This window comes from Phacochoerus africanus, chromosome 11, assembly GCF_016906955.1.
Source record: "Phacochoerus africanus isolate WHEZ1 chromosome 11, ROS_Pafr_v1, whole genome shotgun sequence".
Taxonomy (NCBI): domain Eukaryota; kingdom Metazoa; phylum Chordata; class Mammalia; order Artiodactyla; family Suidae; genus Phacochoerus; species Phacochoerus africanus.
The window spans coordinates 76,938,068-77,221,484 of record NC_062554.1 but is presented as its reverse complement, the minus strand read 5'-3'; the positions used below and the strand labels follow the sequence as shown (position 1 = coordinate 77,221,484).

At 38.8% G+C, this 283,417-nt stretch overlaps 2 protein-coding genes across 7 annotated transcripts; one reads left to right on the top strand and one right to left on the bottom strand.

The window, feature by feature from the left end:
* Nucleotides 1-6,460: 6,460 nt before the first annotated feature.
* MIOS (meiosis regulator for oocyte development) lies at nt 6,461-44,496 on the bottom strand. Of its 5 annotated transcripts, none has more exons than XM_047752741.1 (13): nt 44,234-44,496; nt 43,183-43,261; nt 41,447-41,566; nt 36,785-38,126; nt 36,365-36,463; nt 28,927-29,181; nt 25,946-26,115; nt 22,291-22,356; nt 20,779-20,937; nt 15,861-16,013; nt 13,963-14,167; nt 7,480-7,609; nt 6,461-6,688 (listed from the first exon to the last, which is right to left on the bottom strand). In XM_047752741.1, the coding sequence occupies exons 4-13, from the start codon at nt 38,076-38,078 to the stop codon at nt 6,592-6,594; spliced, it is 2,628 nt and encodes an 875-aa protein (XP_047608697.1). In that variant the 5' UTR covers nt 38,079-38,126; nt 41,447-41,566; nt 43,183-43,261; nt 44,234-44,496; the 3' UTR covers nt 6,461-6,591. The 5 variants fall into 5 exon arrangements, with proteins under 5 accessions (XP_047608697.1, XP_047608699.1, XP_047608696.1 ...); XM_047752743.1 differs by lacking the exon at nt 44,234-44,496 and adding an exon at nt 43,428-43,891; XM_047752740.1 differs by lacking the exon at nt 41,447-41,566.
* Nucleotides 44,497-62,129: 17,633 nt separating this feature from the next.
* Nucleotides 62,130-228,345, top strand: COL28A1 (collagen type XXVIII alpha 1 chain). Of its 2 annotated transcripts, none has more exons than XM_047753700.1 (35): nt 62,130-62,266; nt 66,734-66,897; nt 68,370-68,926; nt 75,759-75,779; nt 77,404-77,460; nt 79,772-79,825; nt 81,643-81,684; nt 85,713-85,739; nt 91,022-91,066; nt 93,215-93,259; nt 94,286-94,339; nt 111,236-111,304; nt 112,303-112,371; nt 118,640-118,708; nt 121,495-121,563; nt 125,120-125,188; nt 128,907-128,975; nt 131,654-131,722; nt 139,439-139,510; nt 140,256-140,324; nt 142,974-143,045; nt 147,223-147,291; nt 147,889-147,957; nt 153,806-153,874; nt 154,148-154,216; nt 168,240-168,308; nt 170,543-170,611; nt 197,589-197,657; nt 198,193-198,273; nt 198,363-198,398; nt 203,842-203,878; nt 205,725-206,279; nt 208,473-208,630; nt 224,645-224,834; nt 228,055-228,345. In XM_047753700.1, exons 2-35 carry the CDS (start codon nt 66,771-66,773, stop codon nt 228,225-228,227), a joined length of 3,438 nt encoding a protein of 1,145 aa, XP_047609656.1. In that variant the 5' UTR covers nt 62,130-62,266; nt 66,734-66,770; the 3' UTR covers nt 228,228-228,345. The 2 variants fall into 2 exon arrangements, with proteins under 2 accessions (XP_047609656.1, XP_047609655.1); XM_047753699.1 differs by lacking the exon at nt 62,130-62,266 and adding an exon at nt 63,345-63,467.
* Nucleotides 228,346-283,417: the final 55,072 nt, after the last annotated feature.

Below are 283,417 nucleotides of genomic sequence, written 5' to 3'. Positions count from 1 at the left end.
AAAGTGGACAGGTTTCCTGCCATCAGCCCAGAACCAAAACAGAGTAATCATCTAGGAGAGAGAAGACTGAAATAAAATCATTAATTATTGTAGCACTAACCTCAGGAAAATCAGAATAATGTTATGGATCCACTTCCCAAGGTGCTAAACGGAGAAAAAAATACACTATTTCCAAATATGAGGAAAGAGATGATTAAGAGAACCACGTTTGTTATACTTACAAATTACTGTAGAATACGAAATCTAGAAAAATCTTTCCAAAAAATTAAATATCAGTACTAATTTTAATATTGTATAGCAAATTTCTTCACCCCACAGAACCGTTCCTAACATTTGACTGTTTATTATGATGATAATAAGATACCAGGTCATGGGTAACTTTTATAAAAAGTCATTAACATGTATGTGATATATACATTCATTTATTCATACATTCATCATTATTATAGAAAAACCAGAAGATGCAAATAAGAAAAATATGTCACTTAAAATCTTATTCTTTTTTTTGGCCAAGCCCACTGCGTGCAGAAGTTCCTGGGCCAGGGATTGAGCCTGAGCCATAGCAGTGACAATGCTGAATCCTTAGCCACTAGGCCCCCAGGGAACTCCTAAAATCCTACTCTTGAAAGATGACCACTGTTAAAACACTGTAAATATTCAACAGTGCTGTGTGCAAACATATTCTATACAAACCATAACTTGCCTTTCCATTTATAAATTTATCATGAAATGTTCTTTTGTCACTAATATTACGCATACTATTTGAAGAGTTTGTTAGTATTCCACTGTATTTATGTAACAATGTATTTACTCTTATTATTGGACATTTAGGTCAAGTTTTTATTATAAACTATACTATGATAACAATTTGAGAAAAATACAAACCTTTGTGCACTTATCCAATTAATCCCTCGGAAAATATTCCCAGTATACCTCATCAAAGGGTATGACCCTTTTTAAGGTTTATATGTTACTCACCATCCCCAGCAACACTTCTGATAATATACTCTCACAAGTTATTTGACAATGTTCTTATCCCACATCCATTAAAATGTTATTATTCTTTTTAATCTACACAGGCAAGTGCACAGTATCCTACTGTCATTTTAATCTGCATTACTTTATTACTAATTTAACATTTACTTATATTTATTGGCCATTTTAATTTTGCCTATACAAGTCCTTGATCAATATTATTCATTGGTTATGCCTTTTCCTTCTGGATTTGAGGATGTTCTTTGTGAGTTAAGGGTAATAAATTTGTAATCATATTGTAGTTTATCAGTTTGCTTGCCGTTTAACTGTTTGTGATATTTCTGCCATACTGAATTCAAAGACTTAGAAAAGAAGCTAAGGAGTGTTTCCATCTCTTTCCTTGACTATGCTGCTATGTAAAAACACAATCCTTGTTCTATTCCTTCCTGAAGAGGGGAGGATTCTGGTATTCCTCCAGCTGTTTGAGACAGACAGTAAAGTAGGAGGGAAAACAAAGAGGGAAACTCATTTCCTTTTCATGACAAAAACTAAACCTCAAAAGTTCTCTTGTGGTGCTCTGGGTTTAGGATTTAGCATTGTTACTGTGGTGGTTTGGGCTGCTGCTGCTATGACGTGGATTCAATTCCTTGCCTGGGAACTTTCACATGCTACAGGTATGGGGCGGGAGTGGGGAAATGGGACCCTAAATCTCAAGAATAAATCAGGAAACAAATTTTAGATTTTATCACGTGCCTTTTATATCTAAAGAAACATTGACATCGTTTTTCTCTTTTGGTATATTAGTACTAAATATAATAACCCTCCTTTGTCATACTGGATTATTGTTTATATACAGCCCATCAAGTAGCACAAAGCAGTATAAAACAGTAACTAAAAGTGCAGACTAAGAAGCTAGACTACTAGAGTCTTAATTTTTTTCTTTTTTTTTTAGCTTTTTAGGGCTGCCCCTTGTGGCATATAGAAGTTCCCAGGCTAGCAGTTGAATCGGAGCTACAGGTGCCGGCCTACACCACAGCCACAGCAACATGGGACCTGGGCCACATCTGTGACCCACACCACAGCTCATGGCAATGCCAGATTCCAACCCACTAAGCAAGGCCAGGGATTGAACCCGCATCCTCATGGATACTAGTCAGATTTGTTTCCTCTGTGCCACAATGAGAACTCCATGGAGTTTAATCTTGACGCTATTTAATAGCTATATAATCCAGGACAAGTGACCCAAAGTCCCTACCCCTTAATTGCCTAATGTATAGAATGGGAACTGCAATAGTGAACCTGACTCACAAGACTACTGTGAGGATTGAACAGGATAATACACACAGTACCCAGCACATAGTAAGCACCAACTGTAACTATCATTCTCAGTAATAAACTATTGGACTTAATATTCATTTTACTAATGAATTTACCTTGTATATTCCTAAGTGAAAGCAGTACTCATAGTCTCCATCGTGGTGTGGCTCAGTGGGTTAAAAACCCAATATAGTGTCTGTTAGGACGTGAGTTCGATACCTGGCCTCGCTCAGCGGGTTAAGGATCTACCATTGCTGCAAGCTATGGTGTAGGTCACAGATGCAGCTGAGATCCGCTGTTGTTATGGCTGTGGCATAGGTGGACAGCTGCAGTTTCTATTTAACCCTTAGCCTGGGTATGCCACAGGTGTGGCCATTAAAAAAAAAGAAAGAAATCAGTTGTTTTGGCAGTTGATGTTGATACTTGGATTATGCTAGGTCTTAAAAACATTGGAGAAAATTTCCTTCCATTTCTATACTGTAGAAAAATTCATATTTTAAAAAGATTAATATTTTCATAAAGCACTTTTTATAATAAGCACAGTAACTTGCAAAATATTCAGGCAAGAGGGAAAAACAGGCAGATGATGCAATGGCAATTAGAGCAGTGGATGGAGAGTGGCTGCTGGGCTGGCCCCACCTCTGCAGTGGCCATGTGGGGCAGAAGCACTCAAAATGAGGATGCTGAGCTAAAACCTAACAGGCCCCCCACCCTTCTGATGCCTCCATCTGAGCAGATGTTAGACATGTACAACTACTTAGTGCCCAATTGTTTTCATTACAACAAACTCAAGGGAAAACAAACCTCATAATGTACTTCCTTTTTACTAATACCACCACCTCAACATTTTAACTTAAATGAACATCAAGTGTAATAGAATGGCAGGAAAGTAAAGATTTTATTGAGGTTAATACTGGATATTTTCTCCATGAAGACCAGGGTTTAAGGTTTCAGGTAGATATGAAAAACCTCAAGTTTTTAAGAGTTATTAGCTGACTGTCCAGATTCACCAAAATTTTAATTTTCATTCCTTATATCACTCTTACATCACATAATCCTAGGTGATCATTCAGAGAACTTCCTCACACAGCAAAAAGTAATACTCTGAAGACAAGATAAACAAAAACAGCTAAATTCTATCTCAAAAGAAAATGTCATAATTTATCCAGATTTAGAAAAACAAGCTTTTTCAGGAAATTTTTACTCCTGAGACAAATGTAGTTCCTTTGTTCAAATTATACCACATTCAATTAAAAGGTACTGACACATGAATAACCAATAGACTGTTAAGTACTATCTTTCATAGAGCACTATATGACAGGGATATAGCACCTTATGTTTATTTCATAATATCACACTCCCAATCACCTTATGAGGTAGGAATTTCTGAACCTTTTAATATGTTAGGAAACTGAAGCTCAAAAAGGTCAAGGCACTTGGCCAAGATAATAGGGCTGGAATATAATTTAATTTTCAAAGCCACTACTTTGAATAAGTGAATGAAATTACATTCAGCCATGCAATTAAAGGCAGTACTATTTCTAACTCTAATATTTAACATGTGCACTGACAATGGAAAGCTACTTTTTAAATATGCTATTTTAAAGAGTAATAACCACTTTGGAAAACTGAAAAACAGAGCCTTTAAAGTGTCTTTAAGTATCACATTTTTCCATCAAAATCAGTACTAATATTACTTTCTTTATTGGGTTATTTATAGAGTGGTCATAGATAATTTCTAGATTAGACATGCTGACTTCAATCCAAATTTATTCAATTCTTTAAAAAAGTAATAAAAACACCTTTTATCAAACACACTTCTATTGAATATGTTCAGGTAAAATACCTTGTTGAGTTTATAACCCCAAATACTAGTAACCTAGTAATAAAAATGAAAAAAAAAATCTATTTTCATAGTCCACAAACAAAATGCAAAATAAATACAGCAGACATCTTATATGAATATCTGAGCTTCAAAGAAAATATTAGGAGGTTGACATACAGACATAAAAAATTCTTCTTAAAAAGTCACCCCATATGATTACAAACAAGATTATTTATATAATAGACTTTGTCTTGTATTGTACTTCCCAAAATTATAAATATTTACATATAACCCTATTCTAAATGTAAATTTAAAAAATTTACTTTAGCTAAGGAGAAATGAAAAAGTGTATGGCAGTTTGACAGTACTTAAGGCTGACTTTTCATATTTTGGACACAGTAAATTTGAAAGAAACATTTCAATTAAAGCAATTTTAAAGGTAAATGTTATGTTTCAGTAAAATGAAATCAGGAAGATTTACTTAAAAGAAGACTGGAAAAAGTCCCCTTAATAACAATCTTTGTTTAAAGAAAAAATTATACATAACCCAGTTCTTTCATTTAAATAAAAGACCATCATCACTGGAGCTCCCATCATGGCTCAGCGGTAACGAACCCGACTAGTACCCATAAGAAGAACGTGGGTTCCATCCCTGGCCTCGCTTGGTGGGTTAAAGATCTGACGCTGCCACGTCAGCCAACAGCTATAGCTCCCATTTGACCCCTTGCCTGGGAACTTCCATATGCTGCTAGTGGGGACCTAAAAAGACATGAAAGAAAGAAAGAAAGAAAGAAAGGAAGGAAGGAAGGAAGGAAGGAAGGAAGGAAGGAAGGAAGGAAGGAAGGAAGGAAGGAAGGAAGAAAGAAAGAAAGAAAGAAAGAAAGAAAGAAAGAAAGAAAGAAAGAAAAGGGCCTTTTGTAACAGATCTCAAGGTAAAAAATTTTATCTACTTCTGTTCAGTACATAGGTCAGATCTCAAATTAATCTAATACAATTTAGTTTCACCAGGTAAAACTGCTAACATGAAAGCTCCTAAAATTCTTCAGTTTAGATTTCTTGAAAATCTATTAAAATAACTAAGTTTTAGGCTTACATTTTATTTTTCTATATATGCAACTTCAACTAGGAAATTCAGTTCCGTCCCCTGCATACATCAGATGATGGTATAAATCCTTTGTATTTCTCGTCCAACTATCTACTGTGAAAAGGGAAAAAATAAAATTTAAAAATATAGCTCCTGAACTGGCCCCAAAATACTTAATTTTAGCAACTTGATATTCAGTGTAAAATTGTCTCCAAAGTAACCTTGTTTTTCCCAACATCTCCAGTCTACCTTAGAAAAAACAGGAGGCAATATGACAGAAGGACATACTGACAAGATTATGTTGAATGGTTGGTCAAATACAATCTTGTATAGACTTTGTATTCAGTAAAAAGCTCCTAGATGATGAACACAAGATGATGAATTAATAGGGAGAAATCTCTGAAGACAAACCAGGATATTATAAAGGGGTAAATGTAAAATTTTATATGTTCCCTTGAAATGATGCATATTTTTCTCTTCAGAAGAGAAAAAGAAGACATTTTCAATTTTGACTGGTCTTAGGAAGACAATAATATTTTGTACCAAAAGATTTATCTTAAAAGTGTATGAAGGGGAGTTCCCGTGGTGGCGCAGTGGTTAACAAATCCGACTAGGAACCATGAGGTTGCGGGTTCGGTCCCTGCCCTTGCTCAGTGGGTTAAGGATCCAGCGTTGCCGTGAGCTGTGGTGTAGGTTGCGGACGCGGCTCGGATCCAGCGTAGCTGTGGCTCTGGCGTAGGCCGGTGGCTGCAGCTCCGATTCAACCCCTAGCCTGGGAACCTCCATATGCCATGGGAGCGGCCCAAGAAATAGCAAAAAAAAAAAAAAAAAGTGTATGAAGGAAAAGACTCTACAAAAATATATTTATCAATCATACCTTGATAAATAAGTCTCCAGTGTAGGGTAGGGTGCTCCCTAATTCTAAAAGTAAAAATAAAAATCCACAATTTTAAATTCATCTGAAAAGAATTTAAGCATGGGTGAGCTTAAACTATTATATAAATCAATGGTCATATTCGATTTAAAAGTGTACAGATTTTGCTGAAAAATCAAATTTCAACATAAAAAGTATGGGTTTAAGGTCTATTCTTGGTTATTCTGCTTACACAGTTTTCATAATTTCAATGAAATGCTACAAAGTTCTCTCCAAAATGAATTTTTTCAACCTATTGAACAAAACTCATGCTCACACTCTGATGTTCATTTTAGTAGCATTTGTCTCTGTAAAGTACATCAAAATCACTCAAACATCAAATTGCTGATTTGATAGAATGATTTATTTTCCCATTACAGGAAAGTCATGAGTGACTTGTTCTGAGGTATGTTTCTGAGCTATGAAGGACATCTATTAGAAAGTTCCACACTTGAAGGTTTTTTAGGTGATAACATTTTATGGCTGGACAGTCTCTGCAGGTACCAGATTCCCTGTTGTATCCAGCTGCATACATTTACATGTGCAGGCAGAGACAGGACACTCAGCATGATCCCTGAAAAAGAGGTTAAGTAACAGTTAAAACTCTAAATTATACTTGCATACATACTTACATTTATCTATATACCTCAATATAGCTATAATGCGATTTTTCAAAATGGCATCTGGAAAATACAGGAATTAAAACCCAAAGACAAAAAACATTTAAAAGCATGACATCAGAAATGACTGCCAAGCTGAACATGGGAAGAAGTTACTGCAAAATGAACAGCTTTACTTTCTAAATATATAATAAGGTATCTCATTTACAGTTATGAAGGTGAAAGAAATATGCTGAGAGTTTAAATTAAAGCCAATGCGACAAACTGGGTATAAAAGTGACAGCAATGAGGAGTACACAGACACTGATACCACTCAAAGTCAAATGTGGTTTTGAGTCTCCACTGTATGAGGTGCTTAGTTATTACATAACAAGCTTATTTAGAATATTGCTAATATAGGAGCTTGATATGTACTCTATCATTCAAATCAGTTACATATTATATACGACAGGATATTCAGTGAGTTGTGAAAAAAAAGGTAAGTATATTCACTCTCCCTCAAAAAGTTTAATGCTTTTCAAACATTTAACCCATATATAATATTTAAACTATTTCTTATACAAGTATTAATTTTATAGTTTAAGATTACATAGGCTAATGGTAGAAATGTTCACACTCCCTTTATTAACTTAAGTAGCGGTAAAAAGAAATGCATCCTTTGCTGTATAAACCTGATCTATTTAAGAGGCCAACTGCCTGACCTTCTCTAACTCCATGCCTATCAAAGAAGGAATGCGCTGATTACCTGAACCAACTAAGCATATGTCCAGCATGCCCACCGTGCCTGCAATTGTGACACCACGTAAACCAGTTGTTAAATTGAGCTAATTTTTTGTCCTTGCTCAAGTCTACTTTTTCATCGGATTTGGATCCTCCTATGGGTTAAACACAATGATTTTTGTTAACTATAATACTTTATTCAAAGTTTCATAAAAGGTATTTCTAAAAGTAATGTCAAAATACAAACCACACATTGTATTGAAGTGGCAATTTTAATGCAAAATCTGGCTTAGATTAAAAAAAATACCAAATAGTTTCCTTAGATTTTTTTTCTTTTTTTTCTTTTTTTTTTTTTTGGCCACACCCAGGGCAGGTGGAAGGTCCCAGGTCAGAGACTGAACCCATGCCACAGCAGTGACCTAAGCTACAATAGTGACAACAGATCCTCAACGTGCTGAGCCACTAGAGAATCCATCTTTACATTTTTAACAGCTATTAAAAAATGGAAAAATAGAAATGATCAAGTCTACTAAGAAGCAATGTGAATTAAGTGCTTTAGAAAAAGCAATTCGTAGTTTAAAATTTTCCCATAAAGAAAAAAAAAAACAAGCCTAGTTTACAGGTGAGTTCTACCAAACACTGAAGGAACAGGTCATTTTCATCTATACAAACGTTTCCAAAGAGTAGGAAAAGAGAGGAAATTCCCCAGTGTACTTCATGAGGAAGGTATGTATAACTTTGCTATCAAAATCAAAGATAATAAGAGAAAGAAGATTATAGGCCAGTCTCCCTCCCAAATAGACATAAAATCCCAACTAACATTAGCAAACAGAATGATTTAGCAATTCTATTTCTAGGAAAATGTTCTAGAGAAACTCTGGCACATCTTTAAATGAGACATACACAGGAATGTTCATGCTCATAGCATCACTGCTCATATTAGTAAAAATTTGGAAACAATCAAGTGTCTATCAATAGTGGAATAGAAAAACTTGTGCTATAATCATAAATAGAATACTAAACAGCAGTAAAAAAATGAATAAACAGTTACATTAATCAGCATAATTTTTTTTTTTTTTTGTCTTTAGGACCCCACCCGCAGCATATGGAGGTTCCCAGACTAGGGGTCAAATCGGAGCTGTAGCCGCTGGCCTACACCACAGCCACAGCAACGCCAGACCCAAGCCACATCTGCGAACTACACTGTGGCTCACAGAAACACCGGATCCTTAACCCACTGAGCCAGGCCAGGGATTGAACCTGCATCCCCATGGATACGAGTCAGACTCGTTTTCCGTTGAGCCACGACAGAAACTCCCTCGTCAGCATAACTGAAACTAAAAAAAAACCCCAAACCCCAACTCCAATGTTGAGCAAAAGAGCAAGTCAAAAGTATATATGCCAAATGATTCCTTTATACAGAATTTAAAATACAGACAAAAGTAAACATGTGATAAAACTATATAGACAGGCAAGGGACCAATACACAATCTAGGACAGTGGTGACCCTTGACGAGAAGCCCAAAAATGTGGTACAGGGCAGGGCACTGGTTTGGACAATGTCATCTTAAGGAGGGTAGGAACTCACTGATGTTTGAGTTAACACAGTATATAATGTATACATTCCTACACATCTGCGTTAGAGCTCACAAAAAATTGAAATGTTATTACACATGTATATTTTTACATGTACAACTACACACACACACACACTTCTGTAATTTCTTGTGATTGAAAGATGCTCATTCTTTTCTTTTTCTTTTTTTTTTTTTTCGGTCTTTTTTAGCTATTTCTTGGGCCGCTCCCACGGCATATGGAGGTTCCCAGGCTAGGGGTCGAATCGGAGCTGTAGCCACTGGCCTACGCCAGAGCCACAGCAACGCGGGATCCGAGCCGCGTCTGCAACCTGCACCACAGCTCACGGCAACGCCGGATCGTTAACCCACTGAACAAGGGCAGGGACTGAACCCACAACCTCATGGTTCCTAGTCGGATTCGTTAACCACTGAGCCACGACGGGAACTCCGAAAGATGCTCATTCTATTAATTTTTCCAGAAAAAAAGGAGTTCCCGTCCTGGCTCAGTGGTTAACGAATCCAACTAGGAACCATGAGGTTGCGGGTTCGATCCCTGGCCTCATTGGGTTAAGGATCCGGTGTTGCTGTGAGCAGTGGTGTAGGTCACAGATGTGGCTTGGATCTAGCATTGCTGTGGCTCTAGCATAGGCCAGCGGCCACAGCTCCAATTAGACCCCTAGCCTGGGAACCTCCATATGCCGCGAGTATGGCCCTGCAAAAAGACAAAAAAAAAAAAATTTTGCCCACCTTAATATGTTTTATTTTGTTTTAAAACAAACCAAATTAAAATATTTTAAGATCATATACAATTAAAGAATAGAAAATGTAGTTAAGCAATATTGTACCTATTAAGATATAATGCTACATTCAAAATTTCAACTGGGCCATTACTAGTCATACTTTAATGACCACTGGGATAGTCTTGCAAATAACTTTTTAAATACCCATGTTTTTTGCTAATGGTATGATGATGAAAGGATATGAAGGTGGTTCAAATATTTAAGATATAAGTACACTGAAATTCTTCCTAAAGGCTTAATAAAAACAATTAACAATGAAAGGGAAGAAAAGAAGGAAGAACAAAAGAAAATACCTTTAAAAGATAGGGTATTTTATACCTTTGTGTATAGTTTTCATTAGGAATTTTCACTATGTTTTTGTAACTTTTTGTTTGTTTTTGTAACTTCTAATACAAGGATAAAACCGACTGAATCCAGAACACATTAATCCTTACGTTTCTGATGAAGCTGAAAATAACAGGTCTACCTCACTGCCATGTGCAAAGGATTTTTAAAATCAAATATCTTTTGGAGTTCCCGTTGTGGCACAGCAGAAACAAATCTGACTAGGGACCATGAAGTTGTGGGTCCCATCCCTGGCCTCGATCAGTGGGTTAAAGGATCTGGCGTTGCTGTGAGCTGTGTGTAGGTCAAGGATAAGGCTCCAATTCCGTGTTGCTGTGGCTGTGGTGTAGGCCTGCGGCTACAGCTCCAATTATACCCTTAGCCTGGGAACCTCCATTATAGCGCAGATGGGGCCCTAAAAAGACAAAAATAAATAAATAAATAAATAAAAATAAAATCAAACACCTTTTAAGTTCAAAAGATTTATAGTGAATTATGAAGATAAATGCTACAGAATAGTTGAGGTTAACCAGAGTTTCACATAGGAACTAAGTAATAATAATAAAAGGGTGAAAAACTACTATATAATCCAATTCTAAAAAATTTATCACATCTAAAAGTTAAGCTCTATAAGGGCAGAGATTTTTGTTTTGTTCACTGTTTCAGCGCTTAGACCAATAGGTACTAAATATACACTGTTAAATAAATAATGTTTATAATTTTTAATGTTAAATATTACTGTTTGCAAGTTATAAACATTATAAACATTTGTAATTATAAACTCAATGTGACAATTTCAGTAGACTTCAAGCTTCAAAGTACAAGGGAATGTAAAAATTCGCAACCCTCAGTTAAATAAGCTTATGAAATTCCTGGCTATTTGGATCATAAAACATGATGGATGGAGGGAGGTAAAGCACCACAGGGGTTTATACACCTGTATCTTTAAACTGCCATGAGCCAGCATTTGATTTCTATTAGGTCCTATTTTATTTTGGAACTCAGATTCTTCTGATTTTACCAAAAAAAAAAAAAAAAAAAGAAATAGGAAAGTTAATTATTTTGTAATTGGCTCAGTAATGGCCTTTAAAGATCATATACAGGCTCCCCTAATGTTCCTACACTGTTTCCTATGAGTCTATTTCCTAGGCCACGTCACATCAATGCATTTGGTAGTTCCCATACCCTCTCTATATTTATCATTTTCACTAACTTTTTACCCTAGTTCATGCTTTTTACTCTTTTTCTACAACCTGACAGGCTTCTCTAAAATGTTCACATATTTAAATCTACCAAACTTTAAAGGACCAGCTTAAAATGGCCTCTTCTTTTTGAAGTTTCCCAGACATTATTCAGAGAAAAGGTATGTTACCCTCTTTCAAAATTCACAATACTGTCTTCTTAAATTATCTCATTTACCTCACCGAGCTAAATATGTTTCAGAATTTGGAATATTTTGGGGTTCCGGAAAAATAATGAACAAATATTATATAACACCTCCAGGAAAAGTCTGAACAGCATCCTGTAATTAACATATTAGTGTTTCTGCAGGGAAGCATGTGAATGTTCACAAATAAGAGAAATAAAGATTTCAATAACCTCATGTCAATTCTGAACAGCTATTTTTTACCAAATAAGATTATGGTAAATTCATTAAAAACAAAAAAGCCAACCAAAACTTTGGCTTTTCAGATCTTTAAGAGATTTTGGAATGGTAAATAAGAGATTCTGGACTAGTACCTATTTTCTAGAAAATATAACATCTCATTTTATGTTAGGTATCCATGCTCATCGTATACCATGAGTTCCATGAGGACGTCTGGCACGTCAGCCTTAACTTAGTGCCTTAAACAAGTACTCAAATCAATTTAAGGAATTATTACTGAAGCAAATTTAGAAAAAATTCTTTGAAGCAAATATGAGAAAATGCTAGGATATGATATCCTGGGTGTTGAATATTCATTAAATTAATAGTCTCCATAACATAAAACTTAAAATGTTTTATGATTTAATTTTCTTCAAATTCTAGAAAATTGCTTTTATCTTTTCTCACCCATTTCAAAAATAGAAAAAAACTGAAAAACTATTATCTAGCAAAAAGTAAGCGCACTCTGGCCATTACAGTTTTCTGAGGTTTATGGTCCAAAAGATGCATTAAATTGAACTATTTCTGGAATTCCGTAGTGGCCTAGCAGTTAAGGATCTGGCATGGTCAGTGCTGTGGCACAGGTCATTGCTGTGGCATGGGTTCAATCCCTGGCTTCCGAACTTCCATGTGGCATGAGTGGAGCCAAATAAATAATTAAATTGAACTAATTCCATGTATCTCAGATCACAAAGAACTTACTTATACTATATTTTGCCTCCTTCTTCTTTCACTGTACAGATTTTTATTCCAAATTGTTATTTCCTATTTATTAGTATTGAGGCCATAAAAAAGTGATCAACATGCAATATAGAAAATAAAAACATCTTCAATTAAAATTTAAATCAAAACTAACATGTGCATTTGAAAATATTACACACAGCATATGTTTAAAAAAAATAACTTAATGATACCAGCAAATCTCTTTCATAGATACTAATGAAACAATAAAATAGAGCACTCCCAAGAACCAGCTGCAGAGTGGAAATACAAAATTTCATAACTAACAAGGATCTCCCAGTCCAGCACCTCATATGAAAGATTACTAAAGAGACTGTTGTCATCAGTGTCACAGACTCAATTCACAGAGTCACAACTAAAAGAGGAGTTCTGATACTACATCCGCTTTTTTTTTTTTAAGGGCTGCAGGTGTGGCATATGGAAGTTCCCAGGCTAGGGGTCAAATCAGAGCTGCAACTGTCAGCCTAATACCACAGCGACAGCAACGCCAAATCTGATCCATATCTGCGACTTACACCACAGCTCATGGTTATACTGAATCCTTTACTCACTGAGCAAGGCCAGGTCTGGAGCCCACATCCTCAGAGATATCAGCTGGGTTTGCTTCTTTTCTTTTTTGTTTTTTTAAGTGGGGTTTGTTTCTGCTAAGCCACAACGGGAACTCCCATATCTGGTTCTTTTTTAATTATTTTTTTACCAGTGTCCCAGATATTCAAATGTTTTTAATTAAAATTTTTGTGACAGTATCATTTTCAAGTTATATAAAAGCTAAAATATTTCTAGCCACTAAGTATCTTACGTTTAATTATCTATTATTCTCAAAAATCTTCTCTGTATGTTTACTTTAAATAGTATACAATATTCCTTATTATCTCTCATGATTAAATACACACATACACATATTTATACAGTAACTGACAAATGTAGCAGAAGCAACACCAAAACTCAGAAGTAAAGGTATCTGATCACTAGGTTAACACTTTCTGTACTGCCATAGGTAGATTTTGAAGAAGAAATTAGAGAAAATGTGAAAGTGCTCTGAGACTACCAAAGTTCTTTATGCATACAAGGTATTCGTTACTAAATGAGGCCATTCTGACTTTTAAACATAAAATTTGAGGGAGCTCCTCTTAGAAAAAGTGATATGAAAATAGTATAAGATTATTTAATATTTAAGCTCATCTTATAAACTTTAAGTTGGCTAGCATTTGTGAGATTACCTAAGATATCATGGATATAGATTTTACTTTAAATGTAGATTTTATAAATTATAGAGAACATAAAAACCTTCAAGCCAGCAAAGTGGCTTGCTCTTAGAAATAATATGAACTCAAGCTGGAGGGTCTTTTATTTATAACATTAAATCAATTATGGAGAAATAATTTCAGCACAGAAAAGTATACTGTAGAAACATGACATACCAGGACAACTAGAAACAGGTGTTCCCATATTAATGAGGCAAAGTGCACATCGAGGAAGGGGTTTTCGACACCCAGGGCAACTTGTGACTTTAGATTTCGTTGGTGATCCACTGACACCATACTGACTAAAACCTCTGCCCTGATGGGGCACAGTTGAACAGCTATAGGAGATAGACTTCCCACAAAAATTGCAACTCACAAACACCTATAAAACAAATGAAAGAAGGAATAAATATAATTGAAACTTAAAAAAAAAATTTTAAATAATCAAAGACTGATCCTAACAAATTGCTTGTAAAATTTTTTAGGAGTTCCCATTGTGGCTCAGCAGGTTAAGAACCTGATATAGTGTCTGTGAGGATGTGAGTTTGATCACTGGCCTTGCTCAGTGGATTAAGGATCCGTAATTGCCACAAGCTGTGGTGTAGGTCACAGATGTGGCTCAGATCCTGCATTGCTGTGGCTGTGGTATAAACCTGCAGCTGCAGCTCCAATTCGACCCCTAGCCCAGGAACTTCCATATGCTGCAGGTGTGGCCCTAAAAAGAAAAAAAAAATTTAATTCTATAAAATAATTTATGTGCTAAGTTGACTTGCTCTCATTTAAGACTTCCAATTAGCAGTTACATTATTTGAGTACTTCTTCGCTATTACTTTTGTTTAGCTATATTATTCCTAACACCACTGACATCTGCAGAAAAACTTGGAACACAGATTCCCAACATTTTTGAAAAAACAAGGACTTTAGAGTTCGCACTGGACATTACAAAATATCCCAATATGACTTTTAATACAAAGTTCAATGGTATAGTTTCCTGCACAAAATTTTCTTACTAAGAAAACACTCATTTCCTAAGATAAAAAGGAGTTAAAGGATCCTGTAATAGTAAATAGTTAAAACTTTAAAATAATAGCAATAGAGATTGTTCATTTTACTTTTTAAACACTTATCATATAGATCAGTAACAAACCTTATCACATAATGCTATTCTACTAACACTCAGGTTGTTTTAATATAAACACTAATTTTTCAAATTTCTAAAATAAGAAAATAGCACCATCAAGTGCTCACATTGAGGATATACCTGCTATTCAATGCCTGAACTGAGACACAGCCACCTCATGTCAAGTGTTTTATATGATAACTGATCTCATGCTTTTTTTTTTAATTGAACTATAGCTGATTTATAATATTGTGTTAGTTTTAGGTATACAGTAAAGTTATTCAGTTAGATATATATTCTCTTTCAGATTCTTTTCCATTATATGTTGTTATAAGATACTGAATATGTTCCCTGTGTTACACAGTAAATCCTTGGTGTTTATCTATGTTTTATACACACACACAGTGGTTTGTTGATCTCATGGTCTTTAAATTATTGCTAGAAGAAAAAAAATTTCCATGTGTTTAATTAAACATATAGGTTTATATGAATATACTATTAAAGAAACAACTCCTGCCTTATTACATATAAGCAGTACAGAAAAAAATCAATACATAAGTGGAATTTATAAGATCATACAGTTTAGATTCTAAAAGGGCTTGAAACATGCTAGGAAACAGGGGAGAGCAGACAGCCCTAGGATTGATTTAGGTTTGCCTAAGATCTTATAGGCTGGCTGTGCTTTGCTCTGTGTCAGACTAAAGCTCAAGTCACTGAGATGATTATTAGGAAGTGGCAGGATGAAAAAAACCAGCAAGATTAACGAAAGTGCAGTCTGGGATGGAAAGAGACATAAATGGGAATTCAACATGAACGAAAGATGAGTTTATTAATAATAACATATTAAAGTGAACTCTCAAATTATTCTATATAACACACTGTAAACATTTCTAATTTTTGGCTGGGATATTAGGTACATGTTACAGTTTGACGTTCTCCAAAACAATTTACTTACCTGTGCTAAAGGCTTAGAACTGGGATCCAACTTACTCCTGTGAATATCAAATTCAGCTCGTTTGTGCCAAAACCTCCAGGCATCCAATAAATTTCTGTAATTCTCAATCCAATACTGAACTCTTTCATCTTTAAGAACATCTAAAGGAGAACCCTAAAAAGAAAACATGAATTATTTCAGTTTTTTAAATATTCCTGGTTAAGGCTGAAGATTCTAGGTAACATGAATCTGAGTAACTCGGGAAGAAATAGGCCTCCTTTTTGCCAAAAGCTGGCTCCTAATCAGGATATAGACATATTAAATGATGGACGTTCCATTAATTTACTTTAAGCTGATTTCTACTAATGACATGAGTATGCACTGGCTAGGGAAGTTAATTTTATCTTATTTAAATTTAAAGACCTAAGAGGAATCAATTCACCTTCCTGGTTGAACGCAGTAACAAGTGACATGAATACACTTTGTCCCAACAACCAAAACCTCTAGGTTCACAAAATACATTTACTATTTCATTCAAATACACACTAAAATTGCTTAATCACATTTAAAATAATACTGAGCCTGGTCCTTCATATCTAGCAATGCATTATGAATTGAGATGCTATTTCTGTAAACCTATTTATATGAAAGTTAAACCTGTCCATTCTCTCTCTAGCCCTCAATTAAACATAAATTTATCACCTTAACAATTAAAAAAAAGAAAAAAGAAAAAAACCCCAAAATTGAAACCAAACTATTTAGTTCTTTTGCCTCTAGGCCACAGTGAAAAGCAACAATTTCTTTCCCCTAAATTTACTCTATATCCCTTCTCATTAAGAACTTCAATTTCCTGCTACTAAAACTTTCCCTAAAGCTATATTTTGTTTTCCTTCTTTTTTTGTCTTTTTAGGGCCACACCTTCGGCCTATGGAAGTTCCCAGGCTAGGGAATGAATCAGAGCTGCAGCTGCTGGCCTATGCCACAATCACAGCAATGCAGCTATGTCTGTGACCTATGCCACAGCTTGCAGCAACACTGGATCCTTAACCTGCTAAGCAAGGCCAAGGATTGAACCCCCATCCTTGTGGATACTAGCAGGTTTTGTTACTGCTGAGCCACAACGAGAACTCCCTAAAGCTATATTTTCCCTGGCAGCTGTGAAAGTAAATATTTCCCCTATGCTTGCTTTGGGTTTTCATAGAATGCTTTTAGCTTTGTTCAGGATATCATCCTTATCTTCACATGATGAAGAAAATAGCGAAGTCTTTACCCCCACTGATTCAATGGGCATTAATCTGAAGCCAAGTTTTCCCAGTCCTCTTTGGGGCCACAGAGAAAGTAAAATGATAGAGAGAAATAAGCATACATCTTATGGAAAATGGGAAGAAACCTATAACAGCTAACAAATAAAATCTACCTTTAATCATTCCATCAGATAGAAGGAGCATATCTTTCACCTAGTAATTAAGTACTAATTTCAATTACCAGAGTTAAATTTAGTTAAAAGAACACATGAGAAACTCATAGTTGACAATTTCATTTCTTAAAAAAGTAAACACCTACTGTAGTCCCAATTATGACAAACTAGCCAGAACTAAGTACTAAACTATAATAAAATCCTTGATACAGAAAGAAAATTCACAGAACAATCAGAAATCTTCATGCCCTACTCTTTCCCCTCCCACGGCAATAAGGATAAACTAAGAAAGGATTTGGTAAATTCATATTTGGTAAGTTACCTTGATAAAACATAAAATCAAGTTCTGACAAAGTCTGCAGAGAAAACAGTTCAGAGATTAAGTCTGACCATGCTAGAAGGGCTTAGGAAATACTATAGGCTTTCCACAGAAACAAAATCTAAGACCAAAGTGATAAACAAGTAACTGAATTTCCAAAAGCATAAACCAACACTCTTCAGAAAAAAAGGGGTGAAAGAACCCATATCTCTATAATCTACTGCAATATCCAATATTCAATGAAAAATCACTAGATACATAAAGAAAGAGGTAAATGTGGTTCAAAGTAAAGAGAAAAGCAGTCACAACAACTAAATCTTAAATAGTTCTTATGTTAGAGTAAGCAAAGATCTCAATGCATCTATTAGACATGTATTCAGACTTAAATGAAAACAGTGTTTTAATTAGCCAACAGAGGGATCAAAGCTGAAAAATGTAAACTATTAAAAAACAGAGGAGTTTCTCAGCAGGTGAAGAACCCAACGGAGTGTCTGCGAGAATGCAAGTTCAATCTCTGGCTTCACTCAGTGGGTTTAAGGATCCAGCATTGCCATGAGCTGTGGTGTAGGCTGGCAACTGCAGCTCCAATTTGACTCTTAGCCCAGGAACCTCCATATGCCACAGGTGTGGCCATAAAAAGAAAAAAGAAAAAGAAAAAAAACTGAGACTCTAGAACTAAAAAGTACAGTAACTGAAATTAAGAATTCCCTACAAAACCTAACAGATGGAAGGTGACAGAATAGCCAGCCAAGTAACAAGTCAACAGAATCTATCCGATTTAAAGAACAAAGAAAAAAAGAAAATGAACAGAGCCTCAGATACCTAGGGGACAATAAGAAATGGTTTAATATACATGTAATAATAGTCCAAGAAGGGAAAGAGAATGAGATAGAGGCAGAGAAAAATATTTAAAGAAATCATGTCAAAAAACTTCACAATTTGACGAAAAACTTTAACATGCAAATCCAAGAAGTTCAGTGACTCACAAGCAGGATAAAAAGAACCATACTTAGGCATCAATGTGAAACTGCTTAAAATAAAAAAAATAAAGTGCTGAAAGAAAATGAGCAAAAAAAAAAGTGAAATAGACATTTTCAATTAAGATTAAGCTCAGAGAATCCATCACCAGTAAATCTGAACTATAAGAAATGCTAAAGAGAGAGACCAAAGGGAAATGATATGAGGTGAAATTTGGGTCAACTGTAAGGAATAAACAGCACCAGGTACGGTACATAAGTAAATAAATATAAAAGTCCGTGTTTTCATTCTTCACATAATTGATATCAAAGACAAATGACTGTTCAAAGCAAAAATAGTAACACTGTAAGCTGAGGTTTATAATGTATGTAGAAATAAAACACATGACAATAGGAGAGAAAAGGAGGATTTGTAAATGGAGTTGCAATGTTATAATAAGTTTTAAGGGTGATATATGAAGCAAAATGTGGAAAGTATCAGTTGTGGGATAAGAAGGAGAAAGGGTGAAGTAGGAAGCATGATGTATCAGGTGTGAAATGTAAAGTATGAGGAGGTAAATGTTGACTGATGAGTTAAGGATGCATATTGCTAGACACAGAGCAACTACTTAAGGAAGAAGATAATGAAAAGGGGTAGAGCTACAAAGTCAATAGATGAAATAAAATGAAATACTAAAATATTTAATTAGCCCTAAGGAATGCAAGAAAGGAAGAGAAAAACAAAAGAGAGAAGGGAAAACAAGATGGCAGATTAAATCTTGACCATATAAATATAAATGGGGGAAAACTTCTCGATTAAAAGGCAACTGATTATCAGACTAGGTATTTTTAAAAGCAAAATCCAAATATACACTGCATTTTATTTATTTATTTATTTTTTTGGCCACTCCGTGGCATATGGAGTTCCCAGGCCAGGGATTAGATCTGAGTGGGAGTTTTGAGCGACCTACACTACAGCTGCAGCAATACCGGATCCTTAACTTGCTTTGCTGGGCCAGGGATCAAACCTGTGTCCCAGCACTCAAGAAATGACAATGATTCTGTTGGGCCACAGTGGGAACTCCCACTGCATTTTAAATATATTTTATAAATCTTGTTAAGAGGCTACCAACTATCTGAATTCCATAGTCATGTAGCCATAGCTTGATGTAATAGATGTAAACTCACTTCAGTAAGAAGACAATGATACATTACCCTGCTGAAGAACACCTTTTCTACCAGCACGGCCTGCTACCTTAGGATAAGTTTACTTTATGGTTTGTGGGCCAATATCTACATTTGTTGATAAGGAAGTTAGGATGCAGGGAGAGGGCATTTTACTTTGTTTACCCAGTACACAGCATGCTATCATATTGCACAAAAGGATAAGAACAGAAAAGAGAACACCAAGAAGAGATAAGATAGCTGGAGAACTACAGGAAATCTTAGGAAAACACTCTAAAATTTCACCATATTTCCAATAAAAGCAAAGTAGAAGGGAATCTATGCCAGGAATCCGTTTTTAACCACTGGACAGTAAAAACAGAGAAAAAAGAGAACAGTTACCCGTTTATATCATGCCCGTTTAATAAATGAGGAAATGAGATAATAAAAGGGAATAATGAGAATTAAAGAGAGTTGTGTGTAGTCTTCCTTTGGTACTTTGAGATGTACAATAATTCAGAGCAGGGAAAGGCAATCTTTGCAGAAGATGTAGTTCTGCCAACAACTGGAGAAAGTGAAGGGAAGATTCTATGCTCCATTTGAGCTTTACATAAATTCAAGACTGATACTTTGGAAAGTGAAAGGCAAAACTTGATAACTCAATATGGGAGTTTTAGGGACAGCAGATTAGGGAGAAATCCTCTGAAGATCAAGTGATTAGGTTATAGCTAAATATCTTCTAAAGATCCTCAGCAAGTAAAAAGGCATGCCCACTCTCCTCAAAAAAAATGCTACTGGAGTTCCCATCATGGCGCAGTGGTTAACAAATCTGACCAGGAACCATGAAATTGCGGGTTCGATCCCTGGCCTTGCTCAGTGGGGTAAGGATCTGGCGTTGCCATGAGCTGTGGTGTAGGTCGCAGACACAGCTCGGATCTGGCATTGCTGTGGCTCTGGCGTAGGCCGGCGGCTACAGCTCTGATTAGACCCCTAACCTGGGACCCTCCATATGCCGCCGAAGTGGCCCTAGAAAAGGCAAAAAGATCCAAAAAAAAAAAAATGCTACTGCCACACTACACAAACCTGTAACATGCAGTAACTTGCTGTCTGGACATCTCCAGTTCTGTCGACATAACTCTCCATTAAGTCCACTCCATCTTTAGTGAGGCCTGTAAGAAGTATTCCTTCCAAATTTCCAGCCTCTTTCATTTCATTCGTCAACTTTTCGATATATCTATTTAACTGGAAAATTCAAAGTTATTTTTCTAAAGCAATCCATTTCACTATTTGCCTTTTCTGCTTCATAACTTCTACATTTGGAACAATGTTTTTCTTAATGGAAAACATTTTAAAACAAAAACCCTTGTGGAATTCCCTTCATGGCTCAGCAGTTAACAAACCCGACTACGATCCATGAGGATACGGGTTTGAACCCTGGCCTCGCTAAATGGGTTAAGGATCCAGCATTGCCGTGAGCTGTGGTGTAGGTCACAGATGTAGCTCGGATTCTTCTTTGCTGTGGCTGTGGTGTAGGCTGGCAGCTGTAGCTCAATTTGACCCCTAGCCTGGTAACTTCCACACACCTTGAGTGTGGCCCTAAAAAGCAAAAAAAAAAAAAAAAAAGTCCTTGTAAAAATCTATATATGTGATCTCTGAGAAGTCTGCATCAATTATAAATTCCAATACATCATCCATGATCATTTAACATATTTTTTAAAAAGGCAAGGTATTTACATTTCTAATAATTATTCTATAAAAGAGGCACAAAGGGTTTCCTACATTAAATTAAAAGAGAACTGTTCTTACTATTTTGGAAAGTTCTTGATGTCTATTATAGCAGGATGTAATAGAGTCATGGAATATGAGTTGGAAGGGAACTTTAAGATTAACAACTATAATGATTTCTTATAAGATCTTCCCTTTCTTCATCCAATCCCAAACTCTAGCCAAGATTCCTTTATGTTCCCCCAGAACTTTCTCATTATTACAGAACTTAGCACATTGTATTACTAATTGTTTGAGTGCATTTCTCTCTCCTATCTACATTGTATATGCATTTACTATCTGTTTATTGTATTAGAAAATAAAGGAATTATAGTATCACTAAGAGGTGGATTTAACATCTTTATCTACTGATTAATCTCACTTCCCAGAGCAGAAATAAACTAAAATATTAAGCCAGCAGGTATGGCATATGGAAGTTCTCAGGCTAGGGGTCGAATGGGAGCTGCAGCTGCCGGGCTACGCTACGCCAGATTCAAGCCGTGTTTGTGACCTACACCACAGCTCATAGCAACACTAGATCTTTAACCCATTAAGCAGGGCCAGGGATCAAACCCACATCCTTATGGATACTAGTTGGATTCACTTCCGCTGAGCCACAAAGGGAAATCTAGGTTGGCATTCTTAAACAAATAAACTTAGTTATGATACATGTTTACAATATCTCGATCTAACAAAGAAATTATTACCTTAATTTTTAGAGGAATTTATAGATAAATCTCACAGATAAATATTTATACTTAAAGACCAGTTTCTTAATCCATTGACAGTAAACATTAATCACTTTAAATATGGAATTAAATCACTTCTTACCTGACTATCACTCAGGAATTTACAAGCAAATGCCACTCTGTCACGCACGGCAACTTTGTTTTCATACTGAAAAGAAAAGAAAAAGCAAAGAGTTACTTTTAGATACTATGCATTTAAAATTTTTGCAGACTATTTCATACCTAATATGTAATTTTATTTTCAAATTAATTAATAAGTTATTGGGTATATACTAGCAGAGCCATTGATCGCCTAAGATGCCTTTCTTTTTTCTTTTTTTTTTTTTGTCTTTTTGTTGTTGTTGTTGTTGCTATTTCTTGGGCTGCTCCCGCTGCATATGGAGGTTCCCAGGCTAGGGGTCGAATCGGAGCTGTAGCCACCGGCCTACGCCAGAGCCACAGCAACGTGGGATCCGAGCTGTGTCTGCAACCTACACCACAGCTCACGGCAACGCCAGATCCTTACCCCACTGAGCAAGGCCAGGGATCGAACCCGCAATTTCATGGTTCCTAGTCGGATTCGTTAACCACTGCGCCACGACGGGAACTCCTAAGATGCCTTTCTTAACACAACTCTAAGGAAATTCTGTGCTCTTAAACTGCTCAATTTTGTTTTTTAAAAATTCCAGTTCAGTCACATATTTTTTTTTGTCTTTTTTTTTTTTTTTTTTTTTTTTGCTATTTCTTGGGCCGCTCCCGCAGCATGTGGAGGTTCCCAGGCTAGGGGTCGAATCGGAGCTGTAGCCACAGGCAGAGCCACAGCAATGCAGGATCCGAGCCGCGTCTGCAACCTGCACCACAGCTCACGGCAACGCCGGATCGTTAACCCACAAGCAAGGGCAGGGACCGAACCTGCAACCTCATGGTTCCTAGTCGGATTCCTTAACCACTGTGCCACGACGGGAACTCCCCAGTCACATAATTTTAACATAAAATAGAAGCAATGGTGTACAGTTTATCAAATTTAAGATGCCATGTAATCCTTTCATCATGGAAATTAACTTTGGTGAAAATGAGGAAATATTTTAAATCTTTCCTTAGTTGCTAAGTTGATCAAGCCTGGGAAATTTTAATTACCAATAATTACACCTTACAGGATTTAGAAAGATTATCAACACATGCTTCTAGACACAAAGCTTTAAAACTTACCCAGATAAATAAATAGACACACTTTTGTAGACATAATACTGTTATATAGGTAGTCTATGCCTTAATAAAGAGGCATTATGAGAATTTTTTGTACACTTGTCAATATTATAAAATGCTGTTTTGAAAAATGTTCACTATAAATATAGAAAGGTAAAATTAGTGGTAAGAAAAAATAGTTTAAGCATGGATAAAATATCCTATTTCCACTGAAGTCATTCCATGAAATATAGTTTTCCTCCTTTAAACATAAGATAACTTCAGCTGATATCTTAGTGTATTTTCTCAACTATAAAATACGATTCTGCCCTAAAGGGGGGACATGTTTGGTAAAAATTAGATTTAACTGTTAGATTAAGCTGAATGTGTTACAATTTTTATCTGGAAAGAGTTATAAATATTATCTGTCCCATTTTACACCTAAGAAAATGAACACCTGCCTTTGAAAAAAAGTTAACTGACCAGCTAAGGTAACTGTGGCAGAGCAAAGACTCAGGCCTTTATCTTCTGATTTCCCAATTCAGTACTTTTTGCTAGATTACTGTAACTTAACAATTTAAAAAAAAAGAACAATGTTAATTATCACAATTTACATACAAAGTATAATCAGATATACTCCTAAAACAACTTGGAAATATGAACTTCCTACTCAAAATATGGTATCTCTTACTTATTCAGTAGGTATAAGAAGGTTTTTTTTTTTTTTTGTCTTTTTGCTGTTTCTTGGGCCACTCCCGCGGCATATGGAGGTTCCCAGGCTAGGGGTCGAATCGGAGCTGTAGCCACCGGCCTACACCAGAGCCACAGCAACGTGGGATCTGAGCCACGTCTGCAACCTACGCCACAGCTCACGGCAACGCTGGATCATTAACCCACTGAGCAAGGGCAGGGACCGAACCCGAAACCTCATGGTTCCTAGTCGGATTCGTTAACCACTGCGCCACAACGGGAACTCCATAAGAAGGTATTTTTAATAGGTCACTTAAGTGAAAATACAAAAATTTAATATTTAGACAATATACTTCTCTATTAATTTACAATTTGATCAATCCACTTCTTTTCCTAGTCTTCTTCATTCTCTACCAGTTCCTAAAGATATCGTCATTTCATTTCCTCAAGATGCTACATTAACAGTCTTCTGTTCGACAAAGAAGAGTAGTAATAGGAAAAACAAAACAAAAAACCCCCACCATGCTCTTGGATATTAATTTGAAGTGGTCAGAAAAGTTCAATAGTAATTTGTTAAAAAGTAATTAACTAAATACATAAATAAAATAGTTGTCACAATGGACACTAACAACATTTATTAAAATATTCATTATCTCCATAAATATGTTTTTAAAAATTCTTAGGTGACACTGAAATCAATTATCAATGTGTATTTTATAATAAATGCTATAACGGCAAAAAAAAAATGTGTTTCTAACTAGAAGGCTCTTCTCAATGCTAGAAAGAAGATCAACAAATGCAAAGAAGGATGTGGTACTAACGTGAAGCTTAAAATCCAATAATTAAAATTGATAAGCAACCCTCACTTCTTTCTTTTCTCCTCTTGGTGATAAAGAACCTATTTAGTGCTGTGGTCCTTCGTGATTAAAGCAGAAGAGGAAAAAAAAATAATGAAAAGACCAAATAGTGAAAATATAAAATAGTCCACTGTAAAGAGTGTGATCATATAATTTATTTTCCAAACTGTAATGTGTCTAGAGCTCCCAAAACCTTTGGAATTTCCTAAGCAATAAGAGCAGTACAAGGCCTCTTTTATTATGGTAATGAGGTGACTAGAGGGAAAAACCTAAGGATGTCACCAGGAGGACCAACAGATTGGAGTGTTGGAACTTTCAGTTCCAACTTCCCACTTATGGAGAGGAGAAGGGGGTTGAAATTGAGTTCAACCACCAAAGGTCTATGATTTAATCAATCATGCCTGTGCAATGAAGCCTCTATAGGAAACCAAAAGTACTGGGTTCAGAGAACTTCTGGGTTGATGACCACGTGGAGATTTGGGGAGGGTGGCCTGCTCAGAGAGGGCATAGAAACTCCACACAATTCCCCATATTTTATCCTATGCATCTCTACCACCTGGCTATTAATCCTTTAAAATCCTTTGTAATAAACCACTTATCTAGGGAGTTAAAAAAAATTTTGACCCAAACTAGAATGTGTCTGAGAACAAGTATTTAGGCAAAATACATGTTCATCCTGACCTTACCTGATTACATATTGATTTACTAAACTGTAAAAAAAAAAAAGACAAAAACACCATGCATATATTTAAAAGATTATATTTCAATATAAAATGTATGTTTCTATAGTTAGAGTTCTAGAGCTCAGTTCCTAAGTTAAAAAATACAATTTTATTCCTTCCATGTCTGTAAATTACACTATTAAAACCATAAAAAATCAAGTTCGGTTTGCAATTGGCTAATTCTAAATTTTTTAAGATATACACAAAATAGAACATTATTTACACAAGTGACATTTGAAAATTTTAACAAAGTTAAAGACACCTATCTTAAAAGGAGAGTCTCATGAAGCAGAAATTAGCTTACCAATACTCCATCATAAGATCCTGCGTCACTTGTCAGAAATGCAAACATGACACAGAGATACGGGTTGTTTAATTGTAATCGTAAAGTGCTGCACATTTCTCTCCAAAGGGAGTTCTTCTCATCCGTATAACCTGATAAAGCCATGGCTACCACATTAAGATTCAGATCACCTGCATATTAAAAACAGCCGGGTAATCAAAGTATCAAAAGTTTAATGTCCCCTTCTAGTTCTTCAACCATAAACAAAGATCAGAGGATGACTTTTATCCTCAGAAAAATAAGCCCATTAGAATAAGGGTTTTGACACAAACTGGAAAATTTGGCAAGAACCACAAACAAAACTTCCATTCTTATAAAACCTCTATCCATATTGCAGACCCTGGGCAGGACAAACACATCTTTTACTTCTCAAGTTCTCCTTCCAGGTAGATTCCTACACAGTATGTTATTGCTTAGGACCTAAATAAAGAGTAGTGAAGCAATCCTACCAGAACCACTGCCAACTTTATCAACAAGTTCGTTTATGTTGAGATGTTTTAAAATGTGGATAGTAAATATTATTGTATCTCAGGACTGCAATTTCAAAATCATTTTGTTTTCCTATTCCTATGTATACATAATGCTCATGCTTATGTATATGCTTTATCAGCAAAGTACTGAAAACCAGTATTTTGGTATTCTCACTATAATATTATACTTTTACTTTTTCTAGGACAAAATTAACTATCAGAATGACCACACAACTGTATTTAGACATATTTGTAACAAAGTATTTGTTACCAATTGTCTTCTAAACATTTGTTCTTAGACGTTCATATGGCTGCTGATGAGCTGCTAGCCTGGCAATCAGCCCAAGGCTGCCTAGTAATCTAATAAGTATAGCTTCAAAAAAGAAAATTAAATTCACCTTTAACTTTTAAGTGTTTTCTACATTTTTATAGCAACTTTATGATGTTTCTTGGTCCTAATCATTTGCTCTTCCTCCCCCTCCCAGATAAAACAGCATTTCCTACTTTATGTTCTTGTTTTGCTTTGTTTTCTTTTTAAGGCTGTACTTGCAGCATATGGAAGTTTCCAGGCTAGGGGTCCAACTGGAGCTGTAGCTTCGGTCTATACCAAAGCCACAACGCCGGATCCAAGCTACATCTGCCACAGCTTATGACAATACTGAATCCTTAACCCACTGAGTGAGGCCAGGGATCACACCTGCATCCTCACAGACCGATGTTGGGTTCTTAACCTGCTGAGCCACAAGAGGGACTCCCACTTTATGTTCTTAATACCAACTTGTTCCTCATCGCTATAAACATTTTCCCAAGTCATTCTGTGCCTGCTTCCTGTGTGTACTCTTAGTCTTTTAACATTAAAAAAACAGGAACAACAAAGGAGTATCTTCTTTAAATCCTGAGTAGAACAATTTACTTCCAAATGGAAAGGAATTATTTGATTTAGAGACATCTTCTCTCCAGTCTTTAATCATTATTCAAATCACTGAAAAGATATGTATCCCCTATTAGTTTGGGTGTTTATATCTAACACCAGATTTTCCAGGTACATGTGACAAGGAGCATTAGGCTCTCAGGTCACAGTAAAATTATAGAAATGCCTTTAAATATCAATTTTTCCCATCAACACATATCTTTCTACTACACTCTCAAATGAGGAAGACTTAGGTTAAACCAAAAGTGAAGGAAAAGAGGCCAATCTGGGCAAAACATTAGCTTTTTCAACTTTTAGACTGCAAGTACATATATTACAGTTAATTTCATGTGTTTTTTTCTACGGTACAATGGAACATTAATAGTGCAAAGTGGACCAGTAAGTAAGAATTAAGTATTCTGAATACTCAAAAATAATTTGCTAGTTATATTAAAAATTGATAGGTATATATACATCTTGGCTATTTTTAGTATTCTTGATAAGAAAAAAAACTGAATTCCCAGATTAAAATTTATTTCTGAGTATTCTCTTGAAATTTGCCAGAATGACAACTTTAACATATTTCTTCCTCTTTTAAAAAAAACACTAAATGGAAACTATGTTCAAAAGCAGATTCAAGCAGAAGCACTTTTGCAGATCAAAGTATGACTTTTATAGGAATCCATATTAGTTTAACTAAAAGTGTCAGTTTCCTAAAAGTCAATAAAAAATCATACAAAAAATAAAGTATAAACTAAAATGCACTCAAATGTTTGCCGTAAAAATGCTTGCAAAATAAAGTGGTCCAAGAAAATACATTTTTAAACTGAATTCTCTTTACAGAAAAGACGAGGAGTTCCCGCCGTGGCTCAGTGAAAACAAATCTGACTAGTATCCATAAGGACGAAGGTTCAATGCCTGGCCTCACTCAGTGCGTTAAGGATCTGGCATTGCTGTGGCTGTGGTGTAGGCTGGCAGCTATCACTCTGATTTGACCCCTACCCTGGGAACCTCCACTTGCCGCGATTGCAGCCCTAAAAGACAAAAGAAAAGACAATGAAATAAACACATGTTAGCATTTCTTATTTATATATATATGTGTATGTATTTTATATATATATATATATAAATATATATATATATATAGTGTGTGTGTGTGTGTGTGTGTGTGTGTGTGTGTGTGTGTGTGTGTGCGCGCGCGCTTTTTAGGGCCACATCATATGGAAGTTCCCAGCGCATGATCTGAGCTGTGTCTGTGACCTATACCACAGCTCACAGCTCACGGAGTGAGGCCAGGGATCGAACCCGTGTTCCTCATGGTATTAGTTGGGTTTGTTTCTGCTGTGCCACAACAGGAACTCCAATATTCCTTATATTAAAGAGATATTTTCTTCATGGACATAAACAAAAGGGATGGGCTAACATTTACTTTTATACAGTTTTCTGCTAATTTGTCTTTCAAAAAAGGTATCAAAAATATTAATTGGATTTTTAAAATTATCATCTTTTCTTTCTTTCAAATATTCAATGGACTGCAAGTATGTTAGAATATACCCCAATACCTTTTTCTGAAGATGCCCCTTCATTCAGGATTTGGATTGCTCGTCGAATATCCAAGTTGAACAGGGCCACAGCAGCAGCTCTCTCCCATTCCCCTTCTTGTACAAGGGAGTTCAAAAATGGTCCCACATCTACATCTGTTCCTTTCTTTATCCATCCACAAAGCTGCAAAGCTAAGATTCTCTCTTCATTTAAATTCTGAATATCAGTTTGCTTATCCAACCCACTCCAACTATGTCTACTACTTTCCACCATTCCTGAAAAGAGAAACATTTTTACATTATTTTATCATTCATTATTTTTTGAAATACATTTTGGAAAATGAGTCAGTTTTACATAGAAACATTTCAACATTAGAATTTAAATATTCAACTCAGTCACAATTTTATGACAGCATAAATATAAAATATATCACAAAACAAAACATATTTTACATGTTGTTAGGGACAAGTTTCCCAAGTTACCACAAAAGAGCTATTGGAATAACAGTTAGTTAAGTGGTCAATGGGCTAAGCAGAGTCACTGCTTCAGAGAAGCCTCCTTGACCACCTAATCTAAAACAGGGGGCTACCTATTATCATCTAACTGACTATTGGTTCCTCTATTTCCTTTAGCACTAGCATAAGCTCCCATATTTTATTTATTTTTCAATCTTATCTCTTCCACTAGAACATAAGCTCCAAAAGGGCAGGCATATTATCTTTTTTATATGAAAGGTATCCCCAGTGTTTGAGATTCAGCAGATGCTCACTCACACTCTCTTTCCCCTCCTGTCACTCCATGTATGAATATACATATCTATATGAAAAGATGAGGTCAAAAACATCCAAGTACTTTGAAAGGTTAAGTACTAAGCTAAAATACAAGAGGAATGACTTGAAGATCCCCCCCTTCACTAAATCAGGAGACTTTATATTCTTATTCTCCTTTCAAAGGGAATCTAAATAATTCCTACAGCATTATCTGGATTCCAATCAAGGTAGCTGATCCTAATAATTTCACTTAGGATAATTTCATTTAGGATAATACTTGGTGCCAATTAAAGGCAAAACAAATAAATACAAAACCTAGGGACTCTATTCACTGCAATTCAAATTCTTAAATGTTCCAGAGAGCTTCACCATCAAAACTGTCATTGTATAATTATCTGTTGTTATTTTAACAAAAAGGATTTTCAGAATAAACTGAATTAGGAATTAAGCAGCAAGAATGTCCAACATTACAAATATCTTTTATTAGTAATAATTTACATTTGTAACTTACAGTAATTCTCTACTCACAGTTACACACAATAATTATATATTTGTAAATAACTAGATCAAAACCAAATACATAGGTCTTAAATAATTCAATGTATTTGTGATAGGCAGAACAGTAAAATGGGCTCCATGATTCCTGCCCCCTGGTAACCACAGCCTTGTATACCCTCCATTTGAGTACCTGAGGATTCTGTAACTTAATGCTAAATAAGTGAATACAGCACAATGAAAGGACTTCACAGGTGTAATTATGGTCATTACTCAGTTGACTCTGAAAGGGAGATTACCCCTTTCAGAGAGCCTGAAGGTAATGAGAGTGAGTCTCCTGCTGGACTTAAGTTGTGAGAGTATCCGTGAGAAGGCCACGTGGCAAGGAAGTGTGAGTAGCCTCTAGGAGCTGAGCTCCTGGCTGACTCCCAGCAAGGATATCTCTACCCCACAACCTTAAGAAACCAATTCTGCCAACAACCATTTGAGTTTGGAAGAGATGCCAATCTCCAAAAAGGAACCAAGCCTGGCCAACCTCTTCATTTTAGCCTTGTGAGACGCTGAGCAGAGGACCCAGTTAAGATGTGCCCAGATTCCAGATCCATGGAAATGATGAGATAATAACTGCATACTGTAGAAAACTAATAAAACCTGATTTGGGCTATACTGGGTCTGATTAAGCCATTAAAGGGATAAACACAAGCAAAAATGAGAAAATATTAAAAAGTGACACCAGTTTTCATTTGCAAGTCAAATATATATATGTATATACATGTGTGTGTATACATAAAAAATGCAAAACATTACTTCTTAAAATTCAGTTAGTCTAGATACTGGCCTACTGGAAAGAGGAAGCGTGCTGTTCTATTTGCAACCACAAGGGAAGTCAGTGAAGACTAAATCATTTTTAGCTTATGGAAGTGAAATTTTAAGAACTATGAGAAAACTTTGAATGATAAAGTTAAATAACGTATTAAAAATTATTAAGACTTTTTTTGAATAACAAATTTAAACTGTTTAGATAGAATCCAGTCATTAAGTTTCACGGAGAACAAGGTGCAGATGTACTAAAAGGTATTTATTTTCATATCTTTTCTATAAATTTTGGATTCACTGCTGATGATATTCTTTAGTGAATGGTTAAAAAAATTCAAAAATAAATGAAAAAATCAGCAATTTGTTTTTCAAATAATTCCACAGAGTTTGATATTCCAGTTTCTTAGAGTTTTTATTTTCTAGAAATTGTGTCATGGAATAGAGATCACTACATATGAATCCAGAGTTCACTGTTAGGAGGTAAAAAAAGCTATCTTGTAAGTACATGGATATTATTTTACATATTTTGGCTGCTCAAAGACTTTCCTACTGCTTAATAACTATGCTACAGGTAATTAGGGTTATCAAATAAGCAATGTAATAATATTATCATAGGTTTTTAAGTATGTGGTCATGACTTTCAGTATGTATGAATTTTTAAATATATGATTTTAACATATCTCTGAAAAGAAATTAAAATCATATTTATGCATGTTATGCATAAAGTGACAAGATTGCATCCCCTAAATCTGAGAATGCCCTGCATATAATCAATGTTCTACAGTAGGTTATAAAGGAAACAAGTTCACTTAAACATGAAAAAAAAATTTGTTTCAAATACTACATCAACCAGACCCTATGTTATTTGTATATATTAATTTGTTGCATTTTACATCTATATAATAACAAAGCAGTAAAATTATCCAGTGTTTATAAGGACATGTGTTCTTAAAAACCCAGATCCCAGTTATTCTGCCCCTCAGAGTAATTCTTAATATGCTTTCTAGATCAGAGTTTAAGTATGAAAAATACTTTCATTGTGCTGGATGGAAAGTTAACCAACATTTATTATAAAATTTTTTGCCATCTTAAAAGGAAGGAATTAGATCTATGCACAATACTATGCTCTGCAAGATGCACAAGGCCTCCCTCGGAGTTTTCCTCTTCCCAACTGATTCCAACACTTAGTCCGACCAATAAAGCAGACTCTGTTCCTTTGCTTCCTTATCTCCAGAGGCCTACACCTCCAAGATTTTACCCACTCTTTTCATGGACACATTCCAAAATGTTCCTTCTCCAAAGAGCCACTTTCTAACCATAACTTCATAGGCTCCCAGCTCAAAAGCTCAACCTTAAAACCTCTGACCACTTTTATTTTCACTTATCAATCTTCTTCTATCATTTTCCTCCTTTTCCAAGTTAGATCCCAAAGACCAACAAATCAATCATTCTCTTGCTTGCATCCTTAATTCTCTTGTCCCACTGTCCCCTATTCGAACTTGTGAAAAAACAACACTGCCCCCCATAGTCCTCCTATTTCTCAAGACAACCTCTCTCCTCTTCTCTGTGCCTTTTCTTCACAACCTCCATGCCCCTTCTCACAAAGCAAACCTACTACATGGAAAAAACAGGAGTCATCAGATATGTATAACAGAATCACTTTGTTGTACAGCAGAAATTATCACAACATTGTAAATCAACTATACTTCAATAAAACCTTAAAAAACAAACCCAGAAACCTACAGTGAATTATCTTTAACAAAGGAGGCAAGAATATAAAATGGGAAAAAGATAGTCTCTTCAAGCAAGTGGTGCTGGGAAAACTGGACAGCTACATGTACATCAATTTATTCAGAACAGAGCCTCACACAATGCACAAAAATAAACTCAAAATGGCTTAAAGACTTAAACACAAGACATGACACCATACAACTCCTAGAAGAAAATAATAGGCAAACCATTCTCTGACAGAAATGGTACACATGTTTTATTAGCTCAGTCTCCCAAGGCAAAAGAAATAAAAGCAAAAAGAAACAAATAGGACCTAATCAAACTTACGAGCTTTTGCACAGCAAAGGAAATCACACACACACACACACACACACAAAGACAACCTATGGAATGGGAGAAAATAGTTGCAAACAATGCAACTGACAAGGACTTGAAAAATAAAAAAAAAAGAGAGAAAAAATAGGAGCCATTAGAGGGAAAACCTTTCAACCTCCAGTCACTGAACCATAAACAACCTGCTTACCTTTCCCTTTTCCCTTTGGCTAGTGTGGAGCAGGTGTTTATCCTCCTCTTAAAGCTAACCCTTCACATGTGTTTTGGAACCCATTCCTAGGAATTTTGTTCTTCACCCTCTTTACCACACATCTTCGATCTCTTTCTATGGGTTTCCTCTCATCAACATTTAAACATGCTTAAATTAATCTCATGTTAAAAACAAAAACAAAGCCACACAAAAGCCCTCACTGCTATCCCATATGTTTTTATTCTCCTTCATATAGACAGATTTATTGAAAAAAGTAATTAAAATTGAGGACCTTATTTTTTCAACCTAAATTCCTGGCCCATTGGACATCTCAAACTAGCTATCTTAATTTCAACTTATCCCCAAATAAACTCTTTTCTTCTTCTCAAATGCATTCTTCCTATGTCATTCTATCTAACTGGTACTACAGTATTATCCCAGTTGCCCTAGCGTGCTTTCATTTTTCCTTCCATTCCATCCCCTTTACCCAATTAATCATTAAATTTTGTCCCACCTTCTAATTTTCCCACATTTCTCCAGCTCTTCTGCCACTAACTTTCGTAAGAACACTATCATATCTTGCCTGACTACCATGACTTCTGAGGTCTCTGCTATCAATCTTGACCCCCTCCAACTCCTTCCACACATGATAGCTCTAAAAGACAAATCTGTTACTAATCTTTAAAATCTTCCCTTGGCTTTCCTTGTTAAGGATGGTAAACATCCCTAAACCCTCACCATGATTTCCAAGTCCTGAGTTATAGCACTGTTTGTCTTTCCGAGTCCTCTCTCATGCTGTTCCAGCAATACTGAATGTGCTGTGCTCCCTTTCCACTGGGCTCACTGCACATGCTTTTCCCTGTCTGAATGTTGCCTTTACCTCCTGCAGCAAAGCATCACCAATCCCTACAACCAGATCGTGAATTCTTCCATACATAATCATCTGTTCTTCATATGATAACTGTTTACTGTCCATATTCCAAACTGTAGTTGACCCTTTAACAATATGGGTTTGAACTGTGTGGGTCTACTTATACACAGATTTTTTTTCAGTAAATACAGTACCTGTATTTTCATTTTATAGATCTGTAAATGTGGGGAAGTTAGTGTTCAATTAAAGATCACAATATGTGAAATCAAAAGAACTAGGATTTGAGTCCTGATTCTACCCAAACTGTTTCAGCCTCCTGCCTCCGGGTGAGTCATTTATCAATTTCTTTATTTTTAAGGCAGAAATAGAATTACACAGATTTCTGACTGAGAGAAGGGGGGTCAGCAACCCTAACCACCTCACCTCCTTGTTCAAGGGTCAGCTGTAGAATGTCACCTCCCTAGGAGCAGGAATGATATCCACCTTGTTCAGTCTCCATGAGGGTTGAGACTTAGCTACTTTGTTGATAGTTACATTTCCAACTCCCAGGAGAATTCTTGGCATATAGTGAGCAAGTAATAAATATTTGCTGAATGAATAAATTTACCTCATATTGAAGTTGTAAGAATTAAGCAACATAGAGAAAACAACTAGCATGATGTTTAATTCATAACAAGCACTATGTATTATGCGTCACCAAAGTTAAAATTTAGCTGTGTGCTCTAATAAACCTGGCATTAGGGTTACTGTGGGCAAGATGACTCAATATGTTGACTTCTTACATGCTGAATTATTAGAGATACAATTAGAGAAAGAAATATGGCCAGAGAAAAGACTGAAACCCAGGACTGCCATCTTTGACAGTCATTTCTTTACTTTTTACTTTTAGGTTGCAGAAACAAAAATATCTAAATCAAACCAAACCAAACCAAAACCAAAAGTCTACCAAAGAGAAACTCAGAGTCTTTTTCAGTCTGGGTAAAGACTCTTCTTGGCTCAAGTCAAGATATTCAGTTCATCTCTACTGTACCAGAAACATACAAAGATATTCCACTTTTTCCTCCTTACTTTCCTCCAGAGGTAGTTTGTTGGCTTTTCCCTAAAATATATTAAAAGACGGTAATACTGAGAATGCAATGTGGCATGACCTATTACATAACTATAAATACTATTTATAGGACTAATACAGTATAACTGCCCTTTTACTTACATTAATAAAAATGGAAGTCTCTAAGTGAACTCTTTCATTTTATTATTTATAATAAAAGTTATTTTTTTTGGTGGGGAACTAATAAGAGAACGCCAAAACAAAATAGATCATATAACTGGTCTACTGAATCTTCAGCAATGTAGACCAAAGAAATTTAAAAGTTCTTTTAAAAATGACAACAATATAACCATTTAACTGAAATGTTTAACATTAAAAAATAGCATTTTATTTTGTATTCTTTGTGTAGTATTTATGAAAGTCCTATATTAAAAACCAAGTTGGAGTTACTACTTCTACAGCCACTCTTTGATGAAATAATGTAAATAGTTTTCTAGCAGGTTGACTTGGGCCCAAGTTTGAGTGCTATCAAAAAATAAATGCCAAATCCTAGGTTGGGGAAAATAGCCATAATATAACCCACAATTTAATTCCAACAAAAACAAGTTCTTTAACAACTGTTTAAAGAAGTCAGTGGAAAAAACATTAAGTTTGGCTCTCTTGTCTTTATTTTAGTCTTAAATCATTTATTAATTTCAGTACTACGTTAATTCGTATATTCATTCAATCATCCAGAACTATCTCAGGTAAGGCTCCTCAAGTAAGGCCATACATCATGTCATAGTTATGTAGTACTTACCTTTAGATAGCTAAGTGAAAAGGCTTATTAGGCAGCAAAATAAAAAGAGGTCTTCTTCAATTAGAAATTTTTTTATTTAGTTTTTATAAAAGCAAATACTGTGATAAAATCTGAACAATCAGGATCCTATAAATCATTTAATGTAATACTTTTCAAAGTGGGTTTTTCAAAAAAAAGGTGAATGAATAAGTTTAGAAAATCAATACCACTTTAAAGAACCAAGACTCCTTCTAAAAAAAAGTTTAAATATAAAAACAATTATGCATTTAACTCCATAATACACTAAAATATCTAATATATGAAAAAGAATATTTGTGTATACTATCCTGAAATAGTTAAATATGGGGAAAAAATAAGAGTACAAAAATTATAAACATATTACAGAGAATAAAACAATTTTCTTACCCAAAGATGATTTTACAATTGATTTAATTCCTGCATAAACCAATGATCCTTTGTTGCCTGGAGATTTCTGATCCATATCTTCTGTATACTGCTTCATAAGTATTTAAACGCATAGGAAATACTAGTGCTGATGCATAATAAAATATTTCAAAGGTAAATTTATTTTGATTTGGAGCCAATTCATAATGAGCGTCAGTGCAAGAAGTTGGTTCTACTCTACCGTAGAGACATATTTTTTTTTCCTCCTACGCAGTCTGCAAAGCAGTATTACGAGTTCAACAGTTTTAAGCAATTTTACTTTGTAATTTTAGTATTATGTAACTTGTATTTACACATTAAACATTCAGTATATTTAGAGACTGACCTTTCAGCAAACTTCAAGAACATTTCATCTCACAAAATTCACAAGACAAAGGATATAGTGCAGAGTATACCAGAGTGACTTGAGCTGTGGATCTTCATTTCCAGCTAAAATATGGTTTCTCCACACCTGTTCTGTATCAAGACCGTACCTTGATAAAGCTCGAAGGCGCATCTTTGTTGCTATGTCCTTTTCTAAAGAATTATCATTTTCTTCTTCTGCACATTCATACAAATGACGACCACAAGCCCACATTAAAGATGTAATTGGGCTCCAGGCAAGAGATATTCTTTCAAAAACAGTGAAGTCAGACATTGTTCGGTTGGGAGTTACAACTATCATTCGATTCTGACTTGTTGGATGCCAAGCAAAAGAAGCAATGTAATTTTCACAAGGTTGCACACTTCTTTCAATTATTGTGGGTTCAGTTTCATCCCCAATGGGAGTGGGTGTGTGCTGCATATCATATAATCTAATAATATTACTATCCCTTGTTAAAGTTGCAAGCAGACCAGTCCGAGTTGGACACCATGCTACTTTTGTTAGGGGCTTAGGTTGCTCAGTCAAAGTTAAAACTGGCTTCTCAAATTTCCTAAGATCCCATATTGCAACCTGGCCTTCATAGAAGGAAGCAACACGATCATGGAAGTATGGGTCTACTGTCACCCCCTGAACAGCTTTTGTATTCACAAACATCTTTTGGCTTGTATTCCGAAGATCGAAAATGGCCAGGTTACGATGCATACCTGCAAGGAGAAGTTTCTGGTCTCGTGGAAGCCAACAAAGAGAGAGGCAGGCATCATTCTGCCCTAGCTCATAAAGTGGTTTTGTTACTAATAATGTTGTTTCAGTTTCACCTGCTGAAAGTCTTACTTTCTCCAAGGGAACTATATCAGGAGTATATTTGCTGCAGATATCCCAAATCAGCACTGAAAAGTCAGCTCTATGTTTATCTAGACCAGCAGCAAGCCAGTTACTATCCAGTGGATTCCATGCCAGGGTATTGCATTGTCGTGCATGCTTTGGAACAAATTCTTTTCCTATTAAATCTTTGAACTTTGAGTTATGATCTTGACCTAGACTTGTAAGTACAACTCGACCATTTGCTTGTCCAACTGCTAGGAGACATTCAGGATCATAATTGAGATACCAAGCGACACATTTCATATAGGGTGTTTCTGAATTTATTGACAGTAATGTAGCTGCAGAGTCTTCAGATAAACGTAAAGACCCAGCTTTGAGTTCTGAATTCACAGTTGATTCCACATGATAAAGGCTAAGTTCAGAGTCACATACAACAAATCTATCCACCTGGTGTGGTGCCCACAGTATATCAGGTTTGGTACCACTCATGTTTATTGATGATCTCAAAGAGTCCAGTTAGGTCCATTCACCGAAAACCTGTTTAAAAATAAAAAGATGGAAAATGTTAACAAAGTACAATTCTTAGTTGAATCAACTAATTACAAAGTCCAGAAATTGCCTATACAGGTACTCTGTTTTTCAGTATACTTATATTTCTTCTAACTGCTATGAATTCAAGACAATATTTATTGATAAAAAGTGAAAAAGAACTTCCTCCAATAAGATGAACTGATAAGAATCTGAGAATTCCATTTTGACTTTATTTCCCATGATCAATTATCTTAATTGTGCTGTTACTAGTACCTTCAATTTAACCTCAGGGTCAAAATAACTTCAGTATAGTGAGCGAAATAATAAATATCATCTCTTTGAAGGGACTGAAACTTTAAAGGGTTATGAGTCATGATCTTCAGCAATAGTTTAAAGCAGCACTATCCAAAAGAACCTTCTACAGTGACAGAAATGTTCTGTATCTATACTGTCTAATATGGTAGCCACCAGCCACATGTGGCTACTGACCACTAGAAATGTTAACAAGGGCAATTCCTAAATTTTACTCTATTTTAATATAGCCAAATGAGGACACCATAAGGGATAATTCAGATTGCAAGTTCAAAGCCACTATTCTCGTCCTCAACTGTCAATGATAAGAACAGGAATATACTGAGCAGAGCTGAGTTCTATTCCTAGCTCTGCCATATATAAGCTGTATACTACAAAAAGGCCTTTATATTTGGGGGTCTTTTTGTTTCTCATCTATACAAAGGGCTGGTTTAGATTAGCGTTTCCCAAACTTCAGTTATTCATGTACCACCTGCACCATTATTTGATATTTTTTTAAGTTGATTCCTTTTTAACATCTGAAAATCAAGTCTAATTTCATTAAAAGGTCCATGAATCATTGGTATGATAGGCTAAATATGTTTTTCCAAATGTACATTAAATAAATATATAACAATTTAAAATACTTGATTGTATATTACCTAAAATCTATTCTATGATCAGGAGGACACACTGCACTTTGGAAAACTGAATTAAATGAGCATTAGATGCCCTTTCAGTTTTCAATTCTATAAACTTTGTTTTCTTCTATTTTCTTTCCTCTTTTGTCTTTTTAGGACTACACCTGCAGCGCATGGAAGTTCGCAGGCTAGGGGTGGAATCTGAGCTGCAGCTGCTGGCCTACATCACAGCCACAGCAATGTGGGATCTGAGCCTCATCTGTGACCTATACCACAGCTCTTGGCAATGCTGGATCCTTAACCCTGAGTGAGGCCAGGGATCGAACCCGTGTCCTCATGGATACTAGTCGGGTTCATTCCCACTGAGTCACGACCTATTCAAATTTTGGGCAGGTATTGAAATGGAATTTTTGAAAAGATAAATATTCTAGTAGTAATTTAAGCACATACCCACTGAAAATAGTTATGGTAAAAAGAGTAGTTTAATAATAACAGCTACTTACAAAAATGTAAATGTCTATTTTTTACCAAGTCTGGCTAGAGGTGTGGATTAAAAAATGAACACAGATACTCATAATCTTCATGGCACTTGGTACCTACCGTCAGTTGGTAAACACTAGTTTACCCATGTTGCCAGTTCTTAAAGAGTAAAGCTAAAGTTCATTCATCTCTATTCCCTGTACCAGATAGAAAGCCTGGCACAAACTCCTAATAAAGATATACTAAATAAATTCAGCTCAAACATACTTGCTTTACTTTTTGATCTTGTAAAAGTTTTATCCAGTAATTATTAGTCTAGCATTTCAACAGACTCATAAAATTTAGATGATTGGGAAAAGCCTGTAGAATTCTTATACTAGCTTATTTCCTTCTTTAATAGGGCTGTAGCCTAAGATCAATTACTTCAATTATATTACCAGCACCCTCAATTTCTTCATTTCTGTGACTCTAGCTCAACACAGTTACTTCCTGTCTTCTTTCCTCCACTCAGGCTGCCAAAGTCCCTTGGCTCTGCAGAGTGACTCCATAAGAAATTAAGGTAAACAACATGTCTGGCCAGTGGTGCTGGTACAGCAATTCTTTCTTTCCATTCTGGCCTTTATGAAATTCATCTTTTTTTAATTTTTTTTTTGTCTCTTCTAGGGCCGCACCCCAGGCATATGGAGGTTCCCAGGCTAGGGGTCCAATCAGAGCTGTATCTGCCGGCTTACACCACAGTCACAGCAACTCAGGATCCAAGCTGTGTCTGCCATCCACACCACAGCTCACAACAATGCCGGATCCTTAACCCACTGAGCAAGGCCAGGGATCGAGCCTGCAACCTCATGGTTCCTGGTCGGATTCGTTAACCATTGAGCCATGACGGGAACTCCGAAATTCATCTTTTTTAAAATACAAACTTACCCAAGTTATCCAACTCCTGCCTAAAACCCTCTCATGGTTTCCAACTGCTTTTGGTATACAGTCCCAAATCTCCAATAACAACCTATAAAACCCTAAATACTTTGCCCTCTATCTACTGCTCCAGCCTCAATGCAGCCCGTTCATCTCCCTGTTAACTGTGTTCTACCTACACTGTCCTTCTTTTCAGTCCCTAGAATCCTTCCTGCCTCCAAACACCACACCTTTGCAAATGCCTTTCCCTCTGGTTGGAGCATTTTTCCCTCCCTTCTTAGCCAAGTTACAACTTGCTCAACCTTGACATCAACCATCCTCTATCCCCTCCCCAATCTACATTGGGTTACTTAGATACATACTCTCAGTGAACAATATTCCTTCCCTTTAAATCACCCTCTCCATCTCTCCTGCTAGATTATAAATTCCATAAGAACAGGTAAAGTATTTGTTGCTCTTCATCTGACCCTCTAATACCCAGAACAGTGCCAGGCTCTTAGGAGATACTCAGTAATTATTTGATAAATGAATGCACTTGTTAAATGCTCCCTATGACTTCTCACACTGCTTTCTCCAAGTTTTACCAATCTCCCAGTGCTTCCACCCACTGCCCTTTCTAGTAGGGATTGACTCCAGCCAAGAGCAAAGTGCCCACTGCCCAATGATGAATAGGGGCAGCCCTGAGAAGATCACTCTAATACAATGACTTTCATTCATTCTATAAATATTTATTGAGCATCTTCTACGTTCCAGACACTGCTCTAATTGCTGGTAAAACAGTAATAAACAGGGAGAGCTAAAGTCCCTGGTTGCTATAAACTGAACAGTGTCCCCCACCCCAAATTACCAGGTTAAAGCTCTAATCATCACTCCTTGTGACTGTCTCAGACACAGTCTTCAAGGAGATAATTAAGGTTAAGGTTAAATGAGGTCATAAGGGTGAAGCCCTGACCTGACAGAACTGATCCCTTAAAAAAAAAAAAAAAGAGGAAAATATACCACGACTCTCTCCCCATGTAAAAACACAGGGAGAAGGCAGCTGTCTGTGAGCTAGCAAGAGAGCCATCACCAGAGCTGGATTGTACTGGCACCCGGATCTCAGACTTTCAGCCTCCAGATCTGTGACAAAATAAATTTCTGTTATTTAAGTCATCCAGTCTCTGGTATTTTGTTATGACAGCCAGGCAAACTAAAGCACTAATTTAATAAGCTTGCATGCTAGTGAGAAGTTATGCCCAAACTTAAAGGGAATTTTAAAATTTAAGAAAGAAGAAAAAAGAGAGGCAGTTTGTCTAACAGGACATAGCTAAAACAACAAAAAGAAGGAATAGATACTGTCAAGTAAGGCTTCGTGCATACTCATGCCCTCACAAACTGAGGTAGCCTCTTAACTGGACGTATCCTGAGACCTAGCTCATCCTCCCATCTCAGTGAAAGACAAATGTTAAAATAAGCACACTTTTTATATAGGTATCCTACAACTATTCCCTTTAACAAATGATCTATGTAAGAAAACTTGGTGTCACAGGGAAAAATCATTTAAAAAGTTACTATAATTTTAAAAACTATTTATGAAGAGTCATCTGTATTACTTCTGATGTTATGTGCATATTTATATCACCATCCACAAAATCTGTTACAGTAACTCACAGAGAATCACAGAACTTGTTAGAAAGCGACTAGTAAACCCTGCTTAATTCACATAGGAGTAAAGTGAAGACCAGAGGTTTTAATTCTTGTCCAACACCTCCCCACTCCCATCACAGATTACGCCACAAAGGATCAGCTACATCATTTGCAGGGCTCCCTTATTCATAACTTATTAAGAATTTCAAGACCGGAGTTCCTGTCGTGGTGCAGTGGTTAACGAATCCGACTAGGAACCACGAGGTTGCGGGTTCGATCCCTGGCCTTGCTCAGTGGGTTAAAGATCCAGCGTTGCTGTGGCTCTGGCGCAGGCCAGCGGCTGATCCGATTCGACCCCTAGCCTGGGATCCTCCATATGCCGCAGGAGCGGCCCAAGAAATGGCAAAAAGACAAAAAAAAAAAAGAATTTCAAGACCATGACAGCAGAGCATTAAACCAAGTGCCAGGCCTTCTAAAGATGGGCCTTGTGTGACTGCACAGTTTGCACACCATGAAGTTGAATAGAGAGGTACATCTATAAGCACCACCTTGAGAAATGTACAACTGATCCTTGAGCCAGTCGGGGGTTAGGGTAAGATGATCCAGCACATATAACTTATAGCTGGCCCTCTGTATATGTGGTTTCTCTGATCTGTGGTTCCACATCCTCGGATTCAACCACTATGGATTTTGCAGTACTATAGTAATTATATCAGAAACAATCTGTGTATAAATAGACCAGGGCCATTCAAACCTGTGCTGAGTCAACTGATGGATCCTGGCTCGTAAACATGGACGACTAGGAATAAGATAAGAGAGCAAAGAAAAGTGAACCCGGAGTCAGAAAAGATCTCATGTCACTTACTAGCTAGACCCTAACAAGTCCCTTAATACTCCAAGACTCTCTAAGATGGAGATAGAACCTACCGTTACCTCCAACTCAGAGTTCTAACAATCTAATGAGTTCTTTCCATCAAAAATATGTCAGTATCACTAGGATTCCCTTCAACAGTCTTGGAAATGAATGTTTTCAAATGCTGGAGACACTGAAAATTGGGGGTTAATGGCAAGCAATTTGCAGTCATTACAGCTTATATTTAGATCCTCACCTTCAAGTTTAACAAGTGTTTCTGAGCAAAAGAAAGCCATGCTGATTCTGTATTCCTCACCAGGACATCTCTAATAGCACTGTCCCAATAGAAACATAGTGTGAGCCATATAATTTAAAATATTCCAGTAGCCACATTGAAAAAAATTAAAGAAATAGATTAAACAATATATTTAACTCAAAATATCAGAAACATCATCCTTTCAACATACAATCAAATCTAAAAATTATTAATGAGAAAATTACTTTTTGGGGGGTTTACCAGGTCTTAGAAATCCAAGCTCAACTCTTTCTGGCTGGCTACTGCACAGTGATCTCCTGTAACACTAAATGTACAAGGTAGCCAAACACCCTTTCACAAAATGCTGATGTCTTCAACTTTCCTTATTATGACAAATAACAATAGCAGTTTCAAGAAATGTCTCCCATCACCATCTTCAAGGAGATCCTCCGTATACCTTCATATTTTCCCTTAAAATACAGTTGTACAAAAGGCCTGCAAACGCAGTCCTTTGCTAAATAACTGAGGAATGCTCGGGGCACATGTGAGAGGCTTTATCCTCTTATGGAATTTGCCTGACTCGTCTGTGCAGAGGACAGGGCTAACCAGGTGACCAGGCCCTTTAAGAAGTATTTAATACAGTACAACTAGAGAAAGGGGAGACTCTGCCGGAGAAGTCAGAAATCGGAGGGTGACTCCCACGCTCCAGACACCTGGCTGAGCCTCTCGTCTAGTGCGAGGACGCGGCCCCGCACAAATCCGCCACAGCCGAGGCTGCGACGCGGACCCAGGACCCCCGGAGAAGGTTCCCGCGCGCCTCCGGGCCGCTTGCTGCTACAAGGCCCGGCCCGCAGCCGCCCGGCGCGGTTATACCGCAGCGCGGAACGTGACTACCCACGCCTCGGTTCCCAGGAAGCTCCCGGGTCTACCCCGCCTGAGCTTTCAAGTGGGCTTTGCTAGACGCCTCGCGGCCGCCCCAGCTCTCCCGAGCCCCTGACTCGGGCCTCGCGACCCCGAGAGCTGAGACGCGGCCCGGGCCGCACTCACCGACCTGGGAGGCAGCGCGGCAGCCGTACTGCCGCTTCCGGCCTGGTCACCGCCCCTCCCGCCGCGGGAGACCAGACGCCGGCAAGATGGCGGCCGCGGCCGGTAACCTGGGCCACCCTGCCGGTCCGCACGACCCGACCACTGCGCCTCGCGGACTCTCCGACGCCCCTGGGCCTCGGAAGGGGAGTTCCCCACCGAGAGCCCCGCCCAGGCTCCCGCCTACTCCTCGCCGGGAATCGCCCCGCCCCGGAGCGGGGCTACTGCCCCAGAGGCTCCGCCTTACACCTGAGTTCTTGGGTCCGCCCCACGGGCCCCGCCCCACGGGCCCCGCCCCTGGAACCCGCTGGCCTACCGACGGGGACCTGGCCTACCGACGGGGACCTGGACTACCTCCGCCAGCCGCCTTATTGATTTCAAGAGCCTCAGACACTTTAGCTCATTTAATCAGTTTTAATTTCCATTAAAAATTTATTGCGGGCAATTGATGCAGTAGAAAGTCCTGGGTATTTGGTTCACGATTGATTCACTCATTTACCCATTCCACAAACGCGTCCTGAATGCTTATTATGTACTTGGCAACGTGCTGGAATACTGGGGCATTGGAGTGACCAAAAAAGATATGCTCCAGAGTGAAACAGACAATTGGAGTGATGCCTACTTAGGGCTAAATCGGTGTCCCCTTAGTATTTGAGGTGTGTATGTCAGGAATGCTTCCTTGAGGATAGCTAGGCCGAGACAATAATGACAATGAGATTAGCTGGGAAAGGGAACAGGGCAGAGAGGGTTAGAAGAGAGACTTCTAGAGCAGAGGAAGAGACAGTGCAGGGTCAGGAGGAAGGGCAGATAGCAGTGGAGGAACAGTGGAGTATGGACCAGTGAGCCGAGGAAGTGGGGACGGATTAGGATGATGTTTTAGAAAGGCATTTGGAAACCAGGTTAGTGAGTTTGGATGGACTTTTTCCTAAAGGCATTGGTGGACTCATTGGAGGTTTTTAACCAGAGGAGTGAAGTGATCAGTTTTTCTGAGAGAAAGCAGGGAGGGGAAAGGTAAATATCCAAATGACAGGTGACAATAACCCAGACTACCAGTGGTATGGAGATTAGGGAGGAAAAGAAGTGTGTGGCCTGGGGAATATTTAGAAGTTGGGATGAACAGAGCTTGATGACTGAGTGAGGGAGAAAGAGGATTCTAGGTTTCTGCTGCCATAATCGAAGGAATGGTGCTGGCACAGATGTTACAGATCTGACACAGAATTTCTTCAGGTGTCTGGCAATCTTTGCTTGTCTGTTCATGGTTAAAAGTGGGTGGTTTGCAGGGTTCCTGTTGTGGTTCAGTGGTAACGAACCTGACTAGTATCCATGAGGATGCGGGTTCGATCCTTGGCCTAAGTGGGTTAAGAATCTGGAGAGCTGTGGTGTAGGTCACAGACATGGCTCTGATCTGTGTTGCTGTGGCTGTGGTGTAAGCCTGCAGCTACATCTCCGATTCAACCCCTAGCCTGGGAACTTCCATATGCTGTGGGCGTGGCCCCACCCCCCAAAAAGTGGGTGGTTTGGGGCTTATGGTGATTAATAGCATGTGAGCTTAATCCTGATGATCTTCAAGGCAGATGGTTTGGGTAAGAGGATGAGTTTGGGGAGCATATTGTCTGTGGAGGTCTAAGGGTCCTTGTCCCTCCTGCCATTGGTAAAGTGGAGGCTGAGTCCTAAGTGGAGATACCACAGGATTCGTCACTTCAAACACTGCCTTGGCAATCTTCTCAGTGCTTTTGGCCCTGGCCTCAAATCCTCAACCTCGGCTCAATACAAGTCCCTTCCTTACCCATTCTTATGACACAAAGCTGAGGAAAACTCCCTTCTCTCTCAGGAGGTGACTTGCCTTCCTACTTCAGAAAGGAAGTTATACTTAAGAATTCCCACAGCCTCCTACTTTTTCCTCTTTCCTTCCTCCTACATCTTCATTCATTCTCATTCTTCCCTTTTTTTTTTTAATGGCTACGCCCAGCAACATGTGGAAGTTCCCAGGCCAGCGATTGAATCTGCAGCACAGCTGAGACCTATGTTGCACCTTCAGCAACACCAGATACTTTAATTCACTGCACTGGGCTGGGGATGGATCCTGCACCTCTGCAGGGACCCAAGCCACCGCAGTTGGATTCTTAACCCACTGTGCCACAGCAAGAACTCCCCATTCTTACCTTTTTGTAGCTGACAGAGAGGCAGAGGAGGGCTCTACAAAGAGGAGAAAGTGCCTTCCATGTGTCTTCAACCTCCTCATTTCTACTGATTCTTTACCTTCAACATATGTTCAAGTCATTCCAACTTTCTCCTCAAAGGGGAGAGCCATGCTCTCTCTAATCCCATATCCACTGTCTTCCCCTGAATTCACTCCACTCAGGCTTTCACACCCATCATTCCACAAAAACTCGTTTTTCCTTGCCTATTGTTGTCTTCCCTTCTGTAATATATGCTCCACATAATCGGTTTTCATTCTTTGTTACCTCCACCCCTAGGTTTTCATTCTTTGTTACCTCCACCCCCAGGCACTTGGTGACCCAGTTAGGGATGACCATTCCTTGCCTATATCAAAAAGCTATGACCAGTGAGATGTGAAGCAAACTGGGGCATGTCCTTAAAAGAGAAGCTGCCTGGCATGGTGGTTGAAACCGAGGAGACAAAAATGTATAAAACAGAGTTCAAATTTTCAGGGAGCCGGCATCTAGTGGGGAGACACACACACACACACACACACACACACTACAAGGACATGAATTCAGGGATCAGAAGCTTTGGAATTGGAAAGACTCACATTTGAAACTAGATTGCACTGTGTACTGGCTATGGGAGCATGGCAAGCCACTGGCAAGCCTCTTTAAACTGCACTTTCCTCAGCTTGTAGGATTGCCTCGAGAATTAAACAAGATAACAGATGAAAGATGTTTGGTACAGAGCCTAGCTCGTGGTACCCACCCAGTAAGTATTATCTGTTCTAATGAACATTAACACAGTGCAATGATAGAGACATAGGAAAACTGTTGCAGTAGCAGGGTCTGCCAACACCCACTCTGGATTTGGAACCATTGTTTCTGGAGGAACTGAATCTTAGAGAATGGCCTTAATAAAATGGCTGTTCACATAAAAAGAGAAAAAAAGAGAGAGAGAGAAACTGCTTGCTGTCTACTTCTTCTTCTCCCTTCTTGCTGTCTGGAAAATGGCAGATAGAAACATTCACTAGAAAAGGAAGCCATGTATTAAGGAAGGCATAGCCATTCCATTAGCCTCAGTCCCAGCCTAATTCCAGGAGCTGAGATGTCTCCTCCCTTGGATCAGCCTCAAAGTTCTGAGCCATTACACAAGAGAAATTAAAGTTTCCTCTTTGAAAAGTTACTGTTTGTTTGGACCTGTTTATTATAGCAGCTTAGCCTGTTTCCTAATAAATAGGCAGGGGCTCTGTCTGCTTTATTCTCTGATTAATCTCCAGGACTAAAATGGTGCATAACACAGAGTGTATGCTTAAGAAAAATTTGTTGAATAAATCCTAAAACAACATCCTTCTCTGCTCTACACCTCCCTCCAGCTAACATCTTTTTCTCTCCTTCCTTTTTGAAGCTTTTGTGAAAATGTTTCCTTCTCATGTTGCTGCCAGTTCCTTGTACTCTAAAGTCCCTAAAGGAGCAAGTGACACTTTTCCCATTCTTGGAAACTAATTCTCTTTCTCCACTAAACTGTTGCTGGTGAATGGAACGGGAGCATGTCCCTTAAAATAGAAGCTGCTTGCCTTCCACATCCTCTTCTCCCTTCTTACTGTCTGGAAAAATGGCAGACAGTATTTTCCTTGTGGGTAATAAACGTTCAGTACAGAACTTTGGATTGCCTACTGCACCTGACTACATAGTATATATTCAAAAATACTGAGAGGGTGAGTGCATTGTACTTGTTGGAAGATTAAACCGTTTCAGGGAATTTAACAGACTAGTTTGAGATTACACTAGTTGTCTTTATCAAACACATTTTTGTGTTGGAAGCCAGAGTTGCTATAGCTCAGTCTTAGTGTTTGTCTTGTTTATTTAAATGTTCTTCTTTTTAAGCTCCTGTATTTATGTTGTAGTGATCAAGGATAGGATTTTTTTGTTGTTGTTGTGGCTTTAAACCAATAAAGCACAACAACTGAACATTGCTGATTTCCTTTTTATTTACTGATGCCCTTTGGCAGCAATTCAGCAACTATTGGAATATTCTGTGGAATCTGTGATTGCCCAAGCCCAACTCCCTTTATTTTCACATGCACAAAATCAGTCTGTGCCTGAGAGCAAATTTTACTCTTTTTCAAGTGGAAATTAAGGCCCTGTGAACATGTGGCATGGCATAATCTTTTTATAAAGGATGAGAAAATCTGAGATACATTAAAATGGTTGTCTTCAAAAAGTATTCTAGCACACTCCCAAATAAATTTTGTGAAACAATGCACTTATTCATACATTTTGGGGATTATATCTAACATTGTCATAACAAATTTACAAGGTTGCCAAGGGTATTTTTTTTAATTACATTTAAAATATTTATATTGTAAATAAAACTGTTATATTACACTTAAATGTATCCTACAGAATTTAAATACCTTACTGAGAGAGTGTTTCTCAGTATCAATCATTTAAAAATTTAGTGAGTAAGGAGTTACTGTTGTGGCACAACAGAAATGAATCTGACTAGGAACCATGAGGTTGTGGGTTTGATCCCTGGCCTTGCTCAGTGGGTTAAGGATCTGGCATTGCTGTGAGCTGTAGTGTAGTTCACAGATGTGGCTTGGATCTGGCGTTGCTGTGGCTGTGGGTGTAGGCTGGCAGCTGTAGCTAATTAGACCTCTAGCCTGAGAACTTCCTAAAAAAAAAAAAAAAAAAAGCGAATAAGCCATTCTTTTTTTTTTCTTTTTCTCTTTTTTTTTCTTTTTTAGGGCCACACCTGTGGCTTGTGGAGGTTCCCAGGCTAGGGTTCCAATCAGAGCTACAGCTGCCGACCACAGCCACAACCTTGCAACCACAGCAACACCAGATCCGAGCCGAGTCTGCAACCTAAACCACAGCTCACAGCAGCACCGGATCCTTAACCCACTGAGTGAGGCCAGGGATCGAATCCGCAACTTCATGGCTCCTAGTTGTTTCAGTTGCACCATGGCGGGAACTCCTGAATAAGCTATTCTTTAATTATAGGATGTTTTATATTATTCTTTTTTTCTCCTTGAACTTGTTTTTTTCCATTCCATTCCATTTCTGTATTTGATAAGAAAAAATTATATAGCATATACTATGTGCCAGATACTTTACAACAGAGGCTCATTCAGCACTCTGCAGGTTGGATGCCGTGAGAACCATATTCCAAGATGGAGATTAGGATGTAGGATACTTACTAGAGAGTGTTCTTGAGATCAACTGGAAGAGAGGAGGAAGAGACAGGATTGGGCAGAGGGAGAAGTTGCACTGTGACTGAGTACCAACAAAGGCCTCAGCAAAACTGTGGGAAACTTTGGAATTGGACTGACCCTATCACATTATCTTGAGTTGGGATGAGGGACCCAGGCCTTTATACTAACTCACCGATGCAGATGTGGCATTGATGTGAGCCGTCCCTTGAAAAAAGGTAACTTTGTGTGAGGCAGTTTTCTGGGCAATGCAGTCCCTAAAGAAGGTGGATGGCTGAAGACTGTCTGTTGGCAACACTCCCAGTCTGGAAGAAGGAGTAAGTCAATCATTACTAAAGGGGCACGTCTGGGTGGTGCTTCACAGCATTCACCTCATGTTCATCACAATTTTATGAGGATGATCATTTTCCCACTTTACAGATGTGAAAACTGAGGCACAGAAATGTTAAATAAATTGCCCAAGATACACCTTGAGTAGTGGAGCTAGGAATATGAATCCAGACGATCTGGCCCTATCACTGTGCTTCGCACTACTGATCCATGAGCTATCAGATAAAATAGTCACTAAGCTCATTTTGTGTGCCATTAAAATTAAAACAGTGGCTGCCAAGCTTTTTTTTTTTTTGGTAAAGAGTAAATAATGAGAGAGTAAATAATTTCAGCTTTTCAGGTTATACTGCTCTATCACAAGTCATCATTCTGCTGCTATAGTGTAAAAGCAGCCATGGACAGTTTATCAACAAAGGGGCATGTCTGTATTCTAGGGAACTTTTTTTTTTTTTTTTTTTTTTTTTACAGAAACAGGGGGCAGATTGGATTAGTTTGCTAACCCAGGTTTTAAGAAAAAAAAAAAAAAAAGCTTATCCCCACCCTGGTGCAGTGGGCTAAGAATCCAGTGTTGCTGAAGCTGTGGCGTGAGTCGCAGCTGTGGCTTAGATTCGATCCCTGACCCAGGAACTTCCATATGCCCTGGGTGTGGCAAAAAAAGTATTTAAAGATAGAAGAACTACTCATGGTTTATTGTTATGGGAATAAAATAGTACCAGATTGAATAAAAATAATGATGCTAACCTTATTTTTTAAAGACTAGAGGGAATTGTTCCAACAGCAGTAGATTTTTCCGTGCGGTAAGTTTAAAAATGATCATTTTCTTCGTTATACTTTTATGTTTTCTGAAATAAAAATATAAAACATTTTTAATGAGAAAAAAACCCAATGAATATTACTTTAAAGAAAATAGTTGGAGGAATTAGGATGCTAAATTCCATAATGATAGATGCTTCCTGACCCTATGCACAGAATTAAGTCAGAAATAATAAGGTTCAAGCAGCATGCCAAGTGCTTTATTAACTGGAGTAGTTTTAGGATGATAATTGCAACATTGGTGATGCAAAGATTTCCTGCTTTGCTCACTGCCTCTTCACAGGGCCTCTGTTTCATTTGTGGGTAACACGTTGTTATGGACTGAATGTTTATATCCTCCCCAAATTGATATATTGAAATCCTAACCCCTAAAGATATGATATTAGAAGGTGAGGCCTTTGTGAGGTAAGGTCATGAGGATGGAGTCCTCATGAATGGGAGTAGTTAGTGCTCTTGTACAAGTGACCCCAGAGAACTTCCTCGGCCCTTTTCCGCCACATGAGGGCAGCACTCTGAAACCCTTTACCAGAGCCCAGCCGTGTTGACACCTCATCTCACTTCCAGCCTCCAAACCTGGGAGAAACAGATTTCCATTATTTATGAGCCACCCAATCTATGGTAATATGTTACACAGCCCAAACTGATTAAGAAACTGGGCTCATCCCTCCTGATGAATACTCTGGCACTAAAGCAGCCACCATCATTACAATCATATCCCAGTGAAACCATGGCCATTCTCTGCCTTGGCTCTCTCCTCTTTGGACAGGATTTGAATGAATCACATTTGGGTTTTTGAAATGAAGAGTTGGCTAAATTCTGCTAATTTCTCTGTTTCCATAGCCATTGTCCTTGTTCAGGTCTTAATTCCCTCACCCAAACAGCTGTCTTCCAACTGGCTTCTGGTACCCCTGTGCCTACCCTATTACTGAGCCATTGATCTTCCTGAAGCTCATCTCAAGCAACTCTTTTATGTAGAACCATTCATTGATGCATGTTTCATGCAGACCAATACCCAAATTCCTCAGCCTGGAGTTAAGATGTCAATACTATAAGTCTTCATGGTTGGTGAGAAAGAAAATTTGTATTGTCAACGGATCAAGTTAATTTTAGCATTACCTAAACTCAATGGAGTCCAAAGCAGTTGTAAAAGTAATCTTCTCTTGATGGTAAAATGAGAAAAAGATTTCTGGAACCAACACTGGAAGTTAGAGATACATCTAACTATGAAGATAATTAGTTCAGAACCAGTGTCATTTTGAGGTAAAGACCAGGTTGCCAAGAGATTAAAGCACATCGGACCAGTCTGAGTCAATACCTGGACTGACTCTGATGTAATGTGCAATGTGTGACTATAAAATCTTTAAAAAGATAATGGGCTTAATTCTCATGTTCAAAACCTTGGACTCTCAGCAGTGTATTTGAAAAGCTAAGCCTGGTTTTCTTGGCTAAATGTAAGTGTAACCCCAGGAAGAAATGGATGAGGTAAAAAATCAGAATCATAAAGAGAATCAGAATTAGAATCAGTACAGAAATGATGAGAAAACAAATTTACTTCCCAAGTTTTAGTCCTTTTGCAGTTTTATATCAGTCAGTTTTATAATTGTTACAGTGTTGAGTGTATTTTGTCTTCTTTTGAAAAATTTAAAAAGAATTTGCTGCTCTAAACTTGAAAAAAAGATTCTACTTGCAACAATGTTTATGAGCTTGGAGAAACCTAATATTAAGTTAATATATTTACATGAATTATCTGTATAAATGAGGTATATATTATTTTAAAGTTAATGAATTAATAAATGGTGACTATTCCATTCTAGATAACATGCACAAAATCTTCTGGGATATTAAAAAAATTTATCAGCATGAAGTCATTGCCATATATGGCCCAACATAGCTTTCCAACTTGTTCCTTTAACCCATACTGACTTGAGCCCTACTGAATTATTTCCAATTACTTTTACATAGCAATTTCCTTAAACTTGCCTTTGTTTCATTTTTCCTTGGAATATTCTTCTTCAAGACTTAGAAAAATTAAATTATATCTATTCCTCAAGATACATTGCTCAGCCTCTCAAAGTCTCCCTCAACTGGAGGTAATTTCTACCCCTCTGAACTCCTTGGTATTTGTCATTGTTCCTCTCAGACCCTTAGTCTCTTTACACACACACACACACACACACACACACACACACACACTTATGTATTAGAATAATGTTACTGCAGATTATATTACAATATACTCACATTGTTCTACTGTGAATTCTTTGAGGGTGGTATACACGTTAGAATCACCATTGTTCCTCATATTATTTCTTTTCTTTTTTTTTCTTTTTTTGTCGTTTTGCCTTTTCTAGGGCTGCTCCTGCGGCATATGGAGGTTCACAGGCTAGGAGTTTGCTTGGAGCTGTAGCCACCAGTCTATGCCAGAGCCACAGCAATGAGGGATCTGAGCCACGTCTGCAACCTACACCACAGCTCACCGCAATGCTGGATCCTTAACACACTGAGCAAGGCCAGGGATTGAAACCGCAACCTTATGGTTCCTAGTTGGATTCGTTAACCACTGAGCCACAACAGGAACTCCCATATAATTTCTAGAATCAAAACAATGAATGCATGATGAGAAATTAAATAAACATGAATGCTTCCATTCCAACTCAAAATTTAAAAGTATCATTGTGAGAAGAGTATCAAAGGAAAAGTCTTTCTTCCTTTCTTTTTTTCTCTCTTTTTCTTTCCTTCCAGCTGCACCGGTGGCATACGGAAGTTCCCAGACTAGGGGTTGAACCCCAACTGCAGCTAAGGCCAAGGCCACAGCCACAGCAACACAAGATCCGAGCTGCATCTGCATCCTACGCCACAATGCACAGCAATTCCGGATGCTTAACCTACTGAGGGAGGCCAGGGGTTGAACCCACATCTTCAGGGAGACAATGTAGGATCCATAACCAGCTGAGCCATGATGGGAACTCCTTGAGGGAAAGGTCTTAAATTTCAGACATTTCTACCATACACAACTGTTTTCATTTCTGTGTTTCACTTTCAGGATTTAGCTATGTTCAGACAGCATATTTGTTTATATAATAAGATATTAAAAACTGGATTTGTCATCTCTAGTTTTGGCTAAACTCCACTAACTGGAACAAAACAATAGGTGATGAATATTCCCACATTCCAAAGTGAGATGCTAACACTTTTGCAGAACTGGAAAATATTTTGTAACCTGAAGACCTAAACACCTTAAAGGACATAAAAGGCTTGGAACTGAAGAGTCTGAAAGAGATTTCTTTGGCAAAATTCATTGCCATGGTACCTCACTTCTAAGCTGGTGGGAGAGGTTTGAAGGTGTTCTTCTTCACAGAGAGCTTGATCTAGGCAGGGGAATGAAGGTGGGAGATGTGGAGGGCTGCTGTCTGAGCCATGCCTGGAATCGTTCTGAAGGCGAGAGGTGAGAGACACGTCTGTGGGAATAAACTTTACTTTTAGAATCTGTCGGGATAAACAACAGACAACCAGGTCCTAGATGTGGGCCACAAGGGGAGAGGGGCAGCCTAGAGTCTAGGTCTAGAGGGCTTTCTGGTGGTAGTGACACAGCTTCAGCTGAGAGACGCTGGAGGTGTACCACTGGGTGTGATATGAAAGAGGACTGTGCTTGACACTGGCCAGAGAGGAGATCTTGCTGGCTCTGAGATCTTTTTGAGTAGTCCTCAGGGAAGCAGAATTCCCAGCCAAGGCAGGAGAGCTCCACAATGGAGGAAGAGATCTTTTGAGTATCTTCCAAAATCAAAGCAGAGTAGTAATCAGTCAAGTAGACCTTTCCAGTCTCTCTACCTAGAAGAGTCAGAAACTGCTCTTCATGAGTTTGGGGCAGTTGGAGGGGCACAAAGTGGGGAAATGGAAAAGGTGACCAAGTCTCCTTTCCCACTGCAGGATTCCAGCCTGAAACAGGCCCCCACTGGGGAGAGGAGAAACTTTAAGGTCAGAGTTTTAGCTATTATGTGGAAATTAACTTTCAAATTATTGAGACAAGATAATTTTTTATGACTATGCAAGAGAAGTGATTTTTTTTTTTTAAAGGGCCATGTCTGTGATATATGGAAGTTCCCAGGCTAGAGTTTGAATTGGAGCTGCAGTTGCTGGCCTACACCACAGCCACATCAATGCCAGATCTGAGCCACATCTGCCACCTACATCACAGCTTATGACAATGTCTGATCCTTAACACACTGAGTGAGTCCAGGGAGCAAACCCATATCATCATGGATATTTGTTGGTTTCTTAATCCACTGAGCCACAGTGGGAATTCCAGAAATGATTTTTATACTAAAGAATGACTCAGAATCATGACACCTGCCTGTAATTTCATCCAAGGGGCAAGGAAAATCCTGCCCTCAAAAATAGATATGGAAGATGTGGTATATGTACACAATGGAATACTACTCAGCCATAGAAAAGAACAAAATAATGCCATATGCAGCAATATGGATGGAAATGGAGAGTCTAATACTAAGTGAAGTAAGTCAGAAAGAGAAAGACCAATACCATATGATATCAATTATATCTGGAATCTAATATATGGCACAAATGAACTTATCAACAGAAAAAAAACTCATGAACATGGAGAACAGACTTGTAGTTGCCAAGGGGGTGGGGGAGGGAGTGGGATGGACTGGGAGTTTGGAGTTAGTAGATGCAAACTATTGTATTTGGAGTGGATAAGCAATGAGATCCTGCCGTATATTATAGGGAACTCTATCTAGTCACTTGTGATGGAACATGATGGAAAATATTGTGAGGAAAAAGATTGTGTGTGTGTGTGTGTGTGTGTGTGTGTGTGTGTACATTACTGGGTCACTTTGCTGTTCTGCAGAAATTGACACATTGTGAATCAACTATAATAAAAATTTTAAAAAATTGATGTGAAAGGACAGCTGGGGAAAAAAATAAAGTTATTTTATGATGGATCCTACAGAGTACTGCTCTTTCAGTGGATTGGTTTTATTCAACTGTAATCAGAATTAGCAAACCATTTTATGACTAAATGTCAAGTCTTTAATAAATGAATACAAATTGTAAAACATAATAAATGCACTTTTTTTCACATTAAAATATTAATCACATAAACAGCATGATATTACATAGGGCTGAAGCCTATGGTTCCACAGGCTGTGCATTAAACACCTCCAAGAAGGCCAAGTGCATGGTGGTTACTCTATAGCTGTCAGCAGCAAGAGTCTTGAGGAAGGGGCATTTTTCTAGTATGAGGTTTGGCACTATGTGTAACATGCATGGTACTGTAAAGGCAATTAAACTGTGTATCATGAGGACCATTCGTACATGGTGTTTAAATTAAGCAAATACCCAGACTATTGAAAATTTTATATTGTGAAGATGAATGTTTGCACATTGAGTTTAAAAATAATCTGCTCTCCAAAAAGAAGCTTAGTTTTTTTTATTAAGCTGAGGGGGAAAGCATCTGCGAATTGTTTATTTAATGGTTTAAAAGTTAAAATTTCAATTTTTATTTGTTTTTTAAATATGTCAGCCAAGAAAATACATAACTTCCATATTTGTTTTTTTATAAGTATTTCACAAATAAGTGTATTGGGTAAAACCGAGTAGCCCCAAGACTGGATTTAATTGGAAGATACTGCTTAAAATTGGAAGGCACTGAATTATTCTTTGAGAGCAAGTTTAAGATTTTTTTCTTATTCTATTCTGCTATCTTATTCTATTATCAGAAAATTTGTCTTCCAATGCATGTACATTCTACATCTCTGATCGAAGATCTAACCAGTTTCTGTTTGTGAAGAAATAATTTCTTATATTAAAGCCTGCAAATTATTTATTAAATGTGTTATTGCCTAGAGTTTCCTGTAATTTTTTAATGGCCACACCCACAGCATATGGAGGTTCCCAGGCAAGGGATTGAATTCAAGCCACAGCTGTGACCTACATGTGCCACAGCTACAGCAACACTAGATCATTTTTAATCCACTGCTCCAGGCCAGGGATCAAACCTACACTTCTGCAGCAACCTGAGATGCTGTAGTCAGATTCTTAACCCACTGCACCACAGTGGCAACTCCATCTCTCTTGTAATTTCAGTATACATGTCTGAGGAATAAAACTCATATTTAGCAGCCTGTAATATTATTAGATGCAAGTAAGCCCTACCCTGACTATTAAATAGAATTAAATCTAAAAAATAGAAGAGGAAGGAATACTTCCAAACTCATTTTGTGAGGCCAGCATTATCCTGATACAAAAACCAGACAAATAAACCACAAAAAAAATATCACTAGCCAACATCCCTTATTAATATAGATGCAAAAATCCTCAACAAAATATTAGCTGGAATTCAACAATACATTAAAAGGATGGTAATAAATTAAGTAGGATTTATTCCAGGAATACAAGGATAGTTCAACATCCATGAATCAATCAATGTGATACACTACATTAACAAAATGGAGGATAAAAGTCATGATTATCTCAGTAGATGCATAAAAAAACATTAGGCAAAATGCAACACCCATTTAAATAGATTGGATAAGTTTGATAAACAGATTGGATAAGCTTATTCATTATAATAAACTCATTGATGCCATTCATTTTTCTTGTGGTTGAAATTAATGCTGCTGTTCCTAAAATGTCTTTAAAGTTTTAGTTTCTAAAAATTATTCCCTTTAACCTGAATTTTTTCCTCTGCATTAATTTTACAAGGTAGAGGTTGTGGAGTGGAGAGTATACAAACAGTGAAATAAAATGTAGTCATTTTAACTATGCCCACATACATACAGAGGGAGATGAGAGTTAAGAGTGGTAATTATTCACAACATTCTTCCTCTGGATTTGGGGTTAATTGAGAAATATATATAATAGCCAGGGACATGGAGATCAGAATATCAGCATTACTACCAGTAAAGCTCAGAGTAGCTTGGAACTCCAACTAAGTTTCCTGGTGCTTGCATCCATGTATAGAATTTGGGCTTTCTCACCAAACAGAACATGCTAGCTGCAAGGGGCATCACTCACTACTTCCCATCCCTGGATCTCTAATAGTAAGTATGGAGAAGAGGAGGTCACACATGCTTAGGGCTTTGAACACATTTCTACCGATTCAGGAAACATGGACCAATGGGTGTTGAACTATTACCCACATTATTCAAGATAAATCTAAATCTTTCTTCTGTGGAGAGGACTAAATAAGGGGAGAAAAGATATACCAAAGGCTATACACTGGTAAAAGTATCATAGAAATATGAAAGCAGGGACATACTTGCTAATGAAAATGGAACTGTCAATCAATATCCCTGCTGGAACTGCAGTCATTGATCAGTTGCAATAGTACTTTGGCCAAGGACAAAAGAATTTGGCAAAAATAAATAGAGCATTCCCCAAAATTCAACTTGCTATGTGGAATTTAAAGTAGAGCATATTATGTATTTTGTTATTATAGTATTTGTAAATATATACCCTTCATATCACATTTAGAATAAACTTATGTATGTACACCCACACTTTTTTCTAAGAGAGCCAACTGTTAAATACTTTTCAGCAAACTAGTGGGTACTTACCTTCTTCATTTCCTTCCCTTTCCTGGTCCAGTTAGGTACTAAGCTCTTTGATTCTGCTTTCTAAATATTTCTTGGAATTGTTCACCTCTTTCTATTCCCACTGCTGGTTTTTAAGAGGCTTATTTCTCTTTGGTATTTAACTAAGTTTCCTAATAGGACTCCCAGTCTCTAGGCTTTCTTCCCTGCAAAATTAATTCTTCACAATGTTACCAGAGTGCTTTTCCTAAAATGAAAATGTAATCATGTCATTCCTCTGCTTAGCATTGTTCACTGGTTCTTCATTGCATTCAAAATAGTCTAAATCGTTTAATGAGTAACCAAAAAAAAGTACTTACTTATCTCCCTGCACTTCTGTTTTTTTTAGGGCCACACCTATGGCATATGGAGGATTCCCAGGCTAGGGGTTGAATCGGAGCTGCAGCTGCTGTCTACACCACAGCTACAGCAATGCTTAATCCTCGCTGTGTCTGCAACCCACACCACAGCTCACAGCAACACCAGATCTTTAACCCACTGAGCAAGGCCAGGGATCAACCTGCGTCCTCATGGATGCTAGTCTGGTCTGTTACAGCTGTGCCACAACGGGAACTCCTCTCCCTGAACTTCTGACTTCAGTGTTACAACCTGGGCTGGGCTCCCTCTTTGCAGACCTCTTTTATAGATATTATCACAGGGTATTGCCATTGCCTTTTTTTGGTATATAAACAAAATTGTATGTATACAAAATTGTATGTATACAGAATTTTGTATATAAAAAATTCCAAACATACGTAAAAGTTGACAGAATTATATACCAAACCAGTACCCACTGTCTATATTCTACAATAAACATTCTATCTGTAATTGACACATTTGCTACATCAAAATATTCACCCATGTACCCACCCCTTTATCCATCTTCTTTTTTTAAATAATGTATTTCAAAGTAAGTTCCAGACACCTGTACACTTTATTTCCAAACGCTTCAGCATGGAGTTTGATATTTAATTACTTAAAAGATTTATTTGGTAAAATTTGCCATTGCCTTTTACTTATTTATCTCTTTCACTGGGCTGAAATGACTGGGTCTTATTTGTTTTCTACCCAATGCCTTGCACATAATAGGAACTAAGTTAACATTGGTTAAATGAATGTATTTCAGATTTCATCAGATGTTAGTTTCTTGATTCATATATGAAAGTAATTTTGTCACACCTTGATTCATTCTCTTATTCCCCTGCCCAGAAAATTTGTAGACAGCAACTTCCATACTATCTGCTCAGCATCACAGGGAATTAAGAATTTTAATCTCACATGTCTTTCCACAAAGCCCCACAAGGTGGTGCCCAAATATCTTTTTAAAACAATAGTCCCTCCATACACATGGTTAGTCCCAACTAATTTCTGTTAGTATTTGGCTATTCTGAATTTGGTTAATTAGCATAATAGAATGTGTGTGTTTGTGTGTTTGGTGTGTGAGTAATTTCAGAATTTATGGTTCTGAATATAAACAATGAATAATGATTATATTAGGGATCTTATGTTTGTATAGAATTAAATATATTATTTAATTAAATACATTATATAAAGGTTTTTCGTATACAAAATAGTAAAATATGAATTCACCTCAATTCTCTTTTACTGTAAATTTTGCCCATGAATAACTTACCTTTAGTACAGAATTTTAAGGGTCAGAAGAAGAAATAAACTATTTTGTATAGGAGGATCTAATTTATTTATTTATTTACTTATTTATTTTTGTCTTTTTAGGGCCGCACATGCGGCATATGGAGGTTCCCAGGCCAGGGGTTGAATCGGAGCTGTAGCTGCCAGTCTATGCCACAGCCACAGCCATGCCAGATCCAATCCGAATCAGCTGCCTACACCACAGCTCATGGCAATGCCAGATCCTTAACCCACTGAGCAAGGCCAGGGATTGAAGCCGCAAACTCATGGTTCCTAGTCGGATTTGTTTCTGCTGCACCACGTTGGGAACTCCCTATTTATATTTATTTTTATTTTTGGTCTTTTTAAGGCTGCACCTGTGGTATATGGAAGTTCCCAGGCTAGGGGTTGAATCAGAGCTGCAATTGCAGGTCTACACCACAGCCATGGCAACACTGGATCCGAACCACATCTTTGACTTACACCACAGCTTGCAGCCACACCAGATCTTTAACCCACTGAGTGAGGCCATGAATCAAACCCGAATCCTCATAGACACTATGTTGGGTTCTTAACCCGCTGAGCCACAGTGGGAGCTCCAGGATCCATATTATTTAGATATAACTCAAAAACAATGCCTCTATTATCTTAATTGTGGACAATGTTATGTGAGCCAGCATTGTGGTGAATTGACATAATGTGGAACAATAAGTTACTTAAAGTTCTTAAAACTCTTTGGTCCCAAGAATTAGATTGACTTTAAAAAAACCTATTTTTGGAGTTCTTGCTCTGGTGCAGTGGGTTAAGAATCTGATTGCAGTGGCTCCAGTCACTGCAGAGGTGTGGGTTCAATCCCCGGCCCAGTGCAGTGGGATAAAGGATCTGGAGCTGCTGCTGCTATAGCTCAAGTAACAGCTGTGGCTCCAATTCAGTCCTTGCCCTGGGAACTTCCACATGCCATGGGTGCAGCCATAAAAGGAAAAAAAATGACAATAAAAAAATAAAATACTTTCTTTGTTGAATATTCTTATTAAATCCAAAATGAACTGATCTGAATACTCAAACGGGTGTTGAGTTTCTTTCTGCAACTTATTCATGTAAATAGTAATAACTACCTATATTACTGGTTGAATCAGAGCTATAGCTGCCGACCTACGCCACAACCACAGCAACGGGGGATCTGAGCCGTGCCTGTGACCTACACCATAGTTCACAGCAATGCCAGATCCTGAACCCACTGATTGAGGCCAGGGATTGAATCTGCATCCTCATTGATCCTAGTCAGGTTTGTTAAACCCTGAGCCGCAAAGGGAACTCCCAGTTCTGAGATTTGATGTTATTATTTGCCCCCCAAACAAGAAAAGTCTAAATACCATCTAGTGGGGGAATGGAAGAATTCATTAAGACACAATACAACACTTTTGAATACCTGAAAGTAACATCAACTAAATGAAAAATAGAAAAAAATCTTCCCCATTAGAAGCAGAGTTTGGTCAAGGCTTAGTAAATAGACCCTATGTTTCTTTTTTCTTTTTCTCTCTCTCTCTCTCTTTTTTTTTTTGGTGGATTCTGCATGAAAAAGTTGAGACGACTTCTCTACTCAATGGCTAAAGGGAATAATTTTTTTAAAAAAATTGGACATTCAAACCGATGATAGGGCTAGATGTATACACTTTCAGATATTTCTTAGAAAGTAACATTGTAAAAAATTCCCAGATAGCATTCTAATTTTTTGTCATAATATAATTTGCTCTTAATAAAGAATAAAAAACAACACAGAAAGAGGAACTATCAATATTGAAGGAAAATTTTAAAGATATTAATAGTTGTAAGTTTTGTACAACAGGAATTTATACCGTCACTGTGGTCTAGGGCACCAGCTTCCTAGAGGTATTGTTATTCTGGAAGTTGTTAATCTACCCCAGGAAAAAAGAGTTGACCTTCTGAAAAACTCCCACTACTTTGTCCTATGATTTTCATCTCACAAAAGTGAAAGCTGTGGCTAACATTTGCAGGCTATTTAAGGGAGGCTTCTGGGAAATTTCATTGTTACTTCTGCAATATTTCCGCTGTTTCTTTTTTCTACTACCAAAGCCCTGAAAAACTTCCTCAGTTCCCCCAAAACTCCTACGTGGTTAGGACCATTTCACATGGATACCTAATTTAATGATGTAATTGTTATAAGTGCTCTTTGGGGAACTAATGGACCTGAGCGAAGTTCCCATTCCGGCATTCTCTTGCATTCGTATGACAGTGGGTAAGTTACTGAACTAATCTTTGCCTCCTCATCCTCATCTGCAAAATGTGAATTTTGCAGCACTTATTCTAAGTAGATGGTTTGCTTTTGGAGAGTTCAGTTCCGTAATGTGTGTGAAGCACTTAGCAGAATGCCTAGCCCCAGGTAAAGAGTTTATGAAATGGAAGCTATTATTCTTAAACCTAGCAGAGTCATAATGTTAAAAATGTCTTCCTAAAAAGCTGATTCTAAATAATTCCAACATGAACACTTATACTGCTTTCTCTGATCCTCTTGCTATTTTTATCTTTGAGGCAGTCTGCAGAAAAGCCTGCTGTTTGTTGTGTAGGGCTCGAGTGGCTTCTTGGCAGTATGTTTTGCACTGATAAACACGGACTCAATATGGACTGTAACCACAAGGTAGAAAGTAGGAAAAAAAAAAAAAAAGAATGGAACCATTACCATGACTGCCTTTCCTAGACAGAGACCTCAGAATATTGACCACTGTAAACCTCCCCCTCATGTTACAGTTTGAAAGAATCTTGATAAATTAAATTCACTCCCTCATTTCACAAGTGGGAAACTGGGGGTCCACCTGTTGGAGACAGAAGCAGGACTAAATTCAGATCACTTTTCCACTATATGTTGTATACATTTTCTTATGAAAAATTTCAAAAATCACAGATGTAGAAAGACTAGAATCATAAACTTTTACATACTCATCACCCAGCTTGAATAATCATCAACCCATTGCCTCTCTTGAAAACCAGGTTTGCTTCTGAGTCTGGTATAATTTCTCCTCCTTCACAGAGCTGTTCAGAACCAGTATCTTACAGAGTGATCCCCAGACAAAGGGGTCACAGACACAGCATGAGAAGCTAAGGCAGACTGTCAATAAATACCTAAAATATAGAAAATCTGCCCAAGTCATTTTCACAACAGCCTGGAAAACATAGACTTATTATGTATGAAAGGACGCTGTCCCTTTAAATCACTTACTGATCCCACCCAGATCTTGCACCCTGGCCAAATGCCTGACCACTCTTCCTTTAACTTAGTCTAAAAAACATGAGTAAAAGATTACAAAAGATACAAAAGCAGACAATTTTTATTTCCTACAGAACAGAACAATATCATATAGCCAACTCCATCCCTAACAATGGTCCTTGCTGTTGGCATTTGCTTAACCAGTCTTTAGTTCCTGTTTGGCAAACTTTATAAGGTAAGACATAACTGTTTTGCTTTAATCACTTGAAATCAGATAGGACAACAAGGAACTGTGGAAGGCTAAATGGTTTGCATAATTACAATGTGAAGAAAGCTTATCAAAAATCTTTTCCTCATTATTTTGCATTATCAGGAAAATATGAGTGATTGTCAAAATGTAGACATTTAAAATTTAAAGTTATTTTAAAATTTATTTTTAATTCACAGTTTGCTATATAGCATTGCAGTGATGTTCATATCTTTGGGGGCATTTTTTTCTTAAGTTGGAACAAGTTTTTATAATTCACTATTAATTGTATGATTCTTCATAAAGTGGTAAGTTCAGCAATGTGAATAAAGTCTTTAATCATTTTATCTTCATGGCAAAAAAATGAGATTCAAATACTGTTAATAAAATTGGGAAACTCTGCTGACAAATAATTTGATTTTTTGGATTTATTGATCCTGATATTTACCCAAAGTACATTTTAGGCAAAAAAGCCAAAATGTGGCATTTGGCTAGCGATAATCATTGCTTCTGCATTTATGAAATAAAAGCTATAGTAAGCATACAGAGTTATATTTCTTTTATTTAACTAATGGTATTTTCCCCCTGAAACCTACTTTGCTTGTATGTGACATCTAAATGAGAAAAAGAGCACTATTAAGAACTGAGGCAAAATAAAATATAGCAAAAGCAATTGGGAATATGTGGGCTTTTCTTTTAAAAAAATTTTATTACAGTTGATTTACAATGTTCTGTCAATTTCTGCTGTATAGGAGGTAGGCTTTTAAGATGACAAATTAGTAAAGTAGAAAGAGATTTCAGGAAGGCAGTAGAACTAAAAAACTAGAGGAAGATGTAAAGGTGTCCTCTCGCTAATATCAAAAAACAAAAAAGAGAAGAAGCATGACTTTAGTTTCAGAGAACTAGATAAAAAATGTCAGAAAAAAATAGTAATAAAATAAGAGATATTGTGATTATTGCTAATGAATCAGTTGTACCAAGGAAGTTGTATATACAAATCTTCGGGTATAAACTCAAAATTATATGTCAACTAACTGGATGAGCAAGGGCTTAGTTTTGGGAAAGATGTCTTTATTTAAAGCCAGCATTTCCAAAGACCTAAATGAGGCCTGCAAATGAGAAAAAAGTGGTTTTCATCTCAGGATCCTACATGGGAATCTCCTCCTTTAGTTTTTGAAGAGTTGTTTTGATCACGTAACTTTTAAAATATCTCCTGTTCTCAATGAAATTAAATTTGCAGTCTCTTATTTCCAGACCTTCTGAGGGGTTCTTTATAGCTTAGGATCAACAAAAGAAAGAAGGCATATCTAATATGAAGGACATGATGTTATGCCTTTTCCCCAATGAAAATGCGATAGCAACTGTGTTTTGCCACATAGCCTTATCCTACGCTAATCTTCAGGGTTAAACTTGTACATCCTATTTCTTCTCCTTGGTTTGCAAGGGGTTACTTGGAGAAGGATATCTCCTTAAGATCTATTTCTTTAGCGCTCTCCTTCTCCTCCTCCTCTTCCTCCTCCCTCACCCTTTCCATCCTCCTCTTTCTTCTCCTTCTACCTCTTTTCCCCTTCTACCTCTTTCCATCCCCTTCCCCCTCTCCTCCTCCATCGCCTTCTCCTTCTTCTTCTCCTCCTTCTCCTCCTCCTTCTTATTCTATACTCAACTGTCTCCATATTCTAGCATACCTGGTCTGAAGAGCAGTTGACATTTGGTCAATAACACTTGATGTACTTGCCAAAAGACATGCTTGGCCATACTGATATAGTCAGCTTAATAAATTTCCTGCTGGCTGATACTGTTAGAAGAGCAATTTATGTCATGGAACCACTCACTGATCCATCCCAACCCAATAGCTTTGCTTCTTGTTGTGGCGTCTCCAAACTGGCATGTGTGAAGAAGTCAGTCACCCATCTCATTCCTCACTGCCTTTGCATGTATTTCCACCCCCCATTCAGAGCCTGGAAAAATCAGGCTCACAATTTCCCAGTCACCATTCCCTGAAGGCAAGCTGCCAAAGAAGGAAAGTGTGATTCCTTTTCCAGTACTTCTGAAGTCAATGTACTTTAGGCAGACAAGTATTTCCAAACCATGCAGAATATTGGTTCAAAATAAGCTTTATTGTTTCCATTTTTGGGTGTACTGAGCTAGCCACACATGAGTCTTCTCTTGCCAGGGAAGCCTGTGGGTTTAAAAATTCATTTGGTACATAGCTGGACATACTGAGTGATGAAAATTGCTGATGACTTAAATAAAGGAATCAGATTTTAAATTGAAAATCTAGCCCAGTTTCATGGGTTGTTCAGAGGGGATTGCTTTCTAATTTCAAGTCCTATTTCTGACCAGTAGTTCTTTCATCTAACATTGGAAGAACAGCATTGCTTAGCACATCTATTATTTTTGCTCACACTCTTTAGACTCACTGGATACACAACTGTTGTATTGCTTGGAACTCTGGTGGAGATGACATTTCCAAAATAAAAGTAGAAAATGGGGTTCTAGGATTTCCCTGGTGGCTCAGCAGGTTAAGGATCCAGCATTGTCTTGGCTGTGGATCTGGTTGCTGCTGTGGTGCCAGTTCAATCCCTGGCCCTTGCACTTCTATGTACCATGGGAGTAGGAAAAAAAAAAAGAAAGAAAGAAAGAAAGAAAGAAAGAAAGAAAGAAAGAAAGAAAGAAAGAAAGAAAGAAAAGAAAATGGGGTTCTATGGAAACAGAAGAGAAATTTAATTTTTGGCTTGACCTCTAAAGTCATTGAAATTGTGCATGTAATATGAAGACTGAAATCGTGGTTGTAATATTAAGACTGGTGGTTCTCTACAACCCTATAAAAATATGGGCATGGTCAAGAATTAGTTACATGAGAACAAATGAAACAACTTTGTAGCAATCTGATACTACTTGGAGAAAGTGGAAATCTCAAACAGACCCTGTGATTGAACCATATCACCATGTAGAGGGGGACTGAAATGTTTTTAAATCGCTCTCCCCTCTGTTCCCCATGATATAATGGGAAATTCAGACTACTTGGATGTAATTCTTTGAATATATGGAAATATTCATGAATAATGCTTGGTTGTTTTGGCATGATTTATTTGGATTAGAAACTATAAAAATCTCAATGCGGATTTTTAAAAATAAATGTGAATGAAAGGCCTTTTCTCTTGACACATGCCAGTTTTCAATTCTGCTGGCTTGAAATTAAAAATAGCAATCTATATTTCTTAAAGTATTTATAACTGATTTTTCTATTAAAGGTGCTACACGGCAGATGATTTTTCACCATCTACCATAATGTGGATGAACAAACAATTTGTATTTTATCTCCTGCTTTTGTCAGCTTTTGTGAGCAAGACGATATACGGACAAAAAAAGAAAGGATCAAAGTTCAATTTACTTGCAAGAAGAAATCATCTCCAGGGTAGAGAATGTTTTGTTTTGTCTTTATTTGTTCTAGCATTTTATTTTATTTTATTATTTTTAAAGAGTTTACTTTTATTATAGTTGATTTACAGTGTTGTACCAATTTCTGCTGTACAGCAAAGTGACCCAGTTATATATTATCCCTTTCTTATATTATCTTCTATCATGTTCTATCCCAAGAGACTGAACATACTTCCCTGTGCTATGCAGTAGGACTTCATTGCCCATCCATTCTAAATGTAATAGTTTGCATCTACCAATCCTAAACTTCTCATCCATCACACTCCCCACTGCCGCCTGCCTGGCAACCACAAGTCTGCTATTCATGTCCATGAGTCTGTTTCTGTTTTGTAGATAGGTTCATCTGTGCCATATTTTAGATTCCACAAATAAGCGATATCATATATTTGTCTCTCTCTTTCTGACTTACTTCACTTAAGTATGAGAATCTCTAGTCATATTCATGTTGTTGCTAGTGGCATTATTTCATTCTTTTTTATAGCTGAGTAGTATTTCACCATGCATGTGTGACACATCTTAATCCATTTATCTGTCAATGGACATTTAGGTTGTTTCCATGTCTTGGCTATTGCGAATAGTGCTGAAATGAACATAGGGTGAATGTATCTTTGTGAATTGTACTGTTGTCCAGATATATGCCCAGGAGTAAGATTGCTAAAACACTTATGTGAATTTTTCCAAACAGCATTTGATGTAAATAGCAAACCATATATTTATGTATATATGTGACAGTCTATTTTGATGTATTATATTAATACAACTTACATCCTTATAAAGCATAATTACAAAAACGTCAGAGTTTTTAGAGCACTTGTGCATTAGTTATCTCATTTGAACCTTACAGTAGCCTTGTAAAATAGGTATGACAGAGATTGCTACTCTCATAGATAAAGAAACAGGTGTAGAGAGGTGAGGCGGCACACTCAAGGCCAGAGACAAATAACTAGTTAAGTTACAGAGCAAGGATTCAAACTCAAGTTCTCCCTTACCATTGCTACAGTGTGATGCGTATAGATGTTTTCTTCCTTGATTTCAAAAAAGTTTAAGAAAAAAAAGCGCTATAACAAGATGGGGCCTCACCAACATGACACACAATCTAAGAATTAGGCAGACTATTATTTACTTCTAGGTGATTTTGCCTACAGTTGAATTTCTAAACTATAATGTATTTTCTTGTCCTTTCTAAGTAGGTTTTACTTTGGAAAGATACTCAGACTCTATACTATTTTGTTTGCTTTTGATTTGCACAATTTTATAAGAGGAAAAGAATATATAGGTTTGATAAGAGATTTAGCACTTTACAACAGAAGCCCTGTCTCCAAGGTGCCCCTCTATTTCACTTCCTTCTCCCCTCAAAAACAATAATTCACAACCACATCACCTCAGGGCTTTCCTTATGCCTCACCAGTAGGGACAAGTATTTTGCCTAAACTATTTGTTCTATTTCAGATTCCACTTGCTTCATAGATCTTATTTTCATCGTGGACAGCTCTGAAAGTTCTAAAATTTTTCTCTTTGACAAACAGAAAGATTTTGTGGATAGCTTGAGTGATAAGCTTTTCCAATTGACCCCAGTTGGCTCCTTGAAATATGACATCAAACTGGCAGCCCTTCAGTTTAGCAGCTCTGTCCAAATTGATCCACCTTTCTCCTCATGGAAGGATCTACACACTTTTAAACAGAGGGTGAAGTCTATGAATTTCATTGGGCAAGGTACTTTCTCTTACTATGCCATTGCCAATGCCACGAGGCTCCTTAAGAGAGAAGGGCGTAAAGACAGTGTGAAAGTGGCTTTGCTGATGACTGATGGCATTGATCATCCGAAGAATCCAGATGTTCAGAGTATTTCTGAAGATGCCCGAAATGCAGGAATAATATTTATCACCATTGGACTTTCTACTGTGGTCAATGAAACCAAGCTTCATTTGATATCTGGGAATTCACCTGGTGAACCTATTCTACTGTTGAATGATTCAACCCTGGTAGATAAAATTCAGAATCGCCTGGTAGGTAATGGGTTGGTTTTATATATATATATATTTCTCATGATTGATACTCGTTTATAAATTTTGTAAGGATAGATACAGGGTCCAAAAGATAAAAAGGAAAAAAAAAATCCACCTTGAAAGTGAAAAGAAGACTCTTTCCAAAGTATCTCTGCACTTTCTTGACAGTTTACACTACATAAACCGGGGAAGTGCCTGGCTCATTCTCTGATATCGCACTCCTAACTTTATTGTCAGTCAATGCTGAGGATTTTGGAAGGATTAATTTCCCATCATCCGCCTCAGACTCCTGTTTAAACATCCTGGGCTCCTTGAACACTGCTGACTTATTTTCGATTTGTGGGCAACTTGTGACCTGCTATATTTGTACCAAGTTCTGCTTTTCCCATTTCACATGTGCAGAATATTTTTTGACCCTTTGTCTTACCTGTTGCCATATTATGCTCAAGCAAAGTGCACTAACTTCCAATTTTTAAAATTTCTCTTTGTTTCTTAGGTCTTAAAAAGGTTGCCCAATTTAAAATCACTTGTAACCCACCGTTGCTCAACAGTTTCTCCCATCAGATCCATGAGTCCCACTTGATTGATCTCATCAGTTGTGTCACTCCTTTTCTTTACTGGTTGCTTAGCTGTCAGTGAGAGCCTTTCCTTGCTGCTTGGGAAAACATGAGGCAAAGCAATCAAAACAAAATCCCTCTGCACAAGGTTTCTTAATGAAAAAACTCCTGGAGATAAAGTGGTTGATTCGTTAAGTGGAAAAAATGGATTTTTCTTAACAATATTGATTTTTTAAAAAAATTTCTTGAGAAGACAGCAAGGCTAATGTGCCTTTAGGCCTGAAGCACTGTGTATGGCTCTTTTGTATCACTTAAAAAAAAACTCAGGCCCTATTTTCGAGATTGTTTTGCTCCTTTTGTCCCTTCCTCTAATCTTCTTATCAACATTACTCTGATTTTTCTCCTCTCAGTTGTTTTCAGCATGAGACTCTGAGTTTTTCTTGCCTACGTAATAGTGATCATGGCTTGAGTGCTTTCTGTGTATTAGGTGTATTGCTCTGAATACTTTATATCTGCTTTTTAGGGCCATACCCACTGATGTGGAAGCTCCCAGGCTAGGGGTCGATTTGAAGCTGTAGTCACCGGTCTACACCACAGCCACAGCAAGGAGGGATCTGAACTGTGTCTGTGACCTACACCACAGCTCACGGCAATGCCAGATCCTTTAACCCACTGAGTGAAGCCAGGGATTGAACCTGCATCCTCATGGATAGTAGTCAGATTCTTAACCTGCTGAGTATTTTACATATTTTATTTTACTCAATGTTTACAACAATCTTACGATGTAGATACTATTATTATCTTCATTGCATTGTTGAAAATTGAAGGCCAGGCAAACACCCCAGAATCCCTATGCTTAACCCTGTAAAGTTACATTGAGAGGGAAAATAGCAATTATTTTTATAAAAGGTTTTCTCAATCAAAACTGCTTTGAAACAGTTAAGGAACATCCCTTCCCAAAGTTACTATTGTTTTTGGCCTTTTTTGCTTGGGCACTAGCAGTAGGTGGGGAGAGTTCTGCCTACATCGAGGATGATGGGCTCAGCCCCCCAGGGGCTTGGGATGAATGCTTACATGAGCATCCCTTCTGCAGGAAAGGGAAATATGCAGGGTTACCTGGCTCACTGCCTAGCCCTGCCGGTGCCATGATTGAAGGAGTCCTCACCATTGAACTTGAACAGAAGGTTCCAGCCTGTGTGGGAGAGAACCGTGGAGTTGTTATAATGAGTCACCTGTTGCTGCCTATAGCCGACACAGGACAGACAGCTCCTTGTTTGGCCAGATGTGTCAGCTCAGGACGTTCATACTCCCTCCAGACAGACCCTTGCCAAGAGCTCCTGCCCAAATGAGAACAAAGTCTCTTGGCAGTAGACCCAAGGCGAGACTCTTGTGCTGTTTCTGGGGAAGCTAAAAAATGACCATGCATCTTAATGACTCTGCTCTTCCGTAGCATCCTGTGATTTTAGCTTGTTTGTTCAGATGGAAGCTCTGTGAACAAGCCACTTCTTAGAAGGAGGTGCTGCTTTCCAAACAAACTCCAGAGTCCAAAGGGCTTATTAGGCTTTTCAAAGAAAGATATGTCAAGGTTCAATGTTTCAAATTGCCATGATCTAGGAAGCAGAACTTGACTCTTGATCAGGCCATTGGAAAACATCCACATCTAATTAGTTTCTATTACATCTGTAGTTTAGTTTTATAACTTTCTACTTTGAAATAATTATGCAGTTGACTTTTAGAAATAACCTAGTTATAATTTAAGTACAAAACTACATCTATTTTAAGTGCACAATTCCTTGAGTTTTGATAGATATATTCACCCATGAAACTACCAACACAAGTGGGATACAGAACATTTCCATCATCCCTAAAGTTTCCTTTTGTCTCTTTGAAATTTGTGCTTCCCTTGCCCCTGAGATGCTACTGATCTGACTTACCATTCTAGATTAGAGTACACTTTCTAGAACTTTACTTAAACAAGATCAGACCATGTATTCTTTTTGTGTCTGGCTTATTCCGAGCATAACGATTTTGAAATTCATCTGGGTTGTTTTGTGTATCAGCAGTTTATCCATTTTATTACAGAGTAAACTTCACTTGAATTTATGGACAGGAGGGTCCACAGCGAATAGATTTTGCAGGGCCCCAGACAAATCAAGGAACCACTGCATACTCCTTGACACTTCTAGCTGAAACCCATGAAAACATTTTAGTTCTGAATTACCCGAGAGACCTGATGATTTCAAAATGAAGAAAATATTTGTATTGTTATTTTATTATGATTTACATTAACAGTATTGAAACCTAAGAAACAAACTCAAGCCACTATCCTGATATATTTCTTAGTCCTTTAAAAGAGCAAGAGAGAGTACATAGAGATTAAAAAAACTCTTTATTACCTTCAATGGTACAATTTTTAAAAGCCTTAATGGGAATAAGTGTTGTAACAAATTGGTCTCTCTTCCTCTGGAGATTATTAACAAAAACATCAATTTAGTGTATCCTCTCCCTAACATACCAAGAAGGGATCAACTTGATTTCTCTATCATCTTTAGAGTTCTATATTTCCTTAATTTATTAATTACTGTCTCCTTCCTAGTTTTTCAAAGCTTCCTCTGTTTAGAGTCTTATTTCTGTTCCCTATGTAAGATTTTATAGAGGCTATTCTGCTACTATATTAAGCTGTAAATTTTTTTTTGTCATAGAGATTGTAATCATTGCCTACTAAGTTCTTTATTCTCATCCCATTTGCTATCATTTTAATAACTTTGGCAACTGCCTCTCATTTCCTCTGCTCCCTTCTCATAGCATTGACCTCCTGATCACTCACAAAATTGGCAATTCCATTCTAGCCTTCCTTTTACACATACATGCCAACATCAAACTCTAACTCCATTTATAAAATGTGCCTTCTTTCGCTCTGGTGAGGTTCTTTTAAACTGCAGAGCCCACCTAGACTTTAACTGAACATGCCCTTCCCTCTGGCTTTGACCATGTTCTTCCAGCTGTTCTCCATACAGCCTGCCTCTCTGCTTAAGTGAAAACCCTCACTACTTCCCAAGCCCCCAGCTTTGGCCACACAGGTCCATCTGTCCCCTCTTTTTAAACGTCCTTCCTCACTCCTCCCTTTGTCTTATTGTCCACATTAGTCTTTATGACTTTTCTCCCTACAAACTTTGACATGTAGAACAGCATTCCATCAATGACTTGGTCCTTTGCCTTCCTTTCTTCAAAATCATCCAGAAAACCCACCTATTGCAACAAACCATCCTGTTCCTTCCCCTTCTGCCCCCTAAATCTAGGATTTTCTTCCCACGTTACTTGTGCACTGTTTTCTGTCACTGGGGTTATAGACTATAAGTGCCCTTTGGGATGGAGCTTTGTTCTTTGTTTGAGACAGTCCTATCTATTGTGCAGTTTTGGGTGCATTTTTGTTTCCACAGAAGTATAAATTCCAGCAAACACAAAACAAATGAGTTCTAAAAATAATTATTTTGTTGTGTTGTTAATGGTTTTTAAGCCTTGTGAAACAAATTTTTAAAAGGTAATATGGCAAAGCAAAAATTGACTTTTCAAAGGAAAATCTAAAAGAGTGTAAAATTACACATCAGCCACAGCAGCAGCTAAATTCATGAGCTGAAAACTGATAAGGATATTGCTTATTATAAAAAGGTTGTAAAGTAACACAACTTTGATTTTTTTTTAATTTCAGTAGTTATTTTCAAATATTACAACTTGACTTGAATTATTAGTTGTGTCATATCTCTTGAACTTCTTTTGATTTATTTTAGTCTTTTTAGGGCTGCACCCCCGCAGCATAAGGAAGTTCCCAGGCTAGGGGTCGTAGCCTTGGGCCTACGTGCACCACGCCACAGCAGTGCCAGATCCAAGCCACATCCACAACCTGTGCTGCAGCTTGTAGCAACACTGGATCCTTAACCCAGTGAGTGAGGGCAGGGTTCAACTGAACCTGCATCCTCATGGATACTAGTTGGGTTGTTAACCCACTGAACCACAACAAGAACTCCTCTTGAACTCCTTTTAAATTCCTTTTCACTCTCTTGATTTCTCAGAGGAAACCAGGTTTCTATCAACTGTTTTAAATATTTTTACAATTCAAATCACACTTACGTATTCATCTGCAACTTGCTTTTTCACTCGTTTTTGGAAATTTATCTATGTTAAAATATGTAATGCTAATACACTGGTTTTAACTGCCAAGTAGTGCTTTGTTTTTTCATCCATTCCACTATTGATGGATATTTTAATTATTTCAAATTTTTCATTATTAAAAACAATGAATGCTGAAATATACAGGTGCGTGAATTTCTCTAGAGGGTGTCTGAAAGGGATGTCAAGTTAACAGGTTCTTGGGCAGCCTAGAGAGAAAGCATGTACATTTTTACTTTCTGGGCACAGCAGAATGTTCTGGAGAGGGTAATGCCATTTTATACTAAAACTGTCAGTGTATCTGTATTCCCATTTTACACCTGACCTGTTTCTTAAAGGTACAGCTATCTCATCTGCTTTCAGCCTGATTTTATACTGGCTGGTAATTTAAGATCATTGAGCCTGGAGAGGAGAGAAAGAGAGCCATAGGAGAGACTCTGAATTTGGTACATAGAGTCTTTGACCAGAGTTTCACAACTCCCGAGACCATGTGGTCAAACTTTCTCATTTTATAGTTGTAGAAAATGACCTAGAAGGATTATATGACTTGCCTAAAGCTATGTGAGTAGATAATGATGGAAATAAGATGAAGACTCTGGATAACACTCAATTCGCAGCCTAATTTTTCCTCCAATTAAATTGCTAGAGCCACTTAAAGCATTTTGCTACATCTTTGCTCTAAATGATTAATTTCTATGGAAATAAAGGTAAAGTGAAAACAAAATTAAAAGGATATAGAGTTGCCCATAAAGGTACAGCTCTGACTTATCTTTAGCTTCCGCATCACATCCTTTATTTTTTTTGGCTGTGCCCATGGCATGCAAAAGTTCGTGGCCAGGGATCAAACCTGCACCACAGCAGTGACCCAAGCCACTGCAGTGCCAGACCCTTAACCCCCCACTCCACCAGGGAATTCCTTATATCCTTTATTTTTAACATCTTGCAATAAATATCTTAGTGCTTTTACTTCCATTTTCTTTTCTTTTTTTGTCTTTTGTCTTTTAGGGCTGCACCTGTGGCATATGGAGGTTCCCAGGCTAGGGGTCTAATCAAAACTGTTGCTATGGGCCTATGCCACAGCCACAGCTATGCTAGATCCAAGCCGTGTCTGCAACCTACACCACAGCTCATGGCAACGCCGAATCCTTAACCCACTGAGCGAGGCCAGGGATTGAACCAGCAACCTCATGGTTTCTAGTCGGGTTCGTTTCCGCTGTGCCATGACGAGAATTCCTCCATTTTCTTTTTATCATGTGTAAATGACCCCTCAGATTCAGTCACAAGGCATTAATTTGACACATAACTTCTGCCTTAAGAAAGCCATAATTCCATCTGACCTCAGAAAAACTTTTGTGCACTTTTCAGGTAATACCCCACTGAAATCTTGTAGGGTAATGGAGCCTAGATGTTAGGCTAAAACCACATCATGAATTTCTCTAAAATTACGAATTTAGTTTTGAAAAATAGTCTAGCTAATTCAATTCCACGTGGTTAAGTAGGAAATAGCACTGACCTTGGTCAGGTAGCTCAGCTCAGGTGTGTGACCTTAGGCAAGTCACAGTGCTGCTTCTCATTTTCCTTACGACAGAATGAGAGGCTGGACCTCGCTGAATTCTAAGGCCCATTCATATTTCATGAAGTTATCGCCCTAAAATTAATGTTTTAATGCTGAAAAAGAAATACTATCTGCAGTATAGAGGTAGAAAAATAAAGAGAAAATATGCCATTACACATTTGCCTAAGTCTCTGTAAACAGAAGTGAGAAATTTCTCATTATTACTGATTAAGCTTATAGCCAAGCTATGGAGATTATACAGCTGATAAAAGAAACAAAAGATAAAACACAGGATGCAATAAGATAAAGTTCCTAGAAAAAGACCTTCATTTTTAGTGAACATTAGTTCCCTTCATGTCTTCTATTAGTATATGGCTCAGAGCTTTTCTTGGGTGGATGGCTGGGGCTTTATTGCTTTTACAAATTTTAAAAGGCTGAATTACTATTCTTTTTGGAAATTGCATATCCCATAGGGAATAATTAAGACGAATAAGAAGCTGGAAGCAGAACCATGAATTGAGTTAATGTTTCTTTTTTTTTTTTCTCCTCCTAGGATACCTTATTTGAAAAGAAGGTAAGCACCAAATGCTTTGATTACTAAGAATTACTCTAAAAGCTCACATAATCAAATCAGCATTATAATTCACATTGGAAGATAAGGCATGGTTAAATAAAAAGGCTTAATTCTTTTTTAAAATGAGCCACTCTATTTTAAGGCAGCCATTTGATTTCTTTTATGCTGTCATATCCACTGCCGGTTGGAAAGTATAGAAAAAGAGGAAATATTTAAATGATTTTAGAGAGTGATTTTAGAAATTAGTGATAACCAATGAACATAGAACTTTGACATGACTTCCTTTATTCTAAGCATGTCTCAACACCAGCTATTCATGGGGGTCCTCTACTCTGGAAAGTGTGCTTGGTGTTGGCCAGGGAGGGGTAGGCAGTATTCCTGGCTGAGGGACTGAGCTCAGAGTCAGCCTCTGCTGCCCACTGTGTGACTAAGCTCATTGTCCTTCCTGATGGTGGTAACCAGATCAAGTAGTAAAGGAAGCTGGCCAGTATGGGATGGATGGTACTCAACACAATAGATGACTGTCAGCTTGCTGAGGAGTCCTGTACCAGATGTGCATTTCTGGGCAAAGAGTTTGGAACATCTGAACTTTGTTTAATAAACTGCTTCTTTAAAATAAGGAGATTTACAAGTAAGATGGTGCTAGGATAGCCAACTGAAGCTTGTAGAGCTCTCCAACTGAAGCTTGTAGAGCTCCATGTCTCACTGAATCAAACATGGTCAGATACACCATTATTTCATGTGCCATTAAAACAACGACCAAAAAAACCCCTCTGCTGATTAAACTATGATACTGTGCCTCCTTATCAATTATAATTTTCCATTTTATAATTATGGTAAATGTCCTTTTAGGTTTACTTAGATACAGATTTTTAAATCCTATTCACTTTTGCGCACACATATAAGGGAAAATATAAGCAAACTAAATTGATTATTTCTAAATCTTATTCACATTCAAAGTTGAAATCTTCTGAATCATTTTTTGCCTCAGAGTCATTGATGCCTTTGTTTTTCTCCCTAACAACACTGGCCTCTGTGCCACCAAAAATGTTAGTGATGCAGTATTTCTTGCAAGTGCTCCAGTAGTGTCTTAGGAGTTTTCTTCCATCTCATTCAGGAAATGTTGAAGTGCCTATGCAGAAAATACCAGCTTTGTCATGGTTGAGCCTGATTCATGTAAGGCACATTCTGATTTCAAAGATGTGAAAATAAGGAAAAATATGCATCTTAGAATTGATGAAAGTATGGTATAAGTCAAATGTTTTCCTTTGTTGCGTAAAGGAATTATTTAGTATATTATTGAGCTTGGATGTGTTGTATAGAAGAGAAACAGTAGAAATTCCAAAAGTCCACTGAAAATGTTTCTTTTCCCCTTTTAACTGGCAATATATATATAAGTGGGATGTCTATTTTATTTAACCATGGTCAACATTTAATAATACTTTATTAGCTGGCTCATCCTAGAGCTGTTTTTCTAGAATAATTTAATAGGGAGAGCAAACACTCCATAAATTGACAAGGGTAAAGTTTCTTCAAGGGAGTGTTCCATTTAGCTATGTACTGAATGGGATTTAAAATGCTCTATTTCACTGTGTGTTAATATCATGTTTCATTATTGATTTAGTGTGAACGCAAGATTTGTGAATGTGAGAAGGGGGATCCAGGCGATCCAGGGCCTCCTGTGAGTATATTTCTTCTTTGAATTTAGGGTCAAGTCAGGGAGTCCTCGCGATGACAGCTCCACTCTGAAAACACCGGGGCTGTTCTGTGCTGTTGAAAGGCAGTTGTGTGCAAAGAGCAGCAGAAACGGAAATGCTGTTTCTTTCTTTTATTCCTAAAGGGATACATTCCGTCCTTGAATAAGCCTGGGATTTTACTGACCTGAATGGAGGGCAGATTTGGTTTGAAATGATGAAGTTGTTTCCACAAAGGACATTTCAGCATCCCTTCTTTTTTTTTTTTTTTTTTTTTTTGCCTTTTTGCCTTTTTGCCTTTTCTAGGGCCGCTCCTGCGGCATATAGATGTTCCCAGGCTAGGGGGTTGAATGGGAGCAGTAGCCGCCAGCCTACGCCAGGGCCATAGCAACGCGGGATCCGAGCTGCGTCTGCGACCTATACCACAGCTCACGGCAACGCCAGATCCTTAACCCACTGAGTAAGGCCAGGGACCGAACCCACAACCTCATGGTTCCTAGTCAGATTCATTAACCACTGTGCCATGATGGGAACTCCTCAGCATCCCTTCTGATGTGACAGTTGGGGCCAGAATGTCTCAAATACTGAACCGAAAATATGTAAAAAGAGCTCACACAAGTCCTCAGTGCTCTAGGCAGAGCCTTATCCTACTCCACCTCGAAACAAGTGACACAGACCTCTCTAGAAGTTACCCGTGTCTTCACATGCAACACCCAAACGCCTCATTTGTGAGAAAGCTGGTCAGGAGGCTTTGGGGATTAGAGTGAACTGTGTGAAATGGAAGGCACCACTTGGCAACAAATGGTAAATGGCAGGATTTATTATGATGACCCAATACTTGAAAAGATAATTCCAAAGGAGTGCTTCCTTTGTCTTCTGACTGGATATCTGATAGGGGCCATGTCTGTACTGGAAAAGCACTGGAAATGCCATCATAGTGACTGGAGATGCTGAACATTTTCTCTACCACACACCTTTGGACGCCTCCATGCTGCTCCTTCAGTTATGCATTTACTTCTCTGACTTCAAACTTAGAGGTCAAAAGCCCTGTGGAGATATTTCACACACACACAAAAAGTGCATGGATAAAGTTTTTGAACTGATCCTTGTATTTGGGGGTGAGGAGGGAAATGTGTACAATGAACTGCTTAGACTATGACACATTTTCCCTTGAGTCTTGGGTCTAAAGCCTATATTTTTTCAAACCATTCTACCAATCAAGGCATTAGAAAGTGGGAGTGTTTTGTACCACATGATAATGTGTCAGTCCGTAGAAGTTGATTTTGGCCAAAGCAAAGGTTTAAACAATTTTCTTTTTTTTTTTTTTTTTGCCACGACCACAGCATGTGGACGCTCCCTGGCCAGGGATGGAACCCACAGCAGAGCAGCAACTGGAGCTGCTGCAGTGACAACACAGGGTGCTTAATCCACTGAGGCACAGAGGAACTTCACAGAGGTTTAACTTGACCTTCCTATAAAGTCTTAGTTTATACTTATTATGCAAAGCGATTGCCTTTTGCTTGGGATATTCAACTATATATATATTTTTTCTCTTTTCTTTTTCTTTTTTTCTTTCTTTTTTTTTTGTCTTTTTGCCTTTTTCTAGGGCCGCTTCCCACAGCATATAGAGTTTCCCAGGCTAGGGGTCCAATGAGAGCTGTAGCAACGCAGGATCCTAGTCGCATCTGTGACTTACACCACAGCTCACCTTAACGCTGGATCCTTAGCCCACTGAGCAAGGCCAGGGATCGAACCAGCATCCTCATGGATGCTAGTCGGGTTCGATAACCATTGAACCACAATGGGAACTCCTCAATTATATTTTAGAATAAGCGGAAAGGAAATTTACAATTGCTGAGCTAATCTGACAATTTCAGTCACTCAATACTGTTGGAACAGATTGCTGTTTTACTATTTTAATAGGGATAGCCACAGAACTATGTTATTTAACACTGATTGAATGTGTCCAAAATCAATTCACAGAAAAGTGAGATTTTTGGTGGTTTGATAATTGGAAAATAACATGCCATTCTGGAACAGGATTGAAGAGCTCCCTTCTCCCGTCTTTTGAGATTCACTCTTGGACATCAGGGAGAGAGAGAGATTATCTTTTTTGAGCAAATCTAGAGACTCTGCCTAGTTAAGACCGGTGTGTAATAGAAAAGAATAGAGTTGGTAGGAAGATTTTTTTTTTTAATTACAATCTTCCCTCATTTTACAGAATGATCAGAAATTAATGTAAGATGTAGGAAACTAAAAGAATGCCTGCTCCATATAATCTTTTTCCCTTCCTTTCAGGGCACACATGGAAACCCAGGTATCAAAGGTGAGCGAGGACCAAAAGGAAACCCGGTAAATGAATAAACAGCTTTCCTTTAAAGCAATGTGTTTACTTCTAGTTCCTTTTAAAGAATGAAAGTTAAGAAAATAAAGCATTGCAGTATGTGTCAGGGCTAAACTGATGATTCCTGTGAAGAAAACAGGCTGTTCCCACATTATCTACTTGGTTTGTGTAAACCTGTGTTTACAAATTTTGAGAGATATATGACCATTTTAGTCAATAAGTTGAAGAAACCTAGGGAGTTGAATAAAAGAAACTTGTTCTTAAATAATGACAACCTACATTAATTACTACAGTGTTGCATGAATCACTAACACATATTCTATGACAGATTGCCATTGGCACTTGTGAATTTTAAGTGCCTACTTTATGACTATCTAACTTATAATAACAATAGAAAAAAACGTTGGGTTGTCTCTTACTTCCCGACCTTCTTCAGGCATTTCCTCAATTTTTTTTTTTTGTATACCCATCAAAAAAAAAAAAATCTAGATTAATTTAAAAAAAATCACTTCATTGTTGGGATGATGGTATTCCAAGTTCAAGAGCAACTGAAGGTGTCATAGGAGCCAGACTAGCATATATAATTGTGAAAATTTAAGAAAAATTGTATATAATGAAAAATAATAATTAAAGAGGAAAATATATGGGGAAATGTTTATATCAAGTACAATGGACATTGGGTTAATTGCTATAGTACATAAAGACTATAAAACTGATGAGAGTATATCAATTATCATTAAATGGTCAAAGGACAGAAACAATTTTCAAGTGAGGAAATAAACCCGGTGAGTAAAGAAATAGAAAAAAATGTTTAATTTCACTGGATAATGGCTGAAATTTAAATCCAGACATTGAGCTATCCTTTACTACTAATTATTTGCATTTTAGAAACATTGGATTCTAAGGCTGTGGGTGACTTTTTTTGAGGAGAGGGACACAATTTTCTAGTTCACACAATTTTTTCTGTATTTTACATTAAAAACCATTTCTTACAGCAATTAACACAGGAATAGTAAAACAATAATAATTAGTGATAGCACTATGGTGGTGAAATTGGCTTCTTTTTCGTTGCAAAGATAACTTGACACAAACATTTGGGGAGGCAGTTAGGCAATACATAGGATCATTTAAATACTCAACATTTTAATTCCAGTAACTCCATTTCTGAGAATATATTTAGAGAGGTAATGTATAATATAGTAAGTTAGATGCGTGAAAATAATTTTGCCAATTGCTTGCTTGTCAAAGAAAGGAAATGTAAAGCCTCCTTGGGTGGCTTTACAACATACACCCCTACATTCACCCACTTTGTTTGGGTCTGAATTGATGCCCATCATGTCTTCTTTTTGTTTCATTAAATACCTGTTGTAAGTCTTTGTGCCCATTTCATTTATTTGGCTTGTAATTTTGTGCCACATAATATATTTTCCTAAGTCTTGCTGAAATCAAGCAATCACTCTTAAGGACATTTTGGAAAACATTCCAAAGACCCTTGGAGAAAAGCCAGAGTGCCTGGCTCCAAGTGGGTACAACAGCCTATATTTGAGAACAACGGCTGTGTTGTTAAACCAGGATGCAAGATGTGGCATAAGTTGTGAAAATGTACCTGGATTCTGCACCCTATACATCTGGATTTAGTCCAAAGGACAAAGGCTATCTCAGCTGCTATTTCCTTCCTTGGACTGCTTGGTGGACGGTCCAGGCCAAAAATATTTTCCCCTTTGGGTCAACCTATTCATCCGGAATTCTGAATAGTGCATTTTGTTGGACAGTCAGTCACTCTGCAGGCCCATGGAATTTTGACTGTGTTTTTTTGTTGTCATAGGGTGATGCTCAAAAAGGGGAACCTGGAGAAAGAGGCCCAGGGGTATGTACACAACTGGAATGCCTTCCTAAGAAGTAATCCCAGGATGCTAACATTCTCTAATGGATCATTCTGACTCCTATATTTTTCAAGTGCAAAAATGCTTTATGTCCACGTGTGCTCTTGATGACTCAGACAGGCAATCAAATAGATACGACTTTAGAAGTGGAAATGTGAGGGAAAAATACTCTGTTCAAAAGGAGTGATGATAGGATAGGGGTGGTCCAGCACATGACATTCCTAGATACTCAATTTGAAATTTGTGAAAGGCTCAAGTAAGAAAAAATATTTTACTTTGCTTCTTGTGATTTTTTTTTAAGAGTTAAGTTAAAATTCTGGGAACATAAGAATTACATAATCTCAGCTATGCTTTTGTAAACCCATTTCTACAGACAAAAGAAGAGATCATTCTAGTTAATTTATTACCCCTAAAATTAGAAGATGTCAGAGATTGTCTGAGAAATAATTATAGTACATTTCTTCTTTTGCCTTTTCCTGGGGAATTGCAGCCCTGTAGCAAATAGCAGAGAAGTGTGCAATGACTTAAAACAAGGCTGTGTTACATTTCTCCTCTTAGCTGGTTTTCTTGGATGAAAGCCCAGGGCTCAGACTCAGAGGTTTTAAAGAAGGTTCTCTTGGCATTTTTAATTAACTCATGAAAAAGCCTGATAGGAAATTTGATAATTTCAATGGAAATTCCTTCAGAAATGTGTTCTGTTCATTCAGGAAACAGTTCTTAAGTGTCTTCCATACATAAAGCACACTGTCAGGTGAAAATAAAATTAAGACAAAGGACTTAGTTTTTGAAAACTTCATTATCTTGGAGGAGAGGTAAGATCTTTAAAATAGCTACGATATGAAGCGGAATGTCAAAATGTTGTAAACATTGCCTGCACAAAGTACTACAGGCATTCAGAGGCAATTAGACCCATTAGAGTAGGTTCTATGAGGTGACCCCTAGCATTGGGCCAGGGAAACACAGAACTGGAAGGCGGAAGGGGCAGGCATCGAGCTGGAGAGTGTTGAGTAGCAAACAGAGGAAGGGCAGTGTATAGGGGAAAGGTGAGGTGGGTGCCTAGAGAGAGGTATTGTCAGATAGGGCTCAAAGGTAGGAGTGGTTGCTTCATGTTGGCTGGCAGGCTGGGCTTTGCTGGGTGATGGGCACCCCCGATCCTGAGATTTTGGATGAAGTGTATGACCTAAGAGCTGTGTATTTAGAAGATGAATCAGGCCTGACTCTATAAGAGAAACTGAAGTGGGAACAAGCAGAAGGAAGGAGCACTTTGTAGAAGGTTTGTTGCGACAATCTCTATGAGAGGTAATGGAGACACTAGTCATGGCTGCTCTGGTCAGTGGGAAAGCCACCAGCAACGTGTGCTGGCCGAGCAGTTGAAACAAGGACAGCTGTAGTGGAGGTGAGTTGTTGGAATAAATGACACCCTGAATTTTGATGACAGTATCAAAATAAAGATGAGCTAAGTATCTCACCGCCAATTTAAAAATACTGACTAAGTGTTAAAAACAGCACTTTGGGCCTATTGGGATAAATAAAATACATGATGAAAAATTAATTTCACCTGTTAATCGTTACATTTTTGAAGTGGCTATTGAGGAATTCAGAATGGCACATGTGGCTCACATCGTATTGAACAGAACTGGGCTACAGCGATGACAAAGTAGAAAGCAAGAGAATACTGTGAGAACCAGGAAAGGGTAGAAACGAGAGGATGTGTCCCTGGGACACTGAACAAGATTTACTGAGCACTTGCGCTGGGTCCATCTTTTAGGTGTTGGGAATACAGGTATGAGTAAGGTGGATCATTTCTGTTTCATAAAGTGTTCGTGTAGGGGAGGTAATAAGTAGAACCAGTGAACAAGGACTCCAGTCAGTGAAAAGTGTTATGAAAACATAAAATAAGGTCATGAGGGGGTTCTAGGCAGAAAGGGCAGTGGGAACAAAAGGTGTGAACAAACTTGGCGGGTCCAGGAAATGGGAAGAGAGCCAGAGCTTAAGGCAGAGTAGGTGGGAGGCAAGGCTGTAAGGTAGGCAGAGGCTACATCACAGAGGATCTTGCTGGCCAGGATAGGGAGAGTGGACTTAAAGCTGAGTGCCCTGGAAGCTGTTGGAGAACTCTAACTGGTTGGATTGAAAGAATGGAAGGGGCAAGTAGAGAGAAAAGATGATTATAAACTTTTGATTCTGTAGGTTCTGAAATAGGGTGGTACCATGCATAGAAACAGGGAGGTCAGAAGCAAATTTTGCAGAGACCAATGAGCGCAGTGTTGAATATCTTAAATTTGAATATTAAAAAACTAGTAATTAAGGTGCCCTGAAAGGAAGAAGGAAAGCTGAGAGTGACTAAACAATAAATTGATCAGAGATTTCAATAAATAAATAAATAAATAAATAAATAAATAAATAAATAAATAATAAATGGGAAAAAAGAGAGTATGCTATAAAAAGCAACATTTCTCTATTTTTGTAAACTGTACTGGCTCCTTCCTAAGTACAATCTTAAGTCTTTTAACATAAAACAATGACGGAATTTTATTTATTTATTTATTTGTTTATTTGTCTGTTATTTGCCATTTCTTGGGCCGCTTCCATGGCATATGGAGGTTCTCAGGCTAGGGGTCTAATCAGAGCTGTAGCCACAGGCCTACGCCAGAGCCACAGCAACTGGGATCTGAGCCGCATCTGTACAGCTCACAGCAATGCCGGATCCTTTAACCCACTGAGCAAGGCCAGGGATTGAACCCCCAACCCCATGGCTCCTAGTCGGATTTGTTAACCACTGAGCCACGATATAAACTCCAACAATGATGGAATTTTAAATATGGTGGTGTGTTATTAGGGAGGGATGACACCCCAAGATTTCTGAGATTGGAAGGCCAGCCTTTTTTAGTGCTGCAAACAGAATTGTTTTTATAAAGAACCACAACTATCTTCATGTGCCCTTTAATTGCAAGCACAATACTAAGCCTTAAACCACTTATGAGAATAAGTCTTTCTAGCATGGATTAAATTGCAGTGTAACAATTTTTCTTTTGACTCATTCTACTTTCATCTTCCATTCCTCACTGACTGCACATTTGGAGAAAAGTGTCATTTCCTTCCTAAAGTTTCTCTTTTTACCTTTCCCAAAAAAATGTCATACACCACAAAATGTTGTACTGTGACTCAACTATAATAATAGCTTGTTTATTTCATTGATTTCTCCAGTTCACTTAAAATATGTCTCACAATTCTATTCTCATACTTGGCAACTATAGCTGTATGAGAAAAATACATGATTCCATTAGAAAAAGACTTGATGTTGCTTCAAGTTGGTAATTTCCCAGTCTGTTTAATATTCGTGTTGTATCACTTAAAGGGCTCATGGGTAGCGAGACAATGGAGAAGGCTGTCCTGGATTCCCTCGAGCCACACATAAGAGCAACAGAAGCACCGGTCCCTTATTTAGCATGAGATAAAATATAGTAACTTAAAGGTCACTGTCTCATTAGGGCTGATAAAGGAACCATTCATTTCCTTGACGTTCCATATTCTAGACCAAATCTGAAAGGAGGACCGTAACAGATATAAATATTTACGGACATTTTAAAGGCCATTATCTCAGCTCCTTTTCAAAGCCAATTTTTCTAACAGTCTCTGGGAAACATCCTCAGTTGTGATAGTTCATAGTTTAAAAGTCAGTATAGCAACTTTGAAAGGGTTATTATAAATTGTCACTTCTACAAGGGGTTTCAGCATATAGTTTCTTCTTTAGCTTTGGGCCAAAGAGTAAGAAATGGGGTTTGAAAAATGTGTGGAACTGAGAATAGAATGTAATAAAGGGAAAACTGGGTCTTTTATTCCCCCCTACTCTATGCACATTCCCTAGTGCAAAGAGAAGTGAAAGAGCTTACCTTTATAAGGTCTTATTTTCCAAGCCTGTACAGATGTGTTTTTTTATACTTTATAAATGTAAAACATCAGCTACTTCCTCCAACTATGTTTTCTAACATATTTTACTTTTCTTTTTTAACAGGGAATCCCTGGGTACAAGGGTGAGAAGGTAAGCTGGTAACAACAAATACACCAGATATTCATAAAGAAAAATTGTATTTATATACCTTATAGAAGTTATTTTTCTTTATTTTTGTTAGTAGAGATTCCCAAACTCCTAAGTATATTCTAAAATAGCAATAGAACTTAAGAGTTGGGTGCAGTTATAAAGGATGGAAGGTAGATCCCTGAGATGAGAATCCAGCCTCTCTTAGCCCTGCAAATGCGAATTCCTGATTTAACAGCCCTGCAGAATGGGTACCCAGACCAAAAGTTTCTACGAACAAACAGATGTGGTAACATGGTAATTAGGCTGCTCCCCTGGTGCTTAACTTCCTATGAAACGTAAACACAAGATCCTCTCATGGGGGAAAAAGGATCTACTTCAGTTCAGGAGTGTAGAACTATTTATTCCATTCAATCCGGCATCTTGGTCAAGTTGCAGGGGGAGTCAGTGTGACAGACAGACCAACAAAGGTTATGGTTGGTAGATTATTTTGTGATTACTTGCAAATTACAAATTAGGAAATCAAACTGATTTGAAAAAAATGAATGTATTAGATTGGAGCTTGGGCACCTTTGAGAGTATTCAGTGGTTCATTCACAAGTTTCTGCCACTATTATCATATGCTCTCTGTTATCAGATTTCCTGTCGGAAATCAAAACATGTCCTCATTATCCATCCTTTCCTACAACCCTCAGAGCTGGGCCAGAGGCCTTGCACTTTAGAGGGTCCAGCTCTGGTTCTCCTCCAGCCTCCTCCCTCAGGATGGAGCCAGCAGTCTGCAGGGAGAGAGGTCTGTGTCCCTTCTCCTGGATTATGCTTTTGGTAACCAAGCCACCAGAAGTCCCTGTAAAATGGCCTGGGCCTGTTTTGAAGGCAGAAACACACCTCTTTCCCATGTCTGTCTTCTTCCTAGGTTGGAGGGAAACCAAATGGAAGTGGAAGCTTTGTTGGGACAGGAGGGGCCTGGTGGGGGCTTTGTCATGCTGCCTGGGGTGGCTTTGTAGACACATGTGCTGGCTCATTTTTGCTGTGGCAGGAACTGGTGGGAGAAGCGAAGTTGGAGCTGGGCCTCCCACATGGACCTCAGAGGAACTCCAACATTCTTTAACTCATAATTCCTTTTAAAGATATGTTGGTCGAGAAAGGAAGCTAGAACATTACTAGTTTATTAGCTTGATTTGTGCCTTTCAGCTATTTGGATACAGTGTTAGTGGACCTCTGCTTGAATTCTTGCCCTGGGCCCTGTAAACTTTGGGGTAAACTTACATACAGACAAATAGATAGATCCCCAAACACTGGAAATGTCAGGCCTAAAACAGGAAGAGTAGCAAATGCCATGATTCTGTGCTTAGGCATAAGAACCTGGACAACTCAGTATCTTAGAGTGTCTTTCTTCATCTGAATAAAACCTGGTTAATACAGGCCTCCCTAATTTACAAGATGGCAGGAGAATCAAATAGAATAATTGATGCAACCATGTATTGTAAGTTATTTGCTTGTCTATACACATAAGGTGCTATTTTAAAGAGGCAGGAAAAGAATGATCATATAGGAAAGCTAAGAAAGTTTCATGATTGTAAAATTGTCCTATATGTAATTGAAGAAAATTATGCAGGCTCCCCCCGCCCCCATCTCGATTTATACAGTAAGCTAATTGTCAACACAGGAAACTTTCTTATATTTCTTGGAAAATATTCCCTTAAACTTCTGGGAAATAATGGATTCACTGGAAGAATTTTCATTTGGAAAATATAAGCTGTTAGAGCGAAAGGACCCTGAACCATTGACATTCAAACCAGAATTTCACCAGGATAAGCAGCATTAGAAATCAGAGGCTGGGAACAGAGCTAATCTGTTCAGAGTTTCTGAAGCACTTACTCTCTGGAACTTTGTAATTGTGACCATTCCACAGGGATCACTGAGGCCACCAAAAAAGAAAACGCCTTTGCAGAGGCAAATAACATGAGAACAATATTTTCATTGATGGAAATCTGTCTCAAAACCAATACTGTTCGTCAGGACCCTACAGCTAACAAATCTATCTGGACAAATGGAATGTAAATTCTGGCCAAAAATTCTTTGAGCATATTTATGGTACTTTTCTGTTTTATATTTTGGTGATTGACTCATTTTATTTCCATTCAACATTCTTAAATTAATTGCTTTCTAACTGATTCTTCAAGAGTTATTTTCCATTTGCATTCAGAAATAAATGTTCAACTTGTTTTAAGGGAAAGCTCAGTTTTTTTCCCTGGGTCAGTTTAACTCACAATATGATGTGACGAAAGAACACACTGCTTTTGAACAGAGGCGTGGTTGGATCTAAGAATTGTACCACCTTCTTTCCTCTTCCTGATGCCAGCAGTACTCCATGCAGGACATAAACAGAAGTGTCAGATTAGTGGAAGGTAACTTGCTGACCATGGCAGTGTGCCCTGTTCAGCTGTGGGTGGCTAAGGAAGAGCATGGACTTGGGAGTCTAACAGGGTCAAGCTTGTGGTCATGAGCAAGCTATTCAATCTCTCTGAACTTCGTTTTCCTTATGTAAGGATGGATATATATGTATATACACACACACAAACATTACATACTGGGAAGTTCCCAGTATACATACACATACGCACACACATATATATACACATATACATGCACACACATATATACACACACACATATACTTTCTGAGGCTGTTTTGAAGATCAACAATAACATGAAAGTCTTGGTACATATTCTGCAGCCATAACTGGTGGTCACAATTGTGACTTCCCTTCTTAGAGCAAAGTGAAGTCTAGGCTGGCTGTCAGTCTACGAACTGTTTATTGCTATTTTGCAATGAAATAAAGCTTGCACCAGAAGATAAATCTACTCTATCACTAAACATACTGTTTAATTCAGCTGACAGTTGTTTTTCACATCAGGACTTCCTTAATGAAGGAGGCAGGGCTTTGATGTACATTCTAGTGCAAGTTCCTTACGTCATTGTGTAGCGGCACTTGAAGTTGCATGCTTCAGAGCAGCACAGAGATGATGAAGTAGCAGCAGAAGCAGAAACAAGCAGTGAGGGCTTTGCACTTGGAGTCATTTGCTGGCATAAACATATATGTAAATCATTTAACCCTAGTGACAGAATTGCCTTATCTTAATGTGAATTGCTTTGAGGCTCAGGATACATGTAGATATACATGGGCACCTTGAAAATTTTAACTTTAGTTGTTTTTCTAGTTAACTTTGCTACCATTTAGTTCTAATTATTGGAAATCTGATGTAATGGATTAGTATTCAGAGTTCCCAATTCTCATTCTATCTGAACAAGTTACCTAACTTTTTTTTTTTTTTTTTAAAAAACGTTTTAAGGTTGCACCTGTGGCATATAGAAGTTCCCAGGCTAGGCGTCAAATTGGAGCTGCAGCTGCTGGCCTATGCCACAACTACAGCAACACTGATCTGAACTGCATCTGTGACCCACATCGCAGCCTGCAGCAATGCCTGATCCTTAACCCACTGAGCAGGGCCAAAAATCGAACCTGCATCCTCATGGATGCTACATCAGGTTCCTAACCCACTGAGCCACAATGGGAACTCCTACTTAACCTTTTTATTTTTATTTTTTAATTTTAATTAAAAAAAATTAAAATTACAGTTGATTTATAATGTTCTGTCTATTTCTGCTGTACAGCAATGTGACTAGGTCATATATATATATGTGTATATATATATGTGTATATATATATGTGTGTATATATGTGTATATATACGTGTATATATATGTGTATATATATATGAGTATATATATACATATACATATATATATATATATTTTTCTTTTTCTCACATCATCCTCCATCATGTTCCATTACAAGTGACTCGATATAGTTCCCTGTGCTATATAGCAGGATCTCATTGCTTACCTACTCCAAATGAAATAGTTTGCTTCTACTAACCCCAAACTCCCAGGCCACCCCACTCCCTCCCCCTCCTCATGGGCAACCACCTTAACATTTTTAAATCACAAATTTTCAGTCTATGAAACTGGGCTAATCATATCTACCTCAGACAGTTAATGTTAGATTAACTGAAATAATGTCTGTAAAATAACATTAATAATAAGCTGTAAAACATAATTTCAGTGTTAGTTTTTTCCCATTAATATTCCAGGAAAGGCAGGACAGTAGATTGTGGTGATGTAAAATGCATGACTCTCTCGCTCATTCACCGTGGCTCCTTTTTCTGCCAAGCCAGGGTGTGCTCTCAGAATCTTTCTCTTCCAGTTCTCTGGGCAAACACTACTGATGGACAAAGCTGGTGCTAGAGCATGGGGTGTTGTGGAAAAAAAGAGGGACCCTGAGTCTGGTAGACCTGGGATCAGACTTTGATTCTCCTCACTAGTTATATGACGGAGGATAGTCATCTTGTCGAGCTTAAATTTTCTCATGTATAAAATAAGATGAGGGTGAAGGGGATTAAGAGGTAAAAACTGCTGGTTATAAAATAAGTCAGAGGGATGCAATGTACGGCACAGGGAATATAGTCAGTATTTTACAATAACTTTGTGTGGTGTATAATCTACAAAAATATTGAATCATTATATTTTGTACACCAGAAGCTAATATACTGTAAGTCAACTACAATAATAAAAAAGACATCAATGGATCAAATTGCAAAAAAAAAAAAAAAGAGAGAGAGTATTATAAAACTGATCTCATTGGCCTGTAATATGGGTTCAGTTACATATGCAGGAGTTCCCCTTGTGGCTCCATGAAAATTAAACTGACTAGTATCCATGGATGCGGGTTTGATCCCTAGCCTCGCTCAGTGTGTTAAGGGTCTGGTGTTGTCTCAAGGTGCAGTGTACGTTGCAGATGTGGCTTCGATCTGGTGTTGCTGTGACTGTAGAGTAGGTGGGCAGCTGCAGCTCTGATTCTACTCCTAGCCCAGCAAGTTCAATGTGCAGCAGTGTGGCCCTTAAAAAATTACATGTGCAGAGGGCAGATAATATATGGTAGATGTTCAGAAAACTTTAGTTTCTTTCCTTCTAATTTCATCCTTGTCTCAAAAATGTTAAACCTCATTAGGTGGTATCACTAATTTGATTCTGTCAAGTTAAAAATGACACATGGATAACATTTTTCAGAGTGCAATGCCCAAGCAACCTACAGTACTGGGAATAAAGTGGTGTGTAATTCCTTAGACATGTCATAAGGTCCTACTGGGAATCTTTTAAAAAGAATTTTAACACTGAATGACTGCAAATGTCTTCTTACTTATTTCATGTATTTATTTTTTAGGGTGAACTCGGAGAATGTGGCAAACCAGGAGTTAAAGGTGACAAAGTAAGGGACGTGTTTTTAAAATGCTAATAGCTCTGATTCCTTTGGGACTGAGTTTCCTTAAGAGGAAATTCCTGGGTTGCTACTAGAATTGAAGAGTCATTGGCTTAATTTTCACATCTGTAAACCATGAAGCAGAAAACAAAGCCATACCTAACTTTACTTAATGGAGGGCTCAAATGCCTTTCTTAGGGATCATTAAGACTTTGCCCTGTGGACCCTAATCTTTGAGGCCAGGCCTACTGAAGGTTTTGGTGAAAAGACTCATTTAACTAGCAAAGTCAATTCAAACTCCAGCTGGGTGAAAGCAGAATTGTTTTCCAGATGTAAACACTGAGAATAAGCATCTTCCAAAGTAGAGTGAGGAAATCTATGAAGCACCTTAATGACAGTTATCAATCATGTGGAAGAACTAGACATAAATAGGGGTTTGAAATTTGAAAATGCAGCAAGCCACAGATAATTGGGTATTTACCTTTCATTAAAAATAAATATGGGGGGTTCCCGTCGTGACGCAGTGGTTAACGAATCCGACTAGGAACCATGAGGTTGAGGGTTCCGTCCCTGCCCTTGCTCAGTGGGTTGACGATCCGGCGTTGCCGTGAGCTGTGGTGTAGGTTGCAGACGCGGCTCGGATCCCGCGTTGCTGTGGCTCTGGCGTAGGCCGGTGGCTACAGCTCCGATTCAACCCCTAGCCTGGGAATCTCCATATGCCACGGGAGCGGTCCAAGAAATAGCAAAAATAAATAAATAAATAAACAAACAAATAAATAAATAAATATGAATAAAATATTTAAACTGGAGACAATATTAAAATGTTAAGGATTTCCTTAGTGGACCAGAAATACGTAGAACGTAAGTGTATGTGAAACATGATAAAGGGTCCAAAAAAATAAAGAGTAAAAGTAAACATTTTTCATTATAGTTAAGGACTATTAACAGCATGACACCAAGATACCAAACTCTTTCAGTGTCTATAGTCTAATTGCAGGAAGATCAGGAAGAGAAAATGAGACAGAAAGTGAAAAAAAAAAAAAAAGAAAATAGTGACACTGGCCTATGTAACTAAACAGTTTAAATAGCTTGAGACTTTCTGAAAGTTTTTAAACTACTGCAGAGTTAAAGGTCAGGTAAATCTGAAAAATGTAGGCTTGGTAATTATCTCCAGGCAAATTGAAAGTGTTATAATGAATGGATTCTTCCTGGAGGATAACTGAAAATGGGACATGGATATGGACTTGGAAAATACAGAAGGGATACATATAAAATAGACCAAAAACGAAAGGCAGACAATAACTGGGAAAACTACTTGAAATAAAAATGGGTAAAATATAGTTCATTGACTAAGATGCTGGGATTGTCAAATGCCTCATTACTGTCTGTGACAAAAAGAAAAAATACTGCCAACTACAAGATGCAATTGACTGCATGATGTATCTCAATTTCAGAGATGCAAAAATCTGAAAAATCGCATCTTTAGAGTCAATGAAATATAGTGTCCTTGAGATCAGGTGTTCACACAAGTTTTTATATAAAACACACAAAGAACATGAAGAAACACAAAAGAGGAAATATAAATGGCTAATAAATTTTTAAAAATCCAAACACATTAGCAATCAGATAAGTAAAATTAAAACATTAAAATATTATTTTACTTATTAAATCAATAAACACTGAAATAATATATAATACTTAGTGTTGATAGGGATTCTGTCAGATGAAGATGCACCCTCTCTGTTCAGGTAGTGAGAACAGAAATCTGAACAAACTTTATGCAGAGTAATCTAGACATCGTGGAAACACATGAAATTGTTAATTCAACTGACGTTGCTTTGTTGGAAGGAAACAGTATTCTACCAAGTTAATGATTTCTAAGGATTTTTAAGAATTTTTTTTAAATTCTGATCAAAATGTCAATATAGAGGCAAAGGACTTGCATCTAAAATCATATTTTCATGGAGTTTGTTTAATAAAGGAGAGTTGGAACCCAAATTGGCTTGTTAATTAGGATGATGAATCTGCTGGCCTAGTGTTTTGGATAACCTGGGAAGACTGGCAATTACTGAGAACACATTCCTTTCAACCCCACTTAAAATTATTGCAAGTTAAAGATGGATATTTAGAGCAACTTACCATAATTTTATTCCATAGGGATCTCCAGGGCCATATGGACCAAAGGGTCCCAGAGGACTTCAGGTAAGGAGGTGATAACCAAATTTGAGTCTGTGCTAAAATCCCATAGGAAGCTTTTAAAATCCCTTTGTCCACTTGCACCCTCTGTCAGTTCAGTCAGACTGTCTGGGGATTGTATTTGTAAAGGCATCAGTATTTGTAAAGATCCCCAGGTGGATTCCAAGGTGAAATGAAGTTTGGAAACTGCTCCTCTACTATTGTGAATAACTAATACAGGCTCCCTCAAGATAGGTACCAGCAAGTGGGTCTACTTAGTGAGTAGCTGAAGGGATAAAGTCAAAACAGTTAAAAGCAGGATGTAACTCTGTATTTCTGCTGTAATGCAGTTGGAAAAGCTATGCATTTTATCTATATTACAGCATTTGTATTGTTCCATCATTGTAAGTAATTATTGCTCAATAATATGGAATGATTCTTTAAGACATTTATATTAGACTTATCTCAGGGATTTCAGAATATAATTTGGATCAGTTTAGTCCAGTCAGGGACATGCTTTGTCTAAAGTTGTAATGGGGAGAAGGTGTGTGTGCGCGTGTGAAGAGCTATTTTCAGCATTTCAAAAAGTCTACTGAAAATTATACCTTTACCCCAAATTACCTAGCCAGCCTCATCGACTCTTTTGCTTTGGTCTGGAATTGTGTTAGGGCAGGGCAGTAACTCTTATTATCACAGGGCCATTGGAAACTCCAACATTCAGTTGTATATGCCTTAGATATATTTTTTAAAAGTTGTTTAAAATATTTCCAAAAAAAGGGTCCAGCACAGGAATGAGGTTGGAAACAGGTTTAGAAAACAAACACCTCGTTAATAAATTTCTCTCTCAGATTACGTACTCTTTTAGAAGCTGGGTGTTTGGCACAAGGAATTTTCTCTCATTCCATTTCTCAATTGCATATAACCCCAACTAAACTCTAGAGGTAGAGACAATCTGACTTCTAACCCCAAGATCTCTTGGGACCCAAATGCATGATTCATTCCTGACTGGCCTTTTGTACATGGAACTAATTCTTGGTTTTCATCTTGGAGCAGGGCGTTACTGGACCTCCAGGGGATCCAGGCCCAAGGGGGTTTCAAGGCAACAAGGTAATCATACTCATTGGTTACTGACAGGCAGAGCGCCTTTCCCCAGTGAGCTATGGTGATAACGTATTTTTTTTTATTAGGCAGGAGTCAGTGGATTCTTTGAGGATGAATCTTTGGAAATGCATAATAACCTATAGACGTCTGCACAGAATCATGTTTAAGTACATGCAGGAAGTCAGCATTACAGCTTTATCATTTATGATTATTACATTATTCAAAGGGGCATTAAGTATAAGCCATTGTCCAGAATGGTTGCAGTGTTTCTGTCTTACTCCCACCCTTTCATCATTTTATGGCTCACATGTAATGTCAACTCAATACACAGTTTATAAGAGAAGGGAATTTATAATGGTCATATCAACAAAAGTGAAGCTTTTTTTTTTTTCTTTATTGCAAGGATGTAATCTCAACTTTCAGCCCTAGCCTTGTAATATCATTCCACAGATAACCAGGCAAGACAGACAGGGAGGGTTGACTAAGAGCCAGATAGAAGCTAAAGATGCCATAAAAGGGATCTTAAAACATCGGTTTATAAGAGTCTGAGAGTGGCCATTAATTTGCTGAAAACAAATCTTTCAGTGCCTTCTTCTCCATGCTTAGTAAATCTCACAGATATAGTAAATATCCAATAAATTTTTGTATTGAGTTAGTGACTGGAGATCTGCAGAATTAGTGGCAGTAATAACAGCAGACAGTACAGTCCCTCAGGGCCCTACATAAAGCCAATCTTTTAAGGGTTCTATTCATTCTCGGTTTCGGGAAGCAGTCGGGCTTCTGGAGTGTTCTTTTTCCAGAGAGAGGTAAGGGAGTGGCAAGTCTAATACTTTTAATGAGATAATGACAATGTGTGATTTCCCAGGGCAGTTTTAATTGGCAAATTAAAATAGACTGGGCTTCTCCACAGGAGTGTGCTTAGCGTCCTCTGGGGAAACTGTCTTTTCTATTCCTTGTTTATGATTAATTCTCTCGGGGAAAGAAATGGCTCTTTTGAATACTGAGTAGAAGTTCTCATAAAATTGCTTTGGCTGGAGGTAAAATCCTGCAACAAAGGAAAAAAAATATTTTCAAAGTCCACACCTATTTCTAGGATTCTTTGGTTACCCAAGACGATAATTTTTATGTGTTTGTGAAAAAGAAGTTTAATATCAGGGATTAGGGTTGGAGTTTGCAACAGTGACAGAATTATAGATGGTTTGAGCCTCAAAGGATATTGGAGATGATACGAACTCAAAGTTTTCATTTTGCAAATTGAGAAATGAAGTCTGGAAGTCAGGGCTTCTGTGGAGGTGCTGGGCTGGGCACAGGGCATACAGCTTCGGGAGACAGTCGATGGTATTACAAAAAAAAGTGCCATCATTTGATCACTTCTCTTTCTGTCTCATACAGTTATGACTTAAAATAAATATATTTCGACAAAATTTAGCTTTTGATTCTAACAGTGCATTAACCAGAGAAAGAATAAACGAGTTAAGTATTTGGGGGAGGCTGTAATTTTCTGGCATAATAATGACTTCACGCTTGACTTTCACAACATTATCATAAAAAGGGTTATTTTTCCAAAAGTATCTGAGCACTTCATCGATTTTCCAAGGGCTTCTCTTGAAAAGAAATCCTTTTTTTTTTTTTTCAAAAACTGTAGTGAGGATATTTAATATAAAATTATCATTAGGTTTTAATTACACAATTCACTGGCAGGTGAAAATTCATTGCCAGTCGAAAAAATGTCAATATCTAGAGAATACTGGGGGTTGTCAGGAGGGAAGAAGATGAGAATGAGCCTCTCATTTTCCTCCTAGTTATATTTTTGGCTTAAGATCTCAGATTTAATGGTCTCTTGACTGCTACTTCAAGACGATTACTAATTTCTACCCATCTTTGGATCTGTCAACCAGAGGTGCATGTCATGTTCATCATTAATTTTCTTAGATTTTATTCATTTTGTCACATATTGTCTTAAAAGTCAGGTTTCAGGGAATGAATGATTTCATCTTGCATCCCAGAATGTATTTCAAAATCTTAAAAACTTAATAAACTATTTTTTCCTCAATCTGGAAATAACATTATATTTTATTGTGACATTTCATTTCATCCATTACTATTTCATTGCAAAATGGTTTGAAGAAATTTCTATTGCAATTTGTGCCAAAAAAAAATCTCTAAAATTCAGTAAGTCTGTATTTTCTAATGGGCACAGGGAGGATCACTATTTTGAAGCTTCTATGATAATAACTAGCACTTATTTAATGTATATTTACTATGTACAGATACAATTCTAACACCAGCTTAGCATGATACTGCCTTTTGAGGCATGATCTATTCCTACCACCATAGTGCAGATTAGACCATAAGGCTTAGAGAACTTAAGCAATGATTCAAGTCTATACAGTTAGTAAGGGACAGAGTGAGGATTCAAACACAGTCTTCTGTTTACCACCATATTATATTTACCTCCTTAGGAAAAATGCTAAATTTCCTGGATAGTCAACCTGAGATAAATGACTTTCTTTATGACAGCATGGAAAGTTGATCTGTCTCCCCACCTAGTGTATTCTGGCTGGAAACATCAGTGTGTTGAGAATGCATGCCTTCTTTTTTTTTTTTTTTTTCCTCTAGGGCCACACCCTGTAGCTTATGAAGTTCCCAGGCTAGGGGTCAAATTGGAGCTATAGCTGCCAGCAGCGCAGATCTGAGCTATGTCTGCAACCTACACCACGTCTGGTGACAATGCCGGATCCTTAACTCACTGACCAGGGCCAAGAATTGAACCTGTGTCCTCATGGATACTAGTCAAGTTTGTTTCCGCTGGACCACAATGGGAACTCCAAGAGTGCATTTCTACTTGGCTATAATGTTCATTAGAAAATGCAGGGAAAGAAGGAAAAAGAAAAAGAAAGCAGTAATGTACATTTTCAAATATTTTTGTCTCTTATGAGACCTTAAAATAGAAACCTTTGGACTTGTAACATTTGCAAAGATTCCATGAGAATTTCTAGATGGGGTCTGCCTATGAATTTGAATTTACAAGTAGTCTCTCTCACAGACTACAATCCCATTCTGTTATTCTAGTCGTTAGATTTCCTTCATTGATGGGTTTGCAGAAAAGGTGGCCAAAGAACAAAAGGGAAAAATAGCATGTGGAAAATGTGATTCTTGCCCTGTTTCACAAATCATTTCTGTCATTAATATTTTCCATATGTAAAGTAGCTCCTATTCTGGACTAAATGACCTTGTTGCCTTAGAAACAAAACAAAGACGTTTCTCAGAATGAGGCCTTTGAGGCCACTAAAGTCTCTCCCGTACATGGGGGATAGTCTCTAAAATCAGTTAGAACTATCATCATGCAAATGGCTGAGAAGCCATGCTCTTAAAACCAAACTGCCAGTGTCCCTTAGTAAAAACTGAGTGCCTGAGAACCCAAGGCCACCCTCCAGGGGCTGTTGTGGGGATTCAGTTGCAATCCCATCTGGCCATGGAATGGGCCCTCCAACAACTAGCAAGGGTGGCTCGAGACTGGCAGGGCTTTCAAATCACAAAGAACAAGTTACCAAAATTAGTTTTGAACAAATAAACATAGTAGAATGCTGGGTATGCCAAGCCCACATTAGGTAATTCTTGCCATGTCTTGATGTCTTTCTGAGGTTATTTCTGAAGGGTATTTTCTTCTCAAATTTCATCCAGATCTGCTCTTTCCAAGACCCTCTTTGTGCTCCAGGAGGAGGGAGCGCTTCCTGAAAGAGCAGGAAATAGTCTGTGACATGTTGAAATGTCCTAGCATGAGAGCTTCAGTGCTAGGGCCGAAAGGGCATTGGGAATTATCCCAGAGGTATTTCCCCATGGCCAAGGAGCACATGTTAATCCTCAAGCAATTTTAAAATGCTGTAATACTATATCATAATTTAATTTATCTTAATAGATGAATTGCCTCCCGTCTAACTTCCATCGTTCTGCTCTAGGACGATGGTTTCCTGATTGGTTTCCTCCCTCCAAGTTTTTTCTCCCCGTGCTACACTCAACTGTGAAAAACTCAAAGTCTTCTTACTTTATGCTCACTTTAGCTCCTGAGATGTTAAGAAAACTCATAGAGAAATAGCAGTAAATAAATGGATATGGTCCAGGTTAATAAATGGATATGGTCAGGGAGAATAATCTCCAGTGAAGCAAACATTCATCCATGCATCCAAAATAAACAATAGATCTAGTATTAATGAATAAGCCAAACTTAAGTTTTCAAGAAAGTAAGTGAGGGCAAATTAAGCACTTAGCCCACCCCAAGGCTCTGCACTGCACATGATTCTTAGATACCTTTCTCCTCCTTATCTAGCTCCTCCTTGTCATGCTTCCATCCAATTTTTAGAGGTTCCCAAACATGGTAGCTCTTTTTTTTTAAGTAGTTGGTATTCTTATAAATAAATTAAATGTGAGTTCCCATTGTGGCACAGCAGAAACCAATCCAACTAGTATCCATGAGGATGGGGGTTTGATCTCTGGCCTTGCTCAGTGGGTGGGGGATCTGGTATTGCCGTGAGCTGTGGTATAGGTCTCAATAGAGGCTCGGATCCCACATTGCTGTGGCCGTGGTGTAGCTGGCAGCTACAGCTACAATTCGACCCCTAGCCTGGGAATTTCATATGCCATGAGTTTGGCCATAAAAAGAAAAAAAAAAGAAATTAAGTAAATAGGGTTAAATGTACAAATTCTGAAATTAAAATTGTAAGCCTAGTAAACACCCCTAGACAATGTCCTGTTTTCTTCAAAATGCTCTATGAAAACAGGTTAGTTTTATTTTAATTTTTTTTCCAGTTTTTATTTTATTTTGTTTTATAATGATTTTTATTTTTTCCATTATACCTGGTTTACAGTGTTCCGTCAATTTTCTGCTGTACAGCAAGATGACCCAGTCACACATACATATACACATTCTTTTTCTTTTTTCTCACATTATCATGCTCCATCATAAGTGACTAGATATAGTTCCTAGTGCTATACAGCAGGATCTCATTGCTTATCCAGTCCAAAGGCAATAGTTTGCATCTATTAACCCCAAATTCCCCGTCCATCCTACTTCCACCCCTCCCCCTTGGTAACCACAAGTCTATTCTCCATGTCCATAATTTTCTTTTCTGTGGAAAGGTTCATTTGTGCCATATAATAGATTCCAGTAAGTGATATCATATGGTATTTGTCTTTCTCTTTCTTCACTTAGTATGAGAGTCTCTAGTTCCATCCACATTGCTGTAAATGGCATTATTTTGTTCTTTTTGATGGCTTACTAGTATTCCATTGTGTATATATTCCACTTCTTCTTAATCCTTTCATCTGTCAATGGACATTTAGGTTGTTTCCGTGTCTTGGCTATTGTGAATAGTGCTTCAATGAACATGTGGGTACATGTGTCTTTCAAGGAAAGTTTTGTGTAGATTTTTGCCCTAGAATAGGATTGCTGGGTCATATGGGAGTTCTATATATAGTTTTCTAAGGTACTTCCATACTGTTTTCCATAGCGGTTGTACCAATTTACATTCCCACCAATAGTGCAGGAGGGTTCCCTTTCCTCCACACTCTCTTCAGCCTTTGTTATTTATGGACTTATTAATGATGGACATTGTGACTGGTGTGAGGTGGTATCTCGTGGCAGTTTTGATTTGCATTTCTCTTATAATCAGTGATGTTGAAGATTTTTTTGATGTGCTTATTGGCTATCTGTATATCTTCTTTGGAGAAATGTCTATTCAGGTCTTTTACCCATTTTTCATTTGGGTTGTTGGCTTTTTTGCTGGAAAACAGGTCAGTTTTTAAAAGAGGGTTGACTGTCCACTTTTGACATAGCTACTAGGAATGCACGCACAGATATTTTTGGTAGCTGGAAGTATATAATCAACTTCCCTTTTAGTTTCTGTTACATTATACCCTTAAACCTCACCAGTCTTCTTTCAGATATGAATCATTGGCAGAATTAGACAGATATGTGCAGGTCCATCACTGTTTTTAAAAAATCCAAAGCAGAAAATCTAATGACAATGGGTCAGCTATCACATTTGAGAGAGGAAAAATGTTATATGCACACCCACCCACACATATTTAAGATAAGCAACAAATAAATGTTTGTTGAATGAATGAATAAATGAATGAAGGAGTGAGTGAGTGGTCTTTTTGGGGCTGCACCTGCGGCATATGGAGGTTCCCAGGCTAGGGATCGAATTGGAGCTGTAGCTGCTGACCTACACGATAGCCATAGCAACACAGGATCCATGCTGCATCTGTGACCTACACCACAGCTCAGGGCAATGCTGGATCCTTAACCTACCGAGCAAGACCCGGGATGGAACCTGCACCCTCCTGGATACTAGTCAGATTCTTTTCTGCTGAGCCACGGTGGGAACTCCAATAAGTGATCTTAAATGGGATGAGTTGTCAACAGTATCATACAGCAAACAGGTCAACAGGCAAGACCCAAGGAGTCATCTTGTTTGTCAATTCTGAGGGTTTTGGAAACTTTTGAGAGGGCATTTTTAGTAGAGACTGGGAAGGTGAAAATGTATGTGAAAAGAATTAGAGAAAAGGGTATATTAGCCAAGGATTTTACCATTCTTCCAAGAAATTTGGATAATAAATAGAAACAGAATACTGTTGACATAACCCATAAAAAGCTTCTTGTACATTTAATAACCTAACAAGTTATTTATAATTCTACTTTTTTCTAAGAGAGGCATGGAGACTTGGGACTTAAATTTTTTACAGTTTCAGATATATAACTTAGAATCCTATGTTTTCCATAATGTCACTGTTTTCACTACAACAGATATATCATTAATGAAGATTTAGTAGTTTTAAAAATACGTTCTTAGTTTTGCCCTTATTTAAGTATTTGATTTGATTCAGAGTTAGTAGTTTTAGTAGGTCAACCTACTGAAAAAAACTGACATTTCAACTATGGTTTGGAAATAGTTCAAGTACCACAAATATGGACAACAAGAAAACTCTTAAAATTTCTCCTCAAACTAGCATGTAGTGTAGTTTTATTTCACACAGCTCAAATACCTAAAAATCTCCTAACATCATGATGTTGCTTTCAAGCACTCTAAAATCATGATTTTATAACTTATAACTCGATGGGGAGGAAATCAGTTGAAACATGTAGACATTGATGATCTCTGGTATAGAATAATTAATCAAACAGAAAACTTTTTAAAGTTCACAACTTTCTTAGTAACAGAATGACTATAGTTTTGGCTTAAAGTATTTTAAGTCCAGAGTACTTGAACCCATCAACTTTTCCAGTTATCCAGAGCCAATAATGGGCCTCTGGTTCTCCTGGCAGCCAAACACCCTTGAGCAAGCTTTGACTGCTCAGTGTACAGCAGTCTAAAGAGGAGAATCCCTCTACAATTTTAATTATAAATATTTATTTAATAAAGAAGCAGAGCTGAGATGCCAAATGATGTGAATTTTTTTCCTTCAGGGATGTCAAACTCTAAGTGAGATTTCTGTCCTGGGCCTAATTAAAGGAAAGAATCATTAGTAATCCAGCAATTCTCGTTGTGGAAAGGGCTTTGACCCATGTGCCTATCTGCCCACTAGGATTCTAAATGAGCTTATTAACTCATTTGATGTGAGACAACTGATCGTGACAACGTGAAGTGACTGCCAGAATGTGTGGCACACCAGCCACTGGGCTTCAAGACAGATGATTTTCCTCCCCAAATCTGACACATATGGTCCTCAGCAGATGGGGCACACTGTGTGTGTGTGTGTGTGTGTGTGTGTGCACGCATGTGCAGAGACTGCAAAGGTGAAAACTCTGATGGCTCAAAGTACCCAAAATGCTGCTGACACTTCCCACAAAGATACTGATTCTATCCCACATGCCCAGTCAAGAAGGGCACTAAGGTGGAACAGAATCCATTACAGCAGTGTCTTCAGAGGGATGTCAGAGTTTTTAAAAATTTATTATATCTATGCCCTTAATTCAAGTAAATGGTAACTAGCCACATTGCAACAGAGAAAATTAAGTTTATTCTAAGAGTAAGTTTTCTTTAATCGTGGTAAAAAATGCATAATATTTATCATTCTAACCATTTGTAAGTGTACAATTCAGTGGTATTAAATCCCATTCACAATGGTATGACTATTGATGACTATTGCCATTGTGTAAAGGTCATCACTTCTTAATACTCAAAATTTTTCATCATTTTAGCATAATCTTTGTACTCTTTCAACAAGAATTCTCCTCACTTCCCCTTGCCCCCAGTCTCCAAGAGTAAATTTTTAGGAGACATAGCACAATGTTATATGAACCTATCTTCTCTCACAATTTGATGTCCTTCTTCTTAGATTTATGGGGCAGGTTCACCCTGAATAGTTACCAGCAACTCATTTGTGCTGAGGGAATCCAAAGAGTGTCTACCAGAGCTGAGATTCTTAAAAGCTTCCTTTATAGGCTGCTGAGCAGTGCTTTTAGGGAAAATGATACACAATTCCTTAGGTTTTACCCTATATGATGAAGCATGACTTTCCTGTTAGATTGAAACATATGAACCATTCTTTTTGTAAATCAAACATAATTGAATATTGTCACTTTCACATGATGTAACCTAATAGCAATCAAAAAAGGAGTTTGAGTTACTAAAATCTGGTATAATACTATAACTTTCATCACATTCTCCACCAATTCTTTGTTTTTATGGAGTTTTTTCTTCTTTGAAAAGCATAAATAGGAGTTCCCGCTGTGACACAGTAGGTTAAGAATCCAGCATTGTCTCTGACCCACTGGCCCAGCACAGTGGGTTAAGGGTTCAATCCCTGGCCCGGAACAGTGGGTTAAATATCTGGCATTGATGCAGCTGTGGCATAGGTTGCAGCTATAGCTTGGATACTATCCCTGGCCTGGGAACTTCCATATGATGCTGGTGCAGCCATTAAAAAATAAATAAATAAATAAGTAGGTGGAGTATGTGGTCTTTTCTCTAACCCAAGCAGATGTTATTAAAAAAAGAATGCAATTTGAAATTTGAAGTAATGGTGCTTCCAAACTCAGTGTAGTTGGTTAATAACTAGTTTATATGAAGAGTTACATTGTGTCATCACCATATTGCCATTTATAATTTATATTATCTTTATCACCAGTTCAGTGACAACATTGATCCAGGTAGGCTTTATATGCCTGAAATGAAATAGAAGTTAGCTTTAAAGTATACTTCATCTTGAATTATATTTTATTTTAGAGATTTATTATATGATGAATCTTCAGCTATGGGTAGACTGTAACTATCTGACTTTTGTGTTTTTCATCCTATAACAAAGATATAAATTTAGTCTGCAATTGAATGATTTTTGAAATACTTTGAGAACTGAAAAGTCCTGAGAAGCAATTTTGTACAGTGGTTGGAGCACTGGCTCTAAAACCAGACTCTTGAGGTTCAACCCAGTCCTATATTGTACTAGCTCTGTGATTTGGGAAACTTGTTTTTCCTCCCTGTGCTTCAGTTTTCTCATTCATGTAATGGATTAATAATAGAGTTGTTCTGAGGATTACATGAGTTAATATGTGAAAGCATTTGGAATAGCACCCGTTACATAGTAAGTGCCATATGTGTAGGCAATAATTAAGCAGTTAGGTAATTTGACAACCTTCTTTTTATTAATGTAGAACAAAGCTAGCCTGATATGTTTTCTAAAAATAAGCCTCTTATTACATAACACTTCCTCTGAAATAAGGGAAATTAGGAACTAAAAATAGAGCTTGATTTCATAAGTATTTGATAAATGTTAGTTTCCTGCCTCTACCACCTCCTGCTTTCCCTTCTTTCCAAAAAAGGGGGGCTTTTGTTGATTTTTATCCCAAACCTTTATATACTGTAATTGCTTTATTGAGTTTCAGCTAAGAATATATTTTGTCCAAACATGAACCATTTTGGACCTACAAAATGCTCATTCATCATTTTCTTCCACTGAGAAGATAAGCAAATATTTGTCACAAGACTTAAAGTATTAAAGTTAGTGCTATACATGTCTGGGAAATGATACAAAGAAAAATTGTAAAAATATCTTTCTAATGTTAAGAGCCCAAGGTATGACTAAATTATTCATAATTGTATTATTCAAGGAAAGTTCTGTCCTCAAAAAATTAAGAGTCCATCATCATTATTATTATATTTTTGGCCATACCAGCAGCATATGGAAATTCCCACGCCAGGGATTGAATCCACGCCACAGCTGCTACCTATGCTACAGCTGCAACAACAATGGATCCTTAACCCACTGTGCAACAGTGAAACTCCTAGCCATTAATTATTTATTATCTTAGAGATATGACTTTGGTTAGAGCCAGTGCCGGGAATAAAGAGTGTTGAGTTTCTCTAGCTGAACTTGCTGTACAGTGTAACCTTAGGCCATCTGTTGGGATTTCATTATTCCTCCATCTAAAAAAAAGATAAATTCTATCTGGGTAAGCGTGTAGGGGAAACTTTGTGATAAGTACTTGATATCTCTCTGCAAATCATGGACAGTTGCTCCTAGTTGAAAACCTAAGTAAACCAGAGGGAAGTCAGAGTTCCTGCTGTGGCACAGTGGGTTAAGGGTCTGATTGCAGCAACAAGAGCAGTGGAGGTGTGGGTTCAGCCCTGGCTCTGTGCAGTGCGTTAAAGGATCCGGCATAGCTGCAGCTGTGGCATAGGCTGGAGATGTGGCTTGGATTCAGTTCCTGTCCCAGAAACTTCCATATGCCTTTGGTGTGGCATATAAAATTAAAAAAAAAAAAAGGTAAAATCAGAGTTCACAAAATCCGAATTTGGTGAATGAAGGATTGTTCTTTCTACTGCATCAAGGTGATTTCTAAAACTCTTGTCACTTTGACCTCCTATATAGAAAGCATTTTCTTTTCTTTTCGTCTTTTTGCATTTTCTAGGGCCGCTCCCACAGCATATGGAGGTTTCCAGGCTAAAGGTCCAATCTGAGCTGTAGATGCCTGCCTATGCCACAGCCACAGCAATGCCAGATCTGAGCCGCATCTGGGACCTACACCTCAGCTCATGGCAACACCAGATCCTTAACCCACTGAGCGAGGCAGGAATCGAACCCGCAACCTCATGGTTCCTAGTTGGATTCGTTAACCACTGAGCCATGACGGGAACTCCAGAAAGCATTTTCTTAGTGAGAAATCCTTGCTTTGTGTGAAACATTACATTCCTGTATAGGTTAATATTCAGACATCAGATTGAGCAGGTCGACAAGAGTTTGAAGTACACCTATGTGCATGTTTCAAGTTGGAACTTCTACATGCCATGGGTGCAACCAGAAAGTGAAAAAAGAAAGAAAGAAAAAAAAAAAAAGAGCCAGAGGGAACTCCAGAGAAGCAGTTATAACCCCCCCTCGCCCCCCGCCTAGACCAGATTTCCTGTTTTGTCACCTCCAGTAGCTGGCACAGTACCTCTCCTTAGTCACTGCTCAGTGAATGTTTGATGTGTGGATGGTTGTTTAGATAATATCAATTAGCTAAACATTGAGAATGCAAAACTGAGTCAAATCACATGACATCCTCCTCCACTCTAACTGGAGACATATTAACACATCTAGAAATGCAAAGTTACAACTATAATGAATGCTCAGAAAAAGAGGAAAATGATACTATCAATGCCTGTAGAATAGGAATTTCATCTAAGGAGAGAGGCCCTTCCTAAAGCCATGCTGCTTAGAACGAGATCTGAAGGATTAATAAGGAAAAAAAGAGGTAAGCATAGCCCAGATAGAGACAATAGCATGTGCAAAGATCCTGTGGGAGGAGGGAGCTTGGCAAGTACAGGGAATTGAATAAAAGCCAACAGTGCTAGGGTGGCTATTGGAGAGGTAACTAGTAACAGTATTAAAAAGGCAGCAGGACCATACTAGGCAGGAACTCAGAAGCCTTGTAAGGAGCTCTGTCTTTAACAGTAAAGGGAAAGAACTTCAAGGGTTTTGCTCAGATTAAAATTAAAAGATTGCTCTGGCAATAATGGGGGGATAAATTAAAAATGTGCTAGAATGGTTGTAGGCTCAGCAAAAAATGATATCAATTTGGGGTAGACTGTAGAGGTGTGGTAGAGGATCACAGAGGTGGACACATTTGAGATTTAGGAACATATGACTAGGCATTGCTGATACATTGCATATGGTGACCAAGTCCATAAGGGAGGTTAAGAATGGCTCCTCGGGAGTTCCCGTCGTGGCGCAGTGGTTAACGAATCCGACTAGGAACCATGAGGTTGCGGGTTCGGTCCCTGCCCTTGCTCAGTGGGTTAACGAACTGGCGTTGCCGTGAGCTGTGGTGCAGGTTGCAGACGACGCTCGGATCCTGCGTTGCTGTGGCCCTGGCGTAGGCTGGCGGCTACAGCTCCGATTCAGTCCCTAGCGTGGGAACCTCCATATGCTGCCTGCGGGAGCGGCCCAAAGAAATAGCAAAAAGACAAAAAAAAAAAAAAAAAAAGAATGGCTCCTTGGTGCTACCTTGACACATGGCGAGATCTTGGTGCCCTTCCCAAAGGTAGAGAATGCTGGAAGATGATCAGGTCTGTGAGTGGGAAATTATGACTTTGGAAAGGATGAGTTCTTTCTGAAATTCTTTTCCCTGACTTCTTTTACACTGTTTTGTTAGGTTTCCCCCCCGTTTTTTTTCCTCTCATTTGCTATCCTCAAATTCCCACAAAACATCTCTGTGTTCTTTTACTCCCACCAGATTGACTATTGGTACTCTCCATGGTTCTGACCTGAGACTCCAGACTCTTTAATCACTCTAAATCTGCACTGTCTGAGTTAGCAGCCATGCGTGGCTATTGAGCACTTAAAATGTGACTAGTCCAAATTGAGGTGTGCCATAAATGTTAAATACACATAGGATTTCAAAGACATAGCATTAAAAAAGAATGAAAAAAATCATTAATAAGGTCAAAATGAAAATACTTGAGGTATATTGGATTAACTAACATATACTATTATTTTCTTAGTGTGGCTGTTAGAAATGTCAAAATTACATATGTGGCCCACTCTATTTCCAGTGGACAGTGCAGCTCCTGACAGTGACCCTACTGTCATCTCATACCTATCAACTTGAGCCCACAGAGCTGCTTACTGTCCAGAGAACATTTTCTACAATTTTATGCCTCATAGATCCTTTTCCTAAACTTTGATTCCCCTTTCTTCCTACCAGATTAGTTATGATTCATACTTTTTTTATACCTCCTCTGCTATATAAAACTTTTTCAATTCCTTAAGGCAGAAGTAAACATCTCTGCCTCAGAGTCTTACATGCTCTGTAAATATGTTTCTTATAGCTAATTCACATGCTTGTATTTTGCTTTATATTCATTTTTCTCTCCAGCCAGATTGTAAGTGTCTGCAAAGTGCAGGTGCAACCTGATTTATGTCTATAATTATGTGAGTGGGTACTTAGTACCAGGTTGGTGCTCAGTGAAAATTTAGTGAATAACAATTGATCTTCACATATGATACAGCTACCATATAACTAATTATGACTTAGATGTTTTACAGACAATATTTCAAATCTTCTCAACAATGCAAGGCAGATATAATTATCCTCATTTCATACATAGGAATCTTGCAAAAGCTCAGACTTAGGAAATTGTAAAGCCAGAATTCAACTAGACTGTCTGAATAAAAAAGACATATTTTTTTTTTCCTGTGCTACTGTGCATACTGAAAAATGAATTTAAAAATGGAGGTGGAGTTCCCGTCATGGCACAGCGGAAATGAATCCGACTAGGAACCATGAGGTTGTGGGTTCAATCCCTGGCCTCGCTCAGTGGGTTAAGGATCCGGTGTTGCAGTGAGCTGTGGTGTAGGTTGCAGACTCGGCTTGGATCCCATGTTGCTGTGGCTCTGGCATAGGCCAGTGGCAACAGCTCTAATTAGACCCCTAGCCTTGGAACCCCCATATGCCGAGCATGTGGCCCTAAAAAGACAAAAAGACAAAAAATAAATAAATAAAATAAAAAATAAATAAAAATAAAACTAAAAATGGAGATTATATTCCTACCTCATAAAATGGGAAAAAAATAACAATTTCCTAAGATTATTAGAAGATCAAATGAGATCATCTATATAAATTGTCAGGGCAGTGCTTAAAAATATGTAGGTTTTATTAAACATTGGCTTTCTTTGATCTTGAGGCTCATCGCATAGGTGTCCTCAATTTCTGAGAAGGATCAAAGTGATCTATCTAACCTCCTTGAAGCCCCTCGTATGCTTATGCTCATGCTCACTCACAATCATACTCATCCAAAGATCATGAGACACAGACCTCTCTGGAGCAACTGACCGTAACCCAGTCCTCTCTGTATATGCCACTGATAATTAGTGAAAGTGGAATAGAGAAATTATAAGTGGTACTGGGGGCATTTAATCTGTGGGTGTGTTTGTGTTTGTTGGTGAGGGTTAGGTAGGGAAGGAATACCAGCAGAAAAGGAATCAGGCCTGGATTCTTACCAAGGCTATGTTGCCTTGGTGAATTCCTAGAAATTATTTTTGACAGTGCTGGCTCTTCTCTTTTGGTGCTGTCTTACCCAGCTGTGGCATTTTGCAGTCAGAACCAGTTTCTTTACCATCTCAGGAATTTTTGTAGAAAAGCAAAAGAAGTGTGACAAGGATAAACATTCATTGTAGACCAATACTGGTCTGCAGGTTCTAGGTTGACATTCTAGGCTTCTGAGAAACAAATGTAAACAAGAGAAATGTGATGATATGTTGCTACAGGCTGTGTTCAGGTAAAGGAAAGTGACCCCTTTGTAACCTTCAGATCCCTATAATTTTGAGGAAATTACAATAGTGAGGAATAGCAGTACTGAAAAACACTCAGTTGCTGTTAGTACATGACCAAGGCTAAAGAGAGTGCCTAGGCTCAAAGGTAAGACAGTTCCTTCTTTTCTTGACTCTCATGGCTCCCACATTTCAAGTTAACAGCAGAACCAGTGCTTCATCTGTAATCAGAAAACTTTCTCACCAACTCATGCTCTTGTTTTAGATCAAACAGAGAAAAGTACTCCGTAGGGCAGATCTTCCATTACTTTAAAACACTCAGATTCTCCTCCAAATATGTAATATGTTGAAAAGCGTTCTGATCCATTAGAGAACCAAATCACATACAAAAGGGACAGGAATAAAGAGAATAGGGAACTTAGAGCTTTATACCATCATCATCATCATCACATTATTTTAATGGCGTATTTTATCTCTCAAACTAGTGTTTTGAGTTCAGTGCTTATGTCTTAAACATCTCTGTTTACTCTATTATCATTCACATAGCAAGTATTTGGTGTTCTTTGCCAAGTGATGGAAACATTCACCCATATGCAGTATAATTGATAAGGAGATTCCAGCTTGAGTGGAGAGCACAAGAAGTTCTAAGATTCTTTGAAGCAAAATTTTGGAATCTTTGGGAAACTGAACATTCTCTAGCATGTAAAATAACTAAATTTAGGTATGAATTTTATGTCTGACATTACATAGAGAGAAATTACATGGCCAATAACACTGAAAAGATGAGAATGGTAATTGTCTGGCTGCTGCAGAAAATTTAAAAATAAATACAACCTTGAATTTTTTATTGAAGTATATCTGTTTACAATGTTGTATTAGTTATAGGTTTACACCAAAGTCATTCGGTTAAACATATATATACATCTATTTTTTTAAGATTCTTTTTCTTTATAGGTTATTACAAAATATTGAGTGTAGTCCCTTGTTCTATACAGTAGGTTCTTGTTAGTTATCTATTTTATATGTAGTACTGTATATATGTTAATCCCAACCTCCTGATTTATTCTTCCCATCACTCTCATCCCTTTGGTAACCATAAGTTTGTTTTCTGTCTGTGGGTATATTTCTGTTTTGTATATAAGTTTATCTGTATCATTTTTTAGGATTCCACATATAAACAATATCATGTGACATTTGTCTTTCTCTGTCTGGCTTACTTCATTTAGTATAATATCTAGGTCCATCCATGTTGCAGCAAATGACATTATTTCATTCTTTTTATGGCTGACTAATATTCCATTTTGTAAATATACCACATCTTCTTTATCCATTCACCTGCTGATGGGCATTTAAGTTGCTTCCATGTCTTGGCTATTGTAAATAGTGCTTTAACCAACATTGGGGTGCATGTATCTTTTTAAATTAATGGTTTTCTCTGGATATATGCCCTAGAGTGGGATTGCGTGATCACAAGGTAACTATTTTTAGTTTTTTAAATAACCTCCATAGTGGCTATACCAATTTACATTCTTGCCAACAGTGTAGGAAGGTTCCCTTTTCTCCATACCCTCTCTAACTTTTATTATCTGTAGACTTTTTGATGATAGCCACTTGACTAGTCTGAGGTGATATGTTGTAGTTTTGATTTGCATTTCTCTAAATACTTAGTGGTGTTGAGTGTATTTTCATGTGCCTTTTGGCCATCTGTATGTCTTCTTTAGAGAAATGTCTATTTAGATCTTCTGCCTATTTTTTGATTGGGTTGTGTGTTATTGATATTAAGCTATATGAGCTGTTTGTATATTTTGGAGATTAACCCCTTGTCAGTCTCCTCCTTTGCTAATATTTTCTCCCATTTTGTGGGTTGTCTTTTTGTTTTGTCATTGGTCTCCTTAGCTGTGCAAAAGCTTTTAAGTTTAATTAGGTTCCATTTTAAAAAATTTTTGTTTTTATTTCTATTACTTCTAAGAGGTATATCCGAAAGATATTGCTGTGATTTACGTCAAAGAGTGTTTTGCCTATGTTTCCTTCTAGGAGTTTTATAGTGTCTGGTCTTACATTTCGGTCTTTAATCCATTTTGAGTTTATTTTGGGGTATGGCTGCTCAACAAATACTATGCAGTTTACCTAATATATCACTGTTTTTTCCTCTAGGGGGAGCCTGGTCCTCCTGGTCCTTATGGTCCTCCGGGAGCCCCTGGTATTGGTCAGCAAGGTATTAAGGTAAAGATACTTGCCTCTCTGCCTGTTGATGAGTACTGAATTTATTGTAGGGCCGAGAGAACTGTGATTTCAACTCTGCTCAGCCTTACCTCATAGATACAAGTTACAGTCTAGATGTTTGGACATGCTCTTGCCAACATACATCTAGTTCTGTTGAGTTTTCATGGACTTTACATGTCAACATGCAAAAATCTTATTGGGATGTGAAACACCTTAACATATCAGCTATCATGTGCTCACCTCAAATAAGCAGAGAGGGGCCAAAACCAGAGGAACCACAACACTAGATAAGAAAATGTTGACGGAGAGGTTTGTAGGGAACTAGAAAAGACTGGAACATCCAACACCCTGGGAGTCTGTATCATGTAGGATATAATAGAGCAGAAGTGCTTATTTTAAAAATGGCTTTTCCATGTCATTGGGACAATAAACCTTCAATATGGGGCTAAAACAGAGAGTAATATATAACAGTGTACTTCGAATATAATCATGTGTCACCATGGATGGCATTTAGACAATAAGCACATTGAGACTTGAGGCAATGTGGCATTTTTATTGGCAGAGTTATTAGAGAAGAGTTCTGAAGGAGATCAAATATAAAAAAGAGATCTGAATGGTGAGGTAAAGTGGAGCCGGACTGGGTGGCATCCCAGGACAGTGGTGAAGGGTCAGGGAATAGCGCGAGCATCGTTAACTTGGTCATCTTGGTAACCAAGAGGAATTCCACACAACTGCCCTGCCAGTTGCTACACAATAGTTTCTGGAAGCTGAAAGTGCCATATTGCATTTAGACAAGAAGGAATGAGGAACATTTGGGGGTAAATTTGTTCACTTAAATTCAAGGCATTTTTTCTTCCTCTAGATTTTTTTAATCTTCATAAATTTGAAAAATTTGACAATTTTGCTATTTATCTTTGTGGAAGTCTCCAGAGCATCTTGTGCTATGTGTATTCTTTATGTGAAAACCTAACGTTCATTCAGTTATTCCTTTCTCTTAGGGGGAAAGAGGCCAGGAAGGAAGAACAGGGGCTCCAGGACCGATTGGTGTTGGTGAGCCAGGCCAGACAGTGAGTAGCAAGAAATTCCAGATGGAATAAAAAGGACAAATATAGTTCTTATGTGCTCTTTATGGTCAGAATAAATGCTTAAATTAAGCCATCTTTATCTTTTTGAACAACAAAAGACAATAAATATGTTAAAATCATATCCAAGAGTTATTTTTTTGTAACACTTGAAATAGGAATTAATTAATTTATTTATTTATATTTATAGGATATGTACAACAGGCTCTCTCACACTGTAACCCCTTGCAAGACTGATCAGCTTGCCCATGATGGAAAGAGTTCTCATATATCAACATTTCCTGGGAGATAGGAGACCTAGATTCAGACTTAATGTCCATTCTTTCAGTATAGATATTATTTTATATTGTCTGTATTCTATATATTATATTCTAAATATTCTACTCTGTATTCTATATTCTATTAAATAGAATAGTCAGAATAGACTATATTCTTAGAGTAATTGACCTTCCTGAAATCATGAGAAAGTCACTGAAAATAAGGACCTTGCTCATTACCTCATCCATGATTATACTCTAAAGCAAGAATTGATGATAGTAGACAGGTAATCCCTGTGATATTTACAGCTTCTACCTTATGAAGCTTTGATGTTTACTATTGTTGGAAAAGAAAAAAAAATCTATCAAAAGAGATCTGGAGAGGCAATGAATAAAACATAATTATGCTGGTATAAGAAGCTTTTTCACTTCTCAAGTAAGTATTATTCTCCTAGGAAAGAACAGTAGCTAACATGATAGAGGTACAAATAAAAACAACTGATTGTGAATAGTTTGTCTCCAAACTGGGTTTTGCTATGCTTTGTTCCTCACATGTAAATCTTAACAGAAACATGTGCTTCCTTGCTGTACTCTGAGAATGAAATGGTAGCATACTATTTGAGGGTTAGGCTCTTTACCAATGTCTGGATACACTAATTCAATAAAGAGAGCATCATAATGAGGAAAGATATATTGGTCTATATAGCCTCAGTTTCAACTAACTAAACCACTTAAAACTAAACCACTGAGAAAGAAGAATATTAGCTCCCTGCAGTGGTTCTACACTGGAAAACTAAAGTCACTAGAAAACTGACATGACATCAGCTAAAATGACATGGGTCCAGATAGGTTGCCACGTATAGAAGGAGTGCAGAAGAGTGTCAGGGAAGTTTTTGACAAGAATGAAAAAGAATCTTTTCACAATGCTCTGAATAAGTGCAAATAAAAATGAGCTTCATGTTTTACTACAAAGCCATCATGAACTATCCAAAAGAACCCTAGAATTTTGAAGCAAATATAAGACCTCTTCCTTTTCTTTCACATGCCTACTTTTAACTTAGTAAACTTAACAAACAGCTTCTACCTTGCTGATGGATCCTAGGAGAGCCTGCATGGCTAACCATGAGACAGTACATGACCATACATGTTGAATTATTCATCATGAACTGGGTGTTATACAAGGCAGCTGGATGTGTAATAGAAGTCCATCATTAATTCTTGAAGATTCAAATTGTTTCATGAGTAATTGGCTTAGACTTTCACAGCATCTACTTCATTGTTAACTTTTCCCACAAGCCACACCTATAGCCCCGTATGAACAAAGGAAGAACAAAATTGAGCATGTTATGCTGGCTAGGTGAAAATTGACTGCTGCAGTGCAGCACTATGTCTCTTCATGAAAACAGAGTGTGAAGATATTTGTGTCCTAGGTAAAGGCTCACCAAAGCACATTCATTTTAGAGAAGGCTCTAAAGAAATGAGTAGATAAGATGTAAATCAATCTCTTTTCCCAGCTCTACTATCATCCACTCAGTTTTAATGAGTGGCTGGGATGAAGGTTATACATAGGATCAACATAAACTTTCTTTTTTTAAAAAAAATGCTATACTTGATTTACATTGTTCTATCAATTTCTGCTGTATGGCAAAGTGACCCAGTCACACACACACACACACACACACTCTTTTTCTCATATTATCTTTCATCATGTTCTATCATAAGTGATTGGATAGAGTTCCCTAAACTTCCTTTTAGCAAAGCTAATCTGGATACTGTTACTGCTGAGTGCCCAGCCTGCAAAAGGTACTTGAAGTCTGATGTCAACTTATTAATAAATTACTTCTAGTGTTTTACTGTTTTTGTTTTTAAACCCTGTAATTTCCTTTCCTTATTTTTTGGACCTGCATTTTAAAGAAAAATTTGTATTTCTTGCCTTTCTTGCATTTATAGCTAAAGAGTTTTTACAATATTGCCAGAACATGAACTTGTTTGTTTTCTTGCTATCCAAGCCACAGTTACAGAAATTAGAGTGACACTGTGAAGTCTGTGACTTAACTGGGGACTAAAATCATAACAAAGATGGGAAGGCTCTCAAGCAATGCATGAAAATGTTGCCCCAAAATGTCCTAACAAAAAAATCAACATTGAGAGGTTTCAAATTATTTCAGAGTAACAAAAAACTTACCTTAGGACTGACAAAGGTTCTGCTGAAAGTTCTTTACATTTGTTTCTTTGTCTGAATTTCATTTGGTTTCAGGTTTAGTACTACTCTCTTTTTATACAACGGTAATATAAATCTGATCTCCTGAAATAATATTCCAGCTCCATGACCTAACTTTGAACTGTCATCTGCCATTGTTAATCATATGATTACCACTAGTTTTGTGTTGCTCTGACAGATGACTGATTCATGCATAATAAATTGGTTTGGACTTTCAGGGCGATCTGTTTGCTTTGGTGAAAGGATATTTGGAGCAGTGTCAGTAAAAAATACCCTTTGAAGTAAAACTATACTTGCTTTGAAGTTAAAAATAAAGATTTCATTCTTTGACTATTAAGGATAATTTTTATTATTATTTATCATGTTTATGTTTAATGCTGGCAAACCTATATTGAAACCACTTTTATTGATTACCCACACCGTTAAGAGTATTAAGGAAGATAAGATAGTGGACAATCATATTTTATCCTGTTAGTGTCTCAAAACATTTCTGATCAGATTGCGCTGTTACTTACCTTCTATATATCTATATATATATATTTTAAAGCCTGTCTTTTAAAAAAAATCCAGGCCTTTTATTTATTTATTTATTTTGGTTGACTCCATAGCATGTGGAAATTTCCAGGCCAGGGATGGAACCTGAGCCATAGCAGTGATAATGCCATATCCTTTAACCCACAGAGCCATCAGGGAATTCCAATATGTATTTTTAAATTAGAGGTGTTTATTAGAAGCCAAATAGGAATGTTATAATTGGTTCTCCTCATGGCCTTTGAAAAGGACACTAAATTTTTATACAGAGCATTTCTTTTCTTTCTTTCTTTTTTTTTTTTTTTTTTTTTTTTTTTGGCTGTGCCCGTGGCATGCAGAAGTTTCAGGGCCAGAGGTTCAACCTGCACCACAGCATCGACATGAGCCACAGCAGTGACAACACCAGATCCTTAACCCACTGCGCCACCAAGGAACTCCATATACAGAGCATTTCTGTCTTTTGAAAAATAATCTGCTGGGAAATAGACCCACAGACATAGAAAACAAACTTTGTGTTACCAAAAGGGAAAGAGGAGGGGAGGGATAAATTAAGAGGTAGGATTAACATATATGCACTACTATAAATGAAATAGATAACCAACCAGTACCTACTGTGTAGCACAGGGAACTCTATTCAATATTCTGTATTAATCTATATGGTAAAGGAATCGGAAAAAGAATACACACACACACACACACACACACACACACATATATAATGTATATATACTGAATCACTTTGCTGCACACCTGAAAACTGACACAACATTGTAAATCAACTATACTTCAAGGAAAAAGAACAAATTTTACTTTAATAAAAAAAAAAGTTAAAAAGAAAAAAATATGTTGGTGCCGTCCTAATAAATTAAAAGTATAGTTCATCCATCCCAAGTACCTGTTCTTTCTCTCCTAAGGTTAACAGTCATCTTTCATCTTGACTGTTTAACTGGAAAGCTTGAGAATAACCCAGTGGTGTGGAAGATTACTCTGACAGTTTCCAGTAATTAAACCTTGGATCACTGTTTTTATAAATGCCCCTAAGGGACTGTTCACAAGCATTAACTCTCTGTTTTCAGCAGCTTGGAACACATGACTTCTCAAAATCTTCATTATTTTCATTTTCACCTTGGCTAATGTACTCTAGAAATGCAGAGATGGAGGGACAGGTCAGTGTTGGCTCTGTGCATCATGCCTCTGTTTGATTATACCATACACACTGCTTAATTACACCGTTCACTCTGAGGCTGCCTTCTTTGTAAAAACTTCATAAAAGGTCATCCTTAGCAATTGTAGGATTCAAGCAAAATAATTTTGATGATGATAGCAGATATTTACTGAGTGCTCAATATGTAAGAGCTTTAAATCTCTCTGTCCTAATCCTATATTAATATGTATGGTTGAGGCAGGTACTATTGTTACTACCATTTTGATAAGAAGGCTGAACTTTATAGAGATTAAGTTATTTATTTCAGGTTACACTGTTAATATGTACCAGAGCTGGGACGTGAACCTCAATTTAAATGTCACCAAAATCTGTTTTAATTATCATGCAAGACTGTAAACTCTCTAAGACAGGGAGCAGGGCTGTCTGCTGTTTTCAGATCCTAGCACAGTGACTTGCATCTATCAAGCATTTGGTAAATATTTGTTAAATGAATGGGGAAAAAAATTGAATGAACTGGAAAGACTTTGCATTCAATATAAATTGAGGTATTTTCATTTGTCATATCTGTGGTGAAGAGAAATAATTTGTTAATATTTTTGTGTTACCATGTGTGATATTAGCTAGGGCTTGTCTGTTTAGTTTGCAATCTAGTTTTTATGCTTATATTTATTTTTCTCCTAGTTAATTGCTCTAACATTAGAGTAAGCATTCATGGATATTAGAGCTTTGATTAAGGTCTTGGGTTGTTAAAGGCTAGTTTTCCCGCAAGCACAGCAATTTAAACTGAATTAAATGCTAGCTTTTTCCTTTAATTAAAGTCTTTACTAAATTGGCTACACATAAATACTAAAGAAGACTGTCTTTTAAAATATGCAATATTAGGGAAAGGCAAAAAAATTAAATGTGGGATACAATTAGCTTTCCCACAAATCTGTAGTTATGATCAGTTGCTGATGAGCCTAATGCTGTATCCTAGTTCTGCTACCAGGCTTGAGTGGAAAGCACCTCTTAAATTACCCTGGATCACTGTGTATTGGGTCTCAAGATCACTCAGAGTGTCTGCTGGCTTCAGAGCTATGGGTAATTCAGTAGACCTCATGCCAAAAGAGATTTACTTCCCTGGCAAGAGCCCTAATTATCTTTCTAGGTCCATTAGAGGAAAAGCTCCCATTTATGCTTCTACGATTCTCTTTTTAATTTCCCCTATGATTCTTGTAAAAAAGAAAAATCTTGTTTGTTTGGTTTGGTTTTCTGGACAAGAAGAAAGAGAGGAAATATTTATAACCTTTCAAGTCTCCTGGTTTAAGTGACTATTTTGCTCTTGCCTTTTGTCAATTAGTTTGTTTCCCATCAGTCCATTTCAAAGCCTGGGACTGTGTTGTTTTTCTTTCCTTATGTGAAAAGTCCTCCCCTTTCTGAGTGCCTTTCTGAGCAATAGTCATGTAGACTTAATTTTGATCACTGAGATCTAAAATCCTGTCTCTCCTTAATGAGTCTATCAAGTTTCTTATTTGCACATAAACCTTCAGTGGATTCAACCAGTTCCTGAAAGAGTTCAAATCTGAAACCAGACTTATCAGAGTGGAAATTATAACAACATATGAACAGAATCCAGTGCTTTAAAACAGTTATGCACGGATTTCTTCATAGGGCTCTGTGATACTTAGTTAAATTGTTTAATTACTCTGCATGCTTCTCCAGGCCACACGGTCCTAGATTTTTAGATTTTCCTCATAGGATTATTTCCTCATTCTTATTCTGAAGCATCACTTAATTTCCATTTTCCTCCAAATTGAGAACACCAGAATAGAACATCTTATGCCAATCAAATGGAACAAGTATTTAATACAATGAGAATATTATTCTTCACAACCCTATACCTCTACTAATCAGAATATAGTTTACTAGGATGGTTGTCACTAATAAAGTTAATAAGACCATATCATTGCATGCCCTTGTGAACTAAAATTTGACCATTTTCTTTCTTCCTGTCTCCTCTCTTCCCTCTCCTCTTCTCCCATTTTCCCTGTCCCTCCCCCAACCCTCCTCCTTCTTCTCATTCCCTGGTATCCTAACCAGGGTCCTCGTGGTCCTGAGGGAGCACCAGGAGAGAGGGGCTTACCAGGAGAAGGATTTCCAGGACCAAAGGTAATACCGCCACCTTCTGCACTAAGGAAAACTGCTTTGTCTTGCATGATCGTGAATAACAAATTTAAAAAGTGTGTCCTAGCCATTTATTCCAAGTCAAGTATTTTCCTAACCATCTTTACCCCGTTAAGACATGAAACTATAGCAACTCTTGCAATTAGAAATAAGCAATTGAAAGGCTTCTACTTCATATAATTACTGCGTATGATAGTAGAAAAATCTCTTAGTTTATAGTCATTAAAGCCACAGAGATAAATAGCATCTTTATGCCCAGAAGCTAAGTTATTGAGCATGGCTATATGAAGCCTTACCCATAGCTTTGTTTTGTGAAGCATAGAGAAGAAGCATTCTAATACATTAATTTGTTATTGTAGTGCTATTTCTATAAGAAAGGAACTATGGGTGGAGAGAACTGGAGTTATTACCAGAAGGAGCAAAATGTTATATAAGACCTACCTTTTACTTGGCAATTGAGAATTTAAATGTTTCTACTGCTTCTCATACACGATTCTTGGAGCTCAAGTTCCTCTAGGCTAGGGCTTGGCAAACCTTTTCTGTAAAGAACCAGATGGTAATATTTTAGGCTTTGTGAGCCATATGGTATCTGTTGCAATGACTTAACTTCTTCTGCTGTAATATGAAAGCAGCCCTAAACAACATATTAATGGATTAGCAAGGCTGTGTTCCAGTAACACTGTGTCTACAAAAGACATGCAGTGGGGCTGCATTTGGCCAATGGCCCGTGGTTTGCTGATCCCTGGACTAGGCTCTTTACCCACAATATAAGGCATGTTTGCCAAAGGCCACACAGGAAGTGATATTCCAAGACAGTTTGGGCAGCATCAACAAAATTTCAGAGTAAATAAGGATAAATTTTGAAATCTTTCTTCCTTCTTTTCTAATTTTCCCCAAAACACATGCATGCATGCATACACACACTGCACAGAGAAGCGTATGATATTTTCCAAGTGTCTAAAACCTTCCACTTCAGTCATTCAGTCAAGTCACTGAGATCTGACCTCAGCATGGCCTCACACTCTAAAACTGCTTCTCATTCTCAGCCTCTTCCACCATGATCAATATTCAATCAGCTATCAGAAACCTAAACCTCAACTAAAGGGAAATCAATCAGCTAAAACAAATAATTCACATGAGGTTGCGAGTGACTGCTGGGTTGAATTTTAAAAGAAGCCCTTGTTAAAAAACAAATGTTAATTTATCATAGTAAATGGAAATAACATGTTGGATAAAAGAGATGTTCCTAATACCTATGACTAACCAAAACATCATTATGAAAAAGCAGAAGCCAGCAATTTGGCAGTACATTTTCAGAAAGTTTTATGATACATAATTTCTTAAAAATTTTTTAGAACATAGTAAATTTAGCTTTTTTTAATGTGTAAAAAATTTACACATTGTGTATGTGTAGCCCAAACAACGTGGAAGATTTAAATAGCCAGAATTGTTTATCCTTATAATTTGTGGGGTTTAAGAAAATAAGAAATGGCAAAGGAATAAATGAACCACTGAGAAGCATATTTCAGGGTACGTCTCAGTGACAGTTTCAACTGTATGATATAAGGATACCTCCTTCATAATAACCCACGGCAGTCATTGCCCTCTGTCTCATCAAAGAAAGAACTCATTATATGCAGTGCAGTTTAGGGTTGATTGTATGCAGATATACTCGGTAGTAATGACTAGAAGAACCCATTAGTCACAACACTTTACTCCCCAACCAGCAAGACCAATGAGTTTTCTGTATGTGCTTCTTGGGGCTGCTTTGCAATGACATAGGCCTTAAGTGAACAAAGTGTGAATAGAGTGAGACATAAAGCTCTATTTTCCCGTTTCCTATTTCTTGCAAATGTCTTTGATTTACTCTTGGTTCAAATAAATTCATGAAATGTTAGCCATTTCTTTTCTTTTTTATTTTTCTTTTTTCTTTTTCTTTTTTTTTTTTTTTTTTGCTTTTTAGGGCTGCACACATGGCATATGGAAGTTCCCAGGCTAGGGGTTGAATTGGAGCTACAGCTGCTGGCCTATGCCACAGCCACAACAATGTAAGATCTGAGCCACCTCTGCAACCTACACTGCAGCTTGCAGCAACGCCAGATCCTTAACCCACTGAGTGAGGCCAGGGATCAAAACTGAATTCTCATGAATCTTAGTTGGGTTCATTACCACTGATCCATGACGGGAACTCCCAGAAATGTTAGCTATTTCTGATTGATTATATGGTTTGTTTTTCTTATAAATGCGCAAAGTGTTATGACTTCATTGATGCTACATTATGACCAGAGCTATTCACCTAAGTTATGTGACTCTAGAAGCATATCCAAGAAGATTTTCCATAAAATCTTCCAAGTTTTCAATAAGTGCTTATAAATTCTGACAAAATATTTAATAAATAATTCAATCTTAGCAAAAATGATTTCATGTACTGAAAGACAATTTTCATTGTGTAATGAACACATTATAGCAATGTTGAGGAAGACTGATTCAGTCAGCCGTAATATGTCATTGATTAGATCTTCCATTTCTAGGTATTTCTGATTATATTAGGAATGGAGCTCTTTTCCAACTTTAGTGATACTGCATATGTGTTCTGATTGGAGAGAGTCTTTTCTATTTATGAATGTTAATACTAATTTTGTTTTTGCAATGTACAAACCTTAGAATTATCCGTTTGTAGTTAGCAGTGAATTTGGATGTTTTGAATGCTTTAACTGTTTTAAAACCCTAACTTTTACTGGTGCATTGATATTCCTCCCATATATTTTCAGGGTGAAAAAGGTTCTGAAGGACCAGTTGGCCCACAAGGATTACAAGGCCCATCAATCAAAGGGGACAAGGTACTCCAAATAGGGTATATAATAGAAAAGATGCCAATAAAATTATTTTTTCATTTTTATGTATGTTTATGAACTATATGCTGCTGACAACCATACGAAAGTATCCAGTTAATTATAAAGTCTTTAAAGACCTTTGGTAAGGGGAAGCTGCCTGAGGGGAAAGGGATATAAGAAATGTGTAAAAAACAGAGACATTTATATGTCCATTTTTAAGCATATCATTATATTATATGTATTAGAATAACAATTGACATTGATGATTATCTTGGGTGTTGTGTTTCTACTTGAATTACTTATTCCTTTTATTTATTATGTACTGGTAGCTATCTCTTCTGGGTATTTGTATTTAAATAGTAGAGATAATGGTAAATAGTGAATTATACAAATTTTAGATGTAGTATAATTCTTGGTTTAAAGTGCTCAGCTCTCGAGTTCCAAAATACTCTAAAAATATGTAAGATGCTCTTTCTTCCTTTGGGGTGGTGAGAAGTGAGTACAACAGAGCTGCTGTGTTCTGAGTTCAGTATATTAATTTTTCCAGGTGTAGGTGATGTGGCATTTGTGATTTTACATCTGGCACTTATGCAGAGAAAACACATTGAAATACCAGGACATTATCGCATAGTAATTGCAAAGATTTCACCTGCTATTCCTTTACCAAATCAATAACGTCTTCTCTTTCCTTTCCCCTTTTTTACCTTTCCTATTCTTTTATATTCTGGGATTCAAGTAATTAGACAAATATCTCTGTGATAAGGACTTTCAAATGTACATCATTCTTACAGAACAAGGAGGTAGCTTTAATAAGATACTCAAATGTTAGTAATGAGGCACAAAAGAGGATTTCTCTTATGTGTTTATTGAATATTTGCAGAATAGTGATTATGAGTTGGAGTCAGAAGGAGCGATCTTGAGCCTGGCTTCCACCATCTAACAGTTATGTGACTAGGAGTTATGTAACCTCATCTGGAATAGGGAGTGCTAACTTTCAGAGAGTTGTTGTGAGGATTAAATGAGATATAGCATGCAAAGCATTTATCAGAGTGCCTGCCACTTGTTAAGCAATCAAGTTCTGCAAATTCTGAATCAGAATAACCCAGCTTTGAATGAGACCTTGAGTCTATTATGTTTTCCCTTCCATGTTTATTTAGATTAGGGGTTGACCTCGGTGTAGCACTAAGAAGCATATGCCAGGGTATGTCTTAATGATGGGTTCGGGTTTTTAATATTGTATAAACTGTGATCTAATGATGTGCTTTTGTTCATAAAACTGCATTTATTTAGCCCACTCATTGGCGAACTATAGGATAGGCTGCCTGTTCTTGTAAATAAAGTGTTATAGACCATAGGTATACCTATTCATATACTACAGAGGCAGCATTAAATAGTTATGAAAGAGATCTTATTATGACCCTTGGGTGTAACATATTTACTATACAGCTGTTTTTTAAATTTTTATTTATTTTAGTTTTTATTTTTTTGCTTTTCAGGGCCACACCTGGGCATATGGAAGTTCCCAGGCTAGGGGTAGAATGGAGCTGCAGCTGCTGGCCACAGCCACAGCCACAGCCACACTGGATCTGAGCCAATCTGCAATCTAGACCACAGCTCACAACAGTGCTGGATCCTTTAACCCACTGAGGAGGCCAGGAGTTGAACCCATGTCCTCATGGATACTAGTCTGGTTTGTTACCACTGAGCCACAATGGGAACTTCTATCCAACGGTTTTTGTTTTTGTTTTTGTTTTTTTAATCTGATGTAGTCTAAATACAACTGACATTAACATAAGCATATGTATCCATGTTGCCTAATCTAGTGGTCAGTGTTCGGTTGTCGACTTACTTGACCCATCAGTAGCATCCTCTGATAAGAGATTCACCATGAAACAATCTCTTCACCACATCTCTCTGGCTGTACCTTATCAGTCTCCACTTCTGGCTCTTCTGCATCTCTCTGATCTCTGTTACTTGGAGCACCCAAAGGGCTCAGTCCTTGAACCTTCTTTCTTCTTTGTCTACATGGTAAACTCACCCAGTCATGGCTTTAAATACCATCTATACACTGAGGGCTCCTAACTTAATATCTCCAGCTCAGACCTCTCTTGCCTCCTTGATACCTCTGTGTGGAGGTCTATTTTAGGCATGTCAGCCTTCACATGTCCAAAACTGAACTCCTGATGTTACATCTTCCCCAACCTTGCTTCTCTCTCAGTCCTCTCCATCTCAGTAAATGACAAGTCTGTTCTTCCACAAACCTGAAGACATCCTAGGGTCCTCTCAATCTGTAGCAAAACTGTAGCAAATCTGTAGCAAATCCTGTTGGATCTACTTTCGAAATCTGTTTAGGATCTGAGCACCCCCACCACCTGCACTCCAGGAGCCTGATCCATGCCCCTTTCACATGGACATCTCTTCAGTCTGTTCTCAGCACAGCTTCCAGAGTGAGCCTTTCAAGCCTAAGTCTGATCTTTCACTCTTCTGCTCAAAACCCTCTAGTAGCTTCTCATCTCACTCCAAGAAAAGCCAGCGTTCTTACTGTGACCTAAAAGGTGTGATGATGGTTCTGTGTGAGCTCATTGCCACACTTCCCTGATTTCATCTTCTACCACTTCACGTGTTCTCCAGCTCCAGCCACATCGTCTCCTGGCTGATTCTGGAAAGTGCGGGCATCATCCTTGAACTGGCTATTTGCTCCTCCTGGAATGCTTTCCCTCCAGGCTTTTACCTGCTTTATTCCCTCTTATCACTGAGGCCATTAATTGCCACATATCCAAGATCACAGCTGTCTCCCACTTCCTTGATTTATTTTTCTTCTTGGCACTTATCATATTCTTTATTCCTTCTATCCATCTTGTTTATTATCTTCTGCTCCTTGTACAAAAAGAAAGCTCTATGAGGACAGAGAGTTTTGGCTGTTTTGGTCACTGCTGTTTCCCTGTGTTTGGAATAGTTCCTGTCACACAATCAGCACTCAAATTCTTGTTGAAAGACAGAGAATGGATGAATGATCTTTATTCTTCTTACTGATAACTCTCACTTTATTTTTCAAATTTACTTCATGGAAAAAGGTGAGGTTTTTAAATTTTGTGGCACTTACTTAGAAAATTTCTTAATTTTTAAAATGCATTTTAGTAAAATTTGGCAGAAAAGGGTATTTAGAAAATCTTAATATATTTTTCTTTAATTTCATTCTCAAATATTGATTTTCTTGCACCTGATAAATTTTATACTTTTAAATATTCTGTTACATGCCTAACAAGAAATGTTTGTGTCATTATAATAACTATTCAAGATTTTTGGTTCTTGTGCAAAAAAATGACTAATAAATATAAGCTGGTGGAAATATTCACCAATTTAGACCAAATGGTGAACACTCATTCACTATCTTGGTGAATTTGAACTACAGACTATTTGAAAGGAATGGTGTTTTCTAACTTTCCACAAGAATTTTTTATGGTCTAAAAATAGATGTGAATCCAGCATAATTCGAAATTAGCAAAGTACAAAAGAATGAGATTAATGTTACTGTTGTATTTCTGACTTACTTTCTACACAGGGGGATTTGGGACCTGTAGGACCCCAAGGACCAATGGGCATCCCTGGAATTGGCAGTCAAGGGGAACAGGTAATCAATGCTCTCTCTTTCCCTTTTGTACAGAACATTCTGGCCCAAGCCTGGTGTTCACTAAAGGCCAGTCCTACAAACACCTACAACTCTATTTGATAGTCAGACTGCTACAGAATATAGATCCATAAGTGCATATAGGGAAGGATAAGACAGTTTCATGGGATTGTTGTTTTTAGAACTTCCAAAGACATAAAAAATAACTTGTGTGTTAATTAAAGCCTACTTTTCAGGATAAGTGTTTTGGAGAAGTATATTTGTTAGTTTTCCTTGGGAGCAATTGCTTACTTACTGGTTGGTTTGTGTGTGGTTTTCCCCTTGAAGGTCTGTGAATAATGCAGTCCCACTCATTTCAAATGCCAGTAGAGTAGTGTTCCCCACCCCCTAGCCACATACCAATCTAAAGAAGTATTACACTAAAACAAGAACCAGAATCAGAGACAACCATTTTACTGAAGGGGTACCATTCCTGAATAGAAGCAAACTACAGATAGGTTTATATATGACTCTTGACCCCCGCTGCCGCCCCTTGGTCAGAAGAAAGGAAAGATCTCTGAGGATGTTGCTACATTTCTGGCTGGAACTACTTCCAAAATCTTCTGACTATAACTTTTGGAAAAGCAAGGCAATTTTGTCAGCTTGAAATAATATGAGATAATGCAATAGTACTTCCTACTTACCTCATCTCATTTAATCAAAGTGACCAACAAATTCAAATTTATGCTGAATGTCTTCCTATGTAGAAAGTTGGCAAATCAGTTGGATTTTAATCAATTTACGATGATGGATTGAATCATTCTGTTGTTTAGTGAACACATAGTACTTCCTTTATTTAAGAGTGGGAGGTGGGGGGATAAAAAAGGAGATAATCCACATCTCATTGTTGACATTTTAAGTTTATTTCTAATCACATTGTAATTATTTATTTTTGTTGTTGTTAATCCAAGCAACAACCAAGCTGGATGTAACTCCTTTTTCCATTTATTTCCCTCTGGTAGGAGGAAGGGATCCTTCTCCCTAGTATAATACATTAGGAGGATTAAGGTGCAGAAGAAGCCAAGATAAATTTGTATATAAATATTTAGATAATAATTAAGAGCTGGGGTTTTTGACTACACAAGGATCACGGTTTGACTATGCCACCAGGCAGTCTCAAAATTTGTGAGTTTTTTGCTAGTTTCAGAGTATAGCTTCTGCTAGTTTCTGACCCTGGAATGACAGTGCTGTCACATCCTGGGTCTTGTGGTGTTCCTGCTGCTGAGTCACTGCTATGGGGCTGAAAATGAGGTCCAGAGAAAGCCAAGCCTTTCCAGATGGCCTGTGATTCTTGGACCTCCCACCTGGAACTTCCTGTTGCCTTTAATGCTGTTTCTTGGTGCAAGTTGTTCTTCAGGTTGGAAAGGGGGGAAAAAAAAAGAACAACAACAAAAATTCTTCTTTAACTTTGTTTTCTTACCCCCTTCTCTTCCTTTTTCAAGAGAAAAAAACTTTTAAGGTATATATGACCATAAGAAGCTGACTCCTATTGGATAGGAAATTGAAAAGGATTTGTTTATCCATTTAAGAAAAATGACTTAAATTCTACTTAAATTTAACCTCTGTGCGGGAGTTACTCATTTTCTTTCTTATCCTTAATTTAACATGTCGAATTACTGTTATTATTAGATCTTCCCATTCTTACAGAAATTATTTTCCCACTTAATCTGTTTCTGAGGGAACTTCTGTTTCTAGCAACATGATTACAATATCCCTCAAGTGGCCTGCAGATTTTCATTAACTCTTTGGAGGCTTGACTACTTCAAATCTATTATAAAATAAAGTGAAATATAAAGAACCACAAATATACATGTACACACATATATGCACATATTCTTTGCTCTTTTTGATTCCTTGCATGCTAATTGCAGACTACTGTGAAGGTCAGGATTCCTTTTTACAATGGTTCAATGTTCATACTGAATCTTAGCTTCAATTGCTTAGATTGCTTCATCACCATCAAGCAGAGAAAAAGGGAAATAACATCTGTAATTTAAAAATGAACAATCAGTTGCATCATCTAGCTGGAGAAAATGGGATAACATTTATAATAAAATAATCATGTATCTGTAACCATTGTGTACACAATCATGGCCTGTGGGGTGTAAACAAAACAAAATCTTAGGTTTTTTTTTTGTCTTTTTGCTATTTCTTTGGGCCACTCTCACAGCATATGGAGGTTCCCAGGCTAGGGGTTGAATCGGAGCTGTAGCCACCGGCCTACGCCAGAGCCACAGCAACGCGGGATTCGAACCGCGTCTGCAACCTACACCACAGCTCAGGGCAATGCCGGATCGTTAACCCACTGAGCAAGGGCAGGGACTGAACCTGCAACCTCATAGTTCCTAGTCAGATTCGTTAACCTCTGCGCCACGACAGGAACTCCGGTTTTTTTTTCTATCCTTATCCCTTATGCGGTTTTTCAGTGGGGAAAGTTTTTTCTTTTTTTTTTTCCGCAGAAAGAAATTACCAGCAGGCTAGAGAATTTTCTTGTCACTTTTAGGTAATGGTGAATTAAAGGGTCACCTCTAAGTTGCAAATCACAGTTTTCACTGTGTAAACAAAACTATCTAGTCAATGTATTCATCTTCCTTTTAATCTTCATTAATCCAGTATGAGCTGCAGGGAGAACTTGGGGTCCATGGAATGGAATGTCCTTCTTATCCCTCCCAGACTGAATCAAGGACGGGATGGTGCGAGACGTAGGGGAGGGCATGGAAGTTCTTTCTGGGCTGGTCTATTCTTAGATGGCACTGGGTCCTCTGGTCTTGGCGGATGTTTGAAGCTGACACTATTCCTGGTGGGACTCCCTACTCTTCCTCCTGGGATGTGGATGGAGGACTCTGTCCATCTCTCCTCGTCAGTCTCTGCTTTTCTGGAGCTTTATGCTATACCAACTCTCTGTTGGAGTTCCGTTATTCTTCTAGGTCCTCTTGGACAAGATTCCAAGCAGTTCCATGTCTACTCCAGGCATCAAGAGTATGGTCCATGGGAAAAAACGTGTATGGGCTCTGCGCTGTTGAACTCTGGGTGCACAGGCTGCTCCTGCCCCTGCCCTCTCTTGCTCACACAGCACAGCACACTTAGCTTTCTCAGGCAGAAGTAAGACCCTGGTCTACTGTGTCTCAAAAACAAAATTAAGGTCTCCATATGGTTCACTGATACTCTCTTTCTAGAATGTGGTAAAAGAAGCAATCCAAACCCTTCTATTTTCTCCAGAGAAAATACTTAGAAGACAACTTTCTCCAAAGAAGATCTTATTAAATCTTGTCACTTCCCCCCTTTTACACCCACAAAGTAAGTGAGAGTCAGCTATTAGAATATTCTTCAGTTTGGTGTCTGCAAATACGAACCAGGGACTATACATATCATTTCCATTCACATCCCACTGGCCAGAGTCCAGTTCACTTGGCAACACCCAGCTGCAACAGGGACTAGAAAACAGGTTCTTTATTGTGGGTAGCCATGCAGGCCAGCTAAAGTTTCTCTTACTATAGAAAAAAGGTAGAATGCATATTATGGTTCAACTAGCAGCCTCTGCCTTGTCATTCAACAAGTATTAATTGGCTATAAGTAATCAATTATGGCATGTGAATGAACCTGTACTTTCGAGGATTTGAAACTAATCTTATCTAAATTTCTTAATTTACCTAATATTATTTTTTAAATTTTATTTTTAAAGGGAATCCAAGGTCCTATTGGTCCACCTGGTCCACAAGGGCCCCCAGGACAAGGCTTACCTGGTCCCAAGGTAACTTTCTAAGTGAGAGAAGAGTTTAATTGATCTGTATTTTAATTGCTGTTTTCTGGTAAGTGGTTAGTGCATTTGGAAGGTAGCAGAGGAGATGAACTTTAAAGTCAGAGATGTATATGTAATGCAGAGTGTTACCGATATTCCTAATGGTTTAGAAAATGTAATATGTATTCTTTATGCTCTTAGAAGCTTTCAAATTTGTCCCTTGGTATTTGCTGGAAGATTAATTTTAGATCTCCAGCACCGCCCTACACACCAAAAGCTGAGGATGCTCAAGTCCCTTATATAAATGGTTTAGGATTTGCATATAACCTACTCACATCCTCTTATACTTAAAAAGTCATATCTAGATAATGTCTAATACCAAATACCATGTAAATGCTATCTATGCGAAAAGTTGCTGGCATGCAGCAAATTCAGGTTTTGGTTTTGGAACTTTCTAGAATGTTTTCCATCCAAGGTTGATTGAATCTATAACTGAGTCCAAGCTCATATGGCTTGCTGCACAACTGGCCAATAAGTCAAGAGACAAGGTGTAGGAGTGAGGGAAAGTCACTTCATTTGGAAAGCCAGCAAACCAAGGAGATGGCTCACTATTGTCCTAAAGAACCATCTTAATTTGGGGTAGAATTCAAACTTTTCTTATGGTAAAGAAGTGGAAGCAAGAGGGAGTTAAGATCAAGAAGTGACAGACAACCTCAGATATGTGGGTGCCAGCAAGGGTCCGAAGAGGGTTGTGAAAACATTTTGCTCTTGGTCAGTTGACTTTAATTGACCAGGTCATGATATTCCTAAAGATCTTAACAGGACAATCCTTGTTTCTATTCATACTTTCTTATCTCCTCATGGGAGACAACTTTCTTTTGGGTAAGGGACTATTTGCACAAATCTTAACCTGTGAGGAGAATTCCTTTAGTGATTAACATGACTGCGTGCAGGACTAAGCAGAGGCTTAGGAGTCAGAGGTTAAAGCAGAAGAAGAGGTAGTTGCAACATGGAGTCAGAGATGCCAAGCTTCTTCTACAAACGAGAGGCAGGCAGGGAGGGGGATCTTCGTTCCTAAAGAACAACTCGGAGATATCCTCAGATTGTTATGTCTCTCCCTTAAGGAGGAACTAGGGCTCTGTTAATCACTGAACTGTTGTCACTACTTTTCTTTTTTTTTTTTTTGTCTTTTTTTTGTTGTTGTTGTTGTTGCTATTTCTTGGGCCGCTCCCGCGGCATGTGGAGGTTCCCAGGCTAGGGGTTGAATCGGAGCTGTAGCCACCGGCCTACGCCAGAGCCACAGCAACGCTGGATCCGAGCCACGTCTGCAAGCTACACCACAGCTCAGGGCAATGCCGGATCGTTAACCCACTGAGCAAGGGCAGGGACCGAACCCACAACCTCATGGTTCCTAGTCGGATTCGTTAACCACTGCGCCACGACGGGAACTCCTACTTTTCTTATTTAATTGCATTCCCTTAGTTTCTGCATTCCTTCACTTCCCTAATTACTAACTGCCTAGGCCTGTTCTTTGGAACTCCAGGAAGGCCTAGGAGACTAAAATCCTTTTCCGAGAATAAGAAACAGGAAAATAGAGGGGTTTTGTATACTGGAGGGCCCCCAGGATCCTGCTCAACCCCCCTTTTCTTTGATACGCCTCAATCCTGAGGGGAACAGGAACAGGCCAAGAAGGGAATAAAGTTGTTGGATGGAGAAGTTAATCACGAACTCCACAGAGGAACTCAATTTTATGGGGAGTCCGTGTCAAATCCACGGATGCAGAACTGGCAGCTAACAATGGGAGCAGACTGTGTTTACTCTATCTTAATGACTGTTTTCATTACTTTTACTTATGAGATCCTATTCCAGCAACTCAAGCAGTAATATCTGAAGAGGTTCCATGTGGGTTGGCTAGTTTTCATTCTCACCAACTTTCCCACCATAGGTCCATCAACTAAAACATTTAGTTAAAGACATGGAATCAGCAATAACCTAACAATTTTTTTTCTATGAAATGGGGAATCAAATTGTCTTCTAAAGTAGAACTATTTATCCCTTGGAGAAAGACATGACACATACTATTTAACCACCTGTCCTTAATGCTGCTTCAAAGCATTGCCAATCATTGTTAAATAAATCTTTCTCTGAGGACACCTATCTTTTAGTAGACTCCTTTGAGAGCCCCATGTGAGAAGTAGCTTAATAGAATACAGTTATTGTCCTTGAGGTTTCTGATTCAAGCTCAATGTTAAAAGCTCAGTTTGTTTTCTCTGATTATGATATAGCTTTTGATCAGCAGAACCTTGGCTTCTCATGTGTCAGTTTTAGTTGTTCTGGAATATAACTGCTTATCTTTTCTAGGTGCCCTCCTTTGAGACTTCTCAAAGTCAATTTTGAATATGCTACAGAGCTTATATTTTAAGCCAGACCATAGATAGACGGATAGATAGATGAAGCTTTAGATATATATGAAATATATCTAAAATTAAAAATAAATAATTGCCTGAAATATATTTATATTTGCGTAGATGTATAGCTGATATACACACATACATACACATGTGTGAATGGAGCATATGAAACTTAGTTTTATTCCGTTGCTGTGTTTTGCTCTTAGGCAATCAAAGGTAGGTATATTTTATTTTTACTTTGCTGCTATGGTCAAATATGCTTCACTCTTTCCTCACTAGGGAGAAGTAGGCCAGATAGGACCTACAGGTCCTAGAGGATCAGTGGGAGTTGGAGTACAAGGTCCAAAGGTGAGTTCTCAAAGCTGCTTAGAAGCATTTATGTTAATATTATGCTAAATTTCACGTATACCCAAATGCAATACAGATTATGCATGTTTCATCTGTTTTTAAACCAGATTAGAATATTTATTCAGAAAGCAGTCTGATGCTTAACTCTTGTTAAGAAAAACCAAACTCTTAGTTTAATGATGATGCTTTCTATTTATTTATTTATTTATTAGCATCAGAGATACTCTTATAGCACAGAGTGATTCTTTAGGAACATTATTGCCTGCCATGTTATACAGCATTAGGAGGATTTCAGAAAAGTTTACTTCCCCTCTTTTGTTTTGTGGCTGGCTCTTTCAGATCACAGCTCAAAAGCTACTTCCTCAAAAACCACTTCCTGAATGTAAAGTATGTCTACCTCACCCCTGTTACCCAGTTATTTAAAAGAAGCCTGTTTATTTCCTTGCTTTTACCAATATTCCCAACTTGCATGTTTTTTAAATTACTTTTCATCTTACTATACCCTCTAGAAACACACTGCCAATATGGCAGCCACTAGCCACACGTTGTTACTGAATATTTGATATGTGGCTAGTATGAACTGAGGTAAGCTAGACATGTACTACACACACTTGATTACAAAAATGGGGACAAAGAAAAAGAATGTAAACTATATGGTTAATATATTTGTATATTGACTACATATCAAAATGATAAAATTTCAGATGTATTAGAGTAAGTAAACATGTTATTAGAATTGTATTTATCTGTTTCTCTTAATGTTGCAAATGTGCTATTACTAAAATTATAACTATACATCTTGCTTTATATTTCTATTGGACAATGCTACTCCACTGGCGCAGGGACTCTGTTCCCTTTTTTTCTTTTTTATTACTGAATCCCCAGTTTGGGACACAATAGGTACTCAATAAATCTGTTAAATATATAAATGGGGCGTTCCCGTTGTGGCGCAGCAGTTTTCAAATCTGACTAGCTAGCATCCATGAGGATGCAGGTTTGATCCCTGGCCTTGCTCAGTGGGTTAGGATCCAGCAATTGCCTGAGCTGTGGTGTAGGTTGCAGACGCAGCTCTGATCCTGTGTTGCTGTGGCTGTGGTGTAGGCCAGCAGCTACAACTCCAATTGGACCCCTAGCCTGGGAACCTCCATGTGCCGTGGATGTGGTTCTAAAAAGCAAAAACAAACAAACAAACAAATCCTTATTTTACCCTTCACAATTTCCATAGCTCATTCTGAAGGCACGTGGAATCTGGCAAGCCATGCTGAGGATTAAAATTCATCATTATTCTGCTGCTATTGCCATGATTATTATGAGAATTTGAGTATTCGAAAAATATAAGATATGGCCTAAGATGAATATACATATCACATATACAGGAACATAACATATACACAAGCAAGAGATACAAAATGTAATAATGCAGTTCCCATTGTGGCTCAGTGGAAATGAGTCTGACTAGTATCCAAAAGGACACAAGTTTGATCCCCGGCCTCACTCAGTGGGTTAAGGATCTGGCTTTGCCATGAGCTGTGGTGTAGGTTGCAGATGTAGCTTGGATCTGGGGTTGCAGTGGCTGTGGTATAGGCTGGCAGCTGCAGCTCTGATTCAGTCCCTAGCCTGGGAACCTCCACATGCTGTGGGAGTGACCCTAAAAAGACAAAAAAAAAAAAAAGTAATAATATAGTGATAATAGCTGCTATTTGTTACATGGTTTTGATGTGTTACACAAATGTGCTAAGTGCTAAATATGCTGAGTATTTATATGCGTACACACACACACTGTTTGTTTAGCCATGATCATAGCATACAGAAATTCCTGGGCCAGGGATCTAACCTACCAATCAGTGACCTGTCCACAGCAGCGACAATGCCAGATCCTTAACTGCTAGGCCACCAAGGAACTCCCACATGCTATGTCTCTACATGTCTATAGTATATATGTATATATACATATTATGTTATATTTCAGAGAGGCCATGTAGAGGAGGCTACTAAGGAGTTACACCACTGAAGTTCAAATCCTAGTTTCGCACTAAATGGATACAAAATCTCTCTCTAAAAAATGAAAACATACTCACTATTGTACAGAATAACAAAGAACATCCATGTGTTATACAAGACAGTTTTATCAAATATTAACATTTTGCCATATTTATTCTACAATTTATTTAAGAAGCATTGCAGGTATAAAAAGAGGCCTCTGTTCTGTGCTCCCCAATCCTATTGCTCTCCTTTCCCTCCCCAGACATATTCATTATCATGAATTTGATATTTATCATTCTGTCAAAATTTTTATAATTTTCCCATAAGTTTTTATCTATAAGCCATTTGTTGCTTTTTTACATAATATATCATTACATAATATATCATTCTACAATGTAGTTATACTCAGCCTTATGTGTTATTTGTATTTTTTTTTTATCATTTTAGGGCTGCACCCGCAGCATATGGGGGTTCCCAGGCTAGCAATAGAATTGGAGCTACAGCCGCCAGCCTATGCCTCAGCCACAGCAACTTCGGATCCGAGCCACATCTGCGACCTACAGCACAGCTCACCACAACACCAGATTCTTAACCCACTAAGCAAGGCCAGGGATTGAACCTGTAACATCATGGTTCCTAGTCCGATTGAATTCATTAGCCACTGAGCCATGAAGGGAACTCCTATTTGTATTTTTTAAAGCCTTTAATTCATTCATTTTAATTGCACCATGATACTACAGTATATGAAAACATCTCATTTAATATTTACACATTTTTCTATTGATGAACATATAAATTGCTTTCCATTTTTTTGTTTGCCAATGCTGCCGTAAACATTCTCTGATTTTTCTCTTGTGTGAGAATACAAGTTTCTCTCATTAATAGATGATAGATTGCTACAAGCAGAACTTAAAAGTTACAGGGTATGTAAGTTTTCAATTTTGTTTATTATTATTACTTTTGGCCACACCTGTGGCATGCAGGAGTTCCCACTCCAGGAATCAAACCTGTGCCACAGCAGTGATAATGCCAGATCTTAACCCACTGTACAATGAGGGAGCTCCTTTTTAATAATTAAAAAATTGTTTTTTTCAATTTTGATATTGTAAAAATCCTACCCAAGATAGTCAATGGGTAAAATCTTTGCATTGTGCATCCTCCTTCTAGTAATATATGACAATGCTTTTTCCTACATTCTTGCCAATATGAATTGTGTAAAAATACATCTCATTGGTTTAGTTTTCATTCCTTAATAACTAGACAGTTTTTGTGTATTTAATGAACCTCAGTTTTTCTTTTTTGTAAATTCCTGTAGATTCTCATTTTTGTAACTGTTGTGTTCTTATTAATAGTTCTTTAGGTGTCTGGATATTGGTACTTTGTTATTTGGGTTTCAATTATCTTGGGCTGTGGCTTGCCTTTTTCATTTATTTTTCAGTATCCAGAAGTATTAGATTTTGATGTATTTCTATCCCTTTATGGCTTGGGCTTTTAGAATGTTATTTTAAAACATTTCTTAACTCTAAAAGTCATAATATATTCTTAGTTATTTTCTTCTGAAACGTTTGGTGTTTTTAAAATTTAGGTCTTTAATCCACTGGGATTTATTTTTGTTGGTTGGGTGATGTATGATCTATTTTTTTCCCATAAGGATAACCAAATATCCCAGCACCAGTTATTAAATAGTCCATCTTTGTCACACTGATTTGTGATACTTGCTATGTCACATATTGAAGTCCTATGTTTGTGAGGAGCAGTGCCTGAGCTCTCTGTTCTGTCCCATTTGTCTTATATCTCAGTGCTACTGCCTCTCTGTCTTGATTATGATAGATTTGTAATGTTTTGTCATCAATAGGGAAAATACTCTCATCTTCTTCCTTGGCTATTCTTGATGCTAACATTTACATTTTAGAATTGGCTTGTCAAATTTGACAAAATATCCTATTGGGGTTTTTGAAATTGCCTTGAATTTTCATATTAAATATTGAGTCTTTCAAACCACAGAGTAAAACTCTCTAATTTTTCAAGAAAATATTTGTCATTTTATCCATAAAGATTTTCTACCTTTTTTAAAAAGGTGTCTTAGCAAAATTTTGCAATTATGAATTGTTTTCTTTTTCTATATCTTCCAACTAGCTATAACAGGTCACTGCTCATTCTTTTTCTATCCCTTTTCTCTTTGTGTTTCATTTTGGATAGAGTTTATTTCTCTATCTTTCAGTTTATTATTCTTTTCTTCTGTGATATCTAATCTGCTTTTAATTCTATCCAGTGTATTTTTAGTCTTATAGCTTGCAGTTTTCAATTCTATAAGTTCAATTTGTACCCTTCTATATCTTTCATGTCTCTGTTTAATATGTTTTATTTATTTATTTATTTATTTATTTATTTATTTATTTATTTATTTATTTATTTTTGTCTTTTTTTGCTATTTCTTGGGCTGCTCCCGCAGCATATGGAGGTTCCAAGGCTAGGGGTCCAATTAGAGCTGTAGCCACCGGCCTACACCAGAGCCACAGCAACGCGGGATCCGAGCCGCGTCTGCAACCTACACCACAGCTCAAGGCAACGTCGGATCGTTAACCCACTGAGCAAGGGCAGGGACCGAACCCGCAACCTCATGGTTCCTAGTCGGATTCATTAACCACTGCGCCACGACGGGAACTCCCTGTTTAACATGTTTTAAATTTCCTCTAGTTTCTTGAACATATGAAATGTAGTATAAAAACTTTTAATGTCCTTTTCTATGAATTTTATTGCCTGTGTAATTTTCTGGGTCAACTTTTGGCGGCTTTTTTGATTTGTGGTAATTTTTGATTAGATGCCAAACATCGTGAATTTTACCTTTGTGAGTGCTAAATATTTTTGTATTCCTCTAAGCATTTTTGAGCTTTGTTTTTAAAGGCTTCTACATTGCTTGGAAACAGTTTGAGCCTTTTGGTCTTGCTTTTAAGCTTTATCAGGTAAGACAAGAGCAGTATTTGGTCTAGGGTTAATTTTCTCCCACTACCGAGCCACAATCCTTTTTAGAATTCTGTGCCTTCAGAACTGTCAAGTTTTCTTTCTTGCCACCGGAGCAGGCACTGTGTCTCACCTGCTGTCAGTTCCCTCTAATCCTTTAATTTGGTTGTTTTCCAGCCTTGGGTAGTTCCTTCATACTGTGCTGAACAGTACTCACCTGACTGCTCAAGGGGGATGCTCAGCAGATCTTCAGAGCTCCCTCCATGTCACTCCTTCCTCTCTGGTAATCTATTTTGTGATGTTTTTCTTTTTGGCTGCCCTGTAACATATGGAGTTCCTGGGCCAGGGATCAGATCTGAGCTGCAGGTGTGACCTACACTGTAGGTACAGCAACGCCAGATCCTTAACCCACTGTGCCAGGCTGGGGATCAGACCTGCATCCCAGCACTGCAGAGATGCTGCTGATCCCACTGCGCCACAGCAGGAACTCCTATTGTGTGAATTTTTAATACCTTGGTTTACCCAGATTCCTACCTTTGTCTCCTTAGATTAGAAAGACTTCTGAACTTTCTCTGGGTTCTCTCTCCCTGCATCATGACCTGGAGACTTTATCCAGGCAATAGACTTGGGGAATTGTAGCACTTACCTATTTTGTTTTCCCTCTCTAAGGGATAATTATGCTTTATTACTTGGTGTCTAACATTTTGAAAAAAATTATTGTTTCATATATTTTGTCTGCTTTTCAGTTGCATCAGGTGAGAATTTAAACCTAGCTCCTCTATTCTGATCAGACCCTTAAGTTGCCTCATTTTTCTTACATAGATTGGTCTATAATTAAGTTGTCTTGTTATGGTATATTTTATTTTTATTTTTTGAAAAAATTTTTCAGCTTTACTGAGATATAATTGACATATAATATTGTATTAGTTTTAGACTCACAACATGATGATTGGATTATGTATATATTGTGAAACGACTACCATAGTTATTTCAGTCAATATACCTTACCTCATATAGTTACAAATTTCTTTTCCCTGTGTTGAGAACTTTTAAAATCTTCTCTCTTAGCAGCTTTCTTTCTTTTTCTTTTTCTTTTTCTTTTTTTTTTGTTTTTTAGAGTCATACCCGCAGCACATGGAAGTTCCCAGGCTAGGGGTTGAGTCGGAGCTGCAGCTGCTGGCCTATGCCACAGCCATAGCAATGCGGGATCTGAGCCATGTCTGCGACCTACACTACAGCTCATGGTAATGCTGGATCCTTAACCCACTGAGCAAGGCCAGGGATTGAACCTGCATCCTCATGGATACTAGTCAGATTCGTTTCTGCTGAGCCACGATGGTAACTCCATATATCTTTTTTGAAGATTATCCATTTATTAATGTTTCTAATATATTTGTTTCAAACTGTCACAGAAATTTTGTATGATTAAAAATCTTTTTGCTAGGTATATATATGTCTTTCATTTCTAGTACTACTTTTGTGCCTTTTTAATGTTAATAATTACTGCTAGATGTTTTTAAATTTTCTTATATTTTTAAGTATTACCTTTTAATATTGTCATTCTTGCTTTTTGCTTATAAGTTATTATTTTCTGCTTTCTTTATTATATCCTTTACTTATTTTTAGGTTCACTGTGTTTTCACTAGTTTTTAAAGTGTAGTTTATGTGAACCACTTTCAATATTTTCAATATTTTTTCTCTTACTATATGCAGTAAGGACTCTTTTATACTATATGAAAGTAGCATGTGTTTTCTCTGAATACTTTAAGGGACTTAATCACAAATTAACTTGAAAGCAAGTAAAATTACTGAATATTACAGTTGGAAGCTATATTAGGGCTCAATTTTTTTTTCCATTTCACTTTTATATTAGTTTTTTAAGGGTTGCTATCACAAATCACCACAAACTCTGTGGCTTAATGAAACAGAAACTTACTGTCTTATGGTTTTGGAGGCCAGAAGTAAAAAAAATCAAGCTGTCTGCTGGGTCATGCTTCCTCCAAAAGCTTTAGGGAAGAACTTTTCGTGCTTCTAAGCTCCTGGTGGGAGCCTATCCTTGGAATTCCTTGTCTTGAAGCTATGTCACTCTAATCTTGGCTTCTGTTGTCACATGGTGTTCTCCCCATGTGTCTCTCTTCATGTTTCCCTCTTCTTATAAGGATATCAGTTACTTTGGCTTAGGAACCATCCTAATGGCTTCATCTTAACCTGATTACGTCTTTTTTTTTCTTTTTTCCTTTTAGGGCCATATCTGTGGTGTGTGAAATTTCCCAGGCTAGGGGTCCAATCAGAGCTACAACTGCTGGCCTATACCACAACCACAGAAATGCCAGATCCGAGCCACATCTTTGACCTATACCACAGCTCACAGCAATGCTGGATCTTTAACCCACTGAGTGAGGCCAGGGATCAAACCCACATCCTCATGGATACTAGTTGGGTTCGTTACCACTGAGCCATAACAAGAACTTCAAATTACATCTTAACTTGATTACCAAATAAGGTCCATTCACAGGTACCAAAGTTTAAGACTTTGGGGGTGGAGGTGTCACAATTCAATCCATTACAAACAACATAATCCAAAACCAAGTCCCAGAGAGGATAAACAATGCTCATGGTGAGATGGTTTAATGCTATTCATTACTGCTCGGATTTCCCTACTCACAGGGTTTTCTCAGACATTAGAAGATATATTCAATTCCAAATACTTCAGAATGGCGTAACATGGTAAATAGGAACATCTGGGAAGTAAAATCTTTGCTCATCCACCAGGGGGAGCCAGGCTCAACAGGACTCCCAGGACAGCCAGGAGTACCAGGAGAAGATGGAGCAGCAGGCAAGAAGGTAACACTGTTTTGCATATCAGTGAAGTAAAACTATTGAACCATTGAACCATACTATATCTTGGTAGTGCAGGAGCCCAAATTAAGCCATTCAAGATAAACTCAGTCTTTTTAAGAAAAAAATCCCGCAACACTAAATTTCCTTTTTCATTTACTTCAGATAGAATGAGCACCAATTCAAAGGCTGAGAAGTATCTGCCTTCTCTCTGGTGTTTTGGAGAACTATTCTCCACTGACCTAGTCCCCTTGGATTCCTAGAAAGCACTTTCATTTAAGCTTAGAGAAAAACACCTTTTTCCTTTCTCCAAAAGGAGAGTTTGTAAATGTATTCAAGAAGTAAGGCCATTAGAAATATTTCCTGAAGTATTTTGAGTTGACATTTGAAATACTCATTTTTCAATATAAGTAGTGAAAAATAGCAGATGGAGAGGCCGAAGGTCTTTCTTTTCTTTTTTTTTTTAAAAAAACAAACCACCCAATGTGAATGAAGAGCCAAAGGAAAGTGAGCTTATTGCTTTGGAAATTGGCTGAGAAATTGGACTTTTCATGATATTTCAGCTGCTCTGAGTGAAACTGTAGTTGAATATTAATTTATTCAAGTTGGCAAACTTCCAAATTAATTTCGAGACTAGAGTTAAGTTGTGTTGTGTTTTGGAGGATCTCAGCAGAGAATCTACTGGCTGTAAGAAGAGTCAAGGTGGGTGTCTGTAGTGGGACCTCTAAGACATCAGTGTCATTTTCTCCAGGGAGAAGCAGGGCTTCCAGGAGCAAGAGGCCCTGAAGGACCACCTGGAAAAGGACAACCTGGTCTCAAGGTATGGAATAATTTACAGTGTTAGAGAATGGAGAGCAGACTGCCTGTTTGCTGGCCCTGACACTAAGGACAGGAGAAATTTGATCATTATTCTTGCTATGTCAAAGGTATTTACTTCTGGCTTAAAATTATGGATACTAGCTTTTGAGCTTTTGTAAGACAGGAAGCATGTATTATTCATTTTTCATTTTCCTAACAACTGTCATAGGCCCAGCCTATAGGAAGAGTTCAACATATGTTTTCTCAATAAACAGCTAGATTGACATTTATAAAATACATCACAGGGGAAAAAAGAGCCTTGAGATACATCCTTGAGACTTGAAAGTTCATAAATTTTTTCCAAATATTTCTACATGCTCATGCAGTAATGAAAAATATCACCTATTAAGTGGCACTTTCACAACATGGCATAAATTTATTTTACACATTGTAGAAATGATAGTTGAGTAATATCTTTATATGTCAAGATGAGAATATCAAAATTCATCAATAAGACCTAAGGGGTCAGATGTTCCAGCAGTTCTTATGTTCAGTCATCAATGCTCATATAAATATTCCGAAGAATTATATATGAGTAAAGTAAAAATAAAATCTATATACTTACTAATGTTCTAATGTTTTATAATCCTATTAAAATAGCAATTGATAGCTTAAGATATATCTTTTGAGAACATTGTCTAAAATTGAGTCATTAACCTTAAATGTGAGAATTTGAAATATAAATATACTTGTAGAATTTCAAACACTTAAAATTACTAACCAGACTATGAGATCTACTTTTGGGGTGGGAGGGTGGGCAGGAGGAAGTGGAAATGTGAACAGAGAATATCCTTTTAACATCATGCCAAAAAAAAGTTCTAGAAGTAATTGCCCACTAACATTCAGGAGAGCTAATGTTTTCTTCTATATACCCTTGGGAACGAATGATATCTAAGAGAGCTAAGCTTTGAATCCGTGTTTTGCAGTCGTTGGAGAAAGAACATTCAGAACAGCATGAAGATAGATAGAATGAATACACAGAACCATGTCAGGGAAACCAAGGAGAAATGTTTTCAAGAGGAAAGCAATGTGTGGTGGGGAATATCCCAGCAGGGCAAGGAGAATAGACGTTAACTAGAGCTGGGCTTTGAGGTGATTTGGGGCTTATGGAAGGCCATATCACATACCCAACACATGCTGTGTCTCAATGTTGGCATTTTATTTAGTGAATTCCTACTGATGGCTTCTTCTTCTTCTTTTTTTTTTTTTTTTGTCTTTCTCTCTTTTTAGGGCCACACCCATGGCATGTGGAGGTTCCCAGGCTAGGGGTCTAATTGAAGCTGTAGCCGCTGGCCTATACCACAGCCACAGCCATAGCAACACCAGATCCAAGCCGAGTCTGCAACCTACACCACAGCTCATGGCAATGCTGGATCCTTAACCCACCGAGCAAGGCCAGGGATCAAACCCCCTACCTCATTGTTCCAAGTCAGATTCATTTCCTCTGTGCCATGCCAGGGACACACCTGCTGTTGGCTTTAGATCAATAAATTAAGTTTGGTAGTGAGTGGGAGGAAATAAATAGTTGTAGATAGATTTCATCTCTATTGGCAAATGATAATGATAAAATAAGTGATTTTGGGACATTTAACAAGTTTTTTAAATTTTCTGTCACTACTCTCCATCAGTATGTGTTAGGGAGTTAATCACATGTCTGTGGACTCTATAGTCACCTCTTCTTAGAAAAGTGTCTGGTTTCTGATGACTTTGGTAGAGTCCAGTGGTTCTGAAAGTGTGGTCCCAGGAACAGCAGCACCAGCATCACCAGGGAGTGCATCAGAAAAGTAAATTATTGGACTGCCGTGCAGAACTACTAAATCAGGAACACTGAGTGTGGGGCCCAGCCATCCCTAGGTGACTCAGATGCATGCACAGGTGTGAAAAGTGTGGTACCATCATTTCTGTTATAAGTACAGAATGGCCTTGGCTACAAAGCCCAAGGAGTTCTTTTGGTGAGGTGGGCACACACTTAGGTATAGTGCCTTGCTGATAAGCCTTAGAAGAAGGAGAGTTTGGGAATGCCCTGAGGCTTCTGGTTGAAGGTAATGCAGTTCCCTGGGGAGAGCACAGGTGTAGACAAGCCTGTTGGAGAATACCAGGCAGTTTCTAGCTCTGCCCTGGGTTGATGCTCACTCATCTTGCTGCCAAGTGAATTATTGGCTTCCTTACAGAGAAAGGACTAGCCTCTCCTCTGAGAAAGAAATGGAGCTGGATTTGAAAAATGTCTCATTTTACATTTTAAAACTGAAATAGCCCGAAAGCTGAAAAACAGCAGGAAAAACATAGATAGCTCTCTTCTGAAACTGTGACTGTCTCAGAACCATCTGTTAATAGAGTGAGAAGGCAAAAGAATTGTAAGTTCAAAATCCCCACAGAAAGGTAGTGAACATTGAGTCTAGAAAATATTAAATCCTACTGAATAAACGGGAAGCCCTGAACAGTTCTGAATTCATCTGATCTGCTCAAGAACATTGACAAACCCTGTACAGCTGTGCTGGTCCTGGGGAACATCACTTTACAGTTGGTATTTATTGAGGATCTGGCCAGGATAAGGTTAAGACGGTAGAAAGACTATTAATATAACAATTGTTTTTATAATTGTTTTTGTTAGGGGGATGAAGGAAAGAAAGGGAGCAAAGGAAATCAAGGACAGAGGGGATTTCCTGGGCCAGAAGGACCGAAGGTATGTTTCTTATATTCTCGTTTATGTTTTGGGAAGATGGTAATTATATATGGTTTTAATGGAATATTAGATTTCTGCTGTTTCTTTTTTAAATGATTTATATTTTTTCCATCATAGCTGGTTTATATTCGCTGTTTCCTTCTTAATAAATTAAAAAAAAAGTCCCCAAATGAAAAAGGCTTTAGAAAACATACTGTTTCAGACCATAATAGTATCGAATAAAGAGATTGCATAGAACATGAGATCTTCATTGGAATGTTTATGCTTCTTTTTCTTTTCTTTCTTTCCTTTTTTTTTTTTTTTGTCTTTTTAGGGCCACACCTGAGGCATATGGAGGTTCCTGGGCTAGGGGTTGAATCAGGGCTGCATTGTGTATGCCATAGTAACACAAGATCGGAGCCACATCTGTGACCTACACCACAGCTCACAGCAACACCAGATCCTTAACCCACTGAGTGAGGCCAGGGATTGAACCCACATCCTCACAGACACTATGTCAGGTTCTTAACCTGCCGAGTGGGAACTCTTATGCTTCTAGGAGAGCATCTGTGTGTCGGTCCTCTCTAGTAACAACCAGATATTCAGAAGTTAAGATGAAGTTAGGACCATAGGAGACAGCAATTCTCCATCAGCTTGTTTGGCTGAACAAGAACAGAAACGTTGCAGATGGAGAGGTGGTTCAGTGAGGATGAAGAGCAGGGCTTCACAAGGTGGGGAGTGGACTCCCACTCTGCACCATCCCAGGAACCTTGGGGCACCCATCACTTCAATCGTAGGGGAAAAAAAAAGAGTAATAGTATCTATTTCTCAGCGTCGTTGTGAAGACTAAAAGTGAGTAAAGCACTTAGCACAGCTCCTGGCACATAGTAAATGTTCAACTCATGGAGTCATTCAGAAAGGAAAAAATCAATACTATGAAATGGAAAGTGGGGCGTAGGTGTCCTGATAAACTGTCCAAGATGGGATGCTGAGGAAGAAGTAAGGATATTGTGAAGCAAGCAATTAGGTGTCCTGACTCAAGCAGGAGAGAATATGGAGGTCGTCCAGATGTGTCAGGAAACAGAAATGGCAAACCTGAGAGTTCAGTCCTCTAGAAACATGCTAATTGTATGAAGGAGTGTATTCAAGGACCAGACTATTAAAGTACCTCTAAAAAAAAAATGTGCCAGCTAGACAGGAGCAGACACAAAACAAAGAATGCCCTGTAGACCAATGATTCTTCAACTTCACTGTCCATCAGTACTGCCTGGGAGCTTGATACAAACCCCTGTGTCTTGGCACTATGCCGAGAGATCTGAATTTGGGACGTGGGTGGGTCCCAAGAATCGGCTTTTCTTAAATAAGTGCCTTCTGTTGCAGATGGTTCAAGAGGCAAATGATGAGAAAAGCCGTCATATAGGAAATGTGTTGTATTGGAATAGTGATTACTCTTTACGTCTTAGTTAGTCTTAACGTGAATATTTTTCCGTATTTTGAAAAAAGCTTTTGTTGATGAAGAATTGCCATGTTTTCCTATGATAAACTATAATGGGAAAGAACATTAAAAAAAGAGTGTATAGGAATTCCTGTTGTGGCCCAGCAGGTAAAGGACCCCGTGTAGCCTCCATGAAGATGTGGGTTTGATTCTTGGCCTTGCTCAGTGGGTTAAGGATCCGGCATTGCTGCTGACTGTGGCATAGCCCTAAGGTGAAGCTCTGATTTGACCCCTAGCCTGGGAATTTCCATATGCCAAAGGTCCAGCCATAAAAAGGAAAAAAAAAAGTCTGTATGTATATTCATACAACTGAATCCCTTTGCTGTAGAGCAGAAATTAACACAATGTTGTAAATCAACTATACTTCAAGAAAAAAAAAAAGAATTGCCCTATTTTAAAACAGAATCACACCTCAATAAAGGTCTTTAAAAGAACTGCATACGTTCTATATACATGAATTTGTATCTAAAAGTAATTGGTCTCTTTTTAAAAAAGTAGAATAGATTCAATCTAGAAGCATAATTTTGCCTAGCCCGTTTTTTTTTGTGAAAATTTTACCAGGTTAGTGTTTTTTTTCTTTGCCATGGAATTGAATAGGGTGGTTATCTGTGGCCCAAATCCTGACCATGTCTGGAGCCATTGCCTCACAGGATTAGAATTAAGGGCTAGCACTTGGATCACTGGCCCCCTATGCTGGTATGCTTGGATTGGGTAATCAGCACAGCGGGAGGCCTGGCTGTGAAGATGGGCATGGCTCAGGGCAGGTGTGATTACCAGTGAATGGGATGGATGGAGTTCCTCTTGGAGGAGGCAGGAGAACCAAATAGTTCATTCTCTAAGGCAGGAGGAGGCAAAATTTTTAGTGAAAGTGCAGGCGGCAGATATTTTAGGCTGTGTGGGTCAAGAAGCAAAACTAAGGATATTATGTAGGTGCCCATGTAACAATTGTTTAAAAATGTGAAAACCAGTTTTTAGCCTTGGGGGTGCAAAACCAGGTGGCAGGCAGGATTTGGCCCACAAGTCCCAGCTTGCAGCACTTACTCTAGATGAGTCTTTTCCAAACTGCTAGATTACACATCCCTACTAGTAAACAAAATTTGGCCACACTCCAATAGAGGTTTATTTTTCAATTGTAGTTTTTATTCATAAACTATTATATGAGAGTTCCCATCGTGGCTCAGTGGAAGCGAATCTGACTAGTATCCATGAGGATGCAGGTTCAATCCCTGGCCTCACTCAGTGGGTTAAGGATCTGGCATTGCTGTGAGCTATGGTATAGGTTGCAGATGTGGCTCAGATCCCAAATTGCTGTGGCTATCTATGGTGTTGGCCAGCAGCTGTATCTCTGATTCCACCCATAGCCTGGGAACCTCCATATGCCATGGGTGTGGCCCTAAAAAGACAAAAAACAAACAAACAAAAACTATTATGTGTCATGAGATTTATATAAATAATTAAAATTTAAAAGATGAGATAAAAGCATCCAATGAAGCCCTAATATATTCTTCTCAGATCCCAAATTGGTTAGTTTGAACACCCTGTGCAGAGTGTACACTCTCTTTTAAAGACAATTGCTTTGTGTGGTGTTTTTAAGTGAAATAATGGTACCTTCATCAGAATCACCTAAGCTACCTCATAAAAATTCATATTCCTGGGTCCAGCCCCTAGAGCTATTGATATAAAATCTCTCAGGCTGGGAGTTCCTGTTGTGGCTCAGTGAAAATGAACCTGACTAGTATCCATGAGGATGTGGGTTTGATCGCTGGCTCCACTCAGTGGGTTCAGGATCCGGCATTGCCAAGAGCTGTGGTGTAGGTTTCAGATGTAGCTAAGATCCTGCATTGCTGTGGCTGTGTCATAGGCCGACAGCTGTAGCTCCAACTGGACCCTTAGCCTGGGAACTTCCATATGCGGCCCTAAAAAAAAAAAATCTCTTGGGCTGAAACCCTGGACCCCGTGTTTCATCAGGTTTTTCTGATGATGTATCTGCTGCCCAAATTTGAGAATCATTGGTCTAGAAGCAAGAGGTAGATATATTGTCTGCTGTTCAGACTGAGTCTTTATTGAGACTCCTATTGAGACAATAAAACAAAACAGATACATTTTAATTTTTTCTGTTCAAAATTTTTTTTAAAAAAACGTAAAGTCTCGACTTCTAAAGAGGGATGTGAAAGAGCATAAAATGAAAGACTGCTGTACTGTGGGCCAGAAAGTAAAGTAACAGAGGAAAAAGGTATAAACTAGAAGGAACATGATTTATTTACCAAGTGTACCCCAAATTTATAATTGTTATAAGTGAACAAATAGTTCCCTCTGAGCTTCCTGGCACACAACATGAGAACGAATCACCGCAAATTGAATACTTATTATTTGCTAGTAAAATGATGCACAGGAGAGAAAAATTCCCCATTACTCAGAAATTAACTAAATGCATTTATTAAAGGCTCTGAACTCTTAGTGATCAGTAACTTTAGGGGTGATTTAACAAAGATGCTTAAAATATTTTTGCATTGGCTGTGAATATTATGACTTAATGTGTCACAATACTTTTAAAATGCTCCATCACTTCTCAGCCTTTTGGATAAATTGAGTGAAATACTTTAAAATGCTGGAAACACATATATATATTTTCCTGTAATAATTCCTATATATTGTTTTTGTGTTCAAAGTATAATGAATACTTTGCTCTTTTTTTTTTTTAAGGGTGATCCAGGAATTATGGGCCCTTTTGGAATGCCTGGAGCATCAATTCCTGGACCACCTGGGCCAAAGGTATGCATTCCTGGGAATTTTTTTTTCCTCTTTGGCAGTTGGATTGGGGAAAGATTTATGAAACCAGTGAACTAGAATTTTAGTTTTGGAAGAACCCCAAGATATTATATAGTTCAACCCTGCTATTTCATAATTAAGCTGGTGAAGGGCCAGCTTAAGATTAGAAACCAGATGTCTTGCTCCAGGTCTTGAACTTGTCATATTACCTTGAACAACCTCTCTTAAATCCTAGACTCAAATGCATGTAAGAATTTATTGCCACTTATTCAGAATAATCTGTGAATCAGAAAGTCTAGCAGAAAAGAAATTCATTCAGATTTAAGAGCATTTCCAGACATTTTCACAGTCTAAATATTTGAGTCTAGATAGCTATCTATTATTTCAGTGGTCTTTGAATAGCTTAGTGGTCTTTACTGACAGTTTTTATTTGCTGAAGATTTGAAAATCTCCTCAAATGTATTAGGATGTGCTCTATCAAGATCTGAGACTAACAGATTAAGCCCTTTCCAATTGGCCAATTGCTTTTCTGCTCTGCGCCATAATGGTTTCTCACACAATGTAAAGCCCGAAACTGTGAACATTATTTGAAATGTACAGGGAGATAGAGGAGGACCTGGGATGCCTGGATTGAAAGGAGAACCTGGAATTGCTATTCGAGGACCAAAGGTATACTTTAATTATGTTCTTTTGTTTGTTTGTTTCCTATATGTAAGAGAAGCGAAAGTAGATTTAATGCATCATTAGTCTTTGATGGGGATTATTCCACTTTTAGTCGCTACGTTGATGGACTGAAATTTAAGAATACTCTCTATTCCTCTTTTTAAAAATCAAGCCGGCATATTTCTTTTTCATAAATGTGGGGGATGATAGTTCCTGTTGTAAAATGTTTGTTGGCTAAACATTTGATTGAAAATGCTCTTTTTGCAACTTTCATGATGTAGGAAATTATGTGGCCTTTAGTCCCCTTCATTTACATACTAATGTTCAATGTATCTCTTCTGCAAAACATTGTCCAAAAATTCATGTTTAGAAACTTTAATCAAATTTCTCTGCTTTGTTTTTTCATCTTTCAGAGTAATTTTCTTTTTTGTTATTATTATTATTTTTAATAGTTATTTCCCCAATACAATTTTTTTCTGTACTGTACAGCATGGTGACCCAGTTACACATATATGTACACATTCTATTTTCTCACATTATCATGCTCCATCAGAAGTGACCAGACATAGTTCCCAGTGCTACACAGCAGGATCTCATTGCAAATCCATTCCAAAGGCAATAGTCTGCATCTATTAACCCCAAGCACCCCAACCACCCCACTCCCTCCCTCCACCTTGGCAACCACAAGTCTATTCTCCAAGTTCATGATTTTCTTTTCTGAGGAAAGTTTCATTTGCGCCTTATATTAGATTTCAGATATAAGTGATATCATATGGTATTTGTCTTTCTCTTTCTGATGTACTTCACTCAGAATGAGAGTCTCTAGTTCCATCCATGTTGCTGCAAATGGCATTATTTCATTCTTTTTTTATGGCCGAGTAGATTTTCATTGTGTATATATACCACATCTTCCTAATCCAATTGTATGTCGATGGACATTTGGGTTGTTTCCAATGTCTTGGCTATTGTGAATAGAGCTGCAATGAACGTGCGGGCACATGTGTCTTTTTAAAGGAAAGTTTTGTCCAGATATATGCCCAAGAGTGGGATTGTGGGGTCATATCGTAGTTCTAAGTATAGATTTCTAAGGTACCTCCATACTGATCTCCATAGTGGTTGTACAAGCTTACATTCCCACCAACATTGGAGGAGGGTTCCCTTTTCTCCACACCTCCTCCAGCATTTGTTATTTGTGGGCTTATTAATGATGGCCATTCTGACTGGTGGGAGGTGGTATCTCATGGTAGTTATGATTTGCATTTCTCTAATAATCAGGGATGTTGAGCATTTTTTTTTTTTTTTGATGTGCCTGTTGGCTATCTGTACATCTTCCTTGGAAAAATGTCTATTCAGGTCTTTTGCCCATTTTTCAATCAGGTTGTTGGCTTTTTTGCTGTTGAGTTGTATAAGTTGCTTGTATACTCTAGAGATTAAACCCTTGTCAGTTGCATCATTTGAAACTATTTTCTCCCATTCTGTAAGTTGTCTTTTTGTTTTCTTTTGGGTTTCCTTTGCTGTGCAAAAGCTTGTCAGTTTGATTAGGTCCCGGTGGTTTATTTTTGCTCTTATTTCTGTTGGGAGACTGACCTGAGAAAATATTCATAAAGTTGATGCCAGAGAATGTTTTGCCTATGTTCTCTTCCAGGAGTTTGACAGTGTTTTGTCTTACATTTTCCTCTTTAAGCCATTTATTTTCGTGCATGGTGTGAGGGTGTGTTCTAGTTTCATTGCTTTGCATGCAGCTGTCCAGGTTTCCCAGCAATGCTTGCTGAATAGACTGTCTTTTTCCCATTTTATGTTCTTGCCTCCCTTGTCAAAGATTAATTGACCATAGGTGTCAGGGTTTATTTCCGGGTTCTCTATTCTGTTCCACTGGTCTGTCTGTTTTGGTACCAGTACCACACTGTCTTGATTACTGTGGCTTTGCAATAGTGCCTGAAGTCTGGGAGAGTTATGCCTCCTGCTTGGTTTTTGTTCCTCAGGATGGCTTTGGCAATTCTGGGTCTTTTGTGGTTCCATATAAATTTTTGGATTGTTTGTTCTAGTTCTATGAAAAATGTCATGAGTAATTTGATAGGGATTGCATTGAATCTGTAGATTGCTTTGGGTAGTATGGCCATTTTTACAATATTAATTTTTCCAACCTAGGGGCATGGGATATCTTTCCATTTCTTTACATCTTCTTTAATTTCCTTGATTAATGTTTTATAGTTCTTGGCATATAAGTCCTTTATCTCCTTGGTCAGGTGTATGCCCAGGTATTTGATTTTTGGGGTGAAATTTTAAAAGGAATTACATTTTTGTATTCCTTTTCTAATATTTCATTGTTAGTATGCAGAAGTGCTACTGATTTCTGAATACTATATCTTAACCTTATATCCTGCTACTTTGCTGAATTCATTGATAAGTTGTAGTAGTTTTTGGGTTGAGTCCTTAGGGTTTTCTATATATAGTATACATACAGTGACAGTTTTACCTCTTCTCTTCCTATTTGGATGCCTTTTATTTCTTTGGTTTGTCTGATTGCTGTGACTAGGACTTCCAGTACTATGTTGAATAACTAGAGTTATTTTAAATGAAAGTGCCAATAATTATAGGAGAAGACAGCTTTAAGTAATCATAGCTATTTTTCTCTGGCAAGAAAGTACGATTTCTCTGCCTAAATAAAACCCAACATCACAGCAAAATTTTACATTCCAAATGTCAACAAGCACATCCTAGTTCATAGAAACAGGCTTCAGGGCTTCATAATCTGTACTTATTTAATTAGTAGCATGTTGTTATATAGCTTTGAAGCTGCCTTTAGTTTATCAGATTGTCTCTTCTAGATGAAAGGGTTCAAGTACTAACATCAGTGGTTTTCAGACTCCAAAAAAGAAAACTTAGAGCCATCTTTGAAATATCATGCAAAACCTATGGTACACTGATATAAGTGGGAGTGGTTCTTTGTGAAGGAGAAGGCAGGATCCTGACCTCTGCTGTTCTTAATCACTTTAAGAGTTGTCCTTGCCAGAGTGATGATCTTCTGGCTTACTGGGGATGGAAGAAGTTCCTGGGGATGTGGGACTTTAAAGCTAAAACAGAATGTCCTGGGCAAACTAGAACAAGACAGTCAAACTGCTCCCTAGACTCTGATGCAAACAGGAACCCAAGTTATTTATGATTCAAGGAGAAAATTCCAAATTTCCTAGGGCTAAAACTACAGATATGACCTTGAGCAAGAACATGTGGGTGACAATTTTCATATTGTTTGATAATTTCCCAAATCCATGTATTCCCAAGTCTGTGACTTAAAGTTACTTCTCTCTACTTATACTATTCTTTACAATAGAAATAAAATCCAACTAAACATGCAGCCAGGGTTTATAATCTACACCTTTTCCCCACTGCTCATTATTGGGCATTTTTGGTGATGGCATTTAAAGTTATTTGCTTCTTCACTCCAATCATTTTTCTAGTCCCATAACCCCTAAAGATACTATTTCTGCCATTCTTCCCTAATGCACTGGTGTTTAAGCTCTTGGAGGGTTAAATGTCTGATGAGAGTCTGGGCACATTAATTTAGCTTTGTGTGTCACTGCAGGAACCTCTCAGATCCCTGATTTAAAAAAAAAAAAACTCATTTCAAAACACCTGATTAAGATCTCTACCCTAATTTCTGTTGAATGAGAGGGACACTTAAGTGGATCGCTCTTCAGGACATTTCCCTGAATCAAGTACAGAAAGGCCAAGTGGCAAACTTTGATCTATAAAACTATTGTGAGGAGTCCAAAATAAAAGTATGAGAAAGAAGATTGCCCTTGTCAATGTTAGAGGTAACAAGGAACTGAAATTCTTGCAGGAGAGAAGATCTCTAGGAAAAACACATTCATAAACTATGAATGCTTTAATGGCTTTCCCCCCCTAGTATGGGTGCCAGAGGATAAACAATAACAGCTGCTGATAATCTATCATAGACTTGGAACTTAGAAATAAAAATTGAAAGTGAATTTTGATTCCAGTTTTCTTTCCCTTTCAACTTAACCAGGGAACAGTTATTGCTTTGTTTTGTTGCTGGCCTGTTCCCTGTTTAAGCATGGAGAGAAATGGGCATCTTATTTTGGGACCTGTCCCATGAGAAATGTTGAGTGCTTTAACCTTAAACATAATTGGGATAGCATAATAAGTTGCTTCTGAAAAGTGACTAGTTTCCTGTAGTGGAGGATAAACCAAAATTCACCTCTCCAGAATAGTTTGTTTTTTGCTCTGTCGTACAACTTTAAGAGATCTTGTTTTTGTTAATGAGAAGTAGTACATTAAGCTTTTGTAAGTGGTCACCTGTTTTCTGAAGGTCCTTTTTTTTTTTTTTTTTAATCTTTTTTAGGGCTTCACCAGCAGCATATGGGGGTTCCCAGGGTAGGGGTCAAATACAAGCTGTAGCCACTGGCCTAGCCACAGCCACAGCAACTCAGGATTGGAGCCACATCTGTGACCTATGCCACAGCTTGTGGCAGTGACAGATGCTGAACCCACTGAGCGAGGCCAGGGATCAAACTCAGTTCCTCATGGAACTGGGTTCTTAACCAGCTGAGCCGCAATGGGAATTCCATCCTTTTCTAATCTTGGAAAACAAAGGTCTATTATTAGAGTTTCTGCCTGATGTGAATAAATAAATAAAAAAATATTTAAAAACACGGACAGCTCTTTATCAAAATGATTGAAGTGCATTGACAAAAGCCACTGTAAGTTATCACAGCAACAGAATGGAATGTGGTATGAAAAGAAATGTTTTAACTATAAGTATGGAAGTTCCTGTAGTGGCTCAGTGGAAATGAATCTGACTAGCATCAATGAGGACGCAGGTTTGATCCTTGGCGTAGCTCAGTTGGTTAAGGATCCAGCATTGCCCTGAGCTGTGGTGTAGGTCGCAGATGTGGCTGTGGAGTATGCCAGTGGCTGCAGCTCTGATTTGACCCCTAGCCTGGGAACCTCCATATGCTGCGGGTATGGCCCTAAAAAGACAATCAATCAGTCAACCAATCAATCAATATAAGTATGATAGACTTACATTTAACAAATCTTCCTAAGACTCTTCCTCATTTTTTTTTTCTTTCTTTCCATTTTAATTTAGCCAGAAATTTCTCTGAGTTCCTTTTGTAGAATGAACTCTATTGTTCAAAAGGCAATAATCCTCCTTCCATATCCTCTATACAGGAGGCTGGTAGTTGCTACTAAAAGTTTTTTAATCCTAAGGTCATCACTGTAAAGCAGTATGTATAACGTCTTCTAGGTCTCATGATACGAACCCACTGTGAACTCTGTGTCCTATTCTTTCATAACTTGTTTTTTAAAAATAAATCTGTTTAAAATTTTTATTTGAGTGTCTTTATTCCCCATCTAATTTAGGCCCCACTGAGGAAGATAAAGATAATAGATGTGACATAGTAATAGGTAACCGAGTTATTTTATACTTAAAATTTTGGTATGTATCCCTCTCACATGATGCTTACGGAATTTCTCATTTTATACTTCCTGATTTATGACACTAAAAATGTGTAATTTTTTAGAATTAAAATATCAGCACATAGCCCTTTTCTAATGCCTATGAAGTGTGTGTCCTATAGACAATTTTGTAATGGCTCATATATATTCATTCCCTCTACTCATTCCATGCTTCCCACAAGGGAAATGGGTAAGACTTATGAGGAGACTTATGAGGAGCTGCCACACGTGGTAGGATTTCCTTCTAAAGTTTTTCAAGTCATTCCTTTGTACTTCTCACTCCTTGGCATATGGAGTTGGTATTGTGCCTAAGTTTTGCCAGGTGTCTCATAGTTTAGTCTAATGGTATCTCCTAATGTTGGACTTTACCCAGGGTGCCCAAGGCCCTCGGGGACCAGTGGGTGCTCCAGGACTCAAAGGCGACGGCTATCCTGGTGTGGCTGTAAGTGTGGACCTTGCTTTATTACCACCCCCCTTCTTTTCCTCTTTTCCTTCTTCCTTCCTCCCCTTCCCTTCCTTTCATCCCTTCCTCCCTTTCTCTCTCCCTTCCTCCCTTCTTTTATCTTTTTCTCTCTTCCTCTCTTTCTTTTCTTTCTTCTCCCGCCCTTCCTTCCTTTCTCTCTCTCCTTTACTTCCTTTTCTTTTCTCTCTCTCTTTTTCTTCCTGCACACAAGATTTCTCCAAGGTTGATCTCTTTCCCTTACTGCCATCTCAGGGCCCACGAGGATTACCAGGACCTCCTGGACCAATGGGTTTACGTGGAGTTGGAGACACTGGAGCCAAGGTAAGACTTTGAAGTAGGTAACATATTAGCTTCTAAAAATATACCTGTAGGTAAGTGACTTGGTAAAGGTGAACATTTTTATCAGACACAATAGATAAAAGAGTGGAGATATCTAAAGAATTGATCAAGTTATTTATCCTTATCTATAGACTTCCTGGAGATCTTGAACATGCAGATTAACATGATGGCTTTGTGCCTGCCTCCCTGAGGGCAACACTCACATTCTTTCACTTCTTTGTCTTCATGTAGCAAGAACAGAGTTTGGTTCAAATACCTCCCCTCTCAGCCATGCTCTTGCCTAGGTGCTCTCCTCTGCTCCCATGGCTTATCCACTATTCACCTGCTAATGGTCTCCACAATTCTATCTTCCCTCCTCCTAGCTCTGGTCTCACACTTCTAGTTTCTTACCATACATCGCCTCTTAGGGTTCCCACAGACATCTCTAACCTAACACCCAAAATAAAGCCTTTGATTTTCACCCCATAAGCCTGGAAATGGTTCTTCCAAGTACCCCTTTACAAGTCATGATGCCTGAGTCATTCTTGGTCCCCTTTTTTCCCTCAAGTCCCTTCATAGTCCTTTGGTAAATCCTATCAGTTCCACCTTGTCTCTGGCTGCTTTTCTCCTTCAGCTTCCACCAGAGAGACTATCTTTGTTTACTACCCAAGCTATTAAAACCACCTCTTCACTGGTTTTCCCTCTGCCCTTTTTTACCTAGCAGGCAGGTTGGTCTTTTAAAACAATACATCAGATCACATCCTTTTCCTCTCAAAAACTCTCTGATGGCTTCACTTTCTATGGAGAAGAAGCCCAACCACTTTCCTAGGCTTCTGAGGTCCTTCACAACCTGACCGCAGAGCCACTTTCTTCCATGCTGCCCACCTCCAGCCACACTGGCCTGCCCTCTTTCAGCTCACTCCTGCTTCCAGGCTTTGGCTTTGTCAGGATGGCTCATTCTTAAGACTTCCACTAGAATCTCGCCTTACTGATCACCTTACAAAAGGCATTCCTCCTACCCCTCTCTCTCCCTCCCCCATCACGATCCCATCCCCGCCCCCCCACAACCCCTCTGTGTATTTCCTCCCTAGCACACATCACTTTCTTTTTTTTTTTCTTTTCCCACTGTACAGCAAGGGGGTCAGGTTATCCTTACATGTACACATTACAATTACATTTTTTCCCCAGCCTTTCTTCTGCTGCAACACGAGTATCTAGACAAAGTTCTCAATGCTATTCAGCAGGATCTCCTTGTAAATCTATTCTAAATTGTGTCTGATAAGCCCAAGCTCCCGATCCCTCCTACTCTCTCCCCCTCCCATCAGGCAGCCACAAGTCTTTTCTCCAAGTCCATGATTTTCTTTTCTGAGGAGATGTTCATTTGTGCTGGATATTAGATTCCAGTTATAAGTGATATCATATGGTATTTGTCTTTGTCTTTCTGGCTCATTTCACTCAGTATGAGATTCTCTAGTTCCATCCATGTTGCTGCAAATGGCATTATGTCATTCTTTTTATGGCTGAGTAGTATTCCATTGTGTATATATACCACCTCTTCCGAATCCAATCCTCTGTCGATGGACATTTGGGTTGTTTCCATGTCCTGGCTATTGTGAATAGTGCTGCAATGAACATGTGGGTGCACGTGTCTCTTTTAAGGAGAGTTTTGTCCGGATAGATGCCCAAGAGTGGGATTGTGGGGTCATATGGAAGTTCTATGGATAGATTTCTAAGGTGTCTCCAAACTGTTCTCCATAGTGGCTGTACCAGTTTCCATTCCCACCAACAGTGTAGGAGGGTTCCCTTTTCTCCACAGCCCCTCCAGCACTTGTTATTTGTGGATTTATTAATGATGGCCATTCTGACTTGTGTGAGGTGATATCTCATGGTAGTTTTGACTTGCATTTCTCTTATAACCAGCGATGATGAGCATTTTTTCATGTGTTTGCTGGCCATCTGTATATCTTCTTTGGAGAAAACTACTTGAACTGATTAATAAATTCAGCAAAGTAGCAGGATATAAGATTAACATTCAGAAGTCAGTTGCATTTCTGTATACCAGCAATGAAATATTAGAAAAGGAATACAAAAATACGATACCTTTTAAAATTGCACCTCACAAAATCAAACACCTCGGAATACACCTGACCAAGGAGGTAAAGGACCTATATGCCGAGAACTATAAAACTTTAATCAAAGAAATCAAAGAGGATGTAAAGAAATGGAAAGATATTCCATGTTCCTGGATTGGGGAAATCAATATTGTAAAAATGGCCATACTACCCAAAGCAATCTACAGATTCAATGCAATCCCTATCAAATTACTCATGACATTTTTCACAGAACTACAACAAACAATCCAAACATTTATATGGAACAACAAAAGACCCAGAATCGCCAAAGCAATCCTGAGAAACAAAAACCAAGCAGGAGGCATCACTCTCCCAGACTTCAAGAAATACTACAAAGCCACAGTCATCAAAACAGTGTGGTACTGGTATCAAAACAGACAGACAGACCAGTGGAACAGAATAGAGAACCCGGAAATAAACCCTGACACCTATGGTCAATTAATCTTTGACAAGGAAGGCAAGAACATAAAATGGGAAAAAGACAGTCTATTCAGCAAGCATTGCTGCGAAACCTGGACAGCTGCATGCAAAGCAATGAAACTAGAACATACCTTCACACCATGCACAAAAATAAACTCAAAATGGCTGGAAGACTTAAATATACGACAGGACACCATCAAACTCCTAGAAGAAAACATAGGCAAAACACTCTCTGGCATCAACATCATGAATATTTTCTCAGGTCAGTCTCCCAAAGCAATAGCAATTAGAGCAAAAATAAACCCATGGGACCTCATCAAACTGAAAAGCTTTTGCACAGCAAAGGAAACCCAAAAGAAAACAAAAAGACAACTTACAGAATGGGAGAAAATAGTTTCAAATGATGCAACCGACAAGGGCTTAATCTCTAGAATATATAAACAACTTATACAACTCAACAGCAAAAAAGCCAATCAATCAATGGAAAAATGGGCACATCACTTTCTAAAAGCATCTTGCTCACCTATAGAGCTATATATTTTACAAGCATATGAATCTTCCTGGAGGCAGTCTCTTTATCTTGCTAAATTCTTGGCACAAGAACTAAGTTTGCCACCCAGCGGGAAATCTATAACATGTTAAATGAATGGAAAAGGAATGAATGATCAATATTACCTTACAGAGAGAAGTTTTCCTTAGAAATACACCTACTCATTTTTTCAAATGCTTCCAGGTTTTTGGAGTAACAGGTTGTAAATATTCAATGTCAAGACAACGTACAATGGGGCTAGTGCTGTTTTGGCCTCTGCCAGGTAGAATGAGAGACTGGAGATCCATGGCCCTAAACTCATTTCTTAAGGAGATCTCGATTTCTGCTCATTTCTAACCATTAGAGTTATAAGGAAAGTTGGGAAAATGTGTCAAAGTGCTGAGGAGACTGTGCAGAGGAAAGACACTCAAAGTGCTTTCCTCAATGTTCCGCCTGTGAGGCTCAGGAATAAATCTGATCTTCATTTGAATTTGGGTACTGAAGTATTCTTTTTTATTTTTTTATTTTCATTTTTATTTGTATTGCTTTTTAGGGCCACACATGTGGCGTATGGAAGTTTCCAGGCTAGGCGTCGAATCAGAGCTACAGCCGCCAGCCTACACCACAGCCATAGCAATGTGGGATCTGAGCCACATCTGTGATCTACACCATAGCTCACAGCATCACTGGATCCCCGACCCACTGAGCAAGGCCAGGGATTGAACCCACACCCTCATGGATACTAGCGGGATTTGTTTCTGCTTTACTATGATGGGAACTCCGGGAGTATTACTCATCTTTAAGGTAAAGTATCTGTCAAAGTGTTAAAATTTAAAAATAGAGAAAATTTAAAATTTTAAAATAGAGAAAAATAAAATAGATAAATAGAAAAATAGAAATAGATAAATATAAAATAAAATAAGATAAAATAAATAGAAAAAGAGAAGAGGAAAATCAAATTTACAAAGAGAGACATTTCAATAAATAAACCTCATTATTTTCTTCTGACTGACAAGTTGGTAAAAACTTGTTTTTATACTAAATGTTCCTTTAGTTAAGGAACTAGAAGCTTATTACTATTTTAAGTAAGCCGTGCATAAAATAAAATGTGCTAAATATACTAAAAGATATTTGTATTCCAGTGACACATGTAACCATTTACATTTCTAAAAGTAATTATAAATGTTATATATGTATACATTGTTTTACATTAAACTCTACTATCCTGTAACTGCTTTACACTGAGCAGTAATAATAAAGACACACACTTAGGCACAGATAGTGAGCATTTAAAATATTGATTCTTGTGGATGTTCCACTTTGTCAGATTATTTAACAGGCAGACTAAAACATTTGCTCAATGATTTTGTTTAACTTTTCCCTCTAAAATCCTCTTGTATATATATATATATTTTTCATTCACATTTTAAGGGGAAAAAAAAAGGGTGTTCTTTGAAAAACTTTAACCTGCTGATTTTCTTAACAGTCAGCATGTTGCCAGAAGACGTATCTTGAATGAAACTCATATTATCTCTGTTAACTCACAGGAGGCTGAGTAGAAGCAGTCTCCAGCTCTCTTCTGCTGGGGGCAGAAGGGAACATTAGCTAGGACCTGCCTCTGCCACCTGCCTCCCTCACAGCTCCCTTTTCCTTCTCTCTGTCACCCTTCCCTGTGGGTGCTGGGAAAGTGCATTATCCTGGCCATCTCTAGCCCTGGAAGGAGATGTTAGGAATATGGCTAGTTTTAGAATCAAAGAACTTGGACCATAAATTTGAAAATAAAGAAAATTCCAAAAGCAAGCAGCAGTTTTTAATAACTTTCAAAATTACCTCTCTTCTTTTATAGAGGACTAAAAACTCTCTATGTGGCCTTTTTCTTTTTTCATGAAGAAAAGTTTTGGGGACACACACAGTCCAACAGAAGCTAGTAAAGGAAGGGAAAGTCTAATTCCCCTGAACTTTGTCCTTTTGGTTTGGTAAAGTGGAGGTGAGACTCTCAAAATACCACAGTTGCCCATCGTAGCAAAAGCAAAGAACTCAAATGTGTGCAGAGTTCCTCTCCTGACATTTTGTCTTAAAATGGCAGAGAAACTGAAAGTATGTGGAAATGTTTGTGCTTGTGTGCATGCACGTGCATGTGTGTGTAGTCGTATAGACATACATTATCAGATATGTTTTTCATTTAAGCTCTGTGTTGTCACCTTAAAATATTGGCCTTAGGGCATTAACTTATAAAACAAATGTGTTTTGAAATGAGGAAACCATTAAGATTGACAATTAATTTATGGTGGGGTTGGCGATATTTAGTTAGGGTCACATGTGTTCAGCATATGACATCGATTAGAATCAAAGCTTCTATGTTTCAAAAATATATAAAAAGCACCCCCTGACATCTTGCACCCTTGTGGTGCTCCATGGCTTTTTTCCAAGTGGAAGAACTCCATATGACATCAGTGGTTATAGTACTTCCCAACGCACTTACCTTGAATGTAATATAAATTTTGACAAGGGCTTCTGAGAGAGTTCTAAAATTCTTGTAACTACTACAATTTCCAAGGAGACAGTAGATATAATTTTAAAATCCACTTTCAAAACCCACCAGAAAGAGGAACTGATAATTTGGCTTTTTGCTAAGTGGGAATCACTCATCCTATGCCCTGATCCCTGGACCCAAACTCTCTGCTCATTGTTGGGGAGGGCAGGCTCAAATGTCCCACCTAACACTGCCTCCATTTCTTTACTGGACCCTGAGAGACTAGAAAGACCCTTAGTGATTTGGAGACAATTATTTTATGCACCAAGTTTAGGTTTATCATCTCCTATTGAGAAACCCAGATAATTCTTTGCTTCTGCATTTTCACTCCCACAGGCTGGAGAATCACCCCAGGGCTGACTGACATGTCTGAGGGTGAGAGTTTGATATTGATCTCCTAGCAGAGGACACCAAGGAGCAGCTCTCCTGAGCCCCAGAAAGGCAGGTGCATCCTGCTAGGCACCTCTCTCAGCTCTTGGAGTACTGATCTGTGTGCTAGGTCATCATGAGAAGGCCATGATCTTCCCCAAAGCCTAGACCCTTTCTTGCAAAGAGGAATTTTAACCTGGCCTTTAGGGGGCCCTCAAGGGACCTTTTAACCATCAAGTGGTTGGAATAAAGTCTAGGCAGAAAAGACTTGTTGTTTTGTTGTTGTTATCATAATTGTCTATTATTTAAATAGTACATGTTACCTAAATATTTCCAGGATACCATGGCATTTTTAACAACTCTCTTATTTCATAGATAAGGAAATCAAGAGCCAGAGAGTGTGAACAACTTGCTCCTTCGCAAGATAAACAATATTTGATACTATATTGTGTTACATGTGAGAGGGAGACTCTGAATTTGGATGAATGAAACACTAAGTGGATGGATAAATCAGAGAAGAAAGAATGACTTGCCCTGATCTGCAGACACTCAATCTTTAATACCATCTCTTTTCCAACTACCTTGACACTGTTTGGTATACAGCTAGATCATTTCTCTTTCCATTCTAGCTTTTCCATTGTTAAAACATAACTTAGATAAACATTAAGCAGAAGAGTAAACCCAAACCCAAAAGAGTTAAACATTTTTACAAATCTTTAAATGTTTGAGTATTATAAATACATGCTTTATTTGACAAAAGTGACCCATCCTTAAAAATTAAAATGCAAGTCTGTGCGAAATTCCACCGAGTATCGTTATTCTAAAAATGTTCCCAGCATCTGAATCACCCCTCTGTTCTCTGCAATGGTTCACATATGTGCACACCACCAACAGGCAGTGGTGGAACAGAGGAGCGATTCACACAGAGATGTATTAGGAATTTGTGGATTCCATGGGCAGACATGGACTGGACAAGGAGTTCCATTTTGAACAGTTTGACAAGGAGAGCTAGCCTAGGATACAGACTTAATGAGAGTGGAGTTAAGGGTCTGTGATTCCAAATTGGAGCTGAAGATACTCACCTTTTGTAATATGATTGCAAAATTGCTACAGGCAGGACAATCAGCTGGAAAACAGGCCTAATTAAAGCCAGAGCCATATCAAATTTCAATACCAGGCAATCCGACGTTTAGATGCCAGAAAAGGTTACTTGACTAGCTGACTTTTCAAGGTTACTCCCCAATTCAGTTCAAGGCATGATCTCTTAAATCAGAGCTATTATCTAGTCTATAATTTAGCATAATTTATAATTTTCAACATTGCTTTCATGTCTCCTTGCTGTTTTCCTAGCTCTGCATTTCTCTCCCAGGAGTGCATACATACCTTTCCTTCAGCCCTAAAGACACACACTAAATCCTCTTAACATTCAACACCCACATCACCAGCAACACGTTTTTATTTTTAATCATGCAGACTGGATGAACTTTCCCCTGGTGGAAAATTATATTGACTATCAGTACCAGAGAGCCTTCTCCTCTCCCTGTCATTAAGGGCACTGTCAACACTTCTATTTTCAAGGTTTCTACCTCAGCTAAATTAGAAAGATGCTCCTTCTCCAGTGAGATTCTTGGCACCAGAGAATCATGTGCTCCTCGTTGATGAGCTGATTTTGAGAAAAGGAAGAAACGATCAACAAATCCCCACAAATCCTAAAGCAAGTTTTTAAGTTATCATGGACTTAAAGATACTGTTGCTTTGGGATGAATATTAAAGTTCTGGGAGAGAAGCTGATTTGAAGAATTGAAATTCTTTTAAGTATTTTGAAATTTAAAGGAACTATTATTGCGACCTGAGCCTTTTCTTCTAGCACCTTCTTGATTCCTCATCCCCTGCTAATTGTTACTGTATCCCTTTTCACATTAAAGGGGGTCTGTGAGAAATGATTGAGTGGTATGACAATGGCCAGTTAATAATCGATGCACGCTACCAATATCTGGACTGTCTATCCATAAGCTTAGAAGAAGACCCCTAATGTTTCCTTGACATCCAAGCAACCACAAGTAAGGTGTTCAGGAGTCACCAAACTGTTACATATGCTTGTAACATGATTCATCCCAGACTGGTGATTGTGTTTGTGGTAGTTGGAGCCTTAGTTATATCTTAATTTTATGTAATTCAGAAAGAAAGAAATACTAAGCAGCTGCTAATCATTACTTCAACTTCTCTCATTTTAAAACTCAGTCATTCCTTGGATACATCATAGTAGACTCTTATGAGTAACATTCCTTGGAAAATCCTTCAGAGGCTCATTCTTTTCACAGTGACTTCAATTTGCTTTTTATTGTCCCCAAAGGAGAAAAGCACAAAATCACTTTTAGAACAACTGCACTCTGCTTCCACAGCCCACTTAAAGAGGGACAGAGACACAACTGACACAAAATAAGGGAGAGATGGTGATTAAAGCTTTATTAATGTATGTAGGGGGAGATGGTCTAATGGTCTGTTTTGCCTCTAAGAGTCCAATCTTCTCCAAGACTGTATTACTGTATTTAAATCTTATAAAAATAGAAGATATAACAGACTTTTTCCTTCTCACTGCTCCACTGGAAACCTCTTTCACTTAGTAGCTCTGTGACCTCAGCAAGTCATTTAATTTCCCTCAGACTTAGCCTCCTCATCTGTGACTTGGGATGATAAGCCTACTTCACAGGGTTATTCCGAGAAATGAATGGAATAATATCTATGAAACATTTTTTATGAATTCTAACACACTAGAGTATTGTTGTTATTATTATTAGTGATTGTATGTATTACTCTGCCAAATGAAGTATATGACAATATAGATAAAAAGAGAGGTTCAGAATTTGTGTAGGTAGGGGATTTGGAATGAGACCAATTAAAACACTGGGGAAAACCACAAGACTGAGGAATAGCCCTGGAGATTAAAGGAAAAGGGAAGCCTTAGACAGCTGGGTACTTGTGTAGTTTGTGTGGGTCTCTTGGGAATCTTACAATCAGGATGTTTTCTTTCTTTTCTTTGAGAGTGTGATTGACTCAGTGAGTTGGAAAAGGACCCTCCCAGCCACATAGCCATGGTCTTGCATTAAATGGCAGCTGGAAACAAATCTGTGGAGAAGTTAGCATCTCGCATCTAGCCCCAGCCTACCCCAAGAGGGGAGATGGACTCTGGAATCAGACCTGGGTTTGAATTGCTTTTGGTTGTATGGTTTTTGGCAAATCATCTATCCTCTCTAGCCTCAATTTCTTTATCTGTAAAATGTAGTAAGTTGATGTTAATAAGATCTTATAAGATAATGAATTAAAAAGTACTTGATCCAGGATAAACAATAAATTGTAATGATTATTTATTTTATTATGGATAATTGTTTTTAATATTAACCAAAGTGAAGATTTGCCAAAGAGAAAAATGAATGCATGTGAAAGTCCTTTTGCTTTCTTTTTCTTTTTTTCTTTCTTTTGAAAAGCAAAAGTTTCAGTCTCATAAAAAGTAAAAGGTTCAATGAATGATTACCAGGATCATCATAAGATTATGTCTGATTTTAAAGCAGTCAAAATTAACCACTCTGCAAGGTTATGGTCTAGATAAAACCTTAACTGAATCATTTTGCTAAGTTCATATATACAAGTACTGCAGTAATCCTAAACTTGGCCATTGTCTGTGAAAACGAAAGGAGTGTCCCCCATCTAGAACCCCATTTTGTGGGCCAACAGGAAGCTGTAGGCAATCTAAATATTCTTTTTTTGAGGAAGTGGAGATGGGAGGGTAAGAGTAAGACTTAGGCTGTGGGCTTAGGAAAATGATGGATATAGTTATAAATGGCAACTCCAGAATTTGCTTTCACGTCTGTTCATTATCTCCCAATGCAAGGGCTCCCTCTGCAGGCTCCAGTAACCTCAGATGCTGTGTGGGAAGCCAAGTCCAGCTATGCATGTACCTGCTGTAATTCTTATTTGTGAATATCATGCTCCCTGACAATAAAACTGCATATGTGAACATATCATGGTACATGCATCTCTTAGGTACCACTGGTGTTGCACTGTGGCAAAACTGGCAGGATAAAGGGGTAAAATGACCACAGTCTCTTGTGCTCATTCACCTGGTGGTGTGGCCTAGCATGGACACATGGTCTGTGGAAGAAAAGACATGAGATGTTTCAAGACCCCACTGCAGTAGAGAGATAAGATCTCTGTGGATGTGCTCAGCTCATTAAGGGCTCCTCTGTTGAAACTATGGTACATAAACACCAAGGTACCACCCTACATTGTGTCACTGGCCAACACTAACAGCTGCAAAATGTGTTAAGATTTGATTTAGAGTCTATCAGATTCATAAAAGCATATATTGGTTTATATTTAAATAGAGCGAGAGAGTACAAAAGACTGTTTTGATAGATAAAACATGGCTATATGTCAACAATTATATAGAAAAGAATGGGTAACTTGTTAGAGGTAAACATGGCAGTACCACAGATGACATAGGATCACACCTTTAAAGCCAAGATTCAGGTGTGCAGAGGACAATAAGCTATCCACAGGGGCAACTATTCTATTACATTCAACCTCTAGACACTCCTAAATGGTGGGATTTGGGGGGCTGAATAAGAGAGAAATAATGGAGCAAGTATGTCAGTCAGTCGGGTATAATTGGAGACCCTTGCTTGGTGAATTTATAGATACTCCTTCTAAAGGTACTTAGAGGTACTCAAGAAAGAAGAGATAATAGAAATGTATTTAATACAGGACAAGTTCACGTTCTATACTTGGAGCTCTTGCTGATAGGAGTGATCATTTAATCTGGAAGAAACTCAGGGTCCCTCAAAGTTGGGTGTCAGAAGGAGAGTGGTATTTAAAGAAATCACTAGTACCTGTGGTCTCAAAATCAGCTAAGTACTAAGCAGAAGAGACAGAGACAGAGGACTAGAATCGTACATGTGGCCTGCAAGCAAAAGGGAAATATGTAATTATGAAGTAGAGATCAAAAGAATTTACTCTGTAATAACATAAAGTTTAAAGGCTTTCCCCATTTTTTAAGGCCTTGTTTTCTCTATAAATATTTTAGGGTTGAGAAGTAGAAAGCAAAGCTAAATAAAAGATGGACTGTTTTTCTAGATCAACACTTTAATCGTTTCTTATAATCCGTGATTTTTGTACTATTGAAAGCTGTAAGCTATTGAGCTCCTAATAGGACATGGACAAAACAGGACCTTTGGCAAAAGCTTGGAAGATCTGAATTCAAAGTTTAGTTCTGGCTTTTTTGTCTTTATAACTTTATTGAGACATATTTTATATGTCATAGAATTCAACTAGGTCAAGCATATAATTCATTTTTTTTTTATTACATTTACCAAGTTGTACAGCCATTATCACAAATCAGTTTCAGGATGTTTCATCCCCACAAACAAGACCCCCCCCTGCCCATTTACAGTTAACCCCCCTTCCTGGTTCCAATTGCTGGCCCCAGGCAACCACTGAATTACTCTCTGTCTCTATAGATTTGCCTTTTCTGGACATTTCACATAAATCAAATAAAAAAATGTAGCCTCGCATATCTAGCTTCTTTCTCTAAGAATGATTTTTTTTTTTGTCTTTTTGCCATTTCTTGGGCCGCTTCCACGACATATGGAGCTTCCCAGGCTAGGGCTAATCGGAGCTACAGCTGTAGGCCTAAGCCAGAGCCACAGCAACGCGGGATCCGAGCTGCTTCTGCAGCCTACACCACAGCTCACGGCAATGCCGGATCCTTAACCCACTGAGCAAGGCCAGGGATTGAACCTGCAACCTCATGGTTCTTAGTCGGATTTGTCAACCACTGCGCCACGGCGGGAACTCCAATAATGACGTTTTAGAGGTCATCCATGTTGTAGCATATAGCTGCAGTTCATTCTCTTTTATTGATGAATATATTACATTTTTGTATATCCATTTACCAGTTGCTGGACATTTAGATGATTCCCAATTCTTGGCTATTATGAATAATTCAGCTAAGAGGATTTGTACATAAGTCTTTGTGTGGACATATGTTTTCATTTCCTTTGGCTGTATACCTAGGAGTGGGATTACTAGATCAAATGGTAAAATTATGCTGAACCTTTTAATAAATTTCCAAAGTGTTTTCCATAATGGCCACACCAGCCACATATAAGTGTTCCTATTTTTCCACATCCTCCTAGCCCTGCCTCTTACTAGCTATACAGCTTTGGGCAAACTTTAGTTCTTTAAAAAAACAGGTGGGCCAGGGAGTTAACATTTACCAAGTGCCTGCTCTAGACTAGACACGGTGATAGAAGCACTACATTCTTTGTTTACCCTCAGTGTCATCCCCATGAAAGGGAGATTGATTTTCTATGTATCCAATGAATTTACGGAATTCCAGAGAAGTCAGGTAAGTTGGTCATCATTGTCATATGGCATTCTCACGAATACTAAATTATATCAAGTATCATAGATGAACATTCACATCTTAGTGTTGGGGACAGAATGTGGTTAATAAAGAGATTTTTTTATTTCTCTGCTTCTATCTGTCATTCATGTCTCAAAAAGGTCTAACCACAGAGCCTGACCTAACAATCAAGTCCCACTACCTTTCTGGTGATGGTTGCCTGCTATGAAACTGTCATGCTTTAGAGAATCTGAAAGCCTTTAGAGAACCTACCCTGCAGTCACAATTACTCCAGGGTTAGGACTATCCTAGAGCCAATCCTTAACCCAAATAGTAATATCTTTTTCACATAAAAAATAAGAGCATCTATTTCAGGATAGGGTTATATTTTAATGGCTGTTTTTTATTCTCATTTCTTCTTTCTCCCCCTCTTCTCAATGACAGTAATTACTTTTCTAAATCCCCAAAAGAGAGTCCCCAAAAAAAGTATTTTTGAAGGTTGCCAAGAAGTTCATTGACTTGATTCCTGTGAATATGAATCAGTTGGCTTGATAAGTGGCATTAAGAAATGAAAAGAGTGAGAGGAGTTCCCTTCTTGGCTCAGGGGTTAATGAACACGACTAGGATCCATGAGGATGTGGGTTTGATCCCTGGCCTCGCTCACTGGGTTAAGAATCCTGTGTTGCTGTGAGCTGTGGTGTGGGTCGCAGATGCAGCTTGGATCTGGCGTTGCTGTGGCTGTGGTGTAAACTGGCAGCTGCAGCTCTGATTCAACCCCTAGCCTGGGAACCTCCATATGCGGAGGGTGTGGCTTTAAAAAGCATAGGGAAGTAATCTGAAGAAAAGGCCTCAATTATTACCTTACTCAAATCAAGTGTTTGGATATGATATCATTTCTATGTGGAATCTACTAAAAAAATGATACAAAAGAACATATTTATAAAACAAAAACCCACAGATTTTAATTTTAATTTTTTGTCTTTTCTAGGGCTGCACTCATGGCATGTGGAGGTTCCCAGGCCAGGGCTAATCAGAGCTACAGTTGCCGGCCTAAGCCAGAGCCACAGCAACACAAGATTCAAACCGCGTCTGCAACCTACACCACAGGTCAGGGCAACACCGGATCCTTAGCCCACTGAGCAAGGCCAGGGATGGAACCCGCAACCTCATGGTTCCTAGTCAGACTCGTTAACCACTGAGCCATGATGGGAACTCCAGATTTTAAAAACAAACTTATGGTTATACTAGGGGAAACCGTGGTGGGGAGGAATAAATTAGGAGGGAGGGAATGAGATATACACACTACTGTATATAAAACAGATAAGCAACAAGGACATACTGTATGGCATAGGGAACTCTACTAGTGTTCTGTAATAGCTTATATAGGAAAAAAAGAATGGATATATATCAATGTATAATTGATTCACTATGCTGTATACCTGAAACTAATACAACACTGTAGGTCAACTGTACTCCAAAAACATTTTTTTTTAAATTCAAATGTTTGGAATTTTAAAATATATTTCTGAATATGAAAATTCATATGAAGTATTTTTAGTATGAAATATGGAATTTTTATATAAAATATTATACAACATAAAGTTTTTCTAACCAATAATCTGTCACTCATTGTGTCTTTTCAGGGAGAGCCTGGTGTCAGAGGCCTTCCAGGCCCTTCTGGGCCTCGGGGTATAGGAATTCAAGGGCCAAAGGTGAGTTCTCAGGCCAGGGCTCTGCTAAAGGTCAGGTACTGTCTGTGACAACCAGGGAACCCTGGCTGCGTAGGAAGTGGTCATTCTTTTTTTTTTTTTTTGCCTTTTCTAGGGCCGCTTCCTGCAGCACATGGAGGTTCCCAGGCTAGGGGTCTAATTGGAGCTGTAGCCACCGGCTACGCCACAGCCACAGCAACGCAGGATAGGAAGTGGTCATTCTGATGTTGACTTATTTTTTCTTGATTGCTGATGAAGAGTCTTACTTTTCCATATCATGTGAACTTTCAGTAAAGCAGAACATTTAAGTTTATAAAGCCATTCATTTTCCCTGGAAGAAACTGGAGAGTCAGTGTCTCTTTAAAAAAAGTGACTGCAAAGGGCTTACAATGTTTTCAGCTTCCTCAGAGGCTGTGCAGTCACTAAGAAGCTCCCCCATACTTTGGCCAGAGGGGCAGGACCTCAGATGGCTCTTGAACAGGATGCCAGCTGATGTATCTATTGTGTCCAGTGAGCCTAGTCCACTCTGCTAGGTCCCCGAGAAAAGTGAGAGAAACCTCCTTTGGCTGTGTTCTCATTTCTATTTCTTTTCCTTTTGTTAACGCCACCTTGGTGATTATTCATTTTTTATTCTTTTAATCAGTGTTTCTTAATGAGGGAGCTTTTTACCCTTCCCTCTCTGCCCTAGGGGGACATTTGGCAATGTGTGGGATCATTTGGGGGGGTGTGATGTCACATTGGGGAAGGGGTGCTACTGGCATCTAGTGGGTAGAGGCCAAGGATGTTGCTAAACATCCTGCAGTGCACAGGTCAGCCCCAACGATGAAGAATGATGCAGCTCAAATTGTTAGTTATGTTGAGGTTGAAGAGCCCTGTTTTAATTGTTCATTCATTTGCTCAGCAAATCTTCCTTTGATTTGTTCAAAAGTAAGATTCATAGGAAAAACAGGTTTCACGAGCCACTCATCACAAATTTAAATTTCTAATATGTACATTCACATCCAAAATGTGCAGAGGTGAATTAGAACCCTGTTGCCAGTGAGGAAAGGGAAAAGACTTAATGAGTCATTGGTTTGCCCGAGGATCCCCAAATCACCAGATTCTTAGCTCATCCTTTTTTTTGTTCATCAACTCCACTTTGACAGTGGGCTGCTTCTTAAACTTACAGATCACTTTATATGGATGAAGATCCCTCTAAGATGGTAGTAGTTGTTATCACTGGGTGATGGAATGATGGGTCTATTTTTTTCTTCAACGTCATTTTTTTTTTTTTTGGTCTGCGCCTGTGACATGCGGAAATTCCCGGGCGAGGGATGGAACCCATGCCACCATGGCAACCCAGGCTGCCAGAGCAATAATTCCGTACCTTCAACCCATTGCACCAAAAGAGAACTCCTCTTCATTGTCATTTTTATTATTATTATTATTATTATTTTTTAAGAGTTCCTCTTACAGTTAGAAAAAATAAAGCTTTTTCCCATACTGGAGAGAAAAAGACGGACTTATATAGTAACTCACATAAACTCAGTGTTTCTCAAAGCTTGTTTCATCAAGTGTTAATTTGGGAACTTCTGGGATAAACACATTTAAATTAATCTTTCTATTGTAGGATTTCCTAGAGGTTTGAATATATTGATGTGCTCTAGGGATCTCCACGGAAAGACACACGCTGTGGTGTAGAACATTCTGCAATCTTATTTGACCACAAGTCTTTCCTCAAGAAACATGGGGTCAGTTTGTACAGTAAGGAACACATACTGGGAAAAGACACATTTATTACGTATATTCTTAAAAATTACATATATTCTTAAAAATTCAGTGTTGACCCACATCAATAGCTGCTGAATCTTTAACTCTAACCCACCTAAATTAATATTCTATCTTGAAATGGAGAAATATATTGAAAACTGCATAGAATTGTGTGCGAGTGGTCTTTGAACCCGTGGTGTTCTCGGGGTTGGTGGTAGGGCAACTGGAGGAGCCCTTGCAGGAGGCTCTGGGGCCAATACTTCTGCTTTCATAAGCTCTGCCTTATCTCTTTATAGTTGGATTATATGTAAAAGTTTTGTAAAGGATTTGATGACTTCAAAATTTTGGAAAAACACTGCTTTGTATAAATAAGAACAGTGTGGATGTAGGTCTCAATCAGACCTAAGTGAGAATGAAGCTGAGAGCACGAATCTGTTGTTTCTTTTTAAATCTCCTTACACTCCTCTCTGATTTCTGTCTTATAACAGGGTGATACTGGGCAGAAAGGCTTGCCTGGCCCTCCTGGCCCCCCTGGCTATGGATTACAAGGAATCAAAGTAAGTGACTGGGATTATGCTAGAGGTAATGGGAAGAAGAGGTTGTGGAAAATACAAAATAAGACTATTATGAAATGGACTTATGTAAGCTTAGTAGTTAAAATTGCATCCAGTGTATAGAGGCATCATTCAAAAGTGTGAACGTGATATAAGTACATTAGTTTCACAAATGCTAAGCATTACATCAGAAGCTAGGAGGGAAATTGAATGGTTATGGTTGTTTGCTGTTCCTGTGGGTTTCTGAGCTGAACAGAGTGGCTGTGCCCTGTCTCCCTTACCTTCTTCACCTGTATCCATTGTTCTTAGCCCAGGGCTCCCCAGTCTTAGTTCACAGTGCAATCATCCGAGGAGCTTTTGAATAATGCTATGCCCCAGCCCAGAAGAAGGAAATCTCAATCTCTGGAGGTTGGGCTTCAGGGGAAAGCTTGAGTGCTGTGGGTTTAGAAGCCCTTCACGTGATTTTCCTGAGCATCCAGATGAGCACCTCTGCCCCAGGCCCCGACTCTGTGTGACTGGAGTTCACAGCCACCTGCATTCTGCTTTATTTCTGTCTCAGCTGCAGCAAGCCAATCTAGCCAGGGTGGAATATCCAGGGTTTCCCCTGACCTAGCAGACAAAATTTGGCCTCTCCAGTTTGCTGTGTAATTTCATACATTTCCCTCTTCACTTCTAATATGTTGATTTGTTTTTAAATTTTACTGGCTCACTCTCATTCTATTTGTTTTCCCCTAAATAAACTTCTATGGTTAAGCCGCAAAACTGAGTAATCGCTCATGGATAATTGGTATTGGCTCTAAAAAAAAAAAAAGTGGAAACATAACAAAATAAACTTTTTTTCAGAGAGCAGAATTTCTTAGTAAGTGGGAGGCAGCAGGAGCTTGAGATAATAAATGTGAAAATCCTGTGGTGCTATTAATCTGCCTACTCCTATGTGAAAAGTGAGCTTAGTCAAGAGCAAAACTAAAAAAAAAAAAAACAAAAAAAACAAAAAAAAGGAGTTCCCGTCATGGCGCAGTGGTTAATGAATCCGACTAGGAACCATGAGGTTGCGGGTTCGGTCCCTGCCCTTGCTCAGTGGGTTAACGATACAGCGTTGCCGTGAGCTGTGGTGTAGGTTGCAGACGCAGCTCGGATCCCGCGTTGCTGTGGCTCTGGCGTAAGCCAGTGGCTACAGCTCCAATTCGACCCCCAGCCTGGGAACCTCCATAGACTGCGGGAGCGGCCCAAAGAAATAGCTAAAAAAAAAAAAAAAAAAGAGCAAAACTCATTGAATCTGTGTGAAATCTTCCAATCTATCATGCAGTGTCTAGGGCTTCCACTGCAGGTCTTTTAAATAACAGTTGTTCATCTGGCTGAAGGTCCAAGCAAAGGCCAGTTAATCTGTCGCTCATAGTGTACAATCCCTAGACAACACAGCAAAAAACCTGCTTCCTTGTAAAAAGCATCTCATATTTAATCTTTCAATTCCGCAGTTAAAAGATGGTAACACCCTACAGATGGTTTTGTTTTTACGAGTTTGCTTAAGCAATGAACCCATGTTAGACCACTGGTCCTATCACCAGGCTCCATATCACTACCTCATTAAATCTGGTGCCAGCTATTTCCTTTTGTTCTTGGGAAACTATTTCCTTATTAATATTGGAGCCTCCTGGATGGCACTTACTTAATCCTCACTAACTCTGACTCACCTGGTGTCCTGCCCTTTCTTTTTCTTTCTTTCTTTCTTCCTTTTTTTTTTTTTTTTTTTTTTTTTTTGCCACTCCCACGGCATGTGGAAGTTCCTGGGCCAGAGATGGAAACAGCGACCCCAGCCGCTGCAGTGACAACACCAGGTCCTTAACCTACTGTGCCACTTAGGCTCTCCAGGTCATGCCATGTTCATAGTCTTTCCTGAGTAAAACTGTGGTGGGTAATTTACCATCATAGTCACCTGAGTTACAAGGACTGGGTTCAGTTTTATTACTCTTTTACCCTATCTTCAAAACAATTTTAGAGCCTTGATATCTTTTTACTGCAGAAAGGCTAAGAGGTATTGACTCAGGGAAGATTTTCTAGGTTTCTCGATTCACAACCGTGCCATGATGGAGTTAATATTACTGAGGGAGCAACACACACACACACTTTCACACATGCTTTAATATGATGACTTTCTGGTGTTTCAATTTAAAGTCTTCTTTTCTTCCTCCTGAACACAAAATAACAACCGCATCAAAAATAGAAAACAAAATCAAGCTTGGTTGTAGTGTGATTGCTGCATTCAACCCCAGAACACCTTAGAAATTAAACTGAAACAATAAGGAATACAGTTGACAGACAACATAGAAACTGTCTTTGAAATAACGTCTTTTCTGAATTGTAATTTTCAAATTCCCATAATGATTCCTTTATGTGGAAAGGAGTCATTACAGAGTTCCCATCCTGGCTCAGAGGAAACAAATCTGACTGGTATCCGTGAGGACTTGGGTTCAGTCCCTGGCCTCGCTCAATGGGTTAAAGATCTAGTGTTGCCATGAACTATGGTGTAGGTCGCAGACGTGGCTTGGATCTGGTGTTGCTGTGGCTGTGGCGTAGGCCAGTGGCTATAGCTCTGACTTGACCCCTAGCCTGGGAATTGCATATGCCAGGGGTGCAGCCCTAAAAAAAAAAAAAAAAAAAAAAAGTCGTTGGAACTACCTGAGAGTTTAAACCTTAAAATAGTTTGTGGTTTTGGGATTGTACCTGCCAAAATGCCTGTAACTAGGCAGGGCTGTGGTGGAAAATTGATCCTGGTCATCAAAGTCCACAAATCTATTTTCAGACATTGAAGGCATCCTCATGCCTTTATCCCTTTTACTATTTTTTAAACTAAATTAAAAACATTACATGTGTTACAAACCAAAGCCAAAAGCACCAAGTTCATAATATTCTCTATGCTCTAAGTTAAATAGATCAAGGAAAGTTTACATTTATTAACTAGGGCTTGGGTCTGAGCCCAACTGTACTTATTGGTTCACGCTTTCATTTCCCTTCTGGGAAATCCATTCCTTCATGCCAATTAGGAAAAAGGATGGCATCTTTTAAAAAATAATTCCGGAATCTGAATCTGAAACAGGGTATTTTCCTCTGTTAATCTCATTATTAAAATTTCCTCTTTTAATAGTCTATTTCCCAAGTCAGAATTGGAATGGAAATGTTAGGCTCTCAAAAGAATGGGGCTTGCTTGAATCATCATTACCAGCTTATATTGATTGTCTATTTACAATGAGCAAGGGCCTGTGCAGTGGCTAGTGGCCATCACAGAAGTCTGTTTGATCTCAACCAGACTCCTTTCCCTGTTTTGACCCTAAAGCAAAAACCTAATTTCTAAATCTTTTTTTTTTCCAAAATGTGTATTGAATCCTTCCCCAATATTTACTATGGTTTCCCCAATTCCAAGAGGACAGTCAAAAGGACTGAAGACTTGGTAATAAAGATATTATAGTATCCAACACCCTGTGCTGATTCTGAATATTAAAAAGAAAAAAGATTTAAATTATCATCAAAAGTTATAAACCTATATGTAAGCACTCTGCCATTTTAAATTGTTCTGATGTTTTCTTTTCCCTGCCTCCCTTCACATTTTCCTCCCTCTCTGACTCCTGCCCTCCCGTTCACATCTAAAGTACAGAGATGTAAATACTATATATTTAGTCCTTTTCATTCTAGTAACAGATGTTGTCCACATAAAACCAAGGTGAGTAAAGGACATGGATAAATTACTCTTACTGCTGCTATCTTCACTATAGCCCATGAATTTCACTGAAAATTTATACAGTGTGTCTTATCTTTTCCCCGCCTCTCAATGCTTGGTTAGAAGTAAGTTGCTAGTATATGCATTTTTTTCCTTCACCATTCAGCAAGGTAAGAGGTACCTTTACTACTCAGAGCTTTGAGCTTAGGGAGAGACCTAGGGCCATATTATATTCTCTAAATCTCATGTGTTATCTTGTTCAAGCCTCACAGCCTATCATTTAGGCTCTAGGAAACTAGGGCATGGAGATATTAAGTAGCAGTACTTAATACTAGTAGTGATGCCTCGTAGATACTCCTTCATGTGGCCTCCCTGAAGTCATTCTGTGTTGGGTAGTAATCAAGTCAGGGTAGATGTCATCGAAAGGAAAAAGATCACTTTCAAATTAAATGCCACACCAAATTTTTATTTGCACCTTGCAATGTAAAGTTGGCCCTTTGAGATGTGAGATATTTTTTCCTTGATAACCTAAATTTTTTAAAAGAAAGACACATTGAAATGTACTTTTTTTTCCCTAAGCACAATTCTCTCTGAAGTCAGGAGTTGCAGGGTTGGGCTAAGTGACCTTTTGAAATCAATGGCCAGGAGTAAGGCTAGGAATTACAGCAGGATCTGGGCTGACCTCCGTTCGTGTGTGTGCATAGCTGCCTTGGGGCGAGGCTGTTAGAACAACTATACTCTGTCGCACATTTAAGGGCTTATCAGGTCTTTTCCGGTTTGGGTGGTTGAAGGGCATACTTTTTTGTACTGTGAACCTCTGTGACAAATCAGTTAGTAGCCAACCGGTCTGCAATCTAAACTGTTTTTATTGCTTTTGCAAATATTTTCATAACTTTATAATTATTGACTTTTTATTATCAGCATCTTTGGTTATCTAATTGCAGATTTGACTTTGCATTTTATTTTTTTTTCTTTTTATTTTTTTTATTTTTATTTTTATTATTATTTTTTTTAATTTTCCTACTGTACAGCAAGGGGGTCAGGTTATCCTTACATGTACACATTACAATTACATTTTTCCCCCACCCTTTGTTCTGTTGCAACATGAGTATCTAGACAAAGTTCTCAATGCTATTCAGCAGGATCTCCTTGTAAATCTATTCTAAGTTGTGTCTGATAAGCCCAAGCTCCCGATCCCTCCCACTCCCTCCCCCTCCCATCAGGCAGCCACAAGTCTCTTCTCCAAGTCCATGATTTTCTTTTCTAAGGAGATGTTCATTTGTGCTGGATATTAGATTCCAGTTATAAGTGATATCATATGGTATTTGTCTTGGTCTTTCTGGCTCATTTCACTCAGGATGAGATTCTCTAGCTCCATCCATGTTGCTGCAAATGGCATTATGTCATTCTTTCTTATGGCTGAGTAGTATTCCATTGTGTATATATACCATATCTTCCGAATCCAATCCTCTGTCGATGGACATTTGGGTTGTTTCCATGTCTTGGCTATTGTGAATAGTGCTGCAATGAACATGCAGGTGTACGTGTCTCTTTTAAGGAGAGTTTTGTCCGGATAGATGCCCAAGAGTGGGATTGCGGGGTCATATGGAAATTCTATGTATAGATTTCTAAGGTATCTCCAAACTGTTCTCCATAGTGGCTGTACCAGTTTCCATTCCCACCAACAGTGTAGGAGGGTTCCCTTTTCTCCACAGCCCCTCCAGCACTTGTTATTTGTGGATTTATTAATGATGGCCATTCTGACTGGTGTGAGGTGATATCTCATGGTAGTTTTGACTTGCATTTCTCTTATAACCAGCGATGTTGAGCATTTTTTCATGTGTTTGCTGGCCATCTGTATATCTTCTTTGGAGAAATGTCTGTTCAGGTCTTTTGCCCATTTTTCCATTGATTGATTGGCTTTTTTGCTGTTGGGTTGTATAAGTTGTTGATATATTCTAGAGATTAAGCCCTTGTCGGTTGCATCATTTGAAACTATTTTCTCCCATTCTGTAAGTTGTCTTTTTGTTTTCTTTTGGGTTTCCTTTGCTGTGCAAAAGCTTTTCAGTTTGATGAGGTCCCATGGGTTTATTTTTGCTCTAATTGCTATTGCTTTGGGAGACTGACCTGAGAAAATATTCATGATGTTGATGTCAGAGAGTGTTTTGCCTATGTTTTCTTCTAGGAGTTTGATGGTGTCCTGTCGTATATTTAAGTCTTTCAGCCATTTTGAGTTTATTTTTGTGCATGATGTGAAGGTATGTTCTAGTTTCATTGCTTTGCATGCAGCTGTCCAGGTTTCCCAGCAATGCTTGCTGAATAGACTTTCTTTTTCCCATTTTATGTTCTTGCCTTCCTTGTCAAAGATTAATTGACCATAGGTGTCAGGGTTTATTTCCGGGTTCTCTATTCTGTTCCACTGGTCTGTCTGTCTGTTTTGATACCAGTACCACACTGTTTTGATGACTGTGGCTTTGTAGTATTTCTTGAAGTCTGGGAGAGTGATGCCTCCTGCTTGGTTTTTGTTTCTCAGGATGGCTTTGGCGATTCTGGGTCTTTTGTTGTTCCATATAAATGTTTGGATTGTTTGTTGTAGTTCTGTGAAAAATGTCATGAGTAATTTGATAGGGATTGCATTGAATCTGTAGATTGCTTTGGGTAGTATGGCCATTTTTACAATATTGATTTCCCCAATCCAGGAACATGGAATATCTTTCCATTTCTTTACATCTTCTTTGATTTCTTTGATTAAAGTTTTAAATATAAAAAGTGAGATGTAGTGAGGTAAATTACCTGTTCAAGGTCATTCAGAAAATCCCTAACAAAACAAAGACTGTGCAGCTTTTTGGGTTTTGGTGGCTCAAAATGGCAGGCGATAAAGTTAACCCCCCAGAATAATCTCGTTCATCCTATGAAAAAATTTTCAAACAATTCTTCAGAACCACTTCTTATATTATCATGCTGTGAATCATGAGATCATGAGTCCAACTGGTGTGCACTCAGCCCTAGGAACCAACACTCTTTGCCAAACCAATACTCTCTGCAATGAGAATTGCAAATAGGAGTATTGCAATGGAGAGTATTGCAATGGAGAGTATTGCAATGGAGAGTATTGCAATGGAGAAAAAGAGGCAAAAAAAATTGTCTGCCTTTGAGACAAGGAATTAGGAGGAAAAAGGTGAAAGGGAAATGAAAAGAATAGAAAATCGGTGAAGATTTCTTTAGTATGCTGTAGTTAATAATGCCTTTGACCTTAAAGTTTCTATGATCTGAAATTAATGTAGTTACTGTCTTTAGGTTAAATTTTCCAGATATTCTACCTTCATCCTTTTAATTCTGCCTTTTTGTATCCTTTTTACTTCACATGTTTCTTTTAGACAACAAGTATCTGGATTTTTAAAACTCTAGTCTGGGGAGTTCCCGTCGTGAGCAGTGGTTGACAAATCCGACTAGGAACCATGAGGTTGCAGGTTCAATCCCTGGCCTTGCTCAGTGGGTTAAGGTTCTGGTGTTGCCGTGAGCTGTGGTGTAGGTCGCAGACACGGCTCGGATCCAGCGTTGCTGTGGCTCTGGTGTAGGCCAGTGGCTACAGCTCCGATTGGACCCCTAGCCTGGGAACCTCCACATGCCACAGGAGCGGCCCAAGAAATGGCAAAAAAAAACAAAAAAAAAAACCAAAAAAACTCTAGTCTGACAATGTTTGTCTTTTGCCAGGAGCATTAATTCATTTACATTTAATATAATCAGTGAACTTTTAAAAATTTTTTCTACCATCTAATTTCAAATGATTTGCCCCACTTACTCTATATTTTTAATCTTTTCTTTCCTTTTTAAAGATTTATTAATTTCTAACTGTTGCATTTTTCCCTTTACTAGTTAGGAATTTATGCATTTTTCTTCCTCTTTTTTTCAATACTTACTCTTAAGAATATTTGCATCTGTCTTATGAAATGCCTATACCAACTGTCCTGTTATTACAATAACTTAGAACATTTTTATTCCATTTACATATCCTAATATTGTGTTTTATATTTTAATTATTTTTAAATCCCCCTGGACATTTTTTATACAATCACTGTTAATTTAGATTTACCCACATATTTGCAACTCTCTTCCTCATTTTTTTTTTACATAATGATTTTTTTTTTCCATTATAACTGGTTTACAGTGTTCTGTCAACTTTCTACTGTACAGCATGGTGACCCAGTTACACCTACATGTATACATTCTTTTTTTCTCACATTATCACGCTCCATCATAAGTGACCAGACATAGTTCCCAGTGCTACACAGCAGGATCTCATTGCTAATCCATTCCAAAGGCAATAGTCTGCATCTCTTAACCCCAAGCACCCCAACCACCCCACTCCCTCCCCTGTCCCTTTGGCAACCACAAGTCTATTCTCCAAGTCCATGATTTTCTTTTCTGTGGAAAGGTTCATTTGTGCCCTGTACTAGATTCCAGATATAAGTGATATCATATGGTATTTGTCTTTCTCTTTCTGACTTACTTCACTCAGTATTTTTCCTCTCAGTGCCCAGGAGATAGTCCCATCATTTGGCTTCCATTATTGCTCTTAAAAAGTTACCCGTTGGTCTGGCTATCCCTTTGGTGGTAATTTGTCCTTTTCTCTGTGCTTTTAAGGCCTTCTCCTTTTATTTGGTGTTGTATAGTTTCACTATGATGTATTTAGATGTAAATTTCTTTTTATTTAAGTTGTTAGAATTCCTGATTTTGTGGACTAGCATTTTTATTTTAATTAATTAATTTATTTTTTGTCTTTTTAGGGCCATACCTGTGGCATATGGGAAGTTCCCAGGCTTGGGGTCGAATTGGAGCTGTAGTTGATGGCCATCAGCCACAAAGGATCCGAGCCACATCTGTGACCTACACCACAGTTCACGGCAACACTGGACCCTTAGCCCACCGAGCAAGGCTAGGGATTGAACCTGCATCCTCATGGATACTAGTCGGGTTTGTACCAATGAACTACAAAAGGAACTCCTGGACTAGCATTTTTAAAATTGTTTCTGAAATTCTCTGCCTTACCTTTCAATAAGTATTCTGAAGCAACCTGATCCAGTCTTCCCATCCCCATGCTGTCTCTGTCTTTCTGGAACTGCAATTAGTTAAACTTTTTCATTCTTTCCTCCTACATATCTTTCCTTTCATCTTATTAATCTTGTCTTTCTGAGCTACATTATGGCTAATATTTTTTGAGTGTATTTTCCAGTTCACTAAATCTTTCTTTAGTTATGTTGAATTTTTGTTTAACCAGTTCATTGAATTTTTAGCTTCAATTATATATTTCATTCCTAGATGTTTTGAGTTTTTAAAATCCACACAATCATTGTATATGGATATTCTTTTAGAAAAAAATCCAGGTTATATCCCTTCTTTTCTTCAAAATCCTCTGAAATCTTCCAAAAATATTTTAAAAATTGAAAGAAAGAAAAAAAGGGGAAAGGAAATCTTTCATCTGTATGCTGCCCACCTTTCTGATTTCATCTTGCCTCTCCCTTTATCTCATTCAATATAATCAAGGAACACTGGTTTTCTTTCTCTTTTCTGAAAACAAAGTTCATTCCATATGCATGACCTATGAACGCTTGTTTTTCCAACCTTGGCATTTGATGTGGCTGGCTCCTTCTCTTTATGTAAATCTTAGCCATATGTTATCTCCATAGTGAGACCATTTCTGATCATACCATCCCATTCCTATCCCATTATCAGTCACTCCACGTTAATGGCCCATTTTATTGTTTTCATAGCACCACCACCATCTGAAAATATTTGTTTCTTTGTTGACTTGTGTATTATCTGTCTTCTCCTGGTGAAAGAAGCCTTTAAGAGCAGGGACTTTTTTTTTCATTCATCTCTAATTCCCTAGCACCTACCAGAGTGTCCAGCATATTGTAATCATTTAATAAATATTCATTTAATGAATGAACAAAGTAATTAATAATTGAATGAATGTATGGAGGTTATATAGTAGATGATGGTAAAGTTCCACTTGTAAGCATATTTTCCACCCACAAAATAATTCATTTGGATATCCTTTTTTTTTTTTTGGTCTTTTTAGGGCCACAACCACGGCATTATGGAGGTTCCCAGGCTAGGGGTCCAATCCAAGCTGTAGCTGCCAACCTACACCACAGCCACAGCAATGGGGGATCTGAGCTGCATCTGCAATGTACACCATAGCTCACAGAAACGCTGGATCCTTAACCCACTGAGCAAAGCCAGGGATTGAACCCGCATCCTCATGGATGCTAGTTGGGTTTGCTAACTGCTGAGCCACAATGGGAACTCTCATTTGGATATATTTTAGTGCAATAAACCGTTCTTGAATTCCAAATTAAAAGAATTCTAAACTTGTGAAATAATAAATTCTTTTCTGAATCCTAGTAGGTTTTTTCCTGGCTGCACCCATGGCATGCAGAGGTTCCCAGGCCATGGATCAAACCTGTGCTATGGCAGCAACCAGAACCACAACAGTGACAACGCTAGATCCTTAACTTGCTGAGCCACCAGGGGACTCCTAAACCTTAGTGTTTAATAGTACAAGTACCTTACTCTTATAGGTCGTAAGAGTATACTTGTATTTAGTTGGCCTAACAGGCAGAAGTTTACTTTGAAGTGCTAGATTTGACTTTCTTGAAAGTATATCTTTGTGATCAAATTATCTATTACCACAATGCAACAGGATCACAGTGAATGCTATAAAAGTAAATGTACTTGTTTGATATGAATAAATCTGAGAGTATTATATCTGGTGGTTCTTTTGTATTCTCAGTGGGTTCTGACCAATGATAACCAGAATATATATTCAGTAGATTCAAAACATATATTCTTGATTGATCTGTTCTAGGTCCTACTTTAACTCTCATATTAATAGATTGAAGAGCTAAGGGGAAAAAAACTTAATCCATCACTGTCTGTCACCAGAAAGGTCAACTACTATGCAATATCATTATAGTTTCCATGGTCCTCCTAAGCTAATAATTAAACTAGAATAATAGAGATAGTGCTATTCAGTTATATTTTCACAGCTTTGTAGTTTTTTCCAGGAAGTATAAGCCTTGGAAACGGACAAATTTTCCTGTAAGTCCATATTTTTAGAGGTGACATTTAAACAGTAATACTAACACATTCACTATCAATTTCTATTCATTGGTGTAAAGACAGTGAGCTTTTATAAGACTTCTTTTTGGCATATGCAATTATGCCTTTAAATAGTGGCTCTTAGATTTCAAAGGAGAAAGTAAAATTTCATCTATTAAAATTCTAGTATTCTGAAAGTTATCCAGCTGGCTCCTATTGGTTTTAAGTCAATAGTTCCCATTGTTATTATTTTGCCAATTTTAGAAAGAAAGAAATCTTCAACAGACCTCCATTTGTACTTCTCTCTTAAATTACCTTACTGGGATGATTTTGTAAAGCAAACACATTTGTTGTATTTTCCTACATGTATATACTTAAGTAATAGTGCACACACACTCTTTGCCGGGACTGTGAAATGAGTAAGGCTAGTACGTCCTTCAAAATAGAACCTGTTTTTGTTCTGCATATAGGGAAAATAAGTTTGCATACAAATTTTAAAATCAGATCTTTTTCTTCAAAATTTAGGATATTGACTTCAATATTTAGTCTTAGCTAGTTGTTCAAAATTTTATTCTGCAATTCATCCAATACATATTTATTCAGCATATGTAATTATGCCAGGTTCTGTTCTAGGTGCTTGATATATATGGGGAAAAGAAATAGATTTATGCATTTATGGAAACTACATTCTATTGGCAATAAACATAGTAAATCTTATATAGTATGTTTGAAGATGAAAACTACAACGGCAAAAAAAAAAAAAAAGGAGAGCAGGGTGGGGATGGTCTTAAGTGTATGGACTCATGAGAAGATGCATTTGGAACAAGAGGCCTGAAGGAGGTAAGGGAGGGAGCCTTGTGGATTTCTGAGAAAAGAGCATCCCAGATAGAGAGACTAACCCATGCAAAGGCCCTGTGGTAGAAGGAGGGTGTCTGGCATGTTTAAGGAAGAGCAAAGAGACCTGTGTGGATGGAGATAAGGTCAGGGAATTAACAGCAGTTAGGTCAGGGGAGGGCCTGATCATATAAGCCATACAGGCCCTTGGAAAGAATTTGACTTTTACTCAGAGTGACTCAGGAAGCTATTTTCTGGGTTTTGACAAATAACGTGATATGGTCTGACTGACTTTTAAAAAGAATAACAGTGACTGTTGGGCTGAGAACAGCTGTAGCAGGACCAGGATTGAATTAAAGATGCTATTTAGAAATCCAGGCAATTATAAACGGCATCTGAAAATCTACATTTTATAATCTAGTTTACACAAATTTAATTCTCTGGGAAAGGATCTATATCTAATGGTCTGTATCTGAAAACAGAAAAGTGTAACAGAAAATATTCTGACAAAATTGATGCCAGCTTTATAAATCTGACTGCAAGTCTACTAGCTCAATTTTGATCTACAGAACCATACTGAACTGTATTTTATATCTGGACTGTGGCACAAAAATAAAACATCCTAGCCCTGGATATGTGTTTTCATTATGCATTTGGAGAGAACAAAGGTGGAATTTTCTTCTCTGCTTTTGCTTTTCTCTCTTTCCTCCCTTTCTCTCTCTCCTCAATCTATAATAATTATATGCTGATATTATAGGTGAAACTATGAGGTTTGGAACCTATGTGTGAGACAGAGGTGCCACTTGCTGTTATCTGACATCTGCGCCAAAGTCCAGTAAAAGAGGTATCTGTCTTTTATTGGCCATTAAAAAAACATTCTGGAAAGTACTTGTTAATAAACTGAATCCTCATCTATAGTAAAGATGTGACTATGAATATATTATCCAAAGTGTAATTTATAATTTTAAAAACCATTATGTATTTATATATCAAGATAATAGATCTAAAGAGCTTTTTAATATGCACCCAAAGAGATCAGCTTCAAAACTTGGCAAGATAGACTCTGTATGATCTAGGCACCCAATCTTAATTCTTCTCACCCCCTTAACTCTCAAAGATCTAGGCATCCTGAAAGCCTTTAGATTTCCCTTATAAGCCATGTTCCCTGGCCCCAGGGCTTTTGCATATGCTGTTCCCTTTTCCTGGGGAGATCCCTTTTACCCCCCACTTCAGTAGACTCACTTTCCTTCATAGGTCAGAACTCAGAGTAGGTAGCACTTCCTCCAGCAGCCTTCCTTGTCTTCTTAATCCTGTGTTCCCTTTGTATAAGCCCCATCAAAGCACTTCTCACATTGTATTGTAGGTGCTTGTTTTCTTATCTAACCACCGGACTCTGAGTTACGTGAGAAAGTTGTGTGTGGGTCCTTTTTTTTTTTTTTTTTTTGGTATCCGAAGCAGCTAACACATGCCTGGCACATATTAGGTATCTAAAACAAAATGGGTTCCACCTATAGCCTTCCTCAATTTTATCATTTTGCTCATCTTCCAGAGCATTCATTTGACAAACATTAGTTAGCACCTATCGTGTGCTAAGCTAAGCGCAGGGGACAGAAGTGACTTCAAGGCTAAATAAAACAACTATACAAGGAGATTAGATTCTATAGCGTGTCCATCTACCAAAAAAAAAAAAAAAAATTAAAGATCAAAACATGCAGTGGAGAAGAAAATAGGGACCAGTGGAATGGGTGTATTGGCTCTTTACCTTATAAAGGATAAGATGGCTTGGTTTAATATTTTGGTATTTATTTCACCACAATGAAAACTACAAGCCTACAGAGTCTGATTCTCTAAACATCTTTATGGAACAAATTCCTTTCAATCTGAGACATCTGCTACACAGAGTCTCACGCTGTCTGAGTGGTGAAATGTGCTCGTGGTAGGTAAAGATCGGTATAGGAGGTGGGACTGGAAACTGGAAACAATGAGGCATATTTCACACATCCAGAAGAGCCCATTTTTTCTCAGCCATCAAATGCTTGCATTTATGATTTACCACTTCTCATTGCGCAAGATAGTGGCACTGCAAACAGCCTTGACAAAAAGAAGCAAAATGTCCTCAAGTATAACCCGAATTGCTCTGCTGATGAAATCATGAACTGGAACTAAATTCTAATAATGTCAGCCAGTGTGGAAAACTGTTTCCCAGAGTTACCAGCTATATTGATGTAGACTCTAAACTATGAATTAAAGGGAAAAAAAACCTCAGGGTGACAATTTTCCCCTTGGGAGAATCCCTTTCCCATCCACTTTTGGTCATTTTGTCAAAAGCACTCCCTTGTAAGCTGTGTTCTTTGTCCTTCACTCTGCATCCCCTACCCTTGATATTCCATTTTGAAAAAAAGGAGTAGAAGCTCAGGCAGTGGGTAGGAGGAACTTTGAGGGTTCTTAACTAGGGCTCTCGGACAAGATTCCATGCCAGGCACACTCAGGGGACATCAGGGAGGGGATGAATGGAATGCAGTGAGTCAGAGGTGAGATGAGAAGCCGGTGGGTGGGGAGCTTTGGGCAGAGGAGTAACCTCATATAAATCATGTTTTCAAAGGATGGTTCTGATAGCATGTGGCAAGTAGACTGCTGGGGTACAAAGACAAATAAAAATTGGGCATAGGAAAACACTGCCAAAGTGCAGGTAAGAAACAGTGGTGGTTTAGCAGGGTGGTAGCAGTTGAAATGGTAAGGCATTCCAGCATTGGAAGTGGTAAGTTTTATTCTGGATCGGACGTGCGGTGTAAGATTAAGGAGCCAAGGATGACAAAGATTTGGGGCCTAAACAGCTGAAAGGACGGAGTTGCCACTTTCTGAGCTGTGAGAGACAATAGGAAAATGGGGATGGGTAGGGATGGAAGAAAAAGTTCACATAGTCTGAAATTTAGATTTACACATGAAAACCTAAACCTCTGTCAGAGCTCTTAAGTAGGTATTTGGAGATGAGATCAATGCAGATGTACATTTGATTTAACAATAATAGTTAATGTTGTGAGAGTAGATGGGAACAAGTGGAGAGTGAATACAGAGAAAAAAGTGATCTAAGGACTGCGCCCTGGGTCCTTCAGCCTGTGGAGGTTTGTAGGCTAAAGAGGACACAGCTGAGAAGTAGCAGCAGGCCAATAGAAAACCAAGAGGAAGTGGTTGCTAGAAGCCAGGAGAAGGAGTGTTTCAAGAAGGAGAGGATTGTCAGGTACTTCTGATCTGCTGATTTGATGAGAGCTGAAAAGTGGTCATTAGATTTGATGACCTGGAAGTCACTGGTGACCTAGACAAGAGCTGTGTGTGCAGATGGACAGACATACATACACACACAAACCCACCCACCCACACCACAGAGGGAATAAAACATATGGAAAAATCTTGACAATTGATGAATTTAAGTGAAGGGAATGTGGGAAATATTTGTATTGTTACTGCAATTTTCTGTAAGTTTGAAATGATCTTACAAGTTTAACAAAGGAATCACACACGGGGTTAAGGATCTAGTGTTGTCACTGTTGTGGCTTGGGTTTGATCTCTGGCCTGGGAACGTCACATGCCGGGGGTGCAGCAAAAAAAAAAAAAAAAAAAAAAAAAGAAAGATAATGATGAGAAAAGAAATGAAGGCAAAGCATACAGGCAACAATCTTGAAAGGGGGGACATAGAAATAGAGTAATAGAGTAAAATGTATGATTAGGAAAGTTGTTTTAAAGGTGGGAGGTATGCTGCATGTTGATGAAAAGATCTAGTGAACAAGGAAATAGTCCTGATACCAAAGAGAAAGTTGTCATTAGAGGTGTGCCCTTGATTTTTTAAATTAGAAGGGGCTTCTTCTAATCCCCCTCCTGTCCATCACACCCACAGCATATGGAGGTTCCTGGGATAAGGTATTAAATCCGAGCTAGAGCTGTTACCTATGCCACAGCTGCAGTAATGCCAGATCCTTAACCTGCTGTGGTGGGCTGGGGATTGAACTGGCACTTCCACAGAGATGTCAGGTCCTTAACCCATCCTGCCACAGTGGGAACTCCTCTACAGCATTCTTAAGAGCATCTGGCCATCCAGACTCTAGGAAGTTGAAGCTTTTTTCCTTTCTTGTATATTTTCTAACATGATCTTATATCAAATTTAAAAAGCTGAGTTACCTTTTGAAATGAAAATAATGCAGACTGCAACAAATCCAAATAAATTATATCATGAAAAGTTGGGCAGGTCTCCCTGTTTTCCCTTTAGAACTCCCTGAAAAGATTGCCTTTGTTTGCAGTTTGGTCTGTAGCTTCCATGTTTTGAACTAGATGCCTAAACGCACACATATATAGCACAACCACCTTTAAAAATCATTGTACACATAATTTCCCCAACATGCTCACCCTCTACCCCTCCTCAGTTATTAGAGCAAAAATGGTCCTTCAAATCAACACATACAGATTTACTAGGAGTTCCCATTGTGGCTCAGGGGAAACAAATCTGACTAGCATCCATGAGGACGCAAGTTCGATCCCTGGCCTCACTCAGTGGATTAAGGATCTGGCGTTGCCGTGAGCTGTGGTGTAGGTCACAGACGCAGCTTGGATCCTGTGTTGTTGTGGTAGTGGAATAAGCTAGCAGCTACAGCTCCAATTTGACATTTGACCCCTAACCTGGGGACCTCTCTATACTGCAGGCAAGGCCCTAAAAAGACAAAAAAAAAAAAAAATTACCATATATCTTTAACAGCCACATGGTAGTCCAGGACATGGATGTAACATAATTTGTTTATATATTTCTCTTGTGAAGCTTCCTGTATTTTCCCATACTTGTTCTAGTATTTCCATTTCATTGTGTTTTGAAAGGTCTGGCTATATTTGGTAGACTCTCCTTCTTTATATTGAATTGAAATCTGCCTACTTGTTAATTTTTCTGCTGTTGCTAATCCTTTGATGTGGTTTTCCACTGTGAGCATTAGTCTAGGCTTATAAAAAATTGTGAATATAATTTCATTACACCTGTAATTTGTCTCTTTTACTGTTAAACTCAAATGGATTTTTTTTTTGCTTTATCTTTGAGGCAAATATGATACAGTTAAAACATGAGTTAACTTTGTTAATAACAGAATTTTGTTAAAATATATGTTTTATAGGAGACCATGAATTTTTTTAAACTTTATGTTTTTTAAAAATGATTTTTATTTGTTCTACTATAGTTGGTTTACAATGGTCGGTCAATTTCTGCTGCACAGCAAAGTGACCCAGTCACACATATATATACATTCTTTTTCTCACATTATCCTTCATCATGCTCCATCACAAGTGACTAGATACAGTTCCCAGTGCTATACAGCAGGATCACATTGCTTATCCACTGCAACTGCAACAGTTTTCATCTATAAACCCCAGACTCCCAATCTATCCAATACCCTCCCTCTCCCCCTTGGCAATCACAAGTCTGTTGTCCAAGTCCACGAGTTTCTTTTCTGTGGAAAGGTTTATTTGTGCCGTATATTAGATTCTAGGTATGTGATATCATATGGTATCTGTTTTTCTCTTTCTGATTTATTTCACTTAGTTTGAGAGTTTCTAGTTCTACCCATGTTGCTGCAAATGGCATTATTTTGTTCTTTTTTACGGCTGAGTAGTATTCCATTGTGTATATACACCAAATTTGTTTTTACATTGTTTCACTTGATTTCTTGGCCTCAGATAGGCCACCCATATCAGTGTGTTTTGTGGTATAGAAGGGCAACCCTTAGGTTGTCATTACCCAGCTTATGAAGACAGAAGAGTTTTGCAGGGGAAAATCAAGAGAGAAGTTTTCATATACGAAGTAAGCTTTGCCTCTCTGGAACTGGCATCTGAATTGTCAGGAATAGTTCCTTTCATGTTAAGCTGAAAGCAATGAGAAAGGAAAACAAGGCATTTAAATGAATGAGGTTGAGGATGGCCTATAGCAAGTATGTATTAACCATACTATTTTTTTCTCCCAACTTTTAAAAATTCATGTAATTTTCTTTCTTTTATAAAAAAATAGACTTGGATATATTTATCCTTTCCATTTTTTAAAACAAATTCATTATTTTCTGCTATAGCTTTTGATTATTTTATATGAGAACACTTAACATGAGATCTACTCACATAAATTTTTAAGTGTACAATAGAGTATTGTTAACCATAGGCATTATATTGCATGGCAGATCTCTAGAACTTATTCATCTCACATAATGAGAGTTTATTATACTCATTATCTCCTCATTTTCCCTTCTCCTGGCAGCTACCATTCTACTCTGCTTCTATGAATTTGGCTACTTTCGTTATCTCATATAAGTGCAGTCATGAAGTATGTGTCCTTCTGTGACTGGCTTATTTCACTGAATACTCCTTTGTTCACTGCAGCACTATTCACAATGACCAAGATATAGAAACAACTTAAAGAGCCACTGAGGGATGAATGAAGAAAAATATGATTTATACACACAAGAGAATATTACTCAGCTGTCCCAGCCTAAAAGGAAATTCTGCCATATATAACAAGATGAAGCAACCTGGAAGACGTTTATGCTAAGTGAAATAAGCCTCACATACGCATTTAAAGAATTCACAGCACTTTAAAAACACTATTTCTCTCATTTCCTCATGTGGTTCAGTGGTAACGAACATGATTAGGATCCATGAAGACGTGGGTTTGATCCCTGGCCTCCCTCAGTGTGTCAAGGATCCAGCATTGCTGTGAGCTGTGGTGTAAGTTGGTAGCTGCAACTCCAATTCAACGCCTAGCCTGGGAACTTCCATGTGCCACGGTTGCAGCCCTAAAAAAAGATCCATAAAAATACTATTTCTATAATTCCTGTGGAATGAGACCACATAGAAGAGCTAACAATGTGAATCTTTTGATGAAAGACGTTCTCTAAGAATAGTTATTAGTGCTCTTTGCACTTTTAATTCCTGGTAAAGAAAAACCAGATTAATACAGAAGCATAATGTCCTGTAATTACATTTCAAACACAAGAATTTAAAAGCAATATATTTCCATTATGGCTTCTCGATGTCAGTGTCAACAATGCCTCTAGAATTTCCATATGGGAGGGGCAGCAACTTAAGTATCAGAATGGCTGGGGGTCTGATCTGAATGCGTGTTGGCATAGCAGTGTGCTACAATGGGTTGGCTGAAGGTCCTCGGTGTGGCTGAAGGAAGCCATGTGATGAAGTGTGGGGTAATCCACCCCTTGATGTCTTTGGTGCAGCACGCAAGTTAACAGGTCTCACCAAACCTATTGACAGGAAATAACTTAGGCCTAAGGGAAGGCCTGGCTTAACGCCACATCGATATATATTTGGGGCGGGTGTGGGGCATATTCCTGTGTCATGTGGAAGTTCCTGGGCCAGTGATCAAACCCACACCGGGGCAGTGACTCGAGCCACTGCAGTGACAACACTGGATCCTTAACCTGCTGAGCCATAAGGAAACTCTAGTATATTTCTTTTTGATAAAATTAAACATGTAACATATAGTCTAAACAAGTTTCCTTTTCCCCAGAATCAGAAGGCTGATGATATAAACATCATTTTTCATCAGGCTTCACACCTAAAAGTGTGACAGTTCAGACACATTCATTGTGGCAGCTGGAGCTGCTCCCATCTGCTCATGTATAAAAGCTGCCTGCTGTACTTTTCAGCTCATCTTAAAAGAAAAAGCTCTCACTCTACATTTCCTTTGGTGTTTCTGAAGTCTGTGCATACCGAGGATAGGTAACTCTAACTAGAATCTTCCCATTGGCTAAATGCTCAAGGAGGCACGGCTTATATATTTGGGTAGATTTGGAATTCCTGGGTTTATACCTCATGAAGACTGTTTGGCTTGTCCATCCTTTTTTCTTTATGGCCCCTATCCCAGGAGATTTGGACAAAAGGGTAGCACTAGCTTTAGGAGGAAGTAGTTTCCTGTTTGTGTGAAATGAAAGGATGCTGAGGCAACCTGGGATGAGTCACTGATCCAAAAAGATTAATTGAATATCTACTTTGTGCCAGGCACTGAGATAGACACTAGGATAAAACAATGCCCAGTATATGGCCAGAGAGCTTATGGTCAGAAGTAGATCTATATAAGTTAAGGTTAAAATGAGACGAAGCCTGTGGAGAAACAGGCTACAAAATAGGCAGAGCCAGTCTGCGAAGGGCTTTCCTCCAAGCTGAAGAACTTAAGATGGAGTTGATCAATTAGTGACTCCTTTGGCTTCCAACCTGATCTATCAGCATCACCCCGGAACATGTTAGAAGTGCAAGTTCTTGGGCCCCACCTGGACCTGATGAGTGAGTAACTCTGAGGGGAGAGCCCAGTGGTCCTTTCTTTAACCAGCTCTACAGATATTTCTGATATGCACCAAAATTTGAGAAGCATTGCTCTGATGAAAGAGAGGCCTTAAAATGTTTCTTTAAAAAAAAATCACTTTCATGGTGATAATAATTCATATACCATACAGGTCATTTGTTTAAAGTGTACAGTACAATGTTTTTAGTGTTTTCGGAGTTGTGCAACAATTGTGAAATCAAATTCTAGGACATTCTCATCATGCCCAACAGAAACCCTGTGTCTCATAGCAGTCACTCTCCATTCCCTTCCCACTCAACCTCTAGCCCCTGGCAACTACTAAACTGCTTTCTGTCTCCATGGATTTGCTGTTTCTGGACATTTTATATAAATAGAATCATACAATATGTGGTCTTTTTTGACTTCTTTCACTTAGTGTAATGTTTTCAGGGGGCAGCCAGGTTGTACTAGAACTTCCTTTTTTGACCAAGTAATACTCCATTATATGGATATACCACATTTTGTTTATCCATTTGTCCACTGATGAACGTTTGGGTTGTTTCTACCTTTTGGCTCTTATAAATAATGCTATTATGACCATATGTGGGCACATTTTTATGTTTTCCATTTTCTTGGGAAATAACATGGAAGAGGTTTAAAAACAAGAGTGATGGGGCCAGGTGCATGTTTTAGTGCATTACAGTTGAGGTCAGTGCTTCTCATTCTCCTCACTATTCACATGTCTGGAACACTCCATCAGAAACTGTTTCCTTTTTAGGAAGTGGTGTGGGGATAGCAGGTGGGCTGTGTGATTGGAAATATACTTCTCCCCTTGCATCCTGAGGGTACCCTGTAGCAGCTCCTTTTCCTGTCCACATTTGATAATCTGTGATACAGATGCATGCAAGTGGAAGTAAAGACATGGATTAAGTAGTTATTATAATAACTTAGTCCACAGGTGATGTATATCTGAACCAGGGCAAGTTTAGAAGGGATGAGCTTGTTGATTATGAACCATTATCCTTAGTGATGCACAGCCTTCTTCCACTAGTTTCCAGCTATCCTGCAAAGGCCATTGGTACATTGAATAACCTTCTCTTTTGTGTGAAATATTTTCCAGCATTGCTGTCTCTTGGAAGGAGAGATGCCATAGTTGAGCATCACTTCTCAGAGAACTGTTCTTGCCTGCAAAATACAAAGCCACCCTAGTCACTACTCATGGCCTCTTATTTTAATATTAGAATTTTCCCTTTGTGACACCTGAAATACAAATGATTTCTGAGCCAAATTATTTTTTGATAACTTAATGCAAAGTGCTCTGAGTTGTGATCTTATCTACTAAAAGTAAGAGGAATGAAAATATTAGTATCTGTGTTAGTTTCCTGTTTTCTATGGCTGCCCTAACAAATCACTACAAATTCAGTGCTTTTTAATACAATACCAGTTTTTTTCTTTTGCAACTGTGGAGCTCAGAAGGCTGAAATGAATCTTATGGGGCTGCAGTCCCACCGACCAGGAGTCCAGAGGCTTAGGGAGGGGGAGTGTATATCTTCCCTTAGTTTTTCCAGAGTCTAGAGCCAAGTTCTTCATGTTCTTTGGTTTATAGCCCCTTCCTCTATCTTCAAAGCCAGTGGCTTACATTTTTTTTCTCTGCCTCTGTTTGACTGTTTCAGTCACAGGGCCTTCTCTTGGCAAAACCTCCTTTCTGCTTCTCCGTTATAAGGATTTTTGAGATTGCTTTTAGGACCCATCCTGATAACCCAAGATAATCTCCCCACTCAAGATCCTTAACTTCATCCAGCTGCCAAAGCATTCCCCACCCCCAGCATAAAATAACATTCACAGGTTTGAGACATAGGACCTGCATATCTTGGGGAAGCCCTTATTCAGCCTACCCCACTATGAAATCAGCACACAGCTGCTTCTGGGTCCATTCTTTTGTGTTAATGAAATGATAGATGGAAAACAGAAGAGTACATTTCCTGGAACCCTTTCATTCAGCAAACTTACACACGGGATTGAACATTGTGCTACGAGGCCCCAAAGAGGAGGCTCCACTTTCTGCTGCTGCGGTGGCAGCTGTGGCCACACAGGTCAGCACCTCCCACTGTCGCTTGCGCCCTTGCGACAGGGCTGACGCAGCCTGTGCAGTCAGCAGAATGCTTCTTGCATGAGTCACTGTGGTCTTCTGACTTGTAGGCAAAGCCCTCACCTGCTTTGTTCAGTGGTCTCCAAAGACAGTGCCCCAGGAATTATTAATAAGGTTGGCTTGCTTATAAATACCTCCTTTGGTTGACCCACATGGAGAATTGCCACTGGCACTTTTCCCTGCATCTCTATCTTGTTATCTCTTTTCCACATGGATCCCTAAATGCCTATCAAGAAATTTACCAGGATATCCATGCGTGTTTGTGAGGCTACATAAGACAGGATTGAGGATGCATTGTCTCTAGGTAACTTCTACCAAAAAGATGGCTCGCCCCCACATCCACTATCTCCAGCTCGGAATGATATGCAGGGCCCTGGAACAGGCACCTGGTAGAGTAGAGAGATAAATAAGACGAAGTACTTGTATTGGGAGTTTAAGATAAGGGGGGCAAAAAGGATGTGAGCACCCAAACCTGCTCTGTGATGCTCTGCAGGAGAGGTGTGGGTAGATATGAGGGAGTTACCCCTTTTTTTTTTTTTGCTTTTTAGGGCCGCACTGTGGCATATGGAGGTTCCCAGGCTAGGGGTCCAAATGAAGCTACAGCTGCCAGCCTACATCAGAGCCACAGCAACACCAGATCTGAGCTGCATCTGCAACCTACACCACAGCTCATGGCAATGCCGGATCCTTAACCCACTAAGCGAGGCCAAGGATCAAACCCACAACCTCATGGTTCCTAGGCAGATTCGTTTCCACTGCTCCATGACGGGAACTCCAAGGGAGTTACTCTTGGCCAGGGATGCCGGTGAGGGTGGCGGGGGAGGGGTGGTGGTTGCTCAGGGAAGATGTCTTAGGTGTGTTTGGTGGGCTGGACTAGCCCACAGATGGGACAAGGGTATTCAGGGAGCACAGACAAGGTCAGAACACAGAGACAATCCCAAGCCTGCAAGGCTGAGAGGTGAGCCAAAGATGTATGTGTTGCAGCAAACGCATGGGAGGTCTCTAATGGTCTGCCCTGAGGATGGTTTCCTGACCCTCCCCAGGCAGCAGGATGTCTGCAGAGGTCTGGGCCCAGGATTCATTCCTGTAGCTTTTAGTCATTTTCTTTCCCTCAGCCACCATGGATCACCCCTGCCCTAGAGGTGACAGTGTTTGCTGCACTTCCTCCAGCAGTTTAAGATTTTTGTCCCATGGGGCTTCACGCCTTTCCCTGGGAACTGCTCCTCCTCCCTCCCCCAGGCCTGCAGCACTAGGGAAGCTTGGGCACTGGGCCTGTTCCCAGTCAGTCTCTCCAGCACTAGTGAGCCTGCGGGGGTGAATCCCTCTTGTGACTGAAGCTCCCAGGGTTCTGTCTTCTCATACTAGCCCATATGCAGCCTTTAACAATTTAAGAATTTTAGTGGAACTTCCCCTTCCAGCTTGAATGACATCCGTGTCTCCAGCAGGTTTAAGTGTCCCTGTCCTAGTTCTCCTTGGAGAAGCCTGGGTTGCCCTGCAACCACAGCTCTAAGATGGATTTAAGGAAAGTTATGACCTCCTAGATTAGTCAGCATTTTTTGTTAAAGTGTTAAGAATACAGGCAGTCTTTTCTAGTTTTCTACATCCTAAGAGGCAACCAGACATCCATTTTATATTTTTTGATCATCTGTGAACTTGATTATTTTCCCTTACTGAGAAAATATTTGGAAAGAAAAATTCTTGTTTTCTGACATCAGTAATACAAAAAAAAAAAAATCTATTAAAATACTCAGTTATTCCTAGAAATTATCCTTAGAAATCTCTCTTGCAGAGAATAACCAATCATCTGAATAATTCAAACAGTCACATCTTTAACAAGAAAGAGCTAAGCATGAGATATAGTGATTAAGAATCTGGGTGTGAAATTTGGACTTAATTTTACCTTCAGATAGACAGGTTCACTCTTGCAGTGGCTTCTGACCCACCCTGAAGTCACTGCCTATCATTGTCCTAAAACTTGTAAAGAAAAAAAATCTCAATGCATAGTATTCACCTTGGCTAAGCTAAGGCAGGGACTTGTTAAAGGCTTTTAGCCAGATTTTCTCCTCTGAAAATTATAGGAAGCCTTCAAATATTTTGATGGGAAATATGGTTTTTAAAAAATGCCTTTATTATAGAGAAACCCAGCTGCCTGGAATAGGTACAGTAATAACAGTTATTTATAAAGTGTCTATATTATGAAGTAATATGAAATAAATTCCTGAACAAGGAACTGATTCTAACATGATAATTGGCTACTCTGAGACTTTTCCCCCAGGGCATGACATTGAAGGCATAGTTGCTTTTAACTTTGCAAGGAAACTGTCATTTCTTAAATGTAGCTAGTCACAAATATTTATTGTACATCTTCTAGATTAGCTGCTATGGGAATCTGAAAGTTTGTAAAATAAATCATTTTTTTTTTGCCTTTTCTTGGGCTGCTCCCGTGGCATATGGAGGTTCCCAGGCTAGGGGTCAAATCGGAGCCATAGCCGCCTGGCCCACACCAGAGCCACAGCAACTCGGGATCCGAGCCGCATCTGTGACCTACACCACAGCTCATGGCAATGCCAGATCCTTAACCCACCGAGCAAGGCCAGGGATCGACCCCACAATCTCATGGTTCCTAGTCGGATTTGTTAACCACTGAGTCATGACGGGAACTCCTAGATAATTATTCTTAGTAATTGTCAGAAAGGTATCAAGTTCTTTCTGGATCCACTTTTTGTAAATTGATGATAATCAATCCACCGTCACAACCCTAGTCCCAGCTCCTTTTGTTTTTCATACTATTCTGTCCTTTGTGGCTGAACCAGAGCCAGCTGCAGATTTCCTTTGAAGGTTCTCTTGTGAACCTTTAATCTCTCTTACCTCTGGCTAGAAACCCTCACAACCCCCCAACTCAGGTACCAGTGCTTCCAAGCATCTCCTTGACAACACCACGGCATCTTCAACTAGGTAACTGGTTGAATAAAGATGTCCTCATTCTTCTCCACAAAAAAAAAAAAAAAAAAAAAAAAAAAAAAAAAAAAGAAAATCTGAGAAAAAACAAACTGTCATTTACTGATATCCTTCTGAGGATACCAGAGTTACTGCAGTGTGGGATCCAAGCTGCATCTGCGACCCGCACTATAGCTCATGGCAATGCGGGGTCTAGATCTGGTCATGAGCTGTGGCATAGGTTGCAGAGGTGGCTCAGATCTGGTGTGGCTGTGGCTGTGGCTGGCGGCTACAGCTCTGACTCTATGCCTAGCTTGGGAATCTCCATATGCCACAGGTGTGGCCCTAAAAAGCAAAAAAAAAAAAAAAAAAAAAAATTGATAAAAGTGAGACATTAACTTTAGAAAGAGGTTTCCTCTCTCTTTTGAGGAATAGGATTGGATACATTGGGGGTTTCAATGGTATCTGTACTAGAGCACTTTTTAATATGGTGGTATATTGGTATTTGTCTTTTTCTATATACATTTTGTATGTCTGTAATATTTTAACAATTTTGTTTTTGTTTTTGTTTTTTAGGGCCACACCAGTGGTATATGGAAGTGACCAGGCTACAGGTCTAATTGGAGCTGTAGCTGTCAGCCTATACCACAGCCACAGCAATGCCAGATCCAAGCCGTGTCTGTGACCTATACCACAGCTCCCAGGAACACTGGATCCTTAACCCACTGAGCAAGGCCAGGGATCGAACCTGCATCCTCATGGATATTAGTTGAATTTGTTACCCCTGAGCCATAAGGAGAACTCCTATTTTAATAATTTTAAAAAGTTTTTTTTTTTAAAAAAGCTTGAAAGCCAGTGAGCTAGAAAAAGGGACTCAATAATGCTGATACTTAAAGCTACAATGGTCTCCAAGCAACCCTGTGTGGCCCCTTCCAGGAGTGACCTTCTAAAGGCAATGCTGTCTCCTGGAGCTTTAGCAAGCCTGTGGCAAGATGCATACTTTACCTCTACCCCATCCTTGATTCTCATTTAGCTGGTCTGAGGTTTTTTTTTTTTTTGCGCACCAGAATTTCCAGTGGGTGTGGGTGGTCAGAACACCTTTGAGAAGGATGCTAAAGGTAAGCCAATCAAACCCTTGGAAGTCATGGTCCTTCAAACCTTTGTCATAGACTCACTGCTAATTATCATCTACAGTTAAGGGGTTGCTCTAGGATCCAAGCTGCATCAGTGCCATGACTTTACATACTTGTCAGTGATGATTTCTGTGTTCAACATCATGAAAACCTTCAACCTGTGTGGTGTTGACGGTCGGAGTGCAGGAGCAGCAGATAATGTAAAGATATGATAGGGAAAGTTACAAACCAGTCCCTAAAGGAAAATTTTCCCTTTCCAAATTGAGGAGGTATTAAATTTAGATAAACATATTCATGTTGCTACAAATTATCAGGGATGGAACTAACCTTATACGGTGAGTTATACAAACACTCCTTGGCCTTAACTGGGGAGAGATGCTTGTAAATCCTTTGACTATTAAGTCTTTGATTATTAAGATAACACATGCTTTCAACATAACAAAAGTGTAGAAAAATGGAAAGATTATAAAAATCACCAGTAATAGTACAACTGAAATAACAGCTATTTTTATTTGTGAACTGGTTGACGTCAGGTTCATAATCCGAAAGAGGCAGAGGCAGGAGTGGTTACAACACAGCAACAGACAAATGCTAAAACTGGCTCCCTGGCTTCTACCTCAGAGAAGCAGTTAAATTTTAACTAGCAAACCACTGAACCCATCTGACTTTTATGTTCATTTCTCCCCAGGTTTAGATAATGCTATCATCCAACTGTGGAAGTCCAAGTGTGTGTTTGACCCAAAGTCTATTCTGAGTTATCTTGGGGAATTAACAGGAGCACCCCTCTCTCATGTTCTGTGCAGGGAGAGCAAGGACCTCAAGGCTTTCCAGGGCCAAAGGGCATGACAGGCCTTGGGCTCCCTGGCCAGAAGGTAAGTCTTTCAGGACCTAAGAAAATGCTTAGGTTTAGGATCTCAATAGCTTACCTTAAACCCTGGAAGAGCTCTCCTGCCCTTGTCACTCTTGATGCTCAGAGGGAAAAAACCATTTGAAAGAGAATCCTTATGCACTGATTTTCCTAACTCCAAACATGCTTACTTTATGAAATCTCATTTTCTTCCATCTCAAAAGCCAGCTCATAAGGAATAAATCCTTCCGATACCATGTAGACATAACAGATAACTCAGTTGTTAAACTCTATGATAGTTGAAGTTCCTATAGGCAGGGAGTTGATCAATGGTATCTCATGGTCTCCTGGCCTTGAGGCCTCTGGTCCATCATGATTTATGGTGCAGGGATTAAATAAAATGGCCCCCTGCACCATTTTTTTCATGTAGTGTGTGCATGTAAATAAGAACCCTGGGCGTTCAAGGGATACCACAGTTGCAAATCAATCAGATCTTAGAGTTTTTCTTATTTGGCTTTAACATTGGCATTCTAAGCTTCTTTTTTCATTGCATCATAAAGGGAGAGCATGGAGAACGGGGCGATGTGGGAAAGAAAGGTGATAAAGGGGAAATTGGAGATCCCGGATCTCAAGGAAAACAGGCAAGAAGTGATTTTTAAAGTCTTATGGTAATTGTATATATTATCTGGTTCCTACCTACACTGACTGTTACTCTTCTTCCACTAAGTAGGGGTTGCAAGGACCAAAAGGAGACCAAGGGCTTACAGTAAGTATCAGTCCTACAGGGTAATTGAGGGGTTTGCGTTTATGGGATTGCTGTGTTTATGTTTTAAACACGGTTTACATTTAAAAGCATGACTTCTTTTGATATGGTTGCCATGTAAATGACAGCACTGCTGCAAGCTCTGTGCTGCCTGTGATGCAGAAGGTAATTGAATCTGAGCATGAGGGGAGGCATAACACCCAGAGCCCTTATCTGGCATCCTGGTAGGGATGTTACTATCCCCTCTGACCCCTGGTAGAAATGTTAACAAGGAGGTGAGCTGTTTAAAAGAAGCCAACTGAACATGAGACTTTATTTTACATGGCCCTTCACATTTTAGAACGGGGGCTCTCTTCTCCCTGAAATAGTTCCTTCAGGAAGTGTTCTGAGGAGAACAGCAATCACAAAGTTGAGATGATTTTTATGGACTGATTCACTTATTCAACAAACAGTTATGAAGATGTACAAACTCTTTCCTATTCTTTTCTCTGCACCATGACAAATGAAAAACCGAGTCTCAAAAGTCCCACCAGGTGGGAAAGTTCTAGAATTTCTATAGCAGAATCTGCTTCTTCCCTTCTGATTCTGAGGCACTGCATCTCCTCGAGGTGAGAAAGAGGGACCTTTCCTTTCCCCCCTCTTTGATTCTTCGGTGGGTGGAGGTCTGGGAATGCTAATCTTGTGTACAGTGCCAGGAAAAGCCATGGGTGGGAGTCCAGGTGGGAAAGTGAGAGCTGGGCATGTGACAGACAGAACTGCACCTGTTTTTTGGCCCATCTGCCTTTTTCTCATTGTTGTGTTGACCTCAAGTCAGACCCTCCCCAGATGCCTGTGGTGGTTGAAGGGGCTAGAGATGCAGCAGTTTCTCAAGAGTAAGAGGGGAAGGTGTATAAAATGCCTAGAGGAATATTCTGCACAGGCTTAACCCCTTCCCTTCTGCCCCATCATGGGGAGGGGAACTGGTTTCCTTCATCCTGGCATTTATTCATTCATTTCACCAACATTTATTGGGCACATATCCTAGGTCAGTGTCTGAGACTGGCCCTGAGGAAACAGCTGAGAATAAGACTATGTCTTTGGACTCAAGGTGCTCACAGCCTAATGGAAAGAAAGGCAAGCAAAGCATGTTCATCTAGAGTTTGATCAATACCATGATCAAAGTGATATATGGGTCCAGAGCAGACAAAATGATGTGTGACTTAATGCAAATTCTCTTTTCCTTCACTCTTCCCTATTTCTAGCATTCAGAATGTAAGGTCAGCGTTAAGTGAGAATCTAATATGTGAGAGGTACAATGTTAGGCTTTATCCTATCAATGCCACTCTGACCCAGTACTACAGGGCGCCAGGGGGCCTATGTAAAGCATGAGCCCTGGACCTCTATCTCCACCCCTCCACTAGGGGAGGAGTCCTCAGGGCCAAGGGGAGCAACCACCTTGAGCACTCTCTCTCCAGAGAGCTCTGTATTGTGCTCTGGATATCAAGGATCTCAGAACTGCCTCCCCGAATGGCCACAACTTTGGACAGCACTGGCCTGTATGCATGAGGTGGCCAGAGGGCAGGGTTTTGTTTTTTGACTTTTTAGGGCTGCATCTGTGGCATATGGAGGTTCCCAGGCTAAGGGTAGAATCAGAGCTACAGCTGCCAGCCTACACCATAGCTCATGGCAACGCAGGATCTGAGCCGTGTCCTTGACCTTCACCACAGTTCACAGCAACGCTGGATCCTTAACCCACTGAATGGGGCCAGGGCTTGAACCCACATCTTCATGAATACTAGTTGGATTTGTAACTGCTGAGCCACAACTGGAAATCCTGGGGCAGGTATTCTGACGGGATTTGATGGAGCTTGGATTTACCACAGAAATGCTGGCCAAGGCCTGGAGCAGCATAAGACTGGTGAGGATGAGGGACAGGCTATAGGCTGCAGCCCTCTCTTGCCCTTGACCCATATTAATCCACGTGACAGTCCATGAGGCAAGTGGTGGGTGGAAGGATCTCCACTTCAGATGAAGACATGAAAATTCATTGTAGAAAGCTTGAGCCACAGGCCCTAAATCCCATCACTGACAAGTAGCAGAGCCCACATAGCCAAAGTTGAATTGTCTGATACCAAATCCAGGCTGCTTGCCCATGGGTGCTATTCTTGGAAGGCCTCTTTCCTCTCCTTCACCAGATATAGTCCCAAATACTACCAGGTGCAAATTCATTCCAGACTAACAAGCTCTTCTTTTAAGAAGCAAATACCATTGATGGAATTTGGAGTTCAGGTTTTTAATCCTTCACTCCAAATTGCTTCAAAAAGACTATTTCTCCACCTATCCCTTAAATGTTAGTATTTTCCAGTGTCTGCCTTCAGTCTTGTCTTCCCTGTCTTCAAAGTGTCAGGGAGGGATAGCTATTAAAGGCAGTGGAGGGTGTACGGTTTCAAAGGGCTAATTTAATATCACAGTAAAGCTATATGGGGCATGAAAAATATTTTTATACTAAAGCATAGCAAAGAATAAGCATGACAAAGGGGCATGGAGAGGAGTCACATTGGTTTAAAAAATGGCGGAGAGATGCAATCTCATTTGCCATCCCTGTTTCAACAGCCAACTGTACACTGGCATTCCTTGAATCTGCCTTCAGCTTGAATCACTGTCCTGAGCACCAGACCTGACATCCTGCTGCCTGCTGGACATTGCCAGCTGGCTATCCCATGGGTGTCTCAAAGTCAGCCTGGCTCAAACTGAGCCCAGTGATCTTCCTTAGCGCCAACCTGTCCCCATTCCATCCCTCCTGGTCCCAAAGAGGAGCACTGTCATCACTTGCCTCTTAGACTCCTTTTTCCCTCATCCTTTCTTTCAATCACTCGCCAAGCTCCTTCATCTCCTGAAATGTCCCTCCAGGCCATTCCTTCCCATCTATCATTAGCACCATGGCTTTCCGGTGTTATTTTCTTTGCCTGAACTATTCAGGGACCTCAGTCCCCTCCACTGGCTGCCACCATCACTTTTCTTAAATAAAAGTACAACTGGATCTCTTCTCTTCTATGCACCATGTCTCCCTTCACTGCTCAGGAGCAGTCCACGCCCTTCCATGTGACACGCAGGCTTTCTAGAGTTCATCTGTCTTCCACATTTCCTATCATTCTTTCTGTCACATTCCCTAAGTCATAAGCTGACTCAAATAATGTAATGCACTGTGCTTTAAATATTTTGTCCCCTGTCTGGAAAGCTCTTCCTCCTCCTCTCCACACCCCACCCCATCCTGGTCAGAGTGCATCTGTCCTCCCCCACCACCGCCCCCGCCGCTGGACCACAGCCCCCCCCACCAGTCTCCCACCCCTGCTATTCCTGGCAGATTAGCCCAGTTCTTTGGCTCTGATCCAGTAGCACAGTATTTATAAATGCAGGAGTCCTTTGAGGAATATAAATTTGATGCCTTCATCATTGGCACTGTGAAGCCAAAGTGGTCATTCAGCAATTTTAGTGGAAAGACTAAAATTCTTCCAGTGACTTACAAGCAAAGAAGACAAGAAAGGGATTGATACATATGACTAGGGGCAGCATATGAGACCTGGTTATGCTATAAAAGCACAATGAAAAGGATTAATTGCCCTTAGAAGTCAATAAAAGACAAATATTCTAATAGAAAAAATGGACAAAGGACATACAAAGACTGTATGCAAGTAAATACCATTTGGAAATGCACATATAAAATTTTGCCACACAAATAATGGAATAAATGTAATTTAAAACATTGAGTTATTTTGCTCCATCAAATGGCAAAGATTATATAATAATAATAACAAGTATTGTCTCTAAAGCAAAACAGGTTTTCTTATGTACTATTGTTAGAGGTGTAGAAGTTACTACAACTTTTCTGAAGGAGAGTCAGGTAATCTGCAACTAGAGCATTAAAATGGCCACTCGTCTGACTTCAGTGATCAAATATTTAAGAATACTTAATATGGGAAGTTAATTATGATGTAATGTTAAGTGAAAAACTATAATCATAAAACATGGTATATAGTATTTTTCCTACTTGTAAAAAATTAAACATAAATATATTAAATACATAGCATTTCCTCTTCCTAGATACATAATATAAATATATTAATATGTATATTTTTCCCTTTCTGGACATAGTCTAGTTTCAGATATATTACATACCTCTCTAAATGTGACAAAGCCTGAAAAAAAGATAACCGTTGACTCCATTTTATATAATTTAAAAAATATCTCATATTGGGAGTTCTCTTTCTATAGCCATATGAAATCATTGGCTTTTACTCAATTTAGAGTAAAAAAAAATTAAGTAAAAATGCCCTGAATATTCTCTGTACTTACTTCTGTTAAGATATGTTACTGGCTGTGTTACCTTCACCCCAGTTCTGGCGTAGATATTTTCCCGTAAAACATTACTTTTGCAAATGTTAAATTGTATCTTAGATCAGGTCTACTGGTTTTTCCTGTTGAGATTTTTCTGGGCTTCTGTTTCTCTTATCTGTTCGTTTCATCATCCGTCAGCTTCTTGTCTTTGGCAGATTTAAATTCCCGACTTCTCCAGTCCCGACCCAGTCATTTGTAAACACACCACTCAGGGCAAGGCATTGGCAAATTAATTCCTGGGACCTGGATCATCTCAGCCCTTCTGATGGAGCTGGTGAGCATCAGAACCAGGAAGGTGCATTCAGGAACCCAGGGACAGTTCATGGAAGACCCCAAGTTAGAGTCTTAGGAAACTGGGGAGGAGACTTGCAAGTTTGGGGACTGGCTCAGAAAAAAAGAGAAGAGAATACAGCATAGAATGAATTATCTTTGGGTCCTTAGGCTTGTCTTAGTTGATCAGCACTTGTGAATTAAATCGTGTAACTGAAAGCATGCATTGCCCATACCCGCTGTCATCCTCAGTATCTGCAAGGGATTGGTTCCAGGACACCCTACCCCATCCTAGCAGATGCCAAAATGCTTGGATGCTCCAGCCCCTCATATGAAATGGCATAGTACAGTCAGTCCTCTGTATCGATGGATGCAGTACCCAGAGATACAGAGGGCCGACTGTATGTGGTAAGTACTATCTATAGTACATATGGGGCCAGATCCCATGTTAAGGAGTTGTGTGTTATGTCACCTCATTCGGTTCCACCACAGTCAAGAGACACAGACACCCTTAGGTCACTTAATGCCCAAGGTCACACAGCTGATAAATACTGGAGCTCTAATTTGAACTCTAAATCTGAGCTTTTATATTTCCCAGCTCAAACACATTTCAGTTATGATATATGATAGCCAACTTTTAACTTCTGTGCTATGTTATTTTTTCTGCAGTGGAAAGAGTAAGTCAAATAGCCCAATGCTGATTGTAACAAGACATTTTTTATGACACAAGACATATCTTTTCGGACGACAGGGAAAAAATATTATGGTTATACAATTAATGACTTTTCCTCTTTTCCTCTAGAAAGAAGAAATCATCAAACTTATTTTTGAAATATGTGGTAAGATTCGACCATCAAGGGAAAAACCCATCCCTTTGAAGTACCAACCCCACTAGGTTCTGTGCTGTCAAGATAGTGGGCTCCCAAGAAGATACAGACTATAGAGCTCGTGGGAAAGTTTCAAGCTCATTTGCAAAGCTGGTGGGAAACAGAAGGGAAGCAGTGTGAGGGCCTGTGAGAATCTTGATTTTAGAAAAGAAAATCCTAATTTCAGGGTAGTTAAGAAGTGTGATGATACCAGCCTAGAGTCTGTGGGCAGCCAGGCTTGTTAGCACAGAGCTCATTTGTATTCAGTGACATTTACCTGAACCTGACAGGAAAAGAACAACAAAGGAAACATGACTATAGGGGCCTAACAGGTGTTTTGAGTCCAGCTGAGCTGGTGATGATAAAGTCTGTGCTTTTCCTGAAGCCAAAAGTCTTTTTAAATTGCATTCTGAGCCCTGCATCTAGAGAGTCTTGCACTTCAAAGGCAAGAGGACAGAGTCCAGAGGCCATCCTGTGTCATAGCTCTACCTAAAATCTTCTATGGGGAAATAGGATTAAAAGAGAGTTACCAGAACAAGGAAGTAAAGCAAAATGAGTAGCCAAGAAGCAAGCAGTTCATGGATAATGGAGATTAGAGAAACTTCTGTGTTTAAAATAGAGGCAGGAATAGTATCTTTGTATACAGAGAACCTCAGAAATGATTTGTTCCCCCACAAACTTCCAGACCTTAAGCATCAGCCTAGGACTCGTTATAGCCAACTTAGACATTGCTTCTGAGTTCTAGAAGCACTGTAAAAATAGCACCCAATTTCCTGATGATTTACTGTGGTAGGGCTGTTGGGCAACAGAGGATACAAATAAAAGAATGGAAACCTGATAGTTTTTATTGCCTAATGACTCTCGCAACCGGTTTGAATGATAAGCCGTAAAGAGAACTTGCTTCTTGACTAGCATCCTGAGGTCATGCCCCTTAAACAGTTTCATCCTGTGGATGGACTGCTGGCCTCCTTGATAGATGGGAGCTGCCTTAGTGGTCATTGTAGGTGACTGGGGACATAAACTAGAATAGATAGGGGCAGCTACCCAGTTAAAGGCCCTAATCTTTTCCCCACAATTAAAAATTTCATCTCTTTACCCATTGGTCAATGAGCAAACTTGCATTTTCACATAAGGATATGGTTGAAGACTGAAATATTAGCTTTCAGATTCAGATTAAATACAAATGGTGGAATGATAAAGAACAAATTTAAGATAGTGGCTATCTGGGAGTTCCCTTCCTGGTGCAGCAGAAACAAATCCGACTAGGAACCATGAGGTTTCTGGTTCAATTCCTGGCCTTGCTCAGTGGGTTAAGGATCCTGTGTTGCTGTGAACTGTGGTGTAGGTCAAAGAGGTGGCTTGGAGGCGGGCAGCTATAGCTTGGATTAGACTCCTAGCCTGGAAACCTCCATATGCTGCAGATAGAGCCCTAGATAAGCAAAAAAAAAAAAAAAAAAAAAAAAAAAAAATTCGTGGCTATTTCTTATAGATAGGGGAATGGATTCAGGAAGGCATGCACAGGGATGCTAAAAAGACTATTATTTTTTAATCTGTCAAACTGGCACATGGGAGTTTATTATTTTATCCTCTACAGCATTTTGGGGTTTGTGAGGTTTTTTTCCCCATATATTTTTGAAAAAAAAAAGTCAGGTATAGAAAGCAGAAAGGCATTTGTCTGCTGTGCTCATGAGTACAGAAAAGAAGGGTTACCATCCAGCTCTCCTGTTCATCCCTTTCCCCTCCCTCCTCTCCTCCTACCAATCAGTGATGTTTTAATTTTCAGTCCTGCTATTCTTCTATCTCAACATGCCTGTTATAGGTTGTGGGCGTAAATGCAAAGAGACTCCGCTAGAGCTGCTCTTTGTGATCGACAGCTCAGAAAGCGTGGGGCTGGAGAATTTCCAGATCATCAAAAACTTCGTGAAGACTCTGACGGACGGGGTTGCTCTGGACCTTGCCACGGCCCGCATAGGCATCATCAACTACAGCCATAAGGTGGAGGAGGTGGCTCATCTGACACAGTTCTCCAGCAAGGACGCTCTCAAGCGGGCGGTGGACAACATGCAGTATCTGGGGGAAGGCACCTACACGGCCACAGCTCTCCACGCCGCCAACCGCATGTTCGAAGCCTCGAGGCCGGAGGTGAAGAAGGTGGCCTTGGTCATCACAGATGGACAGACAGATACCCGGGATGAAAAGAATCTGACAGATGTGGTGAAGAACGCCAGTGATATCAATGTGGAAATATTTGTGATTGGCGTGGTGAAGAAAAATGACCCCAACTTTGAGATGTTCCACAAAGAAATGAATCTAATTGCTACCGACCCAGATAGTGAGCACGTTTATCAGTTTGATGACTTCATTACTCTTCAAGGTAAGACGCTCCAGCTCCAGGAGAAAGGAATTTACACTGCCCTTCCAAGTACCACATCACTGGATTATCCTGAATGGAAATCAGGAGGCTAATGAGGCTTTTATCAACATTAATTTGTAACACAGAAACTCAGGAAGGCAAAGACAAATTACCATTTCGTATTATTTAGTTCAGAGAATACAGTCTTTTAGGATTTGGGGGCATTACTGAGATTAGTTCATTTCTAAAAGTTCCCTAACTTGGATAAGAGATGGAGCAAGCCAGGAGCAAGGCAGAAAATAGCCGTAGAATCAGAAGAAGTACATGATGAGTGAGAAAAAAAAAGTATGGTGATCCTAAGGGATGAGAGACACAGTGACTTCGATTATTCTCTTCTATTCTCTGTTCTTATGAAAACGCCTAATGGAGAGTAAACAAGTTGATGTCAGGAGTTGATCTTAAAGAACAACTCTGCCTATTCCTCCTACACTCAGTCCTGATCCAATGGATTTTGCTATGCTGCTTTGCCCTTTCACATGAACTGGTATTTCCTTGTGAGGCCTTAAGACATTGACTCATCTGTGATTAAAGTGCGATCAGTATCACTTTACAATGAAACATTCCAGTTCTTTGGAAACTGCTAGCTCTTTCTGGCAGGGCCCACACTTGGCTAGCTTGTGAAATAAGTAAAATTTATGCTTAACACCTTTGCAGGCTTCAGTTTGACCTCTTCCTTCCTTCTCCACCCATCTAGGAGCCTGACCTGATGTGGCTGGGCACAGGCCATCATCGCTTCAGGCTGCCCCCAGCCTCCTCTGGGTACCAGGCTGGCTAGCCATAAGGAGAACAGACCACACTCAGACCTTCCCACTTTCCATTTCCCGCTTTCTCTAGAACTTTCTAACCTGGGGTCCCTTAACACCCCATTGGATGACTGGAGGGTTTATCTGGTTTATTCAATCTCACTGGGCTATTAATGTGTTAAAGTGGCCAGAAATATTACACAGTTCAGAGATAAGTTATATTTTAATAATTGAAAAGCATTGTCATCTTCACCAAAGGAGTTAGTCATTTGTTCTAAGCAGTGGGGGATATGTGTTTTGACTAGCTGGCTTTTTGCAATGCCAAAAACCATAGGTAACCGCCTGTTAAACATATTATAGGCAAGAAGTGCTAATTCTACAGGGTAATTCACAGTTAGCCAACACCCTGGGTAACAAGCATTGAAGTCATTCTTTTGCCTATTGAGCCACTGTATATTATTATGGAAGTTCCCAGGCTAGGGGTCAAATCGGAGCTATAGTTGCTGGCTTATGCCAAAGCCACAGCAACACCAGAGGCAAGCTGTATCTTCAACCTACACCACAGCTCATGGCAACACTGGATCCTAACCCACTGAGTGAGGCCAGGGATCGAACCTACATCCTTGTGGATACTAGCATACTAGGAGGTTCATTACTGCAGAGACATCATGGGAACTCCCATTGTATATTATTAAATTATTTAATTATTCTACAGGTGATGTAAAAATGCTTTAAAACTAAATTCCCTTGGAGTTCCCATCGTGGCTCAGTGGTTAACGAATCCAAGTAGAAACCATGAGGTTGCAGGTTCAACTCCTGGCCTTGCTCAGTGGGTTAAGGATCCAGTGTTGCTGTGAGCTGTGGTGTAGGTTGCAGACCCGTGTTGCTGTGGCTCTGGTGTAGGCCGGTGGCTACAGCTCAGATTCAACCCCTAGCCTGGGAACCTCCATATGCTGCAGGTACGGCCCTAGAAAAGACAACAAAAGACAAAAAAAAAAAAACCCACAAAAACAACTTAGTTCCCCTCATGGTTGATGTCAAGGGATGGGGAAGTTCAGTTTATTTTAAGGAGAGCACAGAAGAGCTCTTTTTTTTTTTGTCTTTTTTATTATGGAAGTTCCCAGGCTAGGGGTCAAATCAGAGTTCCACTCAGAGCTGTAGCCACCAGCCTATGCCAGAGCCACAGCACTGTGGGATCCAAGCTGTGTCTGCAGCCTATACAACAGCTCACAGCAACACCAGATCCTTAATCCACTGAGCGAGGCCAGGACTTGAACCCATGTCCTCATGGATGCTAATCAGGTTTGTTAACCACTGAACCACGACGGGAACTCCAGAAGAGCTCTTTAAACAGGTTTTGAGTGATGTTTCATTGTTCCTATTAACACCTTTTCTGTTTCTCTTTTAAAAGATACCCTGAAGCAAAAATTGTTTAAAAAAAGTTGTGAGGATTTTGAATCCTACCTCTTCCAAGTTTTGGGTTCACCACTGCTTGAACCTGGATTTGGGCTATCAGGGGAAGAACTCAGTGAAGCCACTCCAGAGCCCCGGAAAGAAACTTCTGAGTATGTAAGTAACTCTCTTGCTTAATTTGTGAGCCTAAAATCGTGTAGTCTCATTTATATCAAAGAACATGCTGCCCTACGCTGTCAAGAATCCACTGAGGATTCCTATTTTCAGGCCCTTGGCCCTAAATATTTGCATTTGTGTCTCTAGATTTCTAGTTCTGAAAGAGCTCTGGGGCTTATCAGCATGAATATGAGATTTTAAGATAGTTCCCTATTTTATAATTATTAAATGTTGCAAATAATATTATTATATTCCTGCCACCACCAAAAGTAATCCTATACACTATAACAGATTAATACTACACTGTTTGAATCACCCACTTGCCACACTGGCAGATATTTTCATACTGGGTCACAGTTCTCCCTCATATGTCCATGTATCTGCTCCCCACTTTGCACCCTCTCAAGTTTCTTCCCAGCGCACCCATGCTCAGCCTGCCACTCTCCCACTGTTGCATCCGGGAACAGGGAGGGAGGCTCTGTACACGTATGGCACAAGGTAGATGCTCCATTTCATAACTCCCCCTTTATGTGTGCATGAGAGAACAACCTCCTGAATGAAAATGTGCTTGACAGATGTAATTGTCCTGGAGTTCCCGTCGTGGCTCAGTGGTTAACGAATCCGACTAGGAACTATAAGGTTGCGGGTTCGATCCCTGGCCTTGCTCAGTGGGTTAAGGATCCAGCATTGCCGTGAGCTGTGGTGTAGGTCACAGACGTGGCTCGGATCCCGCATTGCTGTGGCACTGGCGTAGGCCAGCAGCAACAGCTCTGATTAGACCCCTAGCCTGGGAACCTCCATATGCCTCAGGAGTGGCCCAAGAAATGGCAAAAAGACAAAAATAAGTAAATAAATAAAAAGATGTGATCGTCCTGATCGCAAGCTTCTGGGCATTAACTTCCACCAATCAGGTCATGAGCAATTTTTAGTTTCTTTTAGGTTAAAAACTGGAAAGTCTCTCATTATTACTGGTGAATGAGTTTTGTAGCTTCTTCCCCACCAAGTTAAAACTACATCAGTGGTAGGCTGATATCTGCAACACATTTGGACATCACTGAGCAATCAGGCATACAGCAGTGCCCCTGATGTGTAAGCTCAGTCAAGTTCCTCTGTTGCCCTTTTATGAAGCCTTCATAGGCATGAAAAATTCGTTATGAGTAAGCGTAATAATATTCCAGCCTTAGGATTCAAGTTTCTTGTTGGACTGAAGCCCTGAGACACTTCTGAATCAGCATTTGGGCCCAGGATCATTCAGGAGTCTGGCCTTGGATGCCATGCCTATGGGGACAGAGTTTAGGACGTGTAAGATTTTTATATTATGTTCAAAAAAGGACAGAAAGACCTGTAATATGTTTATAGTTGATTAAATACTGACTTCGAGATGGGTAATTCCATATAGTGACAGACTGCCCCTGGACTGTAGATTGAAATTAACACACATTTATACCACGTGGCTTGTATCAGGGGGTCAACAAACCCCTTGTGTAAAGGGCTGTATAGTAAAGATTTGGCGTTTTGCCAGCCACTTGATCTCTGTTGCAGTGACTCAGTCCTGCCTTGGAAGTAGAAAAGCAACCATAGCCAGTAATTAAATGAATGAAAATGGCTATGTTCAGATAAAGCTTATTTCCCCAAACAGATAAAGACTCAGATTTGGCCATGAAAGTTTCCAGCCCTGGTTTTTATTGAGCACTTTAAAGTAAATCATAGAAGATAATGTACAAAGTCTATTTCCTCCTGCTGTGTGACTTACCCCTTTGTCCCTCCCCTAGTCAATCTGTGTCCCTTTGTAAAAACTTCCTACACAGTGTGAACTTAAGTTTTCATCTAGCAAGTGGTGCCCAAACTGAGGTCTCCTTATAGTTCATGAAGTTCAGCAGCAGGTATTGATCACCTAATTGCAGTGTTAGGTAATGCCTCTTAAGACACAGTTCCTACCCTAGAGAAGTCTTGGTCTATCAGAGGATGAGTAAGTACAAGGAGTACTAAGAACTTTAGCAGAGTTGTGGCTGAAGCTGAAGAAATGGTGCAGTTAATTTCAGGGCAGATTAATGCAAGGGTTTACAGAGGAAGTGATGTTGAGCTGAGTTTTAAAATAAGGAAGTTTTTCAAGGCATGCCTACAGGGAAGTGTATTTCCAAGAAGAGGGAACATCTGGGCAAATGGGAATCCAAAAGGCATGGCATCTTAAAAAATAAGGACAAATTGAATCTAATTGGAGCCAAGAGTATATATGCTAAAATGGCAAGAGTTAAAATGACAATTTGAGGACTAATTATGAAAGCTTCATGTGTCAAGCCAAGGAGCTTGAACTTCATTCATAAGACAGGCAACCAGGAGAAAGCAGAGGAGTTTTTAAAGCAAAGGTCATATGGTCACACTGGGTTTTAGGGTGAAGATAAATAGCAGGAATGGAGGAGAGGAGACTGGATGTTGGGATATGGGGAATAATGGGCCAGGTGAGAAATGATGAGACCTTAAACTAAGACAGTGCCATTGGAGTAAAAGGAGGCCCGGGTTGGAAAGCCATTTCTGGGGTAGAATGAACAGGATTTAGTTAACTGAATGGTTTGGAGGTTTGGAAAATGGTTTGAGGATGACAGTTGGATTTCTAGCTTGGAGAAAGGTGAACTCAAACACCATCTACTGAGATGAAGAATGCAGGAGGCAGGGGAGGATTCTTTGAAGGAAAATAATGGGCTTAGTTTATACCAAAGTGACATGCAAGGCAATGACACAGAATGAGGTACAGCAAGACTGTCTCTGGTGTCATGACAGAGGAAGTCAGATACCCAGAGAGACAAGTGATGTTAATAGATTATGACAAATGAAGTACCTAGTAGCTGGAACGAGGAGGGCATAAGAAGGGTAAACCCAAGATAGTTTGAATTTATAACACCAAGAGTCACATGGTAGGAAACAAAGCATCACTTGGGCCTCCATAGGGGGCCTCTGACTGAGATAGTGGGAGCTTGCAATGAACTTGAACTTGGATAGCCCCTCATGTCTCCAGACTTTCTCACCCTGACTCTCTCTGCAATGCAGAAGTATTGAAGTAAGACTGTATTTTTTGCTTTTCTTTTTAGGGCCGCACCTGCAGCATATGGAAGTTCCCAGGCTAGAGGTCGAATCAGAGCTGCAGCTGCAAGCCTACACCACAGCCACAGCAACACGGGATCTGAGACATATTTGTGACCTATAAACAGCTCACAGCAATGCTGGATCCTTAACCTGATGAGCGAGGCCAGGGATCGAACCCATGTCCTCATGGATACTAGCTGGGTTCATGTACTGCTGAACCACAACAGGAACTCCTAAGACTGAATTCTTAAAAATGAATGTTCCTAGTAGATATTAGGCTGAACAAACATATGCATTTATATTCACATTTAGATCTCCATCTTAAGTATATATAATGTATACACATACACATAAATACAAAAACATTTATATATCTGTGGATGCACATCCATCTATAAGTTTAATTGCAGTATCCAAATATCTGAAGTAATGTGAATCTGTCAAAATCTTTCCAAGAGATATTTAGGAACCAGACAAAGGCTATATACCACCTAGGGCTAAAAAAGAAACCTGAAGATTTTCTTCAATGAAAAGTGTCAATTATAAAAAAAGCTTGTGTACATAGGAAATCCTTATCTTTCATGGAACTAACCATGCTGGCACTTCATGTTCCTTTATCCTTTCTGGGTGTGGCAGGTTGGGGAAAGATTTCTGGGATGTGAATGGGAACAGTGCAATCAAATCAAGTAAACACCACTTAATCAGACCAAGTGGGTATATCTAGTAATGGCCCATTAAGCAAATAAGTATATTAATTTCCTGCATGAAGTCACTTTTTTTGGTCATTCTAAATTTATTAATAAAGTAATTTTGATGTACAGGGTATTTATTCACTGGAGCTGGTTTCTCATAACAATAGTCTAGATTTTTTCTCCCCTTAAAAAGAGTAGAAAGGAAAGAAACCCTGTCTACCCTTTCCATAAAGCTCATTTTTTTGTATTGCAAAAAATTATTTCCAGAGTGCAAATAACTTAGATAACTAGCAGCAAAGATTTCTTTCTCTCTGTAGAAAGGAGGCTGTGGAATTTCTATGAGGAAGGAGACTGCCAGTCTGGATGAGAAAAGTCCCTCTGAGGGTCTTCTGCATGAAGTGAGGAGGTGTGGTAGAGAAAAAAGGGGGACCTACAGTGTCTCTTGCTTCTATTTGATAGGGTCCTATTGTAAAGTCCAATGCCAGCCTTAAGCAGAGGATACATGCTCCTCATTTCCAGGGAAGAAATGGATATTCTGTATCCATGTAAATTACAGAAAACTAACACAGTCTGGCTTGGCCCCACCCTCTCTTTCAGTGAAACCTTATACCCACTCCCCTGCCCACTTGCCTCACTTCCCCTGCCCACCACTGTCATCAAGCTGCTCGAAGATCTCCATTTTAATTTTTACTCTATCTCTCACATCTCTTACTCTCCTTTCTCTATAATCCTTACTCACTCTTAATCCATCTCAAGATCCATCTACGGGAGGCCACTTCTGAAACAAGGGTTCCATTGGCAGTTTTTTCAAGAACCAGAGCCTTAAGTAGGTTCTGCCTTGATATTGGCCCTGGATGAGTCCCTTCATCCTAAGACCTGACTGTGGGCTCTGTCCTCAACTCCGATGTGACACTTGTTAATCTCATGCTGTTCTCTGAGGCCCAGTCCCTCCTGCCTCTTCCAAGACCAGGACCTTCCTTCAGTGTGGTGCCTTTCCTGCCAATACCTCTGACTCCTACCCTAGAGTCAGTTAATATGCTTCAGACTTCCATCTAAAAAAGGCCCCAAATCTCTCTTAGTTCACAGTTCCCTTTTGTTGCTGTCCTATCTCTATCTTTTTATAATAAAATTATTCCTCAGGCCAGTCTCTGCTATCTCTGTCTCACACACATACTCTCTCTCTCCTTCCCTCCATCTCCCTTTGGCTCACACTCTCAACTTCCTCACTACCATTCTCTGGGGAAACCCTCTGAAGTCAGGCTACTGCCTCCAACATGCCACTGAAGCTCTGCTGGAAGAGTAACCCACAATCCCTTAATTGCCAAATCCTTAATTGCCCAGTTTCTTACCCAATTTCTCTTTTGCATTTAATACCAGCCATCTCTTTTTTTTTATTCTGAGAGTCCTCTCTCTTCTTGTCCTCCTTCCAAGCATTCTTTCTCATTGCTTTTGGGACTTTTTTTCTCTGTTTACTCCTTAGTGTTAAACTCAGTTTTTCTGATATCTGCTCATAGCCTGCTTCTTTTATTCCATATTCTCTTTCTGACTTCCAAAGCCATGTATGCTAAAACTCTCAAATCTGCCTCCCCAATCCAGGCCTTTCTCCTGGGTCCCAAATTCATATTTTGATTGTCTTCTTCTCAGTGTCCCACAGTGATTCATATGAAATATAACTGCAGGGCTGCTCCTCTAGATTTCCTTCCCAGTGGTGTATTCCTAACCAACCAGCCAGGAACCTGGCAAGAAACCTGGGATACACCTGTAGCTCTGTTCTCACTGTACCTTCCACACTTGGTCCTCCTGTCTCTGGTCTGTTCTTATTATCCCTTGATTTATGCTCCCAATTCCCTTCTCCTCATCAGTACCTCTACTATCTTAGAGCAGAACCTCATAATTTCTTATCAATATTAATAATATGCTCAAAAGTCTTATCCCATCTCTCTTTTCTATATCCTCTTCAGTTTATCCATTGATGGTATCATTTTACTTTATTTTTTGCTCTTTTAAAAATAATGTCATTGATAGCCATTAGGCACATGAAAAGACACTTGACATTGCTAATTATTAGATTAAGGCAAATCAAAACTACAATGAAGTACTGCACACTGGTCAGAATAGCCATCATTAAAACATCTATAGGCAATATATGCTAAAGAGGATGTGAAGAAAAGGGAACCCTCCTACACTTTTGGTAGGAATGTAAGTTGGTGCAGCCACTATGGAAAACAGTATGGAGTTTCCTTAGAAAACTAGAAATAGAGTTATCATATGATCCACTTGTGGAGGTATATCCAGACAAAACTGTAATTCAAAAAGATACATACAACCCTATGTTCATACCAGTACTATTCACAATAGCCAAGACATGGAAACAACCTAAATGTTCATCAACAGATGAATAAAGAAGATGTGGTACATATATACAATGGAATACTACTCAGCCATAAAAAGAACAAAATAATGCTATTTGCAGCAATATGGATGCAACTAGAGATTATCATACTAAGCTAAGTAAAATAGAAAATACCATGGTATCACTTATGTGAAATTTTAAATATAACACAAATGAACCTATCTATGAAAGAGAAACAGATGCACAGACATAAAGAACAGACTTGTGGTTGCCAAGAGGGAGGAGATTGGGGAAGCGGTGGAGTGAGAGGTTGGGGTTAACCAACATAAGCTATTATAAACAATGGATAAACAATGTCCTACTGTATAACACAGGCAGCTATATTCAATATCCTATGATAAACCATAATGGAAAATACTGTTTAAAAAGAGAATGTATATATAGGCATAACTGAATTGCTTTGTTGTACAGCAGAAGTTAAAACGACATTGTAAATCAACTATACTTCAATTTAAAAATAACATCATTGAATTATTTCTCTTATATGTAATTCCATTTTGGCTGAATTTTCTTAAAAACCTGTCTATTAACACCATGGCATATACTTTAACTTGGTATAAAGCATCCATGACAGAGTAGGAAAAATACATAAATATTTAAATACATCTGTATTTTCTTCCTATATCCTATTCAAATAAATTTTATAGGTTACTCAATCATGTTATACTCACTATTGAATGAAGTAGCCTACCAAAGGACATAATCAATACTTTCAAAACTTTTTAAGCTTTTGAAAGATTTGGGACTATGCCTGATATTAGTTTAGTTTCTCCACTGCCATGAAAATTAAGTTGATTTCCTGAAATCAGACCTAAATATTTTAAGTGGCCTCAACTAAGCCACATATACAGATATGGCTATATTGGTCAAACCACAAGTATTTGTTTATAAAATAAAACTATTGCTCTCTGATTGTGGTAGTCAAAAACACTCAAATTCTTCTTGATAAAACCTGGCATAACCACTAATAATTAGTATTTCTGGGGAAGTATCTGTGTAAGGATCATATATGGCTAATCGTAGATTTATTAGCCTTAGGAGAGTTCCTTTTCTATGGAGACAAAAATAAATAAATAAATAAATAACATATTGCAAACTGATCGAGAAAAAATATCCCAGATTTGGATGTCAGGAAACTCGGCTTGTAGCCCCAATGCTGAAGCTAAATCCTTTATTTCCTTGTCTCCAAAGTTTATACTTTTCCTAGTTTATCATTTTAGGGATTGGGATGCATCCATTTAGTATGCCGTGGTCTTTCTTTAGACTTAAAATTTATAGTGTATCTCACCCTGAATGACATCTTAGAAATGAGATCTGATAACCATTTGACATTTAGGTGACTCACCTATTTCTTAAGGTTTCTGTTCCCTCATTTGTAGAATAGGGAATTATTATCACAATATTCTTCCTTTTGTAAAAGCTTGTGATTAGATCAGTCAAAAACCTTTACTGGGCAGTCCAGAATGGAGGATATTATATTAGTGAATGAGAGGGTTAAACAGAATAAAATCCTGTGGTTTACCTCTAGGAAAGCTGTAGCTGATCAAGGTTGATGCAGCCTAAACTCGAGGTGTTCCTGCAGTCCTCCGCAACCTTAAATGCAAATAGAGAGCATTCAGTTTAAGTGCTTGAATACTAAGAGACCTGGCAAAGAAGTGTTATCACCTGGGAAGAGTCAATCAAGGTCAGAACCTGATAGGTGCTGGCAGTGGAGCCAGGCAGAAGCAGAGTGCCCATAGCCAGGTGGGAGAAACGTGGACCTGCACAGATGGGAAAGGCCAAGTCTGAGCACATGGGGTCATGCACATGATCATTTGCATTCACCCAGACAAGCCAGTAGCTCAGGTCTGAAGGGCTTGTCTGGGTTCTGGGTACTGAGCTACAAGGAGAATATTTGGAAATCAAAAACCAAAGGACCTTCTGGAATTTTCTGGCACCTGGCTAGCAGTCCTCCTTTAGGTTATACCTTCTATTCACATTATTGGATGATGCTGGAAATCTATTTTCCTCTCCTTAAAGATCTGCTCTAAGATTGAAAGGGACTGACAACAACACATGTGCTTGTCCAGCTACACGAAGCAGCCCTGGCCTCCTGGCAGAGGTCCCACATGCGCCCCTAGTTCCTCTTCCCTATCTTACTGTGTAAGCTGTGCTTGGAGTGGGGACCATTGTGGTGGACCAGTGAGGTGGGAGCAAAAATGTGCAGAGCTGATAGGCAGCCTGTTGTGTTTAGGTTTAAGATTTATTTAAAAAAAAAAAATACAGAGAATGCATATAACAAACAGCAGGGTGCCCACCACCCAGACATAACTGGTGTTTCCATTTATTCATCACTCTTAAAGTCCCTGCCGTTTTTCTTCAGAGTCTCTTTCTCTTCCTCCTCCCTCTAGAAGCAGCCACTGTCATGTATTTGGTGTATATTTTAGCAGTAAAGTTGGGGGCTGCTTAAATTACAGTTTCAGAGTTGGAAAGTATGTTAGGGTCTAATCATTTCCTATTTTAAAATGATGACATTAAAGCCTAGAAGAGTAATGAGTCCAAAGTGGCCCCAGTCCCCTCTCTCTCTGTCTTTCTCTTACCCCTTCTGAATTTATCCGTGGCAAGTATTTACTCTCCCATGCTCTCCAGATTTTAAATAAGGAAGAAAAAGCAGGAAAAGAAAAAGAGAAATGTGGCATGGCTTATCAGGGAAGTGCACGTTGCAAAACAAGAAATAAAGGAGAGGAGAGGATTAAAGTTTAACCATGCACCTTCTAGAAGGGGAGCATTAGTACTGACTGGGTTATCAGGAAAGAGAACTTTTCCTGGGCAGAGGTGGGAAGGTTGGCAGCCTGAGGCAGAATGAAGGCCAGGAGGAACTGAAAGGTATTCCGGGAGAGGTGTGAGGCAGGGTTAGCAACGTGTGGAGAAGGCGGAAGACGTAGATGAGTTGAGGAACTTTTCACCATCCAACTTCTTCTCTCTTTCCAATCATAATGTATCATAAATGGTGATTGTTTAAGGAAAGATATTAGTGGGAGTACAAGCTGGTAAAACTTTTTTGGAGAGAAGTTTGTCTCAAAAGGCTTAAATCTGTGTGTTCTTTGATCAGAATCAGACATGTGGTTTCCAACAAGACAAAAAAAAGTGAATAAACTAAATGTTTAAAAAAGGCCATCATAGTTATATATATTCTATATTCAAAATGGTTTTATAGAGTCACAATAAAGTATTTGGAACCACATTAAATTTAAAAAAGCCCAGAAAACCAAACATACAGTATGTATGTATGTATGTATGTATGTATTTTTAATATATGCACGTAAAAGAAACCACCTGGTTTATTTCTGGGAGGTGGAATCACTGTGATTTCTAATTTCTTTTTGTTGCTTGTCCAGATTTTCTAAATGCCCTTCAATGAACATGTTTGCTTTTATAATAATTATAAACATGGCAAACTGTAACAATTATGTATTTGTTTAAATAAACTGAAATCTCACGGAGCCAAACGATAAAATTGTTCTTATTTATGAAAAAAAAATTATTTCATTTATTCTAGAACCTGAGGTTTAATGCTCTAGTTATCAAAATTCCCAAATGATGATGTGATTGAAAAAGAAAGCATGTATTCCTAAACTCCAAGAGATAACAACTTCTGAGGCCTTAAGGTAGTGAAGAAGAATTTAGAGGCTGAGTTAATTCCTTTAAGAGAGAAGTGTGCTGCCCAGTGAACTTTTTTTTTTTTTTAAAGTGGTACTTGTGCATGTGGAAGTTCCCAGGCTAGGGGGTGAATTGGAGCTATAGCTGCCGGCCTACTCCACAGCCACAGCAATTCAAGATCCAAGCCACATCTGACCTACCTAGAAGCTTGCACTAAGGCTGGATCCTTAACCCAACCAAGTGAGGCCAGGGATCAAACCCGCATCCTCATGGATACTAGGTGGGTTTTTAACCCACTGAGTCACAATGGGAACTCCCCAGTAAATTTTTTTTTTTAATTACTCAATGAATTTATTACATTTATAGTTGTGCAATGATCATCACAATCCAATTTTATAGGATTTCCATCCCACAACCCCAGCGCATCTCCCCACCCCCCCGAATTGTCTCCTTTGGAAGCCATATGTTTTTCAAAGTCTGAGTCAATATCTGTTCTGCAAAGAAGTTCATTGTGTCCTTTTTTCAGATTCCACATGTCAGTGAGAGCATTTGATGTTGGTGTCTCATTGTATGGCTGACTTCACTTAGCATGATAATTTCTAGGTCCATCCATGTTGCAAAAAAATGCTGGTATTTCGTTCTTTTTAATGGCCGAGTAATATTCCATTGTGTATATGTAACACATCTCCTAGATCCACTCCTATGTCGATGGGCATTTAGGTTGTTTCCAGGTCTTGGCAAATAGTGCTGCAATGAACATTGGAGTACATGTGTCTTTGCAACTCATGGTTTCCTCTGGATAGATGCCCAGGAATGGGATTACTGGATCAAATGGTAGTTCCATTTTTCATTTTCTGAGGAATCTGCATACTGTTTTCCACAATGGTTGCACCAATTTAAAATCCCACCAACAGTGTAATAGGGTTTCACCATACCCTCTCTAGCACTTATTTTGTGTAGACTTTTTGATGATGGCCATTCTGGCTGGTATAACGTGGTACCTCATAGTGGTTTTGATTTGCATTTCTCTAATAATGAGTGATGTTGAGCATCTTTTCATGGGTCTTTTGGCCATCTATATGTCTTCTTTGGAGAACAGTCTGTTTAGATCTTCTGCCCATTTTTTGATGGGGCTGTTTGTTTTTTTTGGTATTGAGCAGTAGGAGGTGTTTATAAATTTTGGAGATTAATCCCTTGTCTGTCGATTCATTTGCAAAGATTTTCTCCCATTCTGTGGGTTTTTTTCTTTTCATTTTGTTTAGGGTTTCCTTTGCTGTGCAGAAACTTTGAAGTTCTCTTAGGTCCCATTTGTTTATTTTTGTTTCTACTGTCATTACTCTAAGAGGTGGATCAGAGAAGATGCTGCTGTCATTTATGTCAGAGAGTGTTTGGCCTATGTTTTCCTCTGGGAGTTTTATAGTGTCTGGTCTTATATCTAGGTCTTTAATCCATTTTATTTTTGTGTATGGTGTCAGGGAGTGTTCTAATTTCCTTCTTTTCCATGTGGCTGTCCAGGTTTCCCAGCACCACTTACTGAAGAACTTGTCCTTTCTCCATTGTATATTCTTGCCTCCTTTGTCATAGATTAGTTGGCTGTAGGTGTGTGGGTTTAATTCTGGGCTTTCTTTCCCATTCCACTGATCTATTTTTCTGTCTTTGTGTCAGTACCATATGGTTTTGATGACTGTTGCTTTGTAGTATAGTCTGAAGTCAGGGAGCCTGATTCCTCCAGCTCCGTTTTTCTTTTTCAGGATGTCTTTAGCTATTCTGGGTCTTTCGTGCTTCCAAATAAACTGTAAAATATTTTGTTCGAGTTCTATGAAAAATGTCCTTGATAATGTGATAGGGATTGCATTGAATCTGTAGATTGCCTCAGGTAGCCAAAATGATAATATTGACTCTTCCAATCCAAGAGCATGGTATGTCTTTCTATCTACTTGTGTCATCTTTGATTTCTTTCATCAGTGTCTTATAGTTTTCCGAGTACAAGTCTGTTGTCTCTTTAGGTAGGTGTACTCCTAGGTATTTTATTCTTTTGGATGTGATGGTAAACAGAGTTGCTTCCCTAATTTCTCTTTCTGATCTTTCATTGTTAGTGTATAGAAATGCTGTCCGTTTCTGTGTATTAACTTTGTATCCTGTGACTTTGCCAAATTCACGGATGAGCTCTAACAGTTTTCTGGTAGAGTCTTTAGGGTTCTCTAGGTATAGGATCATGTCATCTGCAAATAGTGACATTTTTACTTCTACCTTTCCAATTTAGATTCCTTTTATTTCTTTTACGTCTCTGATTGCTGTGGCTAGGACTTCCAAAACTCTGTTGAATAGTACTGGTGAGAGTGGACATCCTTGTCTTGTTCCTGATTTCAGCGGGAATTCTTTCAGCTTTTCACCATTGAGAATGATATTAGCTGTGGGTTTGTCATTAAATGGCCTTTATGATGTTGAGGCCTTTATGATGTTGGGTGTGTCATTAAATGGCCTTTATGATGTTCCCTCTATGTCCACTTTCTGAGAGGTTTTTATCAGAAATGGGTGTTGGATGTTGTCAAAGGCTTTTTCTGCGTCTATTGAGAGGCTCACATGGTTTTTATTCTTCAGTTTGTTAATGTGTTGTATCACACTGATGGATTTGCAGATATTGAAGAACCCTTGCATCCCTGGGATACATCCCACTTGATCATGATGTACAATCCTTTTAATGTATTGTTGGATGTGGTTTGCTAGTATTTTGTTGAGGATTTTTGCATCTATGTTCATCAGTGAAATTGACCTGTAGTTTTCTTTTTTGTGGTATCTTTGGCTGGTTTTGGTGTCAGGGTGATGGTGGCCTCATAGAGTGAGTTTGGGAGTATCCCTTCCTCTGCAATTTTTTGGAATATAGAAGGATAGGTGTTAGCTCTTCTCCAAATGTTTGTTAGAATTCACCTGTGAAGCCATGTGGTCCTGAACTTTTGTGTGTTGGAAGTTTTTAATCAGTTTCAATTTCAGTGCTTGTGATTGGTCCATTCATCTTTTCGATTTCATCTTGGTTTAGTCTTGGAAGATTGTACCTTTCTAAGAATTTGTCCATTTCTTCTAGGTTTTCCGTTTTGTTGGCATATAGTTGCATGTAGGAGTCTCTTATGATCCTTTGTATTTCTGTGATGTCCGTTGTTACTTCTCCTTTTTCATTTCTCATTTTATTGATTTGAGTCCTCTCTCTTTGTTTCTTGATGAGTCTGGCTAAGGGTTTATCAATTTTGTTGATCTTTTCAAAGAACCAGCTTTCAGTTTCTTTGATCCTTTCTATGGTTTTCTTCGTTTTTATTTCATTGATTTCTGCTCTGATCTTTATGATTCCATTCCTTCTACTAACTTTAGGTCTTGTCTGTTCTTCTCTCTCGAGCTGCTTTAGATGTAAAGGTAGCTTGTTGATTTGGGCTTTTTCTTGTTTCCTGAGGTGGGCTTGTATTGGTATAAACTGTCCTCTTAGAACAGCTTTTGCTGCATCCCATAGGTTTTGGAGTGTCGTATCTTTGTTGTAATTTGCTTCTAGGTATTTTTAAATTTCCTCTTTGATTTCTTCAGTGATCCATCGGTTGTTTAGTAGCATGTTGTTTAGTCTCCATGTGTTTGTGTTTTTTGCAGTTGTTTTCTTGTTGTTGATTTCCAGTCATATAGCATTGTGGTCAGAAAAAATGCTTGACATGATTTCAATTTTCTAAAGTTACCAAGGCTGGATTTGTAGCCCAGGGTGTGATCAATCTTAGAGAATGTTCCATGTGCACTTGAGAAGAATGTGTATTATGTTGCTTCAGGATGGAATGTCCTATAAATATCTATTAAGTCCATCTTCTCCAGTAACCTTTAAAGGAACATTCTCACCTGACAGATTGTACTTCTTAAATGTAGCCTAAGGTCCACTGGGTTTTTTTTGTTTAAATAATCTACTCCTCATTCAAGCTAATCTTTTAAGTTATTTTTTGCTTAAAATGAAGTAAGCAAAAACAAACATACAAAAAAACCACACACACATCCAGTATTTCTTTCCTAAAACAGGCATTTCTGATTTTGCCACTAGCTTAACAACAATTTAGGAGATGCTTTAGACTATTAATTACTTGGACCTTTAGAGTCCCTTGTGGAAAAGGAGTTACTGAGAAAGACTTTTCCTAAACTTAAAATTCTGTAGTTCTATGAATATAACAGTAGTTCACATTTAAATTATCATCTATATACACAAGATCATTCTGAAAGAAAGAGGAACTCCAAGTGACCCATAGTTTTAACTCCATTTGTACCAAAAGCTGTATCTGGGGTTAGTGAAAAGTCACCAGTCTGTTTGAATTGAGTGACTTTTATATAGACTGGTAACCAGACCCAATGTAAATATTTATTGATAATCATTTAGTCATTGTAAATATACATATACATGAGTAATAGAGATAATTAGTCCCTCCCCATTATGTGTATACACCAGCCTGAAGTGGTCAGAAAAATCTTTTTTTTTTTTAAAGACACAGCTGAGGTTTTATTTATTTATTTTTTATTTATTTTTTTTTATTTTCCCACTGTACAGCAAGGGGGTCAGGTTATCCTTACATGTATACATTACAATTACATTTTTCCCCCAGCCTTTCTTCTGTTGCAACATGAGTATCTAGACAAAGTTCTCAATGCTATTCAGCAGGATCTCCTTGTAAATCTATTCTAAGTTGTGTCTGATAAGCCCAAGCTCCTGATCCCTCCCACTCCCTCCCCCTCCCATCAGGCAGCCACAAGTCTCTTCTCCAAGTCCATGAGTTTCTTTTCTGAGGAAATGTTCATTTGTGCTGGATATTAGATTCCAGTTATAAGTGATATCATATGGTATTTGTCTTGGTCTTTCTGGCTCATTTCACTCAGGATGAGATTCTCTAGCTCCATCCATGTTGCTGCAAATGGCATTATGTCATTCTTTTTTATGGCTGAGTGGTATTCCATTGTGTATATATACCACCTCTTCCGAATCCAATCCTCTGTCGATGGACATTTGGGTTGTTTCCATGTCTTGGCTATTGTGAATAGTGCTGCAATGAACATGCGGGTGCACGTGTCTCTTTTAAGGAGAGTTTTGTCCGGATAGATGCCCAAGAGTGGGATTGTGGGGTCATATGGAAGTTCTATGTATAGATTTCTAAGGTATCTCCAAACTGTTCTCCATAGAGGCTGTACCAGTTTCCATTCCCACCAACAGTGTAGGAGGGTTCCCTTTTCTCCACAGCCCCTCCAGCACTTGTTATTTGTGGATTTATTAATGATGGCCATTCTGACTGGTGTGAGGTGATATCTCATGGTAGTTTTGACTTGCATTTCTCTTATAACCAGCGATGTTGAGCATTTTTTCATGTGTTTGTTGGCCATCTGTCTATCTTCTTTGGAGAAATGTCTGTTCAGGTCTTTTGCCCATTTTTCCATTGATTGATTGGCTTTTTTGCTGTTGGGTTGTATAAGTTGTTGATATATTCTAGAGATTAAGCCCTTGTCGGTTGCATCATTTGAAACTGTTTTCTCCCATTCTGTAACTTGTCTTTTTGTTTTCTTTTGGGTTTCCTTTGCTGTGCAAAAGCTTTTCAGTTTGATGAGGTCCCATGGGTTTATTTTTGCTCTAATTTCGATTGCTTTGGGAGACTGACCTGAGAAAATATTCATGATGTTGATGCCAGAGAGTGTTTTGCCTATGTTTTCTTCTAGGCGTTTGATGGTGTCCTGTCGTATATTTAAGTCTTTCAGCCATTTGGAGTGTATTTTTGTGCATAGTGTGAGGGTGTGTTCTAGTTTCATTGCTTTGCATGCAGCTGTCCAGGTTTCGCAGCAATGCTTGCTGAATAGACTTTCTTTTTACCATTTTATGTTCTTGCCTTCCTTGTCAAAGATTAATTGACCATAGGTGTCAGGGTTTATTTCTGGGTTCTCTATTCTGTTCCATTGGTCTGACTGTCTGTTTTGATACCAGTACCACACTGTTAGAAAAATCTTTAACTTAGGTGTTCATGGATACCTGAAGTAGAGGAGAGATGTCATTTCCTGAGCTTTTATTGAAATAATGAATATCAAAGAGTTGGGGAGAAGCAGCAATGCTTAACTTTTCTTTAAATATTCCCAAAAGCAAACTAGCTTTTTGACTTGCTATCACCAGATTTAAAACTGTGATTTTTTTTTGTCTAGGTCAGTGTCCCAGGAGCCCAGAACAGAGAGAATGAGCCTTCAGAGCCCACCTGGACTGCCAGCCTGGCCACCACTCCCTTTTCTGAGACCATCCCTACCCCCACACCCCCTGAGGATCAGGCAGAGGATCTGGAAACCAGAACTCCAAGGCCCACTTTGAACTTTGATCCAGAAAAATTGGTGCATAAAGGTAAGAGGTACCTGCCAATTATCTGCTGTATCTAGGAAATGGAAAACAAGGAATAAGATGGCCATTTATTACAAACCCACAGCCGATGAAATACTCAGTGGTGAAAATGTGAAAGGCTTCCCACTAAATTCAGGAACAAGACAAGGATGCTCACTCTTGCCACTTCTGTTTAACACAGTATGGAAGTTCTAGCCAAAAATGATCAGACAAGAAAAAGAAATAAAATGTATCCACTTAGAAGGGAAGAAGTAAAACTCTCACTCTTTATAGATGACATGATACTTTTTATAGAGAACCCTAAAGGTCTCCATACAAAAACTATTAGAATAAATGATTTCAGCAAGGTTATAGGACACAAAATTAATATACAAAAATGTGTTGTTTCTATACACTACTAATGAAATATAAGAATTGAAAGTGAAAAAACAATCTTGTTTAAAATTGCATTAAAAAATAAATTTATCATTACCAAAAGGAAAAAAGGGGAAGGGGAAGGATAAATAAGGAGTTTGGGATTAACATATGTATATGAAATACTGTATATGAAATAACCAATAAGGACCTACTGTATAGTATAGGGAACTATATTCAATACCTTGCAATAATCTATAATGGAAAAAATCTGAAAAAAAGTATGTGTATACTTAAGGAATAAAAACCCCTATAGGACTATAGAAAAAGGGGGCTATTCTCCCCCCTCCAAACAGCCCTGGGAGCTATTTGCTTTCCTTTACTAAAGACTTTGCTTGCTTAAAAATATATGTGTGTGTGTATGCACATATAATATGTGAATCACTTTGCTATACACCTGAAACTACCACATTGTAAATCAACTACACTTCAATTTAAAAAATTTTAAATATTATAAGAGAAAAAATATATAAAAAATACTAAAATATCTAGGAATAAACTTAACCAAGTATGTGAAGGACTTATGCTCTGAACACTATAAAACAGTGATAAATGAAACTGAAGATGATACAAAGAAATGGAAAGATATCCTGTGCTCTTGTGTTTGAAAAATTAATATTGTTAAAATAGCCATACTATCCAAAGCAATCTATAGATTTAATGTAATTTTGTCCAAATACTCATGACATTTCTCACAAAACTGGAAGAAGTAACCTTAAACTTCATATGGAACCACAGAAGAAGGAGAAAAAAAAGCAATCTTTAGAAAAAAGAAAAAAGCTGGTGGTATAACCCTTCTAGAGTTCAGGCTATACTACAAAGCTACAGTGATCCTAACAGTGCAGTGTTGGCACAAAAACAGACATATATATCAATGGAACAAAACAGAGCACCTAGAAATAAACCCACACACCTACGGTCCATTAATGTGCAACAAAGAAGGCAAGAATAAACAATGGAGAAAGACAGTCTCTTCAACAAGGGGTACCAGGAAAAATGGACAGCCATATATACAACAATGAGATTATAACACCCCCCATATCATATTCAAAAATAAACTCAAAATTGTTTAAAGAACTAAATGTAAGACCTAAAACCATAAAACTCCTAAAATAGAATGTGGACAGAACACTCTTTGACATAAGTTGTAGCAATTTTCTTGGATCAATCTCCTAAGGCAAAGGAAATAACAAAAATAAACAAATGAGACGTAATTAAAGGCTTTTGCACAGCAAAGGAAACCATAAACAAAACAAAAAGATAACTTACTGAAAAAAAAAAGATAACCTACTGAGTGGGAGAAAATATTTACAAATGATGCAGCTGACAAGAGATTCATATTCCAAAATACACAAATAGTTCATACAACTCGATATGTTAAAAAAAATCAAATGACCCAATCAAGAAATGAGCAGAAGACTTGTATAGACATTTTTCCAAAGAAGACATACAGATGGCTAACAAGCACATGAAAAGATGCTCAAACCCCTCATTATTAAAGAAATGAAAATCAAGACTACAATGAGATATCACCTCATACCTGTCAGAATAGCTATTATCAAAAGTCTACAAATAATAAAATGTTGGAGAGGATTGGAGAAAAGGAAACCCTCTATAATATTGGTGGGATTGTAAATTCACACAACTACTGTGGAAAACAGGATGGAGGTTCCTTAAATAACTAAAAATAGAACTACATATGACCCATCAGTTCCACTCCTGGGTATATGTTTGGGGGGAAAAACATTAATTCCAAAAGATACATGCACCCCAGTATTCACAGCCATACTATTTATAATAGCCAGGACATGGAAGCAAGCCACAAAAAGATGATTGGATCAAGTAGTTGTTATCTATATATACAATGGAATACTACTCAGCCATAAAAAAAATGAAATTCTGCCATTTGCAGCAACATGGATAGACCTAGAGAATAACAGGCTTGGTGAAATAATTCAGACAAAGAAAGACAAATACTGTATGGTATCACTTATATGTGGAATCTAAAAAATTATACAAATGAATATATATGCAAAACAGAAATAGACTCACAGATATAGAAAACAAATATGTGGTTACCGAAGGGGAGAGGGAAGGAGAGAGAGACAAACTAGGGATATAGGATTAACAGATATAAACTGCTGTGGGTAAAAGTGATAAGCAACAAGGATATACTTTATTGCACAGGCAATTATAGCTATTGTCTTGTAATAACTTATAATAAAGTATAAGCTGCAAAACCACTGAATCATTATGCTGTACACCTGAAGTTAATATATTATAAATCAACTGTACTATAATTTGAAGAAAAAGAGAACCCTTTATTTTACTTTTTTATAATTTAAAGGGAATAAATTCTATAATAAAATTATATGTGATCATAGTGGTGCTTTCTGTGAACCAACTGGGAGAGAATGTGTACAGATGGCCAAAATCATCCTCATTCCAAATATCTTCATTTCCAATCAAGTCCAAAGTAAATGAAGAAGTCCTGTCTTTCTTTCATCAACTAATCCACACAAGAAGATTAGCCAATGAAGGCTCACAGTATTATACTTTCAGGGAAATATGCATTTCTCATGGGTTTCATCAAGATCAAAGACTTTTATGTTTTCAAAGGAATGAACATCTGATGGTGATGATTCCAGTGATGGAAGAAATATTTTGGGTATTGAGGAACACTTCCTGAACGTAGAACCCTATCTTTTTTAAGTTGGTGTGTTAGTGTACATGGAGAATGAGCTTCATAAAGCTTTTACTTTTCAGTGAAAGACAATCTCTAAAACATGCTATCCTTTTCTCATTCCAGATCCTAGGTGTTTGGAACCCCTAGAGCCAGGAAACTGTGGTGAATATGTGGTTCGATGGTATTACGACGAGCAGGTCAACTCCTGTGCCCGCTTTTGGTTCAGTGGCTGTAATGGTTCAGGAAATAGATTCAACAGTGAAAAGGAATGTCGAGAAATCTGCATTCAAGAATGAGCAAGTAAATCACCCTGTACTGAGTCAAATCTGTGCCTTTATCAACAAGCCTAGGAAGAACCTCTGTAATTTCAATATTTACCCAATACAAATAAAACACCGTATTTTTTGAGTGTGACCTGAGCATTGACAATTCATAAACATAGTCGAATCCTTACCACCACCCTAGGATGTAGGTATTATTAACTGTTTTTACAGGTGAGGAAGCTAAGGCTCTGAGAAGTTTAGGAACTTCTCAATGGTCACTCAGCTAAAAAGTGGCAGAGTGGGGGTCTGACCCAGGGTTGTAATCTCAGAACGTAGGCTCTATCTATCTCACAACCTGCAATGTGGTTCTGATTGCCATCATTCCTTTGCTAGGTATTGTGTCAGATCAAACTCCTGCCTCAGACCACTCCCACTCTTCCTGGCTCCCCCAGTCCCTCCCACCTACCTCAGTCTCCCAGGTCCCTCAGAGCCCTGCCAGGAGCAAAAGGCAGGTGGTAGGGAAGGATTTGGTTTGCACATTATAAGTGATGGAAGTATGTTTGTATATAGATGATGGTGAGATAAGAAAGATACCCGGCTTGGGGGAAACTCAGAATGACGGAGTGGTTCAGAGAGATGAGAGACTCTGGGATAGGAGCAGGGATGATTAAGAGTAGTTCAGTTTTTGCCTCACTTGCTCTCAAAGTGATTAGGAAACCAATCTGAATTAAAATGACTTAGATTTATTGACAGTGGTCACTCTGCACTTTTCCAACATATTTGGAAGAAAAACCTTTATTATATGTATATTTAAAATGAAAATTCTCATTTAGATGAAGAAACTTTTCCCACTCTTCTTTTAAAATGTATAAATGCAACTTGCAATTTAAGGGGGTGAAATGGGAAGGTACTTGACAGCTGAGGACTGCTTGATATATGTAATTTTATATGAAAATCACTTAAATCTCTATGTATCTCTAATACACAGTCTTATTTATTGTAGAGCTTTAGAATTATGGTGTCATAGTCTGGCCTTTTGCAACTTGCTACTTTTCATTCACTGCTATAATTAATCCCTGTTTTACCATATCTAAATGTATTTCTAAATAATTTATTATTTAGGTTTTTGAGCTTTAAAAAATTGGTTTCATAATACATAATTCTTTGCCACTTGGTATGTTATTATAATTCATACATGCTCATTTACTTTCATAGTTACATAATGTTGGTGTGAATATATCACAGCATGTTTAACCATTGCCTTGACTATGTTAAATGGTTTCTATTTAATATTTTTCATTATTCCACCAGTGTTGCTATGGATTCTCTTACACACAGCATTGGCTGTACATATACCATTGTTTTTCAACCTCAATGTGGAATTGCTGGGTTGCAGGATATGTAAACATTCAACACACACAAACATTGATTTGGCCCATTATAAATTTTTCCCGGTTGTGTATAAGAGTTCCCATTGCTTGATATTCTTTTTAACACAACGTTGTCAGGCTTCTTCATTTTGCTAATAGTACATGTAAAATGGTATCTTGTTTTAATTTGCCTTTATCTGGTAACAGCTTAACTGTATTTATTTACCATCTGTGCCATTGCTTCTGTGAAATGTTTGTTCATAATTGGGGAGAATTTTCTCGTTGCATTGTTTGTCTGTGCTTATTGGACTTCTGGTGTTCCTTATATATTCTGAAATTGAACTCTTTGCTCATTATTTGTGTTGCTAATAGCTTGTGGCTTGTGTTTTTTACTTTACTCTTTTCCTTTTTAATAATGAGCAGAAGTTCTCAATTTTAAGGCAAATTTGCCCATCTTTTCTTTTGCAGCTAGCACCTTTTCCCCCTTGTTTATGTCCTTTAGCCACTTGGCCACCTTCCTTGGGTGGGAAACTGCCCCAGGACAAATCTTGCTCTGGCTGCTGGGTGTACCTCTCTAGATTCCATCTTTATGTCTGGTAATTCCTTAGCAGCCTATTAGCACCTTGATTTCCAGGTGATTGTTTTTTCTACATCGTTTTTTGATGTCTCAGCATGAAACTGGGTCTTAGCTACAAAGATGGCCATTGCTACATTGTTGTGGTGGTGGTGGTGGAATGGAGGGCTTTGGGTATCTTATTTTCCGGAAGCCCAGCAATGCATTCAAAAGCAGGTATTAGTCACCTCACGTTGACTGGCAAGTAGAAAGACCCCGAAGAGTATTGAGCCTGCTATTTTGCTAAGAGAAGCACTTATGTTCCTTTTTCCAGCTTTTCACAACCTTGCCCACACAGGAAATCAATATGCAAAAACGCTGTAATGCTGACTTGGGTGTTCATCCCTTTGTCTGAAAAGTCCTTCTCTTGTGTGACTCACCAAATCCTACTACTCCAGGGACTATGGGCAGGAATCTTCCTGGGTGGCTGTCCCTCAGCTCTCTCAGCTGGGCCATGGTCAATTCTGAGGGTCCAAAGCTACGGCTTTTTTTTTTTTTTTTTTGCTTTTTAGGGCTGTACCTGCAGCATATGGAGGTTCCTAGGGTCCAATCAGAGCTACAGGTGTCTGCCCTAGCCACAGCCACATCAGATTCGAGCAGCATTTGCAACCTACACCACAGCTCATAGCATCGCTGGATCCTTAAGCCACTGAGCAAGGCCAGAGATCAAACCCACAACCTCATTGTTACTAGTTGGATTCATTTCTGCTGCACCCTGACAGGAACTCCAAGCTCTAGCCTTTTGCCTACATTCTATGCTGCCCACTCTGAGTTGCCTTACACTTAGTAGAGAGCATCTGCATTTATTTTTTTTGTTGTTGTTTATTTTTCTTTTTTTGGCTGTCCCAAGGCGTATGGAGTTCCTGGGCCAGGGATCAGATCTGAACTATTTATTATCTTACAACACACTTTCCTCTTCTTTCAAACAACAGCAGATCCTTAACTCAATGTGCCATTCCAGGGATTGAACTTGCGTCCTGGTGCTTTCAAGATGTCTGCTGTGCCTCAGCGGGAACTCCACGTGGATTAGTTTTGTTTTGCTGCTGTAACATATTACCAAGTTTGGCAGCTTAAGCAACACCAATGTATTATCAGTTCTGCACATCAGAAGTCTGATGCAGGTCTCACTGGGCTGTGTTTCTTCTAGCAGATCTAGGGAAGAATCCATCTTCTTCCCTTTTCCAGCTTCTAGAGGCCACTGACCCACCTTGGTTCCTGGCCCCTTCCTCTATCCTCAGAGCCAGCAATAATAGGTTGAATCTTCTCATGCTGCCATCTTGCTGGTTCTCTGAGTACAGCTAGGAAAGTTTCTCTGCTTTTAAGATCTCATATGATGTGATACAGTCCACCTGGATAATCAGGGATGCTCTACCTGTCTCAAGGTCCTTAATCTTAATCACATATACAAGTCCTTTTGCTATGGAAGGTAACTATACACAGGTTCTGGGCACTAGGGAATGGACACTGTTGTGTCCATTATTCTGTTGATCACAGCATCTGTGCCCTCTGCCTGTTGCCTGAGCCTAGGAACAAAAACATGCCTTGCTTTCTCTGTGTCCCTAGTTCCTGGCACATAGGAAGAACTCCATGCATTTAAAAAATTTTGAATTCACTTATAAAGTGAGTTCTAAGTCACTAGAGAAATAATTAACTCCTTGGAAGAGAGGAATGAAAAAAGTTAAGAAAAAAATCACATCAGTTTAAAAGAATAAGAGAAAAGTGATATGCTAGTGAGTAAAAGCTATGACTCTCTCATCCACTTTGAGATTCAGGACACTCCTCCTCTCTTTCCCCACTGTCATTAGCAAATAAAGACGAAAGTCAGAGGGAGGGTTGTCTGGCTAGATAAAGCAAAGAGGCTTAACTGAACAACCTAAGAATTAATTTTGGAAAAGAGAATGATGATTTATGCTTTAATTTTAATCTGCTTTAAAAGCTAATATGGAAATAACCCAAGTGCCCATCAACAGAAGGATAAATAAGATGTGATACACACATATACACAATGGAGTATTACTCAGCCATAAAATGGAATGAAATGTTGCCATTTGCTGCTCCATGAACAGACCTAGAGAATATCACACATGGTGAAATAAATCAGACAAAGACAAATACTGTATGATATCACTTAAATGTGGAATCTCAAAAAAAAAAATACAAATGAATCAATATACAAAACAGAAAAAGACTCAGACATAGAAAACAAACTTTGGTTTACCAAAAGGGAGGGGAGGGGAAGGAATTAATTAGGAGTATAGGATCAACAGATATAAACTACTATATCTAAAATAGATAATAAGGATTTAATGTATAGTACAGGGAATTATACCCAATATCTTATAATAATCTATAGCAGAATGTAATTGGGGGAAAAAACCCAAACTGAATCACTGCGCTATACACCTGAAACTAACACAATATTATAAATCAACCATACTTAAATTTTTAAATAGCCAATAGAGATGGGGGGACAGGACATTTTTATCTCTGTTTTCAAACTTTAAAAAGGACAATATATACAACATACTAAAACCAAGAGTGTGTATATCGAAAGTCTCTGTTTTAAATTAAGACATTGAAAAATTTTAGGTTTTCCATCAAGTACTAATGCTAGAATTTTAATGACAAACCTCCATTGAAATGTTAAAATAGATGATCATTTCTATCACTTTCATTTAGTTGAAACCTCAATTTTGCTGACTGCAAGAATTGCTCTAAGCAGGAGCATGCTAAATTTATAAAATGACAAGTAGATTTGGTGATGTTAGTGTTGCTGTTGATCTGAAAGACAGCAAGAAGTAAAGGGATGAGAGCAAACTATCTGCATGTAACACATTATAGAATTGTTTCATATCACTAATAAACCAAGAGATCTTATAAGTCAAAAAGAATAAGAAGGAAAAAATAGGATAACGGTAGGGATTGGCAATTCAAAGAAGATGGCCAACCCACATCTAAAGAGATGCTCAGCTTTATTAACTGTCAGGGAAATATGTACCAAGCAGGTCTGGGGTCTGGGGTGAGGCTGGGCACCCACAGGTGATTCAGCAACCCTTGCTGTGAACCAGCAAGGAGACATCTGAATGATGACAACCTTAGGAGAAAGTGTACTATTTGACTTGGAATTTCAGATATTTGACAATTTATGCCCTTTTCCTCTATTAATCTATAGTTCAATGTCTTTTGTGAACAGCAATGCAAAGATGGATTGATGCCGTTGAAGTGTCCAAGAGCTTTCCCACTCTTGATAATATCTTTTAGCGAGATGTCACTAAAATAAGATATATTTTAGAATATATGTTTGTCTGAAAAAAAGAATAGTACCCCAATCATATTTCACACATCTATGAATGGCATTTCAGATTAAAAAAATATGTATTGGGCTGATTTGATTTCTAAAAGCATTATTTCTTATCATTTTTCTATAAATGAGTATCTTGAAAAATCCTTCATTTAAACTAATTCATTAAAAATCACATCAGGAGTTCCCTTAGTGGCTTAGCAGTAACGAACCCTACTAGTATCCAATGAGGACTTGGGTTCGATCCCTGGCTCGGTGGGTTAAAGGATCCTCTGTTGCTGTGAGCCATGGTGTAGGTCACAGGTGCAGCTCGGATTCCACATCGCTGTGGCTATGGAGGAGGCTGGCAGCTGCAGCTCTGATTTGACCCCTGGCCTGGTAACTTCCACAGGCCAAGGATGCAGCCCTAAAATGACAATAAATAAATAAATATTAAAAAAGTCACATCCAACTTAGGAAATTTTAAGCCCTGCTATCATCAGCTTAAGAAAAGGATGAGCTCTTAGAGTTCTCTACTCCTTATATCCTTCAGACAAATTGTCTAAGAGACTGGGTATTCTCAGGGTGAACATTTCTGGTAGAACAAGTATCTCCTCCTGAGGCAGCCCATTCTTTACGTAACACCAGCTCCCACTGCAACAGCTTGAACTAGAGGCCTCCCGTGGCTTCCATCCTAACCAACTCCTACCTGACCTTGTGGAAACTTTCAGAAGGGCCATGGTATTATTTTAAGATAGTCGATTACATCCCCATTCATTCGGGCTGCTCCAGCAGCTACTACTACTTCCACAGCTCTTTTACCATCCTATTTGCTCATTCTGAGCTTGCCCTCCAGCTTGCGATGGATGCCCTTGGTGACTCAAGTAGCAGAGAGGCACAAACCAACACATCCCTCATTCTTTCTATGGAATAGGAAAAAGCTAAGGTAACAGACATGGAAGAAGCAAAGAAAAACAAGAATTACACAGTAGGAATTTTAAGTAGTAACTCAGAATTTGTGAATTGCTAAAATAGCAACTTGTCTATTTCTCTCTGAAACAGACTGGAGTTTCAGTTTAATTTTTTACTATCTTCAAATTTGTCCTTAAACTCTGCACTCTCGGTTTCTTAAAATTATTTTCAAGTACTACTGAAATTCTCCGGTTATTGCCTCCTTAGTGTACTGGGTGGTGTTATCTTAAATTTATCATTTGGCTGTTTTCCCTCTCTTGAATCCTAATGAAGAGTGTTATGATTTTGCCAGTTTCTGCAATTTGGGATTTTTCTCAAATTGATTGTATTATGAATAAGTCATTGCTCAGACTTGCTTTTCAACTCTTTACAACAAAACAGAACATGTCCCTGATGGGAAAAAAAAAATCATAAATAAAACTCCAATAACCCTTGCCTTTATGTAATTGTCTCATCTCCAGTCTTCCATGAAAGTAATATTGGAATTTGCGTAGACTTTGTGGTGTCTTACATACTTTGAAAAATGTTAGAAAAATATTGACAAATACAGTAAAATTAACTGGAATTGTGCCTATTTTGAGTGTTACTTGAGCTTTTCCAATAATGAGAGCTGAAGGCCAAGCCTAGGAAACTTGCTTTGTACCAGCCTCTGCCTTCACTACAAACCAGCAGTCCCTGTGTCCTTTTCTCTGTGATGGTGCAATGTCTCAGCCAGTGACCTTGTCTGGGCCTCTGACAAACATCCCAGATGCTGGCCTCCCTTTTACTCCCCGTATCCAATTACTCAGTGCCTCTGGGCCATGTCACTTCTTCTTGTTCCTCTACACCCTCAATCTGCCATTGTTTCCAGACCAGCCTCACCTTCATCTATTATCTCTCCCCTCTCATCTTCATCCCCTCATTAGTGGCCCTCATCTTCTCCAAGACAGACAGCAGACCTGTTAGCACAGTACTCAAGGTCTTTACTGCTGCTTACCTTTCTCCTTTATCTTGCTCCAAATTCTTATCCATGTTCTTCAACTCAGCTATACTCAACCATTTGCTGCTTATTGAGAGCACCATTTATTTCCCTTTGGAATTTTCCCGTCTTTGTGCTCTCCCTTCCATTTCTCCTTCCTTGCCTGCTTCTCTCTATTCCTCACTTCCTCACTGAGCATTATGGAATTCAATCTGTATCAGTATATGAAGAGCGACCATTCTCTTAGAGCTTAACAGCTGTTCATTCTATTTGATCAGTCCATCTTTACTAGGCCTTTCAGTGTTTCCCACCTGTTAATGACCAAAGCTTTATTGACTAGTCTTGTACACATTAGTCTTCATTTAAGTGTATCTATACAATATATTAAAAAAGTGAAACAGAGAGTTCCTGTTGTGGCTCAGTGGGTTAAAAACCTAAGTAGTATCCATAAGGACATGAGTTTGAAGCCTGGCTTGCTCAGTGGGTTAAAGATCTGGCATTGCCTTGAGCTGTGGTGTAGGTTGCAGATGTGACTTGGATTACCTGTGGCTGTGGCCAGCAGCTGTGGCTCTGATTTGACCCCTAGCCTTGGAACTTCCATATGCCACACCTGCAGCCGCAAAAAGAGCAAAACCAAAACCAAAACAAAACAAAAAACAACTATGAGAACAAAGAGAATGTACTTTTTGATAAGTATATCAAAGAAATACTTTTGTTAAAGATTGTGCCCATTTATATTCCCCCAGCTTATGTGTGCTTACTTTTTCTCTTCCTCACCATCAATGACGTTTACTAATTATTTGATATTTCTGTTTTTCTGATAGCTGAAAATGGAATCTCACTTTGGTTTTACTGTGTATTTTTCTCTTAATTTTTATTTCTTTCTATTGTGAAATATTTTATATACATGGAAGAATGTGTGTTACCCATAAGTAGGTTTTTAAAGTAAAATAGTTATATAAAAACCTGGGTATCTATCATGCAGCTGAAGATATAGATTGTTGCCAATATCATTGAAGCCTCCTCTGAGTTTGCCCCTAAATGGACAAAGCCAAAGTAAACTTGAAAATAAGTGATCATGAAGTTCCTGGCTCAACAGGTTAAGAACCTGACATAGTGTCCATGAGAATGTGGATTCAATCAATGGCCTTGCTCAGTGGGTTAAGGATCCAGCATTGCTGAAAGCTGTGATATAGGAAAATAAAGAGAGATAGAGAAGGAAGGAAGGAAAGAAAGAAAGTGGTCATGGTGATTTGGGGTACCCAAGAATATGCTGTAAGAGTTTCCAGAAATTACCATCACCAACAATGTGTTATACAGATCCTGAGATTATTGTGCCCAGTGATACCCCTTTGTGGATCCCAGAGGTTACTAAGCCCAATCATGAATTTCCAGAGGCCACTCTTAAATGCAGTTCAAAAGAGGATAATCTGGCAGTCAGTCCAGGGCTGACACCCAACACCTGGTATGAATAGGCCAAACTTTCTATACCAAAACCATGTGCAAGTCTAACCCAGCTCTTGTGCTCAAAGGGATGCAGTGTCAAGTTCTAAATGACAGCAGAAACCTCGCTCAACATAGGAGCTTTGATCTTCTCACCTGGTATTCTGCTTCCCTTGCTTCCTGCCACTCAGGATGCCCAGTGGGCACAGTCATGGAAGGTGTCCATCTGGAACTATGCCCAAAACCCAAGAATGCCTGAGGTCTGCTCCAAACCCTAGCTCTCCACATCCATAAGAATACGTACGGAGAATGACAGCAAAAGAAAGCAAATCTCCACATTGTTTTCTACACTTGAGTCAAATGCCAGGGCTGAGTTCTCTGGCAAGTATGACTGAACCATGTAGCCTCTTTAGGTCCTAGGCTAGTTGATCTGAAAGAGTTTCTAACCAGATGCCATCCAGCATCTTCCTTAGTGCCTAGGAAAGTAAGCAGAGAAAGACATTCATTCATTTCATTCACTCACCCATTCATTCACTCATTCATACAACAATTACTGCCTACTGTGTGCCAGGTGCTGTCTTTACATTTATGAAGCTTATTTTTTACTGAAGAATAGACAAGAATCACATAAATGTCAAATTTAAATTAATCTGTGAAAATTTCTGGAGCTCTCTGGCTCAGTGGGTTAGGAATTCCATGTTGTCACTGCTGTGGTGTAGGTTTAGTCCCTGGCCCAGAAACTTCCATATGCCCAGGCATGGCAAAAAAAAGAAATTCATCCGTGAAATATATAATGTGCTCAGTACTATGAAAAAGGTCCACTGTGCCAGGAGAGCATACAATAGAGAAAATACAGCAAGGGAGTGCAAGTCATCAATGCTATGGAAGATTATAATTATTTGTTTATAATTACCCTTTAATTCTCTATAATGCCATGCTTGCTGTAGGCAGGGTTACTTTCCCACACATTAGACTTTGGGCTTGGCTCTTGATTTTCTTTGGCCAGTGGAGTGTGCACAGACATCAGGTTTATCATGACTGTACGGAAGCTTTAAACGTGATTGCCTGCTTTGGCCCTGTGCTTCCTACTCTGGCCTTTCACCAAGAAACTAGCATGCCTTCACCTCTGGTTCCAGAATAAGAAGATGCCTAGGGCTGAACTGAGCCCAGGCAAGCCCAGCTGAACCAAGCCAAGCTTGCTGAGCCCAGCAGAGCTGGAGCCAACTATAGCCCTCAAGTCATGTGGGCACAAGATAAATGGCTGTTTGTCACCAGCCACTTAGATTTAGGATTGTGTGTCACCATTGTATAAGTTGAAAAATACAAATTCCTACTCCCAGGCTGGCCCTGGCTGTCCATGGGAGGCTGTAGCCCCTGGCCTGGCCAACGTGTGAGAGAAATGAGAGACTGTGGACATGGCTAGTTCTCTTCCCATGCAGGAAAAGGTACTGACAATATCTACTGGGTTTTCTTTTCTTTTCTTTTTTTTTTTTTTTTGTCTTTTTAGGGCAGTACCCTTGGGTATGGAAGTTCCCAAGCTAGGAGTTGAATCAGAGCTGCAGCTGCTGGCCTATGCTACAGGCACAACAATGCTAGATCCTTAATCCACTGAGCAAGGCCAGGATCAAACCCATGTCCTCATGGATACTAGTCGGGCTCATTTCTGCTGAGCCACAATGGGAACTCCCTGACATGTCTACCGCTGCATCTTCTGAGAAGAGGAAAGAGAGTTGCAAAGATTTGCTCCCAACTAAGATGGAGTAAGAGGCACAAAATTTATCCCCATTCCTGAAACACAAAATTTAGGAAATGAATTTGTAAAGTACTGTAAGTTGGTCAAGGAGGAACAGTGATCCCGGGGAAGGCAGGAAGACAAATGCAGTGAGCCCTGTAATTGCCTCAGTCTACTGCTTTGGCAGCGTTTCCAGGCCATAGAGCAGAGACAGGGAACCAAGACAGAACCTGGCACATTCTCCAGGAGGATGCACAAGAGCTGAGAGCCCAGAAAGACCATGGCGGCTAGAATTCTGAGGGTGAGGACAGAGATTTGGAAAGGAGAGAAATTCACAGGGTGAGAACTTAGGAGGGCTGTGGAGGGTTCCCCTGGAGTATTCAGGTCAGTACTTATCAGGGAAGGCACATGATGAAACTGCCCAAAGCTGAGAATGGAACCAACTAAAAGGATTAGAGGTAGCAGTACCAGGTGCTAACACTGGGCCAGGAGCAATGCCTGTCACACTAGCCAGACAGGAAAAACTATAGATTTACCCAGTGTTGGGTACAGATTCTGGACCATAAAATAAGTGCTAATAAATTTTTAAAAATTTATAATCTTATAAAATATGTTCTCATCACAATGAAATTAAATTATAAACCAATAACAAAAATATTTGGAAAAACCTCAAATATTTCCAAACTCTATAAAATACCTCTAGATCCATAGGTAGATAAAGAAATTGAAGAGGCAATCAGAAAGTGTTTTGACCTGAGTGAAAATAAATACGCAATGAATCAGAATTGGTGGGAGGCTACCAAGGTAATACATAGGGGGAAATTTAGCACTAAATGACCACTAGAAAAGAAGGTTCCAAATCAATGACTGAAGCATTCACCTTAAGGAACTAGAAAGGAAGAGAAAATTAAACCTAAAATAAGTAGAAGAATGAAAAGAATAATGACCAGAGTAGGAACTACTTAAATAGAAAGCAGAAAATAAATGAATCTATCTATATATATATATCAAAACTTACCACATTGTATAATCTAAATAGATGAGTTTATTGTATGTCATTTATACTTCAGTAAAACAGTTAAATATTTTAAGAAGTATCTTGAAGAGAAGGGAAGAAGGAGGAGAGGAAGGAAGGAGCAAGGAAAAGTGAATGAACTGATGCCTGTGTTTAGGGGGAAGGTAGGGAAGGAGAGAAAGGGAGGGAGGTGGAGGGAGAGGGAGGGAGAGAGAAACTAGAAATCCCTTATGTGGTTGGCATTTTAATAGTTTAACACAGATTGCCCCTGTTTAAAGGTAAATGTAGCTACTTTGGTTACTTGAGTGTGATAATCAAAGTAGCCTCCCCTATTCTTAACAGGAGGAGCTGGGGGTTTGAGAGAGGGGTGGAGACCTTAACTTCCTCTTATATTACTGAACCCATAAATGAGGTGGCATAGTTCCAGCTCTAACTCCAAGTCCACTGAAGCCCAGTTTTACTCTTGTTGTCCTCATCTCAGCTCGTGGCATCATCATGCAGCCAATATTCCAAGCTTACCTTCAGCTTTTACCTTCTTTCATATTCCATAAGTCTCTGAGTCCTGCCAATTAGACCTCAGAAATTTCTCTCAAATCTATCTCCTCCTCTGTGTGCTTTCTTTTTTTTCCCGAGTCCCTAGCATATGGAAGTCCCCAGGCCAGAGACTGAACCCACACCACAACAGCCACCCAAGCCGCTACACTGACAATGCCAGATCCTTAACCCACTGAGCTACCAAGAAACTCCTAACTTCCATTATCTTTAAACATCCTCTTTACTTTTACTCATTGCCTTGTCAATTAATACTTTATAGTATCAGAAATATTCTAAGATACAAATCAGGTTATTTTCAAAGCATTACTCCCCATTACCTACATGATAATGGCCTTCTCAGCAGAGCTTATAATTCCCTTCATAATCCAATTTTCTTCTGTTTCATCATTCTCTCTCCACCTTATGCTCCAGCCATTCTGTTTAATAAACCCAAGTATACTGGGTCAGGCTTGTTTCTTTCTGTTTATTTTTTGCTTTTGTGTCTTTATACCTGCCACTTCTTCTATCCCTTCTCCGCACAGAAGACTCCTAGATATTCTGTAAGAATTAGTTGAGATATTATATCTTTGATGAAGTCTTCCTCAACTTTGCAAAAGATGGCCTCATTTTTTAGACCCCCAAATATTGCCCTAATGGTATCTACTACTGGCACAAGCACATGATAACTAACTGTAACCTGGACAGTGAACTTGGACTCCTATAGTGATTTGGGCTGGGAGAAGTCACAGGAAGACTCATGCAGAGAGGATATAGCAGGAAGGGAGAAGGACTGCTTACATCAGAGGTTATAGGATCACTTTTCTTGGAGCCACTAGAGACTATTTTCAGAAATACAGCAGTAAGAAAATGTATACATGTAAGGATAACTTGATCCCCTTGCTGTACAGTGGGAAAATAAAATAAATAAATAAATAAAAGAAATAAAGCAGTAAGAGAACAGCCATTTTTCTTAGAATGGACATTAGGGAAAAGAAGAGGATTCAGGGGATTTAGAAGCATGCCATAATCAACCCTACCCACCTGGGAAGAAATAATTAGCTTACTGACAGAGGGACTTATGTCATTGCAATGGGGACTCTAACAAGGCATTTTTAAAGGTGGCTCATGCTCCAGGGACAAGGAGACCCATTATTTCCTGTCGGTGGCCAGTGTGGCCAAAAGCTAATTGAAAGTCCATGTATGTTCTTTTTGTTAATGTGAACATTACAATTCATTTAAATAAATATCCATCATGGAGAGAGAAGCAAGCCAGTGTGAGCAGTAGAAGTCAGGAGATAAATTTCTTAATTCAGCTCTGCCAAAAATATTTGCAACTGACTTATCTGGTTTATTTGCTAAAGAAAAACAATTTTAAATATTTAAAAAAATTAACTCTATAAAATTTATGTTTCTTGTATCAAAAGTTTCTGGCAAATAATTTTTAAGTGGAGTTTTGGCACAAGAGGTAGAAAATTTTCCTGTTATATCTTTGTTACCTGCACTTTCCTAGAACTGATCATGAATCTCTCTTAAAGCTCTTTTCCCAGTACAAACACCACCTCTCCTCAAATCATTTGGTTTATATAAAGCTAAAATGAACTTCCAAAATGAGTGAATTTTCTATTATTTTATTTTGAGAAGAGCCTTACTACAGGATATTAGATGGTATCATTTCACTTCCAGAAACATCAAATGTCAAATAGTCATGAACATGCTAAAAGCCTTGAGTATGTTTCTAGTATTTTCTGTATGTTTTCATTAGTTTCATTTTCCATGATGGAAAAATCTTATTTTCTTTCCAATTAAAACATTGTCTGACCTTTAACAGCAAGGACTTTTTTATTCTCTAGATTCTCATCATTTTAGAAAGAATGTATATCTTTTTGGAAGAGTCCTTTAGTAAATATATGTTCTTAAATTTCTTGGAAACTATATGAAATTAGAGACATTTGTTCTTGGTAATAGGCAAGGCTACTTTAGTTGGACAAATCTTTCTGCAGGAAACAGTGAAATTATTGAAAAAAGTAGAATAAATTTCTTAAAAGAATCAAACTGCTTATGAGATATTGAAGGATAACAAGGCTAAAATCAAAGGAGAAATGGGAAATTAGAGATATTAGTAGAAGGCTGGAGCTGGTTTTGCCATGCAACACTTATTATTTCACAGTGTCTTAAAATTTAACTTTGGCAGCTACTGAAGATTAAAGGGACAACATTTAAAACTCTTAGCCACATGATATGAGGAGTTTAACAGGAAGGGGATAATAACTGCAAAAGGACATGAAAGAGATTTAAGGGTGATGAAAATATTCTATTTTTGAAGCTAACATTTCACTTCAAATTGAGTGAAAAAAAACCTCAGTTTCAAGAAGCTAATGAATCCTAAGTAGGATGAATACAAATGAAAACCACACTCAGCCACACACAAACTGCTAAGAGCTAAAAATGAAAGGAAAATCTTGAAAGCAACAAAAGAAAAATGTCACATTATATATGGAGGAATGACATTATGATTAAGAACCCATTTCTAGGGAGTTCCATGTTGGCACAGTGGGTTAAGGATCCAGCTGCTGCTGTTGCACAAGTTCAATCTCTGGCCCATGAACTTCCACAGGCTGTAGGCATGGCCAAAAAAAACAAAAAACCCCAACTTCCCAATACAAACAGAGGAGATCAGGAGACAGTGTCACAAGAATTTCAAAGTGTTGAGAAAAATACTTGTCAATATAAATATGACAGAAACAATCTACAAGATTAAATAAGTACCTAATTTCAACAAGCAAAGAAAATTTTAATTTTTTTTACATTAAAAATGTAAATTTATTGTTTTATTTTTTTTGCTTTACCTTTTTTTTTTCTATTGTATAGCATGGTGACCCAGTTACACACACATGTATACATTCTTTTCTCTCACATTATCATGTTCCATCATAAATGACGAGACATAGTTCCCGGTGCTACACAGCAGGATCTCATTGTGACTGGGAGCTTGGGATTAATAGATGTGGCCTATTGCCTTTGGAACGGATTAGCAATAATTTTCTTATATTTTCTTATTTAATATGTACTACTTCTCAACCACCCAGAAAGTGGCTAATTTTGGTCAACAAGATAGCATGGTGATTCTCACATGATCACTAAATAATGTACCTTTTTCTTTTTTAAATTAAATCATAAAATAGTAGTTTTATGAAAGAAAATGAGTGCCTGAGATTTCCCAAGAAGGATTACCAAGTGGGAAGAGTAGAGTCCTAGGACATGTTCTCCAAGTAATAGCATATTAGAGAGCTGAGAGTTAACGAGAAGCCTAACAGGGGTCCCCAGAGGGAGAGGCCTGTGGTATCTAAGCACAAAAGCCAGGAGAGTCAATGGTGATAAATGCCATTAAGAAGGTCAGTAAGATTTATATCAATGTGTCCACCGGATTTAACAATAGGATGGTCTTGGAGATCTTGGCAAAAACACTCTTACAAGAGTGAATGTTAGATTGGAGCAAGATTGATGTACCTAAAGGAGAGAATGGAAGTCAAGAAGTGAAGGCAGAAAATGTAGTATTTCAAGTAGTTTGGTGGGAATCAAGAAGACAAAGACTAGATGGCAGCTGGAACAGAAAATTGGGTATATCAGTTAGCTATTTCTATGTAACAAAATAACCCTAAAACTCAGTGACTTAAACTAAGAAGCATCCCAGAAATAACCCTCCACATCTATGGTCAATTAATCTTTGACAATGGAGGCAAGAATGTACAATGGAGAAAAGACAGTCTCTTCAGCAAGTGGTTTGGCAAAGCTGGACAGCCTCAGGCAAACCACTGAAGTTAGAACACATCCTCCAACCACACACAAAAATGAACTCAGGAGTTCCCGTCGTGGCGCAGTGGTTGACGAATCCGACTAGGAACCATGAGGTTGCGGGTTCAGTCCCTGCCCTTGCTCAGTGGGTTAATGATCCGGCGTTGCCGTGAGCTGTGGTGAAGGTTGCAGACGCGGCTCGGATCCCGCGTTGCTGTGGCTCTGGCGTAGGTCGGTGGCTACAGCTCCGATTCAACCCCTAGCCTGGGAACCTCCATATGCTGCGGGAGCGACCCAAGAAATAGCAACAACAACAACAACAATAACAACAAAAACAAAAGACAAAAAAAAATGAACTCAAAATGGTTTACAGATTTAAATATAAGCCATGACACCCTAAAACTCCCAGAAGAGAACACAGGCAAAGCACTTTCTAACATAAATTATACCAATATTTTCTTAGATCAGTCTCCCAAGGCAATAGAAATATAAAAGCAACGAGTAGAACCTCATCAAACTTACAAGCAAAGGAAACCATAAACAAAATGAAAAGACAACCTACAGACTGGGAGATACTATTTGTAAACATTGAAACAAACAAAGGCTTCATTTCCAAAATATATGAACAGCTCATATAACTCAATAACAACAACAACAAAACCAACCCAGTCCAAAAATGGGCAGAAGACCTAAATAGACATTTCTTCAAATAAGACATACAGGTGGCCAATAGGCACATAAAAAGATGCTTAACATCACTAATTATTAGAGAAATGCAGATCAAAAAACAGTGAGATACCACCTCAAACCAATCAGAATGACAATCATTCAAAAGTCTGTAAATAGTAAATATGGAGAGGATGTGGAGAAAAGGGGGCCCTCCTCCACTCTTAGTGAGAATGTAAATTGGTGCAGCCACTGTAGAAAATAGTAAGCAGGTTCCATTAAAAAAAAAACACAACAACTAAGAATAGAATTGCCATATGAATCCAGCAATCACACTCCTGGGTATGTATCTGGAGAAAACTCTAATTTGAAAAGAAACATGTATCCCAATGTTCATAGTAGCACTATTTCTAATAGATAAGACATGGAAGCAACCTAAATGTCCATCAACAGATGAACAGACAAAGAAAATGGGATATATACACACAATAAAATACTAGTTAGCCATTAAAAGGAATGAACTAATGCTGTTTGCAGCAACATAGGTGGACCTAGAGATTATTATGTGAAACAAGTCAGAAAGACAAATACCATAGGATAGCACTTACATGTGGAATTTTAAATACTACACAAATTAATTTATAAAATAGAAACATACAGACATAGAAAATAAATTTAGGGTTATCAAAGGGGAAACTGTAGGGGAGGAATAAATTAGGAGTTTGGGATTAGCAGATACAAACTGCTATATATAAAATAGATAAGTAACAAGGTCCTACTGTATAGCACAAGAAACTCTACTCAATAGTCTGTAATAACCCATAAGGGGAAACATCTGAAAAACATATATATGTATATGTATGTATGTATGTATGTATATATATATCTGAATCACTTTGCTATACATCAGAAACCTAACATTATAAGTTAACTATACTTATAATGTTCCCGTTGTGGCGCAGTGGTTAACGAATCCGACTAGGAACCATGAGGTTGCGGGTTCGGTCCCTGCCCTTGCTCAGTGGGTCAAGGTTCCGGCGTTGCCGTGAGCTGTGGTGCAGGTCGCAGACGCGGCTCGGATCCTGCGTTGCTGTGGCTCTGGCGTAGGCTGGCAGCTACAGCTCCAATTGGACCCCTAGCCTGGGAACCTCCATATGCCGCAGGAGCGGTTCAAGAAATGGCAAAAAGACAAAAAAAAAAAAAAGTTAACTATACTTAAAGAAAGAAAAAACAAGAAGCATTTATTATCACTCATGTGTCTAAGTGTGAATTGGGTGGTTTTGTTGATCTAGGATGGTCTCACAGTTTGCAAAGTTGGTTTTCTCTTGACTGGGGTGGTGGAGGTAACTAGGCCATGCTTCTCTCATCATCTAGCAGTCTCACTTACATGGCAATAGAGGGTTCTAAGAGAGAACACAAGTGTGCAAGATTTCTTGAGGTTAAGTCATGAGTTGGCACACCATCGTGCCATGTGCTATCATCCAAAGTAAGTCACAAAGTCAGACACAATTCAAGGTATAGGGAAGTATATTTACCTCTTAGGAAGAGGAGCTACAAAGTTAAAGTACACTGAAAGAGGTGAAGAACTAGGGCCATTTTCTGCAACCAATCTACCACATGGGAGGAAGGCTGGTTTTTATATTGTTTTTGTTTTTAATGGAACAGACTTGATTATATTTAAATGATGTTGGACCAGTGTCACATAGAGGGATAGGTATTAACACACAAGAAGAGATGATTGAAAAAGTGAAGTTCCTGAGATGGGGGAGAGCATCCCACTTACAACCTAAGTGAAGGGTTACCCAGACAGACCAATTCCATTACAACACGTGGGAAGTAGGAAAAGATGGGTGAAGACAGGGAGATGTTTTGTCCTGGTGGTAGGAAGCTGAGCAAATTGTCTGAAGTCTCATTTTTATGGAGGAAAAGGAGGCAAAATCACTTGTCAAGAGTGAGAGGAGAGGGGGAAATCTTGCCTGTCTGTGGATATGGGAAAGGGCCCAACTAGGGAAAGAAGCCAACCTGGTTGAGATTTGAGACCATGACTTTAAAGTTTCAGCAGTTAGCTTGGTGGTGTGATTTTCCTCCAAGTACATTAACGTGCATGGCTGCAGGCATGGATAAGATAGACAGACTGTTAAATTCATCCAGGGTGGAGACTTCTCTAGGCCAGTGTCTGGAAGGACAAAGGATCAAGGATGTGGACAGAGTGGTGGATGGCTCATGGAATACAAACCAAATTGAGAGGGAAGCAAATATGGAAGGTGGCTGTATTCATTTGCTAGGGCTGCTGTAACAATACTACTATCTGAGTGGCTTTAATGGCAAAATTTTATTTTCTCACAGTTCTGGAGGCTAGAAATCCATGATCAAGGTGTCAGCAGATTTGGTTTCTTCTGAGGCCTGTGTCTTTGGCTTCCAACTGGTCACTGTGTCACTGTGTCCTCACATGGTCTTTCCTCTGGGTACACACATGTCTGTATCCCATTCTTCTTTTCTTACAAGGACACCAGGCATACAGGATTAGAGCCCACCCATATGACCTCATTTTACCTTAATTCCAATCCCCAAATATAATCACATTCTGGGGTACTGGGGATTAATATTTCAACATGTGAATTTGGGAGGAACATAATTCAGCTGAAAGTAGTGGCAATAGTTGGGAAATGAAGGATTCCTTAACCAGTGGCTTTGCTGAAGTCCAAGAATAAATTGGAAGAACACAGTTTTGTGATTAAAGAGTAGAATGCCTGGAATTATTACTTTGGAGATCTCAACTTAAGAGAAAAAATTTAAAACCAGGTCATGTGAGTGTGTAGCTGAAGAGTAAAGAGGGGTCATGAACTCCAGAGGCCAGGATTCTGCAGGGTTTTATGCATGAGAATGTAAATCACTTTGGTTGAGGCAGGGCTTGGGGTGGAGAGTACTGATAACTGGGAGATGGGCTATGGGTACTGGAGAATGTGAGTCAGTCAGTCCTCAAATCCTTTTAGTGGGTGTGGGGACACAGAGGCACTCTATCCTGAGAGCCCTAGGAGAGGTAAAATACAAAGTGGACAGGGAGACCTCGGTCCCTCAGGAACATCAGACTGTTCTGAGTATGAGGACACAGGGGAGAGGCCCTGAGCTCAGGAATCCGGAATGGGAGGCTCTCTGAGCCTCAGAGGTGCTCCAGGAATGAGGTGCCTGTAAGACGGTTGTGATGCATGTGAAGTAGGCATGTGGCTGTCATACTTTGTTCTTGGAGCTGAATTTATATTTTAACATAATTCCCAATTTATACATTTTGTGTCAGCACACAGCTATAGAAAGCAATCAATAAATACTGAAATAGTGGGAAAAGCAATGCTATCTCCATTTGCTGAATGACCTATTTTGAATTGTATTCTACATATTTACCTTTCTCAAACCTATTACTATGTTTAATCAGCTGGCTCTAGAGAAGAAACTCAAAACAGGAGAGTCCTGGACCATTGTACTACTACAAATAACATATATGAAGTGTATGCATATCATGTGCAAAATCATACTCTAAATCTGCATAAATTTATTTAATCCTTACAACAAACTGCCTTTTAAAATTGACTCTTAGCCCTCTCTCCCCATCATGTGAGGGCAGGATAAGAAGGCTTCCAACTGCAAGTCATAAAGAGAGCCTTCGCCAAAAACCAAATTGGCCAGTACCTTGATTTTGGACTTGCCTTTTTCCAGAACTGGACAACTGTAGAAGATTGGATGGAGGCCATGATTCTCAGGATGTTAGAGGACTGTTAACATCAGTGCAGGATTTGTGATGATGTGTTGAAGGATGGTTGGCACCCGAATGAGAGAATGGGAGTAAGATGGCAGTGTAGGACTAGAACTTAACTTCTCTCATAAAAGCAACAAAATGACTACAAACTGCTGAAAAACCTTCAACAAAATAGACTAGACACTATCAAAAAAATATATCCTACTCCAGAAGACAAGGAGGAGGCCACAGTGAGATGATAGGAGGGGTGATTATGCAATATAAACAAACCCATACCTGCCAGGTAGGTGGCCCACAGTCTGGCAAGTAACTATATTGCAGAGGCTCACCCACAGGACTGAGGGTTTGGAGCCCCACATTAGGTTCCCATGCCTGGGGATCTGGCAGTGGGAGAAGGAGCCCCCAGAGTATTTGATATGAGGGCCAGCAAGGCTTGTGTACAGGAGATCCATGGGCCTGGGAGAAATGGAGACTCCACTCTTGAAAGGCACACACAAGCTTTCACATGCACTGGGTTCCAGGGAAAAGCAGACGCTCCATAGGAATCTGGGTCAGAACTGCCTGCAATTCTTGGAGGACCTCCTGGGAAAAAATGTGTGACTGTGGCTTGTTGTGGGGGAAGGACATTGGAGGAAAAGGTCTCTGGAATAATCATTACTGTGAACTCCTCTAGAGGTGGCCATTTTGGAAAATCTGACCTCACCCCCCAGGGCTGAGAAACCCCAGATGCAACAACAAACATGGTGGGAACACAGTACTGCCATCAGCAAACACACAGCCTACAGACCCCCAGGCACACAACCACCTCTAATCACATCCAGAGACAAAATCCCACTCACCAGAGAGATAAGAATCAACTCCAACTATCAGGGGGCAGGCACCAGCTCCTCCCATCAGGAAGCCTGCAGCAAGCCCCTGTACCAACTTCAGCCATAAGCAGGGCAGATATCAGAAGCAAGAGAGGCTACAACACTGTTTTCAGCTACACCAAAAATCTATACAAAATGAAAAGGCAGAGAATTACAACTCAGATAAGGGAACAAGAAAAAAAAAAACCAGAAAAACAGTTAAATGATCTGGAGATTACCAACCTCCATGAAAAAGATTTATAACAGATGATAGTGAAGATGATTCAAGATCTTGGAAATAAGCTGGAGGCAAAGATTGATAAATTATAAGAAACACTGAGAAAAGAAATAGAAGATTTAAGGATTAGGCAAGCAGAGATGCAAAATATAACTGCAATAAAAAAATTCACCAGAAGCAACCAACAGCAGAATATACGAGGCAGAACGAATAAGCGAGGTGGAAGACAAACTGGTGAAAATCCCTGATGTGGAAAAGAAAAGAGAAAAAAGATTGAAAAGAAATGAAGACAATCTAAGAGAACTCCGGTACAATGTTAAATGAACTAACATCCATATTAGAGGCATGACAGAAGGAAAAAAGAGATGGGGGAGGGCAGAGAAAATATTTGAAGAGATAATAGCTGAAAACTTCCCTAACATGGGAAAGGAATCACTCACTCAAATCCAGGAAGCACAACAAGTATCAAACAAAATAAACCCAAGGAGCAACACCCCAAGACACATATTAACCACACTGACCAAAATTGAAGAAAAAGAGAAAATATTGAAAGTAGCTAGGGAAAAGAAACAAGTAACATACAAGGGAACCCCAATAAGGTTATCAGCTAATTTTTCACCAGAAACTCTGCAGGCCAGAAGAGAGTGGCATGGTATACTTAAAGTGAAAAAAGGAAAAAAAACTTCCAACCAAGATTATTCTACCCAGCAAGGCTCACATTCAGATTTGAAGGTGAAACCAAAAGCTTTACAGACAAGCAAAAGCTAAGAAGATTTAGCTCCGTTAAACAAGCTTTACAACAAATACTAAAGAAACTTATCTAGGTGGAAAAGAAAAGCTCACCACTTTTCTTGTAACAAAAATATTACAAATGTGAAGGCTCACTAGACAAGGCTTGCCTGTAAAGGCATACATATAGTAAAGTTAGGAAGTCATCCACATGCAAATATGCTACCAAAACCAGAAATCAAGAGAAGAGGGTACAAATGCAGGACACTGGAGATGCACTTGCAATTAAGAGACCAATGACTCAAAACAATCTTGTGTATATATAGACTCCTATATCAAAAATTCATGGTAACAGCAAACCAAAAATCTACAATACACACACACACACACACACACACACACACACACACGCACAAATAAGAAAAAGCAATCCAAACACGACACTAAAGATAGTCATCAAACCATAAGAGAAGAGAACAAGAGAAGAAGGGAAGAAAAAAAGACCACAAAAACAAATCCAAAACAATGAACAAAATGGCAATAGGAACATACATATCAATAATGACCTTAAATGTAAATGGACTAAATGCCCCAACCGAAAGACATAGACTGGCTAAATGGATACATAAACAAGACCAATATATATGATTTCCTGAAGATACCCTCTTCAGTTCAAGGGACACATAAAAATTGAAAGTGAGAGGATGGAAGAAAACATTTCATACAAACAGGAATCAAAAGAAAGCTGGAGTATCAATACTCCTATCAGACAAAATAGACCTTAAAATAAAGAATATTATGAGACAAAGAAGGACATTACATAATGGTCAAAGGATCAATCCAAGAAGAAGATATAGCAATTATAAATACATATGCACCAAAGACAGGATCACCTCAATATATAAGGCAAATGCTAACAACCTTAAAAGGAGACATCAACAATAACACAGTAATAATGGGGGACTTTAACACCCTGCTTTTAGCAATGGACAGATCATCCAGACAGAAAATCAATAAGGCAACTAAATGAAGCATTAGATGAGATGGACTCGATATTTATAGGACATTCCATCCAAAAGCAGAATACACATTCTTCTCAAGTGCACATGGAACATTCTCTAGGATTGATCACATTCTGGGCCACAAATCAAGCCTTGGGAAATCTAAGAAAATTGAAATCATATCAACCATCTTTTCCTACCACAACGCTCTACGACTGGAAATCAACAAGAAAAAAAACCCTGCAAAAACCACATACACGTGGAGACTAAACAACATGCTACTAAACAACCAAAGGATCAGTGAAGAAATCAAAGAGGAAATTTAAAAAATACCTAGAAGCAAATGACAACAAAGACAAAACAGTCCAAAACTTATGGGATGCAGCAAAAGCAGTTCTAAGAGGGAAGTTTATAGCAATACAAGCCTACCTCAGGAAACAAGAAAATGCTCAAATAAACAACCTAACTTTACACCTAAAGCAACTGGAAAGAGATAAGCATACAAGACCTAAAGTTAGAAAAAGGAAAAAAATCATAAAGACCAGGGCAGAAATAAATGAAATAGATATGAAGAAAACAATAGAGAAGATGAATGAAACTAAAAGCGGGTTCTTTGAAAAGATCAACAAAATTGATAAACCCTTAGCCAGACTCATCAAGAAAAAGAGAGGACTCCAATCAGTAACATTAGAAATGAAAAAGAAGTTACAATGGACATCACAGAAATACAAAAGATCATAAGAGACTACCACAAGCAAATATATGCCAATAAAATGGACAAGCTAGAAGAAATGGACAAATTCTTAGAAAGGTACAATCTTCCAATACTAAACAAAGACAAAATAGACAAGACAGACTAATCACAAGTACTGAAATTTAAACCGTGATTAAAAAACTTGCAAGGGAGTTCCCATCGTGGCGCAGTGGTTAATGAATCCGACTAGGAACCATGAGGTTGCGGGTTCGGTCCCTGCCCTTGCTCAGTGGGTTAATGATCCGGCGTTGCCGTGAGCTGTGGTGTAGGTTGCAGACGCGGCTCGGATCCCGCGTTGCTGTGGCTCTGGCGTAGGCCAGTGGCTACATCTCCGATTCAACCCCTAGCCTGGGAACCTCCATATGCCGCGGGAGCGGTCCAAAAAATAGCAACAACAACAACAACAAAAAGACAAAAAAAAAAAAAAAACTTGCAACATACAAGGAGATCCTGCTGAATAGCATTGAGAACTTTGTCTAGATACTCATGTTGCAACAGAAGAAAGGCTGGGGGAAAAATGTAATTGTAATGTATACATGTAAGGATAACCTGACCCCCTTGCTATACAGTGGGAAAATAAAAAAAAATAAAATAAAAATATTCTTTACCATTAAAAAAAAAAAAACTTGCAACAAAGTCTAGGATCAGATGGCTTCGCAGGTGAAATCTATCAAACATTTAGAGAATAATTAATACCTATCCTTCTGAAATTATTCTAAAAGATTGCAGAGGAAGGAACACTCCCAAATGTATTCTATGAGGCCACCATCACCCTGATACCAAAACCAGACAACTATACCACAAAAAAAAGAAAAATCACAAGTCGCTATCACTGATAAACATAGATGCAAAAATCCTCAACAAAATACTTTTGGATTTGATTAAGTTACATATGTTGTAAAAATCCTTTTCTATTCTGTGGATTACCTGTTCACTGTAATAGTGCCTTTCATGTTCCTAACCTTATATTACAGTTCTATTTATCAGTTTTTCCCCGTTTGATAACAGTTTTCTTGTTCTGTTTAAGGAATCTTTATTTTGAGGTAATGAAGATTTCTAGTATTATTCTAAAAATATTATTGTGGAGTTCCCATTGTGGCACAGTGGAAACAAAATCCAACTAGTATCCATGAGAATGTGGGTTTAATCCCTGACCTGATCAGTGGGTTAAGAATCCAGCATTTCTGTGAGCTGTGGTGTAGTTCACTGTGGTTTAAGTCACAAACATGGCTCAGTTCCTGAGTTGCTATGGCTGTGGTGTAGGCCAGCAGCTTCAACTCCCATTCGACCCCTAGCCTGGGAACTTCCATATGCCACGGGTGCAGCCCTAAAATTAAAAAAGCAAAAACAATAATAATGATAATAATCATAATAATCTCTAAAAATATTATTGCTTTACCATTCATATTTAGCTCTTCAATCCATTTTTGAATTAAGTTTGAGTCAATGGTGTGAAATGGATATCAAGATTTTTTTCCCCATATTTGTCTGGTTAACCAAATTTCATTTATTGAGGTGACCATCCTTTCCCCATGCCTTATAGTCTCATTTTTGTCATAAATCAGGTGATCATATATGGGTGACATGGTTCTGGATTCCATTCTGTTTCATTCCTTTTGTTGCTATTGTGAGTTGCCATTACTATCCTAATTTTACAGATGAGGAAGGTGAAATAACCTTAGACCCTAGTTCATGTAATTATTAAGTCCAGCCCTAATCATGCAATATGTGTACCTTAAGAGCAAGTTTACCAGAAGTTACGATGTCTTTCTAAGAACGTCTCTGAATTGATTTTTCAAAGAGTATTCCCCTACATTGGGAATTGGTATTAGGAATTAATGGAAGAAGTTTCAAATAAGAGAAACATGGATTTAAGTCACCATTCCAGCATTCATCAGCAGTGAGTATAGAGACAATTAAGCTCTCTGGAATGTTTGTCTGTAAAATGAGAAAGGTAGTATCTCTCCGGCAAGTTGCACACAAACCCAGAAATGACCATGTATATATAATATAGCACATAGAGCTGAATAGTGTTATTTTATTTCCAAACCCTTTGATAAGAATGCTTGGACCTGAAGAAATTTACAGATGAATTTTCTGGCATAGTATGTTCTGAGCAATTTGAGTGTTCAGTGTGTTTAGTAGGTTACTACTTGGTTTACTTTGGGAGCTGTCTTTCATCTGAGTCTCACTATGGGGAACAGGTAGATGAATGACTGTACCTAATGACAGAGAAAAAGGAGGACGGATAGAGCTGAGAATGAGACAACTGGTATTTCTGGCTGGATCCCATCATGGCTTCTCATGGCTCTTTCTTTATTTTCATTCTACTTTGCAAATATTAGTTATCTAGCCGTTATGGATGGGAAAAACGCAGGAAGGTAGCAGCTTGCCAAAAACATTACCATTAGATCAATCTAGGATTAGAACAGTCTGTCCTCAGCTCAGACACTTGTGCAGTCTAAGGTCCAGTGAGAAACCTATGATCACTGAAGCAGTATTTGGAGGCAATTTATGCCTCCAACAAAAGAGGTCCTCCTGGGAGTTTCCTTCGTGGCTCAGTGCTTAATGAACCTGACTAGGATCCATGAGGATGTGGGTTCGATACTTGACCTCTACCAGTGGATTATGGATCAGGTGTTGAGTGAGCTGTGTTGTAGGCTGCAGATGTGATGCAGCTTGGATTCTGTGTGGTCCTCTTAAAAAACATTTCTTCCCTTTCTTGCTTCTCTCTTTCCTCTTCAGCTTGCTTCCCACCTCAATTTTCCCCATCTCATTTTTGTCTCCTTCCTGTAGTTTAGACCTACCTGCCCATGATGCCCAGTGGCATCTCCCTCCAGCCTAAGGAAATGCTGCCTCCTGCATCAGCAACCAGCAGCATTTGGGAAATGAACTGATCCTGGGACCAGTGAGAAGTGCTGGTACAGCGACCATTAATCCTATTCACTGCATCTTTGCAAAGTGCTTTGTGTTCAAAAGAAGAGTACACAATTCTGAACATATTTGCAAAACACAATGCTTTTAAGTTTATTTTGAAGCTGCCTATGGTTGGTGCCCTGCCTGTCCCAGCAGAGGAGGTGGTGGCAGGCCAGCCCAGAGCCCCATCCCATGCCAAGATTCCCTCCTGCTGTGGACAGATGCACTAGGCTGTCAGAGACTAATGCCGCAGACATCTGCCTCCTTCCACCAAGGCCTCTTGCTCTGATTCCAGGCTCCAGAAGCACCCTTCTAATTTGGATTCCCAAAAGATATACCTTTGTGGGAAGATGGTACTAATCATACCTTTCTTATTTGCCAAGTATAGAGAAGGAGGAACTGAAATTTCTTAATTTCAGTAATTTTTTAAAAGAGTTGAGCTAATGTAATTTCTTTAAAGAGCTGGAAACACAAAACCTAGGGAAAAAGTGCCAAGGGATTTGCCCTGGAGTCACATTTCAAACTGATGTTTAATGTGCAGAAATCATCTAAATGGAATAAAATATTTCATTTCAGAATATATCAAGAATGTGGGAAGATTGTTAAGGAAGCATTTATATCTTAGACTCATGTTTTTCTTTTCCTACTTACAGAATCTAAAGCTGTTTTATAGCTTTATTACTTGGTTTATGTCTTGGGCTTTGCTTTTTACTAATTCCATTTTCCCTGGAATTCTCACCCTGGGCTATTCTAATGGTACACCAGGATGTGAAGCATGTGGGGAGGATAACTGAGAAACGTCAGTTCTGTTTCCTTCCCTTAGTACTTCAGAAAGCAATTACAGACAAGTCTGGCACCATCTGAAATGCAGTATTTCTCAACCTTTGTGTCCTGGCCAAAGACAACAAATGGAGCTCATGTCTTGGAACAAAGAAAAATATACATAAAAAGAGAGGTGGTGGAAGCCTTTTGAGCTGAAAGAGGGTAGGACTTTCTCAGATCTAAATGGGGTGAGAGTGATGTCTTTTTCCCTTGGTGGGGTTCAGAACACAGGACAATAGACCAAAAGATGCTATCTGGAGTCTAGAGCTGGACACCACTTAAAGTTCCCTGTCTCTGTCCATGAGCCCATCTGCTTCTCCAGCCCCCTGTCCCTTCCCTACCACTGATGGCAATGAGGCGACCACTCACTGGTCACTGATAGAGCCCTTGTCAAACGCTTATAATTCCAAGAGGCATGCTTGCTGGCACACCAGTTCCTAGAATTCACTTCCTGTTGGCAGTGGTGTTTTAGCAGCGCCTGGAGGATAAAGGCTCATGTAAAAGTCTGGGCCTGCTTAACTGGAGAGCCATTGCCAGAGCTGCAGGATCAATCCAGCACCACTGTGGGCAAAGAGGCTTGCTTTGGCCTCAGTGACATAGGCTGGCACAGTGTCCACTGTATCACCAGACAGAACTCCATCAGCAACAGATGAAGCCATCAAACCTATTTAAAATCTGGAGCTTAATTCTAGTCACAAAAAGACAAATACTCTGTGAATCAACTTGTCTGATCTACTTAGAATGGCCAAAACAATAAAGACAAAGCATAAAGTTGGATCCCAGGGGCTAGAAAGAAGCCAGGGAGTTTTTGTTTAATGGGTACAGCGTTTCAGATTTACAAGCTGTTATGGGGAGGGATGGTGGTGGTTGCCACACATGGTGAAGCTATTTAATATCACTGAAATGTATGCTTCAAAATGGCTAAGATGGTAAATTCTATGTCATGTATATTTTAACACAGTTTAAGAGAAAACAAAAACAAAACAAACCCTTAAGCTTAATCAACACCAAGTTAGAAGTGAAATGTAAATTTGCAAGAGGAAGTGAGAGAAGCCACCACTGAGGTGGTTTCATCTTCTCAGGCAACAAATTTGCTGGAAGATGACATCTATTTAGTTGAGTGCAGGCTGGGGATGCAGAGGTAGGTGATGAATTTACAAACCTTTTTAGGTCATGTGCCCTCAGCCTCAGCTCCAGGGGACCTCAAATTTCTAACCATTTTACAAAGAGGACATGTGAATCACAGAAACTAGAATGAAAGCAATATCAATATGTTTACTTACTAAATGTTAACTTCCTCTGTTACTTTTGTGAAACTAAGGGTAAGCACATAGCCTGGGAATAGTTTGCACACTCTTCTCATACTGCAGCTCTTTGAGGGGTAGAAACCAAGCTTTTTCTTCTATGCCTCCTGAGCACCAGTGTATGAGAAACTATGGAGGGAAAGAACACTGTTTATGGTAGGATTCAGTGGGAGGTGGCAGTCAAAGGCCAGAACAAATTTTTTCTTTCTAACATTAGAAAAATCATCAATGTAAGAAAAATTTGTTATTTGTTTGTGGACTATTTTAAATAATGAGAGAAATTAGAGAACTTTCAGAAAATAACTCCAATGGGTCAAAATCCTTCTACTGCTTTGATATGTGAAATGATTTGCGTTATGCATCAGTTTGGCTGGGCTTTGGTGCTCAGATGTATAGTCAAACACCAGTCTAAATGTTGGTGTGGGGGGCTGGCTGGGCTTGCAGAAGAACGGCTGTGGGCTCTGTGTGTTCTTCGCCTTCACATTTCTGGTGGCCGAGTCTCTACCAGTGGCTGGATTCCAGACCCTGCTATACATCCAGGAGATGGGATTAAGATGGCAGAATAGAAGAACTGGAGCTCAAATTCTCTCCTAAAAATAACAAAATTCACAACTAAAGGCTGAGCAATCTTCACTCAAATGGAGTGAAAATCTTAAAAAAAGATATCCTACTCTAGAAGAAAAAGAAGAGGCCACATCAAGAAGTAGGAGGGGCAATTTCATTATATAAACAACCCAATACCTCCCGGGTGGGAAGCCCCACAGACTGGAAACTAACTGGTTCACAGAGACTCACCTACAGGAGTGAGAGTTCTGAGCCTCACATAAAACTCTCACGTGTGGGGATCTGGCACTGGGATAAAGAGCCCCTGGAGCATCTGGCATTGAAGGCCAGTGGGGCTTGTGTGCAGGAGCTCCATGGGACTGGGGGAAACAGAGACCCCATTCTTAAAAGGTGCACACAGACTTTCACATGTGCTAGGTCCCAGGGCAAAGCAAAGTCTCCATAGGAATCTGGGTCAAACCTGACTGCATTTTGTGGAGGACCTCCTGGGAAAAAAGGGGTGAATGAGGCTTGTTGTGGGTGACAGGCATTGGAAGCAAAGCTCTTTGGAATATTTAGTACCTGCCTTTCTCTGGAGGTGGCCATTTTGGGAAAATCTGGCCCCACCCGTCAGTCAGCCTCTGAGAAGCCCCAAGGCAAACAACAATCCAGGTGGGATCAAAGCCCTGCCCCTCAGTAAAAAAAAGCCACCTAAGACCCCTGGCACACAGCTGCCTCTGATCCCATCCAGAGATTAAGCCCTACCCAAAACAGGGATTAAAATCAGCTCCACCTACCAGTGGGCAGGCATCACTCCCTCCCATCAGGAAGACTACAGCAAGCCCCCATACCGACTTCAGCCACAAGGGGGGCAGATACCAGAAGTAAGAGCGGCTACAACACTATTTTCTGTAAAAAGGTCACCACACCAAAAACCTATAAAAATGAAAGACAGAGAACTATAACTCAGAGGAGGGAGAAAGGAAAAACCCCAGAAAAACTGCTAAGTGATCAGGAGATTCTCAGCCTCTAGGAAAAAGACTTTAGACTGTTGATGCTGAAGATGATGCAAGACATTGGAAATAAACTGGAGGCAAAGATGGATAACTTGCAGGAAACATTGACCAAAGAAATACAAGATATAAAACTTAAACAAGAAGAGATGCAAAATACAATAACTGAAATAAAAAACTCACTAGAAGCAGCTAACAGCAGAATGCAGGTGGCAAAAGAACGAATAAGCAAGGTGGACAGATTAGTGGAAATTAAGGATGTGGAAGAGAAAAGAGAAAAAAGATTGAAAACAAATGAAGAGAGTCTCAGAGAACTCTCGGACAACTTTAAACGTACCAACATCTGTTTATAGGGGTGCCAGAAGGAGAAGAGAGAGAGAGGGGACAGAAAAAATATTCAAAGTGATAGTAGCCAAAAACTTCCTAACATTAGAAAGGAGCCACTCACTCAAATCCAGGAAGGACAATAAGTACCATATAAAATAAACCCAAGGAGGAATACCCCAAGACACATAATCAAACTAACCAAAATTAAAGACAAAGAGAAAATCTTGAAAGCAGCTAGGGAAAAGAAACAAATAACATACAAGGGAAATCCAATGAGGTTATCAGCAGATTTTTCAGCAGATACTCTGCAGGCCACAAGGGAGTGGCATGATATACTTAATCTGATGAAAGGAAAAAAACTCCAAACAAGATTACTTTACCCAGCAAGGCTCTCATGCAGATTTGAAGGAGAAATCAAAAGCTTCACAGATAAGCAAAAGCTAAGAGAATTCAGCAACACTAAAGCAGCCTCACAACAAATACTAAAGGAACTTCTCTAGGCAGAAAAGAAAAGACAGCAACAGGAAACAAAAATTCCACAAATGACAAGGCTCACCAGTAAAGGAATATATACAGTAAAGATACTAAATCATCCAGGCACAATTATGCCACAAAAATCAGAAATCATGAGAAGAGGTGGGTACAAATGCAGGACACTGGAGATGAATTTGCAATTAAGAGAACAACAACTTGAAACAATCTCATATACATATATACTCTTCTATCAAAACTTCAGAATAACTGCAAACCAAAAATCTACAATTGATACACAAACAAAGAAAAATCAACTCAAATACAACACTAAAGATAGTCATCAAACCAGAAGAGGAGAGAACAAGAGAAGAAGGAAAGAAAAAAGAGCAACAAAAACAAATCCAAAGTAATTAATAAAATGGCAATAAGAACATACATATCAATAATTACCTTAAATGTGAATGGACTAAATGCCCCAACCAAAAGACATAGACTGGCTGAATGGATACAAAAACAAGATCCGTATATATGCTGTCTTCAAGAGATGCACTTCACTTCTAGGGACACATACAAATTGAAAGTGAGAGGATGGAAGAAAATATTTCATGCAAACAGAGATCAAAAGAAAGCTGGAGTAGCAATACTCATATCAGACAAAATAGACTTTAAAATGAAGAATATTTTAAGGGACAAAGAAGGTCATTACATAATGATCAATGGATCAATCCAAGAAGAAGATGTAACAAGTTAAATATCTACACACCCAACATAGGTTCACCACAATATGTAAGGCAACTGCCAACAACCTTAAAAGGAGAAATTGACAATAACACAATCATAGTGGGGGACTTTAACACCCCACTTACAGCAATGGACAGATCAACCAGACAGAAAATCAATAAGGAAACACAGGCACTAAATGATGCATTAAACCAGATGGACTTAATAGATATTTATAGGATATTCCATCCAAAAGCAACAGAATACATATTCTTCGCAAGTGCACATAGAACATTCTCTAAGGTTGATCACATCCTGGGCTACAAATCCAGCTTCGACAACATTAAGAAAATTGACATCATATCAAGCATTTTTTCTGACCACAGTGCTATATGACTGGAAATCAACAACAAGAAAACAACTGCAAAAAACACAAACACATGGAGACTAAACAACATGCTACTAAACAACCGATGGATCACTGAAGAAATCAAAGAGGAAATTTAAAAATACCTAGAAGCAAATTACAACAAAGATACGACACTCCAAAACCTATGGGATGCAGCAAAAGCTGTTCTAAGAGGACAGTTTATACCAATACAAGCCCACCTCAGGAAACAAGAAAAAGCCCAAATCAACAAGCTACCTTTACATCTAAAGCAGCTCGAGAGAGAAGAACAGACAAGACCTAAAGTTAGTAGAAGGAATGGAATCATAAAGATCAGAGCAGAAATCAATGAAATAAAAACGAAGAAAACCATAGAAAGGATCAAAGAAACTAAAAGCTGGTTCTTTGAAAAGATCAACAAAATTGATAAACCCTTAGCCAGACTCATCAAGAAAAAAAGAGAGAGGACTCAAATCAATAAAATGAGAAATGAAAAAGGAGAAGTAACAACGGACATCACAGAAATACAAAGGATCATAAGAGACTACTACATGCAACTATATGCCAACAAAACGGAAAACCTAGAAGAAATGGACAAATTCTTAGAAAGGTACAATCTTCCAAGACTAAACCAAGATGAAATCGAAAAGATGAATGGACCAATCACAAGCACTGAAATTGAAACTGATTAAAAACTTCCAACACACAAAAGTCCAGGACCACATGGCTTCACAGGTGAATTCTAACAAACATTTGGAGAAGAGCTAACACCTATCCTTCTATATTCCAAAAAATTGCAGAGGAAGGGATACTCCCAAACTCACTCTATGAGGCCACCATCACCCTGATACCAAAACCAGACAAAGATACCACAAAAAAGAAAACTACAGGTCAATTTCACTGATGAACATAGATGCAAAAATCCTCAACAAAATACTAGCAAACCACATCCAACAATACATTAAAAGGATTGTACATCATGATCAAGTGGGATTTATCCCAGGGATGCAAGGGTTCTTCAATATCTGCAAATCCATCAGTGTGATACAACACATTAACAAACTGAAGAATAAAAACCATGTGAGCCTCTCAATAGACGCAGAAAAAGCCTTTGACAACATCCAACACCCATTTCTGATAAAAACCTCTCAGAAAGTGGACATAGAGGGAACCTACCTCAACATCATAAAGGCAATTTAATGACAAACCCACAGCTAATATCATTCTCAATGGTGAAAAGCTGAAAGAATTCCCGCTGAGATCAGGAACAAGACAAGGATGTCCACTCTCACCACTGCTCTTCAACAGAGTTTTGGAAGTCCTAGCCACAGCAATCAGAGAAGTAAAAGAGATAAAAGAAATCAAAATTGGAAAGGTAGAAGTAAAACTGTCACTATTTGCAGATGACATGATCCTATACCTAGAGAACCCTGAAGACCCTACCAGAAAACTGTTAGAGCTCATCCATGAATTTGGCAAAGTCACAGGATACAAAATTAATACACAGAAACGGACAGCATTTCTATACACTAACAATGAAAGATCAGAAAGAGAAATTAGGGAAGCAACTCTGTTTACCATTGCATCCAAAAGAATAAAATACCTAGGAGTAAACCTACCTAAAGAGACAACAGACTTGTACTTGGAAAACTATAAGACACTGATGAAAGAAATCAAAGATGACACAAGTAGATAGAAAGACATACCATGCTCTTGGATTGGAAGAGTCAATATTATCATTTTGGCTACCTGAGGCAATCTACAGATTCAATGCAATCCCTATCACATTACCAAGGACATTTTTCACAGAACTCGAACAAAATATTTTAAAGTTTATTTGGAAGCACGAAAGACCCAGAATAGATAAAAACATCCTGAAAAAGAAAAACGGAGCTGGAGGAATCAGGCTCCCTGACTTCAGACTATGCTACAAAGCAAAAGTCATCAAAACCATATGGTACTGACACAAAGACAGAAATATAGATCAGTGGAATGGGAAAGAAAGCCCAGAATTAAACCCACACACCTACAGCCAACTAATCTATGACAAAGGAGGCAAGAATATACAATGGAGAAAGGACAAGTTCTTCAGTAAGTGGTGCTGGGAAAACTGGACAGCCACATGGAAAAGAAGGAAATTAGAACACTCCCTGACACCATACACAAAAATAAAATGGATTAAAGACCTAGATATAAGACCAGACACTATAAAACTCCCAGAGGAAAACATAGGCCAAACACTCTCTGACATAAATGACAGCAGCATCTTCTCTGATCCACCTCTTAGAGTAATGACAGTAGAAACAAAAATAAACAAATGGGACCTAAGAGAACTTCAAAGTTTCTGCACAGCAAAGGAAACCCTAAACAAAATGAAAAGACAACCACGGAATGGGAGAAATCTTTGCAAGTGAATCAACGGACAAGGGATTAATCTCCAAAATTTATAAACACCTCCTACCACTCAATACCAAAAAACAACACCATCAAAAAATGGGCAGAAGATTTAAGCAGACTATTCTCCAAATAAGACATACAGATGGCCAAAAGACCCATGAAAAGATGCTCAACATCACTCATTATTAGAGAAATGCAAATCAAAACCACTATGAGGTACCACGTTATACCAGCCAGAATGGCCATCATCAAAAAGTCTACACAAAATAAGTGCTAGAGAGGGTGTGGAGAAAAAGGAACCCTATTACACTGTTGCTGGGATTGTAAATTGGTGCAACCATTGTGGAAAACAGTATGCAGATTCCTCAGAAAATGACAAATGGAACTACCATTTGATCCAGTAATCCCACTCCTGGGCATCTATCCATAGGAAACCATGAGTTGCAAAGACACATGTACTTCAATGTTTATTGCAGCACTATTTGCAATAGCCAAGACCTGGAAACAACCTAAATGTCCATCGACATAGGAGTGGATCTAGGAGATGTGGTACATATACATAATGGAATATTACTCAGCCATTAAAAGGAATGAAATAGCAGCATTTTTAGCAACATGGATGGACCTAGAAATTATCATGCTAAGTGAAGTCAGCCATACAATGAGAGTCCAATAGCAAATGCTTTCATTGACGTGGAATCTGAAAAAAGGACAGACGGAACTTCTTTGCAGAACAGATGCTGACTCACAGACATTGAAAAACTTATGGTCTCCAGAGGAGACAATTCGGGGGGGTGGGGGGATGTGCTTGGGTTATGGGATGGAAATCCTGTGAAATCAGATTGTTATGATCATTATACAACTACAGATGTGATAAATTCATTTGAGTAATAAAAATAAATAAAATAAATGTTGGTATGAAGGTGATAGGGATGGAGTAGGACAGTTACACTGGTAGTTGTAGAAATCCCAAAAGGGGACCATAGATAGAGAGGGAAACCTAGGAAGCTTTGGGAGATCACTACAAGTTAATAATTACTCAAGAAAACTATCAGAATAAAGCAGGTTTTCTTAACTACAAACCACAAATAAAAGTATGAGATGTGCCTCAGGTCATTAAAATGAGGCCTGCATTCAAGTTCAGCAAGACAATGACTCTTAGGACCAAGAGCATGGGGTTAAGGACCACCCTTCTGTTCATTTGAATAAGCACCATGGCAGTCCTAGTTTTAGGGTAAAATACTCTCTTACTGGATACCAAGGAGGAAGTACAACTCGAAGAAAGAGGAAGAAGCGGTCTTTTCCCACCCCCCACTTCCCTTGGATGATACTATTAAAAAATGAAAATAATAAAATGCTATAGGAAAGAAAAAACAAAAAAAGCAAAAAAAAAAACAACCCCAAAAAAACAAACCAAAAAAAACGTAGCCTACCTAATTCTTGAGGCAGAGCCTCCTTGCCTGCCTGCTCCATCTCTCACAAGCGTCTTATTTCACTAAGTCTATTTCTTGCCTATCACTTTGTCTCTTGCTCAATTCCTTCTGTGTTGAGGCACAAAGAACCTGAACCTCAGTACGTTCAGACACAGGGTGAATGGTTCTAACTTAAAACCATGGGTTTCTTGTGGATTCAATCTGGGTTTTGGCTGGATTCGAGTCCCAGCACATGGGTTCAAGTCCCTATCTGGGTTCTGACTAAGTTCAAGTCATAAGTGCTATCAGTTTCAAAGGCATGTAAGATGGGATTGATATTTAAATTAACAGACTTTGGGTAAAGGAAATTACTCTCCATAATGTGAGTGGGCTTCATCAAAGCAGTTAAAAACATTAAGAGAAAACAATGAGGTCTTCAGAGGAGCAAGGAATTTGCCTCCAGACTTGACCTGCAACATCAACTCTTCCCTGGATTGGCTGGTCTGTCCTGCAAATTTTGGACTTACCAGCAACTCCTTCAATCAGTGAGCAAGACTTAAAATAAATCTATGTGTGTATATCCTATTGGTTCTATTTCTCTGCAGAACCCTGACTAACACGATAAGTAACAGTTACCTTTGGTTGGAGAACGTAATTGAGAATTAGCAGTGAGTGGGTTGGTGCTGATCTTGAAAGGCTGAGACAATGAGGACAGGTTCTAAGGGGAAATATGGGTCACACTTGGACATTTAATCGCCCTGAGGGAATACACAGGAGAATCCTTCTAATCACTCTGCATCTCCTTTTCAGCCACTGACCTTCTTTTAGGTCAAACGTGCACCATGTTTAGTTTACTGACTGATTAGCTAGAAAGGCAAAAATGGTATTTTATTTTATTTTATTTTATTTTTTTAAAGTGGTGTTTTAATCAGAAGGGCATGTCCAAACTAGAAGCAATGCCCCCTTTTCTCCAGCAGCCTAGATTCAGTTAATGATTAAATTTGTATTGAAGGCTAACTCTATTTAGAGTATTGAATTACATGTTGTTGGTGTTGAAAAAGAAGTAAAAGACACTATACCCCCACTGAGCCTACATTTAAGTCCAAATGTAGACAGTAAATCAATTATCATAATACTTCATAAAACTGTGATTGGTAGGGAATGTCAGGTGCTACTCAAATGAATTTCTATTTTCACTCAATACCAAAAATTTATGCTAACATAAGGAGAAAAATAATATTGGAGGTTTATATGCAGTATGTATATTACCCATTAATAAGGAAATCCCAAAAGGTTGCATCTTAATTTTTAACTCCAAGTTTGACTTAATTGAATCTTTTGAGAAATAGGGAGTTCTGGGTGAACCAGACCTAGACTTTTCTTAAGACTTACATCCTGGAATTCCTCTCATGGCTCAGCAGTTAATGAACCCAACTGGCATCCATGAGAATGTGGGTTTGATCCCTGGCCTTGCTCAGTGGGTTAAGGATCCGGCGTTGCTGTAAGCTATGAAATAGGTCACAGATGTGGCTCAGATCCCGCATTGCTGTGGCTCTGGTGTAGGCCGGTGGCTACAGCTCTGATTGGACCCCTAGCCTGGGAACTCCACATGCCCCGGATGTGGCCCAAATAGACAAAAAAAGAAAAAAAAAAAGGAAAAAAGAGTTCGTCCTAATTTACACAAACTTTTGCTAAGAGTTATAGGAAATATAAAGTTGATCTTTTGCTAGTCATTGAGCCTAAGGCCTCATTTTACAAAGGGCAGACTCAGCTTTTGGAGGTAGAATGCTCTGCTCAGCCACTTAGTGTATCATTAGCCCATCAAGGTAGCTGTGCTTTTGCTCTCTGTACATCCCCTGCTCCACCTATATCCTATGCACAGGACTCACCTTCCTACATACATGCCCCAGTCCCAGCTAGTGATTGTTCTTACCAAAGGGGTAGTGAGGGGTGTGCCCCTGTGCTGGTCTCCCTGGTAACTAAAGAGCCATTTACATGGCAATTCCCCCTTTAACTGGTGGTAACTTGCCCCTTCCCTGGGAGACAAGACTGCAGGGCTATGTTCTGCCAGCCATCTGCCTCTGCACACTGTGGGGTATCACTCCAGGATCTTACTTCTGCCATATGTAACCTCCCCTATTTATTAAACCATTGATGTCTCTGCTGCAGACTCTGAGCTCTTTCTTCAGTCTTGAAGCTGAGCAACACAAGCCTTGTAGGCTTGTGGGACTGTGAACTGAAATGTGGCACTTGCCATCAGCAGTACATGGATTAAATCATAAGCCACTGCAGCTGCAGACTTGCAGCTCTCCCCCCCTCTCCCCCCCCCGCCCACAGTGGCTCTCAGGGTGAAAATCAGGAGTGAGGCACTCTGTGCTCTGGGAAAACTGGAAGAACAGGTCTTCAGATAGTCTGAAATACCACTGCCAGGGCTGTAGTTAAAGGGCTGCCAGGGATGTAGATAAAAGATGTCAAGGTCATCTGTGAATGCAGTCAACTCCAGAGGTGAGAGCTGGTGAGTCCTGCAGGCTGTGAAAACTCAAGGTACTGGCCCCAATTGCGGAGGTGCCTATCAAAGGAATGATTTCAGTGAGCCCAGGCCTCTTTTATTCCTGCTCCCTGCCTTTTGTAGCAAAAGCTCCTATATATACTCTAGCTCCTTCCTCCTCCTCCTCCTCCCAGCAGGAGCAATTTCTCAGGGCTACTTAAAATGCTGTCTCCCAGGCTTAAGTCCTAATTTCACCCCAAACAAAACTTAACTCTCAACTTTCAGGCTGTGCTTTTTTTTTGTTTTATTAAGTCAACAGGATGCGGCCCAACACTTAGCTAGTTACTGTGGTTAGTCCCACAGCTAGTTATATGGGGTCTTCCCAGGACAGACCCCCTCCCCCATATCCTCTGCTTTAGCTCCTCTCTGAGGAAGGAGGTTAACAGTATTTTCTGAATTCTTTTCAAGTGTGAAAACCCTCTCCCACAGAATGGGAGACTTTAACTACTTGATGACCATGTGGCTTAGCCCCTAGGCCTCCTAGAGCCTAAGGACTGATAATGGTAATCTTTGAGACAAGGCCATTACCTCACCATCAACCAATCAGAGAATTGTGCCCAAGCTGATCACTATCTTGTGACACCCCTCCCAAAATCTGGCTTGTAAAAATGTTACCTTTCAGGGAGTTTGGGGGGTTTGGGGTGGGGGCAGGTGGTGAGACACCCATCTCCTTGCGTTGCAGTAAACCCTTCTCTGCACCAAACTCCCATGTCTCAGTTTGTTTGGCTTCAGTATACATCAGGCATTGGAACTTGCACTAACAAAGGCATTCTGAACCATGACCACCTTGCTCTTCAGCCCTGGGTGGGGACATTCCTTTTGTCCCCTCAACCCCATTGGCTCTAGGCCCTTTTCCTATTACCTTATCCAATTCCAGAAAGCTCAGCGATAGCTGGCGCAACCCAAGCACAGGTGGAGCAGAGGTACCATTGAAACTTGACACGTCCCTGTGAGGCTCCCTGGCATAAGAGCCTTTCTGTGTCCCCCATTTCTTGTTATTAGGGAAATAGACCTCATTCAGCCACCATGACCTTCCCTGAGTTCCTAGGGACAGGTTCAGACACTTGCTGGACCTAGGGAGAAACAGTCAAGCAACAATAGCACAGCCTTGAGGCAGGATCCCGGTTCCCTCTCAAGGAATACACATAATAATATAGGCATCTTATACACCTAGGAGAAAAGTTATATTCCTTATGCTTCTTTTAGTAATGAATACTTTAAAACTGAGCAGCTTAGAGTCCTTCCTTGTCCTCCCTGACTTAATTGCACCCTAAATGCAATCACCCATAAGTTAAGATTAGGCACCCTGAGCATAATGGCCTGTAATAAAGATTATTAGATTGCCTGTAGGTTAAAGATGATTAAAACATCATGAAAAACATGATGTTTTTCAGGAGCTTTCCTAGTTTATTCTAATCTCTGATCAATATGCCCTTTTTTGCAAGTCCTGTTGTTCTAGGCAACAACCCAGAAGACCACCATCATGAATATCTCCTGACTCCAGCTTGGATGACTAAGATTCCCCCAAAGAAAGAAGAATGCATGTTTGTCCCAATCCTGATTCCTATCTGAAAACCTATTTTTCTCCCTTTTACTATAAAAGTCCTCACATTCTTTCTAATGGGACGGCACAGTCTTTAATGCATTAGCCTGCTGTGACCCTCCTTTGCCTGGCAAAGCAATAAAGCTATTTTTTCTCTTTTACCCAAAACTCTGTTTTTGCATTTCACTTAGGCACCGGCAGACAGAGGTCAAACTCCGGCAACACCATGATATGAAGGGATTGGCAAAAGCTCTCTGACCCTAAAATATCCATTCCATCTACTTGCCACCTTGCCTTTTTTTTTTTTTAATTTAGATGCAATTGATGCCACATCTGAAATTCTTCTATTAGCATTGCAGTCTTGTCTTTCAACTAAGAGCTTGCCTCCTGGGTCCTCCTTTTTTCAAAAGTTAACAGCTCTGGGCAGTGTGACACAAGAAAAGTCCCAGCTCCCCGCCATTAACTGCACAGAGCATGATCCTACCTGGGACTGAAGGAGAACCAGGTGGCTCCCCTTTGCCAGGTACAGAAAGTCCCCAGAGACCACCCCTCCTACCCTGAGCATGACAACAAGCCCATTCATGTACAAAAATCATCTTTACTAATGGAACGTTTGAAGCAAGTGGTGAACATGATACCATCACAGTTTCCTCCATCCCCATCTCACCTTAACATTGAAAGGGCAGATGTTTTACAAATTTATTAAAGCAAAACTACATTTTCAGAGAGGCAGTGAGAGAACTCATGTGGGCGCAAGTTAAAAAGAGGGCCTGACTCAATCTGCAATAGCCTTTATACCCCACAATGCGACCTGAGTGGAGACACAATTTGATCTTCTGATTGGTCTTGGGAATGATAACTTATCTGCATGGGGAACAGGTTTTATGGTGGCCAGGTGAGGAGTGGGCCACATACCTTCTCTAGCAGGGAGTGAGCAGCCCAGGCTCGTCAAGGTGAAGGAAGGGGCTTTACTTTACAATGAGACCTTGTTAGAGGCTTTGGGGTTTAATCTCCTTAAAGGGGAGGTGAAGCCTTTAACAAATAGAAGCCAAGAGAATCCCAAGGAAGCCAGGGCCAGCCCACTGCTGATGACACTGACCTGGCACTATTCCTCCCCCCACCAGCCCCTGTCACTCCCCTCAAGGCTGTCAGCCAGCTTTAAGGTTTTAGCTTCATCTAACTCCTCTGGGAGGCCTCCTCCTCCTCCAGTGTGAGTTTAAGAATAACAGGATTGGATCAGATCATAGACCTGAACCTGCCCAACCTGCTTGATGAGGTTACTATGAAGATGAAATCTGATAAAGGCTGCACTTTGTCCTGAGTAATGCAAATAGAAGCATTGACACAGACTTCAGCATTTAGTCCCCCACCCGCCTAGGCTGTTCCCACCTCAGCCTCTCAAATTATAGTCAAGAGTTTCCAATAAGAAAAAAACTTGACCCAATGGACACCACTCAGAACCAGTACAATGTGTGCTGACATTTAAGGTCTTTCAGTGTTTGCAGATGACATTTTGAAAATCATTCTCTTTGAGAGGAAACACATTTCCTCCTGCTGCTCTTGGGCTTCTCATTTCTCCTCTGTCCCACTCCCACTCTACACACAACACACATGCACCCTATTCCTCTGTTTGGGTCCAAAGTCAGCCCCACTGACCTGAAGATACACCAGGCTGGAGCAGGAAGCCAGTTCCCATCGAGGTCGACCTGCAAAGCTGAGCATTCCCTAAGGCACAGCTGGGTTGGCCAGCATCTCTTAGCAGTTATGAGGAAAGCCTTCAGAAAACTCACCCTTGCGCAAATCACGTGGCTCTTTGACACAGGTTTTTTGATTTTGTAATGCAAATCTAGACCTTTAAATGAACCAAGGTTTGATTTCATTTACACCTGTGTTTTTTTTGCTATCAGTTTTCTTGCTTTTGGTTTTTCAAGCCACTAAAAGGCATGAAGCTTTCTATTTAGTAGCTAAACTCTGTCAGAGTTCATTTTTTTATTTTTATTTTTTTGGTAGTCCACAGAGTCTTTCCCACAGACTTGATCTAATCCAGGTCCCAAAGATGTACTGTATTCCCATTTACTTCAAGCAGCATAACTGGAACAGTTCACTGCTAACTAAGGAACAATTAATTCTGAAGAAAAAAATATCAGGTCCTAAAGGAAGGACAAGAGTTGGCCCCTTTTACAGATGAAGAAAGCAAAGTTTGAAGACAGCTCCAGAGATGTGGCCAAAGGCATGCCATTATATGGGACTAGCAGAGATGGTCCTAGAACCATGACCTGGGCCTCCAGTCTCACCTGACTCCCACTGTGTGGGATGATAAGGGCTGCTTTGGCAGGGAAGGCCAAGGTGAAGACTGCAAGGCTAGGCTATCACTGAGGATTGGGTTCAGTTGTCAAGACAATAAAGCAAGATAGTTAAATTTTATACACACACACACACACACACACACACACACACACACAAAATAAACCGAAAGGTAAATAGTCCAAGACTGGCATGGAAGCTCTATAATGTCCCTGTACCATCAGGGCTCTTCCAGCTTCCCTATTCACCTTCCTTGAAGGGTGCCCACCATCTTTTTGTTGTCAGGATAACTCCCAGATTTCCAGCCTTCGTAGCCACAGGAACGTAGTCAGGCAGGAAGAAAGGGATATGGGCACTCAAGTCAGCTGAGTTAGTCCACTCTAAAGAACTTTCCAAAAATCCCCATTGCATGCCTTCTGTTTGCCCTTAATTGACTATACCTCTGCCATAATTAATTCTGGCTTCAGGGGAGGTAGACCTATTACTGCCCTGGGTAGAACCAGGGTTCTGTGAAGAAGGAAGAGGAAAACACCTTCATCAGGCAACTAGCATTTGGGGTGATGGGGAGGCGGGCTCTTGGTGCCATCAGGGGTCGATCCTATTCTATCGCATGAGAAGAAACAAGGAGCCAAGTGGAAAGCTTTTGGGCCTCATTTTACTTAATCACTTTCAGCCTTTCAAACACTTGATCACTCCCTCCTCACTAAGCCCTGATTTTTCCTTTGGCTTCCAGGAAATCATATCCCGGTTTCTTAGTGTCCTTGGATCTGGAACCAAGCAGAACCCTTCAGGCTCCTGCTCACCCACCGCAAGTACAAAGCCTATCAGTTAATAATTAGGACAATAGACTCACAGACTCAGAGTCTGATGCACTTTCCTGAGTTGTTTCACAGATACTTTAACTACCACCGGAGGTGGAAAAAAGTTAACTCCATGATATCAGTCTGTAGCCATGACATAAGCTGCTCCAACTTGAGTAGTACTGAATCTATGGTGAACACAATTCCAAGAACTGGCTTCAAGAGACTGGGATTAAGATGATTCCTCATAATAATCTATATCTTTGTGGGCATCGAAATAATTGTAGCTGGTTCTGCCCATATATGTAAAAAGGCAACTAAAATTGTCAGCCAAGGAGTTCCCATTATGGCTCAGCGGGTTAAGAACCTGATGTAGTCTGTGAGGATGCGTGTTAGATCCTCGGCCTTGTTCAGTGGGTTAAGGATCTGGTATTGCCACAAGCTGTGGTGTAGGGTGCAGATACAGCCCGGATCCCACTTTGCTATGGCTGTGGTGCAGGTGGACAGCTGCAGCTCCAATTTGACCCCTAGCCTGGAAATTCTATATGCTGCAGGTGTGACCCTGAAAAGAAAAAAAAAAAAAATGTCAGCCAAGAGATGCTACAGACCCATGGTGACATCTTCCACTCTGAGAATACAGCACCCTATGTCAGCATGAAGAATTTACCGAAGATAGACTTTCACCCTTAATCACATGAAAATGAAAAGATGTTCTTACATGTTGGGATTTGTAAGCAGCTTTTTATAGGAAATGACCCTTAGCAAGAAGCCCCTTTTCTTGTCACTCTAGCAAAGCTATAATGTAACTAACTTTTAAACCAGGCACCTCCCTGCTCTACTCATCTCCAGCCCAAGCACACTTTTCATATCTTTTAATCACACAAAATCTTGCCTAACTTGTCAGTTCTTTTTGTAGATCAAAGAAGTGAAGAATAAGTAGTTAACAGATGACTAGATGTCTTTCTAGCTTCCCCTTCAGTAGTCTTATGAGCAAACTGTGTGAATAAACTGTGTGACCAAGATAACATCCAGAGGAAGACCCATAGGAGTCGACAAGTCAGTGATCCATAGCAAGTCAAGACCTCAATGATAGTGAAAAAAATACCCAAGAATAAGTGGAAAAGGGCTGAAAGATAAAGTTACAGGAGTCATTGTTGTTAAAACAATAGCAAGTGCTCTTTCTTAAAGGCTAGTTCACATCTCTCAAGATGGTGTGTATAAACATAAAAAGAAAGCACTAAAATGAATCATGAATGATTATTTTTACTATTTTTTATGGTGAGGGATGTATCTTAGCAATATACCAACCCCAGAATCAACAAAAGACAATAATAACAAATTAACTATGTAAAAATACTACAGAAAAAAGAATTCATTAAAAATTACAACACAAGAAACAAACTAGGGAAAAATATTTGTCTAATGTATGACCAAGTGTGAATTTCCTTGGCATATAAAAATCCTTGATTAATGAATAAAGAGAACACCCAATGGAAAAACAGTCCCCAAACAAAAAATTAAACTGCTTATAAACATGATCCTTTTGAATAAGCAAGCTCTACTCACTGGCATATAAACAAAATATAATTTTTATTTTTCCAAAAGCGGCTGTGAACTGTACTGTCTTTTTAAAAATTGAAGTACAGTTGATTTATAATATTGTATTTGTTTCAGGTGTACAGAAAAATAATTCAGTTACACAAATCTATATTTTTTCAGCTTATTTTCCTGAATTGTACTTTTTTTTTTTTTTTTTGGCCATGCCTGTGGCTTGCAGAAGTTCCCAGGTCAAGGATCAAACCTGTGCCACAACAGCAACACAAGCCATAGCAGCGACAATGCCAGATTCTTAACCTACTGCACCATAAGGGAACTCCTGAACTGTACCATCTTGAATCACTTCCCCCTTCCATCAGGATGACTCAGCTACATCTCAGCCTAACTCTACAAGTTTTCAATCATTAAAACAATCTCGATCTCGGGTGGCTGTCAGATGAGAATGCTGAACCCTAACCACTTGATGTAGGTCCCCAGAATTTTGTCCATTTGGAGAAAGAATTCAGCAAAGATACTGAGGGTAGTGAGACCAACAAGTGTTTATTTAAAGAGAGAAGGGAGAGAGGATAGGTGTGGAGAAAGCACAGGCAGGTTGGGGGAGCTGGAGGGGGAGAGAGAGAGAGACAGATACAAAACAAGAGAGGAAGAGAAGAGAGGAACACATGCTTTGGAAGTCATTTAAATCACTCATATGGGGGCAGTCCTTCCAGGCTTCCTCTAGCCAATCATCTTGCTTCATCTGGCTCTGGACTGACTCAGGGTCTTGCCCCCAGGATGGATTTTAGCACAAGGGTCTCTGGAAAGTTGACAGAATGTACTGTGGTCTAGGGCCCCTCCCTTCTCTGCACCCTGAGGAAACTTTCTGTGAGTGTGTTAGTTTTGGAGGTCTCCTTGACCTCAAGAATGGGAATAAATGGTCTCTATCTTTCATCCAAGTAGGACACAGCTCTTCCTTGCTCCTGCCATAATCTTTATCTTGAAGTGTCTGTTCACATGGGATAGATTTCAGGTGCTTAGCCTGGGACCCAGCTATCTTCTACTTCAATCTCATAACAGTTCTTATATTTTGGTCATGTTCATTGATAAGATTTCAGTCCCCTATACAAGGAAAATCTTAATGTATAAACTTCAATATTATATCCAATCTCCCCCAACCCCTGCCCCCAGCACAGGCTGGATGGTGGCTGGGACTGGAGGAGGGGCCATTGTCCTCTCACGCATCCCTGCTCCCTGACTGCTGGACAGTAGCCTTAAAAGTAATTATCTGATTGTAACCCGCTTCGGTTCCCTGCCGTGATCAAAAACTTTTCTAGTAAGAAAGTCATTCCCAAAGCCTCAAGCTCTCAGTTTGCTTTTAGAGAAGTATACATCTGTACATTGGCATCAACCTCAGTTCCCAAAGGCAAGTATATGAGAAATTTCACCTTTATTATTAAAAGATATTAACTTTGTTTTTCTTCTGTGTCCCCATGAAGCTAACCTGGCAGTAAACTCAGGCCTGGACCTTCTCTTTGCTTCCATTCTGCTTTTAGATCACAGGAAATCTTTTTGGTGCTATGGCTTGAATCACGGGAACCACGACTTCTTCCACCAAGACCTGGCCCACAGTTGTGTTCCTGAGCCATCATGGCCTCCTCAGTCCATGGCCTTGAAGCAGAACCTCGGCCCTACTGGGCTGAGACCACAGCTTTCTCCCCTCCCTAAGCCAAGAGGGAAGAGTCCAAGTATCTCTCCTCACCATGGCCTTGACTCTTCCCTTCAAGGCCTGATCTCCTCAGTTGCTGAAGCATCTACAAAAACAAGATTAAGTCTCCAAGCTTCCACAGACCTCAGCGGTCCACCCTTCTCCATTTCCCCTCAGAGACAATCCAGAGCCTGCTAAGAGAAGATAAGAAAAGGGAAAGTATGGAGAGAGTAAGAATTAGACAAGTAATTCACCAACGTATTTCCAACTACGTCCTGTTCTTGTGCTCTGTTTTCTTGGGGCTCCAATCATCCTGACCTGCTTACAATGTGACATCAAGGCACATTTCCTAAGAAGTGGGATACGCTGGCATGTGATTTCACACAAGGTGGGCTTAGATGTCACTATCAGTATGAATTAGGCTCTAAGCAGTGTCATAAAGAGTAAGGAAACCTCATTTAAAACAATCTATCTTTACTCCTGAGGTATGTGAATCAATCTTCTAATCTATATTCTTTGAAGCTTTCCCTTTGGTTGGGTGCACAGGCAACTAATGGTAAAATAATTGGACAAGAGTAGATGGTTTAAGTGCAGAGCTAATGGGGTTTAAACACTCCTTCTCCATCCTCTTTTTGACTTGCCTTTTTAGCTGACATTCCTGATTCAGGATAGGACTTATTTATGAATGGGCAACTTATATAGCATCATTTGCTTGTATGATCTAAGGAGTTCAAAAGTTTTACTACCCAAAACAAAGATTCATTTATATCAACCTGTCATTGCTGTCTGAAATTCCACTCGTTAACCATTAATTTCTTTGTAATAAGTAATGTCTCTGAGATAGCTAAGGTGTCCTTTTAAAAATGCAGTTATTAACCTTGGGAAAGTGAACACTTTTATGTGATGTGATTTTATCTGATTGCTTTTAATTTGGAAGGAGCAGCTAGTATCCTGACTCCACTGACACCCTGGAGAATATAGACAATGATTACTGGGAAAATGGGGTATAACTAATATGTTCCCAGTCTTGATTGCCTGAGGCAATCAAATGAGGCCACCTTTTTAGAAGTATCCATAATTCAGGAGTTTCCATTTTGGCTCAGCAGTAACAAACTTGAAAAGAATCCATGACGACGCAGGTTTGATCCCTGGCCTCGCTCAGTGGGTTAAGGATCCGGCGTTGCCGTGACTTGTGGTGTAGGTCACAGAGGCAGTTCAGATCCCGTGTTGCTGTGGCTGTAGCATAGGCCAGCACCTGCAGCTCTGATTGGACCCCTAGCCTGGAAACTTCCATATGTCTCAGGTGAGGCCCTAAAAAGCAAAAAATAAATAAAAGTATCCATAATTTAAAGACATGGAATCTTCATCACTTAGATCTTAGATTTCAGGAATTCTTTTTTTTTTTTTTTTTTCTTTAAGCTTTAATCCCAGAGGGAAGGTGACTTGATTTAGAGCCCTCCAGCTGAATCACAGTGAACATGGTAGTATGAGCACAAAAGAACCTTTGTGGTTTTAAGGCACTGAAAGTTTTGGGTTTGTTTGTTACTGTGACATATTCTAACATATTCCTTTCCCCCCCGTGAGTTTACCTCCCCAACATAATTGCTGGAAATCATTGAGGAATATTTATATGGTTCCTAGATTCCTTTTGGCTATTGCTTGCCACCTCTGCCCAAATTCTCAGCTACTGCTGCTGCATGGGGACTCTGAAGTCAGCTCTTGACATCCTGTAGGTTCTGTTGTTCTGCTTCTGTGAGTTGCTCTGTCCTCCTCCTCCTTTTTCTTCTTCTTCACCACTTTCCTCCTTGCTCCTTTGCCAACTTTCCCAAATAGAGCCAAAGGTTTAAACAAGTTTTTTAAAAAAATGTATTGATGACTGGGGACAAGGAAAAGGAAATACTGCTCAAAAGACAACACTTAAAGCCGTATGTGGGGTTATTGCTCCTATGCACACCCCTCTGCTATGAGTGGCCCTCTGACAGTCTCTCTACTTAGCTCCCCCCAGTGTTGAAGCAGAAGTTTTATTTCCACCAAGAGAAGAATCATTTACCATATCCCACCATTGCTAGACCCACCATCCACACAAAATCATCTCCAGAAGTTCAACCCCCCACTTTTTTAAGAGAAGCTGCTAAATTTTTATGTATAGCTGCTCAGCATCTCATCTCTTGAGTGAAACGGACAGACTCATAGACAGATATAAATGACCCAATCTAACTCAAGAAGAAACAGAAAATATGAATAGACCTATAACAAGCCAAAAAAAAAAAAACCGAAACAGAAAACAAAAACAAAATTAAAAAAACTCCTCAATTAGCTATGAAAAATTTTTTAACGAAGAAAAGCCAAAGCCCATATGACTATATTGGGAATTTATATCAAATACTAAAAGAAGAAATGATGCCAACATTAAACAAAACTCTTTTAGAAAATAGAAGATGCCGGAACCCTTCCCAATTCATTTTATTAGGTCAGTATTAGCCTAATACTAAAGCCAGATAAAGGCACCACAAGAAAAGAAAACTAGGCTCATGAATACAGATACAAAAATCTTTAATAAAATACTAACAAAATAAACCCAGGAAAATATAAAAAGAATTATACACCAAAAACAAGTGAGGGGTATCTGTGAAGTCAAGGTAAGTTTTACATTAAAAAAATCAATGAAGGACATGGAAACAACCCAAATGTCCATCGACAGATGATTGGATTCGGAAGAGGTGGTATATATACACAATGGAATACTACTCAGCCATAAAAAAGAATGACATAATGCCATTTGCAGCAACATGGATGGAGCTAGAGAATCTCATACTGAGTGAAATGAGCCAGAAAGACAAAGACAAATACCATATGATATCACTTATAACTGGAATCTAATATCCAGCACAAATGAACATCTCCTCAGAAAAGAAAATCATGGACTTGGAGAAGAGACTTGTGGCTGCCTGATGGGAGAGGGAGGGATCAGGAGCTTGGGGTTATCAGATACAACTTCGAATATATTTACAAGGAGATCCTGCTGAGTAGCATTGAGAACTATGTCTAGATACTCATATTGCAACAGATCAAAGGGTAGGGGAAAAAAATGTATACACATAAGAATAACTTGATCCCCATACTGTACAGCGGGAAAAAAAAAATCAATGAATGTAATACACTATATTAATAGAAGAAAGGGAAAAAAATATAATCATCCCAATGAAATAGAAAAGCATTTGACAGATTCTAATACTCATTTATGATGAAATACTTTAACACACTAAAAATAGAAGGAAACCTCCTCAATCTGATACAGGGCTTCTACAGAAACTCTACAGCTAACATCATTCTTAACATGAAAGATCAAATTATTTTCCTCTAAGATCAGGAATAAGACCAAGATATCCACTTCAACCATCTGTATGGTTAATTGCATATGTCAACTTGACTGGGCCACAGGGTGCCCATATTAAACATTACTTTGGGGTGCCTGAGTAAGGATGTTTCCATAAGAGATTAGCATTTAAACTGGTGGGCTCAGTAAAACAGATGGCCTTTCCAAAGGCCAGTGGGCCTAATCCAGTCTGGTTAAGAGAGCAAAGAGTGGAAGGAGGGAGGATCTCTTTCCTTCCTGACTGCCAGCTTGAGCTGAGACATAGGTCTTCTCCTGCCAAGAACTGAGATTTATACCATCACTTCCTCTTGTTCTCAGACCTTTGGACACAGGTAGGAATGACAAATTCAGGCTTTCCTGGGTCTCCAGCCTATAGATGGCAGATCATGGGACTTCTCGGCCTCTACATCACGTGAGCCTGTTCACCATACCAGGGTATATATATGTGTAGGTATATGTATACACACCCACTCCACACTCTGTTTCTCTGGAGAACCCTGGCCAATATATCACTTTTATTCAACATTGTACTAGAGGTTCTAGCCAGTGCAACAAGGCAAGAAAAATAATGTAAAGACACATATATTGGAATATAAAAATATAGGGATTGGAAAATAGAAAGTAAAATTGTATGAATTTCAGATGAAACAATCTTATGTGTGGAAAATCCCAAGGAACCTATAAAATGTATTAGAACTACTAAGTGAGTTTAGCAGTGCCACAGGATGAAAAATAAATGTAAAAAAATCAATCATATAGAAATATATACTAGCAACCAGCAATCTGAAAATGAAATTAAGACAACAAATAGTCATAAGAGCATCAGAAAGAATAAAACATTGAAGAGGAGTTCCCGTCGTGGTGCAGTGGTTAACGAATCCGACTAGGAACCATGAGGTTGCGGGTTCGGTCCCTGGCCTTGCTTGGTGGGTTAATGATCCGGCGTTGCCGTGAGCTGTGGTGTAGGCTGCAGACGCGGCTCGGATCCCGCGTTGCTGTGGCTCTGGCGTAGGCCAGTGGCTACAGCTCCGATTCGATCCCTAGCCTGGGAATCTCCATATGCCGCGGGAGCGGCCCAAGAAATAGCAAAAAGACAAAAAAAAAAAAAACACTGAAGAAAAATTTAACAAAAGAAATACAAGAACTATACAAGGAAAACAACTTAGAGAATGGAAGAAAATAGTTTCAAATGATGTGACTGACAAGGGCTTAATCTCTAGAATATACAAGCAACTTATACAATTCAACAGCAAAAAAACCAACAATCCAATTGAAAAATGGGCAAAAGATCTGAATAGACATTTTTCCAAGGAAGAGGTACAGATGGCCAACAAGCACATCAAAAAATGCTCAACATCACTGATTATTAGAGAAATGCAAATCAAAACTACCATGAGATACCACCTCACACCTCATTAATAAGTCTACAAATAACAAATGCTGGAGGGGGTGTGGAGAAAAGGGAACCCTCCTGCACTGTTGGTGGGAGTGTAAGCTGGTACAACCACTATGGAGATCAGTATGGAGGTACCTTAGAAATCTACACATAGAACTCCTATATGACCCAGCAATCCCACTCTTGGGCATATACGTGGACAAAACTCTACTTAAAAAAGACACAAGCGGAGTTCCTGTCGTGGCACAGTGGTTAATGAATCCGACTAGGAACCATGAGGTTGCAGGTTCAATCCCTTCCCTAGCTCAGTGGATTAACGATCCAGCGTTGCCGTGAGCTGTGGTGTAGGATCCCACGTTGCTGTGGCTCTGGCGTAGGCCAGTGGCTACAGCTCCGATTGGACCCTTAGCCTGGGAACCTCCATATGCCATGGGAGTGGCCCAAGAAATGGCAAAAAAAAAAAAGACACAAGCACCCACATGTTCATTGCAGCTCTATTCACAATAGCCAAGACATTGGAAACAACCCAAATGCTCATTGTCAAATGATTGGATTAGGAAGATGTGGTATACATACACAGTGGAGTACTACTCAGCCATTGAAAAGAACAAAATAATGCCATTTGCAGCAACATGGATGGAACTAGAGACTCTCATCCTGAGTGACATAAGTCAGAAAGAGAAAGACCAATACCATATGATATCACTTATATCTGGAATCTAACATAAGGCACAAATGAACCTTTCCTCAGAAAAGACAATCATGGGCTTGGAGAATAGACTTGTGGTTGCCAAGGGGGAGGGGGAGGGAGTGGGATGGTTGGGGAGCTTGGGGTTAATAGGTACAAACTACTGCCTTTGGACTGGATTAGCAATGAGATCCTGCTGTGTAGCACTGGGAACTATGTCTGGTCACTTCTGATGGAGCATGATAATGTGAGAAAATAGAATGTCTACATGTATGTGTAACTGGGTCACCATGCTGTACAGTAGAAAAAAAAAATTGTACTGGGGAAATAACTATTAAAAATAATAATAAAAAGAAAAATGTAAAAGATCTAAAATTTTAAAAAGCTATATAAATGGAAAGACATAGCATGCTCAGGGAACAGAACATTTCATATTGTTAAGGCTGCAATTCTCCCCAGCCTGATCTACAGATTTGTCAAAATCCTTTTTACAAAGATTTTTTCTTTTTAGAAATTGACAAGCTAATCTAAAAATACATATGGAAATGCAAAGGCCTAGAATAACCAAAATGTTTCTTTAAAGAAACAAATTTCAAACTTACTATAAAGATAATCCAGACAGTGTGGTATTTGCAGAAGGATAGACCTACATGTTAAAGAACCATAATACAGAGCTCAGAAATAATTCCTCACATTTAAGGAAAACTGATAATTGACAAAGGTACCAAGGCAATTCGATGTTGAAAGGATAATATTTTTGCTCTCTGTGCTGCACAACTGGATATACATAGTACATCTGAATGGTAGATATTCTTGTCTCTGCAGTTCCCTGGTACCATTGATTTAATGATGTTTGCATCATTACTTGTGATAGGGCATCATCATCACACTGCCCATGAATACTGACTTCCAATAGCTCTCTCAAAGGTTGTTACCTTGCCTCAATGATAATGGACACAAATGCAAGTCTCACCCAGAGTATGCAGAGACATGGAAAGATAACTCATATTGTAGCCATGTTAAATTTATCATTTGGGATTCAAGAGCATAAATGTAAGACGACACGCCTTTGAACCATTTCTTCTCTTAAACTCTTTAGGCTGTAATCTCTGCTCTTCTAGAATACAACTGATCTCTTTCCATGTGGACTGCACCACTCCTTTCCACTCACCACAGCCAACTAGGAGGAGTAGGCAAAGCTAGAAGGGCAATCTCATTCACACGAGGAATGTCTTTCACTTACCTGATCAGCCCAGGAGAGTATGCTGTCAGCACAGCAATGGAAGGCAAGAGAAGACCTTGATCAGAGGACCAGTCAGTACTGTGGGCAATGGCTTCCAGAAGACAGTTGCAGCCATCTTTAGAGATGACTGACACAGGGTGCCGAGCCTGTGGAGGGTATGGGGTGACTGCCCTGAGTGTGCTGATGGAAGGCGCCCAGGGACAGAACAACTGTACCACTTCCCACCTTCAGGTGCTGTGGACTGGAGGCAGAATCACAGTCAGAACATGACGAGTGGGAGCCTGGTTGTGAGGTCCCACAAGTGGCTCAAGGCCAAGGCTCAACATGGATTTTTATAAACCCCAGGGCCACACTTGTCCTTCCGCCACAACCATGGCATGTGGGTGTAACCAAGTGACCACTGACAATGACATGGGTGGTAAACGGAGTAAAAATGCTGCAACCCTTCTTATTACCTTCCTCAGGACCATAATAATACAAATCTCTTGCCTCATGAGGCACTATAGACAGCTTTTCCCTGTTTTTAAAATGAAAACACTAAAAGGAAGCAAAGACCATTTCTAACAAAGAGGGACTTTTGACAGGAAATTTGCAGACATGCCATAGCCTGTGTTTTGTATAAATGCAGATGTTGCTAAAAGTCTGTGCACTAATCTCACTGTGTCTTTCCTTAGAACCCAAGACAATAATCAGAGTCAGCTAACGCCATCGACTTCCCTGAGAAAAGGAAGCGTTGCTGAGAATGGTGGTCAAAGAGGCTCCAACTCTAAGGGGGGAGGATCTTTCCTGAGGTTTTTCACAAGGTTGTATTGTGCAGGTGATATAAGGTATTCCTGTAAATTGACAGATTATGCAAATAGTTGTCTAAATAGAGGAACAAGGCATAGTGGATACAATACTTCCCTGGAGGGGTGATAATGTTAAGGTTGGACAGAAGCTAGCGTTTGGGGGGCTGGAAAGACAGAAATGCACTAACAGGGACAAATCTTTTTTTGTTTTTGTTTTTGTTTTTAAATGGCCCCATGAGTGGCATATGGAGGTTCCCAGGCTAGGTGTCCATAGAGCTCCAGCTGACAGCCTACGCCACAGCAACGTGGAATCTGAGCCATGTCTGCGAACTACATACACCACAGCTCACAGCAACGCATGATCCTTAACCCACTGATCAAGGCCAGGAATTGAACCTGCATCCTCATGGATCCTAGATGGGTTCGTTAACCATGGAGCCGCAATGGGAACTCCAACAGACAACTCTTAAATAGAGAGATTGAAAGAATTATTTCCCAAAGCACCATTAGCATCAGACCCAAAACATTTTGTAAAACAAATTTCTATCCTAAATCCCTACATACATAGGTGTTACATTTATATTCACAAAAACACATTTAAAACACTTAAGAAAGCCAATTATCTCTAAAGTAGCAAGTGAGATCCTAATTAACCCTGCCAGTAACTTATAGTCTCTGATTTTGTGCCTAAATTAAGAATCAGTTTCCGAACAAATGTTCAGGGCTCTTGTCATACATATGGAGATTTAATATATCAAAATGGTTTGTTCATTAAGACAAAGGTTGTTAATTCCTGTTGTGGTGCAGTGGGAATGAATCCAACTAGTATCCATGAGGAAGCGGGTTCCATCCCTGGCCTTGCTCAGTGGGTCAGAGATCTGGCATTGCCGTGAGCTGTGGTGTAGGTCACAGATGTGGCTCGGATCCCACGTTGCTTTAGCTGTGGCACAGGCCCAGGGCTGCAGATCCGATTCGACACCTAGTCTGGAAACTTCCAAATGCTGCACTTGCGGCCCTAAAAAAAAGCAAAAACAAACAAACAAAAAAGACAAAGGTTAATTCCACAAAAAAGCATGTTTTAGGACTGGGGAGTCTTAGGCTGTCTAGTCTGTCCTGTTGCTATCACCACCCTCTCAGAAGCACAGTGTGGATAGGAGAGAAACTTCTGCACGCTCCGCCTTCATGGTCTTGGTTTTAAACTGCTTTCTTCCTCATTCTTGTCACCTGGGTCCATCAAGTTTCAAGCCCTTTGGCCATGGCCATTGCTCCTTCATTTTTTTTTTT

What these genes read in the sequence shown, in the direction of transcription:
- MIOS (XM_047752741.1), bottom strand. Translation starts at nt 38,078, where the DNA reads ATGAGTGGTACCAAACCTGATATACTGTGGGCACCACACCAGGTGGAT. An exon ending in AATTCCTGAGTGATAGTCAG is followed by an intron (nt 20,938 to 22,290) that starts GTAAGAAGTGAT and finishes TGAATTTTCCAG; the next exon opens with TTAAATAGATATATCGAAAA. An exon ending in ACCTGTTTCTAGTTGTCCTG is followed by an intron (nt 7,610 to 13,962) that starts GTATGTCATGTT and finishes TTTAACCCATAG; the next exon opens with GAGGATCCAAATCCGATGAA.
- COL28A1 (XM_047753700.1), top strand. Translation starts at nt 66,771, where the DNA reads ATGTGGATGAACAAACAATTTGTATTTTATCTCCTGCTTTTGTCAGCT. An exon ending in GGGGGTTTCAAGGCAACAAG is followed by an intron (nt 94,340 to 111,235) that starts GTAATCATACTC and finishes TTTTTCCTCTAG; the next exon opens with GGGGAGCCTGGTCCTCCTGG. An exon ending in TTGGAGACACTGGAGCCAAG is followed by an intron (nt 154,217 to 168,239) that starts GTAAGACTTTGA and finishes GTGTCTTTTCAG; the next exon opens with GGAGAGCCTGGTGTCAGAGG.